Source organism: Homo sapiens, chromosome 7 (assembly GCF_000001405.40).
Source record: "Homo sapiens chromosome 7, GRCh38.p14 Primary Assembly".
NCBI classification, from domain to species: Eukaryota; Metazoa; Chordata; class Mammalia; order Primates; family Hominidae; genus Homo; species Homo sapiens.
Genome location: NC_000007.14, coordinates 53,643,532 through 53,931,889, shown reverse-complemented (window position 1 = coordinate 53,931,889; position 288,358 = coordinate 53,643,532). Strand labels below are relative to the sequence as shown.

General features: G+C 35.8%; 2 long non-coding RNA genes and 3 pseudogenes across 2 annotated transcripts in view, besides 2 other annotated features; 2 read left to right on the top strand and 3 right to left on the bottom strand.

Annotated features, from left to right (window-relative positions):
- The window catches only part of LINC02854 (long intergenic non-protein coding RNA 2854), a 21,029-nt gene extending 15,915 nt beyond the window's left edge, over positions 1 to 5,114 (top strand). Inside the window, exons 2-3 of the long non-coding RNA XR_001745019.2 lie at positions 1,642 to 1,862; positions 4,905 to 5,114. This is a non-coding gene — a long non-coding RNA (long intergenic non-protein coding RNA 2854). The remainder of the gene's footprint in view (positions 1 to 1,641; positions 1,863 to 4,904) is intronic.
- Positions 65,009 to 69,655, bottom strand: HAUS6P3 (HAUS augmin like complex subunit 6 pseudogene 3; annotated as a pseudogene).
- Positions 96,092 to 96,614: an enhancer, noted in NCBI's record as "NANOG hESC enhancer chr7:53902969-53903491 (GRCh37/hg19 assembly coordinates)". NCBI's record gives its function as "activates a minimal SCP1, AML or CMV promoter by ChIP-STARR-seq in naive H9 embryonic stem cells {active_cell/tissue: H9 hESC(naive)}" and the evidence as "EXISTENCE:reporter gene assay evidence [ECO:0000049][PMID:30033119]".
- Positions 119,959 to 276,381, top strand: LINC01446 (long intergenic non-protein coding RNA 1446). Its single transcript, NR_038371.1, has 6 exons — positions 119,959 to 120,382; positions 151,852 to 151,944; positions 165,663 to 166,407; positions 166,645 to 166,763; positions 239,801 to 239,963; positions 274,442 to 276,381. It is a non-coding gene; the product is annotated as a long intergenic non-protein coding RNA 1446 (long non-coding RNA).
- On the bottom strand, positions 151,627 to 152,141 carry RAC1P9 (Rac family small GTPase 1 pseudogene 9; annotated as a pseudogene).
- On the bottom strand, positions 155,566 to 155,754 carry RNU2-29P (RNA, U2 small nuclear 29, pseudogene; annotated as a pseudogene).
- Positions 187,611 to 188,112: an enhancer, noted in NCBI's record as "H3K4me1 hESC enhancer chr7:53811471-53811972 (GRCh37/hg19 assembly coordinates)". NCBI's record gives its function as "activates a minimal SCP1, AML or CMV promoter by ChIP-STARR-seq in naive H9 embryonic stem cells {active_cell/tissue: H9 hESC(naive)}" and the evidence as "EXISTENCE:reporter gene assay evidence [ECO:0000049][PMID:30033119]".
- Positions 276,382 to 288,358: the final 11,977 nt, after the last annotated feature.

Sequence of the window (288,358 nt, the reverse complement as noted above, 5' to 3'; positions counted from 1 at the left end):
AAATGATACTAACTTTGAAAGAGCTGGTGACTTTGTCTGTTTAGATTATGCCCCTGAGGTACAAACTGTCACTTAAGCAGGCATAAGAGATTTTGCCCAATTAGAATATTCAAAACTAGGTTGTATGCGACAACTGAAAAGACTCCTTCTTTAAATGATGAACATGAAGTAAGTACCTGCATGACTGTGATCAAACCATAAAACATGTATCTCCACAAAAGGGATGCAGTGCAGTTTACATGTTTTTGAAAATATGCAGAAATTATTTTATTTGAATTCTGGGGAATGCAGAAGTTAGTTACAATCATGTTTTTCTTCCACTTCTTAGTTTGTTTCAATGTCTCATTGTTTATCTGGAATCACTGGGGTGCCCATGTATCCATCTCAAATATCTCCCATCTCTCAGATCTAACTCCATTCTTTCATTTTTCCAGTGCTATTGCCAATTTTTGTCTTTTATATTTATCTACCTGCATATATTTTAATGTGAAGTTGAGATAATCTTTTTTTTTGGAAAACAATTTCAACTGTAATTAACCTGATGCCTAGCTTCAGATTCCTCCTTCTTCTTGGAACTGTCCTGCATCTACATTTAGAGTTCTTGGGGTGCAGTCAAAAAGGCTTGCCTCGGGGATTAAAAATGTGTTCTGATAACCAGTCCAGTATGCCTGATGGGCCCTGGCACACCCTCAGGATTTGAATCTGTTTAGCTTATATTAAATACTTAATATAATTTAAAATAGTTTATGTGGGATTTTTATTTACTCTGTATACAAAAACATGTCATTGTTCTTAGAATCATTTAGTCTAAATATCAAAGTGAAAGTTGAAGGATATTAAGAAACTATGGGTAGCTCATACTTCAGTATCAGTTTTAGCTTTTCCAAGAAAGTGAAATTGCTATTGGATATTACAGTGAATGATCCCTTACAGCATAGGCAAGGTGGAATGAAAATGGCAACACTTATATAGTGATTTTTAGGGTATCAGGGGCATTTTCATAGTAATAATAATAAAGTGCAGTCATATTTTGTGCAAAGATTAGGTCAAGCTGATTTGTTTAAGCTGAATTTGGAGTAGAAAAGGATCAAATCAAATGTCTTGATCAGTTTCAGTGCTATTTTTATTCTTGTCATGTACCCTTCAAGCTTGCATCATTTGGCATAAGCAGTGTCTTACCAGACTTAGGAGTTTTGCTTTCATTTTATAAATAATAAATTCTAGATGTTTCTGCAACTTCATATTTTCTTCTATTTTTTAAAATACCCTCTCCAAATATATTTTTTGTTTTATGCTAAGAAAATGGAAATTATTCACAGCTAATACTGTTAAGTAGAATCAATGTTTCATTAATACTACACCTAATTTGATAACGAAACATGATTTAAGTATACAAAAGCATTGATAACTAAACATGATTTAAGTAAACAAAGGCAGAGAATATAATGACCATTTACAATTGTTTAAGAGCTGCATCCCTTACAGAAAATAAATAACAAATTTGAGTAACAAAAATTACAATGCAGAGTAATTGGGTTGGAGTATAAATTTTTTTAAATAGTGTGTGAGTTGACTATTGCTATTATAACAAATTACCACAAGCTTAATGTCCTAGCACAGCATGAATTTATTACCTTACAGTTCTGAAAGTCAGAAGTTTGAAGAGGGTTTTAGGGATTCGAATTAAGGTGTCAGCAGACCTGTGCTTCTCTGGAAGGCTCTACGGGAGAGATTTACCTTCTCCAGCTTCCAGTGGCTGGCTGCCCACACACCTTGGCTCGTGGCCACCTCCTCACGTCAGTCCAGCCTCTGCCACCATCGTCAACTCTCCCACTATGACTGAGACCTTCTGCCTGTCTCAGGTAAGGACCTTGGTGATTACATTGGATTCACTCAGGTAATCCAGAATAATCTCCCCTTTCCAAACTCCTTAGACTAATCTCATCTTCAAAATTCCTTTTGCCATGGAAGGCAACATATTCACAGGTTTCATGGATTAGGTTATGAATATCTTTGGGGGAACGTTATCCAGCCACATAGTCTGCATATATTTTCTCCTGCATTATTAATGATGTCCTAAGAAAAACAATTGATTTATATGGGTCATATTATATGTGACATTTGGACAAAAGTCAGGAAAAAAAATCAAACATATTTGCATCTCTTAATTTTAGATTTCTGCCGTTATTGTTAGTTCACATATTTGTTTTACTTTCTTGATATGATTTTACACGACTAATTTATCATTTACCCACATGTTTATGTCCTAAAAAATCACTTTATGTTGGTCAGATCATAAATGAAAATAAAGTTAAAGCCAAAATAAATTAAACATTTATAAAATACTTAATACTAGCAATCCCATTATTCTTATTTTCTCTTTAATTTGTAATTAATCAGGTTTGCATATTTCAGTGCCTATTTTACCTTAAGAGTGGATAGAATCTAAATTATAATGAATAAACATGAGTTAATCAAATGTGCAAGTAGAGATTTTACTTTTCGATGATACTGAGTTATTGATTTGCTAGTATTTTAACATACATTTCTCCAACTTTATCTTAGGAATAGTCTCAATAGTTCAAGTGATCTATAGGATTAAGTATTTACTTTATATTAATTCATCATTCATGATTCAACACAACACCACGCATCCCAAACAGTCAAGTATCTTTTGCGATCATGCATGTGAGTCCCCAAAGGTGGGGTTTCCCCCTCAATCCCCTGTTTCCTTCATTGCTGAGTCTCTGTCCCTTAGGCTGTGCCTAGAACTCAGCTGCTGCTCTAAGATATTTGTTGAATAAAATATATTAAATATGATAATTCCACAAGAATATTTCTTTATCTCAGTTCTTGTTCATTATTCATTTGTTGGAAAACTTTTTTTCAAATGCTATATTAATGAATGTATAACTATCTCCTTGAGAAGAGGCATTTTTAATTGACAAAGTAATGGCATATCTTAAAGATTTCAACATAAATGCTATGTTTTCTTTAAGCACGTTAGAACAGTATCTATTATGGCTCATAGCACTCAGCAAAGGCTTGATGTATCCTCAATACATTCACAAGAATAAACCCCACTTTTCTAAAAATGACTAATGAGATTTCAAGATATAATGGAAGTGCTCTTAGCTTACTGAATGCCATGTTAACTCTTAACAGCAAAATACAAACAAATATAAAACTCAAAGCTGACATCAATGTCTGCAGCATTTTCTGGTTCTGAATAAGATGCTATCACATTTAGCAGGACACATCTCTAGCACTCTCCTGTGATCAATTGCCAGTTACTCAGCAAGATGTCTTATTACTGTTAGAATAATTGGCAAATAAAACTTTGTCAATGCACGTTGTTACCACGTATAGAATCTAATAGCAAAAAAAGAGAAATGATAGTTTCAGAATGATTAGACGAATATTTCTGTTTACTCTCATGAGGCATGATTCAGTTATCTTGAAGCCTTTATTTCACAAGGACTTTGTCATTTTTGTTGTCTTCCAAAAGTTTTGTACATTATAATACACTGTCAAAGCATATCTTTGAAGAGAGAAATGTGGGATGCATTTAAATGCACTTGGTCCTTAAATAAGCAGAAAATTAATGTGGCATACTTTCCGTAGCTTAGTAGAAGAGAAATATCCCACATTGTATTATTGGCTGAATAATGTAAAGCAATGCATCTTTCAGTAAGTTCAGTAATTATTAATGCTGAATTTAAACCAACAGTCTTCAACTTTGTAGCAGAAAAGTCAAACTATCTCAATAAGGATACAGAATAAATTAGATATGACAATTTTTCTTTAAAATAATTTATTGCAGAATGTCAAATATTATTTTCTTGATTCATATTTTAAGTTACTGTTATATGCCCAAGAAAATATCAATAAATGAAGGTGAAATAAATATATAACAAGTATTTTATTAGTGGGGAAGTATGAAATTCATCTATTTATGAAAATAGCCAATGTACTACCCTTATGATGTTTTTCATGGTAGACTGAATTTATTAGCAGAGGCAGTTCACCAATTATCAAACACACTTGAAAATTAGTTAACATTTTTAAGAGGAATTTTGAGAGAAAAATAATTTTATAAAATACTTTGTCATTAGTTAGTGGCTATTTATGGTATATCTTCACAGTACTGAAACAATTGTAGATGAACTGAACAATTACGAAGAATAAATTCATGGCCATTTTTTAAGTGGTAGGTGGTATTATTTTCATTTCTATTTATGATGCAATAATAACAGGTTGAAAGATAGACAATTCTGTCCTCAAACATTGACTTTTCCAACATAATAAACACCTGGTGTTTAACTCTTGCTAATGAAGTCAAATCTGTTAAATATTATAATCCTCTGTACACATAACTGTCTGAGGAGAAGTACAGTCAACAAATATTGAGAGTCAGTGAGGGACTACCCAAAAGTCGGAGTGTCTGTGGATAAATTTTTCAGTGACACTGCACAGGCTAGGGCAGTTCTGTTGCTGTGGTTCTGGTGCTGGTAGTATTAGTAGAGGTACAAACTAAGCATTTCTAGGGGGAAAGGTGAGTGCTTTGGTAAACACTTTGTACATATTGTCTCATTTAATCTTTTTTAAAAAGCAAAGTAGGTATTATTATTGCCATTTAACAAATGAATAAACAAATATTCTGAGATGCAAAGCATATTGGGCAAGTTGCTAATCCAGATTTTTAGGGCACACACAAAGCCTTTCTAACAATTTCTCAGTTATTCATGGCTCTTAGGTTGCAAAGCCCTCATATCCAAGCTGAACTTGTTTACATAAAACAATTTTTGTTTAAGTAAGTGAAATCAAGAGCTGCAGGTTGGAGATCAAACCAGACTGCATGGACTCCCTTTCTCAAGGTTGTTTCTTGTCTCTGTTTTTTTCAGCACATGAGTTTCAGGCTCTCTACCGTTCATGCCCATGACACCAGGAGCAGCACCCTGGAGCAGACACAGCCAGACCACAAACCCAGCTCAAGGTTAATCACTGCTGCCCGTCAATGTGATTATCTCCCTCTGCATGGCAGTGCCATTTTCCCACTGTGGGACCAGAGTATGTGCTGTCATACACAACAGTAAACACTGGATGCTGTTAATTCATGGCTGCCTGGCGTGCTCGCACACACACACACACACACACACACACACACACACACAGACACACACACAGGCATCAATGCCTTTCTTTGTAAAATACAATTTAAATTTATTCCTTATTCTAATACAAAAAAGTTACATATAATCAAAGCCACACCTACTTCAAAAACACAGCCAGCCAATGGAGGTATTTCTAAGTTTTAAATTTCTAAGTCTTTTTTTTTTTTCAGAGACACGATTTTGCTCTGTCACCCAGACTGGAGTGAAGAGGCATGATTAAGGCTCACTGCAGCCTTAATCTCCTGTGCTCAAGCGACCCTCCTACCTCAGCCTCCTGAGTAGCTAGGACTACAGCTGTGCCCCACTGCACCCGACTAATTTTGTAAATTTTTAGTAGAGACCAGGTCTTGCCACGTTGCCTAGGCTGGTCTTGAACTCCTGGGTTCAAGCAATCTTCTTGCCTTGGTCTCCCAAAGTGTTGGATTACAGATGTGAGCCAACACACCCAGCCAGTCTTTTCTATTTCTCTCAGTCTGAACCTTGTATGGCTTCTCATACATAACTTTGAAATCTATGGACTAACAGAAATGTTTATTCCTAACATGCCCAATTTAAAACAGTAGATAAAACACAAGATGTGTTCAAAGAACACTGTCATTTAGAAAAGCAGAAAATGGAGAGAAAATTAATGTGAATTCCAGTCCAAAACTGAACCAAATCATTCTTTCATTCCTTCATTTTTATCCAAGTAAACAAGTCATTACTGAGCCTCCACTGCATGCCAGGTCCTGTTCTGGGCTCTGGATAAAGCACAGGGAGGAAAATAGCAAAGGCTTTTGTTCTCACGGAGCTTGCACTCTAGTGGGGGAATAAAAATACTTAGGGATAACTAACCAAATAAATAAAATTTTATCAGGATAAGGAAGTAGAAGAGTTATTTATACAATGACTGGGGATGATGTGTTATGTTTAGATAACTTGGCAATTGAGAAAGGTGTCTTGGAGAAAGGGGACTTGATTGATGATCCCTATGTGGATACATTGGGAAGAGCACCTTAGGAAAAGAAATAAAATCTAAAATCCATCAAATTTGGTGCATTCAAGAAACAATAAAAAAGGCAGGCCGGGTGCAGTGGCTCAAGCCTGTAATCCCAGCACTTTGGGAGGCTGAGGTGGGTGGATCATGAGGTCAGTAGATTGAGACCATCCTGGATAACATGGTGAAACCTGTCTCTACAAAAAATTAGCCAGGCGTGGGGACACACGCCTGCAGTCCCAGCTACTTGGGAGGCTGAAGCAGGATAATCTCTTGAACCCAGGAGGTGGAGGCTGCAGTGAGCTGAGATTATGCCACTGCACCCCAGCCTGGGCGACAGCACAAGACTCCATCTCAAAAATCAAAAAACAAAAACAAAAACCAAAAAAAGGCAGCATGAAGATGTGCCTGTGAGAAAGCAGGGTAGCAGCTGAGGTCTGAAAAGAAGCAGAGTCCTCTTATGCATCAGTGATGTGTTAGAATTTGGGTTTTCCTCTAAGCACAAATTGGGAAGTCAATGGAAAAGTGTAAGCAGAAAAGTAATAAATCTGTTTCGTAATTTTAAATGGGTAATGGATCATTGTGGTCAAGTGTGAAAGCTGACATCCAGTAAGGATATAGGCCAGGCTAAAGTAAATGGCTTCTAAGGTGATAGCAGTGATAGATGGAGAAGGAAAATATTTGCTGTAGAAACAATAAAACCTGCTTAAGAATTGAACCTGGTGGGTGAGTGATTCAGAGGTGAACCCTACGTTTGATGTCGGGAGTATTTAGAGAATGGTCTCATTTAAGGAGGAAGACATTTATTGTATGTTGATTTCTACATACACAGTAGATTTACAAATGGAGCACACCAGAAGGCTACTGAATATACAAGTAAAGTTTCCTTAAGGGAGAAATAAATGCCAGAGTTATGAATCAAGCAACTATTAGCAAACATATTAGGATTTCACAGATATAGTCCAAAGAACAGGTTATGCCAAAGGCTGCAAAAATGCACTTTTCTGATACCCGTTGTATGTTTCAGTCAGCCAATTTAGCAGTCCCAGATTTTACACAGTGAAGAGAACCAATTAGCTTGTCATCTTTCATGGCGACACGTAAGAAGGTATTGTGAAGTTATGTATCATAAACATCTAGTGATATCGCAACCAAATTCAGTGCTTTCGAGATATCAGTTATAATATGGCCCTTGGTGGAGGAATTGGGTCAGGAGGGGAAGAGAGAGCTCACATGTTCAAATAAAAGAAGCTGAGAGCAGAGCACTGTAGACACTAGACCATGAAGTTGAGGGTGTGACAAAGTTGAAAGTGGCCATGCCTGGTTGAAGTAGGTTCTAACTTTAAGGTCTATTTCTACACCCTATTATATTAGCTAAACTGCCTTGTGGTCTCAGAAAAATGATGTCTAACTCACTTTACCTAATAAACGCACTTTGATTTGATTTTCCAGTAGAAGAATATTAGCACAGTCTCATCATCCCTATAAACTTAGTAGGTGATTGATCTAGGGTTAGACTATATCCTTTACTTGACCTTTTGATGCTACAGGTTAAACCATAATAATTATAAATTTGCAGAGAATAAACATTCTTGCTTTTCACACGTACAGGTTTCTTTACAAAATATTGTTATTGGGCCAAAGCCACTTAAAAGATAAGATGTTTTGTCGATGTATAGTTATTCATACCTATCCTGTGTGGTGGTGTTTGCTGGCACTGAAATGGTGGAAGATATTAGACTTGAAAGTTTAGTGCCCTTTCTAAGATCACCATTAATTCTATTTTCATCTCTCACCTCTCTGTGTCCATTAAAATGATGATGCAACAAAAGGCCAATTACACATTTGAGAAAATTGCTAATAGATTAGCCACTTTGCAATCATTTCACAGGCCTGCTAAAGGTCTTCGGCTGGAGACAGAATGGTAGCCAACATGGTATAAGTCTCTGACCTCCACATGCCTAAGTCAAATGGAAGCAATATACCATGCTAAAATTAGCTGAATATATCTCTCAGAATTTGTCATGTAATTCCAAATGTACTATTGAAATTGAATATGCCTGCTTCCAAAAGGAAAGGGTTCTAGAATATCATGGAAAAAAGGCTCAATGAGAAAAAAAAAATGGACCAATGAAAAGAGCTGTTAGAAGAGCAAAAGAATCATTAGAGAAATAGCATTTTTAAGGATCCAGCCAGAAATCATTTGTCTAGAGAATTTTTGGGTTTGTTTAAGAAAAATGTATCATTTTGAGCAATAGAAAAATGGCCTAGCCAATATCTACTCTCTAGGCTTAAAGACCAGAAGCTTAGTGACATAATTAACAATGCTTAAACTGCACCGTAAGAGGAAGTATATACATATAAAATGGGATCATCAGTACCAGGAAAGACAGGACATCCCAGGTTATTTCCAGACTCAAGTGACTGTTTATCCTTGTACTCAAGAATATTCAAACAATTTGCATTGGAGATGTTTTGATTTGTTCCTGTTTACCTTTAAGAAAATGTTCAGTTTTAAATTCTAATCTCTCTAAAATAAAGTTCCAATTAAATATAATGTTTTTGGGGGAAACTGAACCAAATGTTTTCTTTTAAAAGTAATATGCCTCACGCTTGTAATCCCAGCAGTTTGGGAGGCCAAGGCGGGTGGATCACGCAGTCAGGAGAGCAAGACCAGCCTGGCTAACAGGGTGAAACCCTGTCTCTACTAAAAATACAAAAACTGCCAGGTGTGGTGGCACACTCCTGTAATCCCAGCTACTCAGGAGGCTGAGGCAGGAGTATAGTTTGAACCCGGGAGGCGGAGGTTGCAGTGAGCCGAGATTGCGCCACTGCACCCCAGCCTGGCGACAGAGTGAGACTCCCATCTCAAAAAAAAAAAAAAAAGTAGTATGCCTATATACAGGTGAGAATAACCTGAAAACATATTTGAACAAGAGACTGAAATGGAGCAAACTAGCCTTACAATGTATTAAGATATAATCTAAATCTCTGGTGATCAAGAGTATGACCTTTTCATCGAAACAAAATAAAATAAATAAAACTAAGTTTACGGGCACATAAATATTTAAGATATATAATAAGGCAGCATTTAAAATACTTCTAAACAGGTGGATTATTTTATAAATTCTATTGAGGAAAGGCCATTGATAATTACTGTAAACATACGATATATATAGGGCTAGCTCTCTTAAAGTTTTAAAAAAGTTTTCCAATAAAAAACACAAACAGCCTTGTAAATTAATGGGCAAAGGAGACAAGTAGTTTACAAATTAAACAAGAAATATAATCACATAATATGCCAGTGAAAAGATGAAACACAACATAAAAAACAAATACAATAATTAAAATACTAATGACATTGGATGTTTTATCTGTAAGTTTGGGAAAGATTAAAAATTATGACATTATCCAGAGTTGATAAGAGATTTCTGAAAATCACATAACCCACTCTTCACTTGTTCACACCTTCAAAATTTGCCATGATGGTATGTATCCATTTTCACTGCCTTCTCAGTTTTTTAAACTGTCTTATTCAATATCCTATGTCTCTCCTGCTTTCTTTGTCTTTTCTTTCTTGTGGGAGTCAATTTATCTCCTCAGTTTGCTCAAAATTTCCTAATGATGTTGGCGTAAGCCCACTGTACATGAGCCTCTATTATCTACAGCCTTTCCATTCCTGTAGCAGAAGGACGTAAGACAGAATTCAGGCTTTTCAAGGCTCTCTAGAATGCCCATCTCAGAATGGAAGATAATTTTGTTTTGTTTTGTTTTTGGGTGGAGTCTCACTTTGTAGCCCAGGCTGGAGCACAGTGGCCTGATCTCGGCTCACTGCAAGCTCTGCCTCCCAGGTTCACGTCATTCTCCTGCCTCAGCCTACCGATTAGCTGGGACTACAGGTGTGTCTGGAATTGGTGGGTTCTTCTTGGTCTTGCTGACTTCAAGAATGAAGCCGCGGACCCTCACAGTGAGTGTTACAGTTCTTAAAGATGGTGTGTCTGGAGTTTGTTCTTTTTGATGTTCCCACATGTCCGGAGTTTCTTCCTTCTGCTGGGTTTGTGTTCTGGCTGACTTCAGGAGTGAAGCTGCAAACCTTTGCGGTGAGTGTTACCATTCAAAAAGGCAGCGCCTCCGGAGTTCATTTCTCCTGGAGAGTTCATGGTCTCGCTGACACTTTAAGAGTGAGGCCGCAGACCTTCTGGGTGAGTGTTACAGCTCATAAGTGAGCAGCAGCAAGATTCATTGTGAACAGCAACCTCCATGCTGTGGAAGGGGACCCCAGTGGGTTGCTGACGGTGGCCTAGCTTTTATTCCCTTATTTGGCCCCACCCACATCCTGCTTATTGGTCCATTTTACAGAGTGCCGATTGGTCCATTTTACAGAGTGCTGATTGGTCCATTTTACAGAGTGCTGATTGGTGCATTTACAATCTTTTATCTAGACACAGAGTGCTGATTGGTGCATTTACAATCCTTTAGCTAGACACAAAAGTTCTCAGAGTCCCCACCCTATTAGCTAGACACAGAGCACTGATTGGTGCATTTACAAACCTTTAGCTAGACACAGAGTGCTGATTGGTGTGTTTACAAACCTTTAGCTAGACACAGAGCACTGATTGATGCATTTACAATCCTTTAGCTAGACAGAAAAGTTCTCCAAGTCCCCACCAAACCCAGAAGCCCAACTGGCTTCACCTCTCACAGGCACCTGCCACCACGCCTGGCTAATTGTTTGTATTTTTAATAGAGACGGGGTTTCACCCTGTTAGCCAGGATGGTCTCCATCTCCTGATCTCGTGATCCACCCACCTCCGCCTCCCAAAGTGCTGGGATTACAGGAGTGAGCCACAGCGCCTGGCCAAGAGGTGGGTTTTAAAGAATGCTTTGCTTGCTTCACATCTCTTTTTGGAAGAGCTCTGTAAACACTATTCCTGGTCTTTTTTTTTTTTCTTCTAATAATTATTTCAATTATAGGATATTCGTGAATGATTTCCCATGGCTCTCTCCTGTTCCTCACATCTTGTGAGCAGAGGTGCTGGCCACCCTCCACCCTTGTTCTGGTCTGTCTTTTCAAGGATGTTTGCATAGTTAACAGCCTTGGAATAGAGTGAAAGAAGAAATGGGCAAGTTGGTTTGCTCTCCAGTGTGAAAAAGTATTACGACCTCCTCCAGAAAAAGAGCTAAAAGGCTTCCTCTCTATTATGAAAGATTCAGGTTCCCAAGCTTAGGGTCCCTTTCCTGTTTCACTTACTCCAAGTGAAGGTATATCTAACCCTGTTATGTCACCCAGTGGGACTTGGAGTTTCAGGAACCAGTGCAAATTCTGATATTCAACTGCTACTATTTCTGTGAGTACTAATCTGTCTTTTTTTTCTGACTACGAGATTTGCGTCTTCTGCTTGGATCCATGAAACTAAGGCAACTTAATTTGTTAGCTTGCTAGAAGAGCACAATCTCGAATGCTTCACAGTTCTTGACTGTTTAAATGATGAGGATGGGATGTGACAAAGATGCAGCTTAATTAAACAGGAAGAATGAGGACCTCATGGGTTGATCAGAGTAATTGGAAGAAATTCCATGGGAATCAGTGATGAACATGTTTACAAATCGTATTGCCAAATGGGCCGTAAGTGGACCTCTACTATGTTGTCTGCTAATAAGAGGGAGTGGGGTGGGTTAGTGTACCTTTAGAGCTAGCAGCTGTCTGGGAGGTTATGTTGTAGGCACTGTCACACAGCACCCCTGACTAATCTATGATCTAGGTCCTGCTTGTAAACAACACTGTCCTTCCAGGGGCACCATGTGTGTCCTCAAAATTGTACTATTTGTGTGGAAATCAGGAATTAACTTGCTTCCTATCCCTCCCAACCCCATTCCACCCTGAAAAAAAAAAACCTAGTGAATTGCACCACCTTAGTGGTGGTAGTAAGTAATCTTTAAGTCTTAAAGCAATACCCTCAGGAAATCATATAGCCCTCAGGCAATTGCGGGCATATCTCCAAAATGAGGCCAACCCTGGTTATTCAGCGGAACTTCCCAGAGGGATAACTAATTGATTATTTAAGCCCGCACTGATGGCAGTTTTCTCTGTGATGGGAATCATCCTATTAGAAAACTTGTTACAACACTTTGTGCTGACTTGACCCACAGTGATAAATGACACCATGGTGTCTTCGGAAGGCATTCAGGTCTGCCTTAACTCCCTGGCAAGGAAAGTTACAGACTACTGACTTGTGCTAAACTTCTTCCCAGTGGGTCAAGATGGAGGCAGGACCATAAAGAATGCATCCTCCTCTACCTGGATTATTGCCTAGAATCAAATAGAAAGATCAACTCAGAAACTTAAAGAGCAAGCCACTCGGCTTTCAAAAATTGATCCTGATGGTTACTGAGATTTTTTTTTTTAACCTGGTTGAATGCAAGCATAAATGAAGTCAATATTTCAGGTGGGACTCATCCTTCAACGTTGAGTCCCATTGAAAGTAGTCTTAATTAAATGACATTTGAGATACATTAAATAAATTTGATACCAGCTTCTGCCAGTCAGATTAATTAGAGTGACTGCAAGAGTGGCAGACTCATGGGAAACAGTGTAGAAACAAGGGGTAAATATTACTGAGGAAAATTCTCCATGGGTCTGTCACATTTTTGCATGTCTCGGGAGTGGGACTGCCTAGTTCTAGACTATCTTGCTAAGGATGTTCATATACTAAATGATCTTGGAATATAGTGTCCTCTCAACACCCCCACACTCCTACATCCCAGAGAAAAGTGCAGGTTTATTTACTGTCCAGAATAACAAAGACAATGCCTTTCTCTGGGCAAAGGTCAAAGCAGGCTTACTGTCTTTTATAAATGATTTGGTTTTCCTAAAATGGTGGTTCCTCTCTTTTAACACAACCTACTGCAAGCATGGGCATTGCTTAACACTCTGTGTCACCTGTGGGATCAGGGGCTTGAAGAACTGGCACCAATGCAGATGCTTTAGCCATGGCTCTTGCTCTTAATAACAAATGGCCCTTTGTCTCTGACCCAGAAGTGTTGCATCTTCTGCCAGAATCCATGAAGCTGTGCCAAGCTAAGCTATTAGCTTGCAAGTAAGGTAAATTCCCAGATCCTTCCTGGTGTTTGATAGAAGATATTGGCCGATATTGGCCAATAAATCATATTGGTCAATAAATCATAAAATGATTCATTATATTTTAACTAAATATATACTTGATATCGCTTATCAAATGATCAACTCTCAGCATGTAGAAATACATTATAATTTGACATTAGGTAGTGGAAAGGTAAATTGGGTGATATTTATTGAAATTCTGATTGTGACAGATGTTCATAATCCGTTCTCATGTTGGGCCTAAAGTCTAGAACATGAAGGATTAGTTATTTATAATAAAAGACCTTTCTTACTTTAACTCTTTTTTTCTCTTCCTTTTTCCCTCCCTATGAACCTAACTAGCGTCCCTAAGTCATTGAAATGTTGACTCCAGACAGGAGAAAAATTCTGCTCTGAGAAGTGATAGTAAATTCATGAAAGTGAAAATAACCCCGGAGAGAGGGATACAAAGCAAAACGCTCTTCATCATGAGATCTTGGGAATGCTTTTAAGAACAAGGCAGAGGAAATAAAGTCCTTAAAAGAGATTGAACATAAACATTTTTAGAAAAGGACTGAACCAAGAAAGTGTAGTACCAAGGAAGCAAAGAGAAGAGAGTGTAAAAATAATGCAGTTTTGTAGCAGGGTCAAATACTGCAGAAAGGACGATTAGCATGAGAGCTCTAAGGAGGCCAATGGGTTTGGCAATTAGGAGGTCATTGATGACATTTAATCTTACAAGTCACTACATAAGTCAGCTAATGAAGACAAAGCTGCCAGGTCCCCCCAGTGTATCATAATATCAGCCCTGCGGTGAGTGATATTATCCACAGGGTAACGCTTAATGATGAATGGTAGTGTGATTAAATTGCCATAGAATACCAACGGGAATGTTCATTGCAACCCTTTAAATACCAACAGCACGATTAATACTCTAGAACAGACATGCAAGAAATAGATAGTGGTTTGCCACTTACATCACTGTCAAATTTTATGTCACCTTCAGGGTTTATTGATGTGAAATGAAGTGCATTTATTCAAATAGAGTTAGTTCTGAGGAATAAGAACTTAATAAAATGGGATTATACATAAAGAGAAATGGAAATGCTCTTTAATATGCATATGTTGTTACTATTCTGTAATTGCTAAGGCTATTGTCTCCATAATGTAGAATATTTTTAACAAAGAACTAAAATTACAATAGTCAGGTAGCAAATGTATCTTTAAGAAACGTCATCTTTTTTGATCCCTTGAAAGAATATATCCTATTATAGGTATTTCCTGTATTAACAATTTCAACTCTATGTAATTAAGTTTAATATTCTCCTACTGTATTGTGAAAGCATATTTTTTCCTTTCAAAAACTATATAAATTTCTAGATTTCACAGCTGCCTGATATTTATTTTTATGCTTTTTAGGAATAACCTTTAAGTGCTAGACAAACCCATAGTATATGATAGTAAATTGTCAATATTTTATCTTATTGGTTAAAATTTGCTTTACATGTCAAAGGGGAATATGTGTGTGTGTATGTGTGTCTGTTTAGATCAAGGTTGACAAACTTTGTATGTAACAGTAAATATTTTCAATTTTGCCAGCCATAAGTTCTCCATCACCATTATTCTTCTCTACTATTATAGTAAAAAAACCACTCATAGACATCATGTAGACAAATGGGCCTAGCTGTATTCTAATCACACTTCCTTTACCAACATAGGCAGAACAGGGCAAATTTGGCGTGAGAGGCTATAGTTTGCTGAACTTTGTTATAAATAATACATAGTGGCTTATTCATGGCAGTTGCTATTATTGACAGTAAGATTGAATTGAGGATGTGTAAAGAACACCAAAACATATAAATTAGGATAATAGTAAAAGATACATGATTTTAAAATTACAAAATGATTAGGAAAGTAGCAGTTAAACAATCTATATAACATATTGCCAAAAATGAATATATAACACAGGAAGCATTCAAAAAACTAATAGAAGTAAACCCTGTGTCTTCAGTTAGGAAAATAAATGTAAACATGCATATTTTTTCTAGGAAATTAACTGTTGTGAATTCCTGCTTTTGAAATAAAATGATTTCTAAGAAAACTATATGTAAACATAGAGAACTATTAATTATATAAGTATAAAATATCAGCTAAATATAGGCAGATAAAAAATTAAATGACAAATTTAGTGAACTGGTAAGATTAGACTGCAAGGAAAAACAAAAGGTAGAAACAAGAAATAAATTTACTACAGAGAAAAATACTCACCAATAAATAATTTTTCAACAAGAACTTTGTGTGCCAAGTGTTGTAAGAGCTAATTATTTTAAAATGTGAAAAAAGGAAAAATGCGTGGATCTTAAATAGATATGTAAAACATAAAATGAATGAAGAAATGACAGAGAAATGATAATTTTTTACTGCATTTTAACTATTAGTGAATGCTCAAATTGTGTATTGGATATTTGTAAACATGTATTTTATAGTAGACCTCCATAAAATTTCTCAATAAGTCAAAGAAACTCAATTTGTGTTTTCTTTCTCAATATAGGTGATGAATTTATCTCCTCACCTGTTCTTGAGCCCCACCTGGTAAGGACATTGTGATGATTGAATGAAAGAAGGAGCTGAGGAGTGGAAATTTGGGCCTTTAATGGTATCTTAAAATTTCTCCGCTAGCCTTTCTCTGTCCATCTCAGTCTTTCTGTTGTGCAAAACAAACAAGCAAACAACATAGCAACACATTTTTAGTTAATCTACACCAATGTGTGCTTGTTACATGCTGCAAATTGCAGACCATAATGAAAACAGCATTGGATATTTTTGCTCGAGTTCCAGTTCTCAGCTAAAGATGGAATATTCTATTACCACCACACTTTAAATTCTGAGAGTGTAAACAGATTTAGCACAAGAAAAAGAAACAAAAAACAAAAAACCAAGTCCCTGGGCTTTCTGCCTCCAATCCTGACTCACACAGGTCTATTGGAATGGATTTGCTCTTTCTTCAAGAACTCAGTTCGCCAGGACCAGGCACCATCCTCTGTTTTACATGGGTGTTTTATGTTACACTATTGTCTTCAAAGGCATTTATGAAGGGGAAAGTGGTCCAGAAGCTAGATTTCCAACTACCTAAAAAATTACCTATTTTCAGGCAATGAGTGACATTCCAGTTTCTTTGGTTACAAACATCCTGCATTTCTTATTTATTTATTTATTTATTTATTTATTTACTTATTTATTTATTTATTTAGAGACAGAGTCTTTCTCTGTCACCAGGCCGGAGTGCAGTGGCGTGATTTTGACTCACTGCAACCTCCGCCTCCCAGGTTCAAGCAATTCTTCTGCCTCAGCCTCCCGAGTAGCTGGGACTACAGGTGGGCACCACCACTCCCGGCTAATTTTTGTATTTTTAGTAGAGACAGGGTTTCACCATGTTGGCCAGGGTGGTCTTGATCTCTTGACCTCATGATCCACTAGCCTCAGTCTACCAAAGTGCTGGGATTACAGGCGTGAGCCATTGCTCCCAGCCCATCCTGCATTTCATAATCTGAGAGTAAATAGCAGGGAGGCAATTGAGGATCTCACTGTTTACTTGCAAGCACTAAGATGCTTCTTTTACTTTCTTTTTTTGATGTCTGTGTCTCCAGCAGATAAACCTGCATTATGTATTGGAATTCTCTCATATAGGTAGTTAGGTTAGTGGAAACTTTACCAGACATGGGCAATGATTTGATGAATTGTTATTGTTTTTAAACATTTTGTATGATTTTTTTTGACCTTACATTCAAACTTTAGGGACATTCATAGAAATTATCAGGTTTGCCTAATCAGACATCATTTCAAATGGCTTAAAGACTTCTAAATTTCCCATATGACCCAGCAATTCCATTCTTAGGGATATACCCAAGAGTAATGAAAACATATGCCCTATGAAAACTATTTTCTAGACATAAATAACAGCATTATTTATAATAGACAGAATGAGGACAGAACCCAAATGTTGATCAACTGGTGAATGAATAAACAAAATGCCTTATACCTATGCAATAGAATATTATAAAGAAAGAAATACTAATTCATGCTATAGCATGGACAAACCTCAAAACTATTGGGCTAAATGAAAGAAGCTAGATGCAAAATATCACATAAAATATCTGAACAGGAAAATCTGTACACATGAAAAATGTTTTGTTTTTGTTTTTGTTTTTGTGACAAGATCTCTCCCTCTCTTCCAGGCTGGAGTGCAGTCAGGCACTCATAGAAGTTCTATGCAGTAAGTCGTGAGAATTATCTAAGGATAGGATTTAAATAGCAGATAATCTTGGTCAGAGAGACTGAAACCCTACTTCCATTCTTACTGGTTACTTGATGTTGGGTGCTTAGTTTCCATAGCCTCCATTTCCTCATATGTCAATGGGCTTGACTGTGCCTCACAACCAGACTTATGTGTGCAGCTTAAAGTTCTTACAGAGTGTCTGATATGCAATGAATGACCATTTATTATTCCTAGGATTTGATTTGATAGAAAAAAGACTGGAAACTCGTTATTGAAATGTAATGCAATAAATAAAGAAATAAGTGTACTTTTGAAGAAGGAAGCAGAATTGTGGTTACCTGGAAGCTGTGGGAAATTTGCACGTGGCCCCACCAGTAGGACCGTTTCTCACAACCATCCATGTCTTCAGTCTTAGGTCCTGCAACATGACACTTACAGTGATGCTAATGAAACCATCCCTATAAACTTTGTAAAATTAATCAGGGAAGAAGGGAGAGGGAGAAATGAAAATAACCCATTGCAGCACACTCAGCATTCGTTATGAGGTCACTCTGCTCTCTCCTCCTTCCTCACAGTTGTTTGGTGCCTGTTGCCCCAGAATCACATAGACCCTTTTACAATATGATAGTTCCCCTTAACTGCCCTATACATAACAACTTGAATAGGTCCCTGCATGCCAGTGAAACCACTGATGCCAGCTGGTTTGAAGGACCCCACAGGAGGCTGACTCACTAAAGAATGAAGCCTCCACATCCAGATGATTTCATCCCCCTCACCCCAACCAATTACCCCAATTTTCCAGTCTCTTCACTTTCCATGATCCCCTTAAAAATCCCAGACTAGAACTTGTCAGGGAGATGAACTTGAGTGTCTCCTCCTGTCTTCTCCCTGTGTGCCTTGCAATCATTAAACTCTTTGCCTGCTGCAAACCCTGCTGTCTCAGTGTATTGGTCTGCTACTGCATAGCAGGCATACAAACCTTTTGGTCCTACGACACTAAATATGTATTTGTTTTTCAGTACCATTAAAGGGTGTCATTTTCCATATTGGGCAGCGCTGGGGATTGAAACTCAACCTTGTAAAACATGTACGCAGAAACAATATTTATTCATAATTGCCATAACTTGGAAGCAACTAAAATGCCCTTCAGTAGGCGAATGGATAAGTAAGCTGTGGCATATCCAGAGGATGGAATATCACAGCACTAAAAGGAAATTATTTATCAAGCCATGTCAAGACACAGAGTAACCTTAAATACATGTTATTAAGTGAAAGAAGCCAGGCCCAAAAGGCTGCATGCTGAATGATTCCAACTATATGACATCCTATAAAAGGCAAAACTGTGGAGACAGTAAAAGATTAGTGGCTGCAGGAGTTAGACTGGAAAAGATGAATTAATAGGCAGAGTACAGAGGATTTTGAGACAGTGAAACTACTCTGTATGATACCATAATGGTGGCTATATGTCATTATACTTTTGTCCAAACCCATATAATGTACAATACCAAGAGATACCCTAATGTGAACTATGAACTTTGAGTGATAATGATGTGGCAACCTCATTTTATTGATTGTGACTAATGCATCACTCTGGTATTGGATGTGGATGGTGGGAGGGGCTATGTATATGAGATGCAGAAATTATGTTGAGTCTCTCTGTTCCATGAACTTTTTTTGTGAACCTAAAAGTGCTCTGAAAAATGAAATTTATTTAAAAATAAGCCAACAAACGATACGCAATCCTATCAAAATGAAAGCTTTTCTGGGCACATTTATATGCTGATCTACAAGTCACTGTAGTTTTGCTTCTATAAGAAAAAAACATTCAAACCTATACAAGATTGTGTAATGTCTCTATATTGTGTAATGTCCCTATATTGTGTATCACTTAATTTCAGGGCCCCATTGTCATTCACTTGTATTCTAGTCATTTAGCATAAATCTTGAACTGTGTATTATATGGTGAGTTGTTGTAAATCTTAAAACTTCTTTATGATATAAGAAGTCCTCCAATACTCATGTGGTAGGTTAAAAAAATACCCCCACCCCCAAAGATATCCATGTCCTAATCTCTGGAATCTGTGAATGTTATATCATATGGCAAAAAGAGAGAAAGAAGGAAGGTGTTTGCAGATGTGATAAAGTTAAGGATCTTGAGGTGGAGACATTCTCCTAGCTTAACTGAGTAGCCCTAAATGTAATCACACCTCCTTCTAAGAAGGAGGTAAAGGGAGATTTCATACACAGACACACATGGAGAAGGTGGTGGGAAGATGCAACAGAGGGAAATTTGAAGACATTTGTCCTGAAGTTTGGAGTAGCATGGAGTAATGCGGCAACCACCAGAATCCCAAAGTATCAAGGAATTCAGAGAGCACTGTCCTACCAACACTTTGATTTCAGCTCAGGGGTACAGATTTTGGATTCCTGGCCTCTAGGACTCTGATGGAATAAATATCTTGTTTCAAGCCATGACGTTTGTCACCATTTGTTATAGCAACAATGGGAAAGCAGTACAGCTCCCCAAATTGTTTTGGAAAAAAAAGTGCTATAAAACCATTGAACCCAAAACGAGGTCACTGAGCTGACCTCTCCCATCTGTTCCCAAATTCCTTTTTTGATTGATCATGTGTAGGGATTGTATTTTTCTAAGACGAGTTCAAAATATTATAGATTGACCTTGAATCCATTCATCTTAGCACTCTCTACTGGGTTGGTCTTAACGTTGCCTCAATCTTTGTATCCTAAGGTTAGTTGTGTGTGTGCGTGTGTCGGGGGGTGGGGTGGAGCATGTGTGTGTGTGTGCATGTGGATGGGGGCGGGTGTGTGAGAGTGTGTGTGGGAGTGTGTGTACTGCTTCTCTCATTTATACTGTTGAGTCGATATAAGGCTGTAATGTGTATAGAAAGTGAAATGTATATGTGGTACAAAGATGCTCTTGCCAAAGAAGTCATTTATGGGTATCCATGTTCTGTAATGAGCATTTCCTCTCATTTATTTGAGAAGAGTAATAGATACATTCCTTTTACCCCTTAGGCATTTTTCCAGTCAACTAAATCACATCCTATTTGTATCTCCTAGTCTTTCAATTATTTTTATTGCTTGCTTTACTCCTCCCTTCATTTATTTTTTCCCATTTAAAACTGGAAAATTAACCAGTGAATTTAGCCTGCATTAGTGTTTGCCTGCCCCCCATATCGATGAGGCACATGGCTGGCCTAATATCACTGGAGAGTTCTTTATTTTGCTTTGTTTGATCAGTAATAAGACTCAACTTTTAAATAATCATAATAGCACAGACATAACCAGAAAAACAGGATTTTTTGAAGTAGTTACATCAGGCAAAACACTTATTCTGATGATACTTCCACTCCTCAAAATAATTTCGCATCTCCTTTATAGATTTGGCCTTAGAGTCAGTTTTCAGGTTAAACAATAAAATGAGCATCTCATTATTTAAAACTAACAATTCTTATCATTTTAGGCAAAAACAATAGGATCCAAATTTATTAACCATCAATTTTTTTCCATTTATAAAATTTCAATCTATATTTTAGAGATTTCTATTTACCATATTTGAAGATATCTTAAATGAGGATTTTTACCTTTAAATGCCCTAATTTTTGTCAGGTGATTAAACAGAAACGGTTTTCTCCTGAAGTAGAATCTTTAGACCCAGGCGAGGACCCCCTGGTTTTGGAGAGGAGTATAGGAAATTTTTCAAGCCCTTCTTGAGTGTCTGGGACCAGCCATCCCCATTGCAGCCTAGGCAGGGTGCCCTGAGCACCTAAGGGGTTGCATGTCCCACTCTTTGTCTCTCCCCTTGGGAGCTCTCTCCAACTCCCCATACCCAATCTTTCCCTGTGCTCTCTGGGACATCCAGATGCTCAGGAGATCAGGGGACGGGCAGCCATGGGGTGGCACCTGGCCTGGAGTATTCAGGCTCCATATGGACGATCCTGGAAAACAGATGATGTTTGGGACACCAAGATGGTGCGGACACTCTGATTTTGGGAGACACTCGATCATTGTGGAGGTAGGGCCAAGTCAGTGCTCTGGGCTGGGGCAGCATGTGTGGGCAGGTGTTCAGGCCTTCCCTCATTCTTTTCTGCCCATGTTGCCCACAGTGGCATAGCGCTGAGGTCAGCTGCCCCCTCCCCAGGTTCCGCCCATGGGCCAGGCCATCCTTTCCACTCTGGCAGTGTGTGGACATCCAGGTGTTCTCAACAGTGAAAGAGGTCTCGGGCAAGGCTTGATTACAGCCTACAAAGTTCAAGAGAAGACATGTTTAAGAGAACATGTGTTGTTCTAGGTTTACACAATAGCATCATAGAATTTCCAATGGAAAAATTAACATGAATAAGTAAATTATCTTTTACATTTTCCTGCACATTCTGCATAAGAACTGACCTTGGGATTATCATCAGCAAAAACAGTGATGATGTTTGAGAGAGTCAGAGCTGCACAATGGAGTGCCAGTGGGCATCATGGTGTCATGAGTAACAATGTAACCAGCATAAAATAAAGGCTATTAGGGAACCATAAAGGCAAGAAGATATGTATTGTTTTAATACAAACATGTCCAGTGTGAGCCATGAGATGAGTAACAGGAGTGCAGCCACCTTTGTCTTAGGGGAGAGATATGAAATTAGCAAGAAATGGTGCTCTTGACAAGAAAGAACATGGAGAGATGGTCCTAAGACCTCAATGGTACGAGATGGTGTCTGGAGACTATGAAGACTCTTCATCTTCCCTGATTAGATGATAAACAAATATGTAAGCACCTTTCTGTATGCATTATTTTACATCTTCATCAATAAATCACTATACTTTTCATAAGCCTATGAATTAAAAATGTTTTAATAAAATTATTTTATAGACAAGAACCCTTAAATAATTTGGTTCCACCCCTGCATGCTCCACAGGCAGCCTAGTACTGTAGATAACTAACTATATTGACTCCAGGTTCACATGATGCTATCGTTCATCTATTTAATAAATAATCATTCAGCTCCCACTAAGTGCCAGAAACAGCTTGTTGGAGACAGTGAAAAGAAATATATTTTACAGGAATATTGTATTAGTCAGGGCTCTCTAGAGGGACAGAACTAATAGGATATATGTAAATATGAAAGTGAGTTTATTAAGGAGAATTGACTCACACAATCACAAGGTGAAGTCCCATGATAGGCCCTCTGTAAGTCGAAGAGCAAGGAAGTGGCTCAGTCCAAGTCCCAAAACCTCAAAATTAGTGAAGGCTACAGAGCAGCCTTCAGCCTGTGGCTGAAGGCCCAAGAGCCCCTGACAAACCACTGGTGTATGTCCAAGTGTCCAAAGCTGAAGAACTTGGAGTCTGATGTTTGAGGGCTGGACGCATTCAGCCCTCAAAGATGAAAGGGAGAAAGATGAAGGCCAGAAGACTCAGCAAGTCAGCTTCTGCAACCTTCTTTTCTGCCTGCTTTTCTAGCCACACTGGCAGCCGATTGGATGGTGCCCACCACATTGTGAGTGGATTTTCTTGAAGGCGGGTCTTCCTCTCCCAGTCCACTGACTCAAATGTTAATCTCTTCTGACAACACCCAGAAACACCCAGATACACCCAGAAATAATATTTTGCATCCTTCGATCCAATCAAGTTGACAATATTAACCATCACAAATCCACCCCTTGTCAACTTGAACCCATACACATCTCCCGAAATCATACATAATCTCCAAATTAAGACAATAATAAGGTCATAATTACATGTAACATAATACAGCTGTCTTTCATACAACTGGAAGCACACTAATCCTTCACCTAAATGCTATTATGTAGTTATCAACACTTAAATGCTGATACGAAGTCAATAAATCTTATGTCACTTAACAAAGAAAAAGAAAAGAAAATGAAGATATTTTCTTAGTACAAGTGTATACATGCACAAACATGTTCTTAACAAATTAAGAATGAAATATTTATAACAATTACAGTCCTCCTTTCTGCACTTGTCACGTGGTCATGGATGGTACTGATACCGATGACTAACTTCTTCTACTATTCACTCTGTATTCCCTTTGCCTTCAGCAAGCACCTAAGCTGGTTGTGGTTTTTTACCTGGTGGAGTGATCCAAACCTTCATTCCTGAAGGGTGTGGGCCATCTGCAGTCCTGCCCGGATTGAGTTGTTGTAATTCCCCATTAACCTTAATCACAGGGCATGGTAATACTAAGAGACACCCTAATGGATCTACTGTACTCCACACATACACTTTCTTACCTCCATAGTGGAGTAGTAGATTGATTTACTCTTGATAGTCCAGGTCAGTCACCCCAGCCAACGCTGTGACTCCCTCCTTAGCCTGTTGACTTGGAAGCTGGAGGAAATTAATGTGGCCAGGTGGCAATCTTAACGGCCAGTTTAGTGGAATCATTGTTGTGCCTCCTGGTGGCAGCATTCCTCCCTTTGGAACTAAGACCTCTAGGCCAGCAGAATATAATGTCATGGGAACAGGAAGCAAAAAATTTGCTAGTTGGTCACTAGGGATGATAGTGAGTGATGTCACTTCCACTTCTACCCCTTGCTTCCTGGACCTGTGAATCGGGCTATGGGAGAAACAGTACCATATATTGGACACTAATTCAGAGCATACACAGATTTCTGGAGAACTTTGCCCCAGCCATGCAAAGTACTGTCACCTTGTAGGCATTGTAATTGCGACTTTAAAAGGCTACACCATTGTTCTATCAACCTAGCTGCTTCAGGATGAGGGGGAACATGGTAAGACCAGTGAATTCCAGGAGCACGAGCCCACTGCTGCCCTTCATTAGCCATAAAGGGAGTGCCTTGGTCAGAGGCAATGCTGTGTGGAATACCGTGACAGTGGATAAGGCATTCTGTGAGTTCACAGATGATAGTCTTGGCAGAAGCATTGCCTGCAGGATAGGCAAACCCATATCCAGAGTACATGTCTATTTGGGTGAGGACAAAATGCTGCCCATTCCATGATGGACGAGTCCAATATAATCAACCTGCCACCAAGAAACTGGCTGATTATCCCAAGGAATGGTGCCATATTGAGGGCTCGCTGATGGTCTCTGCTGCTGGCAAATTGGGCAGTCAGTGATGGCCGTAGCCAGGTCAGCCTTGGTGAGTGAGAGTCCATGTTGCTGAGTCCATGCATAACATCCATCTCTGCCACCATGCCACTTTTTTCATGGGCACATTGGGCAATGACGGGGTGGCTGGGGAAAGAGGCTGAGTAGTGTCCACAGAGCAAGTCAACCCATCCACTTGATTATTAAAATCCTCCTCTGCTGAGGTCACCCTTTGGTGAGCATTCATGTGAGTTACAAATTTCTTCACAGTTTTTGACCACTTAGAGAGGTCCATTCACATACCTCTTCCCCAAATTTCCTTTTCACCAATTTTCCAACCATACTCCTTCCAAGTCCCTGACCATTCAGCCAAACCATTGGCTACAGCCCATGAATCAGTATATAATCACACATCTGGCCATTTCTCCTTCCAAACAAAGTGCACAGCCAGGTGAACTGCTCAAAGTTCTGCCTATTGCAAAGATTTCCCTTCACCACTGTCCTTCAGGGATGCCCTAGAAAGAAGCTGAAGTGCTACAGTGGTCCACTTTTGGCTGGTGCCTGCATTTCATACCACACCATCTGTAAAACAGGAGCTAGTCTTCTCTTCTGTTCAATTGAGCATAAGGAACTCCCCATGAGGCCATTGGTGCAGATGGTGGGAGAGAAGGCAGAGTGGCAGGAATGGAGACCATGGGCATTTGAACCACATCGTCAGGTAACTTTCTTGTACCTTCAGGACCTGCTTGACCCCGATCACATATATAACACTTCCATTTGATGATGGAATGCTGCTGTGCATGACCTATTTTATGGCTATATATGGTTCAGAAAGCACCCAGTTCATGATAGGCAGATCAGGTAACATGGTAACTTGGTGACCCATAGTCAAACATTCAGTTTCTACCAAAGCCCAGTAACAAGCCAAGAACTGTCTCTCAAAAGGAGAGTAGTTATCTGAAAAAGGTGGCAGGGGGCCTTGCTCCAAAATCCTAGAGGCCTCTGCTGTGATTCACCTATGGGGGCCTGCCAAAGGCTCCAAACAGCATCCCTATCTGCCACTGTCACCTCCAGCACCATTGAATCTATTGGGTCATATGGCCCAAGTGGCAGAGAAGTTTGCACAGCAGTGTGGACCTGTGGCATTGCCTTTTCCTGTTCTGGACCCCACTCAAAACCAGCAGCCTTTCAGGTCACTTGATAAATAGGCCAGAGTAACACATCCAAATGAGGAATGTGTTGCCTCCAAAATCCAAATAGGCCCACTGGGCATTGTGCCTGATTCTTGGTTGTAGGAGGGGCCAAATGCAGCAACTTATCCTTCACCTTAGAAGGAGTATCTCTACATGTCCCACATAACTGGACCCCTAGACATTTTACTGAGGTAGAAGTTCCCTGAATTTTAGTTGAATTTATTTCCATCCTCTGGCACACAAATGTGTCACCAATAAGTCCAGTGTGTTTGCTGCTTCTCACTCACTGGGTCCAACTGGCATAATATCATCAAGGTAATGGACCAGTGTGATTGTGGAAGGGAAAAGTGATCAAGATCTCTGTGGACAAGATTATGACACAAAGCCTGAGGTAGAACAGTAAAGGTATATTACTGACCTTTCCAGCTGAAGGCAAGTTGCTTCTGGTGGATCTTATGGACAGGAATGGAGAAAAAGGCATTTGCCAAATCAATAGCTGCATACCAGGTGCCAGGAGATGTGTTAATTTGCTCAAGCCATGAAACTACATCTGGTAGAGTAGCAACAATTGGAGTCACCACTTGGTTAAGCTTATGATAATCCACTGTCATTCTCCAAGATCTGTCTGTCTTCTGCACTGACCAAATAGTAGAAGTGAGTGGGGATGTGGTGGAAATCACCACCCGTGCATCTTTCAAGTCCTTGATGGTGGCACTAATCTGTGCAATCCCTCCAGAGATGTGATATTGTTTTTGATTTACTATTTTTCTAGGTAGAAGCAGCTCTAATGGCTTCCATTTGGTCTTTCCCACCATAATAGCCCTCACCTTACTGGTCAGGGAGCCAATGTGGGAGTTCTGCCATCTGCTAAGTATGCTTATGCCAATTATGCATTCTGGCACTGGGGAAATGACCACAGGATGAGTCCAGGACCCACTGGACCCACTGTAAGTCAGACCTCTGCTGAAACTCCACTAATTACCTGATCTCAGAGAGTGGGGTACTGCTATAAAGATACTTGAAAATGTGGAAGCCAACTTTGGAACCAGGTAAGAGGCAGAGATTGAAACAGGTTGGAGGGCTCAGAAAAAGACAGAAAGATGGGGAAAGTTTGAAACTTCCTAGAGACTTGTTAAATGGCTTTGACCAAAATGCTGATAGTGATGTGGACAATGAAACCCAGGCTGAAGTGGTCTCAGATGGAGATGAGGAACTTCTTGGGAACTGGAGCAAGGATCACTCTTGCTATGCTTTAGCAAAGAGACTGTCAGAATTTTGCCCCGGCCCTAGGGATCTGTGGAACTTTGAACTTGAGAGAGATGATCTAAAATTGGAATTTATGTTTCAAAGTAGAGCATAAAAGTTTGGAAAATTTGCAGCCTGATGATGGGATAGAAAAGAAAAACCAATTTTCCAGGGAGGAATTCAAGCTGGCTGCAGAAATTTCCCTAAGTAACCAGGAGCCAAATGTTAATCACCAAGACAATGGGGAAAATGCCTCAAGGGCATGTCAGAGATCTTGGCTGCAGCCCCTCCCATCGCAGGGTGGGAGGCCTAGATGGAAAAATGGTTTTGTGGAATGGGCCCAGGGACCCCCCTGCTCTGTGCAGCCTCAGGACATGGAGCCCTGCATCCCCAGCTGCTTCAGCTCCAGCTATGGCTAAAAGGGGCCAAGATACAACTCGAGCTGTTGTTGGTGCAAGTCCCAAACCTTGGCAGCTTCCACGGGTGTTGGGCATGTGGATGCACAGAAGTCAAGAACTGAGGTTGGGGTCCTCCACCTAGATTTCAAAGAATGTGTGGAAATGCCTGTATGTCCAGGCAGAAGTCTGCTGCAGGGGCAAAGCCTTCATGGAGAACCTCTGCTAGGGCAGTGCAGAAAGGAAATGTGGGTTGGAGCCCCAACATAGAGTCCTCACTGGGCCATTGCCTAGTGGAGCTGTGATAAGAGGGCCACTGTCCTTCAGACCCCAGGGTGGTAGATACACCAACAGCTTGTACCACGTTCCAGAAAAGCCACAGGCACTGAATGCCAGCCTGTGAAAGCAGCCAGGAGGGGAACTGTATTCTGCAAAGCCACAGGGGCAGAGCTGCTCAAGACCATGGCAGCCCTCCTCTTGCATCAGTCTGACCTGGATGTGAGACATAGAGTCAAAGGAGATCATTTTGGAACTTTAAGTTTTAATGACTGCTCCACTGGATTTTGAACTTGCATGGGGCCTGTAGCCCCTTTCTTTTGGCCAATTTCTCCCATTTGAAATAGAAGCATTTATACAATTCCTGTACCTCTAGTATATCTAGAAAGTAATTAACTTGGTTTTGATTTTACAGTTTCATAGTTGGAAGGGATTTGTCTCAGATGAGACTTTGGACTTGGACTTTTGAGTTAATGCTGGAATGAGTTAAGGCTTTGGGGGACTGTTGGGAAGGCATGATTATTACTGAAATGTATAATATAAAGGCCATAAGACTTGGGAGGAGGCTCTGTGTTCCCACCCAAATCTCATCTTGAATTGTAATCCCCAGGTGTTGAGGGAGGGACCTGGTGGGAAGTGACTGGACCATGAGGGCAGTTTCCTCCATGCTGTTCTTGTGATAGTGAGGGAGTTCTCAGGAGATCTGATGGCTTTATAAATGACAGTTTCCCTTGGGCTTTTCACTTTCTGTCTCACCTGCCGCCATGTAAGACGTGGCTGCCTCACCTTCCACCATGTGAAAGTTTCCTGAGGCCATCCCAGCAATGCAGAACTGTGAGTCAATTAAATGTCTTTCCTTATAAATTACCCAGTATCAGGTATTCCTTTATAGCAGTATTAAAATGGACTAATGAAAACATATTTGCTGAAGAAGTGGCATTTGAATGGAGGTCTCAATGACGTAAAGAGTTAACTCTGCAAGGACCTGGGGAGAATGCATTTTAGGAAGAGCAGCAGAAAGTACAAAGCCCCGGAAGTCGGAGCAAGATGGCAGTATGGCTAGATATGAGTTATTCTGTCCTCTGAGCATCAGCAGGTCACACTGAGCTGGTACACCATGGTGAATGATAAACTTTTCTTTCTGAGTAAGATGTAAAACCATTGAAATATTTTGAACAGAATATTTTTATAATCCAATTTATATTTTCAAACAATAACTAGGTCTTGAATAGAAATATTGTGTCATGGGGCAAAAGTGGGAACAGAGAGACTAGTTACAGACTTGTTGCAACAGTTAAGGTGATACACTGATGTTGACTTTAAATAGAATGGTAACTCCTTAGTGATCATAGGTAGAGATGTCAGGACCTATTCATATACTGGATGTGGGATGTGAGAGGGAAAATTTAAGAAAGAAACAAGAATGTTTTCCAGCATTCTCTCAAGAGAGACTGAATAAATGGAGTGCCATATTCTTAGAAGCATAAAACTGGGTAAAAGAGGGAGCAGGCTTTCACTTGTTTGTTTGTTTGTTTGTTTGGAGGGTAAATATACTCAGCAGTACTGCCTTGGAGATGCTAAGTTTAACCAGCCTGTTAAATAAAAAGTATGTAGTTACATTTTAAAGTCTGGAGTTAGCCTCAAGATCATATTGTGGGCATAAGTTTGAGTATCAGTAGCAAGTAGATGGGCTTAAAAACAACAGGATGGTGTGAATTCCTCTGGGGAGTGAATGTTAAGAAAAGGAAGGGAAACAATAAATGATCCAGAGGGCAATCCAATATTTAAAGGTAAGAAAGTGGGGGATGATTTAGCAATAAAGGCAGAGAATGATTGGCCAGTAATGTGAAGGATCCAAAAGAAGGGTCTTTGGAGTCACTTAAAGAAAAGATTTTAAGATAAAGGGAGCAATCAGTTCTATCAAAAAGTTGCTGAAAGATCAGTAGTGTAAGAATTGACAATGATCATTGAAACTGGCAACATAGAAATTGACAGTGTCCTCGAAAAGAGTGGTGTGTATACCTTGATGGCGAGGAAAGTGTGATTTAAATATATTCACAGTGAATGGAAGTTGAGAAAGAGGTGACAAAACATATATATATATATATACACACACACACATAACTGTATACATACGGTTATGTCAGGTATAATGACACTTTTATATAGAAAAAATGACTTGTAGATTAAGCAAAGCAATGAATATAGAAATAAAAAGAACCTAGTAAGTGTATTATAAAATATACATATACATGCACACATATATACCTAAACTATGTCTTTAATGCTTTGCAGAACAATTAAGATACATGATAGGGAAAAATATTCTGTGGGAGTTGTCACGTATTACACTGAAGTGACAAGAGAATATGTTTATTTATATATTGAGGTAAAAATGTTGTGACTCTTAACATATCCACTCTAAAATTTGGATGACAGTTACCACACTTTCAAGCTACAGGATTTCAGGTTTGAGAAAGACTGCATATAGAAAGTAAAATGCTACATACTCTTAGATCAGTACAGTAAGTCCTCACTTAACATCATCAATAGGTTATTGAAAACTGGGACGTTAGCCAAAACGACACATAACAAAACCAATTTTACCAGATGCTAATTGATATAACAAGAATTAAGTTCTTGTGGCATATGTGTCTGGTCACAAAAACATCACCAAATTTCTAAATAAAGATTCAAAACATTTCTCATATTAAAAATTAAAGTAAATGTGAGCTATATATGCATTTAGGAATGATTAATAAGAATAACTACCAACCCAATATTTGATGAATCAGTGAGGGGCAGCGTTTGTGGTGGTGGTGGGTTAAATCAAGAAATAAATGCTTACAAAGCGAAAATTGTAAGGCTATTGCTACCACATGGAGTTCAAAATCAGACAAGAACAAGTATGGTGGTTCGCTGAGCACCTTCTTACCTCATTGTATATTGTCCTGCATTTGTATGATTATTGTATCCTTAGCAAATTTTTGTTTTACAATAATTTGTAAAATAACTTATTCATTCATTTTCCAACCCACTACTAATTCCAGTTCAGGGTCACAGGTGGGCGGAGGCTCTCCCTGCGGCTGAGGATGAAAGGCGGAAATCAGCCCCCTAGTGGCCCTCATCCTATGGCAGGTGCACTCACACACATACTCCCACACTCACCCACACAGGGACCATGTAGACATGCCAAGAACCTGACAGGCACAGCTTTGGGATGTTGGGGGAAACCACAGTACCCGGAAAAAATCTCACAACGACATGGGGAGAACATGCACACTCCACACAGACAGTGGCTCCCGCTGGGAATCACTTCTTTTCTTATCAAAGTTATAACAAAATGGTGTTGAATGAAATGACCTTGTTTGAGAGCCTGCTTTCTATATGAATAATAGAACAGATGTGTTATGCCACCAGTAAAATAATGAAAATGTCCATGATTAAAATAAATTGTGTTGAGTAAAACAGGAAACTCCTATCATTCATAGCAAATGTTTCTTTCTTAAGATGAAGTTGAACCAAAATGAGTGACGGTCCCTTCTCTAATTTGGTAACCTCAATTACAAATAAGTTGTTGAAGAGGGATACTCTTCTCGAAGTAGCTACTGGTGTAGAATGGACCTGGGATGACTAAGTTCCTACTTTTGTCATATGTAGTCAGGGACCTATGTGGAGAAAGACTTAAAAAAGAGGGACTTAATTCTAGCCCCAGGCAGGAACTAGAGCAACTGACTTTTTGAATCCTGGTTTTCCAAATAATGGCTGCAGGAACAGCTCTCTCTCTCTCTCTCTCTCTCTCTGTCTTTTTCCAGAAACGCAACTCCAGATCCTGGAGGACCGGCCACACAATGGAGAATCAGGAGTCACTGTTAGTCATGTATCCTCCACCACCATAGTCATGCAGGTCATGGTTAGATGGAAAAACGTCCTATCCTACAACAATGGCTGAGATAGGAGGAGATGAGTGTGCTGTCCTATCCTGTGCCACTCTCTCTCTAGTAAATGTGTTTCCTCTGAGAACAAAAGCACATAGCATCTTAAATGCAGTTTGTGTGTGTGTGTGTGGCTTTAAGGAGCAGAGAGTTTAATAGGCAAAGAAGGAAAGAGAAGGCAGAAGGAAAAGGCTCCCCCATACAGAGTCAGAGGGACGGGGGGGCTCCAAAGCCAAAAGAGGAAGTCCCCAAGTGCGGTGGACACTAGCCAGGTATATATTGCAGAGGCTGCAGGAGGCAGGGTCTGATTTGCACAGGGCTAAGGGGATTGGTTTGACCAGGCATGTCATTCACATAGCCGCGAAAAAGTTGGCCCTCTCACCTTAGCCTTTTTATATGCAAATACAGGGCGCCATGATGTTCTAAACACATGGGGATATGTGGGAGCGGCCATGTTGCCAGGAACATGTGGGGAAAGGGCAAGAAGGCCAGGAATAGCCATATTTGGGTGAACTCAGTTCCTATTGGCCTGCATTTGCATATCAAAGTTGCCTGCCCTGCCACACAGTTTGGCTAGAAGTAAGGAACAGAGTGGTTTGCTGCTGAATCATTCACATCTTTCTAAATCAACTCTAGGATGGTAAAGTGTGCTAAGGAGTGAGAGGCATCTAGGCTAAGTTTTCACACACTTGGAAAGTCAGTGCACACCACAGGTCATGTGATCCGTGGGACACTAGATGTAGTACAGGACTTGTTATTCAGAATGGCCACCCTGTAAATTTTGGCACATTAAACAATTTACTGAGTTTCTCTTATGACTCCTCTGCCATCTCTAGGAAGACACCTTATTTTGTTTGTATCTTATTTTCTCTGAGCCAAGATCCAGTCCTTATAATGGTTTCTCATATGAGCCCTCTGGCATCACTAGGAAGGCACTATATTTTCATTGTATCTTATTCCCTCTAAACCAAGATCCAGTCCTTATCATGAAAGAGAAACAAAATGCAATGATGAAATAAAAATACATATCTTCACAGAACAAGGCATCATATTGAAACCAAAAACAAAAACAATTGCTAAGTCTCTCTAGCATAGAAATACTGGAATTAACATTTGGGACACAGACAACGTATGTGAATGTGAAGACGAAAATCCCAGCCTCAGCTCTAGTGCCTTTTCTCTGGCCTGGGTAGGCATGTGGTATCAGTGAATAACCTGCAGGTAGCTGCAGGGAGCTTAGAAAGGAGGTCTTGGCTGAAAATATAAATCAGTGACTCATCAGTATATAGGTGTTATTTATATATCATCAGGACTCATCAGTATATGTTTAGTATGCTAAGTGAAATAAGCCAGGCATAGAGAGAAATCTACTGCATAATCTCACTTATTTGTGGAATCTAAAATAAGCTAAGCTCATAAGAGTAGAAAGGAATCATGGATGCGAGAGTGACAGGGCTGGCCAGGAAGGGAGGCATGCTGGTGACATGGTACAAAGTTTCAGCTAGACAGCAGGAACAGCTGTAGTGACCTACTTCAATAATTTAATAATAAAGCACTGTATATTACAAAACTACTAAAATAATAGATTTGAAATGTTCTCACCACAAGGAAATAAGTAGGCGAGGTGATAGAAATGTTAATTAGCTTGATTTAATCATTCTGCAATGTACACACATATCTGAACATCACACTGTACCCCATAAATATATATAATTATTATTTATGAGCTAAAATTAAATTTAAAATATACTTTAAAAGTGGCAGGTCATAATTGAAAAAGGAAGTACCTACAAAATAAAATTAAAAATAAGCATCCAAAAACAAGGAAAAAAATCAAGAGAGATGCTATCAAGAAAGCCAAAGTAAGAATGTGTCAAGAATACAAGTCCTCTATACTCCATGGAAACAAGAAAGATGGGAGCTCCTCACTTTAGCATAAGGGGAAGAAACTGAGAGCCATATTCTCTTCCCAAAGCTGGAGGCTGCTGTAGAGCTCCCTCACTGGTCCGTGCTGAAAAGGAGCTATAGGATTTATGCAGCTGCCCTCTAGGGAGGCTGCATGGCACAGATACTCTCTCACAGATAGGACAGAGACCACTGGCTTGCTATCAGATCTGCACTATCCTCAACATAACCATTTAGCAAAAGTTTCAAGACACCCATAAAAAAATTGCTTCCAAGATAAAGTGGAGACATCTATAAAGCAATCAAAATAAAAGAGAAATACAGGAAAATAGTTATAAACTAAATGAGACAACAGAAATAAAACAAATAATAATGCTCACTCAGGTTGCATCTTCACATTTTGAAAATATTTAGAGAATATTAACCCTAAAAATAAAAGTCAGTAGTACCTACAAAAATAAGATGAATGTACTCCATATCCAATGAAAATAATGAAAAAACTGAGACAACTTGAAAATAAACATATTCAAGAGTCTCAAAGAGATAAAGGCAAATAATCTATAAAACAGGAAATATGAAATCATGCAACAGGAAAAACAAGAATAAATGGATATTAAAATGTTTTGTTAATTTTAGTAAATTATAATGACAGAATTTTTTTTAAAATGCCAATTGTCACAATAAACTGTATGCAGGATTGGAAACAGTTGGGTGTAGTAATCTGCAGGAGTGAGTGCCTAGTATCACAATATGGCAAGGGTGTAGCTAATAAGAAATTTAAAAGATAATGCTAACAGACTACTTCAGGAAAGAGAGAAGGGTTGCCAAGGACAAGGCTATATTAAAGATTACTGCAAGCAAATAATAAATACACATACCTGTAAATTAACTTAACTAGTCACTGTAAAAACTTGACTAAAATTTTGTGTTTAAAAGACAAAAACCCTCTTGACAACAATAACTAAGAAAATAATGGCAGAAAGGATGTCCACAAGAAATTAAATTTTGCTAAGTTTCTTATTTTACTCAGGAGTAGGAAGGAGTTGCTGAGTAATTTTAGACTTTATTAGAAACACTGAAAAATTAATTAAATGTGTTAAAACTTTAAAGGTAACAAAAATAATTGAAGATTTCTTTGTAACTTCCAAATAAGGAGAGAAAAATGTAAAGAAAATATAAGCACTTTATCAATGCAATCTCAAGCAAGAGAAGTCAAGAAACATGAAGACTAAGAAACACAGACTATTACATATGAAATCAATGCAAATACATGGGTAAATATATATATAGCAATCTTATCCATTAAAACAGCCAGATTGCATAAAAAATTAAAATTAAAATGTAGCTGAACAATGTTTACATAGACATAGCTAATAAATAATAATTAACATTTAGATATTAAAGATTGAAAAGCATAAGTTTGAAAAATACTATGGTCGTTAGTTTTATGACAGTTTGGCTAAGGCGAAGTGCCCAGATAATTCTGGACATTTCTGTGATGATGTTTTTGGATGACATTCATATTTAAATCAGGATTCTGAGTAAAGCAGATTATCCTCCATAATGTGGGTGGACTTCAATCAATTGAAGGTCTTAATAGAACAAAGTTTAACATATATATGCGGAGAGGGAGAGAGAGAGATCAACTGCAGAGAGAGAGAGAGAGAGATCAATTGTCTTGTGCAACTGAGGGAGCCGACTGAACCATTTGTCTAAGCCTGTCGTCTTCTTGTCTGATGCTTGAAGCCCACAGGGCAGGTAGTTGGATGGTGTATTAATCAGGGTTCTCTAGAGGGACAGAACCAAAAGGATATATGTATATATGAAAGGGAGTTTACTGGGGAGAATTGGCTCACATAATTACAAGGCAAAATCCCATGGTAAGCCATCTGCAAGCTGGGGAAGAGAGAAGCCAAAGTGAGTAGTGGCTCAGTCCAAGTCCCAAAGTATGAAAACCAGGAAGGCTGACAGTGCAGCCCTCAGTCTGGCCAAAGGCCCGATAGCTCAGAGAAAGCTGCTGGTGCAAGTCCCAGAGTTCCAAGGCTGAAGAACTTGGAGTCTTATGTCCAAGTGCAGGAGGAGCAGATAGAAGTGTCCAGCTCAGGAAGAAGACAGAAGCCAGAAGCCCCAGCAAACAAAGCTATCCCACCTCCTTCCCGCTGCTTTGCTCCAGCTGCTGGTGGCCCATGGGACAGTGCCTACGGACACCGAGGGTGGGTCTTCCTCTCCCAGTCCACACTCGTGTCAGTTTCCTTTGGCAACACCCTCACAGACGTGCCCAGAAACAATGCTTCACCAGCCATCCAGGCATCCCTGAATCTAACCAAGTGGACACCTACTATTCGTCATCACAGATGGGAAGATGGATGGAATGTGTGGGAGATGATGAACAGGCTGAACCCCATAGCAGGAGCTGGCAGCTCCCACTGGGGACTCAGAACCTTGCCCGTCACTGTAGCCTCTGACCTGGGTGGTATAGGCAGAAGTCAGGGCACACACACATGTGACCCAGGACTAAGAGGCTGAGGGAAGACCTAGGTCCAGGTAGAGCCGCTGCAGGCCCCGCTGCTGTGTCAGTCTTACAGAGTGCATCAGCAGACCAGCTCCAATTCCCTGAGCTTAACCCCGGGATGGGAGGCTTGGGATCTCTCCAGATCCCCTAGTGGGAAACAGTGACCTTGTATCATATTTATGCAAAGGAGGAATAAGTGAAGTAAGTGTTCAAGAAGAGATTTTTTACTTTCCAAACAAAAAGACAAAAATCTTCCAAGATTAGGTTCCTTTCCTCTGAGTCCTTTTTGATTCTAGTCCATTCTCCATTCCTTGGCCTGGAATGCTGGTGCAAGTCAGGACACTCAGCAGCTGTTTTGAGATCTGAAGACAAAAGTGTCGTGCTTACAATCAGTTCTTCCTAACATCTTTGCGAAGATGCACCAGAGCTAGTGTACCTACTTCTGGACATTTTACTTTATTATGAGTATAAATCCCTGCTTTAGCCAGGGATTTATTACAGTACATCCAGTAATATGGATGTACTGGTACCTAAAATACTCATTCTCTTCTTGTTAGTTCTACTGCTACAGCGAATTACAAAGCTAGGCCATCAACTCAGAGGGAGTATGGAGTATGGAGGATAGTTTATGTATATACACACAAACATATATGTATACATACATACATGTATGCACAAATATTCTTTTATCTATAATATACATTATACCAAAATATATGCAATCTTTTATATATCAAAATACCACTCAATCTAAAGACATATATGTATGGCAGTATATAAAAGAGCTATACATGTGTGCATACGTTTGTGTATAACATAGCCCACCACTCAAGAAAAAGAAAATATATATATATATAAATATATATATAAAAAATATATAAATATATATAATATATATATTTATATATAATATATATTATATATAATATTGTATATATACACAATATATATATTATATATAAATTATATAATTATATATAAAATATAGGTAATATATATAATATAAAAATATATAAAAAATATATATATAAATATATATATAAAAAATATATATATATAAATATATATATATTGTTTTTTTAGATGAAGTCTCACACTGTCACCTTGGCTGGAGTGCAGTGGCGTAATCTTGGCTCACTGTAACCTCCACCTCTGGGGCTCAAGAGATTTTCCTGCCTCAGCCTCCCATGTAGCTGGGATGACAGGCGCCCGCCACCACACCCAGCTAATTTTTTGTATTTTTAGTAGAGATGGGGTTTCACCGTGTTGGCCAGGCTGGTCTTGAACTCCTGACCTAGTGATTCACCCACCTCAGCCTCCCAAAGTGCTGGGATTACAGGTGTGAGCCACTGCGCCCAGCCAGAAAAAGAGAATATATATTTTATTGTGATGTAACTGCACCATTCATGGACACTAATCGATATTAGATTAAAAAGTAACTACTCATCACTTTCAGAAACTACTTAAAATACAGAACTATACTTTGAGATCTCAATGCAGTTATGTTAAAATTAACAACAAAATATGCTGTTAAGAAAAACATAAACTGCAACTAACCAATAAATGGGGGTTGGTGTAGATCGACTGCAAAATTGTGGTGGTGGTTTCATGATTAGACATTTGCTCACTGAGTTATGGCCTATAAAGGATAAATTGTATTCCAGGTAAATCGTACTGAAAACTGACTAAACAAAGTCTCATGTTCAAAAACCTAAAAGGAAGGCCTTAGTAATAAACTGGGTAAAAAGAGAGATATGAAATTATAAAATATTTATAACTGCACAATAATATATGTCAAGGCCTGTGAGATAATATTAAAATACTAATAAAAAATTTGTTTATCTCTTTGTGCATGTTATGATCATTTATGCAGAAAATTCCAGGGAAGAGTAGCCATAAAACTGGAAGGCAGAGAGTTTGTTGGATACAAACTTGTTGAATGCAGGATGAACATAAACTCACAATAATAAGAAAATATGATAGGAAGATTTTAAAAGGGGCAAGAATAGCTAATATAAATTTTAAAAACTGAATAGGATAGTGTAATCTTTCTTTTTCAGTATCAAAAATTATTATAAGTGAATCAGTGTGTATTGGGTCAGGGTGGACTAATGAATCAGTGGAACCTATTAAAGCATCTGGAAGCAGATCCACACCTAGAAACACTTGGTATGTGAATGAGACCACCTTGCAAATCACTGGGAAATTAAGGGCAATTTAACAATGGCTGTCAACTGAGTATCCATATGACAAACAAACAAACAAACAATTTTCATCTTTAACTTTCCTCCTGTAAAATAACTTTAAATAATTCAAATCTAAGAAAAATTTAACAAAAAAGTTGTATTATAAAATATTAACAAATGTGATTATATAAGAATGTAAAGCATTTATCTGAAAAAAGACACAGTTTAATTTTAAAAGCAAGGATTCAGACTACAAGAAGATATTTCAAGGCATATAGTCAATAAAGCATTAGTTCCCAGACTATGTAAATCAATCCTAGATTTAGACAAAAGCACACAATCTAACAAGTGGCAAAGTTGGTGCAAAAGTAATTTACAGAAGAGCAAGCCCAAATCATCAGTGTATGGAAACATTTCAAAAGTCTGACTGTAACATGTATTGTTGCTCTGATGGAGGAAAGTGAGCCTTCACAGAGCTGGTGGTAATGGAAATTGATACAACCAACTTAGAGGGCAATTTGACAACATCTTCTTAAGTTGAGAATAAGCATATTGAATAAGCAAGTTATTCATATCCTTGGTATTTAAGGGGAACTTGTCACATATGACTTTGGGACAGGCAGGCAGACTTTAATTATAGCAAGATTTGGAGTAAAGAAAAACAGAACCAACCTTACTTTTCATCAAAAGAAATAACCAAAACATAATCACCTCTTTCAATGAAATAGTCTAGAGTGTCTTAAATAAATGATGCAACTCTAACTCTACATAGGCTGGTGAGGATAAATCCCCAAAGCTTAAGATGTATACTCTGTAGTGCATTACTATATGCTATGTATAGATCCAATAAAATGCAGTGAAAATATAAAAATAAAGGTTAGACTAAAATTTCAAAATATAGCTAACTTTAGAAAGGGATCCCAGAAGGGTGCACTTACATTTCTAATAATAAACATTTATTTCCTTTTTAAAAATGAAATCTGAAGCAACTATTTGCAAAATATTAACAATTATGAAATCTTAGTAGTGGCAACATAGCTGGTAGTTACACAGTCACCTGGACTTTTCTACGTGAGTGAAATATTTCATATTTCAGAATGATGAAAAATGGTAAGATCATGTAGACTGTTGGATTAGAAAGTACTTGACTTAAGTAGAGATGGAATTTATTTTTATTGTTAAGGAGAATGTGAACTAAGGGGTTGAAGTGTTGCTTTTGCAATTCCTTTGATTCAAAGATAGGGAATTATGGATCACTGTTTAGATTCTGGTGAGAACTAGTCAGTAGAGAGAAAAAGTGAAATAGGCTGAACTTTCCAACGAGCTGGATGCCCATAGAACTGAAGCTTGAAGAACTTACATTAGCACAATGAGAAGCACCTGCTACCTGTAGACCAATTATTCTTCCTTGTCCCTCCTGTTTTCCTTCCTGGCAACATAAACCCTTCACTTATTAGGGAGAAGGAGTGGATTTAAGATTTGTCTCCTGTCTCTCTAGCTGACACCACACATAATAAAGCCTTCTTTTCTGTCAATACTTGTTGTCTCAGTGATTGTCTTTTTGTATGGTGAGCACAGAACCTAGGCAGAATTCCTGGCGTTAAATGACAAGAAATTGAAAGTGCGTTTGTGTGTGTGGTGGCGGGGTGGGGGGGGCGGTGGGGGGGGGTGGTGTTGGGGGGGAGAGGTGGACCATCACCCAGAACAAGGTCCATTTGGGTTATAGGAAAGATGGTGCCCACAAAGCAGCAGCCTGGTTCTCAATAGGAAGATCTCTTCCAGGATATCGACAACTCTTAAGGAGGACAAGCATAGAGGCATATACATTTATGCATGGTGGGCAGAAAATGAGGAAAATCCTGACTTAGAGGTTCTGATTCTATAAAGCATATGAAAAATTATCTTCTGAGGAAAGGGATGGAGGGTAGTTGTGTTAAATTATAACATAGTCATTGAAGATTGTGGGAAAATTCATTTACTGGGATAAATTTGTAAGCTTTCCAGGCAACCGTGGGTGCAGATGTGAAGTTGTAATCATGCATGTATAATCCTACCATGATTCCATTATTTATTCATTTGTTTATTTTCTAGGAGTGATAGGCAAACAAGAAGGAAGGAGGCCACACTGTGAAATGTATATGAATTATTACAGGGCTTTTATTCTCCATAGTAAAGTATGTGTGTGAATGCTCCTTTGCTGTAAATGCTTTCCTATGTGTTTTCTAACTGGGCTCCTTATTTAAGGTAATAAATGCAATTTTTTAATAATTAAATTCAAATACCAGATTTTTAATTTTCTGAATACCCTCCCCTGCTTGAATGTATTGTTTATTCACACACATAATTCATTTAACACAATATCCCTATTTATCCTTTTGTCACTGTGTGTATCTTAATCTCGTGGACTTAGATGTTAGACTAATTGATTTGTTTTAGCATTGCTCCTACTTTAGCAAATGATTATCCACAATTATAGCAGATTACGTGAGTGGAGAGTTCAGCTGAGTAACAGGCTTCTTTGCCTTTCATGTTCCATTTTTTAGTAAAATGTGCAGGAAGATTTCTCTCTTCTTGCAGAAGGGATATAGTCCCAGCAGGGCTTTGTGGCAGCTGAACACATAAAACCATTATTGTCTAGGAAAACATTCACATCCACTAGTTCTTGATTAATTGTAAATAAGTGGCTTTTGGAATCTTACAAAAAATGCACATTGTTGGAAGTAAATTCCAGCCAATGAGATATACTTTTTAAGTGTTTGGATCATAAATGAATGCATTAAACAATGCAGGGAAAAATGTACTTTCTACAAAGTATCCTAGAACCACTACCGAGGACCGATAATGACTATGTAGCATAGACAAGTCAGTTTCTCCTTTCTAAGTCCCAATTTCCTCACAGTTAGAGAGGGCTAACTCATGAGGCTACCAATTTGACAGCTTAGAGGTTAGGAGTAAAGGAATTTTTATATATAAATAATTTTTAAAGGGGAAGTTGTTACACAAGAATAAAAAACATTTTGATTGTAGTTATCTAATGTATATAAAGTAGTATACTTTACTGCTGAGGATTAGAGGCAAATCCTCTTGAACAGTCTAAATAACTCCCATATTTGTAAAACATAACATTACAGAAGACATACAGGAAATGAAGCAAAACATTAAATGTGGTGAGCTTAGGTGGCACAGTTATTGGTGAATTTTATTTTCATCATTTTTTGCTAAATTTTCCATAGTTAACATGTGGTACTTTTATAAAGAAAAAGCAAATTTACCAAAAAAATGATTGCAACATTGAAGAGTCTAAATTAGTTTTACCTAAAAGAAACTTATAAGATTGGATCATCATTGCATAGATGATCTGAGATATATTTGTACAGTTCAATTAATTTTAATACAAGAAGTGTGCGATCATCTTCTCAAAGCACAGTGCTAGACAACGGGCTTTCAAGAGAGGATGAAGGCTTATTTCCTGCCTTCCCAAAGTGTACGTTCTCTGTGCACATTCTGTTTTAAGTGATTCCATTTACTAAACATCATATTCATGGTAAAACAAATCATCAGTATCCTAACAGCTACAAGCATGTAAATGTCTGCAATGTAACAGATGCCTACCAGCAGCGACCATATGGAGCTTGAAAACCTAGCCATTTTTTTTTCTTTTAAAGAGGACTTTCAAGGTTGTGAACCCAGATTTATCAATAATGACCCTTATTCTATTTTTAGGGAAAATTTGTGAACCAACAGCTGCACTGATGAAGCTCCTAACAATCCATGAGGGTATTCAGATATTTCTTGAAAATTACCCACACTCAGACCCAGGTAAGATGAAAGCACATTTTTTCCAGCTCTAGGGAATACATACTTTAAAACTTTAAAAAAATTTACCTTTCAATGAAATGTTGAGAGTTCACTCAGACCCTTCTCTACTATGCCCTGATGTTATCAAACTTCCATAACTGTGATATAATTATCAAAGCCAGGAAATTAATAAACAGGTGCCTTATTTTTCCCTCTAGAGCTTTCTAAAGGGATTCCCAGTTTTTCGATCCATAGGGTACTGCCTCTGGTGATTCACTGTTAAGGTGGAAAATTACTCAAAGAAAAAGTAGCTAATGAATTTCAGATTACAGTCAATGCTTAGAGCTGCTTTCAGCACAGAGGCAATGACCTTCACCTTTGTGAGACAACTAATCCTGCCCTATTGATTTCTCTGATCCTCTTCCTTCATTCTCCAAAGTGAAAAGTCTGGTTTTCTTTATTTACTTTCAATCTATTGATGCAGTTGCTCAAGGCTAGACACAGAGAACACAGGTTCAGAATTGCTGATTCAAATCACTTTAAAAAGCAAGTTTATCTCTGAAGTTCAGTATTTTTTATAGTTCCATTTTTATAATGTACACTTACTATGTTTGAAAGTTTTACACATCTTAAATGTACAATTTGATTAATTTGGACAAATGCATAGATTAAGTGATTCATTGAAACCAGCCCAATTGTCCTATACAACCGACGTTTAAAATTTCTTTTGAATAGACATAGAAATTGACCATCCCAGTGTTAAAATTTGAAAAAGTTACATTTGTCTTATCTGAGTTCCTTTCTCAGGAATCCAACCATCAGGCCTCCTAGATAGTATCAAGGACCTGAAACTTACCAGATTACTGAATTTGGACAATGAGATACCAAACCCCTCACAATTCATGATTGCCTAACCGACCACCTGCTCCCTGTTGACCAACTCTTCTTCCTTACCCCTCCCTAACTCCTGTTTAACTGCATGTTGTTGTATTTCTCTCCTGCTATATAATCCCCTAATTTTAGTTGGTCAGGGAGATAGATAGATTTGAGACTGATCTCCCATCTCCTTGGCAGCAGCACCTGATTAAAGCCTTCTCCCCTGGCAATACTCATTATCTCAGTGATTGGCTTTTTGTGTGGCAAGCAGCAGGACCTAGGCCAACCACTGGCATTTTGGTAACACCATAACCCTCTCAAAATACAAATATTCATGAAAATGTTTTGTGTGAACAGAGGTTTTCATTTTCTTGGGTAAATATGTAAAGATTGCTGAATTGTAAGGTAAGTTTGTAGCTAAATTTATAATAAATTGACAAAATGTTAAAGTGACTGAACCATTTCACATTCCTATGAGCAATGTATGAGGTTTCAAGTTTGTCCATGTCCTTATGAACATTTGTTTTTTGTGTCGTTTGTTTTAGCCATCCTATTGTGCATTTATCTTATATAGAAATATTTACCAAACTTCAGGCCACTAAGATTTACTTCTAGTTTTCTTTGAAGAGTTTAATAATTTCACCTATTGTGTTTAGGTCTATTATTCATTTTTGATAATTTTTATGTATGGTATGAGGCAGGATCTAAGTCATAGTTGGCAAAATTTATCTATACAGGGCTAGATACATATTTTGGATTTTGTGGACTATGCAGTACCACCTCTGCTACTCCACTGTGCAGGTGCAATCTGGATTAGCAGCCAATTATTTTGGTGGGGTTTCCATATAGATTTGCGGCTTCACCTTGTGACATCATTCTTCCAGGGATTTCCGCCATAATTTCTCTGCCATTCTGGCAGCCTTGATCTTTGTTCTCTGACTTCTCAAGCCAGTAAGCCTGACACTTTTTATTTCCAAATTGTTGATCCAACAGTGAGAACTGGAATGCATAATCTAGTAAATATATGTACAATTATCAGTGCCATTTCTTTAAGTTTCTGCTCCTTTGCAATTTCTACATGTGTTTGCAGCTTTCCAGTGTCTTCACATAGTTATTTATTTATTTATTTAGTTTTGAGACATAGCCTTTCGCTGTTGCCCAGGCTGGAGTGCAGTGGCATGATCTCGGCTCACTGCAACCTCCACCTCCCAGGTTCAAGCAATTCTCCTGTCTCGGCCTCCCGAGTAGCTGGGATTATAGGCATATGCCACCATGCCAGGCTAATTTCTGTATTGTTAATAGAGACGGGTTTCACCTTGTTGGCCAGGCTGGTCTCAAACTCCTGATCTTAGGTGATCCACCTGACTCAGCCTGCCCCAACCTTCAAAGAGCTAGGATTACAGGCATGAGCCACCTTGCCTGGCAGTTAGTTTTTAACAGCAGATAACTGTTATCTATTACAGAGAAAGTTGATCCAAGTTAATCTCTACTGTCATTACCAATAGCAGAGCCCCATTCTACCAAAATTGGAAAATCCAGATTCAATTTTTAACTCTTCTATTTTGTATTTTTTTCTGCATAAACATATAAACCACCTCAGTAGACTGTTAGGTCCCATAGGTAGTTATGGAGTTTATACTTCAATCATATCCAGGGCTATCGCTTATATTTCTATGCAATTGTTTATTTATTGACCTGATTTTTCCTGATTTTAGATACCCAACTGAACAATATGTTCTCTGTAATTTATGAGCCAGATACATAAATAGAACAAGCACTCCTAACTGTAAGCAGTATAAATAGGAGTGATATTGCTTATTCTACCCCACCTAAATATAACTTTTATCCTCTACAAACTGTTCTACACTTTCCAACAGCCATTTCAGGTGTGCAGACCATCCCATACTAACCCCACTACCCAAGTAGTGTGATTAAGAGATAAAGGAACAACCCCAAGTGAACATACAAAATGCTACATTTTTCATTTTTCTCTGGTTACTAATTACATTCAATCCATGATATTATATAATAGATACATTAGTTTCAGATTTTTTATGATATATAATTTACCACAGTTAGAATGAGTTTTTAAAAGACCCATAGTTATTGTTATACTAACAGAATTCCTGGCTACTCTATACTTTATCAATGTACCATATTGACCCAAATATAATCCCAAGAATTTAGCAAAGCTCTTATACCTAAAGATATGGTACAGTAAAATTGTCAAGGTGCAATGCATTTGAAATTATTTGGTAGTTCCGTAAATCTTCCTTAACCTCACATGGACTTACAACTGAATGTTGAAGTATAAGGCACTAAACTACTCATATACTCCTTTGTCTTTGGATCTTATTGTATGGTAAGAAATTTTATAAATATATATCCCCTCTGAACGCTGATAGCATCTGAAAGGAGGTTTGACATCAGAGTTGTTTTTTGTTCTTTAATGTAGGCTTAGCTGTTATCCAAACAAAATTTCAGATGCTTTATCTTCTCTGCATGGTGATACTTAGGAACTAGTTAATGAATGTGAAGAAAGACGAGTTCCTCAATAATATCAATAATATCCAGTTTCAGAGAGAATGCATGCCTTCTATCTCCCTATCACATAAGCCATTCTCACAGCCACCTGAACTAGATTTTATGGTGTATAGTTAGTTCAAAGTCTGAGCTTATGTCTTTCCTTTATTTAGTAAAATTAGAGAGTGACTAGATTGTGAAAATTTGTAAACCAGCTGTTAATTTATGTTTATGAATTTTATTTCAGATTTATGAGAGTAGTTAATCTGCTCCATTTATGAAATGAGGCTTAAAGTATTTAATGTACCTGGAAGCTGAAGCTGGACAGCTACCCTTTCCTACTCACAGAAATATAAAGAAACAGTTGGTTATTTTTAATGGCCTTATTTTCTCCTGTCTACCATAACCAATAACCTTGGTGATCATTTTTATTCTGTGAAAAATAGTTAATAGTACACAGGCTCAGTAGGGAACAAGGATTAGTCAGGCAAACCCATCTTCTCAGAGGCTCTTAAGTGAATGACTTTTCAAGTATCTCCTTGAATATCCCAAAGGTCAAAGTTTTCTGTGTGCTATCTCTTCTGTTATACTTCTCTTAGATACTTTTTGTTCAATTTTTAGTCCAGTTTTGACCATAGTATAATTGATTAAACATTTTGAATATATGCTATTCAACGTGATGCTTTGAAATACAGAGATCAATGCTGTCATAACACTTAAATGTAGAATTAGTCATGTAGAATTGTGTCGAAATTATACATGTATTCATTTCGTAGGGTAATTCTAAATTATTTTTTATATGGACATGGTCCTTATTTTTTGGTCATCTGTGACTTTGCAGCATCTAGAACAAATAAATAAATAAAACATGTTCTTCTTCCATTCCAATTTTCTTTGACTTTTCTACTTTTAGTATGAACATGTAGTTTGATACTCAATATGAGTCTTAATTTTCATTTCCAGAATAGCATGTAGTATTTCCTTGTCTTCTATCTTTTTGCATATATCTAGTGCATCTTCTATATAATATGCTATTTTTTAGGAAGTCATATTTAATTCTTTAATTTTTCTTTTGAGGAGCATTTTAAAATCAACCCCGTCTCCATAACTTAGTCCTTTTCTTTCCTTTTTCCTTCCTTTTCATTCTTTCTTTTTTCTTCATGTTTCAGGCTTTATTTCATTTTAGAAAAAGATAAATTTAAAGGAAATGTAGAAGCCACACCCCAAACCATCTTCATATATAATCAAAATCCTGAAACCTACATTTTTTTATAACTTTACAAAGTTACTTTATATGTCACGCAATTTTATATTGTGTGTTTATGCATGCGCTTATGTGTGTCTCTACATAATACAGTATTATATGTTTTGAAAATTTATACAGATGGTATGGTGCAGTACATTGATATTGCATTAGTAGCTGGTAATTTGGTCAAAGACAAAAAAAATTTTTTTAAATTTATTCAGGAAGAGTCCTCTAGCTCTTGTTCTCTTATTTTAGATGCCTCTGGCAGAAGTCTTTAAACTATGGTTCATATATATCTTGAAGAAATATATTTCCAGATCATCAAAATTATTATCATGTTGGTTTTTCTAAAAGTAACCATCCTGGGAATACATTTTTGGTTAAAGTCAAGGTGTTCTTTTGTCAATCATCTTTCGCTTTTTAAATAAAATAATTGCAAATAATTGTATAAAATCACTTTTTGAGTCATTTGGTTTAATTTTTTTCAAAAACATTGTAGGAGGAACTAACCAAGCTGTTAGCTTTTAGACCACTAAAAGTAATTATTCATAATAAACCACTGTGTCATTTTCAGCATATATCTAAAAATGAATTCAAAGAACTGAATGAAACTACAATGAGAAAACCCCTAACATGAGCATCTCTTTATTTTTGTGACTGTATACAGTGCCTGTAGCCAGAAAAATTATGGTGAACTTTGACTCATTCAAGCAGCAAGTTGTGCTCATTCAGACACAGAAATATAGTTTAAAATAGATCTTGATGTTGCTCATTAAGATATGGAGATTCAGTTAAGTAATATTTCATTTTTATATGTAGGATGTATTACAATTTATAATGGAATTCTACAGGATGCTCAAGTTTTAATACTAATTATAATACATCAACCCACATTATTTCATAACTTAGAAATATATAATCATGGAGAATTTTTAAAAATCAACTTTCATACATAACTTTGTGGTACAGAAATAATGGAGTGATTAATAAAATAATTTCAAGCATAATGCATATTATGATAAAATTCTGTAAGATAAATGGAATGGAGTCATATTAAAGGAAAAAGACACAACATAAAATTTCTGATTTTCAAAGAAATGCTTGCACATGATTTGCAGAAGGTAGGAAATCCCTTCAGTATTTAGATTCTCTCGGAAAAGAGCAATGTGCAAATTTTTTTTCAATGTTTAATCATGCTGGAAATTTCATCCTCTGTGATACTCTAAACTTCTGAAGAAATAATGTAATTTGCCAACTCAACAACATCCAAGGTAGTACATTCATTCTCAAAATCCTTCTAATATAAAACGCAACACTGAGGAACTCCACTCTTTAGTACTTCTTTGTATGTTTTTAATATATTTTGTTGTAATTTTTTATAGTTCATAATTTTCCTGCATATTGCAAAATTTTTCTCTATCATATTTCAAATTCTTATGTTGATACTAGTTTCTGAGCTCAATAGTTTTATTGTTCTACTTGTTTGTTTCTTCATCAAAATCATGCTCTTATATTTTTACCATCTTGATACTTGGTAGGTTAAATTTTTCTTCTTTAGCTTTCTTTAAAACTTTTTAACTAGAGTTTGTTCATCCACAAAAATACTCAAACTGGCTCATAAAATTATAGTTTTTTAAAGCATTCAAAATTATGATTGAAAAATACCTTAGTGGAAAGAATTTAACTTTTATATATATATATAGTTTTTCTATCAAGGAACATAATGTACCTCTCCATTTAGTTAAGTGACATTTATATCCTTAAATATATTGTACTTTTCTCTAGAGTGTTCTTTAACCTCATTTATTTGATTTATTCCTCAGAATCTTAGCATTAATTAATGTTGCCATATTAATCATTGTTGGTTACAGAATATTGAGTTTTGTTGACGCTACGCCCGCAACAACCTTACTTAACTCCTTTGGTAGCTAACAATGTCAGTAGCTCAATGTCTGCTTTCAGATTGTTTTTATTTCTGTACATTATCTTGGGTTTTTTTCTACACAAAATTATTTTATTTGCAAAACCATTTAATTATTCATTTGTTTTTAGGCTTTTCTGTTTTGTCTTTTTATTGTATTGCGTAAGGCCTCTAATTCATTGTTTAACATTTGAGTTGACAAACTACATCGAGGCCTGCCTTGTAAGTCAGTTTTAATGGAACACAGCCACATGCATTTGTTTACATTTTCTATAGCTGATATTAGAAAGGAGCCCCTTTGAGATACCTAAAACTTGGAAATTTTGAGGAGTTGAGAGAAGCAGGGTCAGTTCTCTATCTGCAGCTACCACTGCCCAATCCATGCCCCCATCCTCCTTAGGTTTATTTTAATCCTGATACAGAGAAGAATTGTGGCTTTGCTCCTGTGTCCCTGACCAGATTGGATGCCTGGGATTACGTGTCACTGTGAGGAGGGAGATGCAGATACCACAGGAAAGCATGCCACCAGTGGAGCTGTAGAAATCAACAACCTGATTAGAAACGATGAGCCTGCATAGACCATGGTAAAAAAAAAAAAAAAATCAGAGTAGATAGTCACCTCCGACATTTTTTAATGTGAACAAAAGAGATAATACTGTATCAAAAATAGTACATAGGCCACTTTTATTATTTTCTCAGATTAAAAGAGTAGGAAGGCAGAATGCTTCAGAGGAAATGAAGGATGCAAACACCAAAGGCAGGCGATGCAATATTGTGTAGCTAGGGCTTGGTAAGAATGAAAAGAAATATGGAAAGATAATGATTAGCTGAAGATGATTTCACTGATTGAAGAAACACCTGATACTTTTGTACAAAAGAGTGTGCTAACTTATGAATATAGTGATTGAAAAAAATAATCATAATAGCATACATTCATGAAACTTCTAAATGTCACTGATACAAAGAAAGCTCGTAAAACTACCAGAGAGAGAAAATAATACATGTAAAACGAGAATCAGATTCACAAGAGTATTTTCATATGAAACAAGAAAAATTAAGGCTACAATAAAATACAGCAATGGTTACAGAAAACAGAAATATTAATAGCTTATAAGGCTGGAATTATAATTCTAAGGACTTTTATGTTTGAGAAACAGAAAATGCATTTTTGGGCATACAAAAACTAAGACTTGCTATCACTGTAATGCCACTTTCAGTAAATAAACAAACAAAAAGAAACCAATACTGTAGATTTTAAACATGAGTGTACTTAAAAATTAAAGAACGATGGAAAGTTTTCCTGTTTAAACAAGGATAATTGTTACCACCAATTTAATTAAGTGTTGTTTCAGAAGTTTGACTAATAAAGTAAAGCAGGAAATTTTTAAAAGAGAAAGAGAGGAAAAGAAAGGAAAATATCAAACGGTCATTATTAAAGATGTTAATTCTTTTCATACTCATCTCACATTAAATGAAAGAAGTATCAATGAAATCCAAATAGATGACTTTGAAAAAACCATTGACTGGCTCATTCTGAAGCTTACATGGAAAAATCAAAGGGACAATAACAAGACCCTCTGGGAAAGAAGAAAAAGGTATAAGATATCAAATTCATTTTAGAAACTACATTTAGGGCATCTAGTTCTATCAGGATATAGTAACTCCTTCTTCCTAGGCTGTCCCCTTACTGCCAACGAACATTGGGGATAACACAGCAAACAAGCAGAGCATCTGACGTGGCCTAGGGACCTCGAAACTTGGAGAAAGTCTGTGCTCCTTCCATGCCTGTCCAACAGGGTGCCGCAGAAGCCTGCAACACAGTAGCTATAACAGAAACAGACAAGGGCTCCAAGAAAGCCTGTACCCTAAGACAAAGGGTGACCTAACAACAGGTAACAGATAACCAGCCCTTGTTCAGTCAAACACCAGTGAACAAACATTGCCCTCACAAGCTTCTAGTTGGGACCCAGCAGGAAATTGACTACCTCCATACCTTTCACTCCACCCCACCATGCCCTCTCTGCATAAGAAGCAGGCAGCAGGGCTTAGAGCCCACTGATTGCTGTCAGCCTGCTTGGCAGGGAGCTGATCTCTCATCCCCTACATTATGGTAATGGGAGTTGCTCCTGTTTCTTTCCTGAGGCAGTGTTTATGGAGCTGAGTAGGAAGTTGCTTTTCTACCCTCTCCTAGAAGACATAGGAGGTGCTCAGATCATCTCATAAAGACAGCATCAGCAGAGCCCAGTGTCAAGTTGAGCTTCCACCTCCAATCAGCAGCAACAAGACTTAACTGAGGTGGTGCAAGGTTGCATTCACCATCACCTGGCTTCACTATTTCCTTTTCTCTCTACTGCCATGTCATCTTCCCAGTGTGGGTAATTGAGGCTGAACAAGGTGGTTCATGTCAGGGCCAGAAAGCACTCGAATTCCCCTTCCAGCCCCACCACTGATGGCTGTTGAGTCCCACGGAGAACCTGAAGGTCCACACCCAGCTGACAGCAAAAAGACTGAAGGAAGCAGAACATAACAGTGGCAACCACTGCTCTTGTCCTTTCCTTCAAACAATGATGTCAGAAGATCCAAGAAGGAAGCTGTGTCCCCAACCGAACCTAGCATCACCCAGGCAGAATGAGTTGAACCAGGTGGAGTAGTCAACACTTAGCTTCCAACTTTCTCTGCTGAAAGTAGGGCCAGTGAGGAGCTGAGTCGCCCCCTTCAGCTTGCATTAATGAGGCCAGGTGGTGGGAGGGAGCAACTCCATACTCAAGGCTTCCCCACTTCTACTCCCTGAGAGTCAGTAGAGTCCAGCTTCTAGTGCCAGCGTAGAACAACAAATCAGTGTGAGTCATCCCTTTGTTTCTACCTTCCCTGCTGGCACTGGGACCCAGGAAGGAACTGATTTTCAAACCTCATTTGAAGACAGAGTTGGTCTAAGTCAATGCCCACAGTGAAGGTGGTGGTGGTGGGGCCCTGTGAGAAGTAAATGGTGCATAGACACACACCTGGCTCTCATATTACACCTTACTAGGAAAGTGCTCTCTACTGAAAAGAAAATATATATCTCTATATATATCTATATATATAAACCAAGTTATAGAATCTCATACTACAGCATGAGATTCAAAATTTCCAAGATACAAGTGAAAATCACTGGTCATATCAAAACCAGAAAAATAAAAAAAATGACTGAGAAAACACAGTCAACACATGGCAACACCAAGATAAACTAAACGTTGGAATTATCTGACAAGGATTTTAAAGCAGTCATCATTTAAGTGTTTTGACAAGTAATTATGAATTATCTTAAAACAGATGAATAATTGGAAAGTCTCAAGAAAGGAATAAAGTTATAGCCAAAAACCAAATGGAAATTATAGGCTAAAAAATACAAGGACTGAAATAAAGCACTCACTGGATGGTCTCAATATAGAAGAGATCTGGCGGAGGATCTAATCAATGAATTTAGAAGAGATAAATAAAAATTATCCAATCTAAAGAAAATGACCAGAGTCACAGGGACATATAGGCAAATAACAGAAGACCTAAAATTCATATCATCAAATATTCAGGAGAGGTAAGAGAGAATGGGACTGAAAAAGTACTGAAAGAAACAGTGGCTGAAATTTTTCAAATTTGTCATAAAGTCATAAACCTACAGACTCAAGAAGTTGAGTGAAGTCTAAATTAGATAATCCTAAAGAAAGTCATACCATGCCACATCATAATTAAACTTGTAGAACATTTTTTTAAAAAAGAAAATATCTCAAAGGCAGCCAGAAAGAAATGGTGCATTATTTAGCATAGAACACCAATTTAAATGACAGCAATTTCTAGTCTGAAACAGTAGAGGCAAAAAGAAAGTAGCAAAACATTCGCAAGTAATGAAAGGATAGAACTGTTAAATGTGAATTTCATGCCTGACAAAAATATCCTTTAGCAATGAAGAGGAAAAAACACACAGAAGGAAGAAAAGTTGGATAATTGTTTTACTGGCACATCTACCTTCAAAGAATAATGATGAAATGGACTCCAAACCAAAAGGAAATGATAACAAAAAGGCTTGAAACTTCAGAAAGAAAAACAGAACATTGGAACAAAAAAAAAGGGAATACATACAACATATTATCTTTTTCCTCAGGGGTATCATAAATCATATTTGGTGGTTTTGGCAAAATTATAATACCATTTAGTGTGAAATCAATATATACAGAGGAAAAACAATTACATTTTAAAAGTCAAGAGGCTAAGTGGACCTGCACTTTACTCAAAATAATAAAACACTGATACCAGTGGACTGTAATACATTATGTATTAATAATTTAATACTTGCAGTAGCCATTAAGAAAACTATAGAAAGTGATATACCCAAAACACTATAAGTAAATTAAGATTTAACCTTAAAAATAAGTTCAAATAACCCACAGGATGATAATAAAAGCAGAGGAACAAGAAATAGAGGAAATAAACAGAAAATAACTAATACTATGATAGAGTTAAGCATGAACATATTAATAATCACATGTAATTGTTTAAAATACAACAATTAAACAGTGTAGTTTGGTAAAGTAGACTTAAAAAGTAAACATGGTTAACAACATGCCATGTATCTACAAGAAACTTCAAAAGCAATATCATAGGTAGATTAAATGTAAAAGGATTAAGATATACACTGTGCAAATCTTAACCAAAAAAAGTGGCTAAACTAGTATCAGATAAAGCAGACTTCACAGTGCAGAAAATTACTAGAGACAAAGAGGTATGTTAGATTATGATAAACAATCCAACAGGATGACATAGCAATCTTAAATGCATATACTCCGCACAAAACAGCCTCAAAATGTATGAGGCAAAAATAGAGCTGAAAGGAGAAACAAACAAATCCAGGATTATGGTTGGGAATATCGACACCCTACTCTCAGCAAGTAATAGAACTACTAGGCCGAAAAATCAGCAGAAGTACAGAACTGGATAACACAAATGACCAACAGGATTCAACTGACAAATGCAGGATATTCAACCCAAAACAGCAGAAAATACATTTTTCAAACACTCACAGACATTTGCCAGCAAAGACCATATCCTATGCTACAAAGCACACTTCACCAAATTTAAAGCAATCTAAATCATATATGGTATGTTCTTTGACCAAAATGGAATCAAACTATAAATCAATAACAGAAAGACAACAGGAAAATCTTTGGAAAACTAAACAGTATGTGAATCAAAGAGGAAGTCACTAAGGAAAATTTTTTAAATACTTAAAACTGAATGACAATGAAATATAATAAAAAACGTCAGATCCAGATAAAGCAATTCTAAGAAGGAAGTTTATAGCTCCAAACGCTTACATTAGAAAAGTGGTAAGATCATGAATAAATCATCCAAACTGCTAGCTCAGCAAAACTAGAAAAAGATAAAAATCAAATTGCAAAGTAAGTAGATTGAAGGATAAAGTAAAATTAGAACAGACATCAATGATATCTAAAACTAAAAGAATAGATAAAAACCAATAAAACAAAAAACTGGATCTTTGAATATATATTTTTAAAATTCATAGACTTGTAGCAATATTGACATGAGTGAAAAGAGAATAAAAATAACCAAGATTGAGAATGAAAGAACAGGTAATGAACGGTTGGAAACAAAAATTAAAAATCCATTAAAAATTAGATTCACTCCAAAGAACATGAAATATTTACATGTAAACTTGTTAAAATATACAGGAATTATATGTGGAAAATCACAGAAAGCAGATGAAGGAAATAAAAGGTCTAAATAAACAGAGAGACCCACTGTGTCCACAGATTGGAAGAACCAATATAAAGGAGATGGAAAATCTCCTCAAGTTGGTATTTAGGTTTATTGCAATATCTATTTAAAAAGTGTTCTGTAGACAGACAGAGGCATATTGTAAGACTTATATGGAAAGCAAAGCTACTAGAATAGCCAAGATGATTTTTGAAAAATAAAAATTTAGTGGGAAGAATCTATGTGATTTTGAGACTTATTTTATAGCTACAGTAATTAAATTGTCATAGGAATAGACTCAAAGATCAATAGAACAGAGGAAATAACTCACAAGCAACCCACATAAATATATTGACCGATTTTGACAAAGGTACGATAGCAGTTCAATGTTGGAATGACAGCTCTTTCCACAAATTATGTTGGACTAATTGGACAATCATGAGGGGCAGAGAACCGTAAGGTATAAGTCACACTTTGTACAAAAATGAACTCAAAATGCATTATAGACTGTGATGGTTAATTTTATGTGTCAACTTGACTGGGCCATTTTACCCAGATATTTGGTAAAACATTACTCTAGATGTTTCTGTGAGGGTGTTTGTTTTTGTTTTGTTTTGGAGACAGGGTCTCACTCCATTGCCCAAGTAAGAGTGCAGTGGTGCAACCATAGCTTACTGCAAGCTGAAATTCCTAGGTTCAAACAATCTTCCCACCTCAGCCTTCCAAAATGCTGGGATTACAGGCAGGAGCCACTGCAATCAGCCATTAAGGGTGTTTTTTGTTTGTTTTTCAGGTTTTTTTTTTTCTTGAGATGGAGTCTCGCTTTGTCTCGGCTCACTGCAACCTCTGCCTCCCAGGTTCAAGCAATTCTGTCTCAGCCTCCCCAGTAGGTGGGACTACAGGCACACACCACCACGCCTGGCTAATTTTTGTATTTTTAGTAGAGATGGGGTTTCGCCATATTGGCCAGGCTGGTCTCAAACTCCTGACCTCAGGTGATCCACTCGCCTCGGCCTCCTAGAAGTGCTGAGATTATAGGCGAGAGCCACCAAGCCTGGCCAGTAAGGGTGTTTTTAAACAAGATTTACATTTAAATTGGTGGAATTTGAGTAAAGCAGATTACCCGTCTTAATGTGGGTGGGTCTCATCCAATCAGTTCAAGGTCTGATTAGAACAAAAAATACCTACTGTCTTAATTAATGTAGCTTTTTAAAGTAAAATTTTAACATTGATATAATTGGAGATTCACATGCAGGTGTAAAAAATAAGAAAGATCTCATGCACCATTTATTTATCTAGATTCCTTCAAAGGTACCATCTTGCTATATACTTCAATTCCACAACCAAGATATTTATATTGATACAACAAAGATACAGAACAACAAAGATATAGAACATTTTTATCACTACAGTTTCACTTCTCAGTGGCTAAGATTTTGTCAGCATCACTTCTTTCCTGTGATTAAGTTAAATGTATCGTGCTCTAATAGAAAATTAGTTCAGTTTGTCACTCAGCTGCTACTTAGTTTTGCTTGCTCTGGTTTATAATTTTCCTACCCAATTTCTAAAAGTGTTCAAGTAGGAAATTAGAAAAAAAAATACCAAAGACTAAGTTAGATATCATTTTAAACGGAAAGTTTGTATGGCTATTTTAGTTCAGAACAAGCAAATATCAACATACAAAAGAACCCTTAAATTTCTAGATTATTTTTAATATTTAACAGTTTGAATACAAGTGCTTGAAATTATTTTATATATTGCTCTATTAATTTTAAAATACATTACAGGCATTTAGAAAACCTCTAAGATAACTAACAGATATCCATTATTTTCACTTTCCCAATGAACGTAACATCTTTATCTCTCTTGTGTAAACAATTCAGTTAATTACACAGTTGTCCATTCTTAAGTGCCATCATTATTATTATCTTTTTATTAATTATGGCAAACTGCTCAGCTGAACTTGTAATAAGGATTTGAATTATTATTGGAGCCATAGAGAATTGAACATTTGGAAGTCATAAGCTAAATGACCGTGGGCAAAATACTGTCATGATGCTTAACTAACGCATGTTACAAAGTGGTTTATTCAGTTGCATTCTATACAAAGATAATACCATACAAATTGGTTTAATTTTCTACAAGTGAGATTTCTAAAGAGAAATGTTTAAAAATGCTTTACCAAGTGCATAGCTGCAGAGGCATGAAATGGAATTCAGATAACAAACAACTGATTGTATTAGCTGGGAAATTTAACCAAAGATCAGTAATAAGGCACTGATAGGGTTCTGAAAGCATGTATGATGTTGTAAGGAAGTGGAGAAGGTCCTAATATTTTCAGAAGTAAAATAATTTTCATAAAGAAACATATCTAATTAAATATTTACGATGGTTTTAAACTTTTTATTTTTATGTTTTTATTTCAATAGTTTTTGGGGTACAGCTGATTTTTGGTTACATGGATGAGTTCTTTAGTAGTGAATCCTCAGATTTTAACGCACCTATCACCCGAGCAGTGTACACTGTACCCAGTATGTAGAATTTTATCCCTCACTTCATTCCCAACTTCCTTCCTGCCTCTGAGTCCCCAGAGTCCATTATATCATTTGTGTGTGTGTGTGTGTGTGTGTGTGTGTGTGTGTGTGTGTTTTTGCATCCTCATAGTTTAGCCCCCACTTATAAGAACACACAATATTTGGTTTTCCATTCCTAAGTTACTTTACTTAGAATAATGGCCTACAGCTTCATCCAAATTGCTGCAAAAGACATTACGTTTTTTCTTTTTATGGCTGAGTAGTATTCCTTGGTGTATATATACCACATTTTCTTTATCCATTTGTTGGTTGATGGGTGCTTAGGTTGATTCCACATCTTTGCAATTGCAAATGGTGCTGCTATAAATATGTGTGTGCATGTGTCTTTTTCACATAATCACTTCTTTTTTGGGGGTAGATACTCAGTAGTGGAATTTCTGGATCAAATGGTAGCTCTACTTTTAGTTTTTTAAGGAATCTCCACAATGTTTTCCATAGTGATTGTACTAATTTACATTCCTACCCAGCATTGTAAAAGTGTTCCATTTTCACAACACCAACACCAAAATCTATTGGTTTTTTTTATTTTTTATATGGCCATTCTTACAGGAGTGAGGTTGTATCTCATTGCGGTTTTAATTTGCATTTCCCTGATGATTAGTGATGTTGAGCATTTTTTCATGTTTGTTGGCCATTTGTATATCTTCTTTTGAGAAATGTCTATTCATGCCCTTTACCTGCTTTTTGATGGGATTATTATTTTTTTCTTGCTGATTTGTTTGAGTTTCTTGTAGATTCTGGATACTAGTCCTTTGTCGGATGCATAGTTTGTGAATATTTTCTCCTACTCTATGAGTTGTCTGTTTACTCTGCTGATTATTTGTTTTGCTATGCAGAAGCTTTTTTAGACAAATTAGGTCCCATTTATTTACTTTGTTTTTGTTGTGTTTGCTTATGGGGTCTTTGTCACGAATTATTTGCCTAAGTCAACGTCCAGAAGAGTTTTTCCAATGTTATTTTTTAGAATTTTTGTGGTTTCAGGTCTTAGATTTAAATATTTGATCCATATTGAGTTGATTTTTTTATAAGATGAGAGAAGGGGATCCAGTTTCATTCTTCTGCATGTGATTTGCCAATTATCCCAGCACCATTTATTGAATAGGGTGTCATTTTCCCAGTTTATGGTTTTGTATGCTGTGTTTAATATCAGTTGACTGTTAGTATTTGGCTTTATTTCTGGGTTCTCTCTTCTGTTCCATTGGTCTAAGTGCCTATATTTATGCCATATCATGTTTCTTTGGTAACTATAGCCTTGTAGTATAATTTGAAGTCTGGTAATGTGATGCCTCCAGATTTGTTTTTTTGCTTTGTTTTGACTATACAAGCTCTTTTTTGGTTCCATATATGAATTTTAGGATTTTTTTGTAGTTCCGTGAAAAAAGATGATGGTATTTTTATGAAAATTACATTGGATTGGTAGATTACTTTGGGTGGTATGGTCATTTTCACTATATTGAGTCTTCTCATCTGGGAGCACAGTATGATGTGTTTCCATTTGTTTGTGTCATCTATGATTTCTTTCAGTAGTGTTTTGTAGATTTCCTTGTAGATATCTTTCACCTTGTTGGTAAAATTATTCCTAAGTATTTTATACTTTTTGCAGCTGCTATAAAATGGATTGAGTTCTTGATTTAATTCTCAGCTTGGTCATTGCTGGTGTATAGCAGTGCTACTGATGGTGTACATTAGTTTTGTAACCTGAGACTTTACTGAATCCATTTGTCAAATTTAGGAGCCTTTTAAATGAATCTTTAGGGTTCTCTAGTTATACAGTAATATCATCCATTAACAGTGATAGTTTGACTTCCTCTTTTCCAATTTGGATGTCTTTTATTTCTTTCTCTTGCCTGATTACTCTGGTTATGACTTCAGTAGTACATTACATTGAAGGGGTGAAAGCTGGCATCCTCATCTTGTTCCAGTTCTCAGGAGGGATACTTTAAACTCTTCCCCATTCATGATGATATTGGCTGTGGGTTTGTCATATATGGCTTTTATTACTTTGAGGTGTATTCCTTCTACGCCTATTTTATTGAGGGTTTTGCCTTAAAGGGATGCTGGATTTTACCAAATTATTTTTCTGTGTCTATTGATATGATTATATGGTTTTGTTTTTAATTCTGTTTATGTGATGTATCACATTTATTGAGTTCTTTATGTTAAATCATCCCTGCATCACTGGGATGAAGCCCTCTTGATCATTATGTATATTATCTTTTTGATTTGCTGTTGGATTCAGTTAACTAGTATTGTATTGAGAATTTTTGTGTTTATGTTAATCAAGGATATTGGCTTATAGTTTTGTTGTTTTTGTTGTTTTGCCCTTTCCTGGTTTTGGTATTAGGGTGGTACTGGCTTCATAGAATGACATAAGGAGGATTTCCTCTTTCTCAATTTTTTGGAATAGGATTAGTAGGATTGGTACTAATTCTTTTTTGAATGTCTGGTAGAATTTAGCTGTGAAACCATCTCGTCCTGGACCTATTTTTGTTGGCAGTGTTTTCATTACTGATTCATGCTTCTTGTTATTGGTCTGTTCAGGGTTGCTATTTCTTCCTGATTTAACCTAGGAAGGTTGTATGTTTCCAGGAATTTATCCATTTCCTCTAGATTTTCTAGTTTGTGCATATAAAGGTGTTCATAGTATCTTTGAATGATCTTTTGTATTTCTGTGGTATCAGCTGTGGTATCTCCAGTTTCATTTCTAATTGAGCTTATTTAGATCTTCTCTCTTCTTTTCTTGATAAATTTTGCTAATAATCTATCAATTTTGTTAATCTTTTCAAATAACCAGCTTTTTGTTTCAATTTCATTTAATTTTGCTCTGATCTGTTATTTATTTTCTTCTGCTGGTTGTGGGTTTAGTTTGTTCTTGTTTCTCTAGTTCTTCAAGGTGTGACATTAGGTTGTCAGTTTGTGCTCTTTCAGACTTTTTGATGTAGTCACTTAATGCTGTGAATTTTTCTCTTCTGCTTTCGCTGTGTCCCAGAGGTTTTGATAACTTGTTTCATTATTATCATTCATTTCAAAGCAATTTTAATATCCATCTTGATTTCATTGTTAACCCCAAAATAATTCAAGAGCACATTATTTAATTTTCATGTATTTGTATAGTTTTGAGGATTCTTTTTGGAGTTGATTTCCAGTTTTATTCCACTGTGTTTTGAGAAAATAGTTGATATGATTTCAATTTTCTTAAATTTACTGAGACTTGTTTTGTGTCCTATCATATGGTCCATCTTGGAGAATGTTCCATGTGCTGGTCAGAAGAATGCACATTCTCCAGTTCTTGGAAAGAATCTTCTGTATTTATTGGGTAAGTTCATTTGATCTATAATGTAGTTTAAGTCCGTTGTTTCTTTGTTGACTTTCTGTCTTGATGATCTGTGTAGTGCTGTCATGGAATATTAAAGTCCCCCACTATTATTATATTGCTATCTCATTTCTGAGATCTAGAAGTAATTGTTTTATAAATCTGGGAGCCCTGTGTTAGGTGCATATAAATTTAGGGTTATAATCTTGTAGGACTGATTCTTGTATCATTATACAATGTCATTCTTTGTCTTTTTTTTTTTAACTGCTGTTGCTTTAAAGTCTGTTTATTCTGGTATAAGAATAGCTACTCCTGCTTGCTTTTGGTTTCCATTTGTTGGAATATCTTTTTCCACCCCTTTACCTTGAGTCTATATGAATCCTTATGTATTAGGTGAGTCTCTTAAAGACACCACATGTTTAGATGGTTTTTTTTTTCTATCAGTTCTGCCATTCTGTATCTTTTAAATGGATAATTAGGCCATTCACATTCAATATTAATTTTGAAATGTGAGGTGCTGTTGTATTCATACTAGTTGTTACATAGATATATTGTTTTCTTTTTCACTGTGCTATTGTTTTATAGGTGCTGTGAGATTTTGCTTTCAGGGGATTCTATTTTGGTGCATATCAAGCTTTTGTTTCAAGATTTAGAACTCCTTTTAGCATTTCCTGTAATGCTGATTTGGTGGTGGTAAATTCTCTCAGCATTTGTTTGTCTGAAAAAGTATATTTCTCCTTTATCTATGAAACTTAGTTTTTCTGGATGCAGAATTCTTGGCTGACAATTATTCTGTTTAAGGAGGCTAAAGATAGGACCCCAATCCCTTCTAACATGTAAGGTTTCTGCTGAGAAGTCTATTGTTAGTCTGAGAGGTTTTCCTTTATAGGTTACTTGATGCTTTTATCTCACAGGTCTTAGAATTATTTCCCTCATGTTGACTTAGATAGCCAAATGACTATGTGCCATGGTGATGATATTTTTACAATGAATTTCTCAAGAGTTCTTTGAGCTTCTTGTATTTGGATATCTAAATCTCTAGTAAGGCTAGGGAAGTTTTCCTCAATTATTCCTTCAAATAAGTTTTCCAAATTTAGCCTTCTCTTCTCCATCAGGAACACTAATTATTATTAGGTTTGGCCATTTTACACAATCCCATATTTCTTGGAGACAGTATTCATTTCTTTTGATTCTTTTTTCTTTATCTTTGTCTGATTGGGTTAATTTGAAAGCCTTGTCTTCAGGCTCTGAAATTCTTTCTTCTACTTGTTCTAGTGTATTGTTGACACTTTCCACTGCATTTTGTTTTTACCTAAGTGTATCTTTTATTTCCAGAAGTTCTGATTTGTTTTACTTTAGGATATCTATCTCTCCGGAAATTTTTTTTTTAATTTCTTTTTGTTGGTTTTCATCTTTCTCTGGTATCTCCTTGAGTAGCATAATAATCAAATTTCTGAATTCTTCATCTGGTATTTCAAAGATTTTATCTTAGTTTGGATCCATTGCTTGGGATCTAGTGTAATCTCTTGGGGTGTTAAAGATTTTCAAGTAATTGTAAGAAATAATACAGAGAGATACCATGTACTATTTACTCATTTTCTTCTATTAGTAGTATCTTGCAAAAGTGTATTACAGTAACATGGTGATATTTATATTGACAGTGACAAGATAGCTCATTTCCATCACCAGAGGGTCCCTCATGTTACCTGTCTAGAGTCCTACCCACCTCATTTTCTCCATCCCATCTCTGACCCTGGGCAAACACTCATGTTCTCTATTCTCTATAGATTTTACATTTCAGGAATGTTATATAAATGGAAACATTCAGTATCTGACATTTTGTGATTGGCTTTTTTCACTCTGCATGATTTTTTAGTGATTGATTAAGGTTGCATATATCATTTGTTACCTTGTATTGCTCAATAGTATTTCATTGTATGAGTGAACATCATCTGTTTAACCATTCACCAGTTTATGGACATTTAGATTGTTTTCAGTATTTGGTTATTGCCAAAAAAGTTGTGAACATCACACAAAAAGTTGGGTGAATTTAAGTTTTCATTTGTCTGTAACAACTGCCCAGGAGTGAAGTTGCTAGAACATATGGTTGTTACGTGTTCAGTTTTATAAGAAACTGCAAAAATGTTTCCCAGTACCATCTTTTATTCCCACCAGCAATGTGAAAGTGACTTGGTTTCTTCGCATTATTGCCAGCATTTGGTGTTGCCACTATTATTTATTTTAGCCATCCTGACATTTAGAGTGATATCACTTTGTGATTTTTAATTTGCATTTCTTTAATGGTGAATGATGTCTAATATTTTTTCTTGTGATTATTTGCTATCTCTATGTCCTCTTTAATGAAATATCTGATCATGACTTTGGTTCATTTTGTGATTTTATTGTTTCACTCTTGAGTTTTGAGGTTTTTTATATATTTTAGGTACTAGTCATTTGTCATATAGGTGGTTTACAAATAGTTTCTCCCAGTCTATAGTTTTCATTTTTATCTTCTATTTTGCATTTTGCAAAACCTAAATTTAAAATAAGAGTTCCAACTTATCCATTTTTCTTTTTATCATTCATACTTCTGGCGTCAGTTCTATGAACTATTTGCCTAGTTCCAGATACTAAAGATTTTATCGAATATTTTTTGTTCCCAAGTGTATTAAAAATTAAGCTTTTTTTCTTTAAATACAGGATGAATTTAAACACATGATAAATTTTAATTTAATTTTTGTATAGAGCGTAAGGTTCAGGTCAAGTTTCCTTTTTTGCTTATGGATGTCTAATTGGTTTAGCATCATTTTTTTTTTTTTGAGATGGAGTCTTTCTCTGTTGCCCAGGCTGCAGTGCAGTGCCGCGGTCTCGGCTCACTGCAACCTCCGGCTCTGGGGTTTAAGTGATTTTCCTGCCCCAGCCTTCCGAGTAGCTGGGATTACAGGCATGTGCCACCATGCCCAGCTAATTTTTGTATTTTTAGTAGAGACAGGGTTTCACCATGTTGGGCACCGTTTTTGAAAAGGCTATCCTTATTCCATTCATTTGCTTTTGCACCCTAGTCAAAAATCAGTTAGACATACTTTAGTGTGTCTATTTATAGGTCCTCTAGTCTCTTCCATTGACCTAGTGTCTATTCCTCTAAATATCACACAATCTTGATTGTGTAGTTATACAGTAGGTCTTGAAACCCAGTAGGTGACTCCTCTTACTTTATTTTATTTTATTTATTTATTGTTTTTGATGAAGAGTCTCACTGTTGCCCAGGCTGGAGTTCAATGGCGCAATCTCGGCTCACTGCAAGCTCCGCCCCCCGGGTTCAGGCCATTCTCCTGCCTCAGCCTCTGGAGTAGCTGGGACTACAGGCCCCCGCCACTATGCCTGGCTAATTTTTTGTATTTTTATTAGTATTTTTAGAAGAGACAGAGTTTCACCAGGTGTTAGCCAGAATGGTCTTGATCTCCTGACCTCGTGATCTGCCCGCCTCAGCCTCCCAAAGTGCTAGGATTGCAGGTGTGAGCCACCTGTGCCTGGCCCCTCCTCCTACTTTATTCTTTTTAAAAAATGTTTAAGATATTGTTCCTCTGCGTTTCCACATAAATGTTAGAATCATCTTGTCTTTAGGGACAATCTTTCTGCCATTTGATAGAAATTTCTTTAAACCTGTGTATCAACTTGGGTTGAATTGACATCTTTACTATATGAACATGATATATTTTTTTCATTTAATTAGATTATCTTTGACCTTTTTCATTTTTATAGTTTTTAACACGTAATACCTGCACGTTTTCTTAGATTTATATCCAGGCATTTTATTTTTGAGTGATTTGAAATGGTATCATGTTTTTCATTTCTGTGTCCATACACCGATTGACAGTGTATAGAAAAGCAACTGATTTTTATATCTTTATTTTGTATCCTAGAAGCTGTTGAACTTAGCTTTTTCTAGGATTTTTTTTTGTAGATTTCTTTCGTTTTCTACAAAAACAAACATGACGTCTGAAAATAGGGACAATCGTGTTTTCCTTTCCAATTTGTGGAACTTTATTTTCTTATTTTTCTTTATTGCACTGGCAAGAACTGTCAGTGCTATGTTGAATAAAAGTGGTGGAGCAGGCATCCTTATTTTCTTCTCAATATTACAGAAATGCATTCAGTCTTTCACCATTAAGTATAAAGTTAGCTGTAAGTTATATATATATATTTTTGTTTGTTTGTTTGTTTGTTTTTTGTTGAGATGGAGTCTTGCTCTGTCGCCCAGGCTGGAGAGAGTGGCACGATCTCGGCTCACTGCAACCTCCACCTCCCGGGTTCAAGTGATTCTTGTGCTTCAGTCTCCCAAGTAGATGGGACTACAGGTGTGTGCCACCATGCTCAGATAATTTTTGTCTTTTTAGTAGAGACAGGGTTTGGCCATGTTGTCTAGGCTGGTCTCTAACTCCTGATCTCAAGTGATCCACCCACCTCGGTCTCCCAAAGTGCTGGGACTATAGGCGTGAGTCATAATGCCCGGCCTGTATATGCTTTTTATCAGAATAAGAAGTTCCCCTCCATTTTTAATCTCCAAAAATGATTTTTCAAAAATTATAAATGGATATTGAATTTTGCAAAATTCATTTTGCATCAATTAACACAATTATGTGATTTTTATCCTATAGCTTGTTAATATGATACATGACTTTAATTGATTTTCAAATGTGAACCAATCTTGCATCTCTGGAAGAAATCTTTTTTTTTTTTTTAGTATAAAATATTTATTGAAAACAACAGTATTTAAGACATTTACAGAGAGTCCCATAGAGGATTCTCAAATATTTTAAACTTAGGATGCAGACTGCTATTCACGATGCATAAAGAAAAAGGTGATCTCTAGAGCAACTATGTATCTGCAACATAAAAGAAACATTTACTTCAATACTTTTACATTGAGGAAAACGTCATTAAACGTATTTTAATTTTAGTACACTCACAGTAGGAAGATAATAGTCTGCTTTTACACAGGTCTCCAGAATTCCTGTTTTTCCTTTAGATAAATTTGACTTCATAGTCAAGAGACTCATGGTAAAGAAAAGATATCAAAATACTCATATTTTTGTTTTCAGTTCAATTTCCCCCAAATGTTAACTTCAGCTATTCTTTATTCCACTTGATGACATTTTTCATGTTTAGCAACATTACATGATTGTCCTCTTTAAACATTTAAAATACTTAGAACATTTTAGCATTATCTCAGGTTTCAAGCTGATGTATAAGTCAGTTTATATACCTTTGTATCTTACAAATAGTGAGTAAAACAAAGTACATTCTATATAATGTCTGATATTAATATAATAAGAAATACACTTAGAGTAATAAATTAGCCCTCTTTACCATTTATTCTATGATATAGGAGGCAAACAAAACAATTCCAAAACTTAAATATTGATAAAGATGACACATGGCCTTGGGGTATATGTATGTGTGTGAATACATACTCCCAACACACATTTACATAGGTGTATATGTATTTATGCATGTATGTGTATATTGCTATAACTAGAAAGACCACATGCAACCATAAAAAATATATAATAAAATCAATTCGTGGGATATTAAATGAATAAAAAGATAAACCATAGGAGATTTCAGAGAAGGAGTAGGCACATGGATATAAAAAGCATGGATTAAGACTTCAAGATGGAAGTGAGATTTTTTTCTGAGGCTTAAAAGAGAGCTGTAATTGTGGTAAACTAGTAGAGGAAAGCAAGGTATTCCTGCTTCAGGAAAATTGTAAATCAAGACCTCTAAAGACTCATGCTAACTGAAGCATTTCAGTAAAAAAATGGGAGATTACAGCGGAAGGGGGAGTAGAGGAAATCCATTATAGGGGAACTTACATGCCTTTAAATTTGAACTCTATTTTAGAATTAACAATGAACAATCAATGGAATTTTAGGCAAGGAAGTGACCCAATCGAAACAGTTCCTTAGGATCAAAAGGTAACTATGTAGGAGATATTGGATAGGGAAAAGGCTGAAGGCAAAAAGCTGCAATCACATTGGTTTAGGAGAAGAAAGTGACAGATCTGAGATACTTTTTGTTTATGGTACTGGCATATGAAGAACAGGAAAGAATCAAAAACTTTCAGCCCATCACAGGTATAACTCAACAATGTGAGTTTTACAAATCCAAAATGTCTACAGACATTCTGCTCTTTTGATTCTCAGTAATTAAGGGTTTCCCAGACTTGAGTGGCCAACTTGAGCTTCCCTGTCAGATAGTTACCAATCTCTACCCAAGTATATATGCAACAATGTACCTGCTTCTTAAAAGTACCACAGGGTTAAATGTGAATCTCTATTTCCTAGCAGCAGTTCTCAAACTCTTTCTCGAGCTTAAGAATTACCAGGGAAGCACATTTAACATATAATTAAATGAAATAATACACATTAAGTGTCTAGCAGTGGCTTTGGCACTTCTGCAGATGCTGATATGACAGCATCACATGCTAAGTTAAGATTTTCAGATACTGAGTTTTCTTAAAGCAGACTAAAGCTTTCCCCATAGACCTGCGTAGTCCCTGATTTGTTTTATTAACTAATAAAATAAAACAGCAACTTAGGAGAAGATTTTTTCTTTCTCCTTTTCCATTGCAAAGAAGGTAGTTACATGTGCTTTCTTTTGTCTTTTCTCACAAAAAGATGGGTCTTCACACTGGGACAGGACAAACAACTTAGAGAAAGGCAGCCCAAGATAAATGAAAAGAAATAACTATTAAGCCATCTACTTCCATAAATTTCCCCTCCACCTTCTTTCCTTGCCAGTTTTTTGGGGGCTAGTGGACAAGATTTTGATGGTAGTGAGATGGGGTCTACAAAGGGTATTGTAGGTACTATCACCCTTCCATTGCCTGTTCCATTCCTCCTGGTTCACAGAGGGCAATAGTATGTGTTCAGCTGGATGCTAGACACAAGTCTTTTTCTAGGCAGGAAACCTGAAGGAGTGAGGCAGGAGACTGCAAGTGTGACAAGTTATTTAACCCCAAGTTCAGTTTTCTCAAGTTACTGTGAGGCTATTCTGTAGGGACTGGGGAATTTTGATGGTTGTTCCTTGTTCCTTTCCCCCAACAGGGAGTACCTCACAAAAAACCCCAACAACAAAACAGACTAATGAAAATTTTAATTTATATTTTTGTTAAAATATAAAAGTAGCATTAAATTATCAAAGTCTAAATTAGACTAAATATAAATGTTATACAACCCACTGAATGGATTTATAGTTTGACAGTGTTCCTTGCAAGTGTCTACTCATCTTCCATCTTTTTCCTTTTTTTAAATAATTCTGCCCCAGTCTTCACTTAATCATCACATGCACTTTATTCCATCAAACATCACTTCTCAGGATCATTCTACTTGAAGAATCATTAAGCCTGTTTAGAGCTTTTCCAGTCTTAAAATTTGTCATCTTGACTACACATCTCACGGTACTACTTTTCTCCGTTTTTCTGGTTAGCCAGAATGTTCCATTAAGAAACAATAAAAGGGCCGGGCGCGGTGGCTCACGCCTGTAATCCCAGCACTTTGGGAGGCCGAGGTGGGTGGATCATGAGGTCAGGAGATCGAGACCATCCTGGCTAACAAGGTGAAACCCCGTCTCTACTAAAAATACAAAAAATTAGCCGGGCGCGGTGGCGGGCGCCTGTAGTCCCAGCTACTCGGGAGGCTGAGGCAGGAGAATGGCGTGAACCCGGGAAGCGGACCTTGCAGTGAGCCGAGATTGCGCCACTGCAGTCCGCAGTCCGGCCTGGGCGACAGAGCGAGACTCCGTCTCAAAAAAAAAAAAAAAAAAAAAAAAAAGGAACAATAAAAGTTGTATAATTCTCTAAGATGAAAGATTAATATATTCAATGGCTATTATATTAACCACTTAGTGAACATACAACAAAAACTACTTATCCTTACATTAATTGACTGAAGTTATAACATAAGAAATTAGTCACACTACTACTTTGTCATTCACTTAATGCTTACAAGATTACTCAAGAAATCAAAATGGCTTCCCATTGCTTGACGTTTGTTTTCCAAATACTTCACGTTTCAATCTCATATACCTACAAAGAGAAAAAATCCAAACATACTTTCCTTACCTAAAAATATTAAAGAAGGCTAAAAGGCATTAGGAATTTTTTTAAACCTTGAAAAACAGTGTTACACTTCCAACATGTATTTAAGTTATAATTCAGTTTCTATCCTGTGGCATAGCTTCAATTTAAGTGCATCATAGTTATATTAAATGGGTACGTCTTCATCTTGTCAAGTCAGACGGTGGTTCTTTTGCATCAAGGCTCTTATTCAAAATGTCTTCTTCTTTTAAATTAGGTAGTTCTCCAAGACTACATGCTATTGTGGTTCTCAATCTTTGTTCCACTGGAGAAAACTTAATTAGTGGTGAAAGAGACCGTTTTCTTTCACCGATGGACATGCGTAAAGATGGCTTTATATGCTCAGTATGCAAATCACGGGTGTCCAAAAAGTTAAGCGTATCATCTGTTTGTACATTTTGGGGAGTAGGGCTCAATTCTGGTTTGTGTCTTTCAGGTGTTTGGGAATTCGAGAGTTAAGATTCTTCCCTTTTCTTGGAAAGAGGTTTCTTCAGAGCCTCGTATCTACTGCAAAGAGCCTGTAAATTAAAGTCTGATTCTGGAGTAGTCTGTCTCCCTCCCACAACATCTTCTAGAAGAGTGCCACCATGCATAGGACTATTTGGCTGCAGTTTAAAATTGGCCTCTGAACTACTGGAACTATTAAAACTTAGGTGACCAACTTCTTCCGGAAGAGTTTCGTGTAATATGCCAAAATCATTATCTTTAAAACTCTTAGAACTAATTCCACTTGATATCTGAAAAGAATTCCACAACATAGTTTTATTTGTGGAAGGTTTGTTACAAGAAACTTCTAAGTGGTCCAATATTTTCATAAACTCCTCTTCACTGCCACCCATCACATCTATCCTATTGCCGACAGCAGGGGAGAATGTCTCCATTCGGCTAGTTTCTGAAAGCTTGGTGAAGGCTAAACATTCCAAATCTTGCTTGCAAATTACTTTCTTATTTAACAAATCTGACTGATTTTGTGTTGGTGGTTCATCTATGTGACTGGTCAGCACGTTTCTGAGGCACACACTCGCAATCTGAAATAACTTTCTCTTCAGTCGAATGAGACTGGCCAAAATCTGATAGAGTGGTTTCTAAGAGAAAATCAGCCATGCTAAATTCTCTTTGATTGTGCAACACAGGTAATGATTCTGGCAATACTTCTCTATGTTCAGCATCCATTTGAATTGGTTCTTTAGTTCTGTTTTCTTCCATTTCAATAGCTTTTCTCCACGAGCTCCTGATTTCAGTTATCAATTATAACTGAAATTCCCCACATTTACCATGCTTCAATTTGTTTGAGCAACCTCATTTCTCCCGGACACCGGACAAGTGCTCAGGTGCCACTCGTGTGGACACAAAAGGCTGCCACACTTGCCACACTTGTCCTTCACCCTCACTGGTGGAAGGCAACCACTTCACACGAAAAGGCAAAGGGCCCACTGAACTGTTAACACTTTAGCTGTTCATGGATGGCAGAGATAAAAGAACACTGAAACACTCTCTCTGGGGCTTTGGGGGCCATGGGCAACCCCCACCCCCAGATGCTGCCTCGGTGCCTGCACACAGTTTGCTCCTGCTGGCTCCCAAAAGTGCTCTCGTCCTGGCTCCTGCACCCTGTCACCCACAGGCTCTTTCCTGCGAGGGGTGGAGCACAGGAGGTCTGAATGGGTGGAGTTAGCACCTGCCAGTGCTGAAGTGGCTGGTTCCAGTGCTCCTGCACTCCAGTTGTCACCTTGTTTGCTCGCAGGCTCCCTCCCTTCAGGAGTTGAAAACTGCAGGCTGGGCAAAGGAGGCACCCCTGTCATGAGTCTCATGAAGGGGTCAGGGAAATATCCTGCTTCAGTAGGCACTGACACAAAGTGTAGATCAATAGATGTACACTGAGTAAATGTGTAATCTTAAGATAATAATTACCATTTGGCAAGTCCGATAACTTACGTAGGAAGCTGGCTGCCTGTCTTCCCACTCAGGGTAGGCTTGGTTGAGAATAATAGCTTAACTTCAGCTAAAGAAAGATAATGTATAAAAAATAAAACATCCAATAAAATCGATTAGATTAATTTTGTCTCATATTGCTAGCCTTCTGCTCTGCTAAGATAAAACTGTCTCAGGAGGAAAGCTTCCTCAAACCAAGCTCCTCACTGTCTCTACAGAGTAAGGTCACTGACATAAGGACAAAGTTATTTCCACAAATATGAAAAGGCACTTGATCAGCTAGGGAGGCCTGGAATAGACAAACTGATTTTTGACAATGATGCAAACGCAGTTCACGTATGGGTTGCCTTTCCAACAAATGCTGTTGGCGCAACTGGACACCCATAGGAAAGTGAAAAATGAGCCCAGACTGAAGCCCTTACTTCACATGAAAACCTGCTCAACAGGACCATGGAAATAAGCGCAAAATTGAAACTACAAAACTTTTAGAACATATTTGATATTAAGGCTAAGCAAAGTGGTGTTAGACATGACATTAAAAGCATTATCATTAAAAGGAAAATTAATAACCTTATGTAAATTAAACATTTTTTCTCTGAAAGTGACCCTATCACAAGGGTGAAAAGACATACCATAGGCTGAGAGAAAATATTTTCACACACATATATGACAAAGGATCAGTATCTGCAATGTGTATCAGGAATTCTCAAAACTCAACAAGAACACTAAAACAAATGCATTTCAATTAAAACAGTCAAAATATAAATGGAGATTTCACTGAAGAAGGTATACAGATGACAATAAGCACATGTAAAGTATTAAACTTCATTAGCCATTTGGGAAATGCAAATTAAAGCCACAATAAGACATATCAGAATGTGTAAAAATTTAAAAATGGTGATAATATCAAATTCTGGAGGGGAACTGGAAAACTCATACAATGCTGGTGATAAGGTAAATTAATCATACTCAGAAAAAATAGTTAAGCAGTTTCTTAAAAAAACTAAACATGAAACAAATATATAACCTAGAAATTGTGCTGCTGGATATTTATATTAGAAAAATATGAACTTACGCTCACTCAAAAATCTGTATATAAGTGGTCATAACAGCTTTATTTGTAATAGCCAAAACCTGGAAAGAACCCTGGTATCCTTCAATGGGTCAATTGTTAAACTGTGGCAACCCACATCATCAGATGCTATTCATCAACAAAAAAGCAAACAATTGATACCTAACAACAACTTGAATGAATTTCCATGCAATTATGCTGAGTGAAAAAAAAAAAAAGCCAATCTCAAAAGATTATATACTGTTTGATTTCATTTACATAACATAGTTAAAATGAGAAAACTGTAGAAAAACAGAATAGATTAGTGGTTAGCCTTGTTCAGGGAGAGATAAGGGAAGCAAAGTGGATGTGGCTAAAAAAGAGCAACATGAAGAATCTGTGGGGTGATGAAAATCTTTGTGTCTTTGTTGTGTTAATGTCAATATCTAGGTTGCAATATTATACAAAAGTGTCGTAAGATGTTTCCATTGGGGGAAACTGAGTAAAGGGTACATGGAAGCTCTGTGTATTATTATAACAGCATGTGAATATATAATTATAAAAAATTCAGCTAAGAGAAAACACTTGATCACAAATTTTAAAAATGCAATAGAATTATAATCACCCTTCATTATAGATAGTGGGATAATCAGATATATAATATAAACTATAAATATAAAATCATGTTAGAAAATATTTAAAAATTAAAAATGAATTAAATATTGAATAATAAAAATGAGCATATTGCAGAAGTAAAAATTTGAAAAAGTACATATGTAAAAAATAAAACTACTAGAAATGTGTGTGTGCATGTGTATATGCATTTATAAACTCAATGGAACTATTAACAGCTGATTAAATGTAGCTTAAGAAAGCGTTAGTTAAGTGGAAGATAAATCAGTAGAAATTTGAGAGAAAGCTGCATAGAAATATAAGGAAGTTAAAATAAAAACAACATTGTTAAGTTTACAGGTTAGAAATTAAAACCCCAACATAGATCAAATGAGTTTGTAAAATATTAGAGAAGGGAAACTAGGAGAGAGGCAAATATCAAAGAGTTAATGGTTGTGAATTTTACAAAATTGATTTCAGATATGCATCCTAAGATTCAGAAAGCAACATGGGTATAAAATAATATTGTTACATTTTAAATAACACAGAGGCATATATTCAAAACTGGATGTCATGTCTTCTCAATCTGCTCCTTTCACAGTCTTTTCAAGATATTTATTACAACCTTTTCCTTCCAGTGGCTCAGGCAAAAACTGCTGCATTAATCTTTCTTGATCTTCTGCTTTCACACCCTATGTAACCATTATCAAATTCTCTTATTTTCTCTATACCACCTGTCTCCTTTAAATATCTACACAAATGACCTAATTTGTTGATTATCTTCCCTTACTAAAATTTTATATTCAAAGAGAGCAGCGTTTAATTGCTTTGTTCACTGCTATCTTCCCAGCATTTGGTATATGTTAGGCAATCAATACAAGTTTACTGAGTGTATTCTGCATATATTCATCCATAACATACTTTGTTCCATCCAAAATTTTGCGTATCATACAATAAATCAAATAATTCATTTTCCATTATATAGAGTGCTCCATTGTGAGAATATCTCACTTTTTATCAACTTTCTTTTTATTAGATATTTAGAAATTTTGTTATTATTTACGCTAACAATGACACCTATATGTTGTACCTCTCTGCTGGTGCATATGTAAGAGTTTCTTTAGAGAATCTGCATAATATCAGATATGGAAAGTTTAGGAAAACATGGACAACATTGTAAATCAGAACTAGTTAATCTATGTTTTTGTTTTTAATAAAATGACATGATTTCTTTCAGTGGTTTGTAGCATATAGTCAGGGATTATGCAAAGTTCAGGATTAACAGGGTCCATCATCATGGATGTGGATTTTAACCAATGATATGTAAAACAGGGTATATAGTAAACATGTAACTATAATGGTGCACAATGCAGAATTGGAATAACAATTACAATGAACTATGAGATTTTAAAGAAGCTTCCCTTTTTCTAACATAGTGATCTACTCTTACTTTGCTGTGGTGGTTGAGTCCCTATAAACTTCTGCTAGAGCAATTGAGTAGGTAAGTGTGAAAAACACTGGTCTAGAGCATACTGAAACACACAGATAAGGACAAACATCAGGAAACCCTAAGTAGAATTCAAAGGATTATAGGATCCCCAATGCGTCAATTCATTAATTCAACTCCTTCCTTCTTTGATTCAGCAAGTATTTATTGAGCATCTCCCATGTATAAGATGCTAGGAAAACCACAATAAGCAAATAAAACAATATATCTTTCCACAGGGACCTTTTGTTCTCATGTAGGCAGATATGTAAATGTTGATGAGTGTTGAGAAGAAAAACTGTAGGAAGAAATATAGGGAGTAGTGGAGTGGGGACCGGGTTGCAGTTTTAAATAGGAAGCAAGGGAAGGCTAATGGAGAAGTCTGCATTTAGGTAAGCCTTGAAAGTGCTGGGAGAGGAATCTAATGAAAAACCTGATGCAGGAGTATTCCAGGCCCAGGAAAAAGTAAATGGAAGGCAATGTGAAAAGTCTTCCCCAGCATGATTAAAAAACAGTAAAGAGGAGAGTGTTACTGAGGGCAGAGGCATAGGATGGCTGCAATGATGAGCTCAGAGGGGTAAGGTGAACAAGAGGTAAGTCATAGAGAGCCCCGTGAGAGACTGGCCACACAGTCTAGCATCCAACCAGGGACACTTTTAAGAGTGAAAGGGTGGTGGATTAATAATTTTGGCTGGAAAACAGGTGTAACTTGATTGCCCTCACAAACTCATCTTTCTAGAGTCACTCTAGGGACTTTCACTCTTACACTGATGGAAATGAAAAGCCACGGGAGAGTGTTAAAGAGGGATGGCAGGATCTGACTCCTGTGAAAAAGAAATCACTGATGATTGTGTTGAGAATTGAATAAAAGGTACAAAAAGAGAATAAGGGAGCCTCAGTAAAAAGCTCCTGGGATGAGCAGCTGAGAGACATAGCGGGTTAGGCCCGGTTGGGATGGTAGCAGTGGAGGAGAAGAAACCAATTGGAATGAATATATCCTCTTTAGGGACATGTCCACCAGGGATGAATCTAGAGATTTAGGTCTGAACTTTGAAAATGATGAATTTATAAGGAATGAGACAAACTATCACTTATTCTATTGTAAGCAACACCTCAACCAAACCTGGGAAATATTTTCTTTCCTCTGGGTCAACTACAAATGAGATTTTTCGAAACTTACATCATGCTATCAAATTTGTATATTGTTTGTAGTTTATTTTTGACTTTCCTGAGCAAACTGCCACCACAGTGAAACTTCTACCACAGTGGAAGTTTCTGCTTTAACTTTAGCACTCAAATGATTTGTCTATAAATGACTCATCACCTTGAAATGAGTGTTTATTCTTATTTACCTGATGAGTATAGGGATATTATGAATATAAGCCCTATAAATCAAAGTTTTAGCAAACTTGATATTTCCAGAAATTAAATTTCTGATGCAGAGCTAATGACATGGCAGTGCAATGTTACCTGCTTTTCTAAGTTTTCTCTGCTGTATCTGTTGCATTCGATTTCTGTGGGTAAATTTGGGTGCATAGTGAATTCACAATCACCGTTAAACCTTCCTTGGAGATTTGGTGGCTAGACTCGCTCACAGACTAAAGAAGACAGAGCTGGGAGCTGAAGAAATACAATGAGGCTGGACAAATCCTTCAGGCAGGGTTATGGTGGTTTTGAAAGATTACATGATTTGTCTAAGATAATTCATTACAAAGTAGCTGTCGGTAACTCCTGTGAAAACGATGGATATTGCCAGCTCTCTCAGGATCATTTTGTTTTTTATTTTCTTAGGGCTAATAAAGCTACTAACTTATTCACATTATTTTTTCTAATAAAAGTGAATTTGCAAGATTTTCCTATTTCTAAATTTCCTGTGCTTAAATTAGGTACATGGAAAAGTACAAGATATGGATGACATGATTTACCACTCTGTTCTTCCGGGCACTTTAGGATAGAGATGAACATTGCAGAATGATGTTAGTCTCAGAGCTGGGCATTCTTTGCTGTTCCCTTATTATATTTCCTGGTTAGTCTTTGCTTATTTTAATGACAGTCCAATGTGGTGGGTTAAACTATTAAGTATGTTTCTGCTGCTGTTAATCTATTTAAGTTTAAATGTCAAAACTGTATTAAAATCATGTTAAAATATCATGCTGTTTTAGTGTGTGCATGGGCAGAAAAGCTTACAGGTTTTAGTATTTGGGCTGGCAAAAATGAGATGGGAGGCAGGCTCCAGTTATATTTGAAATATTTTGAGCAGATTATTTATATTTTTGGACTTTTAAGATGAGGTTTCACAATACTTATTTCCTTATAGGGTTTGTTATTGTTCTTCAGCAATTTTGACATTAATGATGTATCTGTGAACTTTATGTTCACAAAACTACCATCTACATGAACATATGCTGGGACATAAATACTATGGAATTATACATGAAAACAAATCAGTAATGTGATAAAATAAATGCCAAATTTTGTGTGCAATATGCTTTACCCAGGTTAGGAGATATTTTAAATTAAAAATAATAGTGATGTTTGGTCAGATATTCATATTAATTAATTTTAAATTTTACATAAACCTGTTTAGTCTTTCCTCTGTTTTTATACCTACAGTTAAACATGATGAGTAATTCACATCTGTTGCCTCCCTCTCTCATTCAGGTGTCTTTTGCATTCATACCATGTCCTAGATCTGAATGCTGCACTGCCTTGTTTTAATATTACTCATTACATTCATTCATAAATTCAAGAGACCTGTCAATCATTCTGTCATTCAACCAATACTTACCGCATACCTATTAAGAGTCGGGCACCATCAATAGCTCTTTCAATTGGTTTGCTTGACTTGCATGAACAATTTTAATACTTTTCTTAAATTTTTATTTTGAATCTTTCACTAAAGAGGTATTTATAGAGCAATCATTAGGAGTCAAGTATTCTGAGAGTCACTCAAAGCCATTGCCTATTCGATGGAAATTGATTATCTGGAAAATTATTAAAATATGTTTCATCATGATAGTTGATTACCCTTACCATACCTCCATGGCATCTCCTGTATGTGTCTCTCTCCTTATTTAGATACTTCTCCCAAGGATACTTCCAATGCCTTTAGACAAAGGGCGAAGTCCTATATCTTTGTGTGGCAAATTTTCTGAGGCTTTTTCTACCTGAAAATAATTTTATTATCTCACATTGAAATGACAATTACCTTTATATCAAATTATAAGATTAATTTTTTATTGTCCAAAAATATTTCCCCAATGACCTCTTACATCTAAAGTATCTGTAGAGAATTTGACATTGTTCTTTGCTTGCTATTTTTTCCTGTCTCTCAGGATGCTTTATAAATTTATCTTTTTCATTATTGTTCATTTTTATCTTTTAATCTGAGTTTCTACATATTTATTAAATTTTATGATTTATCTACATTATTTTCATTATTTGATAACAATTTTTTTCTCCTGTCTGTTAAAATATATTATCTCACAGAAAATCCTATTTCCTAGATATTGGCTTTAATTCCTCAATTATATTCTTCATTTCTTCTCCAAAATTTATTATGCACATTTGCAATTAAACTATTGAAAGCATTGCATATTGTATACACATGTGCTATTAATCTAGATTCTATAATTAAACATTTCTATATATGCCCTATCACATTTCTGTCTATTCATCCACTCCATCAGGTTTAGTTTGTTAAAAATACATATTTCTCATTTCTTTACTTTTCTGCTGCCTTCTAGAAGAGTTCCTCAATCTGATATTTCTACTTTCTAAAATATTCTTTAACTTGATCTAAACTACCATATTTTTTAATTTTTATTTATTTATAGTTTACATTCCCCCTTGTTTTTCTTCATGAACCTGCCTTCTCATGCCAGATCTAATATCACACCTCCATCATATCTCATACAATACGAGGTATTGTATAGATATGTCTTGGTTGAATACATATCTCATACAATACATGAAATATGTATTTATATGGTACAGCTGCTGCCTCAGCATCCATTTTTAGGTCTGACATAAGTTGTTTCAAACCCATTAGCATCCTGTCACTGTTGGCCTAGTTAAAGCTTATCCTCATTTGTGGTCATTTGCAAGATAGTCCACTTTTTCCTCACTGCACAAACTCAAAACTCAATACGTCTCACACAGCTGATCAGGATCAAACCTATTGGGCAACATCAGAGTCATGTAATAAGTACCTACTTCTCACATGCTTCCTTAGACCATCCACAACCCACGGGAAAGCCTAAGAAATGACATCTAGGCACCGTGACACCCTGACCCCCAAGCTTCTCCTTCTGTCTCGCTCCCCACCCACTGACTGAGCCTCCTGCCACCTCCAGACCTCCTGTTGGTGACCGTCACACTCCTAAACTCTCTAGGAAGTATAAGTGGTACATCTCTTCTGTTTCATGCATTTTGGTTTCATCCCCTTACTGTGTCTTACATGACACACTCACCCAAACCTAACCTTCCACCTGGCAGGGTTCTCCTAAAGAGTGGCTACCTCGCTTATGACCACTCTTGACAGAGAGAACTCCAGGAAAAGTTAGAAAGAGAAATCACAATGGTGATTGGGGGCAGCTGTTAGAGTGCATGGCCATGACCATGAGGAAGGAGACGCATGCCTTTAGACTGCTCATGGCTCACTAACGGGCTCTCCCCTGTGGCTCACGCCATCTAGGAGGGATCTGCCACTTGCTGGCAAATATCTGTGCTGCTGTGCATCACTGCCTATTGTGTTTGTTCAGTGTGGCCACATCTTTCTACCCTAAATTCCTACCCTTGAAAAGCCAAGTCCTCTCCAAGGTGCACAAATTGCCAGCCTACTACTGCAAAGGGATGACCATGATTGCTCTCACTCCTCGCATGAGAACTACTGACCAGAGTCAAACTGGCTAAACTGTTTGAAGGTCCCAATTCATGTAGCAATGTTCCGGGACAGGAGAGGGGCAACCCCAACCTTGGTGCTGAGGCCATCAGGCATGACCACCAAGTGCTTAGTGAAATCCTGCACACTGGAACTGGGAGACTCCCATATGCACGGCCACTGTGTCAGTGGTAGTGTGCTGAAACTCTGTAGGTTTCTCCAAACAGAGGGGGAACCCACTTCACAGGAAGCCAAAACACCTCACTGACGATGGTGCTGCTCTACATTGCGGCATTCCATTTCTTCTGGGGCTCTTTATCCTTCCATCCTCATGAGGTCAACTGGGATACCCTAGAGAGGAGGCAGCTCTCAGGGTAAGGGGCAGACAGGAGCATACATGGAGGCCGCCTGCATAGCAGTCACCATTCAGGATGACCGCGAATTTCAGGTTAACATCCAAAGAGAGAGGAAAAATATTTTAGCCATCTAGAAAAGCAAGCCATTCTAAAGATTTTACTGAAGAGGAAAAAACAAAAGAAAAGGAGAAAGAGAAGGAGAGATTATCTTGCAGTGGAGGACTTTCCCAGGGAAACTACTACCTAGAAGCAACTGGCCCTTTTCCTCTTTTAAAAAAATCCCATTTACAAGAGCATCAAAAAGAATATAATACTTAGAGATAACTTTAACCAAATGGGTGAACAATCTTTACAATGAAAACTATAAAACATTAATGACAGAACTTGAAGAAGACACAAATAAATGAAAAGATATTCCACAGTGATAGATTGAAAGACTTACTATTGTTAAAATGTACAAACTGCCCAACGTGATATACAGATTCACTGCAATCTCTATGAAAATTCCAATGATCTTTTTTACAGAAATTGAATAAACAATTCTAAAACTGCTTATGATTGTTTGTAGAACCACAAAAGACTCCAAGTAGCCAAAGCAAGTCAGAGAAAGAAAAACAAAGCTGGAAGCATCACACTCCTATTTTCAAATTATATTACAAAGTTAGGGTAATCAAAACAGTATCATATTGACATAAAAATAGGCAACAAACCCATACAAAGATTTTCAACTAATCTTTGACAAAGGTGCCAAGAATACACAATTGAGAAAGCATAGTCTTTTCAATAAATGGTGTTGGGAAAACTATTTTTCTACATGCAAATGAATGAAAGACCCTTGTTTTATGGCATATACCAAAGTTAACTCAAAATAGATTAAATACTTAAAGTTAAGATTTAAAACTATAAAATTAATTGTAGAAAACTTAGTGGAAAAGTTCCTTGACATTTGTCTTTCAATGAATTTTTTAGATATGACACAAAAATCATAAGCAACAAAGCCAAAAATAAGCAAGTGGTGATACATTAAACAAAAACATTCTGCACAGCAAAGGAAAGAATTTACAAATGAAAGGCAACCTACAGAATAGGAGAAAATATGTGTAACCCATAAATCTGTTAGGGTATTATTATATATCTAAGATATATCAGGTAATCACACAATACAATTACAAAAAGTAAAAATTAAAATCAAAAAATCAAAAAACCCAATCTAAAAATGAGTAAAGGCCTTGAATAAACATTTTTCCAAAGAGGACATAAAAATGGCTGATAGGTATATGACAAGGTGCTGAGCATCACTAATCATCAGAGAAATGCAATTCACAGCTCCAATGAAAAGTTACCTTGTACCTTTTAGGATGGCTATTATCAGGATCAGAAGATTACAAGTGCATACACACATGTATGCACACAAAATAGTAACTATGGGTGATGACAGTTGTGTTAATTTGTGGAAATCAGTACACAGTTTACACATATATAAAATCATCATGATGTATACCTTTAATATAATTTTTATATCTCAACCAAATATTGTGAAATAAAATTTTTAAAAAGCAAGCTGATGGCAGCCATATATCTCAACATATATTTGTATATATACTTGTTTCCAGGGACTCTTAACACCTTATTTCACTGATAAACAATATTATCTGAGATTTGGTACAAATAATATACTTCTTTTATAAAATTTATTATGACTCTCCTTGAGTTTAACTTTTTAAATTGTCATTATTAAATATTTCCACAGATTGCTTAAACTATTTTGGAAACAGATGTAGAGTAGCTATGCTACAAAGTCATCTTATACCTTAAGAAAAGCACTGTGTCCAGTGAAAGGGAGATAATAATCTTCCTGTACTCAGGCCAATCAGACTTCATCTTCAATAAACATCCAGTTTGGTGAACCACACCATAAAACTTAATTTTATAAAGCATTATAGTATATTTTAAAAAGGATAAATGGGAAACAATGGAGAAGAAGAAAAATAATGAAAAAAACTGTATAGCTTTTTGGCCATTGTTTAGAAAACAATTCCAACACTGCAGAGTTAAAAGAAATGATCAGAATTTGGGTTTTTCACTTTTTGTCATTTGATAGAAATAACCATTGCAAATAGAATAAACAGGAGTTAAATTTTTTTTTAATTTAAAAAAGACTTTGAAAACAAATATGGTTCCTCCAGAATTGTATAAACTACCTGAAAATTCTCATTGTTGGAAATATCCTACTTTTAAATTTGACTAAATAAATCTATAACTACAGTTCTTTTCGTCCAACTGTAAAACAACCAAATAAACACATTTTGTGGTTATTTAACTATGTTTTAACTTTAGTAATTAGCTAAAGTCATTGTAAAGGTTACTGAAGAAAACCAATAAATTAAAAAAGTTTTTATTTTCTGATATAAATCTAGCAGAAAAATTTTTTTTTACTAATGTATTTCTCACTAGCAGAAAGCTAAAACAACCAATACTTATGAACTTGAAGGCTAAATTTTATATAAATTTTGAGTCAAATAAGTCAGTGAATAGCAGCAATTATTCACATTATTTTAAGGAAACTGTCTAAGTTATCTCAACAGGTCATTTTCTCTCTTTTTTTTTCTTGAAAAATGCCTCAATTTAGCGTTATATTTGGCTTTCAGGAGGAGATTCTGTAAAGCACAGCAATTTTCATTGTATTTAAAATTGCAGCATTTTCTATCTAATAATTTGATTTTGAGATGTCTACTCCAAATGATACAGTGATATATGTGTAAGCAAAGCAAAGTCCAAGTACTTATTGTAGTCTGAGGAGGGTGAACCCCTGTGTGATTGTAGATCACATTAGAAAAGTGAAACAGTCTTAATTGCCATTTATATTCTTATGAAGATATGAATATCTAACTATAAATCTCATGTTATTTACAAAATGAAAATTTAGGTAGAATTAGCTAAAAAAGGAGTAAAAATAAGAGATATCCAAGTAGGAAAGATAATTATTCAACACTGTTTAACATATTGGAAAATATTCTTCATATATAAACAAATTGAAAGTTTCTAGTAGCAAAATGCTACCAATGTAATGTTCCAGCTTTTGTTGTATAATAGATACTTCTCTGAAGTTTGTCTTATATTTTTAGAACAGAAATAAAAGATAGTATAAAAATATGACTGGATTATCACATTAAACGAGTATTTAATGTATATTAAAAACAAAAGTTATGTTTTATATGGCGTTTGTTAATAACAGTTCTAGATTTTTGTCCCTCCATATTTCCTTTTAAACTATGTATAATAAAAATATAAATATTTGCATTTTAGCAAAAAGTAGCAAATAATTCACATACTTAAATAAAATTATAATTTTATTGATGATCAATTTAGTAAAAAAGTCTTACCACCAGTCGCACACTTCTGCCAACCTGGATGAAATATAAAGAGGGACGAAATATAAACATTAATCCTACTATGAACCACAAATCTGTCTCAACTAGCAAATTAGGCAATTGTTACATTTTCAACAATTAGTTAAATGTAACTATATGTAGTTATCTGGCATCAGCGTAAGCAGGGTTCTCTTACAATGAGCCTCAGGGAAGATTGATTTTCATTCAGTTCTATGAAGAGATGTGTATGTCAGTCAAATGGCTTAACTCAGCTTTTAGCAATCCATTATTCTGACTTTAAAACAAGTGTGTGATGGATGAGACTTTACTTTCCAAATTAAGCTTACATCACAGCTTACCTCAGGTCTTTGTTTTCATTTTCCTTTTAAATCAAGGGTTTCCAGGCTTTACCCTTACTGATGCAGTGAATTTTAAGTACATATGCAATAAGATATTAAGGAAAGATATAGAGATATTGTATTTTTTGAGTCCTTGAGTATCACAGAAATATATCCTACTGTGTTTACACATAAATGCATTTTGACTAATTATAGACTTTTCTAGGTAGTCTGCTTCCTTAGCAAATTCTACAGACATTGGTCTAGGTCTTTGGACAAGCTACACTGCAGAGGAGAAAATATAACCAAAAGAGTGCACTTGTGAAATTTACTTTTGCCTGAAATAATAACTTAGACTCAATCCCATCCACCGTCACCTTTGCTGTTTCAAATTCAGCAAACTCTTTTATTTTCAGTCACACTTAGACTGCTTCATTTCCTACATATCCTTATCACCTTCTATTCTTATTTTTTAGATTTATAGTAGACACAATTTAGAAATTTTCTGAAATATGATCTGTTTTCTATAAGCATGGGTATCAGAAAAGAATAAAGATTTTTTGACCAACTAAATAACACAAAATTTAAAGGCTCTAAGGAAAATATAAAGAAACACCTATGTACTCCAGCCTACACAAATGAGGAGGCTTGAGCTAACCGGCTCACAGATTGCTTCTCTAGTTTCCCAGAATTCTCCACAGGAGTGAACATCAGCTGATAGCCAAAAGCACACACAGTGAGTATTCTTTGCCAAGCATTTTTTTTTCTCTTTCCCCCTCCACTTAACCTTTCGTACCAAAACCTATTGCTCTGCAGATTTTTGCTGCATGCTTGTCTGCCAGTCAGGGAATCTGATGGATAGTAAACACTCTTTCCAGAACGTTTATTGCACAACGAAGTGAACCAAGTGCCTTGGCATAGTGAGGTCTGTCCCATCGATGTGACACAGTCAACTTAGAGGACTGAACAAACAGGCCTATGCTTACTTCACTTACACTCAAACCTTGCATCCCGTCTCTACTGAATCCCAGTTTGCTTTGCTTCATATTTACTACTTTTTTTTAATGAGGAAAAAAATCAACGGAGACATAGTATTTTCCAGTAGAAAAATTGCATTGGCATCCCTTGGCCATTCTCTTTATGTGTTTTGGTAGTGGTAAAATCTTCCTCTCCTGTTTAAACCTGGTAGACAGGTTGACACTCACATCTCATAATCAGATGAACCCTCTCTAGCAGGCACTAAGCTACCGCTGCACCTGCACCGTCCACCATCCCAGCTGGCTACCAAAAGCCATTCCACGCTTTCAATGTGGGAGAAAATAAGTCACTTCAGGAGAGACATTTGAATCCCCTTCTATGGTATTTAAATTTGTATGCCACCAGACATGCTTTTTTTAAAAAAAGGAAAAAAAATCAAAATCTGCTTTAGAAATTTTAAAAGATTATGCCGAAGATTTTGATCAAATTTTGATAAAGGCAGTGTGAATTTTACTTCTTTAAAATATAATATAGGAAGGACGGAATCTCACTTCCCAAAGAAAACAATGAATTAGTAGCCAAACCCAAACCATATATATACATATAGCATATGTGTGTGTGTGTGTGTATATATATATGGCGGTCATAAATTTAAAAATGCAAATTATGATAATAAGTAGACATGCCATTCTACAATCATAATCCTACCAAAATTTAAGTGGTCCTATAGTGTATATGTTGATCTGGATGTACCTTGTGTGTACACTTATACACTTATAATATGAGTGAAAATTGGTAAAATGTACTTCGGCACTACATTGACATTCTTGTGTAAAACTGAACTTTTGAAAACCTAAGATCCCACTCTTTGCTCCTAGGTTTAAATTCTTGAATATGTGTGAAAAAGTCACCATTTATAACAAGCAAAATCTCGAAAGAACACCAAATTTTATCCACAGGGTAATTGATTTATTCACAGGGCCATACTGAAAGATCAATTAAATTAATAAACCTTTTCTAGACTGATCAACAAAAACAACAACAACAAAAAAAAAAACAGAAAGAAAGCTGTAATTAGAAATATCATGAAAGTAAAGGGAACACTCCTACAGATCCTTAGGATATTAAAAGATCGCTGAATTCCAGTTTCAGCTCCGATATTTAAAGTGCTTGGAAGCCATCACTCCCATCCTTAAAAGAAGAAAAAAAGAATACATGAGCAAACCACATCAATGACTTCTGTTATACCCAACAGAAAATTGAGGATCCCAGGGAAAAACACCACTGAATTCTGAAGACACAGGTGAATATATAGAATCATGGCTGAGATTATTTTTTCTGAAATAGAAATTGCTAGTGACATAAACAGGTAGAGACACTTAATGGCAGTTTTATGAATTTCTGGAGGCTGGTGCTGATTAAGTTCCATTGAGAAACTCCTAGGTGCTGAGGCCTAATGGAGAGGATTCACGTTCTGATAGATTTTATTTCAGGGAACCACACAAGTTTCCTACAGAGAAGCCATTTTTTAAAAAAAGAAAAGAAAAAGAAAAACTTCACGTTTTATGCAGGGGATGGCGAAAAGTCACCATTTTGAAATATGCTCAGAAAGTTCCCCATAGCACAGGCTCGTTCTCCATGGGCAACGACTATACCAAAGCCTTCCTTGCCTGATGGAAGAAACATCAGCCTACCCCAGACTCCTCCAGTCTTTCTGCCTCATCTATGAAAACATAAAAAGGCTATGAAACACATCTGAAGTTCAAATCCCAGGTACTTATTCCCATCAAAAGATGGAAATTTAGTCATAACATTAAAAATGCTTCTTCTCCCATATCTTAACACCATATCAACAAGTTTCAATAAAATAAAAATAAATTACAATAACAGAGCTATAAGGCACACTCTATTTAAGAGGGAGTTACTGGGGATACCTGAAGATAAGAGAAAGAGAAAGGAAAAATGACGACAATAAAGGAAACTGAAGCTTCAGGGACCTACAGTGATATCAAACATTAAACACTGCACAGCTACTAGCCAGTCATCAGAAACTTCAAGCTAAAGTCTTTTTACCTCAGTTTCGGTTACTCTACACATTATGTCCAGCACTCAAAAATATCACAAGGCAACCTAAGGCAAGAAACAGCACAGTAAGGAGAGACAAAATAAGCATCGTGCCAGACTTGGATAGGACACAGATGTTTGAAGATATGATAGGGAATTTAAAATAACAATGACTTACATGTTAAGGGATCTAATGGGAAAATGTCAACATGCATGGATGGATGAGAAATGTAAGTAGAGGTAGAAACGCGAGAATCAAAAGGCAATGACAGACATAAAGAGCATTGTAACAGGAATGAAGAGTGCCACTGAGAGGCTCGTCAGCCTCTCAGTAGACCTGGTCCTCCCTTACCACTTTTATTTAACATTATCCCAGAAGACTTAGCTGGTGAATATGACAAGAAAAATATAATAAAATTCGTACAGGTATAAAAAGGTGAAATACAGCTATCATAGGTGAAAGACTGAAATCTGAAAGAAACAATAACACCCATAACGATAGCAAAAACCTCCTGAAACAGATGAGTATAGCTAGGTTGCAAGATATAGGTTAATATAGAAGAGACACTTGTTAATTCTATGTATCAGCAATACATAAAAGCAATGTAAAATAAAGCAAAACAATGTATAATAATGAAAAATTCTATAATGGAATATATAGATATAAATCTAACAAAATATGTACAGGCTGTGAATGTAGAAAACTCTAAAAATCTGTTAAAGGAAGTCAAAGAAGAGCTAAATAATTGAGAAATCATTGATTAGTAGACTCAATATTATTAAAATGCCAATTCTTCCCAATGTGATCTGCAGATTTAACACAATCCCAATAAAAATGTTGATTAAAGCTCTACTGTATATGTCAATAAAGGGATTTTTAAGTTTATGTAAAAAGGCATAATAAACAGAAAAGCCAAGACAATATTGAAGAAGAGCCAAGTTGGATAATTGGCACTACCTGACATCAGAAGTTACCATAAAGTTGCAATAATCAAGATAGCTTGATACTGGGGAAAGAATAACCACATAGATCAATCAATGGGAAAAACAGGGAGTTCAGACACTGATGCACACAAATTATATTTGTAATCAACTGATCTTTGATGAAAGAGCCAAGCAATTCAAAGAAGAGGATAATCTCAACAAACGGTGCTGAAACAATTGAACGTACACACACACACACACACACACACACACAAAAACACACACACAAAATCTGGTCACAGATTTCATGGCTTTTACTGAAGTTCACTAAAAATGAATCATAGACTTCTATCTGAAATGTGAAATATAAAATTTCTAAAACTTAGCGTAGTTAAAAATCTGGTGAACAAGTATTTGACAATACCTTTTTGATATAATGCAAAAGTGCAGTTCATGAAAGAAAAAATTGATACATTGGATTTTACTAAAATTAACAACTTTGCTCTGCAAGAGACACTATTTAAAAAAAAGCCACATTCTTAGAGAAAGTATTTTTTAAATATTTGATACAGGCATCAAAGATATACAAATAAATATAAAAATGTAACAATAAAGAAAATGAACAAATCAGATAATAGTGAGGAAAAGATAAGAACATACACCTCACCAAACAAATATACAGATGGCACATAAGCATATGAAAGCATGCTCAACATCATATGTCACTAGAAGTTTACAAATTAAAGCAACACTGGGACACCACTACACACCTATTAGAATGGCTAAAAACCAAAAATTGGCAACCTCAAATGCCAATGCAGATATGGAAAAACAAGAACTCTCATTTATTGGTAATGTAAATACAAAATGATACCGCATCTTTGGAAGGCAATCTGGCAGTTTCTTACAAAGTTAAACATATCCGGGCCGGGCGCAGTGGCTCACGCCTGTAATCCGAGCACTTTGGGAAGCAGAGACGGGCGGATCACCTGAGGTTGGGAGTTCAAGACCAGCCTGGCCAACATAGTGAAACCCCGTCTCTACTAAAAATACAAAATTAGCTGGGCCTGGTGATGTGTGCCTGTAATCCCAGCTACTCGGGAGGCTGAGACAGGGAGAATTGCTTGAACCCAGGAGGTGGAGGTTGCAGTGAGTGGAGATTGTGCCATTAGACTCCAGCCTGGAAAAAAAAAGCGCGAGACTTTGTCTCAAAACAAACAAACAAACAAACAAACAAAAATATCCTTAGCATACAATCTAGCAACTGCACTCCGAGGTATTTATCCAGCTGACTTAAAAACTTACTTAATGTGTACTCATATTAGTTCATGAATCATAACAAATGAACCATACTTAAGTAATGTGTTAATTATAGGAGAAATTGTGTGGAGTTGTATGGGAGCTCTGTGTTATCTATTAATGTTTTCTGTAAATCTAAAAGTATTCAACAAAATAGGATTATTAGCCAAAATTTAAAAATAATTACTTCCTTTCAGTTTTAAATTAAAAAAAAATAGTGCAACGGGACAAAACAACTATAGACTCTGTGTTAGAAGGAAAGTTTTGGGATAAAGATGGAGGGGACGTTGAACAGGAAAACCAAAGCGGAGAAAATTCCTGTTTATCCAGTGAGTTCATAATGGAGTATGAGCAATGTAATAGAAAAAGTAGTGCTTTGGTTTGTCTTCTGTACTCTGTATTTGTCTTAGTGATAAGTCAAAGATAAGAAATTTGTTTTTATTTTAATAAATTAATTTATGCTCTAACCAGTTTCATGGAAATAAGAAAGGTGTGTGTGTGTGTGTGTGTGTCAGAAGGAGAGAGAGAGAGAAACAGACAGAGAGAGTAGCTCAGGACTTGTGGAGCAATTATTCAAATGTAAAGAGTTATCAGCTGGCTAATTTGTTGCAACAGGGTTTGAAATTCATTAGAACTCAAGTCACTTTCCTTATTGAACTAAGCAGGAAGTAGCATATAACATAGCCCCACAGGTGACTGGTTAATACAGTATCTTTCACATTCAATCAAGGTTCATTCAGAGTAATTGAGAACACTCACCTTTGCTGCCACAGGCGTTGCTGTCAGAATTAGCACACAGATTAAAGTCCTATCCAACAGTTTGGCATGGTCTGAGAAGGTAAGAAAAGGCTTCACCACCATCTTGGCGGGTAATGCTCTGCTGAATCAGAACTGGGAGGCTTCCTTCAAGCATAGTAACTAATGTCTTTGTCAGTTCACTTAAGTCATCTTCAAAAATGAAATGTTAATATGAAATACATAGTTTCTTCATTACATTTTTTCTCATGTGAAAATTTACTAGGGTGTTAATTAAAAAAACAGAGACCTTATTTTTACATGCACTCAGTAGTCTATCCTGGTATACGTAACCGGCCCATCACAAAATGGTTTTCAGGCTTAATGTTCTTTCATATGGGGAAAGTGAGACTTTCCTTCAAATAGACCCCATTCTACATCAATTTCTGAGGATAGATTATTTTCCTTGTTGAATATATAAGACTTAACATTTGGAGAACCAAATATGAAGGAATAAAAAAGGAAGGAAAAGGCTATTTAATGATTGGCACTATATCTTTAATATACTAGGCATTTTGACACAGTCTCACACTTAATATTTTCTCAACCTGACTGGTAAATAAAGTATCACCTGTTTTACATCGATGAGTATTTTTCCCAAGTGAATTGGGAGAGGAAATTGTGGAGGAAAGTATGTCTGCAGACTCCAAAACCCACATTATTTCTATGATATATCTTTCTGTAAAATGGTTAACTATTTTTATTTTCCAGAAGGAAGTTTTTCTTCTTGCCAAATTAAAACAGAGAAATGTTTTATCATTGTTCGCTAATAGATCTTGACTAGGGAGATGAGAGGTGAAGAGAAGTTTTAACAGGACTGTGGCATATGGAATGCTCAAATGTCTCCAGGTCCTGGCCTGTTATGTGTGGTACCAAAGAAAACGAGAGAGATACTCCCAAGATGTTTCATCTGAATTTAGACCCAGGAGATACTCCATGAAAAAAGAATTGTATTGTCATTTATGTTCGAGAAACCTTGCAACCTGTGCTTACTTTTTGATGATTTATCATATTAATACACTAAAACCTCTGACAGGTAGAAGTAAAACCACCTGGTTAAGAGGTTTACCTAGCCTCACTTACTTATCCCAAAAGCCATTTTCTAAGTACTGTTGCCACCAGTCCAGAAGAGTCAGCATTTCCTTCTAGCCTACTTTAGGAAACACAGCACTAGTTTAACTTCCAAATGGAACTGGAATCAAATGTCCTGAGTTTAATTGTGGACATTACGAGTGACAGACAGTACCAGGGCTTTCCTTTGGATAAAGCTATCTGCTTTATCTGCTTTGTGTGAATCTTAACTCATTTTCCAGGAGGAGGAGCAAACCCAAAGAGCATGTAAAAGGTCTTTGTAAAGAAATAAAAATTCCTGTAATCCCACCACTTTGGGAGGCCGAGGTGGGGGCTGATCACTTGACGTCAGGAGTTCAAGACCAGCTTGGCCCACATAGTGAAACCCCATCTCTATTAAAAATACAAAAATTAGCTGGGCTTGGTGGCACATGCCTGTAATCCCAGCTACTAAGGCTAAGGCAGGAGAATCACTAGAACCTGGGAGGTGGATATTGCAGTGATGCCACTGCACTCCAGCCTGAGAGACAGAGTGACACTGTCTCAAAAATAAATAAATAAATAAATAATAAAAAGTAACAAATCATATTTTTAAATGTTCTGAAAAGTTAATACATAGTTGCATAATGAGACCTGTTTGTTCCACTGGTGTCAGCACCAGCTTATAAAATTTAGGGCCTTATTTAATAGTACCTCTTCAGTCTCAAAAATGGTTCCTAGTTCTTCCCAAATGCACAGTCAAAATTGAGTGAATAAATGAGTATGAGAACTACCTTCATGAGTTTCCTGAATTATTTCCTTACTTGTTTCAAAACTTTTACTAATGCTACATTGAAGATAATGTTTCGGGGGGAAAAAAAACTATTGATAGCCTCCAATTCATTAAACATCTCAATTGAATAAATAACTACTAGACACCTTATTTATTCATTTATCTTATTTAACTATTTAACTTATTTAATTTGAATACCTTCTATGACTTCAGATGTTGGAAGAAAAAACAACTTAAAAATTAATATCTAGGCCGGGCACGGTGGCTCACACCTGTAATCCCAGCACTTTGGGAGGCCGAGATAGGTGGATCATGAAGTCAGGAGTTCAATACCAGCCTGGCCAAGATGGCGAAACTAATAAAAATACCAAAATTAGCTGGACGCAGTGGCAGGTGCCTGTAATCCAAGCTACTTGGGTGGCTGAGGTAGGAGAATCGCTTGAACCCGGGGTACAAAGGTCGCAGTGAGCTGAGATCGCGCCACTGCGCTCCTGCCTGGGTGGCAGAGTGAGACTCCGTCTCAAAAAATAAAAAATTAATATCTAGAAATATTTGTCTGGACTTGATGTAAACCTGGTACCATTAAATGACATTAATGTGCGATTTTTTTAATGCTGAAGAACATATTACCAAATAATAAAGAAGCTGAAGATTTTTAAATATCTCTAATTTTTTTAGGAATTAATGTTAACTTTATAGGGGTTTGAAAGTATGTATTAATATTAATTTCTTTGTTTGAAGTATTATTTAGAAGGAAGCATACGTAACTATATACAATGCCCATTTGTAGTACTCCATAACTGTTATATTTGACTAATTATCTTACCTTCCACAACTAGACCAATTGATCAAATGTTCTCGAGGTTTCTCTATGCTGCAGTATTTAACAGGATTCTCTTCTTTGTAAGAGTGAATAATATTGTATTTTGTGTGTATACACCACATTTTGTCTACCCATTCTTTCATTCTAGGGCATAGAAGTTGCTTCCATATCTTGGCTATTGTCAATAATGATGCAAGTAGCATTAGTGCGTATATCATTTTGAGGTTCTGTTTTCAACTCTTGACTATATACCCAGAAGTGGGATTACTGGATCACATAGTAGTTTTTGTTTGTTTGTTTGTTTGTTTTTAATTTTCAGGAACTCCCATGCCGTTTTCAACAGCAGATACACCATTTTACATTCCCACCAACAATCCACAAGGGTTCACATTTCTCCACATTCTCAATAACACTTGTTATTTTCTTTCTTTTCTTCCTTTCTTTCTTTCTTTCTTTCTTTCTTTCTTTCTTTCTTTCTTTCTTTCTTTCTTTCCTTCCTTCCTTCCTTCTTTCTTTCTCTTTCTTTCTTTCTTTCTTTCTTTCTTTCTTTCTTTCTTTCTTTCTTTCTTTCTTTCTTCCTTCCTTCCTTCCTTCCTTCCTTCCTTCCTTCCTTTCTTTCTTTCTTTCTTTCTCTCTTTTTTTGATAGTGGTCATCCTAATGGGTGTGAGATAATATCTTATTGTGCTGTTAATTTACATTTTTCTGATTATTAGTAATGTTAAGCATCTTTTCATATACTAGTTGGCAATTTGTATATCTTATCTGGAAAAATATCTAATCAAGTTCCTTGCCTATTTTTGAGTTTTTATATATTTTGTCACTGAATTGTAGGAGATATTTATATATTTGGGGTATTTATCTTTTATCAGATGTGTGATTTGCAAATATTTTCCTTTCTGTAGGTTGGCTTTTCACTTTGTTAATTGTTTTCTTTGATGCACAAAATATTTTAAGTTTTTACTGTAACTTTTTACTGTAGCTTTTTACAGTAGCTACAGTAAAAACTATAACTTACTGTATATTTACTGTAGCTTCGTAACATGTTTTGAAGTCAAGAAATACGAGATCAACTTTGTTCTTGTTTTCAAGATTGTTTTGATTATTTCAGTCTCCTGAGAATTCATATGGATTGTAGGACTTTTTGCCATTTCTGCAAAAATGTCATTTGGATTTGTTAGGGACTGTATTATATCTCTAGATTTTTGTGGGGGTAGTATGGGCATTTTAACAACAATTACATCCTTATGTAGTCTCATTTGCACATTTTTGCTCTTACTTATGCTTTCTGTATAATATTTAAGAAATCATTGCCAAATTTAGTACAATGAGGCTTTTTTTTCTATGTTGTCTTCAAGGATTTGTATAGTTTTAGGTCCTGCATTTAGATCTTTAATCAATTTTTAGATATTTGTATATAGTGCATGGTAAGGATCAAACTCTGTTCTTTTGTATGTGAACTTCAGTTCACCAACACCATTTGTTTAAGAGACTATTTGCTCCACATCGAGTGGTCATGACATACTTCTAGTTTCATTGTCCATACAAGCAAGTGTTTATTTCTTGTCTTACTATTTTGTTCAATTGTTCAATGTCTGGTTTTAAGCCAATAGTACACTGTTTTGATTACTGAAAATTTGTGATATGTTTTGAAATCGAGAAATATGAGATCATCAACTTTGTTCTTGCTTTTCAAGATTGTTTTGATTATTTGAGTCCCTTGAGAATTCATATGAATTGTAGAATTATTTTTTCCATTTCAGCAAAAATGTCATCTGGATTTGATAAAGATTGTATTAAATATCTAGATTTTGGGGTGTTAGTATGAACATTCTAACAACATCACATTTTCCAAACCATGAATATGGGATGTCTTTCCATTTATTTGTGTCTTTAAATTTTTTAAGCATTGTTTTGTAGTTTCTTGTGCAAGTCTTTAGTCTCTTTGATTCAGTTTATTCCCAAGCATTGTATTATTTTGAATGCTGTATTAGTCACAAATCAAGATGAGATTTGGGTGGGGACACAGCCAAACCATATCAAACCATAATCAAATTATTGTATATGAGATTGTTTTCTTAATTTTCTTTTTTGATTTCTTGTTTATTATTATTATATAAAAACACAACAGATATTTTATGTTAATTTTATATCCTGCAACTTTACTGAATCCTTTTATTGATTTTAGCAGTTGTATTTTGTGGAATCTAAAAGTTTCTAAATATAAGATCATGTCATCTCTGGACAGATACAATTTTACTTCTTTGTTTTATTTCAATTTGGATGGCTTTCGTGTCCTTGTCTTGTCTAATTACCTAGTCTAAGACTTCCAGTACTATGTTGAATGAAAGTTATGAGAGGGCGCACCATTGGCTTCTTCCTGCTATTAGAGGAAAAGCTTTCTGTCATTCACCATTATGCATGATCTTAGTTACTGGCTTCTCATATATAGCCTTTATTAAGTGGAGGTAGTTTCATTTTATTGCTATTCAGTGTTTTTGTTATGAAAGGGTGCTGGAGTGCATCAAATGGGTTTTTGCATTAATTTAGATAATCACATATTTTTTATCTTGTATTTTGTTAACGTGGTATATATCACATTAATATTTATATGTTGTCCTATCTTTGCATACCAGAAATTGATCTCATAGCTAATAATATATAATTTTTTAATATGCTACTGAATTCATTTTGGTAATTATTTGTTGTGGACTGCTGCATCAAAGTTCATTAGGGATATTGGCCTGTATTTTTCTTTTGTGGTGGTATATTTGCCTGGCTTTAAAATCAGGGTAATAATACTGGCCTCATAGAATGCTTGAAAGTGTTTCTACCTCTTTAACTTTTGAAAAGAATTACAGGATTGTTAGTTTTAATTCTACATATTTTAGGTATAGTTCTCCAGTGAAGCCAAATGGTTCACTGCTTCTGTTTATTAGTATTTTGCTACATTTTAAAAAATACTGATTCACTCACCTTATTAGTTATAGATCTTTTATATTTAAAATTTCTTCATAATTCATTCTTGGAAGGTTGTATGCCTCTGGAAATGTATCTTTTTTATATACATCACTCAATTTGTTGGCATATAGTTGCTCATAGTATTATCTTATAATCTTTTTTTAACCCCTTTGGCATCAGTTGTAATATTCCCTCTTTCATTTCTGAAATTATTTGAATTGTGTCTCTTTTTTTAAGTAATCTAGCTTTGTGTTTGCCAATTTTTTTATTTTTCCAAAAACCAATACTTGGTTTTGTTGAATTTTTATTGTTTATGCATACTGTTTATCTCTTCTTTATTCTTTATTGTTTTTTGTTTTTGCTAAATTTTGTTTTGCATTTTCTTATTTTTCTGATTTCTTGAGGTTAAAGTTGTTTACTTTTTAAAAATGTAAGCATCTGCAGCTATTAGCTTCCCTCTTACTGCTGTTTTCACTGCATCCCTTAAATTTGGTATTTTGCAGTTGATACAGTTTGTATATTTGTCCCCACCCAAATCTCATGTTGAATTGTAATCCTCAGTATTGGAGATGGGGCCTGGTGAGAGATGACTGGATCATGGGGGTTGATTTCTCATGGATGGTTTAGTGGCATCCTCTTGGTGCTGTCCTTGTGACAGTAAGGTCTGTCTGCTTAAAGCATGTGGTACCTCCCTCTCACTCTTATTCCTGCTTTCACCATATAATGTGCTTCACGTCCCTCCATGAGTAAAAGCTTCCAGAGACCTCCCCAAAAGCTGACTGTTGTCAATGCCGTGCTTGTACAGCCTGAATTGTGATCCAATTAAATATTTTTTCTTGATAAATTATCCAGTCTTAGGTATTTCTTCATAGAAATTCAAGAAAGCCTGATATAGTAGTTTTTTCTTTGTCTCAAAATCTTTTCTAATTTTTTTGTGATTAATTTTTGATTAATTTGTTATTTGAGAGTATGTTGTCCAATTTCCACACATTCATTGATTTTACAAGTTTTTCTTATGCTGTTGATCTCTAGTTTTACCACATTTTGGTTGGAAAAGATACTTTGTTTGAATTCAGCCTTTTTACAATTGTTTAGAATTGTTTTATGAGCTAATCTATACTCTGTCTTGTGGAATATTACTTGTGCATTTAAACAGCTTTTGTTGGGGTAAGTGTTCTTTAGTGACCTGTTAAGTCCAAATGGTTTATAGCGTTTAAGTTCTCTCTTCTGTTTGGTTGTTCTAGTCATTATTTAAAGTGGAGTATTAAAGTTTCCTAGTATCATTCTATTTCTTTCTATTTTTACCTTCAATTCAGTCAGTTTTCTTTGTATAATTTGAAGCTGTGATGGGCATATATTTTTAAATTCACTATATCTGTGTATTAATTCATTCCTGTACTGCTATAAAGAAATACCTGAGACTGGATAAATTATAAAGGATAGAGGTTTAATTGGTTCATGGTTCTGTAGGCTTTACAGAAAGCATGGTGCTGGCATCTGCTCCACTTCTGGTGAAGCCTTGGGGAGTTTTCAGTTGTGGTGTAAGGTGAAGTGGTTACAGGTACTTCACACAATGAAAGCAGGAGCAAATGAGGGAAAGAGTGAAGGGTTGGTGCCACACACTTAAATGATCAGATCTTGTGTGAATTCAGAGTGAAAGCTCATTCATCACCAAGGGGATGGCCCAAGCCATTAATGAGGGCTCCACCCCTATGATCGAAACACCTCCCACCAGTCCTCTCCTCCAGCATTGGGGATTAAAATTCAACGTGAGATTTGTGTAGAGACATATATCTATACTATGTAATTCTGTCCCTGGCTTCTCCCAAATTGCATGCCTTTCTCACTGCAAAACATAATCATGCCTTCCTAAGAGTCACCCAAAGTCTTAACTTATTCCAGCATTAACTCAAAAGTCCAAAGTCCAAAGTCTCATTTGAGACAAGGCAAGTCTCTTTCACCTCTGAGCCTGTAAAATCAAAACAAGTTAGTTACTTCCAAGGTACAATGTAGGTATAGGCATTGGGTAAACATTCCCATTCTGAAAGGGAGAAAATTGACCAAAAGAAAGGGACTACAGGCTCCATGCAACCAAACAGGGCAGTCATCAAGTTTTGAAACCCAACAGGGAGTCATTAGGTCTTAAAGCTCCAAAATAATCTCCTTTGACTCTAACTCTTACCTAGAGAGCACACTGCTGTGAGGGGTAGACTCCCTAGGCCTTAGGCAGCTGTGCCTCTATGGCTTTGCAGGGTTCAGACCCAGCAGGGCAGTCATTAAGTCTGAAAGCTCCAAAATAATTTCCTTTGACTCTATGCCTTACATCCAGGGCACACTGCTGTGAGGGGTAGACGCCTCAGGCCTTGACAGCTGTGCTTCTATGGCTTTGCAAGATTCAGACCCCATGGCTGCTCTCATGGGTTGGCGTTGAGTGCCTGCAGCTTTTCCAGGTGCAGAGCGCAAGCTGCCATTGGATCCATCATTCTACTGTCTGGAGAATTGTGGCCTCCTTTGCAGAACTCCACTATTCAGTGCCCCACTGGGGACTCTGTGCGGGTGCTCCAACCCCACATTTCCCCTTGACATTGCCCTAGTAGAAGTTCTCTGTGAGGGTTCTACCCATCAGGCTTCTGCCTGAGCACCTGGGTTTTTCCACACATCCTATGAAATATAGGTGGATGATGCCAAGCCTCATTTACTCTTGCAATCTGTGTGTCCACAGGCTTAATATCTTGTGGAAAACACCAGTGCTTATGGTAGCTTGTGCTCTCTGGAGCAGCTGCATAAGTGTTATATGGGGCCTATAGAGCCAAGGCTGGAGCCTTAGTGGCTGGGATACGGGGAGCAGTGTTCTGACACTGGGCAGGTCAGCAGGGTCCTTGGCTTGTCCTGGCTCAGGAAATCATTCTTCCCTCATGTACCTCTAGGTCAGGGATGATACGAACTGCCATGAAGGTCTCTGAAATACCTTTGAGGCCTTTTGCCCATTGCTTTGGCAATCAGCACTTGTCTCCTTTTTAGTTATGCAAATTTCTCTAACAAGTGGTTGGTCTACAGCCTCTCCTGAAAATGTGTTGTCTTTCTCTGCCACATGGCCAGGCTGCAAATGTTTCAAATGTTTATGTTCTACCCTTTTAAATTAAGTTCCACTGTTAAGTCATTTTGTTGCTTCCACATCTTAGCACAGGTTGTAAGAAGCAGCCAGGCTACATCTTCAATTTTGCTGTTTAGACATTTCTTCTGCCACATACCCTAAACCATCACTCTTAAGTTCCAACTTCCACAGATATCTAGGGCATGAAGAGAATGAAGCCAAGCTCTTTGCTAAGACATAACATACATGAGGTTTGCTCCAGTTCCCAATAAGTTCCCCATTTCCACCTGAGACCACAGCAGCCTGGACTTCATTTCATATCCTTGTCAGCATTTTGGTCACAACCCATATAGCCAGTCTCTGAAAAGTTCCAAAATTTCCCACATCTTCCTGTCTTCTGAGCCCTCCAAACACTTCCAATCTCTACCCAGTTCCAATGCTGCTTTTAAATTGTCAGGTATCTTTATAACAATACCCCACTCTTGGTACCAATTTTCTGTGTTAGGCCATTCCTGCATTGCTGTAATGAAATACCTGAGACTGGATAATTTATGAAGAGAAAAGGTTTAATTAGTTCATGGTTCTGAAGGCGGTATAGGAAACATAGTACTAACATCCCTAGGCTTCTGAGGATGCCTCAGGGAGCTCTTACTCATGGTGGAACATGAAGAAGGAGCTTGTATGTCACATGTTGAAAGCAGGAATGAGAGAGAGAGAGTGGAATGAGAGGTGCCACATACTTTAAACAACCAGATCTCATGTGAACTCGGAGTGAGAGCTCACTTACAACCAAGACGATGGCCCAAGCCACCCATGAGGAATCAATTCCCATGATTCAAAGGTGAATCCAGGCTCCACCTCCAACACTGGGGATTACATTTCAACAAGAGATTTAGGTGGGAACAAATATGTAAACTATATCAATCTTCCAGTCAAATTGATTTTTTTATTATTATATAATGTCTTTTTTCTCTCTCATGACAGTTTTGGCTCAAAGTCAATATTCTTTGATATTAGTATAGTCACCTCTGCTTTCTTTTGGTTACCATTTGCATGGACAGTTTTTTATATTTTTTCACTTTCACCCTATATGCACTCTTAAATCAAAACTTAGTCTTTTTCAGAGAGCACATAGTTGTATTTTGTTTTTTTACCAATTCAGCTAACCTGTTTTTTATTAGAATGTTTAATCCATTTACATTTAAAGTAATTGCTGATAGTGAATGACTTGCTGTTGACATCTTTTTAGAGTAAAGGTTTATATATTTTTATAGCAATTTGACAATGATGAGGCATTTTTAGTGTATTTTACAAAAACATCAATCCACAACACATTAGGGAAAATCCCAAAAGCTTGGTCCTTTACTATAGTTTGACAGAAGGAGACAAAACAAGAATGCACATAGCTGTGCAGTTTAAGGTAGCAAAAATTTAGATACAACCCAAATGTTCATCAACAATAAAATGGAAAATCTTTGATATACCCATACAGTGGAATACAGCAGTGAAAATGAATGAAGTACAGCTACGTAGTATTTATATATGGATGAATCTCAGAAACATAATGTTGAGCAAGATGAGCAAGTCAGTAACAGATACAGTATAACTTCACTCATTTAAAATGAAATGTATATTGAGATATGCTTATTGGGAATATAAACATGGGAAACCGTAAAGAAATTCAGGATGGTGATTATCTCTAAAGGAGAAAGAAGTGAACTGGATCTAGGAGTGGCATACAGGGAATTTTAACATTAATGGGAATGCTCAAAATTAATGGTAATAGTGGGTAGATGGTGTCTGTTTCTTCAGTCTCTATAGTTTATGCATACTTCATAAATACTTGTCTGGGTTTAGTTAAAAGTTAAGATGAATTTAGAAAGGTAAACAAGTAGAGAAAGTGACTAGAGAAACCCCTTTTGAAAAAACTGCTGTAAAGGCAAGAATGAAATGGAACAATGGAGCAATAGTTAGAAAATAATGTGGAAATTTTTTTTTTCTTTAACATGGTAGGTTCTTTTAAAAAATTTGTTTGGCATTTTATTAATTGATTTGTGTGTCTCGTAGTTATGTTGTCCTTTTTTCACTATCTTACTGCCTTTCTTTATGTTTCATTGATTTTTTGTGAGTGAACTGTTTTGATTGTTTATTCAACTTTTATGTATCTTCCATAGGAATTTTATTTGTGGTTACCATAGGGATTACATAAACAATATAAGGTTATGTAACAGTCTATTTTTAACTGATAACACACCCCATTTATGTTATTAATATTCCCAATTAAATCTTTTAATATTAATTCATTAACACAGATTTATAATTATTTTATGCTTTAAATTCTATACAGAATTTAAAGTGATCTATGCACCCATATTATGATATTACCAGATTATTTATTTGTCCATATATTTATCTTTAGAAAGGAGTTTTATATTTTCATATGGTTTGAGCTGCTCTCTAGCTTCCTTTCATTTCAACTCAAAGAACTCCCTTAGAATTTCTTGTTGGGCAGACCTAGCAGTGGTAAAATGTCTCAGCCTTTATTTATCTGTGAAAGTCTTAAACTTTTCTTCATTTTTGAAGGACACTTTCTGTGGATATAGTATTCTTGTACTATAAAAAATAATTTCTTAGTTTGAGTTTTTGTTAGGTAATCATAGTTCATTTCTTTAAGGTCAGTTTTTGGAAACTCATTGTTTTACCCTTTGATTAAGCCATATTTTTTTCTTTCTTTCTTTCTTTTTTTTTTTTTGTATACCATGTAATCTTCTCTTGGTATTTAAGTATATGAAAAAAACCTCTTTCCAGTCTTCTGAAATGGGTTTGTACAGGAGAGCACTTACACCAATCAGGCTAGCTTAGTTTCTCAGCCCTTCCCTGGAGATGCATCATCTCTGGCCTTGCATGTGTAATTTTCCTGTGACAGAGGCTTGACTGTTTTCTTCTCAAGAGCCTATACTCTCTTACTTTTCATTGTATCTGTATGTACTACTTCAGTCTCCCTTGGACTGTAATTCACACAATAATTTTTTCTTTGCAGCTCCTAACCTGGCATCTATCCTATGCTGCCTTTCCAATCAGTGTTCTGAGTCAGGCTAGACAGAGACTACTCCCTTAAGCATCTTCCCAAAAAGCCAGAAAACAGCCCATTCTTCTCTTTCCAATTGAGGGAAGAGCTGGTTGCTGGTAGTTCTGTAAATTTTTGAGTAAGATGGCAGATAGGGCTTGGATCTAAAATAAGCAAATCCCTGCTTTGGTGTAAGTCTTCTTGACTTTGACCTCATTTATGTGCTACAATTTTTTAATTGGCTTATGGAATTCTCAGAAAGGCAACTTGATCCATATATTGTTGTTAAGTCAGTTTACAGATGCAGGCTGTGGCCTGGTGCTGCTTCTGCCGTCTTTCTGACTTTCATTCTTGCTGTTGTTGTCTTATTTTGTGACTAAGGTTAGATCAGTTTCCTAGAATGTTTTGATTTAAATAACTGTTCATCCTTTACAATTGTTTCAAAAGTATCAAAAAGAGTAAGCATTATCTCCTTATTAATGACACTGTAATATTTTCCTTCAAATGTTTTCTGCCTGTATGTAAATATTTGCTGCATTTCATTCAAATAATGTCCTTAATTATTATTATCTTACTTATTCTATATATTAAATTTTATTTTTTCTAACTTTCCTATAATTTTGTTAATTTTTTTAGAAAAAAAGATGTTTACTACATTTTAACATTTATTTCATTTATTTGCTTATAGTACTTTAAGCCTTTCTATATTATTGTTTATATCTGTAGTTTTATCAACTTTTAAACTATTTTCATTAATTATCTATTGTAATATATTTTCTCTGGGTTTTGTGGTTTATTTTGCTGCAGGTTTGTATATTTCATAAGTTTGTAAAATTTTTTCTAATGCACCAAATGTGAGTTAAAATTCTCCTTATTTAATTCCTTTCTGGTTTTATTAATTATCATTTATATTTTTATTATTTATTTTATTCTATAAATAATAGGTATATCTTGTTGATAGTAGGGCCACAGAATTTAAATGTGTATTTATTTTCTTAGATACCTTACCTATTTTGTTTTATTTTTAATGCAATATATATGTACCCTGTAGATTTAAGTAAGTAGTTCTGAACATTTTATGTTTCCAATTGTGTCTTCTTTTTCATATCCTGAGTTAATTAAGAGTAAAATTTAAGCCCAATAAACTTTATTTATTGATTTTTGATACTTTCATATTGACTCAAATTTGATACCACTGTAATAAAATAACCTATTCTATATAATTCCTATTATCTAAAATTTTTGAGATTTCCTCTGTGATCTAATACTATTGCAAATATGTATGCACATGAGTGTGTCTCTGTGTGTTTTGATTTTGATAAATGTTAGTTTTCAAATTCAGTTTTTATTTCTGCTATTTGATGTATTTTAATATTTACTCATATTTTAGGTAATGAGCTATTAATAATTATTTCTAAAGTCTGATTGATATTTTAAATTTATGGATTTTTACATTTTTCTCCCTTCTGTTGAATTGACAGAAATTTTCTTCATAGAAACTATTCATCTTGGTGTTTCTGGAAGTGAACAATTATATTTTGCAATTTTTGTGGTCACTCTTGAATTTTTTTTCCTTTTTTTGAGATGGAGTCTTGCTCTGTTGCCCAGGCTGGCATGCAATGGTGTGATCTTGGCTCATTGGAACCTCCGCCTCCCAGGCTCAAACGATTCTCCTGCCTCAGCCTCCCGAGCGGCTGGAACTACAGGTGCCTGCCACCACACCTGGCTAATTTTCGTATTTTTAGTAGAGATAGGGTTTCACCATGTTGGCCAGGCTGGTCTTGAACTCCTGACCTCATGATCCATCCACTTCGGCCTCCCAAAGTGCTGGGACTACAGGTGTGAGCCACTGCGCCCAGCCGATCACTCTTGAATTTTTAATATGTGTGCTTAAATATTTCAAAATCAGTATGTACATCTATTTTTTAATTGTATCTTTCTAAATTAATGACCATAGCATTCATATGCTTTAATTATCCAACTCAAAACATCCATCTTGGCATTTTTTTAAACTCTGACTTTAGCATTGTTTCTTTATTTTTCTGACAACATAGGTTTTAAATTTTTTAAATTTATTTCTAGGCTCATTTACAGACAAGCATGTTATAAAATGTATAAATAATACACTTTTTGTAAATGGTCTGTATTACTGTAATATTTGCTGATAGCATGATGGTCATTACACTTAATCTATGTATTTTCTCCTGTTATGACAGTGTCTTTATATTTGAAGTTCCACAATTTCTCCAAAATATCACTATGCTAGTTTTACTTCAATTAGCTTATGATAGAAGGTTTATACTATTCCACTTTGAAAAACCGAAGCTTTCATTAATTATTTTGTACTTTCAATTATTCAATTGAATTTAAATTACTTTCAATAATTCAATAATTATCAATTGATTTTTGTATTACTTTTATTTCTAATGTTTTTTTCCTGATGGAATGCCACTTGAAACAAAACTGAAACATCTCAATTTATTATTTGAATTTCTTTTTTAAATTTAATTTAATTTAATTTAAGTTCCAGGATACATGTGCAGGATGTGCAGGTTTGTTACATAGGTACACGTGTGCCATGGTGGTTTGCTGCTCCTGTCAACCCATCACCTAGGTATTAAACCCAGCATGCATTAGCTATTTATCCTGACGCTCTCTTTCCCCAACAATCTACACCAAAACGCCTCAGTGAGTGTTGTATCCCTCCCTGTGTCCATGTGTTTTCATTGTTCACCTCCCACTTATTATTTTTTTATTGTGATATTTGCTTTATTGTGGTGGTCTGATACCAAACCTGCAGTATCTCTGAGGAATTCCTGTATTCTTTTTTATTTTATTTTATTTTATTTTTAGTTCTGGTGTACATGTGCAGGATGTGCAGGTTTGTTACATAGGAAACATGGGCCGTGGTGGTTTGCTGCACCAATCAACCTGTCACCTAGGTATTAAGCCCAGCATGCATTAGCTATTTTTCCTAATGTTCAGCTCCCACTTCTAAGTGAGAACATGCAGTGTTTCGTTTTCTGTTCCTACATTAGTTTGCTGAGGATAATGGCTTCCAGCTCCATCCATGTCCCTGCAAAGGACATGATCTCATTCCTTTTTATGGTTGCATAGTATTTCATGGCATATATGCACCACATTTTTTAAATCCAGTCTGTCATAGATGGGGATTTGGGTTGATTCCATATCTTTGCTATTATGCATAGGGCTGCAATGAACAAATGCATTCATGTATCTTTATCATAGAATGATTTATATTCCCTTGTGTATATATTTCAAGTAATGGGGTTGCTGAGTCAAATGGTATTTCTGGTTCTAGATCTTTGAGGAATTGCCATACTGTCTTTCACAATGATGGATCTAATTTATATTCCCACCAACAGTGTAGAAGTGTGTCTATTTCTCCACAGCATTGCTGGCATCTGCTGTTTCTTGACTTTTTAATAATCACCATTCTGACTGGCCTGAGATGGTATTTCACTGTGCTTTTGATAATGATCAATAATGTTGAGATTTTTTCAGGTTTTTTGGCCGCATAAATGTCTTCTTTTAAGAAGTGCCTGTTCATGTCCTTTGCTCACTTTTTAATGGGGTTGTCTTTTTCTGGTAAGTTTGTTTAAGCTCCTTGTAGACTCTGGAAATTAACCCCTTGTCAGATGAATAGATTGCAAAAATTTTCTCTCATTCTATAGGTTGTCTGTTCACTCTGATGATATTTTCTTTTGCTGTGCAGAAGTTCTTTGGCTTAATTAGATCCCAGTTGCCAATTTGTGCTTTTGTTGCAATCAGTTTTGAGGTTTTTGTCATGAAATCTTTGCCTGTGCCCATGTCCTGAATGATATTGCCTAGATTTTCTTCTAGGGTTTCTGTAGTTTTGGATTTTACATTTAAGTCTTTAAAAACTTGAGTTTAGTTTTGTATAATGTGTAAAGAAGGGGTCCAGTTCAAATTTCCTGCATATGGGTAGCCTGTTATCCCAGCACCATTTATTAAATAGAGAATCCTTTCCCCATTGCTTGTTTTTGTCAGGTTGGTAGAAAATCAGATTGTTTTGTAGGTGTGTGGTCTTGTTTCTGAGTTCTCTATTCTGTTTCACTGGTCTATGTGTCTGTTTTAGTACTAGCACCATGCTATTTTGGTTACTGTAGCCTTGTAGTATAGTTTGAAGTCGGGTAGCATGATGCCTCCAGCTTTCTTCTTTTTCCTTTGGATTGTGTAGGCTATATGCGCTTTTTTTGTTTGTTTCATATGAATTTTGAAGAAGTTTTTTCTAATTCTGTGAAGAATATCAATGGTAGTTTAATTGGAACAACAATGAATCTTTAAATTTCTTTGGGCAGTGTGGCCATTTTCACGATATTGATTATTCCTATCCATGAGCATGGAATAGTTTTTTATTTTTTTGTGTTCTCTCTTATTTCCTTGAGAAGTCATTATGGGTTCTCCTTGAAGATGTCGTTCACATTCCTTGTAAGCTCTCTTCCTAGATATTTTATTCTCTCTGTAGCAATCGTAAGTGGGAGTTCATTCATGATTTGGTCCTCTGCTTTTCTATTGTTGGTGTGTAGAAATGCTTGTGATTTTCACACATTGTTTTTGTGTCCTGAGACTTTGCTGAAGTTGCTCATCAGCTTAAGATGTTTTAGAGCTGTGACAGTGGAGTTTTCTAGATATAGGATCCTGTCATCTGCAAACAAAGACAGTTTGATTTCCTCTCTTTCTAGCTGAATATGCTTTATTTCTTTATTTTGCCTGATTGCCCTGACCAGAACTTCCAATACTATATTGAATAGGAGTGGTGAGAGAGGGCATTTTTGTCTTGTGCCAGTTTTCAAGGGGAATGCTTCCAGCTTTTGTCCATTCAGTATGATGTTGGCTGTAGGTGTATCATAAATGGCTCTTGTTATTTTGAGGTATGTTCTGTCAATACTTAGTTTACTGAGAGTTTTCAGCATGAAGGGATGTTTAATATTATCAAAGCCTTTTTCTACATCTATTAGTTCTGTTTATGTAATGAAATACATTTATTTGTTTGAGTATGTTGAACCAGCCTTGGTTCCCAGGGATAAAGCTGACTTGATCATGGTGGATAAGCTTTTCAATGTGCTGCTGGATTCAGTTTGCCAGTATTTAATTGAGGATTTTTGCATCAGTCTTCATCAGGGATACTAGCCTGAAGTTTCTCTTCCCTTCTCTTTTCTTCTCTTCTCTTCTCTTTTCTTCTCTTCTCTTCTATTCTCTTCTCTTCTCTCCTCTCCTCTCTTCTCTCCTTCCTTTCTTCCTTCTTTCCTTCCATCCTTCCTCCCTCCCTCCCTCCTTCTTTTCTTTTCTCTTTTCTTTTCTTCTCTCTTCTCCTCTCCTTTCCTTTCCATTTCTTTTCCTTCCTTCCTTCCTTCTGTCTCTCTCTCTCTTCCTCTTTCTCTCTCTCTTCCTCCCTCTCTTTCTTTTTCTTTCTCCTTCCTCCCTTCCTTCCTTCCTTCCTTCCTTCCTTCCTTCCTTCCTTCCTTCCTTCCTTCCTTCTTTCCTTCTCTCTCTCTCTCTGCTAGGTTTTGCTATCAGGATGATGCTTGCCTCATAAAATTAGTTAGGAAGGAGTTTCTCCTTTTAATTTGTTTGGAATCATTTTAGAAGAAATGGTTCCAGCTCCTCTTTGTACCTCTGGTAGAATTCAGCTGTAAATCTATCTGGTCCTGGGCTCCTTTTGGTTGGTATGTTGTTTATTACTGCTCCCTCTTCAGAACTTGTTATTGTTCTATTCTGGGATTCAATTTCTTCCTGGTTCAGTCTTGGAAGGATGTATGTGTCCAGGAATTTATCCATTTCTTCTAGATTTTACTTTATTTGCATAGAGGCATTTATAATATTCTCTGATGGTTGTTTGTGTTTCTGTGGAGTCAGTGGTGATATCCCCTTTATCAATTTTATTGTGTCTATTTGATTCTTCTCTCTTTTCTTCTTTATTAATATAGCTAGTGGTTTACTTGTTTTATTTATTTATTTTTTTCAAAAAAAACTACTCTTGGGTTTGTTGATTTTTTGAAGGGGTTTTCATGTCTGGATCTCCTTAAGTTCAGCTATGATCTTGGTTATTTCTTGTCTTCTGCTAACTTTGGGGTTTGTTTCCTCTTGCTTCTCTAGCTCTTTTAATTGTGTTGTTAGAGTGTTGATTTGAGACCTTTCTATCTTTTCCATGTGGGCATTTAGTGGTGTAAATGTGTCTCTTAACACTGCTTTAGCTGCATCCCAGAGATTCTGGCATGTATCTTGTCTTTTTGTTCTCACTGGTTTCAAAGAAAGTTTTGATTTCTGCTTTAATTTCATTATTTACCCAGGAGTCATTCAGGGGCAGGTTGTTCAATTTCCATATAGTTGTATGGTTTTGAGTGACTTTCTGAATCTTGAGTTTGAATTTGACTGTGCTGTGGTCTGAGAGACTGTTATTATTTCAGTTCTTTTGCATTTGCTGAGGGATATTTTACTTCCATTTATGTGATAAATTTTAGATTAAGTACCATGTGGTGCTGAGAAGAATATATACTATGTTCTCTGTGGGTGAAGTGTTCTGTAGATTCCTATGAGGTCTGCTTGATCTAAAGTTGTGTTCACATCCTGAATATCTTTGTTAATTTTCTGTTTCAATGATCTGTCTAACATTGAGAGTGGACTGTTAAAGTCTCCAGCTATTTTTGTGTAGGAGTCTAAGTCTTTTTATAGGTCTCTAAGAACTTGTTTTATAAATCTGGGTGCTCCTGTATTGGGTGAATATAAATTTAAGATAGTTAGCTCTTCTTATTGAATTGAACCTTTTACCATTATGTAGTGCCCTTCTTTGTCTTTTTTGATTTTGTTGGTTTAAAGTCTGTTTCATTCGAAACTAGAATTGCAACCCCTGCTTTTTTTCTGATTTCCATTTGCTTGGTAAATTTTTCTCCATCCTTTTATTTTGAGCTTATGTGTGTCTTTGCATGTGAAATGACTCTCTTGAAGACAGCACACAGAAGAGTCTTGACTCTTTATCCAGATTGCCATTCTGTGTCTTTTAATTGTGGCATTTAGCTCATTTACTTTTAAGGTTAATAATGTTATATGTGAATTTGATCCTGTCATGATGCTAGCTGGTTATTTTGCAGACATGTTGATGTAGTTCCTTCAGTGTCATTGGTCAGTGTTGTACTTCAGTGTGTTTTGTAATGGCTGGTAATGGTTTTTTCTTTCCATATTTAGTGGTTCCTGCAGGAGCTCTTGCAAGGCACGCCTGGTGGTGACAAATTCCCTCAGCATTTGTTGTCTTAAAATGATTTTATTTCTCCTTTGTTTAGGAAGCTTAGTTTGGTTGGATATCAAATTCTGGGTTGGAAATTCTTTGGATTTTGTGGGGGCATTTTTGTTGATGCTGCTGTTGTTGTTTTCTGTTTGTTTGCTTTTCTTTTAATAGGCACCTCTTCTGTAGTGTTTGCTGGGGTTCCACTCCAGAACCTATTCACCTGGGTCCCTCCCGCACCTGGAGGTGTCACCAGTGGGGGCTGCAGAACAGCAAAGACAGCTGCCTACTCCTTCTTCTGAGAGCTTTGTCACAGAGGGGCACTGACCTGTTGCCACTGGGAAAGCTCCTGTACAAAGTGTCTGGTAACCCCTGTTGGGGGTCTCACCCAGTCAAGAGTCACAGGATAAGGGATCGGCTTAATGAAGCACTCTGGCTGCTGCTTGGCAGAGGGGGTGACACACTGGTAGGAATCCATCTCTAGTCCAGACTGCCCAGATTCCTCAGAGCCAGCAGGATGAAAGACTAAGTGCACTAATTCATGGAGACTGTGGCTGCCCCTCCCCACAGGGGCTCCATCCCAGGGAGATCAGAGTTCTGTTCATAAACCTCTTGCTAGAACTGCTGAACTTCTGACAGGGAAGCCCCACCTGGTGTGGAGGGATGGGTCAGGATCCAGACCAAAGAAGCAGTCTGGCCACAATCTGTGAGAGCTGCTGTGCTGCCCTGTGGGGAATTCCTCCTGTATCCAATCCACCCAGTCTCCCTTTCACCAGCAAATCAAAACAGCAGACTAGAGCTGCAGTGATGGCTGCCATTCCTCCCACTGGGAGCTTAGTTGCCTTAGGCAGCAGACATCTGTGATGATGACAGCTACCCCTTCGCCCAAGAACTTGGTGGCCTTAAGTAGTCTCCAGCCGAGTGGCCACTGAGAATCTACACATCTCTGTGCTTCAGACCCAAGGCCTTGGTGGCATTGACTCACCAGGGGAACTCCTGATCCATGGGTTGCACAGATCCATGGAAAAAGCACGGTTTCCCGGGCAGGGTAGCACAATCAGTCACCACTTCCCATAGCTGGGAGTGAGGGCTCCCCTCGCTCCATGTAGCTCCCAGATGAACCGTCGCTCCACCCTGCTTTTCCTCACTCTCTCTTGGTTGCACCTACTGCCTAGTCAGTCTCAATGAGAGAACCTGGATATCTTGGTTGCCGGTACAGGATTCGCTCACTGTTTTCATTCTTGCTGGGAGCCTCCAGCTGCAGCTGTTTCTAGTTGATCATCTTGTCCCTTCCCTTATTATTTGAATTTCTTACATGGTTTCTCACATTTTTATCTTTCTCTATTGTAATTATATTCTGAGTATGTTCTTCACAATTGTGTTTCAATTAGTGGATTGTCTCTTACTAGTTTTGAGATCACATTAAATGTTTTAATTTGGGTACAATAATGTTCTTTTAAATACATTTCATGTGATTTTTCCATATTTTTTATATTTGTCATTGTCTTAGTTTTATTTCTAGTTTAAAAATTTTTGTTAACTATTTTGTTGCCACTTTAATAGATTTTCTTCCATTTTCTTTTTAATTTGTTCTTGTTTGTATAAAGGAATGCTGAAAAAATATTGAATATTACAGTTATTTTCAAGTTGTTGAATTATTTTATTGTTTTAAAAACTGAAATCAATTTAGCCATCACATTCCCATTTTAACCTACATTATAATTTTTATAATGATTATAGCTTTTTCTTGGTTAATTCCATTAAGTAGTATATTCACAATATCATTAAAGGATTTTTTTTAATTCCCAGACTTAATTGGAATATCGGTAAATATCATGCTGTTTCATACATTTTAAAAACAGCATAATATATATTTTTTATTTCCATTATATTCCCATATATAATTTTTTAAACAAAACTGAGATATGACTCATCACCTATCTTTTTAGCTTTTATAGAAAAAATTTTATTAATAACATGAAATAATTTACATAATTTGTAATATTGAATCATCTGTGTATTCCTGGAACAATTTTATTTGGTCATGGTATATCTTTCTATAATGCAGTTAGTTCATCTTGCTGTTTTATTAGAACTTACACAATCATGTACTTACTTAGATTGATCTGTAGTATTGTTTTCCATGTTAAATCTATCTTGAGTTTATGACCAATGTCATGTTTGTTTCATAAAAATAATTTTCAAGTTTTGCAGCTTTTGATAGGCTATGATATATTTATTAGCTTTTTCATAACTAGTTTTATGAATATTTGGAAAACCTTTTCTGAAAAATTTTCTAGGCATGATCTTTTCTTGGGAGATGTACATTAAAGTTTTGTATTCTACAGAATTTTTTTCATTTCATTTGCATCACTTTATATTTTACCATAACATTATCATTTGATCTCTCTCTGTATATATATATATTTGAGATGGTGTCTTGCTCTGTTGCCCAGACTGGAGTGCATTGGCACAGTCTCCGCTCACTGCAACCACTGCCTCCTGGGCTCAAGCAATCCTTCTGCCTCTGCCTCCCAAGTAGCTGGGACTACAGGCGTGCAACACCACACCCACTAATCTTTTTTTGTATTTTTAGTAAAGATGGGGTTTCACCATGTTGGCCAGGCTGATCTTGAACTACCAACCTCAGGTAATCCACCTGCCTCGGCCTCCCAAATTTCTGGGATTACAGGTGTGAGCCACCACTCCTGGCCTCAATCTATATTTTTAAATGAATTTTTATATATCTAAGAAATAAATTTTTAATATTTTCATTAATTAATACTCAAACTCTTTCTTTTTTTCTTTTTGAACTATTTCTTATTCCTCATTAATATCTCAGATTAATCATTTTACTTTCATTTTTATCAATGTATAAAACAATACATTTTCCTGAAGAGAATTTGAACTGCTTTCCATTGAATCTATGTTAATGGTTTATTATTGTTGACATCATCTTTATTATTAAAGTTTTCTATATATCACATCATTTTGTTTTTATTTCTTCTTTAATCCTACTTACATTTAAGAAAGGTTTAACTTTCTATGCACTAGAGATATTTTTGTTTCTAGTTTTGTCATTAACATTTAGTTAAATTTATTGTAAAAATAGGATATTTCCTGAAGCATTTTCATTTCTTGCAAAATATTACATTATCCTCAGTGTCAGCTTCTGTGACTGTTTCATGGTGTTATCTAGGATTTCATAACACCGAGTTTGCACATGTGTTCCTGTGTATGTAATAATACTAAGGTCTAATTAATTAATATTTGTTTTCTCCTTATCAATAAATAGCTAAAATAATAATCTATTATCAAGTAGAGTGGAAGAGATGAGTAACATTTTCATACTATCAAAATGATATTCCAATGCTTCTTTAAGTTACCTTTAGTTTTGCAAATCAATATGTATTTACAGAATTTATTTGTTACTATCAAATTGTTTTTGTATCATTACAAGTTGCTCTCTTTTATTCCATTTCTAATGTTTCTTGATTTGAGACTGAAAAGTAACTTTTGTTTTAGATTCCCCATTTAATACTTGAGGTTAATATTTTTACTTGTATTGATATAACAGCCATGCTTTATTTAATTCCTTTATCATATGTTATGCCATAATTTGTTTTTATTGCTATATTTTTTAAAAATTTACTATAAAGCTTTTTTTAGCATTCATGAAGGTATATGTACTTATATACAGCTGTGTGTTTTTTTTTAATTCTTTTAATCTGATAATTGGAAGGCTTTTTCAAAGAAAGCTAATGTAAAAGTGTTCAAATGCTTTAAATCATGAAATAATGTAATTATATCTTTCTATTGTAAATTGCAGTCATTTCATGATTTTAGGAAAATCAAGTTTAATTCTTTTTCTCAGTGCTTGGCTTTAGTCTTCAAATATCTACACAGGGCCTAAATGTATTAGAAATATACTTGAGGCCGGGTGCGGTGGCTCATGCCTGTAATCCCAGCACTTTGGGAGGCCAAGGCAGATGGATCATGAGGTCAGGAGTTCAAGACCACCCTGGCCAAGATGGTGAAACCCCATCTCTACTAAAAATACAAAAATTAGCTGGGCATGGTGATGGGTGCCTGTAATCCCAGCTACTTGGGAGGCTTAGGCAGATAATTGCTTGACTCTGGGAAGCAGAGGTTGCAGTGAGCCAAGATCACACCACTGCAGTTCAGCCTGGGCAGCAGAGCGAGACTCCGTCTCAAAAAAATATATATATATATACACATATATATATATGTATGTGTATATATACACATATTATGTATGTATATAATATGTATATATACACATATATATGTGTGTATATATACACGTATTATATATGTATATAATACGTGTATGTATATAATACGTGTATATACACATATTATATACATATATATGTATATACATATACTTGAAAAAGGGAATGATATTTTTGTATAGAATATTATGTAGTATATGTTTAAAGCTTGGAGAATATGATAAAAATCAAAAGTGATTTTGACTTGATATTTTGTGAATGATTGGCATACTTTAAAATTACTAAACTTTGTAACTTAATCATTGTACACTGCTACATCCTTCTCTAAATGGTAGCATGACTACTTTTTGACAGACCTAATTTAATTTGAGCAGCCAACAAAAATAACAAAAACTCAGATAATAAAATATATTTTAAAATCATGCAGAAATGTGCTCATATGCCTACCTCTCAAGAAATGTAAAAAGGAAAACATTTTAAAGAGCAATTGTAAATTTCTCTATGTACTTGAAAGATTTTTAACATATACCAATAGCAATTATATTGGAATCTTTGGATAATATATTATTAGATCATAGAGGGAGGGAGCCAAAATAAAAAATAAATAACTCAATATAGTAGAATTCCTGTATTAGTTTTATGTTTCTGTGTATCAAACTACCACACAATTGGCAGTTTCATATTCACAGTGGATCCCTGAACAATGCAGACCATCTGGGCAACAATGCTCGAGTGGTTGAAAATCTCAGTATAAGTTTTGGCTTCCAAAAACATAGCTACTAATGGCCTACTGTTGACTGGAAGCCTTATTAATAACATGAACTGCCTAGGCTGGGTGTGGTGGCTCACACCTGTAATCTCAGCACTTTGGGACGCTGAGGTGGGTGTATCACAAGGTCAGGTGTTCAAGACCAGCCTGGCCAACATGGTGAAACCCCATCTCTACTAAAAATACAAAAATTAACCAGGCATGGTGGCAGGTGCCTGTAATCCCAGCTACTCGGGAGGCTGAGGCAGAGAATTGCTTAAAACTGGGAGGCAGAGGTTGCAGTGAGCCAAGAGCATGCCGTGCCACTGCACGCCAGCCTGGGCGACAGAGTGACTCTGTCTCAAAAAAAAAAAAAAAAAAAGAAAAAGAAACAAAAAACAAACAAAAAAAGCAAAACAAAAAAAAGGGAACTGCCTATTCTTCCATTAAAATAGGTCTGAGAAAAGGAAATGTTATTCAGGAAATCATAAGAAAGAGAAAATATATTTAATAATAATTTAGTGGAAGCGGGTCATCATAGAGGTCTTCGTCCTCATGGTCATCATGTTGAGTAGGCTGAAGAGGAGGAGGGAGAGGGGGAGCTGGTCCCACTATCCTGGAAAGGAAGTGGAAGAAGAGGTGGTAGATGTGGAAGGGGAAGCAGGAGAGGCAGGAACACTCCATGTAACAATGTGAGGGTTATGGGCACCAACCCCCTGTGCAGTTGAAAATCCAAGTATAACTCTTTACTCCCCACAACCATGCAGATATATTGTAATTTTTGTGTAACTTTTTTTGCTTTTTTGTTTCTCTAAAAAAATGTTTCTATATATTTCTTCTTCCACAAAGTCTTCTTCCACCATTTGCTTTAGTGTCAGGGCTCAGTTATCATAAAAGGATACATGTTGTAAAGAAGTCAAAAGCAAGCACTCTTGGATAATGACAACCCTTGTGCCACATTGTCTACTGTCAATTTGTTTTCTGGCACTACTTATTCTATGTCCTCCTCATTATCTGGCACTGGTTTGAATGCACTCATCTCCACCAAGTCATCTTCTGTTAATCCCTCTGGTGTGGTGTCTATTAGTTCCTGATTTTTCCAAGATTTGTAACTTGAAACCATTTACAACACCACCACTCCCATACTTTTTCCATATGTACAATCTCTTTCATGATTTCCTTGATTTGGCTCTGTCTTTAATCATGTGGAGTCATGTATAACATCTAAACATAGTTTTCTCCAATAGAAATTTATTGCTTCTGACTTGATGGATTTTACACCTTTTTCTGTAACAACAATGGCATCCTCAATAGTGTAATCCTTCCAGGCTTTTCTGTAACAACAATGGCATCTTCAATGGTGTAATCCTTCCAGACTTCTATGATGTTCCCTCAAGATGCTCTTCTATAGCCTTGACCGTCCTCTCCATAGATGATTGACAATCCTCCTCTTACTGTGCATAAGAACCCAACTTAGGACTTCCTGATATAAAGGCTGAATTAGAGATGTTGTGTTTGGGAGCAGGTAGACCACTTTGACACCTCTGGTGTTGAACTAATGAGTTTCTTGGAGAACAGCAGTGTTGTCCCATATTAAAATAACTTTAAAGGCAGTCCCTTACTGGCAAGGCACTTCCTGATTTCAGGGACAAACCATTGATGGAACCAATATAGAAAAGGGGTTCTCATTGTCCAGGGCTTCTTGTTGTACAAACAAAAAGCTGGCAGCTGGTGTTTATCTTTTCCATTGAAGGCTCTGGGGTTAGCAGCTTTATAGATAAGAGCAATCCTGATCATAAATTGGACTGCCATTTGCACAAAACAGAAGAGTTAGCCTATCCCTTCCTGGCCTAAATCATGATGCTCGTTACTCTTCCTTGCTAATCAGTGTCCTTTGTGGCTTTTTTTTCCCCCAAGAATGGGGCACTTTTGTCTGCATTAAAAACCTGTTCAGGCAGATATTCTGCCTTCTTAATGATTTTCTTAATGGCATCTGAGAACTTTTCTGCTGCCTGTTGGTTGGCAGAAGCTGCTTCTCCAGTAATCTTGACATTTTTTTAAGCCAAAACTTTTGCTAAAATTATCAAACCATTTTTACACTGGTATTAAATTCTTCAGCTTTAGATTCTTCTCCTTCCTTTTGCTTTAAGTTGTCATATAATGACTTTACTTTTTCTCAAATCATATGAGTCTATAGTTACGCCTTTTATGTAGCCAGCCTGCACCCACATAAAAGCTGCATCTTCAATATGAGATAAAAAGGTATTTCCCAAACAGTGTAAGATTTTCATGACTGCTGGAAGAGGTGCAGCTATGACTTCCTGAATTTTCTTTTCTTTTGCACAATGATATTTATGCTGAGTTCATATATCTTAAAATGGTGGGCAATGGCAGCTGCAGACCTCTGTCTATGGTACATCCCAAGCAATTCAACTTTTTCTCGTAATGCCATGACTTTTCTCTCCTTCTTGTGAACACTTCCAGCTTAACTAGTGGTACTTTGTATAGGTTATTCAAGATTTACCATGTTGCATCGAACACAATGAAAAAATATGCAAGAGCCATGAGAGATTGCTTTTTATTGGGATAAGCAATTTACTGAAGAGATGAGAGGCTCACATGGAGATGATTATCTTCACAGGGCATTTTAAGTGGATCTTAGCAACGCTTGGGTTCCCTGCAATAGCAACAGGGGATGGCTCTGAAATTATTAGAGTAGTACAGCATTACTACAGTTAATTTTATGCAGTTATTATTTAATATTCCATCTTCATGTTTGTTTACATTTCTCTGGACTGAATGGTACCATGTATGTTTTGTGTTTGTGTGTGTAATTTTGATAAATTTTAATTTTTATAACAGATTTGTGTGCATTTTATGGTAGTGATAGTGAAATAGACTAGTAGCTACAAATATTTTCTGTCTTCATGACATATCTAATTTTTTCTTAAATTTTTATTATATTTCTAAGCTATGCTATTTGCAAGTTTTTTTTCAAATTGTCACATATTCCCTAAAAAAGTATTTTAATATATTTGTTGAAAAGAAATTTGTGTGTATGTGATCCCATGCAGTTTAAACTGGTGTTGTTCAAGGGTCCACCGTATATCGTGGTCAGAATTCCTCCTCAGGGTGATTGGATTCTCTGTTCAGAGTCTCACTGGGCTGAAATAAAGGTATCCACTGGGGCTGCAGTTCCTACTGGAGGTTCAAGATCCTTTTACCAGTCTTGAATTTTTTTTTTTTTTGGCAGAATTCATTCCACGGGGATTCAGGGCTAGGTACACTGTGTTTCTACTATTGGCTGAGAAAACCCTCAGCACTTTGAGGCCACCACAATTTCTTACGACTTGACTCCCTTAAGCAATGAACAACATGATGTTTGTCATTTTCCAGGCTAATCAAATAATTTCCTATAACCAGCTGGAAAAAAGTGGTGCCTTTAAAGTGCACACTTGATTAGCACATGCCCAGGATAACCTCCCCCATTGCCATAGTACATAATACAATTAAGGGAGCGATGTGTCATCTTAGCCATGGGTTTCATCCACACTCAAGGAGAAGGAGGCTGCAGAAGAAAGAGGGCTGTCTAAAACCCATGGGATTTTAATTTACAGAGGTGACAGGTCAATGCCATTGAAAGAATATCACTGAAAGTTTCCAAGACAAGGGAGCCAGGCTGCATCATGCAAGGGCATCTGAGAAAGCACCATGATCAGCCAGGAGGCAGAAGGTGCAAGAGAAAGCCTGCCCCAGAGGCTGTATTGTGTTTTCTATGGGAAAGAAGGGAAGATGGGATCATTGGAATAATTTTAACAGGCTCTGGAACATAAGGGTAGTCTCTAGCTTGCTCCTGGCCCTGGGGTGATTTAGGATAGGGAAAGAATTGGCATTGTGTGCGAGAGTTAGATAATGAAGGTGATTTGAGGCATAGGCTGTACTATTTGATTTCTATATGAAAAGTATGTTCAAAGGCAAGTTGTGTTTTATCTCTAAAAACTCCCAGGAGTTAGCTTGAATTACACTGGAAGGGGCAATCTCTCCATAGGCAGGAAGGTTCTCAAGATGTGAAACCATCATAAAATACAGGGGAAAAAAAACATGATTAATACAAGGTCATGTGAATCATCTTAGAATTCTACCTACCATAAATTGAAATCAAATTCATAAGAGTTTGTTATGATAACTGAAGGGACCCAACAATGTTTAATGAAAAGATTCTAAACAAAGAATAAAAAATTTAGCAGTGTATCATCTTCAGCAAGCATCTTTATTATTCTGAAGTTTAGTTTTTTTAACTGTAAAATAAGTGTAATAGTATACATGCTAAAAATATGTAGGGTGAAGGGAGAAAGTATATTTTAAGAGCTTACCATAGTATGGGCACAGAGTTGGGCTCCAAAATTACAAATATCATCATTATTATTATGTTATCATATAAATTTGATTATTCTTAGATTCTTTTAGCCTGCCTGCCTGCCTGCCTGCCTTCCTTCCTTCCTTCCTTCCTTCCTTCCTTCCTTCCTTCCTTCCTTTCTTCCTTCCCTCCTTCCTTCCTTCCTTTTTCATCATTAAATTCCAAACTATGGAAACTCTTGGTTTATTATAACAGTGTATGGACTTGTACCCTTTCTTATTTCTGAGATCCATATTGTGGTTTCCAGAATGTCCCACTAATCATATTATTTACAAAAACACCTAAAATATGTAACACCACCTATTTTGTAGGACAGCAGGCACCAGAAAACAGATAGACCAGTTTGAATCAATGGAGACTCATGATATACTGGGAAAACTTTTGGATTCTTATTTGACAAGATTATAAATAAACATATGTACATAGGACAGAATTGACGAGGTCACAAAGTATGCATGAAAGGGAGTTGAGTTTGGAATGCATGGCATTACAGGGTTAAAAAGACTACTTTTGGAAGTCTCCATTGAATTGAGAGGGACAAGGTGGGTTGGGGGTTAGTAGAAGAGAGAGAAACAGACAAACAAACACACCATGTTAAGGAAACAAAGGAACAGGCCAAGTATGGTGGCTCACACCTTCTATCCCAGCACTCTGGGAGACTGAGGCAGGCAGATTACTTGAGCCTAGGAGTTGGAGACCAGCCTGGGCAACATGGTGAAACCCTTTCTCTACAAAAGTACAAAAAAAGTTAGCCAGGTATGGTGGTGCACACTTGTAGTCCCAGCTACTCGAGAAGCTGGGGTGGGAGGATCGCTTAAGCCCAGTAGGTGGAGGTTAGAGTAAGCCACGATTGTGCTACTGCACTCCAGCCTGAGCAACAGAGGAAGACCATGTGTCAAAAAACAAAACAAAAACAAAGAAATAAAATTAGGAACTGTAATTATGTCTTGATATAATTTTGGTTGTTTTAATCAACATAGATGTCTGACTATAATTAAATATAGCAAAGTTTTAGACTAAAAATTCTTTGCTTGTTCAAGTTTTAAAACAGCTTTATAGCTTTTTATCTAGACGCTCAAACAAGAGAACAGCTGAGAATGCTTTAGAGTTCTGCAGAAAGTGTGCATATCAATGATCCCTTCAGAAGAAGTTAGGGTGTAGTGGTGATTCTCAAGTTCCCAAAGGAGCTATAACAGGTGGAATCAGGGACCAATGAAAGATATTTTTATAGTCCCCTATACAGGTTTTCACTATATTCTAAGCATTAGCATTTGTGAGATCCCTAGATGGCTGTCTAGTGAGCAAGATGTAAATGTTTATTTTATGAAACCATTGTGTTTTGGGTATTGTTACAGCAATGAACTGTATGTAATTCAATAGTTTAAAAAAAAGTCACTTTTTAATAGGTAATGAGTTATTATGATGTCATGAAGGCAAATGTCAAAGTGCTGTGTAACACTCTTGAGGATTTATGGATATAAACGTTCCTTGGGCTCCCAATGGTGGATGTAGGTGTGGGTTAAAGAAGTTGTAAGTTGGAAAAGACCCTGAACCTGCCAGCAGAATAGATTAGATTCTCTTTCTTATATTGCACACTACATACTACATTTCAGATGTATTTAAAGAAATGGTATACTCACAAAAAGATGGAGGAATGGAGCAGTATTATGATTGTAGTCATGGAAATCTGTATCAAAGATGCAAGGAAAACATTCTAAATTAAGAAATTAGAGGAAACGGTATGTTCAATCGTTGCTATCTATAGAGTTGTAAATCCCTGCAAATGATGAGATTGATTTATACAATACAACGACCACACAAAACATAACAAACAAACAAAACACAACATCGTTTTGATTTCATAGCAATCTTGTTGGAAATAAGTAAATTCAGTGAAAGCAGAAACTCCGATTTGGCAGAGACCACAGCAATGTCAGGTCTATTCGCAGAAATCTTGGGAAGGTGATGGACTTCACACAAAAGACAGGCAGAAAGTCTAGAGCCAATTTTGTTTCATTGCAAAAGTCAGGATGATATAAATGGATTTATAAATTATATTTAGTAGGAAATATGAATTTTAGAAGGCTTATTGCAAAATCAAATTTTGTGATTTTTAAACTATAAAAAAATCATAATCCTGGGTTTTCCAGAAAATTTCTTTATAGTATTTTCTTCACATTTACCCATCATTTCCAAGATGTCTCATAAATTTTAATATTTTGTGACAATACTCCATCCTTTATCAACCCAGAAAAGAAAAGAGTATTGCTTTTGAGACATTTCAAACCAATGATTCTTTTTTTTTTTAATTCAGAAATTTTGGACATTGATGCTAAAAGACTCCCCGGCTATTGGGAAATGTAACCCAAATGGTTGAAGAAAGATTTTTAAATTAGTTAAACATAATCTGTCTACATACATTAAGTTAATCAAAAGGCTTCCATTTTTGTCAACCAGAGTGTGCTGTAATCACAGTTGAAATCTGCAAGGCAGGCCGGCGCGGTGGCTCGTGCCTGTAATCCCAGCACTTTGGGAGGGGGAGGCAGGCGGATCACTTGAGGTCAGGAGTTCAAGACCAGCCTGGCCAACATGGCGAAACCCTGTCTCTACCAAAAAATGCAAAAATTACCCGGGCGTGGTGGCACAGGCCGATAATCCCAGCTACTCGAGAGGCTGAGACAGGAGAGTCGCTTGAACCAGAAATACGGAGGTTGCAGTGAGCCGAAATCGCACCACTGCACCCCAGCCTGGACGACAGAGTGAGACTCAATAACAAATAAATATTCACGCAGACAAATACTATCTGTGATGGCTAATCCTAGGGGTCAGCGTGGCTGGAGGAGGGTGCCTAGATGGCTGGGCAAAGTTCTTTCTCAAGAGACTGTGAGGGCGTTGCCAGAGGAGATTGACAGCTGAGTGGGTGACTGGGAGAAGAAGACCTGCCCTCAGTGTGGGGGACCAGCCAATCCGGTGCCAGCGCGGCTGGAACCCGGCCGACAGAAGATGGCGGATGAGCAGCGTGCAGGGTTTTCTCCCTGTGGCTCACTCTCTCTTACTGTGCTGGGCGGTTGCTTCCTCTCCTGCTGCCCTTGGGAGTCAGACTCCAGGTTCTTCAGCCTGTGGCCCCTGGGGCTCTCGGGCCTTGGAGGACTGACTAGGAGCACACGGTGGGCCTCTCTGGTTTGGGGGCCTGGGACGTGGCGGAGCCCTGCAGCTTCTGTGCGGCCTGTTCTGGGCGTCGCGTTGAAACGCCAGCCAGTTCCCCAAGTAAGCTCCCTGCACACACGCCTGATAGCCTGTTGGTTCCGTCCTTCTGCGGGATTTTCACTACCACTCTCTAACTCACACACAGCAGAAAGAGCATACGGGAGAGATGAAGCAGTCCACTCCAAGAACATTCTCATCCTACGGATTACGAGGTTTGCCTGAAACCGTTTGTATATGTGCATAAATGTGATTTTATGTCCAGCATCTTTAAGCATGTGGTACAGAGGGAAGGTGGGCAGCCCAGAATTCGTACCTCGGCTTTCAAATTTGGGCTTCAATTATAGTTCTGACACCAGTTTCGTGATTTTTAAAACTCATCACCCATTTGGGGAACTTTGTTTTCCCATCTATGAAATATGGATAATTGTGCCACATAATATTTATTTGAAGAGTGACAGGATATCTGAAGGTCATTAATAGTCAAACATCATTTAAGCAAAATTTATAACGTTTTTTACAAAATTGAATCAAAATTGGATAAGGATTTATAAAGAGTAAGTCAAATTTTTACCAAGACTTCATACCTGATATCTGTTTTATTAAAATGATAGGCATTTTTGAAGATTAAAAAAAAGCAACTAGACAAACTATCAGAGATACAATAACGTTTTCCAAGCTACCAGTGATTTAACCTAAATACAGAGTTCACCATTTTCTAAGCAATTAAGAAAATGAGATCTCTTGCTAATTAATAATTAGTAAAAATATTATCTATAATATATAATCTCTTATATATTATATATAATCTCATATATTATATATAATCTCATATATATAATCTCATATATAATATATAATCTCATATATAATATATATAATCTCACATATATATATAAAATGAGAGATAAAATATATATGGTTCTGTCTCTCTGGAACCTTAACGTAGGTGTTAAACATATTCATAATTTATTCTTTTAATAAACATTATTGAAAACGAAGTATCTGTCAAACATTGTACCAAGTAATTGAGATTTAATGGTGAAAAATCACAGTTTGTGCTATCAATTTAGAAGGAAAGACATTTGAGCAAGCGATCGTTTCAAAACCTATGATAAGTGAGTAATTTCAGGACATTATGCTATGTGCTAGATTTATACAACCAAAAAGAGTGGAATGACGGGGAAAAAATGTCTTTATTTAAATAGGAACCACAGGGATTGGGCGCAGTGGCTCATGCCTGTAATCCCAGCACTTTGGGAGGCTGAGGCAGCCGGATTACCTAAGGTCAGGAGTTCGAGACCAGCCTGGCCAACATAGTGAAACCCTGTCTCTACTAAAGAAAATGCAAAAAAATTAGCCTGGCGAGGCGATGGGCACCTGTAATCTCAGCTACTCAGGAGGCTGAGACAGGAGAATCTCTTGAACCAGGGAGGTGGAAGTTGCAGTGAGCCAATATTGCGCCCCTGCGCTCCAGCCTGGGTGACAAAGGAGACTCCACCTCAAAAAATAAATAAATAAATAAATAAATAAATAAATAAGTAAATAAATAAATAGGAACCACTGTAATAAGAGTGAGTTTATAGGTCCACTCTTTAATATTCCCAACATTTTTATTTATTAATCAATTTAAAATTTTTAATATGTATATATAAAAGTTGTATATATTTCTGGGGCACATGTGAAATTTTGATACAAGCATACAATGTGAAATGATCAAGTCAGGCTAATTAGGTTTCCATTACTTCAAGCACTTATTATTTCTTTGTTTGGGAAACATTACAATTTCGTTCTTTTAGTTATTTGGAAATATTGGCAATAATTGCAACATTGCTCTTCCTCCAGCACAAATTTCCTTTAGTCTTATTTACAAAACTATGGTAAGGAAGTTGAAATTAAATTCAAAGTACGCCATATTACAGGTAAAATGGTTCCATAATAAAGCACACTGAAAAATTGTTGTATTTATTAGTTGAGAAGACTGTCACAGCAACTGTCCCAATATGTAGAAAACATATCTCTCTAACGTGTATATACAGACACACACACACACACACACACACACACACACACGTATTTATAGTGCCAAGCTAGGCAGCTAATAAATGTGTTCAGCAACAATATATAAATCAATAAAATAATAAAGGGATAGATTGAATTAATTTTGTTAGAAGATACAAAAGTTGAACATTTATAAATTTTAGGTGGCTTGAACTTGACCTTTTCATTTCACTCTTTCAAAAAATAAAAGGTGAATTTTGTTTTGCTTTCACCCAGAAGAATTATAGTAAATGCATAATTCAAAAAATATAAAAATAAAAACAAACCTAATTAGTACAATACATCATATAATATGTTCACTTTCTTTAAATTTTGTAAACTCCATACTACTTTATTACTGCAAATCTAATTACAGTGAAGTTACGTTTTATTGACTATATTTGTTAAGTTCTAGAGATTTATTTTTCAGGATAATAAGTACACAAGAGCAAAAATACGTATTGTATATGAGATCAAAGTGTCTAAAGGATACTAATTTTTTGGTGTATGGGTGTAAGTTATTTTTTTCTTTGTATTTAGATGAATTACACATTGTGAGAAAGCAGTGCAGTTTTAGAGAATTATTCTTAGATTTCTGATGATAATTCATGATTTTATTAAACATTAAAAAGGAAAAAGTAGTAGCTGTAACATTAATATAACATTAATATAACACGAAGCAGGACTCTGCTGAGATTTTTTTTTTGTTAACAGTATATTTAGTATTTATTTCAATAAACACTCAGGGCTTTTTTTGTTTTAATTTTTGTAAAGCCAAAGGTACAAATACCATAATTTATAATATTTTCCTGGGTGAAATATTTAGATTTAAATATATTTTTTCTCAAATATTAATATGACTGCATAAAATTTGTGGTTACTAAAGCCAGCTCTGATTTAAGTAAATGATTTTTTCTTCTGAAAACTAATGAAAAAAATAGATCCTAAATCCTCCAGAGCAAAATAATCTTTAAAATTGGGACATAAAAAACATCTCATTTGGGGGTCTGCTCAAATGAGAATCTAAGAGCTTTATTAGTTTTCTTACATGTCTTCTGTATTATGCCAAATTTAATATAGTGACTGAAATAGATCATATAATTCTATGCATCTAATTAAGTAGGTCTCATTACTATATATACTTGTATATTTTTCTTTCCTTTTATTCTATTCATATACCTTGGAGTGTCATTTCCACTTGACTTTACGTTTGCACTTTTGCAATTTTTCTCTTCAAAAGCTTTATGGTAATATAATGAATATATAATACAATTTAGCCGCTTAGTGTACAATTCATTGCATCTTAGTATATAAACAATGTTGCACAGCTATCACCACAATCAATTTTAGAGCATTTTAACAGCAGTCCCTGTAAAAGAAACTCCATCTCCAATTAGCAGTCACTCTGCTTTTTAAATTTTTTCTTTTGTCTTCTTTTCTTTTCTTTTTTTTTTTTTTTTGAGACAGTGTCTCACTCTGTCGCCTAGGCTGGAGTGCAGTAGCGTGATCTCAGCTCACTGCAACCTCTGCCTCCCAGGTTCAGGTGATTCTCCTGCCTCAGCCTCCCAAGTAGCTGGGACTACAGGTGTCCACCACCACACCCAACTAATTTTTGTATTTTTAGTGGAGATGGGGTTTCACCATATTGGCCAGGCTGGTCTCAAACTCCTGACCTTGTGATCTGTCCGCCTCGGCCTCCCAAAGTGCTGCGATTACAGGCGTGAGCCACTGTGCCTGGCCGCAGTCGCTCTACTTTTACAGCCACCCCCACCCTCAACTCTAGACAACCACTGATAAAAGTTCTGCCTCTATAGATTTGCTTGTTCTGGACACTTTATATAGTTGATATAAATGGGGTGTGAATTTTGTCAAATGATTTTTTCTGTGTCTTTTGAGATAGTGTGTGTTACATCAATTAACTTTAAGATGTTATGGCACTCTTGCATCCTTGGAAGAAATTGCACTTGATCTTTGTGTGTAATCTTTTTATGTTTCTGGATTCAATTGCTAGTATTTTCCTGACAGTTTTTACATATATTTTTGTAAGAGACATTGGCCTCTAGTTTTATTTTTCTCTATCTTTTTCTGGTTTTGATACAGCATAATACTTGCGTCATCGAATTACTTGGAAAGTGCTCTCTCCTCTTCTAATATTTTTGTAAAAGTTAGTGAAGAATTTATATGTATTATTTCAATGTTTTGTAGAAATCATTGAGCAATTTGGAACTGGGTTTTGGAACTGGGTTTTTTTTTTTTTTTTTGAAATGGAGTCTCGTTCTGTCGCCCAGGCTGGAATGCAGTGGTGCAGTCTCAGCTCACTGCAACCTCTGCCTCCCAGATTCAAGCAATTTTCCTGCCTCAGCATCCTGAGTAGCTGGGACTACAGGTGCACACCACCATGCCTGGCTAATTTTTGTATTTTTAGTAGAGATGGGATTTTACCTTGTTGGCCAGGATGATCTCCATCTCTTGACCTCATGATCGCCCTCCTTTGCCTTCTGAAGTGCTGGGATTACTGGCATAAGTAACCTTCCCCAGCTAGGACTGAGTTTTTTTTATTAGAAATGTTTAATTTTTTAATTCAGCTTCTTGTTATAGATCTATTCTCATTTGCTATAATTTTGTGAGTCAGTTTTGGTACTTTCTCAGAATTTGTTCACTTTGTCTAAGTGACCAAATTTTTTGGCATAAGTTGTTTATAGTGTTTTCTTATAAGCCTCTTTATTATTCTACAACATTGGTAGCCATATCTCCTCTTCTTCCATTCTTGATATTAAGTTGCATCCTGTCTCTGTTTTTTTTTTCTTTACTAATATAACTAATGGTTTGTCAATATTTTGGTCTATTCCAAGAACCAAATCTTGGTATCATTAATTATCTCTCTTATTTTCCCAGTCTTTATTTTGTTACTTTCTGCTCTAATATTTATTACCCTTTAATATTTGCTGTGTGTATGTGTGTGTTTACTTTTCTCAGTGTTTTAAGAAGGTGGTTCTGGTTACTCATATGAGTTCTTTTTTTTATATAAGCTTTTCAACTTTGAAGTTCCTGTTGTATAATTTAAAAATTGTCTGGCCTTTCTTTCACTTTCTTACCACTAAAATTCTAAAAACTCTTATAACTTTCCAATGATGGAAGTATCTTGGTTATTCAACGCCCCCTTGAAATACACTTGAAATTGTACTAATGAGGTGACTCATGGTAAGACCTTAAATAGCTTTTAAGATTGAGGCTGCTAATGTCAGAAAGGCCACTCATATGATTAGAGGCTTGCAGTTTTGTGCCAACAATATCAGCCTTACCCTTAACCTCTGTGGAAGGGAGGGAGGCTGTACATTGAGTTCAATTATGTGGCCAATGGATTACATTGACCATGCCTATGTAATTACATTTCAACAAAAACCCTGGACACTAATGCTCAGTGGACTTTCCTGATTGGTGAACACACTGACATGCAAGGAGAATGATGCAACCTAAGAAGGCATATGAATTCTATATTCCAGACCCCTGGGAACCTCACCCTGTGTATCTCTTTGTTTTGCTATTTCTGAGTGGAGTCCTTTTTAATAAAATTGTAATGCTAAGTATAGTGTTTTCCTCAGTCTTATGAGTGGTTCTAGTGAAATTATAAGACCTGAGGAGGGTGGTGGAAATATTCTCGATTTGTAGCCAGTTGATCTGAACTGAAGACAATCTTGTTGTGGACTGTGCCCTTTAACTTCTTGAGTCTGTGCTAACTCTGGGTGGTTCATGGCAGAATTGAATTGTACTACCTCAGTTAGGGTTGGTGTCAGAATAGTTGGTGTCAGATATGGGAGTCACTAGCATGATCCTGGCTCATTGAAATCTGTGCTTTGAGAAGAGAAGTAATGAAAGGGAAGGAGATAGGGAAGCTTGATTTACAAGTGGCCATGAGGTTCCCCATGGTATAAAATAGCAGATATGCTGTAGTCAGTTACTGAAAGTAAAGGTTACCAGTGAAATTCAGGTATGATTGTTTCTTCTCTCAGAGAGGTGCATTACTGGGTGTATAAGAAAATGTAAAATAGAAAAAAAATAAGTTTAGAGTAAAACTGGTGTTTGAATGTGTTAACTAGTTTTATTTAATTTACCTAAATATATTATGGAGATAATTAGGGTGTCTGACTAGGGGACATTTCCTCTATGTAGTGTTATAAAACAGAAACATGGAAATCTGCCTTTAAAGCTATATTAATTGGACCTGCTAAATAGGAGTTAATAAGATTGTGTGAGCCCAAGCAAGAAAGAATAGAAAGAAGCAAGAGTGCTAGTATAGAAAAGTTATCTGTGCAATAACCTTGTGTGGAGCACAGGCTGGGGCTTATAATAAAAGCCTGTAAGTATCTTCTAGTGAAGTATATTTCAGCCACAGTGTGAAACATCTAATTTTGTCCTCAGATGGGTCAGCCTTTGGCATGTGGGCTTTCACTATGAAAGAGGGGACTCAAAAGTTGCTTTCCTTGATATCTCGGTTATGCTGCCTACATCTGCTGATATCACACCCAGAAGTTAGGCTCCACTAATTGCCAGCTGATTCTATTGCTTTAACAATGCCTGGGTGGGGCATAAATTGTTTCACTTGTGATATAATTGATGTTGGGCCCTTTTATAGACTTTAAGATTGGTCTTTGAGGCTTTCACTGACATGCTAGGTGGTCTCTTTTCATCTTTCTCTTTCTTGATTTTCTCTGATAAATTTCTAGCTAGTCCAATGTTTAGCTTGTTGCTAATAAGGAGTTACCAGCCTCTTCTTTACTGTTTACTACTGAAGTCTCCATTGTTTTTGAAAGCACCTTTAGGGTTGAACTTCTTCACAATCTGTTCCAAACAGAGGCAATGAAGCCCATGGAGCTCTCTGCTCTTATGTTTTCACTCTCCTTCCGAGAAGCAACTCTGAACCCTACTCCAAAGCATGGGTAGGGACGAGATGCTTCTCTTATTCAAGTTACTCCCTTGCTTTATGAATAGGGCACTGACAAGTGGTGATCACTTCTAGTCTTCTTGGGCTGCCTGACCAGCATGGAACAGGTAACTTACAAGTGATCTGGGGTGAGGCTGATAAGGGTTCAGTGTTCCTGGCCTCCTGTTCCTTTGTTGGGGCTTCCCCTCTCTAAATGAGGCCTGGATGGAAGAAGAAAGTCCTGTTCTTCTTATCCAGCCTTGTCTGGAATAGAGCTTATGCAAAACAAAGCAGGGGTGGAGGATGAGAAATGATGGTATTCTGCACTTCCTGGAGAGATGCCATAATTTTAGAATAAAAGGTAGAGGGAAAGGGAGTCCTGTGTTCTTGGCTATAGCCACTGGGATTTGAGCTTCCATCATTCTGAGCCATGAGGCAGGGAGACAGAGCAAGCTATGGTTCACATGCCACTAACTTTCACTGTTCATATTAAGATTTGGTAAATTTCTTAAGTTTTCTTGTCCTCCATTCCTACTTACCCATAAGACAGTTTCTAGAGACTTTAAATAGTTCTTTTTTTAAAAAAATAATTTTTATCAGCTATGATCATTCGGCTGGGAAAAAGGTTCTGTAGAGTTTCTCATGCCATCATTCAAAAATCTTTTTGTACTGTCTGCTTTCAATCTATGGTAACACATAAACTGAAGCATCAACAAAAACTTCAAGTCTAAATATAGTAATTACAGATGAGTACTTCACTACAGTTCAAACCCTTATAATAATTTTCAGAACTCAGCTTCAGGGAAAGGAGTTAGAGAAAATGGAATAGCAGGCAGATGACCTATCCATTGATACAAGATAAAAGAAGGCTAGAAGAAGTCTTTTTGTATTTTTTACAAATAGATTTACAAGCATTTATTCATGTATTCTTAAGATGATCACTACTGAATATGCAGTGCCTATCAACACTCCTTTTTATTTGTTATTCATGTAAAATAACCACAGGTTCCTTGGTATTTAATGTTTTTTTAAATGTGGTCCAGGAAAACAACACCTACCTTCTCTCTATTCTTTCAACTCTCTGGAGTTGAAAACAAAGGGAAAAAGGAGTAGAAGAAATGTGATAGATAATTTTTTAGTTCTTTTACATTCATTCTGGTAGATAATCTTTTAGTTCGTTTACATTCATTCTGGTGTAATGAACATTATTTTTGGTTTTTCTACCACGTAAAGAATACTGCACTAGAAATGATAATTTAAGCCTAATGCTTCACTAGTTGGAGAAAAGAAGATAATATTAAGTGATGAAGAATTTTAACGTACCAGGTAAGTTTTTTTAAATGCCATAAAATATCTTTCATTTATGATTATTGATTTGTAATTTATATTTGGGGGAAATTCAGTATGCTATAATAGGTTTGTTTATTTTTTGTTATTTTAACTCTATTATTCGAATTGGTATACATTTATTTTAAATCTGTAGGTAAAATACAGATATGATGACAGGGTACGATGATTAGCTGTGGTTTTTGACTGGCTTGGCAGTTTGGGGATATTGCATTTAACCAAAATATGTTTGTTTTATAAACTCTTGAATTGCTGCAAGAATCACTATTCCATGGCTAAACAAAATAACAAGAGATGTTAATTTCTGATTAAGTGATTTGAAACATTGAGTCGGCCGGGCCCAGTGGCTCACGCCTGTAATCCCAGCACTTTGGGAGGCCAAGGAGGGCGGATCATGAGGTCAGGGTTCGAGACAGCCTGACCAATATGGTGAAACCGCTTCTCTACTAAAAATACAAAAATTAGCTAGGCATGGTAGTGGGTGCCCCTAATCCCAGCTACTCAGGAGGCTGAGGCAGGAGAATTGCTTGAACCTGGGAGGCAGAGGTTGCAGTGAGCCGAGATTGCGCCACTGCACTCCAGCCTGGGTGACAGAGCACGACTGCGTCTCAAAGAAAAAAAAGAGAAAGAAACATTGAGTCAATGGGAATCTGATGAAAATATTTTCATATTTTAAATTTAAAAATTGAATTTTGGGACAAAAATAAGCTATACGCTAAAGATGACAGGTTATTGTAATTGATGTAATAAGTATAGAAAATATCATGGTCTGAAATATAGGGAAGGAGCAATGATGATGAAAAAGAAATGGAACTGTTCAGAAAGAAGATTAGGGCTATACAGTAGCTAATGCACTGCAAGACTGATTGCCTACAGCTATAGAGCCAAAGTCAGTGAAAGACATGTGATATTAGATACTTAGATTTTAAAAACTTTGTTAAATAAATAGAATATATATGAATACGTTTAGGAGCTATATCTGCCTTCAATGTTTATACTAGCAAACAATAGGATATTGTTGGCAAATACAAGCCCTATAGAGTTATTTCATACTAGAAATATTAAAATAAGAATAGGTACACACTTTAAACAAATTTAATGAGGCCCCAGAAACATATTTTAAGATTGAAGTTGAGAAATTAAGGAATATAAAGTCAACTTTAAAGAACATCCTCTTTCAAGCTTGTCAAAAGCATTGTAGTATGGGGTGGGAATGTAGAATCAAAGGCGAAATACAACTTATGTCAGAATCACCTTCAGTGCCAATTAGCAATGTAAATTCCTTTGATGAGATTTGCTGGGATAAGCAATTTTGAGGACAAGGGCTGGAAATCAACAGTTTATAAGATATCCAGGTGATTCTTATATGTACTAAAATTTAAGAATCACTTCCCCAGTCCATTGCATTACTAGACAACTTACAATATGGAATCTGTTTGATAAAATATATATGGTGATTTCAGAAACTGAGGAATGAAAATGCATTTTTCCCTTTATTCACTTAAAGAGCATGGGGCCAGGGGGAGGACTGTGGCCTGCGGGATGCAGGAGATGCCCTTAATGCACCCAATGCATTCTTAAATAAGAAAATATGAAAGGTATTTTTTATTTAATGATGGTTTTCTTTAAAGGCCTGTACCATACCACTGATAGTTAATTCATTATGAGTTATTATAAAAGGTTGAAATATACATGCTTCAGATAATCTGGTTTGATCCATAGCTAAAATTAGTAACGATTAGACATACCATCTGAACTTTAGTAGCTTTTCTTTTCTTTTCTTTTCTTTTTTTTTTTTTCAGATGGAGTCTCCCTGTTGTCAGCCTGGGGTTGGAGTGCAATGGCACGATCTCGGCTCACTGCAACCTCCACCTCCCAGGTTCCAGCAATTCTCCTGCCTCAGCCTCCCGAGTAGCTGAAATTACAGGCACCCGCTACCATGCCCGGCTAATTTTTGTATTTTTGGTAGGGACGGGGTTTCACCATGTTGGCCAGGCTGGTCTAGAACTCCTGACCCCAGGTGATCCACACACCTCAGCCTCCCAAAGTGCTGGGATTACAGGCATGAGCCACCGTGCCCAGCCAGTAGTATTTTTATAACAAAACATTTGATATTTTTTATACTTATTAGGGCTTAGGTCAGATCTACATACTCTGAAAGTCGGTCAAAGGAAGTTCATTCACATGTGAAAATAAAAGGCACAGGTCTGTCCCAATGTGGTCATGCTGCTATAACAAAATACCATAGACTGGGTAACTTAGAAACAACAGGAATTTGTTTCTCACAGTTTGGGAGGTTGGGAAATCCAAGGTTAAGTCACCAGCAAATTTGGTGTCTTGTGAGGCCGTGTTCTTGGTTCCCAGACAATTCCTTTTAGCTGTATCCCCACATGCTAGAAGCAGGGAAGGAGCTCTCTGGGATTTTTTTATGCAGATGCTAATACCATTCACATGGGCTCCATCCCCATGAATGAATCACCTCCCACAAGTCCCACCTCCCAATACCATCACCCTGGGGGTTAGGATTTCAACACATAAACTCTGTGATGACACAAAGGTTCAGTCCTGCAGGGAGCTCGCTAAAATTATACCTATACGTTGTGGAAGAATTCAGGAGAATAAGGCGAAATGGATGTGTTTATCTTGTACATTTCATTTGCACCAAATTTATTTCTGAGTTTTCACTAACACTTGTTAAAATAGGGAGTGTCCAAGCTTCCAAATTCTAGCCAATTGAAGCATTCTATGTGGGCATTTTATTTTCAAGTTATCAAGGAAAAGCAGTTGTTAGGGATGAAAATCATCCCTAATATAAAGCTCTTCATTTTTAGTCCAATTTAATAAATTTTTTTGTGGGAGGAAGTTCTCACAAAAGAGTACAGTCCAATGAATATTTTAAATTTCTTTAGCCTCATTCCTCAGAAAGAGGACATTTTAAAGAAACATATTAAAGGAATGTAAAAACCACATTCTAAAAGTTTTACACTCATTTGCTACAATTTCAAACCGTTTAATTTTGTCTTCAGTCATTACTTTGATTTAATTGCTGTTATTTAGAACCTTTAAAAACATTCAATCAGCTGTTTTCTGTTTTAAAGCCACTAATTTATTAATGATTTATGTCACTTCACCTCTCGAATTCTTGTTTGTTTGTTTTTTCTAATTTTAGTGTAAGCTTGGGGAAATCAGATCTTTCTGTACCTCATGTGTGTGAACAAGCCTAAGGTTTATATTTTATTTACCTATATACTTGGAACATAAAAAGGAGTGTCCCGTCCACAAATTAAAACCCAAAGTACCCAGAGGAAGGGCCTAACGTCAAAAAGACCATTTGACAGTGAAGATTCTACTCTATATTGTGGCTGCACATACCCATTGCAGCAAATTTCTGAGACATACAGCTATTTTGATGAAGTTGTAGATACATTTCAATGAACTCACTAAGCCAACTGACCCTGAGATAACAGGTGCCATTCAGGAGTTAGCACTTTGAAATAAACTCAGCAGATACCTTTCATGCCAGTATTAAGCATATGGTTTAGTACAATGTAATTCTCTAAAATGTTTGTTAGACAGTCACTCAGTCAACCAGTCAAGAAATACTTATTGAAAAATCTACTATTTGCCAGGTACATCATTCAACTGGAGACTAACAGGGACCAAGACATGAGCATTGTCCTCCAGGAACTTCTAGCCCACTCAGAGATACAAATGAGTGCATAGGAAAGTAAAACACTGTGTAATGTAGAGAAAATAGAAGATTAACATAAAGAGGCAGCAAATATCTTTTGAAAGTCAAATAAGGCTTTCCATTGTGGAATGAAATAACCTAAGATGAGATGGATGAACAGGTTTTAGCATATTAGTGGTGGTGGTGGAGTGCTGTTCAGTGTTTTATGCATAAAAGCATGGCAGGTGCAGACTTCCAGAGTTTGGAGAGTATGAAGTGGATTGATTGAGCTTCGTTTTATATCAGTATTGCAATGGTATTACTGATACTGAGTGCATTGACTTAGAAGTGTTTTCCTTACTTTCAATTTTGGTTTATTTTTATGCTAAGCAAGTAAAGGTTCATGTTCAAATACTTAATTGTCATTATGGAGTGCCCTTAGCTGAGATGAGGCCTTAGGGGCATGAAGTAATGGCACTTCGGGTGGAATCTGGAGTTAAATGCACTTCAAAATTCGCTCCTGTGTTTCTCAATGCTTGGTCTAGGAGCTAAGAATAAGTGTATGTATCCCAGGACTACATAAAAATCTCATTATCTGTCCCCAGAGTCAGATTCTACCACTGAATGCCTAAAACTTGTCCCTAGGGCACAACCTTAACATTCAAGTCTGGTGCTTACCTTTTTCTTCTGAACTGTTTCTGTTTTATCAAATCTTTGTTTATTCCTCTGAATAAACCACAGCATCTCGAGTTTCCTTAGTGATATGGAGGAATCTTCTGCACAGACCAACTGACTCACTAGATGTCTGGGTTTCTGTGAGGTATTTGAATGGTCGTTAGAAATTCTACATCATGAAACATCTCCTTGGCAAGTACTGGGCCATATGGGAGAGATGAAATTGATTGGATGGCTCCTGATCAGCCAGATGGAAATCAGGATGCATGGAAGCTGAAGTTCCATGCTATGCCCAGGCCTTTACTCCCTATGGTCTGTCCACTGACTTGGAGATACACAGATGCCAAGGAGAAGACCTTCAAAATGATGCTTGCAGTGACGCTGTTTAATGTTCCCTGTTTTGTGGGATGTGGGGGGGTCTTTACATTTGATGAGGTTTAACAACATTTATTAACTCATCTGTAGCATATGTTGAGAACTGCATTTTTCACAGTCATCCCAAAAGTTCCCATCGGTCACATCCCCACCTAATACTGAATGTTTTGCCCATAGGAAGAAAGAGGGGATTATAAGCTATAAAAATATTTTGCTATGATAATTTTAGATTTATTCCAAAGCCTAGGCACACCTACCACAGATGTTAACATATTCTGAATTCATTAAGACAGTCTCACCTTCTGACAATAAATTTTGCTACTTTAAACTTCTAACCTAATCCTTGATCAGAGTATGAAGGAAAGTTTGTATCTCAGAAGAGGCTTACAAAGCAATTTACAGGTCACAAAAAATAAACAAAATAATAAAATAACACTTGCTAATATTTAAAGTTTGGTCAGATTCTAGTCCCAGGGATTTATGTGTTTTACCTCCCCTCGCATACACTATTTCTATGAGGGAAGCACTGGTATGACTTTAACTTTATATTTGAGGACACTGAGGTTGAAAGAGTTTATGCAACTTTTGAAAGTTCTCACTTAGACTAATCTAAAGCTCAGGATTATAATCATGATCCCATCGTGATTCCCTTGGCTTAAATTTTAAATTTAAACAATAATACTTCCATCATCTTGGTTTACTCACAGATTTCTTCTTGTGTTCAGGCTTTTACTTGTTCACTCACTAAGTTTAGCATGATTAGTTATTGGGGCACCTCTGCTCTTCACCCAGCATCCATTCTTGCAGGTTTTCAGCAGTATCCACTGCTCACGAGCAATCTACCAGGAATAATTGTCATGTGGAGAGCCAGAGGGGCACAAATATGAAGAAACACAGATTCTGCCCTTCGTTTCTCAGAGGGAGACACACGCAAAACTCATAACGTGGCTGACATGGCCAGAGCCATGGGGAGGGGGAGGCTGAGGTGCAGTGCAGCATGAGAGGATTGGACCCCCAGCAAGGTGGGCAGGGAAATCTGGGCTTGCAGCTGCTTGCTGTGTAATCAATATGCTTTTCAAAGATTTGAGGGTTGGAACTGGGAAGAGGCCTGTGTAAAGAGAGAAATTCATTCTCTGACCAAAAAAAAAAAAAAAAATTCCTCAAATACAGCTGGGTAGACAAATACATTTTGTGAATGGTCATTTTGATTACTTTACCAAGAGCTAAAGGAAAAAAAAAGTCGACTATTTGTTTGTAAATGGAAAGTGTATGGATTTCTCAGCCTTGGCTCTGTTGCTAACTTGGCTTCATTATTATTATTGTAATTATTATTTTATCTAACTGTTATGCTTCTTTAGAACATCAGCCATCAAATATCCAATATTCATTATCACCTGGTGAAGTTCCTACAGTGGTGGTGTATAAGTCAGGGTTCTCCAAAGAAGCAGAACTTATAGGATATGCATATATCCTGTAAATGTGTGCGTGTTTATATGTATATAGGATGTGTGTTTATATACATATATGTAGAGAGAGAGAGATCATAGGAATTGGCTCACAGGATTACGGAGCATGGCAAGTCCAAGATCTTCAGGCTGGCTTGGCAAGCTGGAGACCCAGGAGAGCTGATGGTGTGTGGAGGCTAAAGTAACGCTATCCCGGATGCTCATCCTATATGTTGACTTCTGACTAACTCTGGTTTTGGGAATGCCTCTAAGATTTCTGTGCTATCCACTGTTCCTTGTGTAAACATGTACTTACCATAAATCTTGCCCTTAAGCAATTGTTCTACACATCCCTGCTGAAGCATGGACATTCTGTCCCCATGGTGCATAAGCCCTATGTCTTGGGGGTAACTCCATGGAATCCACCATCCCATCCTGTGGCTGTCCAGGGCATGGTTCTGTTTGTAAGTCCCCATTTAGTGTTTCTGAGAAACTGGATATCTCAGACTCTGTCTCTGGCTTCTCAGCTTCCTCAGCCTTTGGGAGTAGGTTTACATAGACATGCCCACTGTGGAACACGGCATGAGTTTCATTCCAAGGAAAAGCTGATGTTTCAGTTCTAGTCTAAGGGCAGGAAGAAGCTGATATCCCAGCTTCAAGGTACTCAGACAGGAGGAATTTTCCCTTACTTAGGTGGAGTTGAACTTTTTGTTCTACTTGGTGCCTTTACCTGACTGGATTAGGCCTTCCTACATTAAGGAAGGCAATCTGCTTCATTCAGTCTTCTTAGCCAAAGACATCCCCAGAGAACCATCCAGATTAGTGTTTGACAAAATATTTGGGCACCCCATGGCCCGCTCAAGTTGACATATGAAATCAGCTATCACAGGTGGTTCTCAGAATGTGGTCTTGGGATTGACAGATAAACACTATCTGGGAATTGCTAGACATGCACATTTTGAAGTGCTAACCTTGATCTGCTGCCTCAGAAACTCTGGGGATGGGGCACAGCAGACTGTGTTTTCAGGAGCATTGCAGGCAATTCTGATGCAAGCTAATGATTGAGACCCAGTGGCAACAGGATTGCTCCTGCTTCTCTCAGATGTTACTCACTCACATTGAAACTTATCTGTTTGGAGAAGAGAGTTGTTATTTCAGGGTGCTTCCTACAGTTCACATCTGCACTGGGTGAACTCCATGGCCTATTAGACCAAGGAGTGGAAACATCTATTACTTGTTAAGGATAATTTTCAGAGTCCAGAGTGCTAACCATTACGTTGTGGGGCCAGATGTGGTAAGGATAGTTTTCAAGGTGTACATTTAATATGCTATAACAGGAAGTTGTGAGGACTGTCATTAAGCCATAGTATTAGTACTCTTCATGGTGCAGCACACCAATTCTGGACTACGAATCAAAACACCAGTGGTTTTGCACCAAGGCCAGCACACACCCAGCTGTGCTGCCTTGCAGCATGACTTAAATACCTCCAGCCTTGAAGTCTTTAGCTGTTACTTGCACAAATAATGCCAGGCCTGTCTACCTCAGATGTTTATTTGAGTATAAAATGAGAGAAAAAATGAACTAAAGCTTTTGATACTTGTGAAACACTGATCAAACACACAGGGAGAGAAAGGCTAAGTTTGATGTATTTTAAAAAGCAGCGTCAAAAATATCAGTGGGAGAGAAAGTGTCTGTCTTACAGAAAGCTGTAGAAGAGGAATGATGTGTCCTCTTGCTAATATTTCCTTCATCTGGAAACACCCATCACTGGGAAATTGAGGTGGCAAAGGAACAAATAGCTAGGCCTCTCTGTGGTCTTAGTCCTAGTAGTTCACACATGAAATCGACAAGAAGCAAATAGATTAGACTTTGGCAAATTCTTATGAAAATCAATCAGGGGATTAAAAAAATAAGACTTGCCTTCAATGATTATTCAAATTTAAAGAAATCTGATTGTTAATGAAGCCACACACACAGAACTTGGTGTGGAAACTGAACAGCTCATACAGGGTATTTTGCCTAGAGCTCAATGAAGTTGTAGTTATGGTTGATAGTGGATAAGGGAACTCCTCTCAGAGCACAGAGCCTGAGTCTCCCAGAATAGATACTGATGGCCTCAGCAGCCCATCTGGAGCAGCCACAGTGGGGATGCCAGCTGCAGCAGCGGAGGTGTGGCTGGGACTGTGCACTCACAGAGCAGGCAGGGGCCAGGGACAGGAGGGAGCCCTGCCCTCTTCTGAGTTGGCAGGTCAGAAGCCCTGCACTCCCAGGTGCAGCTGCCTCCACCCAGCCATGGTTCTGCACCCAGGCATCCCTGCATTCTTGGGAGCCCAGGAATCCCCCTGCCCAGCCAGGCTCAGAAATGTCTGCTCCCATTCCTCCTCACTCTTAGCACCTGCTATGGAGCAAAGTTAAGGCCAAACTTGGGTGCTGTCACTACCCAGCTGGTTGTGCACATGCTTGGGGTGGCACTGACATGCCAGCTGCCTGCTGCCTCAGCCCTCTCCAGACTTTGGGTGCCAACAAGCACAGGAGGGAGGCTGAGTGGGGATGAGAGCGATTCAGTTCGGGCCTGCAGGGGCCCCTTGGCATGAACTGCCTGGGCACCATAGATGACATGTTGATGGTGGCAGGAGGTAGACAGACTCCTTGGTGGAAAGGGACAGGTCCCTGGTAAAACCCCACCTTCAAGTCAGGGACAGCCTGAAGACTGGGGGCCAGGCTGCCAGTTATGAGTAGAGTCTGCAGTCCAGAGTGAGAACTTGTGGTGCTTTCTCTGGGCCTGCCCATGGCATATACTTTCCTCCTTCTGAGCCCATAAAAACCCGGGACTCAGCCAGACTCAGATGTCAGGACTACCAACTGCAGAAAGGAGCTACCCACTTCAGGTATCCTTGACTCTGTGAGATGACCTGCCTGCAGATAGGAGCTACTCACTCCAGTTCTCCTCTCTGCTGAGAGCTAAACCGTCATCGGGACCACCTGCCTGTGGAAAGGAGCTACCCACTTTGGGTCTCCTGAGAACTGTTCTGTTGCTGAGTGAAGCTCCTCTCCACCTTGCTAACCCTCCAGTTATCCACATAGCTCATTCTTTCTGGATGTGGGACAAGAACTTTGGAACCTCCAAATGGCAGGACTGTAAAAGCTGTAACACAAACAGGGCTGAAACATGCCCCTGCCACTTGCCATATTGCGGGCGATGAGAAGGACAGAAGAGCTGCAGTCCTTCAGAGATCTCAGACCTAGGGGTTCCCTGAGCTAGGGCTATGTCACCCTCTTTGGGGCTCTGTGGCTCCTGGCATCTCCAGGCTTCCGGGTACCATTGCATCCCCTCGTCCAGAGGTAGATGCCTGCAGCGGAAGCCATGTGCAGTACATCTGGTCCTGCTGCAGCCTCACATAGTGCTGGCACCTGTGCTGGCACCTGCAGCTGCCTACCCCACCACAGCAGCTAGCGTACCTGGCTGTCTACAGTGGACAGACCCCATGCTCACTCAACCACACACTCCTTCCTGCTCTACACCTCGCTTGCCCTTGGCAGGTGTGGGATCCGGGACAGTAGTGTGAGCTGGACGCAGCTACCATTCTGAGTGGGTGGAACGAGCCCAGCAACTAATACTCAGGCAGAAAGTGCCTCTAGGCACAGAGATTTCTGGCTGGTGAAGTGACTCCCTAAGGATCCCATGATAATAACAAAGCACTGGATCTCCTGTTAGGGGTTAGAGTTTTTCTTTTCCTGACCATCAGGATTATCATGTGCCACGGATACCTGTTTTCCATTTTTTATTCTTAATGGGAATTTTGTTGTAACTCTTCTATGTGTGCTCCAACACTGCAGAGACAGATAGGTTATCATTGAGCTTGAGACTGGCTCAAATCACAGATAATAGATTACAAACTGATGGTAATCTAGGTGACTTTTGATGTTACTTCTTAAAGATGTGAGTATGTTCCATGTGGAGGGACTGAGATTGTTCATGGGCAACCGTTAGCCTGTTTTCTGGACTATGACAGACAAATTGAAATGCAACTCCCATCACAATCCACTTTTCCCAAGTTTTTCTTGCAAATAAAGGTAACTATGTCATATACATCTATCAAGGGAGTTTTTGTGGGTCAGCTATGTATGTGTCTCTTTAAGAACAAAAAGCAAAACCCTACTAATAGTAATTTTTGTTTTGGTCATTTTCCCAGTCTCCTTCACCCAGCTTGGAGTTTTTTTGTGATACTTGGAGAAGCCACAGGTATCTGCTAGCCATGCAGATGAAACACGCAACCAGTCAACCCTAGAATTCTAACCTCTGAATTTTTGACATAGTGAACAAATAAACCCCTCTGTGTTTAGGTCATTTTGGACCAGTTTTCCTGTCATTTGAAAATGAGTACATTACTACATCATAAATGAGAACTAGAAAAAAATAAATCCACCCACTGGCAAAAGGAGATCATGCAGAGTCTTTTCTATCTCAGTCTGGGTTTGGCAAGAAAAATATTCTTCAGTAAAAGTCCTTAAATGATGCTCTTTCTAAGAAATTTGATGTTCACGCTTTTAATACCTGCACAGCCCAGTCACTTTCAAGCAGATATTAGGGTAAAATGTAGTTGGAGGCTGGTTTTGCAACTGGAATACCCGAAAGAAATGTCCAGCACCAAACATAGGATTCTTCACGATAAGATCTTTTTCAAAGATGTGCTCATAATACAAAATTAGCAATTAAAATACAAGGACACATGCATTACAATGATGAAAATTAAATGGACCAAACAATATCAAATGCTGGTGAGAACCATGAGCAACTGATACTCTTGCACATTGTCTGTGAAATAGAAAATAGTACAGCTACTTGGGAAAACAGTTTGGCAGTCTCTTAATAATATTTAAAAAGGCCTGCGCAAACATCCAGCAATTCACTTGATAGGTGTTTACAAAAAATGAATTAAAGCAAATGTCCTTACAGAATTATATTAGAATGATCATCACAGTTTATTCACTTTAGCCAAATCTGGGTGTTATGAATAAGCATATTGAAGTGTACTCATATAATTAAATTAATACATAGACATTAAGGTAAAGAAAATATGGACACATGCAGCAACATGAATGAAGCTAAAAATTATGTTGAACAGAAACAAAGCAAAGACAAAAGAGTGCATGCTTAAGATGTATATTTATGTAAATCACAAATACAGGCAAAACTAATGTATGGTAAAAGAAATCAAAACAGTACTTACCTCTGGGTAGCAGTTAATTGGGGCTGTTTGTAAAGAAAATTTCTTAAATAATGATGGTTGCAGGTTTGCTGATTTATTAAAACTCAGAAAACTGTAAGTTCTATTCCTTTTACTGTGTAAATCATACATCCATTAAAAATGATGAAATACACAAGCACACAGCACATGGGTCTAGTGCCAGCATGTCATGGGTAAACAGTGAGCAGGCAAAGTAACAACAGATTAGAATTTGGATAATTTAAGAGAGTCAAACTGTAGGTGAAAATTACAAAAACATCTGAAATGATTAAAGGCATTACAAAAGGAAATAATAAAAAGACATGAACAGTGAATAAGAAGCAGGCATATTTGAGAAAGAACCAAACAGAAGCCATATGTCTGTCAAAACCAATAGCCTAAAAGTTTAGATCATGTACAACTTGAAGATGAGTTACTAAATTATAAGATAGAGATGCAGAAACTATCTAGAATGCACCACAGAAATATGAGATAGAAAATATGTAAAAGGATATAAACAGACACTTCTCAAAAGAGGACGTTTATGCAGCCAACAGACGTATGAAAACATGCTCATCATCACTGGCCATCAGAGAAATGCAAATCAAAACCACAATGAGATACCATCTCATGCCAGTTAGAATGGTAATCATTAAAAAGTCAGGAAACAATAGATGTTGGAGAAGATGTGGAGAAATAGGAATGCTTTTACACTGTTGGTGGGAGTGTAAATTAGTTCAACCATTGTGGAAGACAGTGTGGCGATTCCTCAAGGATCTAGAGGACTATCACAAGGGCAGAAAACCAAACACCACATGTTTTCATTCATAAGTGGGAGTTGAACGATGAGAACACATGCACACAGGGCGGGAAACATCACACACTGGGGCCGGTCGGCAGGTGGGGGACTGGAGGAGGGATAGCATTAGGAGAAATACCTGATGTAAATGATGAATTGATGGGTGCAGCAAACCAACATGGCACATGTATACCTATGTAACAAACCTGTTGTGTGCATGTACCCTAGAACTTAAAGTTTAATAAAAAAAAGAAAAAAAAGATAATATGTAAAAGAAGGGAAAAGATACATGTGTGACAGGATGAGACAGTAAAACATATTCCTAATTTGAGAAAGATAAAGTAGAGTGACTAGAAGACAAGCAATATTTGAAGAGAGTGGCTGAGAATTCTTTTAATAGTTGAAGGATATGAATATTGATATTCAGGAAGCATTAAATTACCCAAACCATATGTATGAAGTAATCAAACAATAGGATGCTGAGTTATACAATATGTTGTCAGCCTAATTGTTATTTTTTTCCAGGAAATCTATATTTTTTGGTGGTACTAAGATTGCCTTTTTTTTGAGATATGGAGGTGTCAAGTTGTGGATTTATTTTTTTAAATTTTGCTTGGACTCAATATGCCCCTTTTATACGAAGACTTACCTGCTTATATAATTCAGCACTCAACAAAATGATAATATACATTTTTAAAGCACCTATTTAGAAAAATCGAGCCTGTGTAGGTCTCAATGCATGTCAACAAATGTCTAAGAATATATAAAGAATATTTTCTAACCATAACCAATCATATTTAAAATAAAAAACTAAGTAGTAGTAAAGCAAATAAACAAGCAAAACTGGAAATTAAAAAAAATCTAAATAACTAATCGGTTTAAGAGGACATAATAATGAATATTACAAATTTTTAAAATTAACCAAAAAATAAAATAAACCAAAAGCAAACCTATGGAGTTTATTTAACATGGTACTTGGAGGGGAAATATATTTACCTCAGGGTGTTCACCTAGAAACAAACAAGAAATATATAATTTTGTTAAGTGTTCAATACAGGAATTCAGAAAAAGTAAGAATAACTTTTTTTAATTGAAGGAAAAAAATTAATTTAAATGTTGGAAAATAATGAAAAAACTGGCAAAATCAAACCTTAAGTTTCTGGAAAGAAACAAACATACAAAAAAAAATACATGAACCATGAAGAAAAAATACATACATATAAAAATGTATTAATCATAGTAGAAAATGTAAAAACATAACAACTTTGCTCAAATTTGAAACCTCAGCATAATAGATATTTTTTAAGAAATCATATACATTATTAAAAATATTATTAGATATACAAGACCTGAATATTATGACAAGTATACTACCGCTTGTGTTTTCAGAGCACGTGCAATGTGTGTTTGCATATCTTTCTTTTTTTGACTTGCTCTCTTCTCTTTGCTGAATTCTGTAATCTCCACAATATATCTTCCAATTCAGTAATCATTCATTTCAATAATTCTTTCTTCACCACTATCTAATCTATTGTTTAATCTATGCATTGAGCTTTTTTAATGACTACATTTTACATATTTATGTTTCTAGTTAGCTGTATTTTAAACCTGACATTCTTTCTTTCTTTGTGATTATGTTGTCTAGCAGTTGATACAAAAGAGAAAGTGCAAGGTCTTCAACATATTACTTCAGTACATGCATAACATAAATGGCACTGAGACAACCTTTAGTGCTTCTCAGCAAACACTGCCCTTGCCTCCTCTCCTCTTGGGCGCATTCATCATTGCTTTGCTTTTCAAAAAATAAAATGTTACCACACCAATGTATATGTTATTTCAAAAGTTTTTCTTATACTAGAGATTTATGCAAAAAAAGCATATATATATATATACACATCTCTTAAAATATTTTTTCAATATTATGCTTCTACCATACATCCATATTGTTTCACCTACACTATGAGTATTTCATATATACTACATGCCCATTCTATATTCCTATTCTTCCTGATGAGCATTTGGGATATTTCCAAGTTTTGCTGTCAAAATAGTGTTGCTATAAGCATTCATGTGCCCATTCCTTGACAGTTATATGTAATGGTTTGTACAGAAACTATATCTAGAGAAGTCAAATTGCTGCAGGATTCTAAGGAACAGGCATGTTTATTTGCAAAATAAACTCTAATTTTTTTCCAAAGATACCAGCAAGTACAACAGCAAGTGACTGCTCATCTCTTCAAATTTTTGCCAAAACATGCTATGACAAATCCTTAACTTTGCAAATCCAGTGTAATCATATTCTGGAGGTTTAGAATGAATATTTTTTATTAAGTTAAGGAAGATATCGGTCTATCTGTCTATCTGTCTATCTATCTATCTATCTATCTATCTATCTCTCTCTCTCTCTACAACATCATCATCATCTATCATCTATCATGTCTCTATCCATCATCTGTGTATCTTTTTATACTATAAATGGATATAGTACTATGTTAAATAATCTTCTGCATCTAGTAACATGAGGTCAAAAGTCTTCCAATTTGTCTATCTCTCTCTGTCTCTCTCACTGTCTCTCTCAACTGCCCTCACTCTCTTCCTCCTTGTCTGTCTTTCTCTATTGGAAAAAATGCCTAGCTTTATATAGTGCCATAGAAAAAAGGCCTAAATTTTTTTCTATAAATATTTTGGATTATCCTGGTTAAATTTTTTCCTAGGCATCATGTAACTTATGGCTACTATGATTGTTATTTTAAAAAGTTTAATTACCTAACTCCTGATTGTACATAAAAGTGCAGTTCATTCTTATACATTAATCCTTTATCTATACCTTTATATATTGCTCTGTCTACATCTTTTAATGAAATATAATACATTTTCTATAGATTCTCTTGAATTTTCATTGTAGACAATTATATAATCAGCTATTTTCATTATGTTTATTTTTTATTTATTTATTTTTTTTGCACATGCTGGTCTTGAACTTCTGGCCTCAAGTGATTCCCCCGTGTTGGCCAACCAAAGTGCTGGGTTTACAAGCATGAGCCACCGTACCCAGCCCCACCTTTTCTTTATTGTACTTTATTATCTGTACAATTTAATTTGGATGTGAATGTCTCTGAGTTGTATATGAACATTAGAGTTGTTTTCCTGGCTTGATTGTAAGCTACTTGAAAATATGCTTTATTTTTTTTTTTAATGTGCCCTACTATGCTGGGCATATAAAATAGTAATAATATCTGAGAAAGTACTTTCACATATGTAATTTCACGCTGTCTAAATAAGTGTTAATTGCCATGTCTTAAAATACTGCTTTTACAGTACTGGCATAGAGCTTTGATTCTGATCTGAAGTAATACTGAGGCTCATTTGTGGAATTGCCTTTTAACTTTATAAGATTTTTTAATAAAATTATTATAAGATCATTTAAGATTATTTAAGTTATTGAGGGTGAAAGGTATTTAGATAATCTGATTTATATATCTGGACTGTGATATGTCATTTGTGATTTTATTGAAAGTATAGTTTTTCAGTAGAAAAATAGTTTTGAATTTGGGGGTTATTAAAATCTAAATTTTCATTTTGGAAGTTCACTGGTCTATGAGCAAAACTTTTTCAAATGATGACTGTATTTTATTTAATTTTCAGAAAGTAAACTACAATAAAATAGTATATTCCTATGAAAAAGTAGATATATTCCCTGAGCTAATATATGACTAAAGTGTCACAAGATTCTGTTCTCATATGTAACATATTTCAATTAATGCTGACAATTAAAATACCATTTAAACTTGTAAATGAATGTTTTCCTTTTTAATTATGAGATAAATTTTTCATTTGTTTACTTTTCCTCTTTAAGATGTACTTACAAAGATTTTTTTTACCTAAAAAAGAAGGAATGCTCTATTATTAAACTCATCATGTATACTTACAGGGCTTTTGGAAAGAATTTCTAAAATGCTTTTTAACTTGGTTTTATGACAATTGCTGATATAGGCAAATGTTGCTTTAATCACCTGCGATGGAAACCGAGGTGGATTAGGAGCAGGATCCAAATCCCTAACTGAGTTAAGGGAAAATACAGTCATCATGTTTATTTCTTTTAAAGCTCACCTCATTATTTAAGACAAATTTACTGCCATTGGCTAGGAAATTCTATAACATGTTTCAAGAAGCTGTGATAGTTGGCATCCTTGTCTTTTCCTTGATTTGTTAAATAATTATTTTTACAGGTAACCTATGAGAAAGATATGTTCTGTAGGGTTGGATAGATTTTCAAATATATGGAACATGTTTTCAAGTTCAGGAAGTTCTCTTCTAGCCACTTAATTATTTTTAAATTTTACAGTGAATGAGTGTTAATTTTCATCTTACAGTTACTCTACATATTATTGAAATAATCATATTAATTCATAAGTGGTGAATTACATCAATTTGATTAATGCTTATTCTGTTTTTCATCCACACATTTTTTAACAGCAGAAAATTAGCTATGTACATGATGATTTGTCTTACATGTTAATGTACTTGGTTTAATCATATAATGTTTAGGATTTGTACACTTATGTTAATGAGTAAAATTGAATTGTATGTTCCTTTCTTTTTTTTTTTAAAGAGAAGGTAATTTTAATCACCCCATTTTCAGTGTGGTGAGTGAAGCACAGTAAAATCAAGCAATTTATGGTAACCCTTATCACATTACTGATAATGATTCAGAAGTATTGCTTCCTAATTCTAGAGTCGCCTCTTTCTTATTGTGGTGATGTTTCCAGCTAACACAGGAGAGTCACATAAAATCCTTAAGTACAACTTCTGATCTGGCACTTACATCCCATATTTAAAAAATTTCCAGTGTTAATTTTTTTCTATTTATTTATTATTTATTTTATTATTATACTTTAAGTTCTAGGGTACATGTGCACAACGTGCAGGTTTGTTACATATGTATACATGTGCCATGTTCATGCGCTGCACCCATTAACTCATCATTTGCATTAGGTATATCTCCTAATGCTATCCCTTCCCCCTCCCCCAAGCCCAAAACAGGCCCTGGTGTGTGATGTTCCCCTTCCTATGTCCAAGTGTTCTCATTGTTCAGTTCCCACCTATGAGTGAAAACATGCGGTGTTTGGTTTTTTGTCCTTGTGATAGTTTGCTGAGAATGATGGTTTCCAGCTTCATTCATGTCCCTAAAAAGGACATGAACTCATCCTTTTTTATGGCTGCATAGTATTCCATGGTGTATATGTGCCACATTTTCTTAATCCAGTCCATCATTGATGGACATTTGGATTGGTTCCAAGTCTTTGCTATTGTGAATAGTGCCGCAATAAACATACGTGTGCATGTGTCTTTATAGCAGCATGATTTATAATCCTTTGGGTATATACCCAGTAATGGGATGGCTGGGTCAAATGGTATTTCTAGTTCTAGATCCTTGAGGAATTGTCACACTGTCTTCCACAATGGTTGAACTAGTTTACAGTCCCACCAACAGTGTAAAATCATTCCTATTTCTCCACATCCTCTCCAGCACCTGTTGTTTCCTGACTTTTTAATGATCGCCATTCTAACTGGCATGAGATGGTATCTCATTGTGGTTTTGATTTGCATTTCTCTGATGGCCAGTGATGATGAGCATTTTTTCATGTGTCTTTTGGCTGCATAAATGTCTTCTTTTGAGAAGTGTCTGTTCATATCCTTTGCCCACTTTTTGATGGGGTTTGTTTTTTTTCTTGTAAATTTGTTTGAGTTCTTTATAGATTCTGGATATTAGCCTTTTGTCAGAAGAGTAGATTGCAAAAATCTTCTCCCATTCTGTAGGTTGCCTGTTCACTCTGGTGGTAGTTTCTTTTGCTGTGCAGAAGCTCTTTAGTTTAATTAGATCCCATTTGGCAAGTTTGGCTTTTGTTGCCATTGCTTTTGGTGTTTTAGACATGAAGTCCTTGCCCATGCCTGTGTCCTGAATGGTATTGCCTAGATTTTCTTCTAGGGTTTTTATGGTTTTAGGTCTAACATTTAAGTCTTTAATCCATCTTGAATTGATTTTTGTATAAGGTGTAAGGAAGGGATCCAGTTTCAGCTTTCTACATATGGCTAGCCAGTTTTCCCAGCACCATTTATTAAATAGGAAATCCTTTCCCCATTTCTTGTTTTTGTGAGGTTTGTCAAAGATCAGATGGTTGTAGATGTGTGGTATTATTTCTGAGGGTGTATGTTCCTTTCTTACCTGAGTCATGTCTCTTTCATATGTTTAGGTTACATTAGCTTCATGGGAAGAGTTGGAATGTAAATTATCTTTTTTTAGTCTGGTATTACAAGATTTTTAAATTACTGGTTGAAATTTTAAAATATAGGATTCTTCAGATATTTATGAACCAATTGTAAGAAGTTACATGGTTAATTTTATATAGATGGTTTATTATATATAACTTTTCAAGTTTATAAATTAATTTTGTAATTGGAATTTTCTAGTTAACTTTATAATCTATTTTATCCTGAACTGTATTCCTATTTTAATTTTTAATTTTTATTTGTGCCTTCCTTACTTTTTAATTTATGTCTGATTAAATTTGCCAGTGTTATTTTATTTCTTTATGCTTATTCATTCATTCATTTAAAAGTATTTATATGCATTTTGAATTGGAGTTATCAAATAATAAACTTCTTACTTTCCATGCTTTCTATTGTATGTTTGTAGTCTATTTTATTAATTTCTGCAAATATTTTATTTATTTACTTTCTCCTGTATTCTCCATTCCGTTTCTTTGTGCTTAAGTAGGTTTCTGGGCTTGTTTATTTTCGGATTTTATTGTTTTCTGATAAAAAAAATTTACAGAATATACTTTACTCTTTCTATAGAAGTTTCATTGCTACCAGAATTGCTAGAATTCTACTAGAATCGATATGTAGTGTTTTGTTTATTATTCATTTCTGAGAATTATTCAGTTTTCCAATATGACATCTTCTTTTTTCATAAATTATTTACAAGCATGTTTTTAAATCTTCATTTTTAAAATCTTTACTATAGTATACATGTGTGGATGTAAACATTTATGTATTACATTAAATCTCAACTGTACATATAAAGGTTATATGTTAAAAAACCATATATTTTAAAAATGCTCACTAGAAGAAATTATTTTTAATCTTCAACTCATTGTTTTGTCTTTTACTATATGTTATTTTCTAATAGATGATATAATCTTCCCTATTTAAGGAAGACTCGTTATCTGAATTTTTCTCATTTTATTTTTTATTATGTAAATTCATTTAAGTGGATTAATACCTCTTAGGTCCTTAATATTTTCTCTTTTATACTGAATTTTGGGTAGATTATAGCTACTAAAATGAGTCCAATCATTCTAGAATTTACTTTACATTATGTGATAAACAGTAAAACCCCTAGAAAGCCATCACCACTAGATTCATTACAAATGATTTACCATGCCTCACTCTGGAATGAAGTTGGCAATAGACTTAATATAGTGATTTTTTACCTCTTATCGATCAATCAGTACCACCCAAAGACCTATGTTAGTATGAACAGAAATATTACCTTTTTTTTTAACTAAACAATCAGTTATGTTCATACCCCAACAGTTAGTTTACTGTTAATTCCACAGAATCTATACCATGACATCATGGATGGTTTGGTCTTAGATTATTTTTATTAGTGCTATTCATGTATCTTCTATACCAGGAGAAATATCTTGTTTTAATTTGCACTGCTTTAGGGGTCCACCAAGATACTTTATCAATGAAACATGATTCCAAATAAGACACTGAATTAACATACAGGATGGAGTCTTTTAGTGTTGATGTAGGATATATTCTTCAATTTTCTAGTAGTTTTGACTTTGGTGTTGTAAAATCTACTTTTTCCTTCTAATGACAATGAAATGACAGGTGCAGATGCTTCTTCAATTTTTAACTCATTATATTAAAATAAGTTATCCACTGTGAAAACTATTTCTCGTTGACATGAAAGAAGACATCCGTCTATTTAACACTATTGTGGAAGGCATGGAGATTTGCTCATTGAAGTCCAAGACAATTTCATTTTATTTTCATTATTTATGATACATTTTTTGAATATTTAAGACAGGCTCTTGATCTTGGAGTTTTGCTAAAATTTAAAATGCAGAGGGAAATGTGGGTTGCTCTCTATGGAACAAAACCATAATGCATGTTCTTCATTCTCAGATAAAATCTGAAGGTGAGAAAAGAGCAACTAGCACTGCGATCCCACCTTTCCGTCAGGTGCACCATCAACTTTATTGTACTTAATCCTTATTATAGCCATTTTAGAGTGGTAATATTAGTATCTTCAAGATTAGAAAAATATTGAGAAAAGTTAACCGTCCTATCCAATTCACAAGACTTATAAGTGGTGGAACTGTTATTTGAAGCAATACTTTCCATGTTTCAAGTCTGTATCCTTCTTTAAAGATTCTGCCTTTCAGCCAGGTGCGGTGACTCATGCCTGTAATCCCAACACTTTGGGAGGCTGAGGTAGGTGGACCGCTTAAGGTCAGGAGTTCGAGACCAGCCTGATCCACATGGTGAAACTCCGTCTCTACTAAAAACACAAAAAATTAGTCGGGCGTGGTGGCACACACCTGTAGTTGCAGCTACTCAGGAGGCTGAAGCAGGAGAAATGCTTGAACCCAGGGGGCGGAGGTTGCAGTGAGCCAAGATTGTGCCACTGCACTCCAGCCTGGGTGACACAGCAAGAATCAGTCAAAAAAAAAAAAAAGCCTTTCTTTCACTCAGAGTCTAAGAATGTATATTTTTTTTGCTCTTAATGTACATTAAATTAATTCTAAAACTGCCATGAGATTCCTGCCTTTCTCAGAAAAATCTATTGGAGAAGTTTAGAACAGCTTCCCCCCTATGAGAACTAATGGTGATTCACCTTCCTTGTGTAAGATTTGTTGCTGACTCCTCTCTTTAAGCATTTCAGTGGCTCCTTAGAAGCCACAAAATTATAGCTTTTAAATTGCCAATGTCACATTAAAAGAATCAGTAGTTCTGGAAATGGCATGCCAACATTTTCCCAATAATTATTGATAATTATTTTATTATTGAAATGGTTTTCTTTGGGAAGATATGAACCTGTGATTCAATTTAATTATTAGGAAGAGTTTTTTCAAGTGTGTGCACACACACATGGAAACATATACACATGAATAATATTTACATATACTATGGCTCTCATTTTACTATGTAGTGATTATTTGATAAAATAATATTCTACCTGGTGCAGATTTTATTGAGATTGCTTCACTTTCTCCCACATCAGAAATTTTCTCTTGAAGTACTCAAAATATTGAAAATTTCTTTAGATGTTGCCCCAAAATTATTCAAGCTAACTAATCTATAGATTTGTAGCAAGCACATTTCCTTTTTTAAAAAAATCACTTCATTTTCTAATATTCTAATACATTACAAATTCTCTTTAATTCCTTAAAATCCATCAGACTCACAATCCCACTTGAGTTTGTCTGAAAGGACCCTTCTTATTATTGAAAGTGATGCATCCTGATCCAAAGGCATTAACTGATTTAACATAGAACAATTCTCTTGAGTTTTCTTAGAATCAGAGTCACTCAAGTTGTGAAGCCACTTCCAATGTCAGCTGCTATCTACAAAGTTTGAAGTCCTTCCACCAGGAAAATAGGGACTCTTAGGTTATGGACAACACACTGCTTCAATTCATGGGCTCAAATTAATAAAAGAACTTTCCTTATGTGGAACAGAAATTTATCTGCAGGACCACTCAACATGCTATTACTCTTAGCTTTTATAAAACAAAGCTATCCCTATGTCTTCATGAATGCCTTTTCATTTTTAAAGCCAAAATTTATTTGTTTCCTAAATAAGAAAACTCAAGTGGTAATTTTTGTATCCTTAAAAATAAAATAATTCTTTTTTAATCTTATTCCTGAAAACATGACTTTATTTCTGCAATTCTCTTCTTCCCTCCTTCTCAATAGGGATTCCCTTATACCTATATGCTATTTCTGGAGGTCTCAGGTTTTGGCATTTTTGAATGGGTGTAATATTTTCTATATAATAATATTTAGCACTAATACATGGTATCACTTGAGATTTTTTTCTAAACTTTACGCTTTGTTGTATATATAATATCTATTTTAATTTTCCCAGCATTCCTTTGAGTAACCTTTTATTGCCACTACATCTAACTAAAAAGGAGAAATTAGAACATGGAACAGAATGATCTGTAATGTATGACAAATGTTTCTTCATAATAACCTAAGGGTTAGGCTACAATTTACATTTTTGGACTCCCTGTATTGCCACAGCCAGGACACCAAATCTTTCTACCTCCAGCTCTATCCAACGCTGAAATTTAGGACTCAGCAGTACAGGCACTCCAGCTCTGTCCACACCCATGCCAACAGCTCCCTTGATCTATGGATCGGTAAGTGGTACTGTGGTCCAGCCTAGGTTAAATGGATCTGGAAGAAGTTTCACATCAGCCCTGGAATGAGCTTGGAGTCTTTTAGTTATGGCATTTTGGGGACATGTTTAGACAAGAGAATGTACTTTTTATAGGTCTGAAAATCACTTAGAAAATTTCCTAAATTCAGAAGATATGTCATTTTAAAGACAAAGGTCTTTTAAGCAGCTTAGTGTTTAGTGCCCACAGCACAATAAGGTAAGCAAATTTGGAAAATATTTGGCCTACAATCTGCTTAAGAGTAGTTTCTTTTGAAAAGGCTTTATGAAGGTTGTCATTTTAGGACCAAATTTTAATGGAATATGAAAGTATGAACTCTTCCCTTTTATCAAAATAATCTTAAAATTACTAGGAGATTAAAAATAATTCAGTGAAAAAAAGTCTGTAACAAAGCTTGTCAGGGCATAGGATCTAGCATCTCTAAAAAAGGCTAAACTGATTTGGTGGATAGGATTCAGGACTCTGGCATACTCGACAACAAACATTGCTTCTTCTTCTTCTTGACAAGGATGGACGTAGAACTACTCTAGGAAATTCCTCAAACACTGCCAAGTACTTCATGGCTGAAAGCCAAATATTCAGGTATTTAATAACACTGATTTCTTAGCTAGGGTTAAACCCTGTGGGTAGATGATTGGAGTCAGCATTTTCTCTTTTGGTTTCTAAATTGTGTTTTTGTTATTTCTCTCTCTGAATTTAGTCCCCCTGGGATTACAGGAGTGTTGAAGAAATGTTGTGACACATCAGAACACCGCGAAATACATGGACACTTTCAAATCATGGAAGACTCAAGGTAAGACACCTACTTGGTAGGATAGTCTTCTTGTCCACCTTGCATCCCACAAGCTAATTTTCACTAGACCATCTACTATAACTTTGGAGGAATAGTTGTCAAAGATGGCAGGGCTATGTTTTCTGGGAGCTACATCAGTTGTTGCTGATCATCAACAGAATTTTACCTCCTAAGATCACACACTTCGTGGTCTCCATCATCAGGTGTAGATTGCTGGGGCCACTGGCCATACCATTTAGCCCTGAGTTGACCAGAAGCAAAGGCCATGAAGCAGCCAATACAGAATTCTGGAGAAAAAAATGGAGAAAATAAAGAAAATAGCTGTGAATATTAGAACACTGAAAAGCATGCCTAGAAAATAAATAATGAGAAACTTATTGAAAACATAAAATTATACTAATAACTGCATGGTAACCTTGATATCTCAAGCATGCAAAACATAAATAAAAAGAGAGTTGGGAATCTCAAACTTTAATTTTCAAGTCCAGGTCTCTTGTAGCAACATGGATTGTTGAGATCTACCAAAAGAAATGTTGACTCAGTAGGTCTTGCATGGATGCAGGAATGGGGTTTCCAAGCATCCTGAGTCACCCTGACACAAGTGGTCCCGATCATACTCTGACAAGCAATGAAGATGCGATTGGAGTTTGGTGGTGAAACGTAAGGCCGGCAGATATATGGAGGGCATATCAGTCACTTCACTCACCCTATTTCAAGTGATTGTCTCTTCTGATAAATGACCCTCTCCTCTTTGTGTGCCAGGGCAACTGCTCTGTGGAAATGGGGGACAGTGGGCATCCTATTTGTGCGGACTTCTCCTTGCACAGTTCTTGAGCTCCATGGGCACGGGCTGCTCTGGTCTGCTCTCTGGGCCTCAGTCAAGTGTGACCAGTGCAGCCTTACATCCCGAGCCAAGCAGCTGTCTTGGGGATGCTGCTGGTTCAATACATGTTGGCCTCAACTGTGCAGGACCTGGCTGTATCCTGGGAATAGTAAAGCATCTTCTGTTGAAGGAGTCCTCTGAACCAGGTGGAACTTACATGCTATAAAACCTGATATGCACTATTTTCTTCTTAATTATTTTCCAGATATGCTGCATTTGGGGTATTGATTTTGTTTTTCAAAGCAACAAAAATATTAAGATGGCAGTGATTTGCCAAGCACTTTCATTTTTTGTTGTTGTTGTTTGCCTGTTGTTGTTGTTTTATTTTGTTTTGAGACAGAGTCTCGCTCTGTCACCCAGGCTGGAGTGCAATGACGTGATCTGGGCTCACTGCAACCTCTGCCTCCTGGGTTCAAGCGATTCTCCCTCCTCTGCCTCCCAAGTAGCTGGGATTACAGGCGCACATCACCATGCCTGGCTAATTTTTGTATTTTTAGTAGAGACGAGGTTTCACCATGTTGGCCAGGCAGATCTTGAACTCCAAACTTCAAGAGATCCACCCACCTCAGCCTCCCGAAGTGCTGGGATTATAGACGTGAGCCACCATGCCCAGACTAAATTTTTGTTTCCATTTTTGTAGTTATAAAAAATATTACTACACTGTTGTAAAACAAGTGTCACTTGCATCATACTTTATGGAATGTATTGTGGTGTTCCTAGTGACCTAACATAGTCTTTGCAAAAAGAAAAAAGAAACAATGTAAGTAATTTTGAATAAAACATACTCTTGCCATCAAATTAATACCATTTGTAACAGGGGGGCTTCACAGAACATCTCCCAAGCTATTGATTTTCTCAGAATGCCTCCTGAACTCTTAATTCAAACATGATAGAATGTTAGAAACTATAAATATGCTTTTCAACCAGTGTTGATATAGGGAGACTTATAGGCAATACACACTTTTCAAAGCATTTTATACAAAAATCACATGTAGTCATACAAAAGAGTAAACCTGGAACCCAAACTTTTACAACCATATACAAGATTTAACTCCAAATGCATCAAACACTTAAGTTTAAGATCTAAGATGCTAAAACTCTTAGAAAATAATATGAGAGGTAATCTTCATGACATTTGATTCAGTCTTTTTAAATTAGATTTGACACTTAAAACTGAAATAAAAAATTAATTAAATTGGACTTTCTAATTTTTTTAAAAAAAATCCCTTCTAGTTATCATGGGATGCTATCAAAAGAGTGAAAAGACATTCCACAAATAGGAGAAAATATTTGTAAACCATATACAAATGACATGGAATTAATATCTAGATTATAGATGGAACTCCTACAGCTCAAGAATAACAACAACAACAAAAAAAACGCAACTTAAAAGTGAGCAAAAGACTGAATAGACATGACAATAAATACATAAAAATATGTTCAACATCACTAGTTATTAGAAAAATAGAGATCAAAACCATAATAAAAGACTACTGCATATCTATTAGAATGACTATTACTTAAAAAATATAGAAAATCAGTGTTGGTGGGGATGTGGAGAAATTGGAATCCTGCTGTATTGCTGGTAGCAATGTCAAATGGGGCAGCTGCTGCAATTTGGTGTTTTCTCAAAAACTTAAACATAGAATTGCTATGAAATCCAGTGGTTTCACTTCTAGGTGTACAGTGGAAAGAATTGAAAACAAGCATTCACACAAACATGTGTACACTCGTGTTCATAGCAGCATTGTTCACAGTAGCCAAAGGATGGAGGCTGCCCAGGTTTCCTTCAGCAGACAGTTGGATGGATAGATGCAGTGTGGTGTATGCATGCAATGAATACTTTTTCCTTTTAAAAGTAGTGATGTTCTGATACATGCTACAATACTGATGAATTTTGAGAACATTGTGCTGGGTAAAATAAGTTATGCACAAAAGCGTCTGTTTTGTATGGTTTGCCTTCTATCAGCACCTAGATTGGGTGAATTCCTAGAGACAGAAGCAGAATGGAGGTTGCAGGGGCCAAGGGAAAGGGGAAAGGGGAGTTATCATTCCTTGGTGGGGGCTTTTGTTTGGGATGTGAAAGTGTTCTGGAGATGGATGGTGGTGGTGATTGTGCAGCATTGTGAGTGTGTTTGGTGTCACTGAATTGTACACTTGAAAATGGTTAGGATTCTAAATTTTATGTTGTTTTACCAAACTAAAAGCAAAAATGTCAGAAAACTTACATTGATATTCTGAATATGATTCACGGAACATCACGATCTCACCTAGATACTGAAAAACATGTGTGCACCAAGTGCAGGCAAATAGAAAATGTTTTTGGACAGTGACTTTCACTAGGAGAGGCTTTGCTGTGCCCACTTATTAGGAGCCATTCTCTACTGTTTACTGCACTAGTCCTAAAACTGCTTCCACTTTGACTTTCTGACAGAGTCCTTGTTTTTGCCCAGTATTATAAACTGAGTTACATAAAGGCAGAGCAAATGCTAAAGCAAACTGTCCAGAAGGAAGGACAGCAGTAAGTGGAGAGACGTTATTGCAAACAAGCACCTGGCAACAGCTGTGTTAGTTGGTAAGTGAAAAGGAGCTCATAGGCAAAGCTTGTTACACCCCAGCATGGCAGCTTGCTGCTTAGATGTGGGCTTTTGCTGTTTTTGTTGTGCCACTTACTGTTAACTGGTTGTGTGTTTCTAACATTTCTCATTTCAATTTATGGAAAATTGTTACCCAATTACCAGTTTTATGCAGAACATCTGATTAGCAGGATCAAACGGTCAACATTAAGCATATGTATATTATTTTCAACCATCTCCCTGCTCCAAAAATCCACTTAATATATTGTCCTGGGATAGAGGAAGTACCAGATATTAAACTGATAAAAGCAGATTCTACACTTGATCTTAGCCAAAAGACCTAGAAGGGATTCTCTCCTTTAATCTCTTGCACCTCAGATCCTTTAATCTCTTGCTCCTCAGATCCTTTAATCTCTTGCTCCTCAGACTTGGTAGGAGAAATTTTGTCTTAACATTCCTTAGCTTTGCTGAAGCAAGTCTTACACATGCATTCTTCATTAGCCTTATATTCATTATATTCTGATACTGTTTTTTATGCATAAAAAACAGAGGTAGGTTCTAAATAGTTTGTTTTCAACTCATTTTTCTAATAATCAATTCTATCAATTCAATTCTCTCCAAAATCATTTGGTAAGAATTCGAGACAATGAACTGGAACAAAAATGAACTTCAGTATTTCAAAAGAAATTTAATATGAATTTGCTCTAATCTATGCCCATTGTTGGACTTATTCCCCTTTGCTTTTTGGAAATTCTCTATGTTAACATACAGCATATTTTGCTCCAAAGGTTTGCATACCTAAAATTCAGGCTGGAATGCCAATTCTTTCTTTTCAGAAAAGGCTTATTTGTGTTTATCTAACTGACTCTGGTCAGTGATAGCCTAATTAACTCTAAATTTTGTTCTCTCCTGCTTCTTTTTTTACCTTCAGGATGATTCTGTGGGAAACAAAACAAAATAAAACAACAATATCTGAGTTTCAGGGGGAAAAAGTAGGGTGTCTCAATAGCTGAATGTGCATCTGTCATTGTTCAAGTCTCTGATATTCTGTAGTGCACATCTAGATCTATGTTGACATGCTTAAATTCTTTTGTTTCCCTTTTATTCATAAATGACATTCTGATTTGGCTCATTCATATCATATAACTAAGTTTGGGAGAGATATTCATATTGTTAGATATTTAGGGAGATCTATGATGACTCCTAACATCCTCCCTTATTTTAGGCCAAAGTTTACACTATCAAGTACATTATTTACAGTGTGCTTTTTTTGGCTCTTTCCTTATTTAATTGAAGATATATATATATATTAGTGTCTTAGTTGATTCATACCGCTGTAACAAAATTCCTTAGATTGGGTAAATTATAAGTAATAGAAATCTATTGCTTATAATTCTGGAGGCTGAGAAGTTCAAGATCAAGGTGCCAGCGGATCTGGTGTCCAATGAGAGCTCCCTGCTTCACAGATGGTGCCTTGTTCCTGCATCATCACCTGGCAGAAAGAGAGAATGTTGTGTCCTCACAAGGCTGGAGTGCAAAAAGTGCCAAACTTGCTCCATCGCACCCTTTTATGGGAGCACTACTCTTGTCCTGAGTGCAGAGCCTTCATGGGCTAATCACCTTCTAAAGGCCTCACTTTTAATACCATTGCATTGGGGATTAAGTTGCAACATGAATTTTGAAAAGGACACAAATATTCACAGTGATGTATTTTTGTTTTGGTGATTTTTAAGGGAAGGAGGTCATAGGTAAAAATGGTTTGATTTGTTCAACCTTTCTTGAAAGTATTGGATTTTTTAATGAAGTGTTTGCGAAGAGTAGCACATGAATAGTTATGCAGAAGTAAATTCTTGATGATTTTTTCTTTAGAATTCACAAAATTGTGACTAAGGCCTTAATCCCTCCACAGCCTGGTTCATCTTTCAATTTCATTTAAGATGGATTGTATGGAAATATGAATGAGCAATGTCCTTTTAGTTTTACAAAAGTTGTGCAGCTAACCTCACATCTGCTCATTGACTATGTTACTTGTGGAGTTTATCATATCTACATGCAGAGAAAATTTACTAGTGCTGACCTGTGTAATCACTAATTCCAACAAAAGGAAGGCTGGTCAATGAAGAGGTGAGAAATGCATAGAAAGCTGCCTTCTTTCCTCTGCCTCCAGCAGCCTGTGTAACAGCCAGGTTGTTAATATGAAGGGAAATGGTAAAATCCCTGCAGTCTCTGCATTATGGTGAGAATGAGTGGAGGGCGATCTTGGAGGCTGGTGTGAAACGACTTTGTAAGAAGTCAATGAGAAGCTTAACTGCATTGGAAAGGCACAGAATAAATTTTTAAATTTGCTTATTTCTTTTTCAAGCTGTTAATTTCATTTTTACCCTTTCTGTGCTTTAAAAAAAAAAGGGCTGATTACTTACTTTAATCTGTCTTTCCATTTAAATTTCCTTGTATATTCTCTTGAAAATCTTTCTTTTAAAGAGGTGTTCCTCACTCTAACTTCATAGAATGAGAGAAAAGCAAGCAAGAGCTTCACACTACTTGCCTAAAACCCCAAGCAGAAGAAAACAAGACAGATCCACACTAACAAACAGTGTTCATGCCTGTGGAGGAAGGTGTGCCCTTAGAAAGTGTCTTTTTGAAGCATCTTGGTTTTTCCTCTGACGGTACCAGTTGTAAACAGTGAAGCATAGATTCGTAGCTGGAGAGGGACATTTGGGGGAAGAAGATATTCTCCTGTTTCCATAAGGCACTTGGTAGCCTCTTGGAATGGAGAATACTGCCTCATTCTCTGAAATAAGCCATCCATGAACATTCTTTCAACAGTGATGCTCTACTCATTCTTCAAATCTCATTTCCAGGGTTTCAAAGAATCTCTCCAGCACCCTTTAGACCAGGCAAAGGAAGGACTCTTACTCTCTTTCCTGGCAACTTCCGGTGTAGCACTTGCCACGGAGTGTCCCTTAGGAATGAATTTGGACATTTTCACTTCATGTTTGTGGCTCATGCTGGAATACAGTCAGTATGAGAAAGAGATCTATGATCTTTTATTTGCTGTTTTTCTTAAACGTGGTATCTTGAATAATATCTGCTCCAAAATAATCGTAACTAATTTTCCCCACTGCAGGAATATTTTTAAAGCTGGGAAAGACATTCCTCTCCTGCAGTTTTTACAAGTATACTGTGGCCTCCACCTACTTTCTCCTGAAGATTCCTGCTTCCAGGGATGGGAATCACTCAGATGTTTATAAACAATGGGTCCTTTGCTCTTGGGGGAAAGCAAAAAGATCATTGAGGGTGTGCATAGGACTTGGAAATCAGAATGTTTTTCTAAGCTTCTATGCACAAGAAGAAATGCGTATCATTAAATTTGGCATACAATCAAGAAAGCTAGAAAGCAGGAGAGCATTCTCAGATATTTCAAGGAAGGTGGTGTGAAGTGTGAGATCCAGGGTGAAGGATGGCTCTCCTCTGCTCGAAAGGGTCTCAAGGATAGGCTAGGTTCCCTTGCACTGGCTGGAGGGTCCCAAAAACAAAAGGAAACTGACATTGTTTCCTCAGGAGGGTTACAAGCCCAGGAGAGCCGGGAGCTTTCTACCATCAGCTGGCTATGCTAAGGGGTGTGGATGCGAAGAGCAGAACTACAAGAAGCAAACAAATACGTTTGTGAGCACATGCCAAAGGTTTATGTAGCTCATTGTGAACTAATCATGAGAAAGACAAAGTTCAAAGAGAATTAAAGGAGTGGGGCTGGCAAGGGATGCCGAAATGCCATTACTATCTAAATTCCAAAACTGGTTCTTGTTCTCCAGGGAACTAAAACTCTGGCTATTAAGGTCATTTTCTCTAGCAGACTGTAAAACTAGGATGACATCCATGTTTATATAGATTGACTTCCAACTTGATAAGGTTGTAAAATATCTGAACTCTTGCTGTTGAGAATTGTTAGTTAAAAATACATTCCCTGAGAAAATCATAATGGTCAAATGAAGTCATGCCAGTTTATCAGAAAAGACTCAAATCAACTTACAGAAAAAATCTCCATCTCTCCCTCTCTCTCCCTCTCTCTCTGATACATCTATGATATATAGATATGCTATCTATGTGATATAGATATGATACCTATGATATCCATATGAGAGAGAAAGATATAAATACATACATAGATATAGATAAATAGATATAGATACATATAAATATGCAAGCCATCATGATATTTTCATGTTTGGATAAACATATTTTAACCGAAATTTGAACAAGATATCTTTGAGGCCCTAATTGACTTCAATTTTCCACAAGGAAAAGTTTTTGAAGGTACCTAGTTTTAACTGACAGTATGGTCATCTGATTTCTGGTATTTCTCCTGGAAATGTGGATGCCTCACAGTAAAATTAACAGGAGGAGTTGTCACAACTGTCACTGTGCCCCTTGCCCCACATATCAGTTATACATTTACAAGTAATTCTATTTAAACCCACTATTAAAACAATATGTCAATCAGAAACCTGGTTCAGGCCATTAGCACCTTCATGGGTAAAGCACTTAAAATCAGAAGTGATGACCGAGAGAGAGAGGAGGCCCTGCTACCAGGCTTTTTTCTAACCGCACCTGAGGTTGGGACCTGACCTGGGTCTTGTCACAGGACCTGACAGAATGCAATCCATCATGTAAAGACCACTGGACTTTTAACACTAATTACTTTTAGCAAAAAGCATTTGAAAGGCAAACATTTTATTCACATATATTTCCATTATCCCTTCAAGTTTTCTGTGTGATTTAAGATAAAGATAGACATGTTTTTTTTTTTCTGGCTTTGGCTCTGGTCGGTACAGTGAATTGCTGCTCAAAATGAACGCTATTAGGCTGCTTTCTTTTTTAGCCCACCAGGTATTTTTGAAAAAAGTACTCTGTGAAAAACAGAAACTGCAAGCAAGACAGATACCAGGATTAGGGATCACGGTGACTTCTACCATCGCTGGATACTCCCAAAAGGGTTCTCGAGACAGCAGCTGTGTCTGCCCTGCTTTGGCATTCTTTCCCAGGCATGGCGACCGTAAGTCAAAATGTAATCCTTAGCTGGTCATACAAGCCCTGTCATTACTCATATATGCAGATGATATTTTAAATTCTTCCAGTTTTTTTTTAGGGAGGAGTATTAAAACATGAGTAAAAATTAATTTGTGGGCTCACTGACAATGGGGTTTAATTTGCATTTTTATCCTCATTGATTAGCACCAAGCCCAGAAGAACTTGTGTTCATTAAGAACTTGTTGATTGAGCAGCTAGAAAGGGGCTTGTCTTCCATAAGGAGATCTCTACTCTTGTGGGTTTTACTCTCTAGCAGAGGGACATGAGCAACAGACAATAAAATAAATATTACATGGTATATTTGAACAATATAAATGCCACGAAAATGAAAAATAAAAGTGCAGAGCAAGGAAGAGAGATGAGAAGGCCAACTGAGATCTTAAATGAAGTGGGGATGGTGGGCCTCACAGAGAGGAGATGACACACTTGAAGAAGGTGAAGGGGCAAGCACAGATACTCTGGGGAATGTGCATTCCTGCCAGGACCATCAGTGCTAAAGCCGTAAGTGGAGGTGTGCCTGGCACTTGCCAGGAATAATGAGGAAGGGGAGGTGGCAGAGGAGAGCTGAGCTGCCAGGAGAATGGCACAGGACATTGGAGGGCTGATGAGGTCCAGATGACATGTGGCTTCACAAACCATTGCAAGGATATGGCATCTGCTCTGAGTCAAATGGAAATTTATTGCAGGATTTGAAAAAAGAGTGATGGCTGTGTCCAGTGGCTCATGCCTAGAATCCCAGCACTATGGGAGGCCGAGACAGGCAGATCACTTGAGCCCAGGAGTTTTAGACCAGCCTGTGCAACAGGGTGAAACCTCGTTTCTACCAAAAATACAAAAATGCATGGGCGTGGTGGCACATGCAAATAGTTCCAGCTAATCAGGATGCTGAGGTGGGAGGATCACTTGAGCTCTGGCAAGTGGAGCCTGCAGTGAGCTGAGATCACCACCACACTCCAGTCTGGGCAACAGAATGAGATCCTGTCTCAATAAAAAGAAAAAAGCGTTGATGTGGTTTGGCTCTGTGTCCCCACCCAAATCTCACCTTGTAGCTCTCTTAATTCCCACATGTTGTGAGAGGGACCCAGTGGGAGATGATTGAATTACGGGAGCCAGTCTTTCCCATACCGTTGTCATGGTAGTGAATAAGCCTCGAGATCTGATGGTTTGATAAGGAGAAACTTGTTTCGCTTGGCATTTATTCTCTCTTTGCCTGCTGCCATGCATGTAAGATGTGAATTTTGCTCCACCTTGACTTCTGCCATGATTGTGAGGCTTCCCCAGCCATGTGGAACTGTAATTAAACCTCTTTCTTTTGTAAATTCCCCATTCTCAGGTGTGTTTTATCAGCAGCATGAAAACAAACTAATACAAGAATGATATAATTTGGATTTACGTTTGAAAATACTTGAGACTAATCTGTGTGTGGATAGAGGTAGGAAAGGGGAAAGAAATGGAGATCCCTAGGAGGCTGTCAGTAATACAGGTGAGTTATTGATGACCACAACTGTAGTGGCAGCCAGGATCACAGACCAGGTGGAGTAGGGAAAATAGTCAGACTATGGATATTGTTTTGATGAGAGAAGCAACTGCATATCCTACATTTGGATCTGGAGAAGAAGACAAACTGACGAGTCAAGATTGAGGTTGAGGTTGCAGGCATGAACAAGTAAGAATGAAATTTCTATGCCTGAAATTGGGAAAAGCTGCTGCTGGAGCAAGTAAGGGGGTAGAAGAGGGAGTGTTGGGGTAAAATCAGGGTTTTTTGTTTGCTCCTGTGAGGTTTGGGTGTCAAGTAGTGGGAGTTTCAAGCAAGTTAAATATTTGAGGGCAGTACCTCAGGGAGATGTCTGAGATTGAGATATGGATTCTGCTGTCAGTAAGTATTTCTCCAACAGAAGTTTGGTATTGGGGAGAAAAGGAAAAACCTGGATCAGGGAAGCAGGGGGGGAGCCACAGTTCAACTTCATCTCATTGCAAAACAAAAAAGACACAATGGGAGGTGTACATGGGAAGTAAAGTAGATTAAGACATTCTTCTTGATTTCACAGTCCTTTTTTTAAACTACATTTACCTTCAAATAATATTTTAAGTGTTCAATAACCTTGTAATAATTTTTGCTAAGTGCAGCATTTCCAACTGTCATGTTTACCAGTGAATAACCTAAGTATATAAGTGGGACTGAGTTTGAATATTTACTGTCATGCATTACTTCTGTCAACACTAGCTTTCTAGTTCAAACTATATATTTTATCTTCAATTGATTATCTATTACATAATCAGAGAATAATAAATACCATGTGATTATTTCTTTGGAAAACTTAATCTAACACAAAGTATATTCTGCTGCTAAATCTGGTGAGAAACGATGCATTTGGTGAGCTTAAAGCAATTGAGAAAAAGTAAGAAAATATGGTAGACACCATTTTGTGGACTGTGCATTTTTAAATTTGCTACCATATCATTGGATTGCATAAATTGGAGAGCTATAAAACCTAAAAGTGTTTGTTTTTCCTAATAAAGTGCTGCCAGCTCTGTACTGTGATCTGCACACATCAGAGAATGGAGGCTTAAAAAGCAGCTAGAGAATGTAGCTCCTCAGAAAACAGAAAATCCTTCTGAAATTGTAAAGCTTCATTCCCCCTCAGAGTGGTGAAGGTCTGCCCCTGCCTGTCAAGTAGTTTGCAAGGCAGAGAGGTGTCTTGTGTAGTACAAAGACGTGTTCCTAATCGTGGCACCCACCGTTCCTAGAATATGCCTCAGAGGCCCCAGAGCTGAGTGATGGTAAGTGGCTAGCACCAGGAGTGAGCAAGAGTTGAGCACATACTGTCATGAAGGTGAACTTGTCCAAGGGAATACTTGCTTGTGGTGACATTTTTTTTCTATGCAGAGAGGCATACCTTGTTTCTGAAAAGAGCTGAGTGCTTGAAATTTTCTTTGAGCAGAATGTTTGAAATCATGCAAACTGAAGTGGCAAATAAGGCAAAACCATTCCCCACATGTAGAAAAATCAGCAGAAGCTTTCAAACATATGAGTTATGAAACAGCACAGCTGGGATTCTTTTTAAGCAATGTGTCAAGTTATTACTCAGAGCACTGAAGATGTGTTTTTGCTTCCTGCTACATTTCTCTGAAAAGCAGTTGAAAAGGACTGGCTGCCTTCAAAATGTGGAGAGAAACATGAAAAGTGGTATATGCTACTCAAGCAGGCATTTCTTTATTTTATTGAAACATTATCATTTGATATTCATCAAAATTACAATTAAAACACTGCCACTCAGCCAAATTATTGGTTATCTAGGTCCTTCTGTGAAATGCACTGGTAGGGGAAATAGTAAAATAGGATGATGGAGAGAATCCTTGATTTCAGGTCAGAAGACTTGGATTGCAGTATTTGTTCCATAAGTTTCTACATAAGAGAAGTTAATTTCACAATTTTAAAATAGGGACATAAAAACACATAGCAAAAGTGTAGGTGTTTTATGATGAATAAATGACAAAAGATTTGTGAAAATTACTTTTTATTTTACTAATTATTTTAATATTACTTTTTAAAATATAATCCCTCACACCCACTAGGATGACAACAAAACCAAACAGACAAAAGCAGGGAAAAAATTGTTGGCAAGAATGTGGAAAAATTGGAACCCTTGTGCACTGATGGTAGGAATGTAAAATGGTACAGCTACTGTGAAAATAATTTGGCAGTTTCTCAAAACAATTAAAGATAGAATTGCCATATGATCCTGAAATTCCACTTTTGAATATATACCGTAAAGAACTGAAAGCAGCGTCTTAACAAGATGTTTGTTCACCTATGTTCATAGCAGCTATTCATAATCACTAAACCGTGAAAACTACCTGAAGTGTCTGTAGACAGACAGAAGGTTGGATTTAAAAAAATGTGATGCATTTTTAGTTTTTCAACCTTAAGAAAGAAGGTAATCTTAAAACATGCTACAACAGAAATGAACTTCAATGACATTACACTAAGTGAAACAGCCAGCCAGACACACACACACACACCCTCCCATACACACACTCAAATACACACACAAACACACACACAAAATATGGTATGTATGTTTTCACTAATACAAAGTACTTATAGTAGCCACATTCATAGAGACAGAAAATAGAATGTGGTTACCAGGGGTTGGGGGAGAAGGGAATAGGTAGTCATTGTTTAATGGGTATACAGTTTCAGTTTGGAATTATGAAAGTTCTAGAGATCGATGGTGGTGGTGGGTGCAAAACAATACAAGTGTACTTAATACCACTGAATTTTACACATAAAATACTTAAGATAGTATATTTTAAGTTATGTGGATTTTCTTACAATAAAAATTGGATCAAAGAAGAACCAAATAAATGGAGACTTACTCTATGTTTATGAATAGGAAGTTCAATATTGTCAAGATGTTAATTCTCCCCAACATGATCTATAGGTTCAATGCAATCCCAGTCAACATTGCATTGCAACATTCAATGCAATCCCAGTCAACAATCCCAGTCAAGTTCATTTGTGAATATTGACAAGCTGATTCTAAGGTTTATGTGGAAAAGCAAAAGACTCAGAATAGACAACACAATTTTGAATGAGAACAATGAATTTAAAGGACTGACACTATCTGGCTTCAAGACTTACTATAAACCTATAGTAATCAAGACCTTGTGGCATTGGTGAAATAATAGACAAATAGATCAAAGGAACAAAACAGAAAATCACATATCTATATAGTTAACCAATCTTTTACAAAAGAGCAAAGACATTCAATTGAGAAAATACAGTCTATTCAACAAATAGTGCTGAAACAATTGGACATTCATATGCAAAAAAGGAGTCTAGACACAGACCTTACATCTTACATCTTTCACAAAAATTAATTAAAAATAGATCACAGAACTCAATGTAAAATTCAAAACTATAAAACTCCTAGATGATAGCATAGAAGAAACTCTAGATGACTTGAGTTCAATGATGGCTTCTTAGCTATGACACCAATGGCCCAATCTATGAAAGAAAGAAACATGATGGAAGTTTCTCCTCTGTGAAAGATACAGTCACTAGAATGAAAAGACTAGACTGGGAAAAATATTTGCAAAATAAACATATGACAAAAGACTCTTGTCCAAAATATACAAATAACTCCTTTTTTTTTTTTTTAACTTAGAAGAAACTTTAATTAGAAGGAAACAGGAATATTCAACGGACTCCCAAGACAAGAATATAGATGTATATCAGAAGCTGAGCATTGAAGTTGCTACTAGAGTCTCCCCGAGCCCTTATTGGATTCTCACTTCAGGAGCTGCTTTCATTATTTTGCCTCTCAGTTTCAAAATAGACAAAGAACTCAACACTCAACAATAAGAAAATGAACAACTTGGTTGAAAAATGGGCCAAAGACCTTAACAGACACCTCACCAAAGATGATAGACAGGTAGGAAATAAACATATAAAAAGATGCTGCACGTCAGATGTCATCAGAAAAGTGCAATTAAAACAACAATGAGACACCACTATGCATCTCCTAGAATGACCAAAACCCAGAACACTGACACCAAATACTCTTGAGGATGTGGAGCAATTCTCATTGCTGATGGGAATGCAAAATGGTACAGTCTTTTGGAAGACAGCTTGGAGGTTTCTTATAAAGCTAAACTTGGATTTACCATACCATCTACCAGCAGTGCTCCTTGGTATTTACCCAGTGGAGCTGAAAATGTATGTCCCCACAGAAAAACAGGCACGTGGACGCTTACAGAAGTTTTACACATAATTTCCAAGACTTGGAAGCAACCAAGATGTCCTTCAGTCGGTGAATGGAAGAATAAACTGTGGAACAATCAGACCATGGAATATTATTCAGTGCTGAATAGAAATGAGCTAAGAAAGCCATAAAAAAACATGGAGGAAAAGTAAGTGCATATTGTTAAGTTTAAGAGTCCAAAAGGCAACATGCTCTATGCTCCAACTTTATGACATTCTGAAATCGGCGAAACTATGGAAAAAGTAAAAATATTAGTGATGCCAGGGGTTAAAGGAAGAGAGAAAGGGACAGGCAAGAGAACAGAGGATTTTTAGGGCAGTGCAAATACTCTGTATAATACAATAATGGTGGGTACACAACCTTATACCTTTGTCCAAACCCACAGAATGTTCAACACCAAGACTGAACCCTAATGTAACCTGTGGACTTTGGATGATAATGACGCATCAATGCAAGTCATAAATTTGGAAAAATGTACCTCTCCTGGGAAGGAGTTGATAATGAGTGAGTCTATGCATGTGTAGGGGGAGGGGTTATGTGAGATATTCATGTACTTTCTGCCCAGTTTTGCTGTGAACCTAAAATTACACTAAAAGTGGGCAAAGGACGTGAACAGACAATTCTCAAATGAAGACATACATGCAGCCAACAAATATAAAATAAAGCCCAATGTCACTGATCATTAGAATATTGCATATCAAAACCACAATGAGATACCACCAGATGATTATTAAAAAGTCAAAAAATAACAGATACTGGCGAGGTTGTCAAGAAAAAGGAATGCTTTTATACTTTTGGTGGAAGTTCAACCACTGTGGAAGATGGTGTAGTGATTCCGCAAAGACTAGAGGCAGAAATACCATTTGACCCAACAATCCCATTACTGGGTATATACCCAAACAAGTATAAATTATTCTGTTATAAAGACACATGCACATGTATGTTCATTGCAGCACTATTCACAATAGCAAAGACATAGAATCAACCTAAATGATCCTCAGTGATAGACTGGATAAAGAAAATGTGGTACATATATACCATGAAATACTATGCAGCCATAAAAAGGAATGAGAGTATGTCCTTTGCAGTGACATGACTGGAGCTGGAGGCCATTATTCTTAGCAAACTAACGCAGCAACAGAAAAACAAATACTGCATGTTCTTACTTATAAGTGGGAGATGACTGATGAGGACACATGGACCTATTGGGGGGAACAACACACACTGGGGCCTGAGGGAGGATGTGGGGGGGCGGTGAGAGGATGGGGTGTGGGATGCTGAGCTTAATACTTCAGTGATGGGATGATCTGTGCAGCAAACTACAATTGCATACATTTACCTATGTAACAAACATGCACATCCTACACATATACCCGTCAACTTAAAAGTTGGAAATTTTAAAAAATGAGATAAAAATTGCTCTACAAAATGAAGTCTTTAAAAAATGGGAAAATTGTAATCTCTTACTGATATCGCAGTTATTATGCATCATTTCTCAGAACCTTATGAAGATTATTGCTGAAATAGGAACCAACACATTGTTTTTGTTATTGATCAGAAAGAATTAAGAAAGCTTAGGCTGGGCACAGTGGCTCAAGCCTGTAATCCCAGCACTTTGGGAGTCCAAGGCAGGTGGATCACCTGAGCTCAGGAATTCGAGACTAGCCTGGACAACATGGCAAAACCCTGTCTCTACTAAATATACAAAAATTAGTTGGGCATAGTGGCGGACTCCTGTAATCCCAACTTCTCAGGAGGCTGAGGCAGAAGAATCACTTGAATTAGGGAGGTGGTGCTCCAGCCTAGGTGACAGAGCAAGACTCCATATCCCCCATGGCCTCCCCAACCCCCCCAGAAAAGAAAGTAAAAAAGAAAGCTCACCATCTTCGTGGCACAAGCCAACAAGGTTGAAAAAGCCAAAGATGCCAACATTTACTGCTTTTTGATTTTTTGATTATGGCCATGCTTGCAGGAGTGAGGTGGTATCACATTGTGGTTTTGATTTGCATTTCCCTGATCATTAGTGATGTTGAGCATTTTTTTGTGTTTGTTGGCCATTTGTATCTCTTCTTTTGAGAATTGTCTATTCATGTCCTTAGCCCACTTTTTGATGGGGTTGTTTGTTTATTTCTTACTGATTTGTTTGAGTTCGTTGTAGATTCTGGATATTAGACCTTTGACAGATGTATAGATTGCAAAGATTTTCTCCCACTCTGTGGGTTGTTGGTTTACTCTGCTGACGGTTCCTTTTGCCGTGCAAAAGTTCTTTAGTTTAATTAGATCCCAGATATTTATCTTAGTTTTTATTCCATTTGTGATGAACAGGGAACCCCTCTACAATGCTTGTGGGAATGTAAACTAGTACAGCAACTGTGGAAAACAATGTGGAGATTCCTTAAAATGTAAAAGTAGAACTACCGTTTGATCCAGGAATCCCACTACTGGGTGTCTACCCAGAGGAAAAGAAGTCATTATTCGAAAAAGATACTTGCACACACATGTGTACAGCAGCACAATTCACAACTGCAAAATAGTGGAAGCAACCCAGATAGATGCCCACCAATCAATGAGTGGATAAAGAAACTGTGATATATATACACACAATGGAATACTACACAGCCATAAAAATGAATGAATTAATAACATTTGTGGAGACCTGGATGAGATTGGAGACTATTATTCTAAGTGATGTAACCCGGGAATGGAAAACCAAGCATCATATATTCTCAATGATATGTGGGAGCTAAGCTATGAGGACGCAAAGGCATAAGAACAATACAATGGACTCTGGGGACTTGGGGGGAAGAGTGGAAGGGAAGCGAGGGATACAAAACTACAAATATGGTGCAGTGTATGCTGCTTGGGTGATGGATGCACCAAAATCTCACAAATCACCACTAAAGAACTTAGACATGTAACCAAATACCACCTGTACACCAATAACATATGAAAAAATAAAATTTAAAAAAAGCCAAAGACAAGTGAACGAAAGGAGTAATTGATGGCCATGATTTCCAAGTAGATTTGCTGGGTCAAGATCAAGGTCAGGGAAAAATTTACACACTGTGAATTTTTTTTATCTGCACTGAAGTTGAATAGAAAATTTGAATTCATACTTATGGGGTCACAGTATGTCTAATTTTAAAATAGATGCATATGCTCTATTCACTTAATTGTCTTTTATTGTATACAATAAGCATTACATACACAGGGTAAGGAATTAAGTAGCTATAAAGGAAAATAGGATGAAATGATGCATTCCTCTTCTCCATTTTTTCTAGAAACAATGTTAAACCGAAATGATTCTAAAAATATAGTTACTCATTCTTGAGGTATTTTTTTCTATTTTTCAGTAGACTATTAATAATATTTGTAAAACAACCCATTAATAAATAACATAATCTATAGGCATAAAAAAGAAACCATGTATGGAAAACAAAATGCTAACAACAAAAATTTGAACCAAAATACCAAAAATGTCTACTAAGATAATGTAAATAACTAATAATTAGACAGTTTCACATTCTTGAAATGAAAGCTGTAATTAAAACTATATGTATGTATATATATATGTGTGTGTGTGTATACATATATATATATATATAATCCACAAAATGCTACATCATGTTCATACTTTCTTGTTACTCTTAATTAGAAAAACATGTTGGAAAGCAATTAAACAATAAGTGTCAACACATTTGTTAATAACCTCAGTGCAATATTACTACAAACCATACTTCTGAGTTTCTATTCTATGAGTAAAATCTATAATCTGTAATATTAATATAACAGTATTCATTAGAGAAAATATTAGAAACCAATTAAATGCCCAGCATTCAAACACTGAATATGAAAGTTACCATCTTTCAAAATCTCAGGAAAATATATAGCCTTAAAAAAAGTGGTTGTGATGATTTCTTTTAAAACCATCATTTATTACTTTTCTATTGCTGCACAGCAAATGATCACATTTAATGGCTTAAAATATGCACATTTTTCTTAGTGGTACTGGGTGTGGAGTCTGTCCATGACTGGGTCCTGTGGTCAGGGTCTTGCAAGGCTGAACTCAAGGTAGTTACCATGTTTGTGTTTCTTTCTGGAACCCAGTCTTGTGTTCCAAATCTGTGCCTTTGGTCCTGACTTCTTACTGGTGAGCACCTTCCTCAGTCCCAGATGCTGCCCACAATTCAGCCAGGGGGCCCCAACTGTAGGCCTTCATTGCTTCTCCAAGGCCAGCAGCAAAGTCTCTCTTTCTGGATAAGATAAGACTTATATTTTCTAAAAATGCTACGTTATGTGTGCTATTTTGTCACCTTTACTATGTTCTATTGGTTAGAATATCCTATTGGTTACTATATTCTATTGGTTAGAAATAAGTGGCAGTACTACCATCATTCAATGGGAGGGCATGACATATGGATCACTGGGAGTCACCCGAGGGTACATCTGCCACAACAGTAAAGGTATATCTTATGATGGTAAATGAACAAAGTAGAATATGACTTGAATATATAGAATAATGTAAATAATAAATGGTCACGAAAAAGAAAGTATTGGGCTGAAATGAATCAATCATCAACTTTTTGGAAATAATATACTTTGAATTAAAAATTACTTAAAATAGAAAGGAAAGCATTCAAGAAGTCCTGAAGTGAGTCTTAGCTGAAACAAACAAATCAGTTGCTCTAATTGCTATTAAGCATACCCAGAAAAGTTAAATAGGTTTACACATCTATTTCCCTCATATTCTTAGCACAGCCTCCAAATCTCAATTTGGAACTTTATATTATAATCCAATTTGCATGTATCAAATATTAAATGTAGTTTCAGACACACCTTAATATAATACCAGAGTAATTTGCATTATATGTATGTCCAAGATTTTCTGATGACCTGATCCCCTTTTTCGATTTATCTCTATATCTGAAGAAATAAAAGTCTCAAAGCAAAGATATGGTGGATTCAGAATGGTTGAAAAATTTCCTGACAACCCATCTTGCTTATCACAGTTCTTTTATATTAACCATCATACTAGATATGAATGTAAAATGATTTATCCAGATTTATTAGAAGACCAAAAAGAACATAGGGGTCATGAGACAATCCACTTACTTGGGGTTCATCCAACAGAATTCAGTGGAAGAATACTAATTGGAATACAAATGAATTCAAGGAAAAAAAGGAAAAAGGAAAAAAGCCTATGCAAATTACATCTGTTACAAGAACATTTTGTTTTAGCTGGAATAATTTCAGTGATGTAAAATTAGTCCTTTTCTCCCTTGTTCTCTTTGGGGCTGAGCATTGAAACCTGAACTAGATAAAGTACGCACGTGGCACTGTAAACATAAGAGGAAGAAACGTTAAACTATGAAGGCACAGGGGTGTTTCTCTGATTCTTGCCCCCTGTGAATGCAGGTGACTGGCCTTTAGTTACATCCTTATAAGCATTTATGTGACTGTGGGCAGATCAGGAGAGCTACCTGCTGCATTCCCCATCCACTGGCTATTCGTTCATCTGCTGATTCTCAACATTTCACTCTGAAGCTTTCCTTTCACCAAACAATGGTAAGCCACAAATAGCTTGCCAAGAACCATTATCTCTTCTAAGAGCATCAATGTTCTGATTATGTTGGTGATAAAATGAGGATTTTGATACTGCCTTTGCCCACCAGAAGTTAATAGTGCAAAATCATAATAATAAGTGTGAAAAGTTAAATACATCTTCTGGGCTACGGCATTAATAGCAAGGCCAATTCTGTTCATAGTCTCATTTGGTACTTATGGCATCCCATAAGATAAGCATAATTGCAACCCTAGTCAAGAAACCCCGTCTCTACAAAAAAAAAAAAAAAAAAAATTAGCTGGATTTGCTGGTGCATGGCTGTAATCCTAGCTACTTGGGAGGCTGAGGCAGGAGAATCATTTGAGCCTGGGAGGTGGAGGCTGCAGTGAGCTGAGATCACACCACTGCACTCCAGCCTGGGCAACAAAAACAAAACTCCACCTCAAAAAAAAAAAATGGGTGAAAAAATTACATGGTCTTCAGATTCTAGTATTATAAAGTCAACACAAACAACAAAGGTAAAAGGAGAAATGAACAAACAGATGATAATGCTGAAATTTTATTTTGGGAAAGTTTTCCCTCAAGAGGAGCCTGAGAAGTGTCTATGGATTCTGCTGAGGCATCTACCACAAGAGGTGGTACAGTGCTTCTCAAACTAGCTAGAGTGAATGACCTTTCCACTGTTATTTTTTAGTTCCAATACTTTGTAGCTGATTTTTTTTTTTGCAAGACACAATGATGATGAAAGTAAAAATATTAAAGATATATAAAGTCTTATTTTTATTATTATAATCAACAGACATAAAATTACTTTATTCCACAAACATTGGTAAAACGCTTTACTTGAATTTCTTTCCTTTTCTAGTCATGGACCAGTAACAAAATTTCGTAGATCTAAACTTATGTGCAGACTACATTGTGAAGAGTAACAATTTATTGGACAAGTTTCTTGACATGACTGCCAAAATTTATGTAATGAAGAGATTCTAGAGCTGTTTATTGTAATGTCCCTTAAGATAGGTTAATTGAATAATGCCAAATTAAATTTCAATAGCATACATTCTATGAAGGACTAAATTATTGTCCAAAGGAACCATTCTTGAATGTTGTAGATTTAACCTAAGGCTACAATTTAGAATACTTGAGAAAATATTTCACCATGCATTATGTTAGAACATTGTCTACAAATATTATTTCTCTGAAATTATTATTAATAAGGATTAATAAGCAGATGGCTTAAGATTACATTTCCTCTAAAGAGCTACTTCAGATAGATTAACATGGATTGTCAACCAATCAACAATGGAAATTTCGAACATTCCTAAGAAAATTAAGATACATAAATAGACACATTCTTAAATAACCACTTTACCTCTACAAGGAATGAAACAAGGGCCTGTGGAAAGAAAGAGGATTTCATTTTAGATTGTCTTTAGTAATTTTCAAATGATAATTGAAGAACTAAATTTTTGCATTATTGAATTTTTAATATTACAATTGGTGACTTCTAATTGAAATTGCACATTACAGTCAAACCCACATACATGCAAACTGAATTAAGCCTATGGACAATGTTGCTAAGTAATTTCACTTCTTGGTGAACTACAAGATGAATTATTTGATACATTCACCTACATATAACTTATGGATTTTATATATTTTATGCACTTGTTGGAAAAAAGCCAATTAAATATTGGCTGACATCTGCCAAAATAAGTATTACAATTTAAATATATTTGACATTGTGCCACTGTACCATTCTTTCTGCAATTAATGAGGTTGCAGAGCTAATTGTCTGTTGAGTCCACTTATACAAGACAAAAATAAAACCTTTATACTTAGTGCTGAAAGAAGCCATATAATTTTCTACCTAATAGCAAGAAGGACCCTTTAAATTCATTCAAAACTGGGTTTAAGTCATTAAAGTAGGCTTAGGCCATTAAAATATTATAAATATAATTACAATTATAAAGTAGGGTACAATGCATTATGTTAAAATATTAAGTATTTTGACCCATTTTTGTTAAGACACAAGTCCTTTGTCTATATAAAGATAATTTAGGAGATCATATAGATTTGCTACAGCTTCTCCCTTATTGATTTGTGTGGACAGAATTAGAGTTTGAGTGATGAATAACCATTTTGATCATACAGATGCTTCACAGAGTGATAGGACATACAGCTATGGCCTGTAGAGGAATAGCCATGCCCAGATTTTCCCACTCCATGTGGATAATTATGACCTCAGCACCCATATGGCAAATTTATCAAGAATTAAACTACTATACATTTTAGTGTGAATAAAATAATCTCTATTCAATTGGGAGAGAAGGCTGGCAGGTTTCTATTTTTTAAAAATCAGATGACCAGTTAAGAGTGCATTTATCCTTGGCTTACTGAGGTTAGATCTATAGGGAACTAAAGGCCTCTGTTTGGCAAAACAGACTTTCACATGGGAGAAAGTGTTTTATGAAGACTAGTTGAGATGAGGTGACTTTCATTTCATCTCACTCATTGTGCATGTGTTTTGTTTTTTATTGTTAGTGAAATGATGAGTTACATGTAACAAATAAGAGAATTGAAGGCACCTGAATTTTTCTTAAATTTTAAAGCTGAGGAAACAATGCATCTCATGCCTTAATCAGCATCTGGCTTTGGTATTTTACATCGTAACTTCACTTTGGTTTAAGTTCAGAAATTTGGCCTTAGGAAGGAACAGGTAGGCAATAGAACCCAGGGACAGTTACTTCTATTTTTGCAAAGACATCACCTGGGGCTTCACTTGGCTTAGCCTAGGCTCCCCGGAAAGCATAAGCTGATGCTAATATTGACAGCATTATACCCAAGGAACACAGAGAGAGGCAGAGTGAAGCAGGAAAGGAGAGACAGCTGTCTTAGAATGTATCATCAAGCGTGTCAAAACTAAGTGCAACCGATTTTTGTTCTACAGAACATTTGCAGAGAAGTCTCATTACAGTCATCTTCAGATCTTGTATGAGGAAGAAAAGAAAGGGAGAAAAAAATTATTCACCACCCCACCTCTCATTTTCCTCATGGGGTTCCTCCAGTTACAATTGCATGGCAACCTAGCAGGGGGTTTCTAGCAGCAGCACCAAGAGCACTAGAGCAACACCTGGAAAAAGAGACGCATACAAGGATGACACACTTAAGTGTGCATGAGAGGCAATTTCTCCAATTGTACAGAAGCTGTCAAATGATAAACTAGCAGCAAAAGATAACATTAAAAACTGCTACAAGATTATTAGATTGTAAATATGTTTTTGTTGTTTTAATTATGCTAGAGTTATTTGTGTATATAGTCTCTATATTAGTGAATGACTTCTGATTACTATTTCAAAGAGGTGTATAAGGTATACAAGACAAGACTTAAGTATGTATCTCTATTTGATGAGAAACATTTTGTTTATGCTTGAAGTTGGTACACAGATGAGTTTATGAAGTAGTATCAACAAGTGATACACTAACATTCAATCAAATGAAGGTTGAATTCCTCTATGAAATCTACAAATGATGAGTTGAGGCAAAATATGTAGAAAATGGAAATATTTTTAAAAAGTAATACAGGGAATTGAATTTTGCTCTCACAAGAAATAGTGTAGAAGTCAGCACTCCTGTTTCTGTAACAAGTAAATGCTGAACAGATGAGAATTAGCAGCTTTTCTTGGATCCCTCAGACACCTGAGTTGGCAGAGCCAACAGTCACTCTAAACTCTGGAGAGGCAGGCAATTCCAAAGGGTGGCATCCTGAGCTACTTTTGTGGCTTAGAAGATATTGGGACCTTAGCAGGAGGAGGCATTCAAATGGGAATTTCGGCAAACTGCTGGAGGAGGCTGAGTGTGGACTAACATGATAGAGAAAGGCTTCTGGGATTGTTGTCTTAAAAGGAGCACCACTTATTCATGGGTTTTATGTCCAAGATCCCAACATGTTCTCATGAAGAAGAGCTGAGAAAGTTCTTCTGGCTCAAGCAGGGGAAGAAAAGTGATGAAAATTTCATCATTGTGAAATTTGCTCAGAGCATTCTGCAAAACAAAAGCCTCTTCCCGGAAAAATTCTTTACCAGAAGCTTTCCTCATATAGAAGAAAGAAATTCTTTTATTTTTGCCTTCACATCTCAAGAAAGAGTGGTGTGTGTGCACATGCATGCATGTGTGTGTGTGCATGTGTCTGGGTGTGTGTAAGTCTATATGTGTGTGGGCTATACCACTAGAAAAACTTTTATGAAGGCCGCAGCACAGAAACACAAGCCGATTAAAAATCTGAGGTTTAATAATAATATTATAGAATGCTTCTCCTCCATCACACCTTACCATCACACCAGCGGGTCTTCAGTATAGTAATAGTAAATTAAAACTGAAAAAGTGATGTAAGCAGACTCTCTCTGGGAAGTACTTAGAGTTGCCCAAAGTCGAGAAGAAAAACAAGCAAACAAAACAATAGTAAAACTTGACACCTTTGGCACCTACAACAAGAGCAAAGAGTAAAGACCAACTCCTAGGAATAATTATATAAATCCAAACTCTAAAATCACTTTACCTCTCTTACCCTACATAACATGTCTAGCTGACAACAAAAACCTAAAAGAATATCCAAAGGCAAGTGAAAACAGTCTGAAGAGAGAAAACAAAAATTGAAAGCAGACATATGTATGACACCAACATTGTAAATATCAAAGAGGGAATTGATCTGTGATTAACATGTTAGCAGTGCTAATGGCATAAGCAGAAAATGTAAGCAAAGAGATGTGTTTTTCAGCTTGGGCTGCCATAAAAAAATGCCATGCACTGGGTGCCTTAAACCACAGAAATTAACTTTTTAAAAAGAGATATGGACACTGGGAAGTCCAAAATAAAGGGGATGGTCCATTTTGTTACTAGCGAGGGCTTTCTTCTGTCTTGCAAATGCATTTGCAAGAGAGCACCCTCTGGCCTGTCTTCTTATTGGGTTATTAATCCCAGCATGAGTGCCCCATCCTCATGAGCTTGTCTAACCCTAGTTATCTCCTGAAGACTCAATTTCCAAATACATCACACTGGAGGTTAGGGCTCCAACTTATGAAATTTTAGGGACACAAATTCTTAATCCCTAACATTCTGCCCCTGGCCACCCAAAATTCATGTCCTTCTTGCATACAAAATACATATATTGCATCTTAACAGCCACCAGATTCTTAACTCATTCCAGTAGCACCCTTAAAGCCTAAAGTCCAAATTCTCATTTAAATATCATATAAATTGGGTATGGGTGAGGCTCCTGGTAGAATTTATCCTGATATAAGTTTTGTCTCCAGATGTGAACCAGTGAAACCAGATGAATTTTATGCTTTCAAAATATCATGATGAGATATGCATTGGGTAGACATTCTCATTTCAAAAGGGAGATATAAGAAGGAAGGAAGGGGTGACAGGACTCAAGCAAGTCCCAAACCTAGCAAAGCAAATTACATTATATCTTAAATCATGAGAATAATTCTTTTGGCTTGATATTCTGTCCTGTAGTCCAGCTGAGAGGTGGTGTCAACTTCTGTGCCCACTGGGACCATGGCCCTGCCTCCATGGCTTTGTTAAGCAGGGGTGCAAACCCCAAGGCTCTATGAGGTAGAGGCCAGGCCCCAAGATGCTGGGTGGCCCAGATCCAAAACCCGCGAAGGGCTGTCCCACAACCAAGCCTCCTGTTAACCATAAGGTAGTGGCCGTGGTAATCTCTGAGTCACATTTGAAGTCATTTTTTTTTCTCTTGAAGAACAGTGCACATTTGCAGCCAAATGGCTCTACTGTCACATCCTGTAAAATCCAAGGAGTCCAACAGCCTTCATTTGTTTCATTCTGTCTCCATCCCCTCCAATTCAGACTGGCAGTGTTTCTGCTCGTATAATCCTACAAATTATCAAGTAATAGTGCAGCCACATCCTTAGGTGATCTTCAGGATAGGCTTTCTCTCTCTCTTTTTTTTTTTTTTTTTTTTGCTTATGATATTGATGGGCAGATAATTTTTGAAATCTTCAAGGTCTGTTCTTTTTTTGCTTAGCAATTTTTTCTTCAATCCATCTTACTACCCTCACGCTTTATGACAACCATCCAGGAGGAACCAAGTCACTCCTTCAACACTTTACTTATAAATTTTCTTAGCTAAATATCTAATTTCATCACTTGCAAATTCTACCTTCCACAAAAGATTAGAACACAGTTCAGTCAAGTTTTTTTGCCACGTTATAACAAGGATTAACTTTCCTCAAGTTCCCAATAAGATTTTATTTATTTCCATCTGAGACCTCAGCAGAATCACCCTTAACATTCATATTTTTAGAATTCTTAGTACCTAAGAACTCTTTTAGTTTCTAGTCATTATCCACTCTAAAAACAGTTGCAGATTTTTAGGCATTTGTTCTAATACATCAGCACTCGCTCCCAGTGCAGAAACCTGTGTTAGTCTGTTCGGGCTGTCATAATAAAATACCATAGACGGTGTGATTTACACAATAGAATTTAATTTCTTACACTTCCAGAGGCTTGGAAGTCTAAGATAAATGTGCAGCCAATTAAGTTTCTGTTGAGGGTTATTTCTATCTTGCAAATGTCCTCTGTGCTGTGTTATCATATGGTTAAGAGAGACAGAGAGAGAGAGAGAACTAACAAGCTCTCTTGTGTCTTTGCTTATAAGAGTAATAATCCCTGCATGAGGGATCCACTCTTATGAATTCATCCAACTCTATATCTCCTACAGGCCCTGTTTCTGAATATTATCATATTAAGAGTTAAGGTTGTAAAGTATGAATTTTGAAGGAACACACATTTAGTCCTTAACAGAGGAAAATTCTAAGAGCAGAAAGAAATGCTTTAATGGCTCATAAGTGGGCTAGACAAAGTTAAATAAAATAATAAGTGAGCTTGATAGTAGGTCCACAGAATCTACCCCAATAGAAATGCAAAATGAAAATAAAATGAAAAACAAAAAGAAAAAAAGCTTCCAAGAACTGTGGGGCAGTTTCAGAAGATATAATCGTGGGATGTATTAAAAACAGTGTTTAGAGGGAAATGTATAGCACCAAGAGCATATATTAGAAAAGGGAAAAGATATAAAATCTATACGCTAATTTTTCAATTTAGGAAACTAGATAAAGAAGAGCAATTTAAACCTAAAGCAAGCAGAAGAAATCAAGTAATAAAAAGGAAAGCAGAAATCAATAAAATAGAAAATATTTCAAGAAAGTCAATGAAACCAAAAGCTGCTTCTTTGAAAAGATTGATAAAATTAGTAATTATGCCAGACTAACCAAGAAAAAAAAAGAGAGAAAGCACACATTACTGTTAATAATACCAGTAAAGAAAGAGTGTCATCATTACTGAGACCATTGGTATTAAGAACATAATAAAAATATATATTATGAACTCCATGGAGACAAAAGTGACTCTGTCTTGGATGTTAATATGCCATGTTGACCTATAATTAATTCCATATATGCCTCCTGATTCCTACATTATTTACTGTCCCTAGTGTAAGAACAAAGCAACCTTGATGTTATCACACAAATTAAAGGCTATGAAGCTCATAGCACTCTTGCCTGTTCTGGAGGGTCACCTTTAATTGTATCTCTAGAGCACATACTCTTTTCCTGCGGTATATGAGCCTTGTCTGGGGAGTGACAGTGCAGAGATCTACCTGCCAGATGGCTGCCCCAAGACCATGCTTTTGTCTATAAGTTCCCTTAATAAATCAACCAATACCAACAAACTGGATTTGCCTGCCTCCTTTGGTTTCTTGTCTCCTCTGGCATTTGGGGGTTGCTTTGCATATATGGCCCTTCCATAGAACAAACTCTGGACCATTTCCTTGTAATACAAAACCTAGCAAAGTCCACACATGGAAAAATAGATTATTTGAATAGATATATGTCAACTAAATAAATGGCATAAATAATTAATAACACTCCAAAACAGATAATGCAAGGCCTGGATTGGTGAATTCTACCAAACATTTAAGAAATAAATTATACCAATTCTCCACAATCTCTTCCAGAAATTATATCAGAAGAAACACTTCCAAATGTATTTTATGAAACTAGCATTTTTCTAAAAACAGAACGTGATAAAGACATGACAGGAATGGAAATGTAGAGACCAATACTGATAAACTAAATGAAATGGATGAATTCCCTGGAATGAACATGAACATAGATGCAAAAACCCTCAATAAATTTATTAATAAATTGGATGCAACTTATTAGTAAATTGCATCCAATGATGTCTAAAATCATTATATACTAAACCCAAATGAGATGTAGTACTGGAATACAAGGATCGTTCAACATTCAAAAATCAATCTATGCAATGGTATACCATATTAAGAGGCAAAAATTGTATACTTATAACCACTGATGCATAAAAAATAGTATTTGACAATTTTAACACCCATTAATAATCAAAGCAGTGATCAAACTGGGAAAAGAGGGGAACTTCTTCAACTAGATAAAGAATATCCACAAAAATTATAGGTAATGGTGAGAAATTTGACAATTTTCCCCTAATATTTGAGAACATGGAAAGTGTGTTCTTTCCCTACTCCTATTCAAAACTATACTAAAATACTAGCTAGTATAATAAGACAAAATTAAAGGAAAGAAAACATAGAGAGATTGCAAAGGAAGAGTTAAAACTGTCCTTTTCGTGGATTACATAATTTTGTTATTTAAAAAAATTACAAAAAATCTACAAATAACTCCTGGAACTAAAAAATGAGCACAGCTTCATCAAAAAATAAAGCATTACTATGAAAAAGTAAACTGGAAAAGATAAAAAAAGTAAGTATGTCTAAAACATGCATAGAATCTATATGTGAAAACTAAGACTTCTGATAAAAAAACAAAAATCTAAATAAGTAGGCACATAGTATATGTTCACTGATTGTAAGACATAATATTGTTATCAATTATTTGACAAATTGATTCCAAAGTTACTGTGAAGAGAAAATAGCCAATACAATACTGAAGAAGAATAACAAAGTAGGATGATAGAATGATATAAATTACTTGATTTCAATATGTATGATAAGGCTATAGTAATCAAAATAGCATGGTATTGGTAAAATAACAGGCATATAGATTATTAGAATAGATAGCCTAGAAGTGGAGCCATACAAATAGAGTCAATTTATTTTTTGTTGAATAATCAATCCAGTGTAGAAAGCTTAGTTTGTTTTTTTTTTTTTAACAAATGGTGCTATATATTTGGAAGTCCATCTGCAAACAAAACAAAAAGTAAACCCAGACTTTTTATCTTTCACAAAGAAATTTTCTCTAAATTGATCATAATTTTAAATATGGAACCTAAATTATTTACAATTCTAAAAGAAGAGATTTACGTGAATGTATATTTGATAATGAATTTTTGGATACAATATTAAGAGCATGACCTATGAAAGGAAAAGCTGATCAATTAGACTATATTAACATTAAAAAATTTTAGTCGGTGTAGACACAATTAAGATAATTAAATTCAAGGCACAAACTGGGAGAATATACCTGCAGAACATGATTCAGATAAAAGGCTTATTTCTTAGATACAAGGAAAACTCATAATACTCAACAATAAGAAAATAATGAACCTAATAAAAACTGGACAAAAGGCCACACCAAAGCAAATATCCAAAGAGATAATAAGCATATAAAAACATACCAACTTTTTAAATTTCTTTTTTAACTTTAATTTTAGGTTCAGGGGTACATATGCAGGTTGGTTATACAGATAAATTGAATGTCATGGGGATTTGGTGTACGAATTATTTTGTCACCCAGGTAATAAGCACAATACCTGATAGGTAGTTTTTTGATCCTCACCCTCCTCCCAGGCTCCACAGTCAAGGGGGCTCCAGTGTCTGTTTTCCCCGTCCTTGTGTACTCAACATTTAGCTCTCACTTATAAGTGAGAAAACACAGTATTTTGTTTTCTATTCCTGCATCAGTTTGCTCAGGATAAAAGCCTTCATCTCCATCCATGTTTCTGCAAAGGACATGATCTAATTCATTCTTATGGCTGCATAGTATTCTATGATTATGTGTGCCCCATTTTCTTTATCCATTCTACCACTGATGGGCATTTAGCTTGATTCCATGACCTGGCAATTGTGAATAGTGCTGTAATGATTACACACATGCATTTGTCTTTGTGACAGAACAATTTATATTCCTTTGGGTGTATACCTAGTTGAATGTTAGTCCTGTTCCAAGTTCTCTAAGAAGTTGCCAAGCTGCTTTCCACAACGGCTGAACAAATTTTCCTTCCCACTAGCAGTATATAGGCATTCATTTTACTCTGCAGCATCACCAGCATCTATTATTTTTTGACTTTTTAATAATAGCCATTCTGACTAGTGTGAGATGGCATCTCATTGTAGTTTTGATTGGCATTTATCTGATGATTGGTGGTTTTGAGCATTTGTTCATATGCTTATAGGTCTTCTTTTGAAAAGTATCTAAGTAAGTATATTTCTTCTTTTGAAAAGTATCTATGTCCTTTGTCAAATTTTTAATGGGGTTGCTTGATTTTGCTTGTTACTTTGTTTAAGCTTCTTACACATTCTAGATATTAGACTTGTGTCAGATCCATAGTTTACAAATACTTTCTCCCATTCTGTAGGTTGTCGCTTATTCTGTTGATAGTTTATGCTTCTGCACAGAAGCTCTTTAGTTGAATTAAGTCCCATTTGTCAATTTTTGCTTTTGCTGCAATTGCTTTTGGTATCTTCATCATAAAACCTTTGCAAGGGGCAATGTTCTAAATAATATTGCCTAGGTTCTTGTCCACAGTATTTATAGTTTTAGGTCTTACAGCTAAGTCTTTAGTCCATCTGGAGTTGATTTTTGTACATGGTGTAAGGAAGGGGTCCAGCTTTAATCTTCTGCATATGGCTAGCAAGTTATTTCAGGACCATCTTTACTGAATAGAAAGTCCTTTCCCCATTGCTTGTTTTTGTCAACTTTGTTGAAGATCAGATGGCTGTAGGTGTGAAGCATGATTTCTAGGCTCCTTATTCTGTTTCATTGATTTATGTGTCTGTTCTTTTTTTTTTTTAACCAGTACCATGCTGTTTTGGTTACTGTAGCCTTGTAGTGTAGTTTAAAACTGGGTAACATGATGCCTCCAGCTGTATTCTTTTTTTGCTTAGGATTGCCTTGACTATTTGGGTTCTTTTTTGTTCCATATTAATTTTAAAATAGTTTTTTTTCTGATTCTGTGAAGACTATCATTGGTAGTTTGATAGGAATAGCATTGAATCTGTAAATTGCTTTGGGCAGTATGGCCACTTTAATGATGTTGATTCTTCCTATCCATGAGCATGAAGGTTTTGCCATTTGTCTGTAATACCTATGAATTCTTTAGTAATGTTTTGTAATTCTCATTGTAGAGATCTTTCACATCCCTGCTTAGCTCTATTCCTAGGTATTTTAGTATATTTTTGGCTATTGTGAATAGGTTTATTCTCTTTATTTAGCTCTCAGCTTGGAGACTGTGGATTTACAGAAATGCTACTGGTATTTCTACATTGATTTTGTATATTGAAACTTTGCAGTTGCTGTTTATTAGATCTAGCAGCTTTTGGCCACAGAAAACTGTGAGGTTTTCTAAAAAACTATGAAAACCCTAGAAAACCATGGGGTTTTCTAGTTATAGAATCATGTTATATGCAAACAAAGATAATAGTTTGACTCCCTTTCTTCCTATTTGGATGTCTTCTATTTCTTTCTCTTGCCTGATTGCTCTGGCTAAGACTTTCAATGCTATGATGAATAGGAGTGCTGAGAGTAGACATCTGTCTTTTTCTGTTTCTCAGGCAGAATGCTTCCAGCTTTTGCCCATTCAGTATGATGTTGGCTATGGGTTTGTCATTGATGGCTTTTATTAATTTGAAATATCTTCCCCTCCATGCTAGTGAGTTGACAGTCTTTAACATGAAAGGATGTTGAATTTTATAAAAACATTTTTCTGTATTTATTGATATAATCATATGGTTTTGTTTTTAGTTCTGTTTATGTGATGCATTAAATTTATTAATTTGTGTATGTTGAACTAACTTTGCCTCCAGGAATAAAGTATACTTGATTGTGGTGAATTTGCGTTTTGATGTGATGCTAGACACAGTTTGCTATTATTTTGCTGAGGATTTTTGAATCTGGGTTCATCAAAGTTATTGGCCTGAAGTTTTTTTATTTTATTTTATTTTATTTTATTTTATTTTTTTCTTTTTTGGTTGTACCTCTTCCAGGTTTTAGAATTAGGATGATGCTATCCTCATAGAAGAGTTAGGGAGGAGTCTCTCCTCCTCAATTTTTTGGAATAGTTTCAGTAGAAATCACACCAGCTCTTCTTTATACATCTGGGAGAATTTGGCTGTAAATCTATCTGGTCATAGGCTTTTTCTAGTTAGTGGGCTTTTTATTACTGATTCAATTTTAGAAATCATTATTGGTCTGTTCGGGGATTGTATTTCTTCCTAGACAGGTTATATATTTACAGAAATTTATCCATTCATTCTAGGTTTTCTGGTTTGTGTGCATGGAGATGTTCATGGTAGTCTCTGAGAGTTTTTTATATTTCTGTTGGGTCAGTGGTAATGTCCCGTTTTTCATTTCCTATTATGTTTACGTAGATCTCTCTTTTTTATTAGTCTAGCTAGTGTCTAGACTAATAAAAATCTTATTTGTTCCTTCAAAGGACAAACTCCTGTATTCACTTATCTTTTGCATGGTTTTTTTCCCTCTCAATTTCCTTCAGTTCAGCTCTGATTTTTGTTATTTCTTGTTGTCTACCAGCTTTGGGATTGGTTTGCTCTTGTTTTTATAGTCCTTTTTGGTATGATATTAGGTTGTTAATTTTAGATTATTCTAACTTTTTCACGTGAGTGTTTAGTGCTGTAAAATTCCCTCAACACTGCTTTTGCTATGTCTTGAAGATTCTGGTATGTTGTCACTTTGTTCTCATTAGTTTCAAAGAATTTCTTGATATCTACCTTAATTTCATTTTTTACCCAAAAGTCGTTCAGAAGCAGGTTGTTTGATTTCCATGTAATTGTATGGTTTTGAATGAGTTTATTCGTATTTATTTTTATTTTTATTTTGCTGTGGTCCCAAAAGTGTGGTTGGTATGATTTCAGCTTTTTTTCAATTGCTGAGGATTGCTTTATGGGCAGTGTTGTGGTCAATTTTAGAGTATGTGCTATGTGCAAATGAGAAGAATGTATATTCTCTTTTTGGGAGTAGGAAATTTTGTAGATGTCTGTTAGGTCCATTTGGTCAAGTGTTGAGTTCAGGTCCCAAATATTTTTGTCAGTTTTCTGCCTTGATAATCTTTCTGATACTGTGAGTTGGGTGTTTCCCACTTAGGGTTATCTAAATCTCGTTTTTCTAAATCTTTAAGAACTGGCTTTATTAATCTGATTCTGCCTGTGGTGGGTGTGTATATATATTTATGATGCTTAGGTTTTCTTGTTGTATTGATCCCTTTACCATTATATGATGCCCTTCTTTATCATTTGTTATCTTTGTTGGTTTAAAGTCCGTTTTTGTCTGAAAATTGGAAGAGCAAACCCTGCTTTTATCTGTTTTTCAACTACTTGGTAAATTTTTCTCCATCCCTCTACTTTTAGCCTATGCTATTGCATTTGCAAATGCTATTCCATTTGAAATGGGTCTCTGGACAGCATACGATTCTGTATTGCTTCTTTATCCATCTTGCCACTCTGTATCTTTTAATTGGGGCTTTAGCCTCAATTAAAAGGTTACATAAAAGGTTAATTTTTACATAACAGGTTAATATTTACATAAAGGTTAATATTTTACATAGAAGATTAATATTAATACATACAGATTTGATCCAGTCATTTTGTTGTTAGCTGGTTATTTTGCAGATTTGTTTTTGTGGCTGCTTTATAATGTCAATGCTTGATGTAATTAAGTGTGTTTTTGTGGTGGCTGGAATGGTCTTTCCTTTCCTTATTTTGCACACCCTTAAGACCTTCTTGTAGGTCAGGTCTCGTGGTAATGAATTCCCTTAGCATGTGCTTGTCTGAAAAGGATCTTATTTCCCCTTTGCTTACTAACCTTAGTCTGGCTGGATATGAAATTCATTGTTGCAATTTCTTTTATTTAAGAATGTTGAATATAGGCCCCCAACCTCTTTTGGCTTGTAAGGTTTCTGCTGAGAGTTTCGCTGCTACCCTGATAAGGTCCCATTTGTACGTGACCTGAGCTTTCTCTCTAGCTTCCTTCAGGATTTGTCTTTTGTGGTGACCTTGGTGAATGTGCCTTGGGGATGGTCATCTCATGTAGTATCTCACAGGATTTCTTTGTATTTCTTGAATTTGTACGTCCTCTCTAGCAAGACTGGAAAAATTTTCATGGACTATATCGTTAAATGTTTTCTGAATTGCTTACTTTCTCTCCTTCTCTTTCAGGAATACCCACGAGTCACAGATTTCGTCTCTTGATAATCCCCTGTTTCCTGGAGGTTTTGCTCATGTAAAAAAAAAATCCCTTTTTCTTTATTTTTGTCTGATGGATTTCATTTGAAGAACTGGTCTTCAAACACTTAGATTCTTTCTTTAGCTTGATCTATTCTGCTGTTTATGTTTCCTATTATATTTTGGAATTCTTGAAGTAAATTCCTCATTTCCAGAAATTCAGTTTGGTTCTCTTTTAAAATGGATATTTTGTCTTGTGGTTCCTGGATGATTATACTAGATTCCTTGGATCTCTTGGATTAGGTTTCAAGTTTATTCTCAATCCTGATGAGCTTCCTTGCCATTATCTCAATCTGGCTAAAAAGCATTTCTGGGAGACTGGTGTGTTCATTTGTAGGTAAGGGGGCACACTGGTTTTTTGAGTTGCCAAAGTTCTTGCATTCATTCTTTCTCATGTGTGAAGGCTGGTGTTCCTTTAACTGTGACATAAATTGAGTATAGTCAGTTGGCCTCATTTCTGAGTGTTTTTAGAGAGCCAGGACTCAGTACAGAATCTTGATTTGTGGCAGGAGCCTTTGCTTTTGCTTTCACTGGCACTTTATACTGGCAAAATATTTTGGTGTTGTATTCTGGATTGTGATCGAGTAGGTAGTGCTTAACAGTGTTGGCTGGCAGATAGGCTCTTAGCACCAGGCTTTTTTATGTTTTGGCACAGTTGGCAGTAGTGTTCTGTGGGTGGGGGAGAGAGAGATGACCCCTCACATTAACTGCTCCAGAGCCTCAGATGTGCCCCCTCCAGTCATTAGCTCCACACCCATGTTTCCTTTGTTAAATATTCTGGTTCATGCGACTCCCTCAGGCAGGGTCCGCAGTTGGTAGACCAGCCTATGCTTCCTGGGACTGCCCTGTAGAGGGAGGCACACCCTATTCCTCCACCAGCCTGCAAACCTGGGCATCTAACACCTCTCAGTGTTTCAAGAGTGAGGGCTCCCACCTGCTTAGGCAATGCCTAAACTTGCAAATCCAACTGGGCTAGCAGCAGTGGTGGTGGGTGGAGTCACCTGATTCGTCATCTCAGTGCTACCCAGGGCAACATAAAGCTGCACCCTCCCACAGAGTTTAGGTAGAGGTGAGTCCACTGTGTTGGAATTCCCGACTGATGTGTCTTGCCCACCTAGGAGGAGTGTGAGTGAGTGGGGTCACCCAATCCACTGTGCAGGTGTTTCCTTGGGCAACACAGAACTGCCCCTACCCACGGAGTTCAGGCAGAAGTGTGGCTATTGTGCTGGGAGTCCCAGCAGGTGTGGCCCACATGGCTACAAGCTGCAGGGTGGGTGGAATCACTGGCTATGCTGTCTGGTTGTTTCCCTGGGGGAACACAGGGCAGCGCCAGCCTGCAAAGCTCAGGCAGAAGCAGGGCTGTTCTGCTAGAAGCTTGTGCTGAGCCTTGTCTGGTGAGGGGAGTAGAAAAATTACTGCTCCTGAGCCCTGTCCTTATTGTGGCTATGAAAGTAGCACCAGGCTACTCTCGGGTCCAAGGCCTGTGGAGTTCCCCATAAAGTTACATACTATCCCCTCAAAAACTCTGGGCATTCTCTGTATCAGTTTAGAGGCCCCAGTGAGTTCAGGACCTTCCTCCCATTTACAGGCTTGGGCAGGTCCCTGCGGGAAGCGTGAATCCCCTGGGGGCTGTCACTCACTCACTGTTTTCCTGTGTTGGGAGCTTCTCCTGGCTCTGCACTGATCCTAGGTGGGCTGCTGCCCAGCTTTGCTCGTCTCTGTCCTCTGCGTCCCTTTCTGCCTTGATGGAGCCTGCAGTGCTTCTCAGGTGATTGTCTCACAGTCATCACTCAGGGCCAGTGTTCACCATCCACCTCATTTCCTCGTCCTGAGGGTGGCTCAAGAGCTGCTTCTAATCTGCCACCTTGACTTGAATCTCATTTTATTTTGTTTTATTTATTGCTTGCTTTAAGCTATTTTCCTACTTTCTAGCTTTTCTTGAATATATTTAGGTATTATACTTTGTTTTCTTCCTTTTTCTCTTTCTGCATCATTGCTTCTTTCTTACCTTTTATGCTACTAAATGTTTTGCACCTTATTCCATTTTTACCTCCTACCAGCTTAGAACTACTGCATTACTACTCTATTACTGCTATTTTAGTGGTTAATGTAAAATGTTAATTTCTCTATTAAAAGATTAAAATTAGCATAGTGTTATATAAGGTATACATTACACTTTAGTATACCATTGCTCCATATTTTATCTTTATCCTAATTTCTAGATTTAGGATTTAAATGTATTGTTCAATAAATAAATATTTTTAATTTCTGTTTAATTTTTTTTTTATTAGAGATTGGTTCTTACTGTCACCCAGGCTGGAGAGCAGTGGCTTAATCATAGCTCACTGCAGCCTTGAAAGTCTGTGACCAAACAACCTTCTCGCCTTAGCCTCCCAAGTAGCCGAAACTACAGGCACAGTCTACTTCACGTGAATAAGTTTTAATTTGATTTTATTTCAGTTTTGTAGCAATGAGGTCTCTCTTTGTTGCAGAGGATAGTCTCAAACACCTGGCTTCAAGCAATCGTCTCTCCTTGGCCTAGCAAATTACTGGGATTATAGGCATTAGCCACCTCACTTGGCCCAATAATTCTTTATATTGGTCAAATGTTTATTATTTTATTTTTCATTTCTTCTTCCATTTCACATTTTTCTCTGGAATTTTGTTACTTCTTAAAACATTTTTTGAAGATCTTTAGTAAGATTATTTTGAAAGTAAATATTTTCAGTTAAACTTTTAATTGAAACATCTTTATCCTGTCATTATTTTTAAAACATTTTGGTACACATTTCTTAATTGAAAGTTATTTTCCATTAACATACAATTAAGATATTTTCCTACTGTCTTCTAACTTTTAATGATTACACTCTCACATACTTATTTATTGCAATTTTTCTCTCTACCTTAAAAATAGTCTCTCTCACTTTTTCTCATTTTCTGTCACTGTTTCTCTGTTTCACATAAATATTCTATTCTACTGGAATATGTTGCGTTCCCTGTATATACAGGGCAGTCTGTCATAAATTCTAGAATTTTCTCATCTATTATATATTGAAAGGTTTACTCTCATAACTTTCCCCCTTCCTTCTTTCTGCAGATCTGTGTAGATGTTTACTAGACTTTGTTTCTCTAACTCATCATCTTCTTATGCCTCTATGTGCATTCTGGGTAATTGCTTTTGATCTACAGATCCAGCCCAACAAAGCTCTTTGTGCTGAAAGGTTTGCCGTTTGCCCGATGGTGTTTGCTTCATAGGTAAATTGCCCCTTCTCTCTAGCTGCCTTTCACATATCTTTCTTTCATTTTGACCTTGGAGAATCTATGTACGTTGAAGACATCTTGTCAGCATCTCACAGGGCTTCTCTGTGTTTCCTAAATTTTAATGTTGTCTTCTCTAGCAAGGTAGGAGAAATTTTCATAGATGATATTCTCAAATATGTTTTCCAAATTGCTTACTTTTCCTCCCTCTCTTTCAGGGATGCCAGTGAACCATAGGTTTGGTCTCTTTACATAATCCCTTATTTCTTAGAGGCTTCATTCATTCTTCTTTATTTGTTTTTATTTATTTTTGTCTGGCCGCAATATTTCAGAGTACTGGTCTTTGCAATCTGAGATTCTTTCCTCAGCTTGGTCACTTCTGCTGTTAACACTTGTGATTGTATTATGAAATTCTTGAAGTGAGTTTTTCAGCTCTATCGGGCCAGTTTGGTTGTTTCTTAAAATGGCCATTTTGTCTTTCATCTCCTTTATCTTTTCATTATATTTCTTAGATTCCTTGGATTGGGTTTTGACTTCCTCCTGAAACTTGATCATCTTTGTTGCTGTATATATTCTGAATTCTCTTTCCATATCTGAATCTATTCTGAATCACTGCCTGGGAACTAGCGTGGTGAGAAAATACTCCAACTCTTTGAGTTGCCAGAATTCTTGCACTGGTTCTTTCTTATCTGTGAAGGCTGACATTCCTTTAATCTTTGAAGTTGCTATACTTTGGGCAGATTTCTTTTTGTGTGTGTGTGTGTGTGTGCTTTTATCTTCTTTGATGCCCTTGAGTATTTGATTGTGGTATAAGAAGGGTTCAGTCAACTGGATGTCTTTCTGGAGTATTTTGGGGGGCCAAGGCTGAGCTCAGCATTCCTGGGCTGCGTGCTTTACCTCTGGTGGATTGCTACTAGTCCCTGACTTTTTTCTCTGGCCCCTTGAGGTTAGGAACCTGCTGAATTGGAGCTGCCAAGGTGTTCCTAGTCCACTGGCCACAATATTCTGATGGGTGGGGCCGGCCAAAGCATTCAGAGAAGTCACAATGAGGACTGTGCTTACTCATGCATGCCAGTAGCCATGGGAGTGCGGTGGGGAGCACATATGTCAGCTGGAGTGGGGTACTGGCTGGTGTAGGGCTGTAGCATTCCTCTGCTGTGATGTGGCAGAGATGGCATGCTGGTGGGGATGGGAATACTAGGCTCCATGCTTGTGTTTGTGATGGTGGCTGTGGCATCAGTAGGTGCAGGGCCGCCAGCATCCGTGCATGCGTTTGCAGTGGTAGCAGTGGCGGCATGGAGATGAGGTGGGGCTGCCGCCGTCTAAATTTTGGATAATAGCTGTTTTAACAGGTGCAAGCTGGTATCTCATAGTGGCTTTTATTTGCATTTTTCTAAAAATTAATGATACTGAGAGACTTCATATAATGATTTGTTATTTTTATACGTTCTTTGAAAAAAAATGTTTATTTGGGTCCTTTGCTGATTTTTATTCAGGTTATTTGTTTTTCTCATATTAAGTTGAATGAGTTCTTTACATCTGATACATGGCTTGTAAATTTTTTTTTCCAGTCTGTAAGCTGCTGTTTCATTTTATTGATTGTTTCCTTTGATGGCCAGAAACATTTTTAGTTAGACGTAATCTCACCGTTTTATTTTTGTTTCTGTAGGCTGTGCTTTTGGTATGATATACAAAAATTCATTGCCATCGCCATGTCCAGGAGATTTGCTTCTATGTTCACTTCTATGAGTTTTATAGTTTCAGATCTTACATATATATCTTTTATTCATTTTAAATTGTTTTTTGTTTATGGTGTAAGATAAGAGTTCAATTTAATTCTTTTCCATGTGAAAATCCAGTTTTGCCCAGACAGTTTATAATATTATTCCATCTCCAGGCCTCCACAATAAAGTGAATGTTGCAATAAAGTGAGTCACATAAATTTTTTGGTTTGTCATTTCATATAAAGTCATGTTTGCCCTATACTGTAAGCGTACAATAACATTATGTCTAATGAAAACCAATACACATACCTTAATTAAAAATATTGTATTGTTAACATATGCTAATAATTTTTTGAGCATTCAATGAGTTATAATATTTTTGCTGGTAGAGAGTCTTGCCTCCATATAGATGGCTGCTGACTTATCCAAGTGGTGGTTGCTGAAGGTTGGGGATGACTGTGGCAATTTCTTAAAATAAGATAAAAATGAGTGGGCCACATCCATTAACTCTTCCTTTCATAAAAAATTCCTCATAGCATGAAATAGTGCTTGATAGCATTTTACCTACAGTACCACGTTTTTTGTTTTTTTCAGAATTGAAGTAAATCCTTTCAAAACCTGCCACACTGCTTTACCAACCAAGTTTATGTAATTTTTTAAATCCTTTATTTTCATCTGAAGTGTGTTTGTAACATCTTCACCAGAAGTAGTTTTCACCTAAGGAAACCACTTTCTTTGCTCATCCATAAGAAACAACTTCTCATCAACTCAAATTGTATTATGAGATTGTGGCAATCTAGACCCATCTTAAGGCTCCTCTTCTAATTCTAGTTCTATTGGTACTTTCACATCTGCAGTGACTACCTCCACTGAAGTCTTGAGCCCCACTAAAGTCATCCATGAGCGCTGGGATCACCTTCTTCCAAACTCCTGTTAATATTGATATTTTGACATTCTCTCATGAATCACTATTGTTCTTAATGGCAGCTAGAGTGGTGTATTATTTCTGAAGGGCTTTTAATTTACTTTGCCCAGATTTAGCAGAGGAATCACTATCCATGACAACTATAGCGCCTTGTAAATTGTATTTCTTAAATCATAAGACTTGAAAGTCAAAATTGCTTTTTAATCTATGGGGTACAGAATACACAGTATGTTAGCAGTTGTGAGAACAACATTAGTAATCTCCCTGTAGATCTCGATCAGCACTCTTGGGCTAACAGGTGCATTGCTGATGAGCAGTAATATCGTGAAAGAAATTTTATTTTTCTGAGTGGTAGGTCTCAACAGAGGGCTTAAAATATTCAGCAAACCATGCTATAAACAGATGTGCTGTCCTCAAGGCTATGTTGTTCCATTGATAGAGCACTGACTGAGTAGATTTAGCATAACAGCCCTAGCTTTTCTGGGCCCCTTAAGGGCACTAGCTTTTTTGAATTAGTAAATGAGCATTGGCTTCAACTGAAACTTGCCAACTACATTAGCCTCTAACAAGACAATCAGCCTGTCCTTTGATGCTTTGAAGCCAGGAATTGACTTCTCCTCTGAAAGTGCTATGAAAGTCCCAGAAGGCATCTTCTTTCAATAGAAGACTCTATTATCTACATTTAAAAATCTCCTGTTTAGTGTAGCCACCTTCATCAATGATCTTAGCTGGATGTCCTGGAAAACTTGCTGCAGCTTCTACACCAGCACTTGCTGTTTCACCTTTCACTTTTGTGTTATAGAGGTAGTTTCTCTCCTTAAACCTCATGAACCAACTTCTGCTAGCTTGAAACTCTTCTTCTTCAACTTCCTTACTTCTCTCAGCCTTCATAGAATTGAAGAGAGTTGGAACCTTGCCCAGGATTAGGTGTTGACTTGAGGAAATGTTACTGATTTGATCTTCTATCCAGGCCACTACCTCAGGCTGTCTCACTTCTTATTATTTCTATGTCAACTGGAGTAACACTTGATTTTTTTAAAAAAACTTTTCTTTTGCATTCACAACTTGACTGTCTTGTGCAAGAAGACTAGCTTTCAGCCTATCTTGCTTACTAAGCTTAATCATGTCTAGCTTTGATTTAAAATGAGAGCCGTGTGACTATTTCTACCCTGCAAACACTTAGAGGCCATTGTAGGGTTATGAATTGGCCTGATTTCAATATTATTGTGTCTCAGGGAAGACGGAGGAACAAGGATATGGAGAGAAAAGTTGAAATGGCTGATTGGTAGAGCAGTCAGAACACATACATTTACCAATTTAGTCCACTATCTTATATGAGCACAGTTTGTGTCATCCCAAAACAATTACAATAGTAATATCAAAGATAACTAATCACAGATCACCATAACAGTTAAAGTAACAATAAAAAAGTTTGAAATATTCTGAGAATTACTAAAATGTGGCAGAGACACATAAAATGAGCACATGTTGTTGGAAAGATGGCATTGATAAGAGTTACCTGATGCAGGGTTGCCCAAAGTTTCATTTAAAAAATGCAATATATGTGAAGTAAAATAAAGCAAAGCACCATAAAACCAAGGTATCTCTGTTTCTCTTGCCTGTTGTGTCCTCATGGTGACCTTTTAAAAAATTAGTTGATTGTATGTTTGGTTTTATTTCTGGGCTCCCTATTCTGTTCCAGTGGTCTGTGCGTCTGATTTTGTGCCAGTACCATACTCTTTTGATTAGTAAGGCTTCGTAATATAATTTTGATGAGGTAGTGTGATGCCTTCCCCTTTGTTTTTCTTTCTCAGAATTGTTGTGGCTATTTGGGTCTTTTGTAGTCCCATATAAATTTTAGGATTGCTTTTTCTATTCTGTGAAGAATGTCGTTGGGATTTTGATATAGATTACATTCAGTCTGTATGTTGCTTTTGGTTTGTAAAATTTTTAACATTAATCTAGTCTTAAATCAGTGAAATGTGGTGTTTAAAAGTTTTAATATAAAACACATAGAATAAGGTTAAATATAAATTATCATATAGAAAGAATACAATATGTACATATATTTGGAAACATTCCTGCATAGTATGCTAATGCCTTGTGGGTTTTGAATGTATTCTTTAATTATAGCTTCAATTCCTGATTGTTCCCTTCATATTCAAGAGAGATATATTTTACTGTAAAATTGACAGACTTTTCTGTATTTTGGTAACACGTTATTCCTAATATAAACTGTTAACTTCAAAAATCAACCCTTCTGATATCCTGAAACATAAACATTGGTGCATTTTTAAGCATCTCTCAGATGCACTGCCTTATTAACAAGATCAATAACCATTTATGCAGAATTTCTTGAGCAGATAATAATCTATGTGGTATACTAAGAATTTGAAATTGCTTTTGGTTTGTTTGTTTTTAGACAAGCTTTTACCTAGGAATACTTTAGGTGGACATTTGCAGATAGTACAGGAAATTTCACTTACCCAACATTGTGTGTCCTCTGTTGTTAATATATTATGGTGGTATCTTTGACACAACAAGTGAATTAATACCGGCACATTATTAAGCAAAGCCTATACATTGTTAATATTTACTTGGTTTATTTAGTGTCCTTTTGATGTTCCAATATCCTATCCAGGATACTATAATTTATTTAGTCATTATATCTCCTTAGCCACCTCTTGGCTTTGACAGTTTCTCGTATTTTCATTTGTTTTTGATGACCTTAAGCGTTTTGGGAAATATTGTCAGGTTTTAGTAAAATGGTCCTCAATTAAGATTTGTCTGGGGTTTTCTCATAAATAGACTGGAATTATGATTTATTAGAAGAATGACTACATCATATCAAGTGTGTGTGCTATGATCCTGACTTATCAGTTATACTGTCAACTTTGGTCATATGTCTTAGTTAACACTGGCCAGGTTTGCACACTGTAAATTTAATCTCTGTTACCATTTCTCTACAGTATTCTTTAGAAGAAAATCAATGTGTGCATCCTACTCTTAAGTGGTGGGAAGATATATCACCTCTTGGGTAATGTCTATGTAAACTATTGAAGTTTTACTACGTGGGAGATTTGTCTATCATTTCTTATTTATTTATTTGTTCAAATATTTTCTTTTTTTTTTTTTTGAGACAGAGTCTCACTTTGTCCCCCAGGTTGGAGTGCAGTGGCATGCTCTCAGCTCAGTGCAACCTCTGTCTCCTGGGTTCAAGCAATTCTCCTGCCTCAGCCTCCCAAGTAGCTGGGACTACAGGCGCATGCCACCACACCCAGCTAACTTTTGTATTTTTAGTAGAGACGGGGTTTCACTATGTTGGCCAGGCTGTTCTCAAATGCCTGACCTCGTGATCTGCCCTCCTTGGCCTCCCAAAGTGCTGGGATTATAGGCATGACAGATATTTTCTTATATCTGCATATACTCAAGGATATTTACCTTTGAGTTGTACTCTAATACTATTTATTTATTTTGTTGCTCAAGTTATTCAAGCATTGACAATTGAAGCCTCTGCATTTTTGACATACGCCATCATTATTTTTGTTTGAACACTTCTTTAGTTTTTGGCACTACATGATAATCCAGGTTCAAATCTGGCAGTTTCTACACCAACCCCATAATATACCAATAGATAAACCAAGGAAAAAAGATCCTGTTTCTTTTCATTGGAGAATGCTGTGAGAAAACAAGATCTGTGGGTAGGATATACTTCTTGCTGTCAAATATCATTGCTTCTAGGCCTTCTTTGCTGAAAAAGCAGGAAAATATGCACGTATATATTAATCAGTGTATATAGACACTTCTATAAACATGTTTATTATATCCATCTATATATTAAGCTAAGTATGCATTCATGCTAATGTCTCCAACTCTAACGCAGTGTAAAGAAGTATGACATTATTCTAGCCTTACCCCTTCCTTGTCTGTAACCTTCCACCAAACCTGGCTCATACCATCTGCCAGCAAGTTACTTAATTGTTCAATCTCAGATGCGTATTTAGTGGTTGTGGAATTGTTCACCCATAACCCTGTAAGGAGCAACTTTGTCAATAGAGTACAGTACTTATATGCAGATTTTGTTGCTTCTTGTCTTACAGACTCAATTCATTTCTAGTTATTTACATAAACATCACTTTCACCTAACCCTCAGAAATGTTATTTCTGAGATCAGCCTGGGCAATATAGCAAGACCCTGCTTGTACAAAATTATTACAAAAATCAGCTGAGCATGGTGACACATGCCAGTGGTTCCAGCTACTCAGGAGGTAGAAGTGAAGGATTGTTGGAGCCTAGGAGGCTAAGGCTACAGTGAGTCATGATTACACCGCTGCACTCCAGCCTGGGTGACAGAGGGAGAACCTGCTTCAAAATAAATACATAAATTTGGAAGACAAATACCACTTGATTTCAATATTAATTATTAAATTACTGTAATTCAGTCCATTCAATTTTAGTGTAAATATATGCAAATAAATCAGTAGAACAGCATGTAGAATCCAGAAATAGGTCCCTGTACATCTGGAAATTTTTGACATATGTGCTAAGGCAATTCAGTAAAGAGAAGATGGTTTCTTCAGTAAATAGTACTGAAACTATTGGATAACTATGTGCAAGCAATCAAACAAAAACTTAAACAGAAAAATAAACAAAACTCCAGTCCATGGAGTAACTCAAAATTGATCTGAGACCCAAATATAATACCTAGAAGAATTAAATTTATAGAAAAATTTACAGGAGAAAACAATTGTGACCATCATTAGGTTGAAAAAGGAGTTTTAAGATACACCATAAACAACAATTTTTTTCTTCAATAAGGAGGATAACCTGGATCTCATCAAATTAAGAAGTCTGCTATTCAAAAAACACCATTAACAATCAAGAAAAATCACATATGAAACAAAAACATTTGCCAATTACATACCTGAAGAAAGACTTGTATCTAGAATATATAAGAACTCTCAAAAAATCATAATCATAAAAATCAATACTCTTAAAATAGAAAAAAATACATTGAAAAATTTATATAGAAATATATGGATGGTAAATAAATATATTTAAAAATACTCAACATATTAATCAGTAGGGAAATGCCAATTAAAACCAGAAGGAGGTATGACTTACATACCCACTAAAGAAGCTAAAATTAAAAAGACTGACAATACCAAGTGTTTACAAGACTATGAAGGAGCTGAAGTTCTTCTACACTGATAATGTAAATGAGAAGAGGTGTGGACATTATGGGAAAGTTTGGCAGTTTATTTAAACATTACACATAAACCTACCATATAATTAAGCCAGTCTCCTCCTAGATATTTACCCCAGAGAAGAAAAAAAAAAGCTTATTTCTATAAAAAAATTTGTACAGTGATATTAACAGCAACTTTATTTGTAACAGCCAAAAAAATGGAAACAATTCAAATATCACTAACATGTTGATAGATAGACTGTCATATATTCATGCAATGGAATACCACAAAATAATAAAAAGAAATGGACTATTGATATGCAGGATATGGATAAACCTCAAAATAATTGTGTTGTATTTAAAAGGTGAAAAAGCATACTTTTTAGAATTCTAATTCTATAAAATTCTAGAAAACGCAAACTAATCTACAGTGACAAAATAGATCAATATATAATTTTGAATGGCATTTGGTGGGAAAGAAAGGACATCAATGATAAGATTAGGAGGAGACAGGAGGAACCTCAAGGCAATGTACGTGTTGTGTCTTCAAAGTGGGGATGATTTAAGAGTATATTCACATGTCAAAGTTTATCACATTATTTTAGTATATACAATTTATTTTAGGCCAAGTATACCTCAATAAAGCTTTAAAAATATTACAAAGGATTTGGGACCAAATATGTCATTCATATCAATTGTGTAAATGAGCACAGTTCTTTTATTAAAAGTGGTTTATTTTCAAATTTGCTCAATAATTAAAATCCAACTGTGTGCTGTATACAAGAGACAAACCATAGACAAAGGGATTTAGATAGACCTAAACAAGAGATGGGCAGATACGCCAGGCATATTAAAAACACAGTTATTCATAGGAAATCCAGTATCAGAAAAGTTTACATTATTATGTATGTATTTATGTATTTATTTATTTATTTATTTATTTTGAGAAAGAGTCTCACTCCATTACCCAGGCTGGACTATAGTGTCACCATCTGAGCTCACTGCAACCTCCACCTCCCGAGTTCAAGCAATTATCCCACCTCAGCCTTCAGACTAGCTGGAATTACAGGTGTGGCCACCATGCTCAGATAATTTTTGTATTTTTAGTAGAGACAGGCTTTTGCCATATTGGCCAGGCTGGTCTTGAACTCCTGACCTCAAGTGATCCGCCCACCTTGGCCTCCCAAAGTTGTGGGATTACAAGCATAAGCCACCACACTCAACCAAATTATGCTTTGTAGATTTAAATGGGAAAAAGAATATTTGTCAATGCTAAAAGTTACCATTGACCTTGATATATATCTATGCATCAAGTCACATGTATTGAAAATTATAAGAAAAAAAGAAAGTGTATAAGGTGAATGGAAAATTAGACAGAAAAGTACTCACAATAGCAGAATTTATCATCCCATTTTTATCGCATAAAAGGTCAGAGCAACAAGTATGAAAATATAAAATGTTACTAACATAATTAAATGTAGGCTTTATGCATGTACATATAGATATTATATGACTTTACTAAAGAATAAAACTTCTCTCATTGCACATAGAACATTCACAAAAATTAATCAGATATTAGGACAACAAGAAAACCTAAGAATGCCATAATTTGAGAATAATAAAAACAATTTTCATTAACTATAGTGCCGTACTAATGGTCAAAAGTGAAGCAAAAAACAGAGATTATTCCATCAGGAAATGGGAAAATCTACTAGACAACTTTTGGGAAAAGTGAGTCAATATAAACTAAAATTGTAGAATTTATAAGAAGTAATGACAATGAAACACTATCTATATGAATTTATATAAAATAAATAAAAGCAATTACCAAATAAAATGTATAGCTTTAAATGCTTTATTGACCAATAGTAAATAATAAGAGTAAATGAACTAAATGCATAACTCAATAGTCTAGAAAAGTTATAATTCAAATTTAAAAAGTAAATGCAGAAAATAATATACATAGAAAAAACAAACAAACTGAATTTTATTCTGTGTAAAAGCAATATGGAATACCAACCAAAGAGGAGAATCAAGAAAAAAGTAAAAATACTTCAAAAATATGTTGGAAGGGGAATAATCATTGGCTCAAACAAAATTATTATAAAAATAAGACCAGTTTTAAAATGCAGATAAAATTTAAAAATTCAAAGTAAATTTTATTTACCAAAATCAGACCCAGTAAAATTCAAACATTGAGCTAATTTGTGGCAATTAGATGCCAATTAATACAGATGAAATGGAGAGAGGTAAAAATACCTATTTCACAAAAAAGTGCCAGAGCCAGATGAATTCCCCAGGGAATTTTTCAAGCATTTTAAGGTCTGGGTAATCTCAATGCTACTTAAAATTATCTAGAGAACAACATTAAAAAATGCTTCTAATTACTTTTATTAATCAAATATAATGTTTATACCTCAAACTGATGTTAATTGCACAACATCGAAATAAAAGACCAAAATGTAACAACATAAATGCAACAATGACAAATATGTTATTAAACAGATTCTAGCAATATATTAGTAAAAAATAACATACTGTGGAGATTAACTACAGAGACATTAATGTGTCTCATTAATCAATTAATATAATCATAAACTACATTGGAATACAATGCATTGTATGATAATTCCTTAAATGTTGAAAGGCTGCAGGAAAACATTATTTGTTGTTGTCAAATGCACTCAATATCATGATTCTATATCGAGAAAACCCCATAGTCTTGTCCCAAAAGCTTCTTCAGCTGATTAACTTCAGCAAAGTTTCAGGATACAAAATCGCTATACAAAGATCACTAGCATTCCTATACACCAACAACAGCCAAGCCAAGAGCCAAATCTGGAAGACAATCACATTCATAATTCTCATAAAAATAATAAAATAACTAGAAATACTGCTAACCAGGGGGTGAAAGGTCTCTACAATGAGAATTGCAAAAAACTGCTCAAAGACATCAGAGAAGACACAAACAAATGAAAAAACATTTCATGTTCATGGATAGGAAGAATCAATATTGTTAAAATGGCCATACTGCCCAAAGCAATTTACAGATTCAATGTTATTTTTATCAAACTACCCATGACATTCTTTACAGAACTAAAAAAAAAAAAATTAAAATTCATATGGAACTGAGAAAGAGCCCAAATAGCCAAGGTAATCCTAAGCAAAAAGAACAAAACTGGAGGCATCACGTTACCCAACTTCAAACTTGCTGTAGGGCTACAGTATCCAAAATAGCATGGTACTGCTACAAAAACATATATATAGACCAATGAAACAGAATAGAGAGCCCAGAAATAAGGCTGCACACCCACATCCATCTGATTTTCTACAAAGCTGACAAAAACAAGCAATGGGGTAAAGACTCCTTATTCAATAAATGATGCTGGGATAACTGGCTAGCCACATGCATGAGATTGAAGCTAGACCCCGTCCTTACCTCAGGTACAAAAATCAACTCAAGATGGATTAAAGACTTAAATGTAAAACCCCAAACTATTAGGTTGGTACAAAAAAGTAATTGTGGTTTTGGTCATTACTTTCAATGACAAAAACTGCAGTTATGTTTGCACCCACCTAATATAGAAACCCTGGAAAACAACCTAGGCAATACCATCCTGGACATAGGAATGGGCAAAGATTTGATGACAAAGACACCCAGTGAAATCACAACAAAAGCAAAAACTGACTAATGGGATCTAATTAAATTTAAGAGCTTCTGTACAGCAAAAGCAACTATCAACAGAGTAAACAGACCACTTACGGGATGGGAGAAAATTTTTGCAAGCTATGCATTGGACAAAGGTCTGATATCCAGCATGTATAAGGAACTTAAACAATTTTCAGGAGAAAAACAAATGACCCCATTAAAAAGTGGGCAAAGGACATGAACAGAAACTTCTCAAAAGTAGAAATACATGCAGCCAACAATCATATTTTTAAAAGCTCAATTTTACTGGTTATTAGAGAAATGCAAATCAAAATCATAATGACATGCCATCTCACACCAGTCAGAATGGTAATTATTAAAAAGTCAAAAAATAACAGATTCTGGAGAGGTTACAGAGAAAAGGAAACATTTATACACTGTTAGTGGGAGTGTCAATTAGTTCAACCATTGTGTAAAATGTTACGGCAATTTGTCAACGAGCAAAAACAGAAACACGATTACATTATACATTATTCGTTATATGGCCAGAGGAATATAAACCATTTTATCATAAAGACACATGCACATGAATGTTCACTGCAGCACTATTCACAATAGCAAAGACATGGAATCAACCTAAATGCTCATCAGTGACAGATTGCATAAAGAGAATGTGGTACATACACACAATGGAATACTATGCAGCCATAAAAATGAATGGGATTGGCCAGGCACGGTGGCTCATGCCTGTAATCCCAGCACTTTGGGAGGCTGAAGCAGGCAGATCACCTGAGGTCAGGAGTTCAACACCAGCCTGACCAACATGGTGAATCCCCTTATCTACTAAAAATACAAAAAGTAGCTGGGCATAGTGGTGGGTGCCTGTAATCCCAGCTACTCAGGAGGCTGAGGCAAGAGAATCACTTTAACAGGGGAGGCGGAGTTTACAGTGAGCCGAGATCACACCATTGCACTCCAGCCTGGGGGACACAGGGAGGCTCTGTCTCAAAAGAAAAAAAAAAAAAGAAAATGAATGGGATCATGTCCTTTGCAGGGTCATGAATAGAGCTGAAGGCCATTATCCTTAGCAAACTAATGCAGGAACAGAAAACCAAATACTGGATGTTCTCACTTAGAAGTGGGAGTTAAATGATAACACATGAACACAAAAAAGGGAACAACAGACACTGAGGCCTATTGCAGGGCAAATGGTGGGAGGAGGGGGAGGAGCAGAAAAAATAACTATTGAGTACAAGGCTTTGTACGTGAGTGATTGAAATAATTTGCACAACAAACTCTGTGACACGAGTTTACCTATATAAAAAATATTCACATGTACCCACAAACCTGAAATAGAAGTTAAAAAATAAATAAATAGACTATCATATTAGAAATTTTTTTAAAGAAGACAGGTTGACTGTTATTTAATTTATACTGCAGCCCCAAATTTAGTAAAATTGTCACTTAAGTAATGAAACAATAGAGGTTATTCCCAATGAATCAGGGCCAAAGCAATCCTGCTCACTCTTTATATTATTTCTTTTATTTGTTTTTAATATGTTACTGAAAATTCTTGCTAATGCAATTGGATACTAGGAAAAACATAGAGACAAGATAATTGGAATATTCTAATGGCTTGGGTTAGAACAGTACAGATAAATATGAAGGTGAAAAGAACCCTTTCATAAGTATACAAAAATTAGAGAGGTTAGCTCTTTTTCTTGGACCTCTTCTGCTTTATGAGTTTTTAAAACATTATGAATGAACTTAATGCAAACATCTCTACTTCTGCAAATATTTAACACTATATTGTGGCTATAATCCTACCATAAGAGGGTGGTTAAATGGAGCTATGTTAAAGTAAACTACAGATTATCTCATTTACAAAAAGAAGTGACAGAACTCTATAGCACAGACCCTTGAATTTAAACAGCAGTGGATTAAAAAAGATTAAGGCCAAAATGTAGTTTGATAGATGGCTCTGAATAGGGGTACGAAGCACTCACCTTGACATCCTGACTCCACCCAAAAGAATTACTTGTACTTTGGAACTAATCCCCACCTCCTGCTTCTCACCCACACAAGCAGGATGGACACACTCCTATAATGATTATAGCCATTTTAGGACGTGCGTCCACATAGAAAAGTCACGTAAAAAAAAGGAAGGAATTGCTGGGAGTGATGAATGGAGAGAAATATGGCAAAGAGAAACTTAGTTGAACATACACATAATAAAGGTTATAAAAATTACCCAACTTGATTTAGAGAAGTTCATCAATAAATATGGAAGCTGAAGATGCATGTTTCCACTGTCTAAACAATGCAACTGCTAAAACATTCTTGCTTGTGTGCCTCAAACTGACACGTGCAGGGATGATCATTGTAGCACCCTTTATAGTAGCCAAAAAAAGTATAAATGCCCTAAATTGTCAACAGGCAAATCAACACTTTAAATTGTTGATATAATAAAGAATTATGCATTGTGAGAATACATTTGTAAAGCTATAAGTATTAACTTAGAAAAATCTTAGAGGAAAACAAACCCTGTTGGGTAGAATAAAGCAAATTGTCAGCTGAAACATGCAGTATGATAGCATTTTTATAAAGTTTAGAAACATGAAAAATAATGCTACATATGATTGTGACATATTTGATGTGATAAAAATGCATGTAAAATGAACACTTGACTCTTTGGTGAAAAATTGAGGTAGGATAATTTGATTAGACAAGATACACATGAACACTACTATTTGCGGTATTTCTTAAGCTGGGTACATGCGTCTTTTGCTAAGTTTGAATTAGTTCATAATGCATTTTGAAAAGATATAGTTTAACAATACAATAAGCAAACTATTAAAAATGGTTTCTGCACTAAAATAAGATTGTATTTTTAAAGAAGATTATTAGAGAACATGATGCACCTAGGATATATCGACTAGGAAATAACTGAAATAATATTAATGCCCATAATCCCTGACCTGCATTCTCCTGGGAACATAAAAAAATGAGTGTATTAAACAGTGAAACCATTATCATTTGTACAGAACAGATAGGGAACAATGTAATCATATAGGATATTTTTTAGTTTACCCAGGGGAACTGCAGCTAGACTAGCATTTCTTTAATTGGAGGGACTCTGGAAATGGTGAACTGCACAGGAGAAGTTGTAAGGTAATCTTTGCCTAGGAATGGATAGGCATTCATGTGAGGTGTAGCTGCACATGCAAAAGAGATGAAGGAAGAGCAGAAAGAAATGAAAAGGCTTATCTACTTTGCTTTTATTCTTAGCCCTCTTCTACTTTATGAATGTTTAAAATAAGGAAATTCAGTTGATGTATACCTCTCACTAATACAAATCCTATCTTAGGAGGCCAAAAACTTTAGAAAGTGCTGAAAGGTGCAGCTGTAAATTACAAAAAGAAAAAATTAACATGGAATCAGACTTTTATTCTTAGAATAAATTGCACTTTGCCATAATTTTAATATACTGCTCAATTTGATTTGTTAGAATTAAATTAAAATGTTGGCGACTATATTCAGCAGTAAGATATATCTAGAGTTTCATTGTTCATCCTGTCAGTTTTTGGTGTCAAGGTTATTCTGGTATTCCTTAATAAATCAGGAGGTTTTCTCACTTTTTCAATAATACAGAACATTTTGCTTATAACCTGAGAACTTTATAGTCTCTTTAAAGTTTTCTCAGAATAATATGGGAATTGCCTTAGTTTAAAATTTTTGCCATTAATTAGCCCAATTTGTTTCATAGTTTATACAGGTTTCTGCTTTTGGTGTATTATTTTTATTAATTAGTTTTCCCAGAAAATGTCATCCATTTTGTCTATGTTTTCAAAATCATCAGTGTAATATTATCAGTGTATGACAATGGGCATTTTGGGAGTATTTTTGCTTTAGTTCTATAAAGTACAATTCATAATTTTTAAGTTACCAATGCATTTTATATTCTAGCAAAGAAATATTTGGCTATACCAAAGACAAAAATTTTTATCCCACATTTTTGTAGACTTTTTTTATTTATAGATTTAAGTTTAAGGTTTAGAACACCTTCAAGTCAATTTTATATGTGATGAGAGGTAAAGATTGAGTATTTTTTTAATTAATACTTGGTTGTTCCAAATATTTTTTAAAAGACTAGCTTTTCTGTGTTAGATACATATGAGTTTTGTCAAAATTTAATTGTTCACATATAAATGGATTTCTTTCTAGGCTTTTTATTCTACTCCACTCATCTATGCGTCTGTCCTTCTGCCAATAACATACGATGTTGATTATTGTAGCTGTATAGTGAATCCTGAAATTAGGTATTTCAAGTCATAACACTTTGTTCTTTTCAAATTTGTTTTAACTATCTTAGCTCCTCTGTACTTGTTAATAATTTTACAATTTGTTAGTCTCTAAAGCTAATCTGATAAGATTTTGATTTGGATTGCATTAATTTTGAATATAAATTTGGAAAGAACAGACATCTTAAGATACTGTGTGCTCTCATTTGTAAGAAATGGGAAACAAATTGTTTTCCTAGTTTTCCACTCACCCCTCTCAATACTTGCAGAACACTTTTGACATTAAATGTATCAGTATTTTTCTCCACACACCAAACAATTCTATAGCAGGGACCAGCTGGGTGCTCCATTATTTAACTCAATTCTGACACTGTCTCTCAGGGCATAGGGTTAAGGGCTCAGTCTTACAAGCCTGCCCCCACTTCATATGACAGGTGCAAGTCTCAGGAGAACTTGTATTTCTGGCCAGCCTGCTATAAATCTGGGGTTTCCACGATGCCCTCCTTGGCTTCAATTAATTTGCTGAAGTCCTCCACAGAACTCAGGGAAATACTTGTGTTTATCTACTCATTATAAATAATATTACAAAGGTCACAGATGAACAGCCAGACAGAGGAGATGCACAGAGCAAGGAAGCTTGGAAGGAGGGTGGAGCTTCCATGCCCTCTCTGGGCCCACCCCCAAGACATCGCCACCTGTTCAACAATCTGGAGGCTTTGTGGATCCAGGCCTCTTGGGGTTTAACGAAATTGTATTGTCGTGATTGACTAAATCATTGGCCATTGATAACCAACTCAACCTTCACTTCCTCTCCCCTCCCAGAGGTTGGAGGGTGGGGGTTGAAAGTTCCAACCCCCAAATCACACAGATGATTTCCTTGGCAACCAGACCCAACCACTGAGAGTCACCCCATTAGAACGAAAGATTCTCCTATCACTCAGGAAATTACAAAGGTCTTAGGAGCTCTGTGTCACGAACTGGAGTTAAAGAACAAATAGTAGAGTAAATGATTCTCCTAGCATCTCTGCTATTAATACAATACAAGGATTTCAGGAGCTCTGTTTCAGGAACCTGGGGCAGATGTATTCATCTACCTCTCTCTCTCTTCTCTCTCTTTTTTTCTGTCTCTTTCTCTCTCTCTGTCTACTCTCTCTCTCTCTATATATATATATTTATATATATGTATATATACACACATATATATTTATTTATGGTTCATATTATATCTGAATATCACTCTATTCATGAAAATGACAAACTTCTTCAGTTCTTAACATTTTGCCATGTTGATCTACCTTTCACTTTATTACTTCACCCTGAAATACATTAGTATGTATATCCTAAGAACAAGAAGATTCATCTACATAACCACATATAGTAAAACATTCAGAAAATGTAACACTGATCCAATTATGTTATATGCATTCCACATAGTTTTCTTCTATCTTTGCAATAATGTTCTCTATATCTTTCTGTTTCTTTGTATTTTCCATTTTTTTGGCCTGAAGTTTTATTTGTTTAGTACATCGAAATTAAGAACACTGATATTTTAAAACTTCAGACCTTATATCCACCCATTTGCATTCATTAGATTGATTTCTCATGACTAGAGTCTAAACATTTAGCAGGACTGCTACTTAGCTGGCTGATGTGTCCTTCTCAGTCTATCAATTAAGGGAAGAAAGGTCAGTTTGTCCTAATAGTGGGGAGGTTGAATGATCACTTAATTAAGGTAGTGTCAGCCATATTTCTCAATTACAAACTCAATATTTTTTTCTGGTTTTGATACCCATAGTTTCAAATGTGCTTTGATACCCATAGTTTCAAATGTGCTTTATGATATATTTCACTGACAAATGGGGAATGTTCTATAATTTCAAATATAAAGTTTACTTCTGGATGTACATTCAAATCATTGTTAATTTGCTTGAAGAGTAATGACAGAAAAGAAAGATAGAAGCATTTGGCAAATCAGTAATGAATAGGCAGCACTTTCTAGGGATGGGATTTGGAGAGGAATAATCAAGGCAGAGTTACAGGCTATCTACATCTACCAGCAGAAATAATAAAAGTTTACCAGAATGCAGAAGAGAAGTGAATCGCCTTCTTATTTTCTAATGATCGTGAGAGAGAGAGAGAGAGTGTGTGTGTGTGTGTGTGTGTGTGTGTAAGAAATAGAGAGAAAGAGAGATGAGGTGGGGTGGGTGTATAATGTGAACGTTAGTGAGACTCTCAGTGGGTCACAGAGTTAAAATACAGGCCCCAGTTTTGTCACTGAAGGAGGTGGAATGCAACCTTTTTCTCTCTCTCATCACTCCATCTTGGATATTTTTCATTGATCTGTCTTCAAAAATACTGATATTTTCTTTTGTAAAGCTCTCAGGTTCATCTTTACCAGCCTTTGGAGTTTCACTTTATGCACAGGTAGTTTTTATTTAGCCACATAGTCAAGAAGACTCCTAGGAAGATTTTTGGAAAGCATTTTCTGCTAGCTTCCTCTGGTACTCTGACTGAAAATTTCAACTACAATGGTCTCCCCAAGAATCTCAACCTCCACCTCCGGAAATCATGATAACCCCTATCCTGGGCTCCATGAATTTGATAGTAATGGTTCTAAGGAGACCGCTTGGACAATAGGGCACCTCTCATGTGCTTCTCTTTTCTCAGGGGTCACAGTTCTTCATTTTGCAATGAGTTGTGTTACATATTAAGTCTAGTTTTTATTTTTTTAATGACTAGATGAAAAGTTAAGTCCTTATTACTCCACGCTGGCTGGAAACAGAAATTCCAACATGTGCTTTTTCCTCATATTACTATTTCTATTGTTTTTTAATTGAATGAAATTGCAACCCTTAAACCTATGAATGCAGTTCAAACAGCTTTTCTCAACTTTTTTTTTTTCCACACTTCTGTCTTTAACCTAAAGACATGACAGTGCTGTGATAGATTCTTAAGTGTGTCTGAAATGTATCCCAAATCTAGTTTATTTCATGGGTATCCTATTCCAGTTAACTATAAGCACCTGGTAACTATTTGCTCAATTCATTATCAGAAAGTTAGCCCAGGATCTTTCTTCTCTGCTACACTTCACTTAAAAAGAAGATTAAACCTGAAAAATAGCATGGTTTTGCAGTTAAGAGAACATACTAGTGCTGCACTACCAGGCTTCAAACCCAAGGCTCTTTCATTCACCAGGTCTGAAGCCTTAGCGAAATTACTTCATCTCTCTATTTATGTTCCTTCATCTATAAATGGGATGAGAATGATAATAATATGATTATTTTAAGGACTATAAAGAAGCAAATGTTTATAAAGCAAATAGGCTTATACCTGGCAAAATATAATATATAAACATGTGCTTTTAAATACATGGAAAAATACTTTTACTTTCTCGAAATAGTTTTCCATGGCTAATGCCTACACTTGAAATTGTCATATATTCTTATATTAATTTCATAGCAACATTTTGACAGGAAACTTTACCCTCTTTTTATTTTTTTATTTTTTTTTTTTTACTTTTGAGACAAGAGTCTTGCTCTGGGCCCCCAGGCTGGAAGCGCAGTGGCGGGATCTCGACTCACTGCAAGCTCTGCCTCCCGGGTTCACGCCATTCTCCTGCCTCAGCCTCCTGAGTAGCTGGAACTACAGGCACCCGCCACCACGCCCCGCTAATTTTTTATATTTTTAGTAGAGACGGGGTTTCACCGTGTTAGCCAGGATAGTCACCATCTCCAGACCTCGTGATCTGCCTGCCTCGGCCTCCCAAAGTGCTGGGATTCCAGGCGTGAGCCACTGCCACCAGGCCTACCATCTTTTTAAATTTGATTTCACAAGGAAATAAAAAAAAATCTATAAAATATAATTTCCTGTTTACTATATGTGACTTTTCTGTTCTAATATTCCTAAACTTCCTACCATGACATAATTTGACCTTTACTTATACTCCTTGACACATTGACTTTCCATCCCTCTTTTTCTTTTTACATCAAATTACTTGCAGTTCTTGAGGTGTAACATGTTCTCTCATGTCGCCATGTATTTAAACTTATTTGCTTATTAAGTCCTTCATCTACCTAGTAATTGGGATTAGTAACTTCTTAATTATCAGCTAGCCATTATCTTTGCTTCATAGTTTTACTTGACCACTTCATTCTATTGTAGTATTAGCTTGTCATTAGATGCAACATTTGCTTCTACAGCATATTTTTAGACAGCCCCTACCACTACATATTTATAATAAGTACTTTAGATATTTACCTACCTTTCGTAAGAAATGATGCATTTTTGAAGGTCCTGATTTTTACTTATTTTTCCAATGTTTAATATGTATTTCCTGTGTACAGCATATTCACCAAACCAAAATTTAATTGGATGCTTCTAAATTAATAAATAAAATAGTACATGTATAGTGTTCAGAAAATAGCTGTCATTTGTCATGGGATTAGTAATCATTGCAGATAGTTCATTCATAATGATGAAGGTTCTCTTGGGATAGAAAAATTCCCTGAATTCTGACCATAAGAATTATAGAATTATGAACACACACACACACACACACACACACACACACACACACACAAATAAGATTAAAAAATGAATTTTTTTGGTTGTGATACTCAGAAATAGTATATTAAAGAATCTTATTTTGTACATTTTCACTGGTAAATCACCTTCAGTTTTTTTATGACAGGATATTTAAAATGTTAGTGATTTCGGACATCAGGCTGTGTGAAATAAAGTAACTCAGAAGAGTGGAAAGTTTCCTACTAACAGTTTTCTAAGTAATCACTTCATGGTAAAGCATGGACAAATAAAGGTTATGTTTGTAACAAGGTGCTGACAAATAAATGAAGGTATTATTTAGATTTTATTTGATGAGCCAGGAAAATTTCCAATGGAAAAAACAAATGGCTCTGTTTTCTAAATTCAGCACAGACAGACTCGAGCAAATCAGTCTGTGAAGTGGTGCTTGCATGAAAAGATGTGCTTCCAGAAGAGTAAATGAGATTCTCCACAAATTCTCCGTCACTGCTTTGACACAGCTGTAATTATCACAAAACTAACTCCTGATTGCTCCATCACTCAGTTCCCTGGAGGAAGCTAAAGATGTTCTCCACTTACAAAAGGAAAGCAAAATGAAACAAAAGAAAATCCCCTGTCAGAGAGGTGGCCCAAGAAGGTCTCTGCAGAAACAGGAAATTGTCACCGTGGAACCTGTTGGTGTGCCCACTACCCTCCACCTCCCATGGTCATTGTCCACCTGTACAATGAGAATCCCTTGACACCCATTGCATCTCAGAGTGTAGTGCAGCACCCTCAGCAAAAGGAAGACCCAGCGAGTGCAACAGTAATCAGTCACTCACGTCTTACATAAAATGAACTCAAGATTTTTATTCATCATGATTCCATGTTAAACATATTTATATTTTAATAATAGTAAATATTTATTGGATTTCAAAATAAAGTTTACTGCTCTTAATGGACCCCCTCCCCATTCACGCAACCACAGACATGATTATAACATACAGTACATTACATGAGGAATGAAATGTGATTGGGATCAAATCATTTAATAAATTATATATAATATTTTATATATATGTACACACACACACATATATATATAAAACTTTTTTTCAGTAAATGTGTTGCCCATCCAGGATGTACCAGAGATATAAAGAATAATTGACATCAAACTACTACAAAGACATGGCAAACCCCAAAATAAAACCCATGACAATGCAAAGAGACTACAAAATATGAAACATACAACAACATGAGATCCAGAAGAAGGATATGCTCAGGTGAAGAGATGAAAGTCATCCCAGTAAGGAGTTCTGCTTGAGTGAAGAATTGAAGAAGCACAGGGTTAGCCAAGTTGATGAAGGAGGAAAGTGCTTCCTGGGCAGAAGAAGAATGCATCCGTTCTGCTGCTATGGGAGAAGGACATGTCTCAGGAGCTGGGGCTGCTACTGCTGAAGCTTAGGCCAGTGAAGCAGCCTGAGGTTAGAGTGTCAATGCCAGGCTACAGCAGGACAGAACCTTGAGGATTATGGGGAATGGTAGAAACAGCAGTTTAGAAAATGCTAGTTGGGGCCAGGTGCGGTGGCTCATGCCTGTAATCCCAGCACTTTGGGAGGCCAAGATGGGTGGATCACGAGGTCACAAGTTCGAGACCAACCTGGCCAAGATGATGAAACCCTGCCTCTACTAAAAATAGAAAAATTAGCTGGGTGCGGTGGCAGGTGCCTGTAATCCCAGCTACTCTGGAGGCTGGGTTCACCTGAATCCGGGAGGCAGAGGTTGCAGTGAGCAGAGATCACACCACTGTACGTTAGCCTGAGCAACAGAGTAAGACTCTGTTAAAAAAAAAAAAAGAAAAAGAAAAATGCTAGCTGGGGAGAAAGCAAGAGTGCGGTTGGTGGGTAACCCTGAAGTGAGCCTCCAGACTTTTGGAGGACATGGTAGTAGTTGAAAGAGGAAGTGTTAAGGACTCTAAATAGGCCATTTATAGTGAGATGCATAGGGACAAGATGATAGATATATTATCAATGGGCCTCAATGCCAGATTGGATGGATTTGAATGCATTAAACAGCATTTACAGGTGAACGTAGGAGTTTAGTTGGAATATTTTGAGCTTGAATAGCAAATTGATGTACACTGTAAGATGAGAGAAATGGAAGAGATTTGATATGAATTGAGTTAAATAAGAGAGATCAGAAGCAAAGGGGTAACATTGTGAGCAACTGAGCAAGATGCCATTAAAATATTCCAACAGAATGTTTTATTAATCCTTTCCTGAAACTAAGGAAGAAAGAAATCATCATAACAATTAAACCACTGAGCTTTGCAGCTGTCATGATGACCATCAGGAACCATGTTCCAGCTAATCAGCAGCTCCTAGAGCCAACACATCTAGCTAGCAATACAGAAAGTGATTAGAGTCCCAAAGCATCACCACCAAAAAGGTGATAAAATATCTATTTATAAATATTTATGGTTGATTCATTTGAAAAAGCATTAAAATTATCACAATGGGGAAAAAGACTTGCTGGCTTTATTATACTTCATATATTTTATGAATTATAAGTTTCACTTTGAATTACGTGTGTGTTGGGAGAAGGGGTGGCTAAATCATCTCTGACTCATGCTCATGAGTTATTGCTCTCACCAAAGCCATAATCTTCCACTATCCCCTCTGCAATGTCAGATATAAGAGGCTCTCTTGAGGTGCAACCATCACTGTATGTTCTTTGGAAGTGAAGAGGAGCTGTTTCCGTGTGCATACTGCCCAAAGTCAAGAATCCTATGATCGAGAACTAACAAGGATCTAATATTTTCCCCTATTTCTAAGCTAACAAGTTAGCCAGCCACAATTTCCTTGATGTTGGCAGAAGACATGAGAATCCTATTTCAGAGACAAAGGACTTCATTCCTTATGGCACTGTAGGCAGTGTGAGCTTCACATTCACATTGGTTTTCTACCCCCAAGTCTCTTTGGGGAGTGGCTTAGATGATGCTGATGCCACATCAGCAGAGGGCTTGTGTAACAGCTTAATAAACAGAGCTTAAGAAATGCCCATTCTTAGAGAAGAGATGCTTGCAAATATGCCCACCTTTTGTTTTAGTGGGACATATTTATTACATTTCTTATCTTGGTCAGGAAACAAATCTTCTTTTTGCCTAGGAAGGACACATTATCTCTGTCTTCCAATGTTATTTGCTATTAACATATAATATCATCAAAATGAGCCTATAGTCAAACCATTAATGCCTCTTCATGAGATTTGCAGAAGCCCAGAGATTATGTGGAACTTTCTCCACAGCACATCTTAATTTTTCCCTAGACATCTTAGGAAAGGTTGCAATATTTTACAAATAAATTAATTTAAAAAGAATACTACAAAGACATTTTACAATGAGTTTAACTTACAGGGTTTCCAGATGTGACAAGTTTAGAGTCCTTTCCCTATGATGGTCTCAATAGATCTTTCAGAGGTGGGATCTTTAGTTAATGCCAGAAGTAGAACATCAATATTATAGCTGTATTGATCTTTGACAGTCCTATCACAGATGTGTTTAGATACTGCTGTTTCCCACAGAGAATGTCCAAATAATCAAATACTCTAAAAAAATACAGAAACTTAGCTTAGATTACATGAGAAACTATAAATACCCTACTCCGTTGAAAATAACATCTGCCACTTTGGCTCTAAAATGATCCCAGATACAGCTTCCTCATCATTTAAGAGAAAATTTAGAGTTATCTATATATTTCTTCTCATTCAGTCAGTTTACAACTTGTTCCAGAAGCTGCAAACATTTTACTAGTATTGTATATCACTGAAAAACCTCCAAATTAAGTTATAACACAGTACCTTCATATGTGATCTTCCTATTTCTCTTTCCTCTTAAAATCTGTATTAACAACAATTGCAACTCAAGAGTGTCAAGTAATAAAGTGAAAGGTATAGAATTAAATGGACAGCCTACCAATGACCCCCTGAATCTATTTGTCCCTGCTCCTCTGGGCCTAACAGTTTAACACTCTTCTCTGGAAATGGGGCAGATCTGCCCGAAACGCTCTGCCCTCTCCTCTTCTAGCCCCAGTTCCTGGTTTCTAGGAATATCTGCTTGAACATAAGCACTTGTCTCTGCGAGGGTCAATGATGGATTTTAATCAGAGCTCGGCCTACATGTATATTAGGAAAAGAGTTATTTCAAAGACTTTGGCACTTCCTTAAAACAGCTAACCTTTCACTTTATTACTTGAAACAATTGAGTTGCAACTGAGCCTCAGAGGAACTCCTATTGAGCTTCTCAAATATTCTCATGCCAGAAAGGTTCTTGCATAACTTAATGGCACATTTTCATAGTTTTCCTAGAGCAAAGGAACGATATTTATGTTGAACAACAAGTCCTCTTTCCTATCCAGAGAGGAAAACTTCACAGACATGTAATCATAGTTTCTAGCTTTCACTCTTCTCAGATTCAAAAATCTTGTTCTCAGTTTCAACCAAATTGCTTACTGTACACATTTGCTAATTTAATCTATGTTTTTTCTTTCTGTGCTCTATAAAATTAAATAATTTCTGATAGTTGCTAAATAGCCTCAGACAAAGTGATAGTTGACAGCTTTAAAACAGATAGTTCTAAAGTAGCAGAGACCAAGGCCAGTTCAGTATTTCACCCATGGCCAAGTGGCATGCATTCAAACAAAGATGATTCTCATTTTCTGGTCAACAGCCTCACAGTTTTAATCTAAAGTTACATTTTTATTAAGCATAGCATCATGATTATAACAATGCACAGTTCATAGCTAGCTTTCAAAATGTAAAAGTAATTTGGTTTCTCAAACTCTTTTTGTCTGGTAAATTCATAAATGAAATTCATCTTAAACACAAATAAATCTCTGCCTTCAATGGAAATAAAAAAAAATTGTATTCCTTTACCTTATGGAGATAATTTTATTTTATGTCCTCACCCCACATACAGGGGAAACATTTAGCCTCAGGTGCCAAGATGCTGGGATCTCTCCTGGCAAGAGAGTTCTATGAGTGAGGCCGTGGGAAGGTGGGATTCTAATTCCATGTCAGCTCTCCACCACTGGTCCCTCTAAGGCACCCACCATCCCTGACCCACAGCTAACCTGGTGGTTGCGCTGCTTCTGTAACAAGCTCCTGAAGTAGTCAGTCACCATTCCCCATCCAGAACTTTCGGACTTTTCACTCTTTCAGGCTTGTAAAATACATTTATTTCATCAGAAAAACCCACCACCTCCCCTGACTCCTTTCCACATCTCTCTTATTTCTCTCAATATTCACCCATTATTTGTTCATAGAAAAATTTTACTGTGTATTAGGCCCACAATCAGGATTATTAGGAAGCTAAAATTGCTAAAGATAAGCAAATCTGGACACTAGGTACAAGCAATAAAGACAGATGTTATTTAGTTATAACTGCTGCGGTGGGGAAGAGTCCATTGTGTACTCAGCACGACTTCGATTGGTATGGAGGTGATACGGTGCTCCAAAAGGAGGGTGAGGAAGAAGTTGGAGGGTGGTCAGTAGCTCAGCGGAATCAGAGAATTAAAAAATTCCAAAAAGTTGGTATGAGAGCTGATCAGTGTCAATACAGATAGGCCAACTGTGTCTGCTTATTGGAGCTTATCAATGTTAGACTCTTACCCTCCCACAGAGATGGGGAGACATGGCCTTAACCCTTCCTAATGATGCCATTTCAGAGGAATAGCTTTCAGGTCCCTGAGAAAGACACTCCTGATTTGAAGGAGATACATAAACATCTCAAAGGAATAGAGGAAGCATTTGCAAATGCATGTAATTTTTAAAAAATGCTCTAAGAAAGGGAGGTCAAGAGCCTATCATCAAATGTTGGTTGGAACAATGGGTAAATTCTTTTGGTACCCTTGAGTTTTCCAGACAGGAACTCAAGGGAGCCTGGATGATCTCAGGGACAGGGCCATAGGCTGCTAGGAGCCATGAGTTTGGTCAAAGGGAGAATTGAGAATCTTTTTCAAAAGCAGATACCCTTCTTTGAGGGTAGGGCAGCTTGGCCATTCTGCACTGCTAACAGGTAAGCAAGTGCAGGGATTGATAGGTACTTGGATTCCATTCTTCTACTGCAAAATTAAATTGCTCATGTTGAGGAAATACAAGCAATTTAATTTATCTATTAATACTATCTGGACATTCTTAGGGGCTATTGTTTCTTCCTGACAAGCAATACTTCTTCCCCACTTTGTCCTTGACATTTGCGAAACAGATTATTTCATTTCTCTTCATTTCTTTATCCCAGACTTTCATCTCACAAGGTCCCACACTTAGAAGTTTCTGTGGCCTTTCAAGCAAACTTCCCTTAATTGCCAGGGTCTGGAAATGTCACCAGGATTTTTATTATGTGAAGGTTTCCAGGTACTTATATTTGGTATATTTCAGAGTCTTCAGGTAAGATATTAACCGTAATGTTTCTGAAATTTCGAGTCTTATTCTGTTTCTCACAGCTTTAGCCACACCTCACAGAAGAGTTCTAGCAGACCTTTTCACACTATCCATTATACTCTTTGTTGTATGAGTAGTAATTCATTTATTTTCTTTACCAAAAAAAATTATACTTAATACAAATGTAAATTTTGAGCAATCTGAATGCTTTTATATGAATGTTACAAAGGTGAAAAAATTAATGTCTTGATTTCTTCCTATGGGAATTGATTTACTAAAACATTTTATAATCAACTACAATTTTTAACTATTAGAAAATTAGAACAACTATATATAAATGTTACTGCATTTCAATTTTCAGCTTCTATATATGAAATATTACATACCTTAATATCAAGATTTTGATATGAGTATTCAAATTGATTCATTGATAATTATAGAAAGGCTGCTGATTATATTAGGAATATGTTGGAACAATGAAATTGTGAAATTATTACTGAAGATAGACTGCATTATTCATTATAGCACTCTGAGAGCCAGAAAGAAATTTGGAAACTTTCTACTTATATAATTACTCTCTACATGTATAATTAGAATTTTAAAATTCATCTTTGCTAACAGGGCAGATATAAATGACACTGGTTTCAGACTGTGATGTAAACTGAAATAAAAATTCAAAAATTTCGCTGAACAGAGTTAAAATATCAATATAAAATAACAAATCCGCTGGGCTTGGATTTCCAGGTGTGATATTGAGAGCTGATAAGGGCATCACTCCAGCATTTATAATAAGGGAAAGAAAGACAAACTAAAAATTATTTTTTCTTAAGCTCATCAGAAAGCGAAGTTACAGGGCAAAAATCCAACTCAAAATCTAAGAAATGACAGAGCCCACAAGGAAAAACAGGTCCTGAATATTTGCTTGCTTGGGACAGACATCATCAAAAACCATATAAGCCAGTAAGAAGATTTAGCTAGTGTGGGAGGCAGAATAATGACACCCCCACACATGCCATAATCCCCGAAAACTGTGGCTATGCTATGTTACATGGCAAAAGGGATATTTTGGTGTATTTAAGGATACAGATAACAAAATAGGGAGATTATCCTGGATTATCCAGTGGGCTCAATCTAATCACATGAGCCCTTAAAAAAAGAAAAAAAAAAAACTTTATCTGGCTTGTAGCCAGAGAAATGTGGCAGAAATAAAAGTAAAATATGTTTCAAGCATATGAATGATTCAACTTTTTGTTGCTGGCTCTGAGATGTGGAAGCCCATATGCAAGGACTGGAAGGAGGCCTCCAGAAATCTAGGGCAGCTGTCCTGGCTCACAGCTGCAAGGACATAGACATCTCAGGCCTACAGCAACAGGAGCTAGATTCTGCCAGCAACATGAATAAGGCTGGAGCTCAGGATGACTGCCACCTTGATTTCAGCTTTGTGAGAACCTAAGCAGAGAACCACCAAGTTACTCTATCCAGACTGTGACTCATGTATAAGTTGACAAAATGAGTTTCCATTGTTTTTACCAAGTTTGTGTTAACTTGTTATAGCAGCAATGGAAAATTGATATAGCTAGAAATTTTAAATGAGTAGCTGAGGATACAGTATGAGCTAGTGTGAGAGTGTGAGGCTCTTGAAGGCAGCAGGCACAGGGAAGTACTATGGCCTGAATGTCCCTCCAAAATTCATGTACTGGTACTTAATCCCCATTGTACTGCTATTAAGAAGTGTAATGCTATTAAGAGAAATTCAATCAGAGACCCAAAACAAAGTATCCTCAGGGGAGTCTGAAGCCTTATGCACTGAATGCAACCATAAAAACAACCCATCCCAAGTCCTAACAAGATCAATGCAAATCACCACATTAAAGACTAAACAGAAAAAAGGCATGCTCATCTCCAAGCATAAAATAACATTTGTCTTAATATCTATAGTCCCTAAACAGGTATATATTGCGAGAAAAAACTGCAAGACATGTCAAAAGGCAAGGATCACACAGTCTAACAAGACAAAGCTGGTGTCAATATAAAATTGATATTGATTTATCAGCCTGGAAATTTTTAAATAAAAAGCAGTATTTCATATGTTAAAGCTGCTAATAAAAAGAATAACCGACATGTATGTGCACACAGATAACTTCAGCAAAAGACTGAAACCTATGAAAATTCATTAAATTAACACCAGAAATAAAAAACACAGTAAGTAATATGGAAACTATATTCCAAGGAATCATCAGTAAACCTAAAAGAACTGAGAAAAGAATTAATGAATTTGAATGTCAGAGAGCAATAAAAATTACCTAATCATAATTCCTTCAGCCCTGCAGAAATTTAACATTTCATAAATGGTAGGTCCTTTCATTTGTTTCAGAAAGTATTTATTTCCACTTAACTATTGAAGGATACTTTTGCTGGGTATAGAATTTTGGGTTGATGGGTTTTCTCTTCAACATTTTAACAATGTGCTCCTTGTATCATTTCTTGGCTGCATCATTTATGATGAGAAGTGGTCTATAATTAATATTCTTATAACTTGGTAGAGAAAGTAATTTTCCCCCAACTAGCTGCCACCAAGATTTTATTTCTCTTTGGTTTCAGCAATTTAAAAATACTATTACTAGTTGTAATTGTCTTTTTATTTATGCAGTGTTCTTTGCACTTCTTGGATCTGCTTAGTGTCTGTCACTAATTTTGGTAAATTTTTGGCCATTTTTTCTTCAAGTTTTATTCTGTCATGTACTTTGTGTCTTCATCTTTTGAGATTTTAATCCAAACATCACAGGAAAATTTGGGGGTGACATCAATTTTGAATACTTTTTGGTGGTAAACTTCTGATTCTATGCATTTATAAAACCAATACCAGCATATGCCACAAAAAGTAAACTTTACTACATGCAAATTACATAGGAAATATATAGGATGCTTGATGATCCCAGGCTGGAATTCACATCATGACAAATGAAACTTTTTGTATTATAAATGTTTTATATAACCTCACTGAAGTGGGAGGGGAGAGCAGTTGAGCTATACAGCTTTGGAAAAGAATGTTTTACCTGCAGTTGAAATCAAAAAATTAAAGAAACTGCACAAAAATACTGCACTCTAATAAGTAAAGTTGTTTCATATGAAGATGTGGGTTTGCAATTCTGAAACAGCTACACATGTATACTTAGATTGAAAAAATAAGTAAATGGATAAAGGATAATTGAAACCAGATGTCTAACTTTTGGAGAGTGAGGTAACATATAAACAAGGTGGAAAGGCTAGAATAAATTCATTGTACTTGTTTTAGTCTGCTTTGTGTTGCGATAACAGGATACCTGAGATTAGGTAATTTATACGAAGCAGAAATTTATTTGGCTCACATTTCTGGGTATCCAAGATCTAGGGTTCATATCTGGTGAGGGCCTTCTTTCTGGGTTACTCCATGTTGGAAGACAGAAGGGCAAGAGAGCTAGTGTACATGAGAAAGGACACTGAAATTATCCTTTTAGGAAACTACTCCCACAATAACTAACCCACTCCCATGATAATGGCATTAATAACCTATTTAAAATGCCACTTCTCAACACTGTTGCATTGAAGATTCAATTTCCAACACTTGAAATTTGGAGTTGTATTCCAGTCATAGAAGTACTTCATTATGGTCAGAGAAGTTAGCATGAATTCATGTATAGCTATAGTTACACACACACATACACACACAGAGAGATATGTATGTGTGTTGTGTATTTGTGTGTGTATATATATACACACACACACACACACAACTACTTAAGTACAGTATTCGATAAATTATGTGAGACAGTCAACACTTTATTATAAAACAGGCTTTGTGCTAAATGACTTTGCCCAATTGTAAGGTAAAGTGTTCTGAGCACATTTAAGGTAGGCTAGGTTAAGGTAAGATGTTCGGTATGTTAGGTTTATGAAATGCAATTTCTTCTTACAATATTTCGACTTATGATGAGTTCAGCAGGATGTAACTTCACTGTAAGGTGAAGAACATCTGTGTATATATGTGTGTGTGTGTGTGTGTGCATAAATAATAACAGATGTATTTGTATACATGGATTAGTATACATGTGTACAGTTGATCCTTGAATGACATGGGGTTAAAGATTATGATCACCAGTAAGATTGAAAATCTGTGTATAACTTAACTACTAATAGCCTACTATAGATTGGAGACCTTACTGATAACATAAAAGTTGATTAACACATGTTTTGTTTGTTATATATTTTATATATTACAATCTTATAATAAAGTGATCTAGAAAAAAGAAAATGTTATTAAGGAAATCATAAGAAAGAGAAAATATATTTACTGTTCATTAAGTGGAAGTGGATCATCGAAAAAGTCTTCATCCTCATCATCTTCACGTTGAGTAGACTGAGAAGGATGATGAGGAGAGGTTAGTTTTGCTGGCCCAGGGGTAGCAGAGCAGAAAGAAAATTCATACATAAGGGTCCCAGGCAGTTCCAACCTGTGTGCTCAAGAGTCAACTGTATATTACCTGACACTGCTCACTGAAATATCCTAGAGGCAATGACATCCCAGGAGAAATAAACGCACTCAGCACCCAGATCCTGATTTATAAATATAATTCTCTTTAATTATTTTTTTCTTTAGATAACCTACAAACATAAAATACAGACATCTGATTGTATAAATTACTATGACTTCTAATATTATGTGAGTATCTTCTCCTTAATATTTTCTTCACAATTCCATATCACCCTTACCTTATTTTGGCACATGGGGCTCATTAAATAATAGTGTCATATTTTATTCATTTTGGTACATAAAAGTGCTATTTTCTTAATGAGATCATGGACAAAGTGGAAGATAAATCTAACTATATAACTCAAACTGTAAAACTTTTAGAAGACATAGGAACTCATCAGTGCCACTTTGGATTAAATGTTTCTTATGTGATGTCAAAACTATTATCTTTAAAATAACTGATATACAATAGGAATTTATTAAAATTAAATCCACTTTGCTTCAAAATACATCTTTAATAAAATTTAAAAGACAAGATACAGACTGAGAAAATAGTCCAGTATTATATCTGATAAAAGAATTACATGAACAATATGTAAAATTTATTGATACACAATAGTAAAAAAATGATAAAATGGTCAATTTGGACACTTCCTGAAAGTAGATATACATATGGAAAGTAAGCACATAATAGTTACAATTTTTCAGTAGGAAAATGCATACCACTATATACCTATTGGAATGGCTAAAAAGACAGACCAAAACAAGTGTTGGCAAAGACGTGGAGCAACTGGAACTCTATTGTACTGTTGAGGGTAATATAAAATGGAACAACTACTTTGGAAAAGATTTTAGAAAGTTAAATGTCCACCTTAATGATACTGCTATTCCACTCATAATTCCTTACTCAAGAGAAATGAAAACATAACTTTATTCAAATACCTATGCAAAATTATTCATGGTAGTTTTATTAATAAACAAATCTGAAGCCTAAATGTTTATCACATTAGAGTGGATGAGCAAACTGTGGAATATCCACAGACTGAATTATCACTTAGTAATTGTATTAGTCCATTTTCATGCTGCTGATAAAGACATACCAGAGACTGGATTATTTAAAAAAGAAGAGGTGTATTGGACTTACAGCTCCACATGGCTGGGGAGGCCTCACAATCATGGTGGAAGGCAAGGAGGAGCAAGTCACATCTTACGTGGATGTCAGCAGGCAAAGAAAGAGCTTGCGCAGAGAAACTGCCATTTTTAAACCCATCAGATATCGTGATACTCATTCGACAAACACTCACTATCATGAGAACAGCGTGGGAAAGACCCACACCAATGCTTCAATCATCTCCCACCGGGTCCATTCCACAACACATGGGAATTATGGGAGCTGCAAGATGAGATTTGGGTGGGGACACAGAGCCAAATCATATCATTAATAAAAAGGAATTACCTGTTGATACATGCTCTACCATGGAGGAATTTCCAAGTAATTATGATGAGGAAAAATTCTTGGAAATATCATTTACCCTATAGTGACAGATATATATGGATGTGTGCTTGTATATATATTGTGTACTTAAATTTTAATAACCTTGAGAATACTTACTTTTTTCATATATAAATGAAATACAGAATTAAATATGCCTTGTTGAGATCCCATAATTTCATTTGGACTCATACCTACCTGCATAAAGCTAATGATATTTTTAACAGTAATTATGATGATAACGGTAACTTATTCCTTATGACGCCTTCTTGGCTAGGCACAATCATTATATTGATTTTACATACAAGAAACTGAGGCATTGAGAAATCTGCCTGTGGTCACGAGAGAATGTAAAGCTTAACATGCAACCAGACTATGTTACTTCAAAACTCATTGCTGTTTATGAAATCACTCTGCTGTCACTGAATAAGCTATTCATATAGATCTTTTGTAAATTAACTGATGTTAATATAAATGCTAGTATGAGGTGTTGAGAAGAACATAGAGATATGAACAAATTTGTATTTTTTAAAAGAAATCAAAAGTAGAAATCATAGGCAAGAAGCTGTTAAATAAACGTAGTTCTCTTCTGAGTGATGGAAAATAAAATTATATAGTAACTTACGAACACTGTAGTTATAGCCACATTTTGAGGTTGCACTCGAAGGCAACTTCACGGATATCACATAGGTCCCAATAGAGCTGTGGTTAGAGTGAATTATTCTAGGTCCCCAGTTGTGTGTTATTTCCACCACACTACATCACATCTGACAAATAGCTTACAATGTTATTTGATATCAAAGAATTACTGAGAGCTAAACACAGGTAAACATGTATCCCCTGAGAATGGCATCTTGATGAAATAATTCTAATAATCTACCAGGAAAGAAATGATGACATTCAAGAAAACCTACTCAAGATTCCTGAATCCCAAAATTGCCAGAGTGTGTTGGGACCACATTGGAATTTGTTCAGATCATTAATTAAGTGTGCCATTCAGCTATCTCTCTGAGAATGTATGTGTAAAATGTACCTTCATTAAGCTACTCTTACTTAGCAAATTCTTGTCCCTATTGTCCATGTTGAGAAGGATCAGCTGTGCTGCACACATGTTGCCCACCTTTGTGACACCAGGCTCCATCAACCCTGTGTCCATTGACACTTTCTGAGTCAAAGTAGTTATTTTTTCCAATTAAGAAGCAACCTGGAGTTATACAGAAGGTAGCATTACATGTCGATTATTTAATGAAGCAAATGACACACTAATTCAGTAAGGCACAGAGGGAAGGAATTTGGCAAGATAGAGAGGTTTAATTCAGGCCACTGAGTATATTTAGTGAATTTTAGCCTTTCATTTTCCACACGCGAGTTTTGTACTGTCCTTTGAAATTTATATTCAAATAAAATTAGGAAACATTTATTAAATGCTTATTAAGTGTAATTTTTATGCAAATGATTGTAAATTTCTAAATTAGTAGCATATGGAGAGATAAAACAGAAAAGGCACAGCAAGTTTTGGACATTAAATGATATAGACTACTTGGGTTTCATAAGTTAGATCATTACAAAAAGTAAAAGCAAAAATTTAAAAAATTGAAAAGCAATGCATTTCACTGGGGCACTTAAATTAGCATATATAAAGTTTATGTCATGTAATTTACTGGCTAAAATTGTTCATGCACAGGATATTTTTCCTCAGGACTTATATGATAAAATACAATATATTCTACATTGGAGGCAGACATAACGTTAAAAATGTTTTACACTTTTCATTTGTTTTTTGATAAAATTAATCAGAGTTAAATGCAAACCCAGAGACCAGACTCATAATTTCTTTCTGTATTGATTAGACTTTAAAAGAGAAACAACTCTTTCGATAGTAATATATTTTAGATAATTTTCTTTCACTGAATCTATTCCACTTCTAAAAGGTCAAATCCTAACATTTTAGAAATAATTATTATTTACTGAGGACATTAAACTAATTACTTCAACTTCTCTATTATTTATTTTGGGATTTAGTGGTAGACGCATTGCCTGACTGGCAATAATTGGAGCATCAATGTATTATTTGAAACTTAAGGGGACAGGAACACTTTCACCATGAATCTCATTTTTAGCAGCTATAAAGTGGTTATTTTAAATTTTTTCATGGAAATAAAATTTAAATCTGGCCTTGTGAAAGCAATTAGAATACCTCAGAAAATTCACTTCATTTATGAATTGAAATACATTATTAGGTAATTTCACACTTTGTAAGTAAAAGTCTGTCTTTTCCATTTGTAACAAGATCTGAATTTAATTAGGTAAATGTATGCCCAGAGACTCTAGGGTAGTAGACTCATTTGAAATAAATTAGGTAACTGAAACTTGAAATATATTTTCTAGGAATGTTCATGGTGTGTTTTTAAGACGTAAACAATGAAAGTACATAATGTATAAAAAGAAAACAAGAAACAATTTTTTGAAAAGTTTGTTAAAATTGCATATTAATAGGTTTTAGTCATAACATATGATTATTTAAATTATAATTAATGAAACTTTAAAAGAAACCTATACTTTAAAATAATGCCATATCAAACCATCTAAGAAGTAATACCAGATATTTTAAATAAAAGTGATGTATAGATTACCTTGATTCTGGTGCTTAATGTCATTTTTTCATTCATTGAGTATTTATTATGGTTCCCTTAGTGATAAACACTGCATAGGACAATAGGCTACACACAAAAAAATAAGATTTAATCCTTGCCCTCCAAGAAATTATAGTCCAATAAGGGCTCACAAGCTGCTTTATTTGACTTGCTGCTCATTGAGTTTTCTGCTGTCATAAATTTGTTTGATTATTGTTTCTCACCAAAACTCTTTTGTCACACTCTGTCCTGTCTTATTGGGTGTAATTCTTCACTGTTGCCACCACTACTACTCCTGACTGTAAACATTTCTGTTTTCTTACCTGTTCTCTGTTATAATCCATTCCTCCACAGTCCGTTCTAGACCCCGCAGCACCAACTGTTCAGTATTTATCAAATTCATGTCAAAAGTTGTAATCAGAAAGTTGTCGCCAGATGGATTATTGATATGGATTATATACCTGTATATTTATTCTTAACCACTTTCACTGATTTCTTGTGAAGTATCATGAATCAAGTGTACCCTACAACCAAGTCTTCTTTGGATATGTTTTATTTTTTTTTTCAATCAATAGCTTTCATCTCTTTTATTGACCACTACAATGTTTTTATATACATACTTATTTTGAAAGACTTATGCTTACAGTTTTGTATTTTTGTTCCTATTGCATATTGGCTTTAAGTTTACATTACTTATCCCAGCACTTTGGGAGGCTGAGGTGGGTGGATCACTTGAGGTAAGGAGTTCGAGAACTGCCTGGCCAAGATAGTGAAACCCTGTCTCTACTAAAAATACAAAAATTAGCCAGGCGTGGTGTTGCACACCAGTAATCCCCATTACTCTGGAGGCTAAGGCATGAGAATCACTTGAACCCAGGAGGCAGAGGTTGCTGTGAGCCGAGATCATGCCACTGCACTCCAGCCTGGGTGACAGAGTGAGACTCTGTCTCAAAAGAAAAAAAAATTATATTACTACATGAAAATAAACATGTAATTCTTCTGTTTTGTAATACATTTTCTAATTTGTATGTATTCTAAACCTGAATTTGCCTTCAGGTTTGTTGGGCCACATCCCATCTCAAAGCCTTTCAAGAGGTCAATGGCACATCTGAATATTGTGAATAAAGACAGTCTACCACAGACTTTTTTTCGGATGCAAACTAAACTTTAAATTATGTACATGCAGACATAATAATAAATTCCAAAAAAGCAAAAACAAAATGACTTTTTCACTTCTCAGGACAAGGAAGTAAGGCAAATTTTAGAGATTTTTAAAAATGAATTTTGTGACAAAGAATTTCAGACCAGGGCTACATGACTATAGCAGGAAGCAAGGGGAAGCAGGTCTCATATCGCTAAGGGAAGCTTTCACAAAGAAGCAATTAAAAATCACGCAAGAATTATACATTTGTGTTCTGAAATGATTGGCATATACGTGTCTAAAAATGCCAACTGAAAATTCAATACAAATTAAACTCTAATTGTTGAAATAAAAATTTTTAATATATAATAAAAATGTCCAGGAAAAGGGATATAATAGATGCATTTGAACTACTAGTAATTAACAAATACATGTTTTTGACAAAATGTTTTAATGAAAGAATAACGATGTCATAAAAACAAAGTATGGAATTAAATATGACTGTAATATAAAATAAATCTCTTTAAATAGAAATTTGCCATACCTTAACTAGAAATTAAATTTTTTATTATAAAGAAAAATAAAGATTCTCATATTTAGTGAAACAAAAATATCCACCTGGATTTTTTCTAAAAAGTACATAACTAAAAATAAAGCAAAACAATTACCATTAAAAAGTGGGCAAAAGGCAATTATAATAAAATATTATATTGGAACTATTTTTAATATGAGGACAATAAAAATGAAGGAAAAATAACATTAAGTATGACAACATGCATCAATATATTTTTTCACAGTGTCACAATGTGGAGTCTCCAATGAATGAAGACTCGCAGAAGTTCGTACTCTAATGGAATGCTTAAAAACATTTATCATAAGCACAGAGTAAAAGTCAACACATCTTTTCTCTACTTTGGATAATAAAATGAAGTGCACATGGTTTTTTCATAGAACATTATGTTTGTGTGTATATATATATATATATACACACACACACACACATATATAGATATATGGGTTGAATATATCCTACCATTTGAAAAGATGTGGAAACTGATGGACAGAATGGTTAAGTAACTTGCTCAAGGCGACAGACATTACCAGGAGGGCTATAATTTGAGATCAGGCAGTGTTCAGAGGCTGGGCTCTCATATGAATCCAGGAATCCTCTCAAACTTCTAATTGGAAAGCTACCACATCGACAAATACTGTAAGTAGCCTACATGAACTGTAACGCTAAGAATTCAACTCTATGGAAGTAACTAAAACTGAAGGAAAACATGAGAGAAAGCTACAATCTGTGAAGACTTATCCATAGTGTTAGAAGGCTGGCTGCTTTCTTTTTTCCATGCTTTCTTTTCTTCCTTTAAATTTTCTTCAGTTTACAAAAAGAAAATGTCCTAATAAAATGCACTAGTGAAATGAAGAGACAAAATCACACGTCCTTCCCTCACTCACTTTGTTACTGCACGTGTTGCCATGTTCCTCTCCTCCACTGCCATGACCATAACCTGTTTCTAAAGACATAGGGCCTGCTTCTTACACATGTGTATTAAAACACACACACACAGCACACACACACACACACACACACACACACACACACACATATGAGTATTCTTACAGACACATATACCTGTGTGTATGGGTATATATACTTTTAAAAATTTTGGAAATTTTCTACTACTATAACTTTATGTGATTATGGAATATTTCATCAGATGACTATACACTATCTTACATTAAGTAGAATACTTAATTCTGGGGTTAGTTTATTATATTTCTTTTATTAATAATGTTTTAATTATATATATAATTTTAAACAAATATTTCTAGATTTTATAAGTCTTTCAAGTTATTCTGCAGATTGATGACACTGATGTGAAATCCAGTGGCAGTTTATGGGCATTTTTATTTCCCTCAATACTTGTTATTTATTAATTAGCTCACATATTAAGCACAGCTCTTCTGTGACCGTTTTTCCTGTAATATTGCTACAAATTATTTAGTCTGTGATTTCCCATTTGCCTTTTTATTACTATCCCAATTTTTCAATTCACTATTTTCTACTATTTATGTTATGTTTTGGAGAGTATAAAGCAAAATATTAAAAAGATGGCATGGGTGTATAACTAAATAGCTACTAGATTGCCTCAGTACTCTTCACTGATGTTCCATTATGACAACACTGATATATCTGATATGCTATCCTACTGTATTATAAGATGGTATTCTCATGCATACACTTGAGTTTGTTCCTGGGTGGTCGTTTAATTCACTGGACCTAACTATTCTTCTGCCCTTTCCACATCATTTCATTTAGTACATTGTCTGCTTTCATATGTGAAGGTTCAAGTGCACTTCTATTATTTGTGGTCAATCTATCCCAGTCCTGTCTTTCCCTACATTGCTTAATATAGCACTTATTAAATACTTTTATTAGAAGTATTTAACTTATTAGAATACTTTAATATTCTAATTTAAATTATTAGAATAATTTAATTTATTAGAATACAGCACTGGCTGTCCTTATAAGCAATCTATATTGCTTAATATATATAAAAGGCAACATATGGGGCCGGGCGCAGTGGCTCACGCCTGTAATCCCAGCACTTTGGGAGGTCGAGGTGGGCGGATCACAAGGTCAGGAGTTTGAGACCATCCTGGCTAACACGGTGAAACCCCATCTCTATTAAATATACAAAAAATTAGCTGGGCATGGTGGCGGGCACCTATAGTCCAAGCTACTTGGGAGGCTGAGGCAGGAGAATGGCGTGAACCCGGGAGGAAGAGCTTGCAGTGAACCGAGATCCTGCCACTGCACTCCAGCCTGGACTATAGAGCAAGAATCCGTCTCAAAAAATAAAAATAAATAAAAAGCAACATAAGCACTTTTAAATTTTGAACTAGTGACATTTTAGAAAGTCCCTAGTGATATTTAAAATTTTTAAACATTTTAAAAATAGAAATAAATAAAATTAATGTTAATAATAAATTTCATTTAATCAAGTACTTTAGAATTTATCACTTTAATTTATAATAAAGATAAAATTATCAATGAAATATTTTACACTTTTTCCCACTGCGATTGAAATCCAGTGTTTTACACTGACTAGATGCAGACAGTCCCCAGTTTGTGATGGTTTGACTTATGACTTTTATAGATTGTAAAGTGGTGTGAAAGTGATACACATTCAGTAGAAACCACACTTTAAGTACCCATACAACCATTCTGTTTTTCACTTTTAGTAAAATATTCTACAAATTACATGAAGTATTCAACACATTACTATAAAATAGGCTTTCTGCTAGACGATTTCACCCAACTGTAGGCTAGCTTAAGAATTCTGAGCACATTTATGGTAGGTTAGGTGAAGCTATGATGTTCAGGAAAGGTTAGGTGTATTAAATGCAGTTTGACTTACAATATTTTCAATGTACAATGGGTTTATTGTGACATAACCCATCATCAAGTGACATCTGTATGTAATTACGTATGTGTGTGTGTATCTGAAGAATTAGACAAGACAGATTTCAGCTGTTCAACAAACACATGGATTTATCAGCTGCCATATTAGAAAGTGAAGTAAAAACCCTTTGTTTTAAAGATGAACTTTAAAAATCATTTTATCAAGTTCTAGAAATATTGTGTTTAGTGGAATTTGGTTAGGATTGTAGGTAAATTTTGAAAAGATATACAACTTTACACAAATCTTCAACAGGGAATTGCTTGATTAATTGCAGACATGCATTAGATACGTTAACATAAAAACAGTGCTACCCTCTGGGATGGCAATGATACTAGGTTTAATGTTTTGTACTTTTTTGTAACTTACAACCTTTCTATATAGATAGAAAAATAAAGTAGACAGAAATATAGAAGGGACCACTATTCTTATAGGAGTGGATTTCCACAAGAATTTGAGTAACAAATAAGATAGTAGAAATGCTAGGAATAAAATTATCTCAACCATAGCAAAATTAAAAAAAAACTAAAATTAAACACTGCAGCCATCAAAATACCATACAAGAAGCTTTTCAATAGATTAATACATGATAACGTCATTGCTACCACTTCTACCAGTATTTTCAGTGAGTAACTGATGTATTCACTGTGCTCCATATAGGAATTTAACTGTTCCAATAATTTGGCTTGCTGTATTTAACTAATATTAAATACTGTGCCATCAAAGTCACATAAAATAAAGGAAACTGCTACCTTACCAAGAGCATCCATTTATGTTGGGAAAGGTCACTACGATTTGTTGTCTGGGTTGTTATAGGATTGTGACAAAAGCAAAATATTTGGATTCGAACCATCAAACTAATCTCACTGGCCATGCATGCCACTCCATCATGAGTGTAAGCCTGTTTCTGAGTCAAGATGTCAGTAATATTGTTTCATCAAACAGGTTTTAAATGGAAATATCAGAATGCTTAATTAGTATTCTTATAAATATTATTGTCTATTTTAACATAAATATTGAATTGAAAACTGAAGCCCAAATTATACAGGATGTTTTGGCTGCATATGTTTTATTATTAGAGTATTTTATTTTTCCATTAGTTTGTAGAAATGTTCGACTTAAACCTTCATTTTCCTTACGTGGACAAAGACTTTCATCACTTCTGCATGTTGCTGCAGGGTCATTTTTCACTCACTCAATGCTTTCATTGGTCTTCACAATCGATTTTTGCACAGCCAATTGGATAGATCATGCAGTTGATGAAATTTAGTCAGAGCAATAGACACGGAGTCTCAGCCACATTCCATCATCTAATATTATATTTTGATTGGAGATAGGAGTACAGGTGTTCTCTGCTCTTGCCACCCACATAGTGTCTTAAAAATATGTCACAGTGAAAAATATTTTGCCTTTTATCCTCTAAGTATTTCAATTCATATTAATATTGGCATAGTCCAAAGCTGAACTCTTATTTATATTTCAACTATGTTTAGAACTAGATTATTGCTTATTATTCAGTATTTATTTATTCATATATTTGGTCACTTAAAAAAATTCTTCCGTTTGTTTTGTGTCCCCACTGTATAGCTCAGTATCCTGCATATAGAATTTGCTGTATGTATAATTTTGAATGAATTAATGAATCATTCAATCAGTCAATGTATGGAATGTTGATGAAAAATGATACAATATTTCAAGTAAGAGTAAGTACATGGTCTAATGGCAGCCAATGTCAGGTCTACTATAATTGAAAGGATAAGATTTTTCCTATATCATCTTCTTAAGCTGCTTCTGTTCTAGATCGACTACCTTCCCTGTAATATGCAATCAGAAAATCGTGCTGGCTTCTGCTTTAATGTCCTCACTGTCAAGTAGTTCCTTGTCTATGTACTAGGTAGATCAACATTTACACAAAGATATCGGATCTTTCAAATCTTCATTTTTTCTTCTGCCTATATAATAAAATGCTGATCATGACAGATAACATATTTCACAGAGGACTGTACCTACTTCTCTGCCTCAACTATCATGACTACAAAACAAAACCTCTACCTAAGTCACAGTGGGTCCCTCAACAGTTTACAGTGTCCAGTGGGTGCTTTGTTTGCTTAGGCCATTTCCCACATGAAATTTTTTTCCTCCGCTCTTTTATCAAAACAACCAACAGAGCTGGTGAGTGATCAAGACAAATGTCACTTCCATTTTTTCTCTCTTTGATTAAATACCTAGAATGACCTTTGTTACCCCAGGAAAATAATAACTAAATTTACCCTTATTTTTTAAAATAAAAGGACATGCCCCGTGCCAAAAAAATCTCATACAATCATTCATTCAAAACATAGTCATTGAATGCCCATTCTGTGCCGGGAAAAATGATGAATGACCAGAGTACAGAACTGATGGAAATTGGCTTTCTAGTGGAGATAATGATGTACAGGATGATAATAAACACATAGTTGATAAATACACAGTGTAGCTACAGAAGGGAATCAAATGGGACAGATGCCTAGCACATCTTTGCTGATCCCTGAATGAAGAGGAGTCTTTTATGAGAAGTTCTGGGTATGAGTTTGAAAAGAAGTGCAATGTTCTTGAAGTGGGATTGAATATGGAATATAGAACATGAATATGGAATATGCATGGAATACCAAGACCAAGGATGTGACATGAATGAGGAGATGAAGACACTTGCCTCAGGAGCAACATTCAAACGAATGCTAAAAAAAAACTCAATGATGAAGATAAATATTGTAATGTAATATATTTTACAACGCAAAGCAAACTTAATGCAGAATATTCATGATAAAGTATTAAATATTTTCCAGAGGCAGGCTATTGTGGCATACTTTTATTATGTAAAGGAGCAGCCTGTCTGGTGTGGTCTGCAGCCTCTGGGCTCTGCTGTCCTCCATGACACAGCTTTGGGAGCGTTGGCGAAGGTGCAGGAACAGATTGTATAGCACAGGGCTTTTATATGTAATGCTATTTTTAAATTGTAGATATTTATTAACTCTCCCACTTGGTTCAAAGTATGGGAGGAATTTTGAGAAGTGTGTATGGTGTCGCACAATTTAGCTTTTGTCTCCTGCAAAATGGTTCAGGCCATGTCACTGGAGCAAGTGTGGGCGGAGGATGGTGAGGAGGAAGTTGGAGAAACAGAAATTTGTACATCACGCTAGAGCCATCATAGAGACTCTATGATGAGTTTAGGAAAATTTACTCTTTGTGATTTTTCCCAGTTCATTTGGAGAAATAAAGGTGAAATGAGTTTTGTCTGTGAACTACATTCAACCAATTGACATTCTGTGCTCTTCAGCTATTTATTTATTTATTTATTATTTATTTATTTTTAAGACAGTAGCAGCAGCTTTTTGATACTTCAGAATATAATGTATCCTGTTATATATCTGATATCATCTTTGCCTTGAATTCAAGCATGTATTCTGGTGTGTCTAACACGTAGAAACCTAATAAACCTCTTATTTAAAGTCTCATATAGTTAGAATTATTCATGTTATTTAAAAAAGATTGCATTAGGTTAATACTCTACCCAGAGATACATTTGTTGCTTAAAATACTTTTATATAGTTGTATCTAAGACTTTATGATGTATATACAATTAACACAATGTTATATTGAATGAGTAAAACATGTTTATTGACTAAGTTTATAAAGATAAAATGTGACATTATTTAGCATTGAGTTTGACTACTCTTTGAAAATGCTTTTTGGCTCAGCAGTATTGTGTTCTTATTTGACAATACATTTGAAGTAATCTCATTACAAAAATGCTTTGAATTACAAAAAGCAGATCAAGAAATTGTACTGTTTAGTAAAATTGCTTAATTAGCTAAGATTACTGAGAATAGAAATAAAGATTCAGACACACTCTTCATTTTATGAGACAAGAATTAGTATAGCTCCATTTTGATTTCATTTGATAAACTGTCACCTATGGAAATTAAACTGTAACCCTGTTTACCCCCATGCTAGAGAAAGCAGATGCTTAAAACTTTTCCATCTTCACATAAGTATATGGAGAGTCACACAATTTGAAATCTAATTAGTGTTTAATAAGCCATTTGAAAATGATGTCATTCAACTCTTACAAATTAATCCTGCTCTTTCAACACCTGCTGGTATTTTGCAACAGTGATTTTTTCATGACAAAAAGAGGACTGAACCAGTCCATATTAAGATAAGCATCTCTTATGACTACTCCACAAATTTTTCTCTGAAAGATATTAACAGCCTCCTCCTGGCTTGAGAGGAAAGTAACTGCTACCAACATAATGAGACTTGTTCTGAAGAGAAGAGAGTTTACTATCCTAAAATACAATTTTGAAAGATCAGTGGGAGCCGAGGACCTTCTCTGAGCTGGTAAAAATCTTCCAGAGATTTCTTAACTAAGCACATGTTGGTTGATTTCTTGAAAAACAGACTTGGAGGGAGGGTGTCATAGACAAGAAATTTAAGAGCAAAATACTCTTTCACTAAAAGTGTGAATTTTAAAGTGAATCCAAATATTTCCTTTAAATTAAACTCTGACGTAACCCAAACCGTCAAATAATTGTAAAATCATTTGTGAACTAATACTTAACGTCTCAGAATGACTGACTGCTTTGGTTTATCCTAAATTCAACTTAGATGCTCCCATTTCATTATTATTAGGTTTTCATCATAATATTACTAGTAGCAAAAAGAAATGAACTAACTTCTCCAGGCTTCTGTGATTATTAGACAGTCATGAATGTGTGAGTTCTTCCCACACATGAGGCATTAATAAGCACTTGTGTTGTTCTCTCTAAGGGACACCACCCCTGCAGAAGCCCAAGAAAGTCTGGGATTAAGAGAAACTGCAGAGTAAATTAAAGCCCATGAACTGTACCTTTATTTGAAAGAAAATTGTTAGCATAGATTGTTAATTCTGGGTTTAAAAATCATTACAGTTCTAACTTGACTAATTCTACTAGTTTCATCATTTTATTTTTTGTAAATAGAGGGAAATGCATGGTGCTATCGCACAACTCATTTCACTTGGCCATTTACCATGCCCAGAGCCCCATAATAAATAATCTTGAATCAATAGAAATGATCATCATTTAGCTTAGTTCTTTATTTTAAATGTTTTTTTGGTGTGGGATCAATTCCCTTCCATCCACATAAAGGAAGACCTGTGTTATATTATGGTAGTGTTTGCAACTGAGTGAAAAAAAAGTAAAAAAGAAATATTATTTTCAGGATAAATCTTTGCCACACAGATAAAGCCTCAGCAGCATGTGGCCCAGGCCCCCAGTTCTAAACTGAATGACCCCATGAAGTTATTTATATAGTCAGCCAACTGGTAGGTTTCTCATTTGTATAGGTATAATGAGGACATTAACCAACTTTGTGTTTGTGTGTGTGTTTAAACCTTTAGTGTGGTTGGATAGAAATTGCTATTTGTCAAACCAATATTAAATTTTTTTTCATTTTTTACTCTCAGAACCTTGATGTTGTTAAGTATAACAATGCACCCAACATCCCTTGATGACAAAGGATAGTAGGTAACTTAATTCTCAGAATGGGTATCTGCAGAAGACACAGATCTGCAGAAGCAGGTAGATACCACACCGCCACCTTATATACCTTTCCCCTTTGTGAATTTCTATGAAATGTAGGATATGGGGGAGAAAAAAAACTATCAGACAAAAGCAGAATGACCAAATCTAGGTCCTCAGCTTGGCTGATTAGAGAAAAAAGAAACAGGAGCTTGGATCTCTGGCACCTCCTGGGAGCTGCCTGGCCAGCCATGTACTGCCTCCCTCCTCTCCCAGCTTCTCCCTGAATTCTTGTTATGTGAGAAAAATGAAAAAAAAAAATTTCAAAGATATGACATGAACCTAAGTGCCCAGCAACCAGTGAGTGGGTACAAAATATGTGATAGATATATATACGTATGTATGTACATCATATATATATACATATATATACACATATGTGTATATATATACATATGTGTATATATATACACACACATACATACATGCATCATGTAATACTACTCAGCCATAAAAAACAGTGAAATATGTCTTTTATAGCAACTTGGATGGAACCAGAGGCCATTATCTTAAGTGAAGTAACTCAGGAATGGAAAATCAAATACTGCATGTTCTCACTTATAGTAGGAGCTAAGCTATGGGTAAGCAGGGCCATATGGAGTGATATAATGGACACTGAAGACTCAGAATAGAGAAGATCAGGAGAGGGGTGAGGAATGAAAAATTACCTATTGGGTACAACGTACACTACTCAGGTGGCAGGTACACTAAAACCAAGACTCCCCCACTGTACAATTCATCCATGCAGCCAAAAACCATGTGTACCCCTGAATCTATTGAAATAAAATAATAAAAATTTTAAAAAGGAATCTGGATTTTGTTATGCTACTGCAAATAGTATTCCTGGAACTTGCAACTGCATGTGACCCAGTTGATAGAAGGAGCCAGAGAAATAATATCCACTTGTACATAAAACAAGTCATTAAAAGGAACTTTTCTTATGTCAAGAAACATTTGCAGAAGCCCAGAGTTGTAATCCAAGGTCTATCTTTAGTCTTAAAGAGAGCGGGGTGAAAAGGATTTCTTTTAAGAGGATTGTTGGCTTCCAGAAGAGGATCTACACTTCCCCCATTGCCAAGCCAAGTCAGGGAGCTTTAAAAACAACTTGAAAAAGTAGGATTCTCCATCTCTGTGAAGACTGGCAAACTCCCTTCCTGAAGAGGAATTATTTTTTATCTATGCATCTGGACTCTTCTATTTCCTTCTAGCAGATATTATCTTATTATGATTTCCACATGCAGGTCAAGACACTTAAGCAACATAGCATTTTCTTTTCTTAAAAAAAAAAAATGTCTTTCTTATTTTCAACTCATTGAAGGGAATGATCCTCTTAATTTTACCCCCAGCTGACATTCATTCTTCTCTATCATACAGTCCCTAACATTTTGCCTCAGGGTTTCTGATAATAAGCATCTCTTCCTATGCACAACATTCTTCAAAATGTTATAGAGAGTTTTGGGAAGGTAGATAATTTTTAAGGTGTAAGATACATCTTCTCAATAACAAAACAGTTTGGCTTACAGCTAAATTAAAGATTTATGTATTTTGTGCTTCCATTTGCTGATTGTCAAATGTTATTAATTAAATTTATTTGTTAATATTGCATAGGACCATAGGATATTTTCTTAGCCTGTTGTAATGAATTGCAGTTATTTAATTTCTGAAATTAAAACATCCTGACACATCCCATTTGATTGTGGTGTATAATTCTTTTTATTTGATCTTTTAATTTAATTCTTATATTTTAATTATATATTTAATTCTTTTTATTTAATCAAATTCTTTAGATTTGACCTAAGTTTTGTTGAGGATTTTTGCATCTACATTAATCAGTAGTCTGTAGTATTCCTTTTGTATAGAGTCTTTATCTGATTTTGGTATCAGAGTAATACTGTCTATTTATAGAATGACTTAGGAAATATATTCTGTGCTTCTATTTTCTGCAAGAGACTGTAGAGAACTTGTACCAATTATATCTTTACTGATTTTTGCCTGATGGATTGACCATTATTGAAAGAGAAGTGTTGAAGTATCAAACTGTAATAGTATATTTGTCTATTTTTTCTTGGAACTGTTTCAGTAACAACTGAAACAGTCTGAAACCTCATAGTCTGATGATCTATTGTTAGGTGTATAAATATTTAGGACTGACATATTTTCTTAGATAATTGATGACGGTATCATTAGGCAATGTTTATCATTATCCCTGATAATCTTTTTCTAAATTCTCCTTTTGCTGAAGTTAATTTTGCCACTCCAGCTTTCTTTTCATTAGTGTTAATATGGCAAATCATTTTCTACCACTTACTTAACCTATCCGAATTTTTACACTAACAGTGGGTTTCTCACAGATGACATATAATTTAGTTTTGTGTTGACAACCCTTGTTCTTTTAATTGGTTTATAAACCTGACATATAAAGGTGATTATTGATTCTATATTAATATTTAACGTATTTGTAACTCTTGTATATTTCTTTTTCTTTTTTCTTTTTTTTTATTTTTATTTTTTTGAGACAGAGTCTTGCTCTGTCGGCCCAGGTTGGAGTGTAGTGGTGTGATCTCGGCTCACTGCAAGCTCCGCCTCCCGGGTTCACGCCATTCTCCTGCCTCAGCCTCCTGAGTAGCTGGGACTACAGGCGCCCGCCACCACGCCCGGCTAATTTTTTGTATTTTTAGTAGAGATGGGGTTTCACCGTGTTAGCCAGGATGGTCTCCATCTCCTGACCTCATGATCCACCCGCCTCGGCCTTCCAAAGTGCTCGGATTACAGGCGTGAGCCACCGCGCCCGGCCCTGTATATTTGTTTCATTTGTTCTGTCTTGTCCTCCTTTTCTGTCTTGTATTTAACTGAGTATTTTATACGTAATTCCATTGTAGCTTCTCTTTTGCCATATCAATTACACTTTTAATTTTTTTAGTAGTCGTCTTATAGTTAGCAAATTTCTGTAGTCTAAGTCCACCATTAGATAATGCACTACCACTTCCCTTGTAGTGCAGGCAGCTTAGAACAAAGTATTTTCAATCCCCTTTCTCCCATCCTTTATGGCTTGCTGTCATTCTTTTCTCTTATCCATGCACTAAAGTCGTGTGATACATTGATGCTAGTATTACTTTAAGAAGTTATCTTTTAGATCAAATAAGCATAATATAAGCAGATGATTTTATCTCATATATTTATATTATTATATAATAAATATATAAAAATAATAAATATATATTATTATATAGTAAATATATAATATTAATATAGTACATCTATAATATAAATATTATATATTTATATTAAGTCATCTATAATATATTATAGATATTTATTCTTCTTTTTTCCTCACATGATTTCTGATGAGAAGTTGCTGTAATTCTTAATTCTTAAGTTTGCTCCTTTATAAGCATGTTACGAGTTGCTTTTTGATTATTTATTCAATGATTTCCCCTATATCTGGCACTTTCAAGATTTTCTCTTTGTCTTTGGTTTTCTCCAGTTTAATATAATATGTCTTGGTATAGGTATTTTATACTTACCATGTTTGGTGTTCTCTGATCTTCCTGAATCTATGGTTTGGTGTATGTCATCAATTTTGGAAAACTTTCAGCCCACTATTTTTTTTTTTTTTTGCCCCATTTGCTCTTTCTCCTTCTCTTATTTCAATTATGGACATATTACTCCTTTTGCAACTGTCCAATAATTTTTGGATATTCTTTGTGTTTTTTGTTTACTTTTTTCGGTTTTCTTACTTTGTTTTATTTTGTATTTCAGTTTGGGAAGTTTCTTTTAACCTAACTATGAACTCACTAATTCTTTTCCCATTTATGTCTAGTTTATTAACGACCCCTTCAAAGACATTCTTTACTGCTGGTGCAGTGTTTTTGAATTCTAGCCTTTTCTTTTGATTTAAAGTTGTAAAGTTTCTATCTTGCTGCTTACATCTTGCATTTGATCTTATATGATGATTACCTTTTCCTAATATTAATAATAGTTATTTTGCATTCTTTGTCTCATTATCCAATTCCTGTGCTATATCTGAGTCTGTTAAAGGTGATTTATTTGTCTTCAGATTGTATTTGTACTTGTCTTTTAACATGCCTTATATATTTTTGTTGAAAGTAGATATGTTGCATCAGGTAATAGGAACAGATGTGTTTTATTTAGTGTTTGCATTTTTGTTAATCTTGCTGGAGTTAAGTTGTGTTTAATATTTGCAATGTTTGTAGGTGCCAAGAGATAAAATTCCTTTATTGCCCTTGATTTTGTCACCCCCTATTGTTTCGGGGCTCCCTATGAAGCTGTTTGTCAGGCCGAGTCTGATTACTACGGGCGTAACCCCCGGATGCACTGGAGCACTGGTGCAGTGATGGTAAGGCGTGGTGAAGGGAAAGCATTCTATAGTCTAACATGGAAGTCTAAGTCTTTCAGTGGTCCTGTGTCCTTGGGCAGTAGCCTGTTCAAGTGTTCCTTAGTGTCTCCAGCCATTAGGGAAAATAGTGCAGTCTATTTTAGACTGTAATAGAACAGCCTTTTCCTCCAGATAGTAGGACTTCCTTACATCGAATATTCCAAGTCTGTTTGACTGGTTACTTCTCACCTCCCCCTGCCAGGGTCAGGAGGGCATCTTTCTCGGCTCTTCACTGTGAGAACCTTGTGGGATTCCTGAAGATGAAACCATGAACGCGAGGGAGTCTTGCTAAAACTGCAGCATTCGAGAGGTTTTCACTCATGCTGGCTCACACTTGTCCTCTAGCAATTCATCAAAATTACCACGTAAGTGTTTCAACAGTTTATGGCTCAGGTGGCCTCAGCTGTGATGCTCCAAATTTGCCTGTTTCTCCAGATGCAGGGTAGCAGTTTGCTGTTTCTCCTGAGTTCTTTGATGGATTCAAGAAAAGTCATGATTTTCAGTTTGTTCTGATTTTTTCTTGTGAGGGCAAAGTAATGACTAAGCTTTAATGTGTTTCAGCTAAAACTACATGTATTTTAATAGCAAAATGAGATATAATTCACATGTCATAAAAGTCACCATTTTTGGGTGCACAACTCATTGGATTTTAGTATATTCCAGGGTTATGCAAGAATAAATATTCTCTAATTTTGGAACATATTTATCTACTCAGAAAGAAACTTTGTGCTCATTAACAGTTACTTAATATTCTCTCTCCCCTAACCTATGGTAACTACTAGTCGACTTGCTATAGATTAGGTTACTTTGGATATTTCATATATGTTGAATCATAAAATATGTGCCTTGGCTTCTTTCACTTACCGTAATATTTACAAAATTCATTCATCTTACAAAGTACTTCATTCTATTTTTGATTTTATGGGTTAATAATATTCTACTGTCTGGCTATATACATGTATGAATAATGTGGCAACATTTTGTCCATACACTCATCATGTGATTAGTATTTGCTTTGTTGTTGTTGTGTGTTTTTTATTTTTCAGTTATTATGAATAATGATTATGAATTCAGTTATTATGAATAACTACAATAAATAGTTATGCATAAGTTTTTGTGAGGCTATATATGTGCAGTTCTTATGTGTTAATTCCTAGGGGTAGAGTTGCTGGTGCATGCGATAGACTGAATGTTTATAACACCCTCCAATTGATATGTTGAAATCCTAACCCCCAATGCAATGATATTTGGAGATGAGGTCTCTGGGAAGTGATTGGGTCATGCCTACTCAATGAGTATTTTTTGCGTGTGCATAGGTGAGCCTCCATATGGATCCCTCGGACTCTTCTTGACTTGACTTGTCATGGTATTTTTTTAAGTTGGGAAACAGTTCTGTCTCTCATGAACAATAGCTATGCCCTTCTATGACTTCTGCACGACTGAAGCCCTCATCAGGCTCCAGGTGAAGCCTTTCATTCCATTGCTACATGCATCCCTGTGAATCATAATTAATTCCATTAGGACCTGGGTGCCTTAACAACCTTTGTTTTTCATTTAAACTTTGAAGACATTTCTTCAGTAAAATATCTATTTTTAAATAGTATGGGATGAATCTTGGTTTCCATGGATACCCAGTACATTTTTTGCTTATTTGCTTGCACTGAAGTTCCTGCGGCCATGCCTTCAACACATCCAAAATGCAGACACTCCTCATTCCTCTGGTGCAAGCCCCCATCATGTTTTGCCCAGAATGCACTAATGGGTGATCTCTCTGCTTCCAGCTTTGTTCTCTTTCCATCATTTTTCCTAAGTGCAATCGGAATTATCTTTTTAAAAGGTAACTGACATTTCATAAGTAGCCAAACAAGCTGAGCAGATTGGAAGATTGCACAAACTCTAGGTTTTACTGAAATATTTTGTTCTGTTTAGTTCTACCACGGCCTCAGCAGGGTAGTAACTCAGGTTTGTGACCTTAGGAAAATCTTTCTTGTCAGTAAGATAACTTGGAGGATCCTACTGAGAACTACAGCCCCAGGCAATACCCTACACCGGAAACACGAATATAACATTTGAATCCTCTCTCCTCCCCAATGTGTTTAATTAATTGTGATGCCCAGCCAATTCTATTTTCCTAAACTGCACTCAAAAAATCTGAAACCATTCATCTAATTGCTGTTTCTGCCTTATGTTTCTTCAGCGCACCTTTCACTTTCAGCCAGAATGAATAGTCTGATGCACTACCTAATCCTGCCACCCCGTCATCAAATCCTTCAATGTTACCAATTGTCTTTTAGAGTAAATTCAAATAATAAAAGGCAAAGTATACTCTAAAAGACAAAGTATTTTATTTGTTGTACAATGATCCTATGCATTTGATAACCTTACCACCTGCACATCTACCTGAGCCTTTCATTGAGTTTTCACTCCATGTTTATCAACTGCTTTTTAATTCCCAAAATGCAAACAACTTTTTATTTTGTTCTTCTCACCTTTTTCATCAGTCTAATCCCAATATATTTTCAAAACTTTACCCAAATGTTAACGTTTTTGCAACGATTCCTGATCCTCAAACTTTGCTAGATTTATGTGCTTTTCACAGGAGTTTAAAAAACACCCCTTATCATTTTTATTATGAGGATATTGTAATGCTTTATAATCCCAGACTTTCCATTTGATCTTCTTCAGTATTCCTCTAGACTGCCCTATGGCATAAATCCTTCTCAAGCTATACTAGAAGTTGCTGAATACATATCTTTTGTGTGAAATACCTTGTTGTGCCTTTGTAATAGGGATATATCATTTAATTTTCTCATTTATGATAATTATATATTTTTAATTTGGACATAATTCAGTAGTCAATAGTTTTTTATCAGTTTCCTATCATATCAATATTTTACAAAAGAAAATGCTTAATTCAATATGAGGTTTTGATTTATTTTACTTGTAGAATCATTTCTGATAATTAATTGAACAATACTGCTTGGATACTATCTTCTTAACCAACAAAACAGCTACCAGAATTCTGAGGTAATTGGTTCTTTGTAAATACTATCCTTCTGTTGCAAAAATGCAGGACCCTTGTAGAGCTCTATGTGTATGTGTGTGTACCTTTGCAACGGCAAAGGTACTGCATAGCTGGAAACTCTCCATCTCAGGTAGACATGAATTCTGGCATTCCATTGAGCTGGTAGGATCTTCACTATTTAAGGATACAACATTTATAATTTTACATGCATAATCATATATATGTGTGTGTGTGTAATTATATATATATAAAATATATGTGTGTGCTTGTGTGTGTGTGTATATATATATATATTATTTTCCTGGAAGAAGGCTAATAGTTTTCATTGGATTAACAAAAGAGTCATGATTATTCAAAATTGTGGACTCTCTATTAATCTGGTGAAAATATACTGTGAGTATGTATGATTTTAATCTTCATCACATTTTAATGAAATTACTAATTTCTGCAACTAAGTACAGGAGACAGTATTTCCATAGAGAAGATTATGTCTTATTTTCCACAGTTTTGCCCCAAGTAATTTGTCACATGAAAGATACTCTTGAATATCTGATGTGAAAATGGAATAATCTGTTTGTTCCAGTACTTCCTCTGATACCTACTTCCTCAAATCAAATAAATACAGCTTAACATACAGTGTACTAAGGAATAATTATTTTTTGTACAACTTACCAGCAGTAGAGTGTTTATTTAATGAGGATTTTATTTCTTTAAAAAAACAAGCTTATTCCTCATTTTTTTCTTATTTTAGCACAGAAATGGTTTTGTTTACTTTTCTGTTATGCTTAGATCTTGCATTTGTAATCTCTGCTATCATTTTGTTTATTTCTCATTTTGGAAGGAAATTACCAACCTCAATTGCACCTCTAAGCCAAGAAACACAGCCATTATGAAAAAGAAATGGCTGTCAGCTTAGCAGAAATGACTTAGTGGCTCAAGTGTTGCAACTCTGTTTCTGTTCTTGTTAAGACAGAAAAAGACATCTTTTCACTATCGTTGAAAAAATTTTTAAAAATGTCGGAGGGTTGTTAAAGAATAGAAAAATATTTACTTCTTGCCTTTTTGGTGAAGAAATAAAAGGAGCTCTGTGTGTGTATGTGTGTGTGTGTGCGTGCATACATATGTATGTGTGTGTGTGCATGTGTGTGTGTAGTAGTGGGAGAGGGTGGACAGCTTAGTAAATGATTGCAGGTCCAGGTATTAAATTATTAATTTGAAAAAAAACTTTTCTGTATTTAGTGTAATTTTCCCTTAAAGTTGCTGCATTTGCCAAGCTCTTAAGCACAGATATTTATACTCTGTGACAATTCCTCTGGCCATATTGATAAGTAAAGATCCCTTTCTTTTAGTCCTTAAGCAGGGATATTTCCACAAGGATGTCATGTACTGGCCACATTGGAATACTGCCTTTACTTAAGATCCCCAACATTAACTGTTTGGGGTATCGTGACATCATTTTTAAACTTAATTATTGCATTAGATTTTCAAAGTTAACCTTTTCTTTTGTCAAGTAGAAACTTTCAAAAGTTGCTTATAATAACAAGGATATTAGTATCATGACAATGATACTTGTCATGAACTTCATGGTTAACAACAAACTCAGCGGAGCAGGCTTTGCTCTTCACGGCCTCTGGCTTCCGAAGTACAATCTTTTTGGAAGAATCGGAACTCTTTGTTACAGAAAGGGCCTCTCATTTTCACCTTTTAGAGCCTTTCGTACCCAGTTTGGATAATGGCTTTGAATTGAGTGCAGTATATTTGATTCCATTCACCACATCAATTTCCACTTCCTAAAACAGTCTCCTTAGGGCATCATAATCAGCTACTACCTGTAATCACTTACAGCCTCTGACAGAAAAAGCTTAAAGCTATTTCAAACAGCTCATTTTAAAGTCAATTTTTCAAATATGATAAAGTCTATATATACAATAGATGTGGTCCACTAACAAATATATTTATGATTTTACATAATTTGAAAATGCCTGTCACTCACTGTCTGCCATGTCCTTTTTTTCTCTGCTAATACTTAGCAATACAAAAGCTTACTGGAACTTTTAAATATTATTTGACTTTCAAAACTAGGTAAATTATATAAATAAAGATAATTCAAACCCATGGGAAGAAGTAGTAATGTTTTAAATTACCTATGCTCATCTACTAAAATTCTGGCAAAAAATTAGCTTCCACTCTCATCATATGAGGAGTTAAAGATTTGGTGAAGTCCAAAACAGTCTGATGACATGTTTCAAAGTCTTCTAGAACTGCTTTATTTCTGGTAAATGACACAGTATACCATGAAATAGCTGACATGTCTTCATGAACTTTTAAGTGCTTAAATCATATTGTAGATATACCACAGAATATATTACATGGGTAGGAATAAAAATCAACTGTGGTCCTTTTTATCCTTTCTCTAGTGAAACAGTTGACCATTTAACATGGACAGGAGTCAAAATTTGTGTCTGATAGGAGTGCAAGTTAATATTCACCAAAAACACAAGTTTGTTTACCTGATAGGCCTGAACTTTAAAGTGTCTGAATACCCAAGATTAATTGCTATTTAGGACTCCAGGACTCTTCCCCATTGGAGTGTTGAAAGGCTAGCAGTTTACAGCAAACTGCTGATACACATCCAGGAGACTGGACTGGAGGCCAGGGGAACAAACAAGAGAGTAGGGAAGATCAGAGAATGATGAAGGGCACCCCATGCCAACTCAGGCTGCACTTTCATGAACTGTAAGGCAGATTAATGAGAAAAATCATGATTTCCATCATGCTCCAGAAATGAACTCTATCTACATGTCTGCCCAATCATAGTAAGACAAAGTGAAGGAAGTTTTTGTTAAAAATACACCTACTATTACAATACCCAATAAAGGCATAATATATCCTAATCAAAGTTAATTTTAAAAATAATTCTGAAAGCTGAATGCCTGGAAGATGTGGTTTCAAAAAGTGTGTTGGTAGAATGTACAGTGTTATGGGGATTAGAAATTGTAAACAACTTACTTTATAAGGTGAAATGAACATTAAGTAATTCATGATATTTATTTAAAAGTGACATGCTACATTAACACTTATATACAGAAGAGTAAAGCACACTGAAAATGGAGAAATATAAGAAATAATGTATCATAAACAATCAACTAGATAAAGCAATACCAGCTTGTTCAGTTGGCAACTGAGAAAGAAAAGCCCATTCCTGGAGACAACTGACTGAAGAATTGAAGTTTGCTTTTGAGCAGTCTGAAGGAAATGTAACGTGGGAGGGTCTGCCGGATGGTAAACCAAATTCAAACGGTTGAATGAAACTGAGATTGAACCTTGCTTAATATTCGTATTTAACGTTGCTTAGCACAAAATAGAATGAAACTAATGCAAGAAAAAGCATTATGAAAAAGCGAAGGAAAGAGGCTAGCTGGAAAAAATAAAAACATAAATGCATTTTGTATTTTATATTTTCTAGACTGTGTAAAAAAATAATCAGACACGTGGGTAAGTGGAATAATTACTTTGCGTAAGCTTAGTTTTGACTAGTTTTGTTTCAGTCATTATTTGTTAATCTGTGACTTTCCTCTTACTAATCTTCCACTTCCAGACAATTCCTCCAATTAATCCCTGAGCGGAATTGACCATATTTTCAAAAATGTATTGTAGGCTTTTGAGTGTCTGCACGGAAATGGTTGTTTACTAAGTAAACTGAATAGCAATATAACTTTCTAGTGGTTTAAAATATGCTTACATATTAACAATAGATGGGATAATTCAGGTTTTATAGCTATCCACATTCTTTCAGAGAGGAGGAATAAAATAAATGCTTTGTAAAGTTTCATAACTAGCTAAATGCTACAAAATGTGCAACAAATTGTAATCTTTGTAATTCTTTCAAGAATCTTGGCCGGCTCTGTATAATAGACATATTTAGTACTATTATATTTACATATTTTTCTATTAGAACAGTTTTAAATGAATAGAAAAATTGAAAAGACAGTGCATTTCAACATACTTCACAGTTCCTCCAATTATTTGTATCTAACATTAATATGAAGTTTTTTTTACAATGAATGAACCAATATTGATACACACTTATTAACTAGAGTACATTTTTTTTTCAGTTTCTTTAATTTTTACTTAATCTTACATTGGGTCAACGTGTCTCCTTAGGCATATCTTTGCTGTGCTAGTTTCTCAGACCTTCCTTGTTTTTTGATGGCATAAAGAGTTTTGAGGAGTATTTGTCAGGTATTTTGTATAAGGTCCCTCACTTGTGGTTTTTCTGATGTGTTTCTAATGATTAGATTGTGGTTATGTGTTTTTGGGAGGAAGATCACAGAAGTAAAGAGCTACTGTTATGACATCATAACAAGGGTATCATGCTTGGCAACATGACATCACTGTTGTTATTACTCTTGATCATCTGGCTGAGGTAGAGTTTGTCAGATTTCACCGCCACAGAGTCACTCTTTTAACACCATCCCACACTGTGCTCTTTGGAAGGACGTAACTGTGCAGACCACACTTAAATCGTAGCAAGTTAAGCTCTAGCTCTCAAAGGGTGGTGAATCTACATAAATTACCTGAAACTTTTCACAGGAAATTTGTCTCTTCTCCTCTATCTATTTATTATTATCTTTAATTTATAGATCCTCTTTATATTCAAATATTACTTTATAATGCTGCTTAAATTGTTCCAGCTTTGGTCACCTGAAGCTCTTTCAGTGGGTTTCTGTGTCCCTTTGACATTCCCCATGTGTTTTGTTTGTTTGTTTGTTTGTTTCACTTTCTTACCTTCTGGCACTACAAGATGCTCTGGGCTTACCTTGTGCATTTCCTGCCCCCAGCCTAGAATCGGCCAGTTATCCCAAGAGACCTACTTCCCTTTACTGGAGAATGGTATTAGAAACCAAGCTCTGGGCACTAGCTGTGTTCATTATCACTAGATTACATTTGCTCATAGACACTTTCAGCTATGGAGTAAGGGAATATATGTACTATCTGCATCATAATTAAACTGAACATGAGTTCATACCAATGTCTTCAACTCTAATCTATTACTACATACAGTATGATAGCCTCTTCCCCTCATGTATCTCTGGGAAGTGTAGTGAGTAGCCTAGATCCTGCCACCATTTACTTAAGTGTTTAATTCCAGCATATTTGCACAGCAGTATCTTAATTGTTACCCTTACCCCTATGGGAAGCAACGTCATCAACTAGAATACAGTGCTTATGTATAGGATTCTTTACTTTTAGTCTTACAGGCTCCACTCATTGTCAAAGTAACTTACATAGGCATTGTTTTATTCCACCTCCCTAAGTGAGGTGTTTCATATGTTTCATATGTCTGTACTATATTTATATTGTTTTTCCACATTCTGCACTCCATTTGGGATCCTCAAAGCTCTTAAGTAATTTGTTAAAATTGACTTACATTAATATTCTTTGTGCAATAATTTTTACAGGGTTTGGGTATGCAGAGTTTTATGTATCCACCATTACAATATCATACCAAAAAGCTGTCCTAAAATTGCCCTGTGCTCCACCTATTAAACCTAACTCCCTACTTCAGACTCCAAGCAACCATTTTGATCTTTTTATGTCTCTATCATTTTGTCCTTTACAGGATGTCATATGATTGAATTCATTGAATATATAGACTTTCAGACTAAATTTTTACATTCAGAACATGCATTTAATATTTATTCTATCTTTTCATGGCTTGATAGCTCATTTTTGTTTAATCGCAGAATAATATTCTGTTGTATAAATATATCACAGTTGGTTTTTCCATTTACTTGTTGAAGGCCATTTTGTTGATTCTGATTTTTGGCAATTATGCAGAAAGCTGATATAAACATTCATGTACAGGCTTTTGGGTGAAAATGAATTTTCAAATAAATAAGCCAAATGCCTAGGAATTATGATTGATGGAATATATGATCTGACTATGTTTAGCTTGATGTAGAATTGTCAAACTGCCTTCCAAACTTGCTGTACTGGTTTGTATTTTCAGCATTAGTGAAAGTTCCTGTTACTCTAAATGTTCACCAGCAATTGGTAATATCAGTTTTTTTTTTTAATGTAGACATTCTAATATGTATGGAGTACAATCTTACTGGAGTTTAATTTGCAATTTTCTAATAACAATTGACAGTGAGGAGCTGCTCAGAGAACCCTACTGTTTGTAGATTAAAAGAAACCAGTCAACTGAACCCACCTTATCCACAATCACACCCCCAAGGGCATAAACAAAAAAAAAGAAAGCAAAAGCAAAACCTAAATAACCTCATCCAAAGTACAGCAGCTTCAAAGACTAAGGGACCATCAGCCCACATAGATGAGAAAGAACTGGAGAAAGAACTCTGGGAACTCCAAAAACCAGAGTGTCTTCTTATCTCCAAACAACCACATTAATTTTCCAGCAATGGTTTGTAACCATGCTGAAATGGCTGTAATGACAGAAATATAATTTAGAAAATTGATAAGAGTGAAGATCATTGAGATCCAGGAGAGAGTTGGAACCCAAACCAAGACATCTAAGGCATACAGTAAAATTATACAGGAGCTGAAAGATGAAATGTCCATTTTAAGAAAGAATCAACATGATCTGTTAGAGCTGAAAATTTTACCTCAAGAATTTCATAATACAATTGCAAGTATTGACAGCAGAATCAACCAAGCTGATCAAAGAATCTCAAGCTTGAAGACCAATTCTGTGAAATAGTCAGAAACAAACAAACAAACAAAAAAGAATGAAAAAGAATAAAAAAAAAACCCTCTGAAAAATACAGGATTCTGTAAAGAGACCAAATCTGTGACATATTTTAAACCCTGGAAGAAAGGAAGAGAAAGCAAGGAACTTAGAAAACGTATTTCAGGATATCACCCGTGAAAATTTCTCCAACCTCACTAGAAAGGCCAACATTCAAATTCGGGGACTGTAGAGAATCCATGTGATGGATACGCCTTTTCGGTTTCCTTTTTAGTTGACTTGCCCCTGCTCTCTAGCTGCCTGTAACCTGTCAGCAGAAACCCTACAAGCCCAAAGACATTGAGGGTTTATATTCTGCATTCTTGAAGAAAATAAATTCCAACCAATAATTTCATATCCAGCCAAACCAAGTTTTATAAATGAAGAGGAAATGAGATTCTTTTCACATAAGCAAATGCTAAGGGAATTCATTACCATAAGATCTGCCTTCCAAGAGGTCCTTTAGAAAGTTCTAAATATGGGGCTGGGCACAGTGGCTCACACCTTTAATCTCAGCACTTTGGGAGGCCGAGGCAGGTGGATCATGAGGTCAGATGATCAAGACCATCCTGGCTAACATGGTGAAACCCCGTCTCTACTAAAAATAAAAAAAAAAAAGTACTAAATATGGAAAGAAAAGTCTGTTACCAGCCACCATGAAAGCATTAAGTATTGATTTCATTTTGTTAATACAATTAATCAATATTTACTACATTGTATTAATACAATTATGTATTAATATTGCACATATTAATACAATTATGTATTAATATTGCACATATTAATACAATTATGTATTAATATTGCACATATTAATACAATTATGTATTAATATTTCACATATTAATACAATTATGTATTAATATTGCACATATTAATACAATTATGTATTAATATTGCACATATTGATACAATTATGTATTAATATTGCACATATTGATACAATTATGTATTAATATTGTACATATTGATACAATTATGTACATAAGTACATAAATATTGACCCTGTAAAGCAGCTAAACAATCAAGCAAGGTTGCATAATAACTGGGTAACAACACCATGATAGATTTAAATCCACACATATCAGTATTAACCATGAGTGTAAAAGGAATAAATGCCCCAATTAAGAGGCACAAAGTGGCAAGCTGGATAAAGAAGCGAGACCCAATGTATGCTGTCACCGAGAGATGCATCTCAAATGCAGTGGCATCAATAGGCTAAAAGTGAAGGGATGGAGAAAAACCTACCAAGCAAACAGAAGAAAACAGGAGTTGCTATTCTGATTTCAGACAAAACAGATTTTAAGCCAACAATGATCACAAAAGACAAAGAAGGGCACTGCATAATGGTAAAGGTTTAAAACAACAAGATCCAACATTCTGAAATACATACGCACCCAACAAGAAAGAACCCAGATTCATAAAACAAGTTCTTTAAGACCTACAAAGAGACTTAGATAACCACACAATAGTAGTAGGAGATATCACAACACCTCACTGAAACAATTAGACAGATCACTGAGGCAGATCACAAACATACCAAATGGACATAATAGACATCTATGGAAACTCTCCACTCCAAAACAATAGAATATACATTCTACTCATCTGTACATGGAACATACTCTAAAATTTACCACACAATCAGCCATAAAACAACTCTCACCAAATTCAAGATAAAAAATCATACCAACCACATTCTCAAACTAGATGGCAATAAAAATAGAAATCAATACTTCATACATTCATTCAAAATCAAAGAATTACATGGAAATCAAACAACCTGTTCCTGAATGACTTGGGTCAATGATGAAATTAAGACGGAGATCAAGAAATTTGTTGGAACTAATAAGAACAAAGAGACAGCATACCAGAATCTCTGAGACAAAGCTAATGAAGAGTTAAGAGAGAAGATTATAGTGCTAAACGCCCACGTCAAAAAGTTAGAAAGACCTCAAATTAGCAATCTAATATCACACCCAGGGAAACTGGAAAAACAAGAGAAAATCAACACCAAAGGTAACAAAAGACAAGAAATAACCAGAAACAGAGCTGAACTGAAGGAAATTGAGATGTGAAAACCATACAAAACATCAATGAATCTAGCTGTATGTTATTTAAAAGAATAAATTTAAAAGAATAAACAAGATCAATAGACTGCCAGCTAGACTAATAAAGAAAAAAAAAAGGGAGAAGATTCCAATAAATGCAATTGGAAATGACAATGGGGTCATTACTGCCAACCCCACAGAAATATTAAAACCTCTCATAGACTACTAGAAACACCTCTATTTCTTCCAGTTTTTTTTAAACTTAGAAGAAATGGACAAGTTTCTGGAAATATACAAACTCTCAAGAATGAACCAGGAGGAAACTGAATACATTAACAGAGGAATAATGAATTCCATAATTGAATCTGTAATAAAAAGCCTACCAACCAGAAAAAAAGCCTAAAACCAGACAGATTCACAGCCAAATTCTCCCAGATGTATAAAGAATACCAGGGCTATTCCTACTGAAACTATTCCAAAAATTTGAGGAGGAGGGACTACTCCCTAACTCATTCTATCAGGCCAGTATCATTCTGATACCAAAATCTGGCAGAGACACAACAGTAAAAAAAGGCAACTTCAGGCCAATATTCTTGATGAACACAGATGCAAAAAATCTCAACAAAATACTAGCAAACCAAATCTAGCAGCATGTCAAAAAGCTAATCCACCACAATCAAGTAGGCTTTAACTCTGGTTTGCATGGTTGGTTCAACATATGCAAATCAATAAATGTGGTTCTTCACATAAATAGAACTACAAACAAAACCACATGATTATCTCAATAGATGCAGCAAAGGCTTTTGGTAAAATTCAACATTGCTTTATGTTAAAACCTTCAAATAATTAGGCACTGAAGGAACATACTTCAAAATAATAAGAGGCATCTATGTCATTCCCATTACCAACATCATACTGAATGGGTAAAAGCTGGAAGCATTTCCTTTGAGAACTAGAAGAAGACATGAATGTCCCCTCTCACCACTTGTATTCAACATGGTAGCAGAAGTCCTAGTGAGAGCAATCAGGCAAGAGAAAGAAATAAAAGGCATCCAAATAGAGAGGGATTCAAACTATCTCTGTTTTCAGTGTGATTCTATTCCTAGAAAACCCCATGGTCTCTGCCCAAAAGCTGATATATCTGATAAAATAACTTCAGCAAAGTTTCAGAATACAAAATCAATGTACAAATATCAGTAGCATTTCGGTACATCAACAACATCCAAGCAGAGAGCCAAATGAAGATAATTATATTCACAACAGCCACAAATAGAATAAAATACCTAAAAATGCAGCTAACAAGGGAGGTGAAAGATTTCTACAAAGAGATTTACAAAACACTGCTCAAATAAATCAAAGGTGACACAGACAAATAGAAAAACATTCCATGCTCATGGATAGGAAGAATCAATATCGTTAAAGTGGCCATACTGCCCAAAGAAATTTACAGATTTAATGCTGTCCCCATCAAACTACCAATGATATTCTTTACAGAATTAGAAAAACCTCTATTAAAATTCATATGGAATCAAAAGAAGAGCCCTAATAGCCAAGGCAATCCTAAGCAAAAAGAACAAAGCTGGACATATCATGTTACCCAACTTTCTAAACTACAAGACTACAATAACCAAAACAGCATAGTACTGATTAGAAAAGAGACACATAAATGAAAGAAACAGAATAGAAAGCCCAGAAACAATGCTGCACAAGTACAACCATCTGATCTTTGTCAAAGTAAACAAAAACAAGCAATGGGGAAAGGACTCCCTGTCAATAAATGAAGCAGAAATAACTGGGTAGCCATATGCAGAAAATTGAAACCCTATTTCCTTACACCATATACAAAATCAACTCAAGATGAATTGACATCAAAACCTAAAATGATAGAAACCTTTAATGATACCTAGGAATTACCATTGTGGACATAGGCCCTGGCAAAGATTCAATGATGAATACATCAAAAGCAATTGCAACAGAAACAAAAATTTACAAATGGGACCTACTTAAACTAAAGAGCTTCTTCACAGCAAAAGAAACTATCAACAGTGTAAACAGGCCACCTCTAAAAGGAAGAAAATATTTGAAAACTATGTATCCAATAAAGGTCTAATATCTAGAATCTGTAAGAAACATAAATCAAGAAGCAAAAAAACAACCCCATTAAAGACTAGCTTAGGACATGAACAGACACGTTTAAAAAGAAGACAAACAGTGGCCAACAGGCATATGAAAAAATGCTTAGCACCACTAATCATTAAAAAAAAATGCCAATCAAAACCACAATGAGATACCATGTCACACCAATCAGAATGGCTATTATTAAAACGTCAAAAATAACAGATGCTGGCAAGGTTGTGGAGAAAAGGGAACACTTAAATACACTGCTGATCAGAATGTAAATTAGTTCAGCCGTTGTGGAACACAGTTTGGCGATTTCTCAAAGAACGTAAAACAGAATTAGCATGAAATGCAGCAATCCCATCATTGTGTATATACCCAAAGGAATAGAAATCTTCTACCATAAAGACACATGCACACTTAGGTTCATTGCAAGCAACACTGTTCACAATAGCAAAGACATGGATTCACCCTAAATGCCCATTCATGGTAGTCTGGATAAAGAAAATATGGTTTATATATGCCATGCGATACTATACAGCCAGAAACAAAAGAATGAGATCATGTCCATTCCAGCAACATGGGTGGAGCTGGAGATCATTATCCTGAGTAAAATAACACAAGAGCAGCAAACCAAATACCACATCTTCTCACTTAAGTAGGAGCTAATCATTGAGTACACATGGACACAAAGAAGAGAACAACAGACACTGGGACCTTCTTGAGGGTGGAGGGTGGGAGCAGAGTGAGGATCAAAAAACTACCTATCACATACTATGTTTTTACTTGGATGATGAAATAATCTGTACACCAAACCCTCATGACATGCAATTTACCTGTATAACAAACCTGCACATGTACCCCTACACCTAAAAGTTAAAAAATAATACATATAGTATCATTATAATAAAATAGTCTGTTAATCAAATACAGTGTTGATAGACTGAAAAGTCACTCCACAAACTGGGAGAAAAATCTTTGCAAACCACATATTTGATGATGACTAGAATATATACAGATATCCAAAAACTAAATTATAAGGGAAAAATAGGCAAATGTGCAATGTCATGAAATCATTACATTTTAGTTTCTCAAGATATTTTTGCATTTTTCCATTGTGCATTTTTTGTGTTCTTACTAAATTTGCATGTCATTCTGAAAAGTTAGATACATCTAAAAATTGATTAATTATAATTGTACAGTTTAATGAATATAAAAGGAACATCCATTTAAGAAAAAAAATTAAAGATGAAAATGCTGGCAAGGGTGTCGAGAAAAGAGAACCCTTGTACACTGTTCATGGAAATGTAGATTGGTGAAACAATTATGGAAAACAGTATGAAAATTTCTAAATAAATTAAAACTAGAACTGCCATGTGACCAGCAATCCCTCTTCTGGATGTATACCCAAAGGAAATGAAATCACCACCTCATGAAGAGAGATGTGCTCTCATGTTCATGGCAGCACATCAAAAAGCTAATCCACCGGCTGGGTACGGTGGCTCACGCCTGTAATCCTAGCATTTTGGGAGTCCAAGGCAGGTGGATCACCTGAGGTCAAGAGTTCGAGACCATCCTGGCCAACATGGTGAAACCCTGTCTCTACTACAAATACAAAAGAATTAGCTGAGCGTGGTGGTGGGCACCTGTAATCCCAGCTACTTGGGAGGCTGAGGGAGGAGAATTGCTAAAACCCTGGGGGCAGAAGTTGAGTGAGCCAAGATCACGCCACTGCACTCTGTCTTGCGACAGAGGGAGACTCCATCTCAAAAAAAGAAGAAAAAAAAAAAGTGAATCCACCACAATCAAGTAAGCTTTAACTGGGATGCAAATTTGGTTCAACATATGCAAATCAATAAACGTGGTTCATCACATAAAGAGAACTACAAACAAAACCACATGATTATCTCAATAGATGCAGAAAAGGCTTTTGGTAAAATTCAACACCCCTTTATGTTAAAACCCTCAAATAATTAGGCATTGAAGGAATATAATTCAAAATAGTAAGAGACATCTATGTCATTCCCACTACCATCATCTTTATTCATTCATCCATCAGTGACCCCTTAGGTTGTTTCCATATCTTGACTACTCACAATAGCTGAGATATGAAAACAACCTAAGTGGTCATTGAAGGATGAATGAATAAAGAAACTGTAACATGGATACTTATTCCATCAAATGTATATGGAATAGAATATTATTCAGCCTTAAGGAGAGCCTGCCATTTTCCACAACACGGATGAACCTGGAGGACATTATACTAAGTGAAATATAAGCCTGACACAGAAAGAAAAATATTGCACAATCTTACATATAGGTGGAATCTCAAAAGTTCAAATATATAAAGAAAGAGAATAAAAATGATTACAAGGGGCAGGAGTGGGGGGAATTTGGGAGATGTAGGTCAGAGGATAGATTCAATGTGGCAGATATGCAGGATGAGTAATTCTAGAGATCTAAAGTACATGAAAACTATGGATGATAAAACAGTACTGTATTTGGGATTACTGTAAAATGAGTAGATTTTAGTGGCTCTTGCCACAAAACAAGGAAGAGTAAATATGCAAGATTATGACTATGTCAATTTCCTTCACTATAGTAACCATTTTACTAATGTTTCACATAACTTCATGTTGTATATCTTACATCTGCACAATAAAATTTATTCAAAAAGACTAGTCCAAAAGACATCATTTTGTCCCATTTTATATCCTGTCTGTGAGCCAGTAGTTCACTGTGTTTATTTATAATCTACATAGCAGGATTGTTTCTCTAATCATTTGCATATATTTTGCATTTCCCTTATAGATAAAACTGTGAAATATGGAAACCCAAAAAACCTTGAATGTTTGTTCATCTGACTTAAGTTGGTTTATCTAGAACTCATTTGGACAAAGTAAGATACAGCAAATAAATATTTAAAAATTCTGTGTGAAGATAAATTATTAATAGTATATTAATACCAGTTTTTATTATTAGAAACAAAAATAGACTGAGAAAGTGAGACTGAGAAACATGTAAAACTATTGTTTAGGAGAGTCATATAAAAATTTGATAGAACTGTTGTACGTTTCTCTTAATGGAAACATTGCTGCAGCCATGCTATAATAAGTCTGGTATATGTACTCTAGCTGTGCCAATAGAAGGAAAGGAATAGGGATTTGGTAGATATCTAGAAATCTCTGCCATAATAAAATGGATAATTTTGTCATAGTGAAACATCTGTTCAGACTACTGAATTCATAGATGAATGCAACAAGCACACACTGATCACCCTCTTTGCATACGACATTGAGAATGCCCTGGGAATGCATAGACAACTTAGTCACATGCCTGCTATTTAGGACCTTACAGATAGAAATAATGTAGTAGTTTCTTCCAAGAGCAATCGTGTCTGCTTCTTGTATTTTTCTGGAATCCAGAGAAGGAGGACTGTTTTGCTTTAAAATTTGCCTTAGATATTTTGTCTTTATCAAGGAATTTGCTTACTGTAAAGAAAAGTTGTCCAGAGATCATCAATAACATTAATCATTAATCTAGTGAAAGACATAAATTAGGCCACTGAACGGTCTTGCTTTATTAATTGAAAATTTTTACTAAAAACACTCTAAGAAGTGTCTTTATTAAGAAAGTGCATAATTTATTTGCTTTTCAAGCTTTTCTCAATGTTTCCAAATTTTCTTATGGCAGAAAAATTTGCTCATATACTTAGTATTCACAGTAGGGCAAACTGTTAAATATTTTATTGCAATTTATTGTAGTGGTTAAGAATGTATGCTTCTGAAACAAATAGATTTGGTTTTATGTTCTAGTTCTCTGATATAATTGAGCTATGTAACTGGGAAAAGTCACTAAATCTTTATATGCTTCATTTTTCTTAAGATTAATAGAATTCTTTTGTGAATTAAATGATGTAAGTACATAAAGCTTTTAGCACAGTTTCTGGCAGAAACAGTGCTCAATACAAATTAGCGTTCACTATGTATAAAACTTGGGGACCTTTAAAAAACTATAACTTTAAAAACTAAAAAAAAAGATTTTCGAGAAATAAAAGAGGTGAATGAAGCCCAGAAAATGAAAAATTTACTAATTTATTAAATACAGAATCTCGAAGGTGAGTTACATATTACATATCTCAATGGAATTTTCACAAAATTTAAGAAATAAAAATACTACAGTAAATAATTTTATAAGAGTGTTATTTAAGGAAAAGAATAACTGGTTCCTTGTGAGCTACAAGGATTTTATTAGACTTCATGCAAAGTAATCTTGCTTTTTTAGTGAATGTGTTAATGATATAATTAATAATATCTCATAAAGGGAAAAACTCCCGGAGATAATCACTACCGGCAACATAATGTTTTGTCATAATTCTTTTTATCTTAACAATTGATTGAATTTTATATATTACTTTTAGCTTCTATTTAGAATCACTACTACAAATGTTTGTGTAAATAAAATTAGGTCGTATATTTTTTTGTAATTTAACATGAAGTCAAGGTTTGCCTTTTGTGAGAAGCCCCACTTTTTCCAAAGACAATTGGATAATTAATTTCCCCTTTTATTTTGATTGAAGAAAATACACAGCGTAATTTTCTTCCAAAATGCAGTGTATACATTTCGTAGGTTTTAAAACTTGTCTGTGTGTGCATGTATAAACTTATTTTTAGATCATTTCTGAGTTTAAATTTTTGAATGTTTTTATAGGTTGGTTTGCATTTTGAAATGGAGATATGTAGTCATATATCTTTCTATAATATATGAAAGAAAAATGTTCTTTGTCATATGCTTTATGTGGCTGTGCTTATAAGAGCAAAAATTAAACATTTGCTACTTATAATTTTGTTGCAGTTTCTTGGTAATCTACTTAAATATAAAAATGTGTTTATTATATAGTTATTTAAGTAGAGTACAAAGGTTTAGATTGTGCTAAATTGGTTCTTGATGGCTGATCCATCAGGATATTTCTGGGAACTAACACATAGCATAACAGTTTAGCTTTGAAAATATGAGTTTCATGAACACTTGCATTTGAAATAGAGGTACTGCACAAAGACAAAATGTAACCTGGGGAAATTGACTTATTTATATCCTTAAATTACTAACTGGTTTTCTGTTTCTTAAAGGAAACAAACAACAATAACTCACATTTTGATGTGTGACAATGCTCATGACAAATTTTTTTTTTACTGTTAAATTCCAATTAATCTTTTGATGGGAACTATGCTTCACAAGATCCAATAAAAACTATGTGCACAGTATTGAAATTATTTGCCCATTTTCTACAGCAGATCTACTTAAAGAGTCAGCAGCATCTGGAAGATTTTCTCCCTTTTTATTTTTAGTTTTATAGCAATGCTGTGGTAGCACTGGAGAATGTGTTCAGAATGTTTATAAATAAGTGCAGGAAATAACTTTGAAATCAGCAGCTGTTCAGACACATGCATCTGTTTAAGTGAATAGCTGCATACATCTCTCTAGTAAAAAGGGAATCTGAATTTAATCCAAGCTCTAAGTGTTACAAACAAGACACTACCTGTTTTTAAATGTTAAGCTAATTGCTGTGAAATCTGCCCAGCTGGCCAAAGGCATAGCTACTTGAGAAGTGACTATCGTTGAAAAAAAGATGATGTAGAATATAGTGTCCCAGTATAATAAAACTAATTCGCTTGGTGTTTGCTGTTTCTATCTCATGGTTCAAATATCTGTGTCCCCTTTTCTCACACGTATTTTTATTGCATTTCAAAATAATTTGTTTAATAATAAATTCTTAACAAAAATATGACATTGAAATAGAAGTGGACTCATGCACATTTAGCAAAAGAACCAAAAATACCTTCAAATGTATTGTTAAGACATCTGCGTAAGCCAGGTGCAGTGGCTTATGCCTGTAATCCCAGCACTTTGGGAGGCCGAGGCAGGGGGATTGCCTGAGCTCAGGAGTTTGATACCAGCCTGGGCAACATGGTGAAACCCTGTCTCTATGAAAATATAAAAAATTAGCCGGGCATGGAGGCATACGCCTGTAGTTCCAGCCACTCGGGAGACTGAGGCAGGAGAATTGCTTGAACCCAGGAGGCGGAGGTTGCAGTGAGCCAAGATCGTGCCACTGCACTCCAGCCTGGGCGACAGAGCGAGACTCTGTCAAAAACAAACAAAACAACAACAACAACAAAAAACAAACAACAACAAAACACATCTGTGTGAGATTCAGATGCATAACATGAGCAGAAGCAGAGATTTCAGAGGACCTGATAGGTTGCTAATGAAACTGCGATAAGAAAGAATTCTCATTTGCTGTGGTTTGAATATTTGTCCCCTCCAAAACTCATGTTGAAACAGTCCCCAATGTGGGAGTGTTGAGAGATGAGGTATTTGAGGTGACTGGGTAAAGAGGGCTTTGCCTTCATGAGTGGGTTAGTTCATTCATGCATTAATGGATTAACAGGTTAATGGGTTAGTGGATTAATAGGTTGTCATGGGAGTGGAACTGATAGCCCTATGAGAAGAGAAACAGAATCCTGAGCTAGTATGTTAGCACCTTCTGCCCACTCACCATGTGTTGCCCTGCACTGCCCCAGGACTCTGCAGACAGTCTCCCTCAGCAAGAAATCTCTCAACAAATGCAGCTTCTCAGCCTTGGACATCTCAACCCCCATAGCTGTAAGAAGTAATTATTTTCTCTATAAATTACCCAGATATCATATGCTGTTATAGCAACAGAAAATAGACTGACAGCATATTAGTGAAGAGCTGGGGCTACAAAATATGAATTAAGAAGAAATGCTCTGCTTCATTTCTGGTTACTGGGTTGATTACTTCAGAGACTGAAGTTGCTTAGTTTTATTATAAAACAACAGAAGCTCTGGCCCACCAGCCAATTCTCTAAGTAGATACAATTATAAACACGAATATGGCAAATACCAGACCTCCAAAATACATGATTCAAATGTCGCCAGAATGAAAGGGACAAATTAACAACTCTCCAACAATAGTTCTAGACTTAAATCTCTCACTTTCAATAATGGATAGAAAAGAGAGATAGAAAATCAACAAGCAAATAAATGACATGAGAAACAGTGTAGACCAATTAGAGCTAAGGGACATAAGTAGAACACTCCATCTAACACTAGCAGAATATACATTTTTCTCAAGTTAATGGAATGTTCTAGAAGATAGGTCATATATTACTTCATAAAAAATAAAAGATTAAAACCATATAAAGTATATTTTGCAATCATAATGTAATAGGAACAAAAATCAATAGAAGGAAAATGAAAAAATCCACAAATATGTAGAAATTAATCACACTCTCAAACAACCAACAGAACAAAGAAGAAATCATAAAAAAACTGGAAAATGTATTGTGGAAAATGAAAACAAAACACAACATACCAACAATTATGGGATGTAGAGAAAACAGTGCAAAGAGGGAAATTTACAGCTATAGATGTTTACTTTAAAAATAAATACCTCAAATAAATAACTTAAATTTTCACCTTAAGTAGCTACATAAACAAGAAATTAACCCCAGTCTAAGGATAAAGAATAGAGTGAAGATAATTAAAATATAAAATGAAAAAGTAGAGAAAATCAACAAACCAAAAAGTTGATTTTTCAAAAAAAATCAAAATTGACAAATATTATTTAGTCTGACTAGAAAAAGAGAGAGACAGAAAGAATATTCAAATGTCTAATATCATAGAGTGGGGACAATACTATTTAACTTAAATAAATGAAAAGGAGTATAAGAAAGGACAATGAAAAACTGCACACAAACTGATCGAGTTAGCTAGATGAAATGGACACATTTCTAGAAACATACTGTCCTTCAAGAGTGAACCACGAGGAAATAGAAAAGTCTGAATAGACTTACAACTAGTAAGAGATTGAATCAGTCATCTACAACTTCTCAACAAAGAAAAGCCCTAGCCAGATGGCTTCATTAATGAATTCTATTAAACATTTAAGAAGAAATTAAACCAATAATCAAACCTACCAAAAAACGCAAAGATGTTTCCTAACTTATTCTGTTAGTTCAGCATTAATTATCCTGATACTGAGACTAATGATCTATCACTCTCTCCATATATATGTAATATAAATATTTACATACATGTAAATATAAATATAAATTTATATACAACTACAAACCAGTATTTCTTATGAACATTGATGCAAAATGCCTCAATAAAATACTAGCAACCCAAATTTAGCAGGATATTAAAGGATCACACACCATGTGCAAGTGGTGTAATATTTATTCCTGGAATGCAAGGATGGCTTAGCATATAAAAATCAGTGACTATAACATACCTCAGTAACAATGAAGTAAAAGAAGTACAAATAATTCTCTCACTTGTTGAACAAAAAGCATTTGGAAAAATACAACATACTTTCATGATAAAAACATACAACTAAGAAGAAGCAGATAGAAACTACCTCGAAATAATAGAGGCCAGACCTGAAAAGTTTGCAGCTACCACTAAACTAAAGGTGAAAGGCTGAAAATATTTCCTCTCAGTTGAGAAGTGTGGCAAGGATGCCACTTTCACTTATTTTATTCAACATAGTATTGGAAGTTCTAGCTAGAACATTAGACAAAAAAAGTAATTAAATACGTATTGAAAATAAAGTATTAAAGTTATTTCTGTTTACAAATGACATAATCTTATATGTAGAAAACCCTCAAGATTCACCCTCCCTGGGGGAAAAAATACTGGTAGAACCAGTAAACATACTCCACAAAGTTTCAAGGTACAAAATAAATACATTAAATTTAGTTGTGTTTCTATATGCTAACAATGAACAGTCTTAAAATGGAATTAAGAAAACTACTTTATTTAAAATAGAATGAAGAAATAAAATATTGGCTCGGTGTAGTGGCTCATGCCTGTAATCCCAGCACTTTGGGAGGCGAAGGTGGGTAGATCACCTGAGGTCAGGAGTTTGAGACGAGCTTAGCCAACATGATGAAATTCCGTCTCTACTAAAAAAGGAAAATAGCCAGGCATGGTGGTGGGCATCTGTAATCCCAGATACTCGGGAGCCTGAGGCAGGAGAATCACTTGAACCGGGGAAGCAGAGGTTGCAGTGAGTTGAGATCTTGCCATTGCACTCCAGCCTGGGTGACAAGAGCAAATCTCCATCTAAAAAAAAAAAAGAAAAGAAAAGAAAAAAGAAAAAAAAAGAACATTAAGGAATAAACTTAACCTAGAAGACATTGTATTTTTATACTAAAAACTTTAAAACATTGCTGAACGAAATGAAAGAGAACATTAATAAGTGGAAAGATTCATCTTGTTCATATATTAGAAGCCTTAATATTATTCAGATATCAAAGCTACACAAAGCAATCTACAAATTTGATGAAATAACCTCTCAAAAACTGAACTACAATTTTTTGCAGAAATAAAAATATACCATCCTAAAAATTCATGTGGAGTTTCAATAAATAGTCAAAATAATTTTGAAAAGAAGTGGAACGTTAGAGGATTTACACATCCTGATATCATAACTTACTATAAATACTTATTAATAAAAAGTGTAATGCTGCCATAAAGACAGACACATAGAGAAATGGAATAGAAGAGAGCCTAGAAATAAAACTCATGTACATGGTGAAATGACTTTGACAAATGTACCAAAACCACTCATTGGAGATAAGATAGTCTTTTCAACAAATGATACTGAGAAAACTAAATATTCACATGTACAAGAGTGAAGTTGGAAACTTATCCTATATCATTTACAAAAAGGATCAAAATGGATAAAATAACTAAACAAAAGAGCTAAAACTACAACAATTATTTTAAAAAACTCTTACCCAGAAATACATATGCTATGTAGCCACCAAAATTAAAAATAAAAAATTTTAAATAAAACAAAACAAAAACTCTTAAAAAATTGCAAGGTAAAGCTCATAAATTGGTATTTGGCAATAATTTCTTAAATATGACACCAGCAGTATAGGAAACAAAAAGGAGGCATATATCAAATTGTACTTCATGTACACTAAACAGTACTATCAAAAAACTGGAAAGGCAACCCACAAAATGGAAGAAGTTACTTGCAAATCATACATCTGATAAGGTCTTAATATCCAAAATATATAAATAATTCCTTCATTTTAACAATATTGTGAAACAAACACTCAATTAAAAAATTGGCTAAAGACTTCAATAGACATTTATCCAGAGATGATATACAAACGGCTAATAAGCACATGTAAAGGTAACTGAATGGCACTAATCATTAAGGAAATGCAAATCAAATTCAAAATGATATGCCACTTCACACCCACTTGGACAGATATTATAAACACACTTGCACACACGATACACGCACATAAAGAAAATTACAAGGCAAGGTTGTGGAGAAATTACAATCCTTGTACATTGCTGCTAGAAATGAAAAGGGTGCAGCTGCTGTTGCAAACATTGTGGTGGTTCCTCAAAAACTCAAACATGGAATTACCATGTGATCCAGCAATTTCATTTCTAAATATGTAAGAAAAATAACTAAAGCCTTGTTTTTGAGATCTGAAGTTCTTTCTTCCACTTGTTCTAGTCTACCCAAATGAAACACACACACACACACACACACACACACACACACACACACAGAAAAGTAAATCTGGTAATATGAAAAAATAAAACTTTATAACACCCCCAAAACTAAATTGCTAGAGCAATCACACTAGCTCCCCAGCAATGGATCCCAACCAAGAAGAAATAAGAAGAAATCTCTGAATTGCCAGATAAAGAATTTAGCAGGTTGATTGTTAAGATGCTCAAGGAGATACCAGAGAAAAGTGAAAACTAACTGAAAGAAATTAAAAAACAATACATGCTATGGATGAAAAATTCTCCAGCGAGACAGCTGTCATAGAGAAAAAACAATCACGACTTCTGGAAATGAAAGGCATACTCAGAGAAATAAAAAAATGCGGTGGAAATTTTCAATAATAGACTAGAACAAGTAGAAAGAATTTTGGATCTTGAAGACAAGGCTTTTGAATTAACCCAATTAGACAAAGACAAAGAAAGAGAACCAAAATATTGAACAAAGCCTTCAGGAAATTTGGGGTTATGTTAAGCAGCCAAATCTAGGAATATGGTGTTCCTGAAGAAGAAGAGAAACTTAAAAGTTTGGAAAACCTATTTGAGGAAATAATTGAGGAAAACTTCCCTGGTCTTACTAGAGATCTAGACATCCAAATAACAAGAAGCTCAATGAACAACTGGAAAATTCATTGCAAAAAGATCTTCACTTAGGCACATAGTAATCAGGTTATCTAAAGTCAAGATGAAAGAAGGACTCCTAGGAGCAGTGAGACAAAAGCATCCACTAACCTATAAAAGAGAACCTATCAAATTAACAGCAGATTCTTCAGCAGAAACCTTACCAGCCAGAATGGATTGGAATCCTATCTTTAGTGCCCTAAATCAAAATAACTCTCAGCCAAGAATTTTATGCAGTGAAACTAAGCTTCTTAAATGAAGGAAAGATACAGTCTTATTCACACAAAAAACGCCAAGAAAATTTGCCACTACCAAGCCAGCCAGCACTACAAGAATGCTAAAAGGAGTTCTAAATCATGAGGCAGAACTTCAAAATACACCAAAATAGAACCTCCTTAAAGCATAAATCTCAAAGGGTTTATTAAACAACAATGTAATACAAAAAATTCAAGGTATTTCACAACTAACATGATGAATAGAACAGTACTTCATATCTCAATACTAGCATTAAATGTAAATGGCCTAAGTGCTCCATTCAAAAGATACAAAATGACAGAATGGATATTGATTCACCAACCAAGTAATTGCCTTCCTCACAAAACTCACCTAACACTTAAAGACTCACATAAACTTAAGGTAAAGGGGTGGAAAAAAACCTCCACACAAATGTAAACCAAAACCGAGCAGGAGTAGCTATTCTTATATCAGACGAAACAGATTTCAAAGCAATAATAGTTTTTTAAAAAAGACAAAGAGGATTACTATATAATGATAAAAAGATTAGTTCCACAGGAAATTATCACAAACCTAAGTATATTTGAACCTAATACTGGAGCTCCAAAATTCATAAAACAATTACTACTAGACCTACAAATTGAAATAGACAGCAACACAGTAATAGTGGGGGACTTCAGTACTCCAATGGCAGCACTAGACAGGTCATCAAGAGAGAAAGACAACAAAGAAACAATGGAATTAAACTATATCCTACAATAAAGGGGCTTAACAGATATTTACAGAACATTCTACCCAACAACTGCAGAATATACATTATTTTCATCAGCACATGGAATATTCTTCAAGATAGACCATATGACAGCTCACAAAACAAGTCTCAATAAATTTAAGAAAATTAAAATTATATCAAGTACTCTCTCAGACCACAGTGAAATGAAATTGGAAATCAACTCCAAAAGGAACCTTCAACACCATGAAAATATATAGAAATTAAATAACCTGTTCCTGAAAGATCATTGGATCAACAATAAAATCAAGATGGAAATGTAAAAATTCTTTGAACTGAACAATAATAGTGACATAACTTATCAAAACCTCTGGGATACAATGAAGGAAGTGTTAAGAGGAAAGTTGATAGCAATAAATGCCTAACATCAAAACATCTGAAAAATCACAAATTGACATTCTAAGGTCACACCTCAAGGAACTAGAGAAACAAGAACAAATCAAAACCAAATCCAGCAGAGGGAAAGAAGTAACAAACATCAGAGCAAAACTAAATGAAATGGAAACAAACAAACAAATAACAACAACAACAAAGGCAAATGAAACAAAAAGCTGGTTCTTTGAAAAGATAAAATTGATAGACCTTTAGCAAGATTTACCAAGAAGAGTGAAGAAGCAAATAAGCTTAATTAGAAATGAAATAAGATATATTACAACTGATAATAGAAATACAAAAAAAAAACATTCAAGGGTACTAGGAACACCTTTACATCAACAAACTAGAAAATCTACAGGAAATGAATAAATTTCTGGAAATATACAACCCTCCTGGATTAAATCAGGAAGAAATAGAAACTCTGAACAAATGAAAAACAAGTAATGACACTGAAACTATAATTGTTAAAAAACTGCCAACAAAGTAATGTCCAGGGCCAGAAGGATTCACAGCTGAATTCTGTACGACATTCAAAGAAGAATTGTTACCAATCTTACTTAAACTATTCCAAAAGATAAGGAGGGAATCCTCCCTAAATCATTCTATGAAGGCAGTATCACCTTAATACCAAAAGCAGAAAAAGACATAACAAAAAAAGAAAATTACATACTAATATACCTGATGAATACAGATGCAAAACTCCTCAACAAAATACTAGCTAACAAAATCCAAAAGCATATCAAAAAGATAATACGCCATGATCAACTGGATTTCATAGCAGGGATGCAGGGATGATTTAACATACACAAGTCAATAGATGTGATACATAAACAGAATTAAAAGAAAAATTATATGATCATTTCAATAGATGCAGAAAAAGCATTTGACAAAATTTGGCATCCATTTATTATTAAAACTCTCATCAAAATTGGCATAGAAGGGACATACCTTAAGGTAATAAAAGCCATCTATGACAAACCCACAGCCAACATTATAATGAATGTGGAAAAGTTGAAAGCATTCCCCTTGAGAACTGGAACCAAAACAAGGATGTGCATTTTCCCCACTTCTATTGAACATACTACTGGAAGTCTTAGCCAGAGCAATCAGATAAGAGCAAGAAATCAAGGGCATCCAAAGGGCATCCAAATCATTGACGAGGAAGTCAAGCTGTGACTGTGCAACGATTATATGATTGTATACCTAGAAGACTCTAAAGACTAATTCAAAAAGCTCCTAGATCTGATAAATTAATTCAGTAAAGTTTTAGGATACAAAGTCAACGTAAAGAAATCACTAGCACTACTATACAACAACAGTGACCAAGCTGAAAATCAAATCAAGAACACAATCCCTTTTACAACAGTTGCAGAAACAAAACAAAACTTTGAAATTTATCTAACCAAATGGGTGAAAGATCTCTACAAGGAGAACTGTAAAACACTGCTAAAATAAATCTTCAATGACATAAACAAATGGAAACACACTGCATGCTCATGGATGGGTATAATCAATAATGTTAAAATAACAATACTGCCCAAATCTATCTACAGATTCACAGCAATTCTCATCAAAATAACATTATGATTTTTCACAGAACTAGAAAAAACAATCTTAAGATTCACATGCAACCAAAAAAAGAGCCCGCATAGCCAAAGCAATGCTAAGCAGAAAGAACAAATCTGGAATCATCACATTACATGACTTCAAACTATACTACAAGGCTATAGTTAACAAAACAGCATAGTACTGGTATAAAAATAGCAGGTGGACAAAATAAACAAAATAGAGAACCCAGAAATAAAGTCAAATACTTAGAATCAACTGATCTTTGACAAAACAAACAAAAACATAAAGTGGGGAAGGACACCCTATTCAACAATTGGTGCTGGAATAATTGACAAGCCACATGTAGTAGAATGAAACTGATCCTCATCTCTCACCTTATACAAAAATCAACTCAAGATGGGTAAAATACTTAAATCTAAGCCCTGAAACCATAAAAATTCTAGAAGATAACATCAGAAAAACTCTTCTAGATATTAGCTCAGGCAAAGAGTTCATAACCAAAAAGCCAGAAACAAATGCAAAACAATAACAACAACAAAAACATAAATAAATATATGGAACCTAATTAAACCAATAATCTTCTGCACAGCAACATAAATGATCAGCAGAGTAAGCAGACAACCCACAGACTCTGTGTGGGAGAATACATTTGAAAACTATGTATCTGACAAAAGACTAATATCCAGAACCTACAAGGAGCTCAAACAAATAAACAAGAAAATACCCCAAATAATCCCATCAAAAAGTGGGAAAAGTGGGAATTGAATAGACAATTCTCAAAAGAAGACAGACAAATGGCCACAAAGCATATAAAAAAGCCCCACATTACTAATCATCAGGGAAATGAAAATTAAAACAGCAATGAGATACTACCTTACTCCTGCAAGAACGGCCATAATTTAAAAAAATCAAAAAATAATAGATGTTGGCCTGGATATGGGGAAAAGGAAACACTTTTACACTGCTGGTAGAAATGCTAACTAGTACAACTACTATGGAAAACAGTATGGAGATTCCTTAAAGCATTAAAAGTAGATCTACTATTTGATCCAGGAATTCCACTACTGGGCATCTACTTGAGGAAAAGAAGTCATTATATGAAAAAGACACCTGCACACACATTTTCATAGCAGAACAATTCACAACAACAAAAATATGGAACCAACCTAAATGCCCATCAATCAATGAGAAGATAAAGAAAATGCAGTGTATATATTCAGCCATAAAAATAATAAAATAATGGCATTTGCAGCAACTTGGATGGAGCTGGAGACCAATATTCTAAGTGAAGTAACTCAGGAATGGAAAACCAACTATCATATGTTCCCACATATAAGTGGAAGCTAAGCTATGAGGATACAAAGGCATTAGAATGATATAATGGACTTTGGGGACTAAGGGGAAAGGATGAGAGGAGGGTGAGGGATAAAAGACTACACATTGGGTGCAGTGTACACTGCTCAGGTGACAAGTGCACCAAAATTTCAATAACCACTAAAGAACATATCCATGTAACGAAAACCACTTGCTCTCCAAAAAATATTGAAATTTTTTAAAAACCATGAAATTCACGTAGCATGAAATTCTGATGCATACTACAACATGGATGAACTCTGAAAACATTATGTTATGAGAAATAAACTAGACACAAAATGACAAATATTACATTATTCCACTTCTATGATCTTCCTAGAGTAGACAAATTCATAAAGACAAAAGTAGAATAAAGGTTACTGTGGGGTTAGAGTGAAGGAGGATTTATTGTTTAATGACTAGAGAATTTCAGGTTGGGATAATAAAAATAATTCTAGAAACTAGTAGTGGTGATAGTTGCACAGCAACATGAATAAACTTAAGGCCATTAAATTGTACACTTAAAATGATTAAAATTTTATGTTCTGGTAAAAATGGTAAATTTTATATTACACATATTTACAATAAAAAGAAAAAATATTTTTTAAAAAAGCAGGAAAGACATGGTCCCACTTATTTTCCTATATAAGATCATATGGAAACATGATACTTGGAACTGCTGCAATCATTGCTCAGCAGTGAGTGGAACCAGCCCAGGACAATGCCATCTCACAGAGGATGACAGAGACAGATGGAAACAACTCAATTCCTTGGTGACATCATGGAGCCGGACTTCCTTTTATGAGAAATAATAAAATCCTTTATTGTTTAAAAGAAAAAAAGAGATAAAAGTGAGCCAGGAAACCACAAGAATAATACAGGAAATTTAAATATATATTACAAAGTGAAAGAAGCCAATCTGAGAAGGCTACTGTATGACTCCAACTGTATGACTTTCTGGAAAAGCCAAAACTGTGGCGATAGTAAGATCAGTGGCTGCCAGGGACTTCCAGGAGAGAGTGAGATGAAAGGGATGAAAGGTGGAGCACAAAAGGTGGATGAAATAGGGTAGTGAAAGTATTCTTTATGATGCTACAGTGTTAGATGTATGTCATTAAAATTTTCGAAACCCGCAGGACTGTGCAACACAGAGTGAACTTTGATGTTAACTATAGTTTTAGTTAATAACGGTGTATCAATATTGTCTCATCAGTTTTAACAAATGCACCACACCAAAGCAAGATGATAAGAATAAAGGGAATGAGGGGGCAGTGTGGGAGTAAAGGAGGACTTAATTTTCTATTCAAATTTTCTGAAACTCAAAACTTCTCAGAAGAAAAGTCTGTTAATTTAGGAAGTAGCTATGAGTGGCATTTATGGCAGAATAACATCTGAGGAGAGCCACTCTAAAATGGAAAGCATTTTCTCAAATCATGCACAGCCAAGGGTTGCCTGCCTCTGAATGAGGCTAGCACATCGAGGATACGGTAATGGTTTTTAAATGACCCCTCTCCTAGTGATATATCCTGTACAAGACAGAGGGTTGATACATCATACTTACCATTGTTAGACAAGCCCTTGTGTCTGGAGAACAGGTAGTAAAAACTAAGAACCATGGTTCCCACTCTTCAGGGTATGATAGGAGCACCTACTTTTCTGAAGTTAACAGCTGCATATAATATAGTCTCACTAATATTTGTTAGTAATTTTTATCACCAGTTCTGGAAAACTCTAATGTAGGTTACTTTCAGCTTAATTTATCTATTTATCTATTGCATTCATGTAGGCTTGCTTCCCAAATCAATTCCCCAAATTCAATAGTGCAGTTATGTGGTTACCTTGCCCAATAACTAATAATGACCAAAAGAAAAGGAAACAGAAATATTGAACTTATTTTCATCTCAAGTTCTAAATAAGATGAATAATTAATTATTTGTTTTGGAGGGCTGCAATGAGCAAGTTTCTCATTAGCATGTTCACATGCACATGCACCCTGAATTCTCAACTCTTTTATTTCACTTGACTATCTTTCCCAAAATGTCAGGTTCTTATAGATTTGAGTGTAAGCAAATTTTTTCACTGCTGACACTAGGTGTGGACTATGTTCCCTTTGTCATTTTTTGATCCAGATGTCGTGCATTATAGGATAACACGCATGTGAGATCAGAAGACTCAGGTTTCAGTCTTGACTTCACTACTTTTAACGTGTAAACTTTACTTGCCCTCCCAGACTCTTAGATTCTTTTACTTTTAAAGAGGACCATTATACCTTGTTGAATATTATTTAAACCCCGGGAAGTATATAATACATGCCAAGAAGTACCCTAAAAAGTATGTCAAATGTTCATGCAAGAAATGGGTTTAAGTTGAATGAGATTCAGAAACTGTTTTTTTGTTGCTATCTTAAAACAAATTAGGATGATACAGTCAAGTAAACTTAAACTTTTCCCTTTCTGCCTGCTTTTTCCTCTTCTTCCTGGGGACTAACAAGAATATAAATTGGGGAATTTCCTTTCATTGACAAGTTAATGTAGCATGCTCTGTGATGTGAGGGAACCAGAAAGAGGTTCAAAGCACTTAGCATACAAAATGTAACACATAAATAATTTCTAAGAAACTAAGTCTTTTATGTGAATAGAACACTAGGAATTTCTTATGTAGACCCTGAAGGATATCTTTGCAATAACTTGATTTGTGCTATGAAATACACACCTAATTTTAAACATTTCAGGAGACAATAATGTAAAGCCTTATTTTAAAGTTCCCATTCTTTACTTCCACATATAATCAATGCATCAGTTTTAGTCTATACTCAATTTCATAAGCAGACTTATCACATCAGTGCTTTGATCTAACAGCAGGGCATGATATGGGTGCAAATCTGATTAAAACCAAACCACCACCATCACCACTAACAACAACAACAATAGATATTGATGGTGTTGAGGGACATTGATGGCATCTGAGGAAGGCTACAATCGACTGTAAAATTGGGCAAGACAGGATTAACTAAATCCAGGGAAGTGATTACATGAAGACTGAAGACAAGAAGAATTTTCCTCTGTCCGTAAAATGGATTTAACGTCTCAGATGTGGATCTTCCTGTCTCTTGAGCTGTGATGGGCATTTGTTGACACACTTACAGAAAATAACTTGCTCTGTGTCTCTTCTGGACCAAGGAAACCCTGTTCTGTAAAAATTTACCTATAGGATTAGTCTAACCTCTGCACATACAGGCAGAGACTAGGGCAGGGGTGTTGAGGGTTTTGCCTAAGGACAGACAATAATGGGTTTCCGAGGAAGGAATTGAGATCTCTTGCCAAGGCTTTTCTTCAGTATTGCTCAGTCTCTCTAAGGAATGGCCAGATGACCAGCGGTTTCTGTGTCTAAAAACTGCACACAAGAAGGAAAGGGCCGTAGAGGTTACTCCCTGAAACGACAAGTTCACCTTCTATCCTCACCAGCTTTCCAAAGCAGATGAACAGAAACAGAGCAAATAATTACTCCTCCCATTTGCTTCAAAATGATGGTATATGATTAATCCTCCAAAACAAATTATCCAATAAGAAACATTTGAGTAATTACATTTTCTTTGTATCCTACCCTGCATTTCTTTCTCTGAATGAAATGTGCTGAATAAGCTTAAGTAAGCATTGACTCACTACTGGCATTGTTAGCCTACTGAGTTAAGGAAAATAAGTCGCATGAGAAGTAAAGGAGAAAATACACATATGTGAGAAATATTAATATAAATGCACGCAAAAACCCAACCAAACTTAAGTAAAAATATTGAGATTTTATTAAATAAATTTTAAAATTCCCAGAAATTATTTAAAAAGTTAACCATCAGAAATCCTTCATGCTTCTTCAAATTTAAATTTGCATTCTACAGTTATTTTTCACTTTTCATCTGGCTCACCCACTACTTTGCATTTGAAAAAATACGTATTTATTCTGAAATTTAAATTGGTGCTATATATTTTCAATGTGATAATAATTTGCCTACTTCTACGTCTTAAAGTCCTTACAAATATAACTATATGTAACCATCAGATGGAAAATAATACTTTGTATGTGTTTTATATATAGTAATATGTATATACAACATGTATATATTAATATATAAGTATATTACTAATGTGTGTATATTATATATACTTCTATACTTATGTACTTACATGTCTGTATATATAGATTATACTTAAAAAAGAAAACTATTTAAACACTTTCCCCCAAGAATTGCATACAAAATTATAAATTTTTGATGAGAATAGTTGAAACTTCAAAATATAATTTTAGAGCCTAGAAAATATTTTTATGTCCAAACAAACACTTTTGAAGTCTGAATATATTTTAATTTGCTTAATAATCAACATTAAGCAGCATATTTAACTTACCCCACTTCCAATAGAGTAATATATTTTTAATCCCTAAAGTCAAAAATGCATTATATACTTTTCAAATAGTTATTTAAAATTATATAAAAGATTTTAAAGGACAAGCTGTTTATGTTTTCCTAGAACTTTCACAGAAGAGCTTACACATTTTAAATATGAATTAATAAGTAATTGAAATATGAAATGATGAAGCTAGGAGAATATTTTTATAATGATGATTAATATTTTAAATAAAAAGTAAAATAATATGTACTTCTTGCTCTCTCATACATCAAAAATTGCTTTTATTGGAATCAAGGTGAAGTAAAATAAATCCATAAGAAAGCTAAGCCTTGTCTTCCTTGCCACACAGCTCTGAGCATCATGGAATCAGAAAATTCCTGATGATTTAGTGCAATTATAAAATAACTGATTGCAGCTCATATATTCTACAACGTCAGCTCTTCAGGAATCCATACATCTAAAATAAGTCAGTCACATTACTTGTATATTTCTGAATTTAGAATGGTAACAAAAAATGATTTTATATCAACTGTGACTCAGAGTGACACAAAACCCTGTGTGTGGGGGGTTAAATTTCATTCTTTATTGCTTAATTTATGAGTAATCATTGAAGTGTACATTACTTCAAGGAAGTAATTCTTGAAGTGTATGTTTCCTGGCTGCACTTACTCTACAAGCCAATTCATGTTTTTTGACCTAACTCTGCTTCAACCCCAAATTACAGAACTTCTTTTTTCAAATCAGCATCAATCTGAGATCAATACTTTAGGCAGGGTTCTGTGTTTGTTTTGGTTTGTTTTCTTCCCCACGACCACCCCATCCCAAAACATCCTAATTCATTTAAGAGAGAATTCCTCAAATCACAGCATCACTTTTGATGTGAATGTTCACACATATTCTATTTGTGACTATCACCCTTATTGATTTGCAGGACAAAGAAGACAGAAAATACTACACACTACCCAGAGATTGAAACTGAAGGTGTGAACAACAGAGAAAAGAGAGGGCAAAGAAAAGGAAAACAAAGAAGACGTGGGATATGAAAGGTGTATGCCATGTGTGGACATCAAGAAATGTTTCAGCTCGCACTTCTGCCACCAATTGAGCCTGGAACCTCACTACTTGGAGTTGGGGGGAGGGCAGTGCTCATTCATCACCTGTGAAAATAGGGATTGAGAGTTCCCTAACTTTGCCATTTTTCCTCAAGCACTGGCATTGGTCTTCTGAATGTCAGGCTCTGTATAAGTGAGTCCTCAGCTGAGCCACAGGCTCTGCATTCCTGGCAGTCCACACACTTCATATCCTTTGTTTATGCTGCTCATTTTGGAATTCAAACAGGTTGGTGGGGCACATTTCAACAGATAATGACACACACTGACTGCTCATGAGCTATTTTATGGTGTGAGAATGTTGTGATGTTATGAAATGCGGAGGCATTAAAACATGGGGACATTTTCTAGAAGATCCTTAGCAGAGAGTACAGAAGACTAAGGTCCAAATCTCTGAAATGATGTTTTCCAAATTATTGCACAGCTATGTCAAAGTACCTTGATCCAGTTAATGTTAACAAATAAAAAATTATGAAATGTTATTTTCTAGGTATGGATAGTAGTGGATAGTAGTAGATCTGTTGTGTAGTGGAGATTACTTAGGAAGAATAAATTTCAACTTTACCAAGAAAGTACTACATTAATTGCATTAGGGAATTGTGAATTGCATTAGGAAAATGCTCATTCTTCTTTCAATAGCCAATATCTGGATACTATACTCTCTTGAATTTCTAAGATTTGCATCCAATATTCTATAATTAGCTTTCCAGTTTATTGAATGATTTAATTTACATACAAATATTTTCTAATATATTCCCTGTAAAATAGTTTAAAAAATTAAACGTTTCTCTAATTACACATTCCTCCCTAGCTGATACAATTTCATTTATTTGCTTACTTTCCCAGCTGGACATTCAGAAATTTTTTACTCATATTGTCTTCAATTGCATATTTGCCAGTTTCTAGCTTTTATTTTATTTTTTATATCCATTTTGTTCTAGGTGTGGAAATTGCTAAGTGTAGAGCTTAATAATATTTCACCAGAAAGATATGTGTCTAACTCCCTCATGAAGAAATAGTATGTTACCAACACTCCCAAATTTCCTTTGATGTCAAAAAGCATTATTTTTCTCGAGTCTTTTTTTGTGTTGGTATGATATATAAACGAAATCATATACACATTTATTTTTTCATTTAGATACTTTCCTTCAGTATTATGATTGAGACATTAACCTCAGTTTAAGTATTTATGTCATTTTCATTGCTAGTTCATTGTAAGAAGCACACCTTTTATTTATCTATTCCCTTAATACATATTCCTGTTTCCAGTGTTAGATTAATGCAAATAAGGCTATCGTGAGCATTCTTTTACATGTTTTTCAGTGTACAAATATATGCTGAGAGAGGAATTACTGAATCACAGAAAGCAGTATATGCAGCTATAATAGATATTACCATATCCACCAAACGTTTAGCATTTCCTGTTTCATTTTATTCACTCTGGGGGATGTATAGAGATTTCACATTACATTATAATTTAATTTCTCTAATGTCTAATGATGGGGAGCACCTTTTTCATGTTTTTATTGTCAATTTGGCTATCTTCTTTTTCTAAATGCATGTTCAAGTATTTCATCCATTTTTATTGGTCTTCTTTTTTTACTGGTTTAATTGAATTCTTTACATATTATGGATATGAGCTCTTTGTCAATTTTATATGTATGCTTATATTCACTCCTACTTCACTCTGCAGCTTGCTTTTTATTTTTATGCTTTTAATAATGAACATAATTTCTTTATTTTAATAAATATCATTATTTTTCTTTATGGTTAGTGTATTTGCAACTAGGTTAACAAATATTTATCTCCTTTACAGGCACTAATATATTTCCCAACGTTATCTTCCAAAAGAGGTCATGTTGTACCTCTTGTATTTAGGTATACAATACATCTGAAATTGATTTTTGTGTGTGTTGCAGTTAGTAATGAAGATTCTCTTTTGATATAAATATCTAACTGATTCAGCATTATTTCTTTAAAAGGCCACTTATTTTCATTGCTGTTGTAAGGAAGGAACAAAGGTTTCTTGTCATGGCTTTCCTTCTGTATTGCTCAGTCTCCCTAAAGTAAGTCTAGAAAATTAAAGAATTTTTTGAATTGTTTTTTATGAATCAGGCATTTCTCTAAATATGCCAGTCTATTTCTAGACTATATTTGAATTTGTCTTTATGCTTTGTTCTAGTGCACACTGTCTTGAACATTATATTTTTATAAGTATTGATATTTTATATTTTTATTCTGATTAATTCATTTAACTTGCTTTATAAATCTTTTGTGAAACAAGAATGTTATTTTTGAAGTGGCAGCATTTAAAGAATGTTACTTTATTCAGCTCAAAATCATGTATTACATACTATACTGTACTAAGTATATATATATACACACACATATATATACACACATATATACACACACATATATATACACACACACACACACACACACACACACATATATATATATATATATATGCACATTTAATACCCAAAAAATCCCAATCAGGTGTGCACTATTAGTATTCTCATATTGTAATTGAAGAAACAAAGTCACAGAGGCACAGGCACAAAGAAGTTAAGCAGAATGTGAATGCGAGATACCTAACACATGGTGAGTGGAAATGTCTGTATTTGAATCTAGGCACCTGGCTGCAGACTAAGTGCTTTTAGAGACTATGCTTTGCTGATTTTCATTTCAGAGGTGATTTTACTTTTCTTCTTAAGGTTTTTCAGGAAAGAATTGGTGGCTGAGAATAGATTTTAGATGTAGAAATTGTAAGAAGAAGCTGGGGGAGGTGGCTTACACCTGTAATCCCAGCACTTTGGGAGGCCGAGGCGGGTGGATCACCTGAGGTCAGGAGTTTGAGACCAGCCTGACCAACATGGTGAAACCCCGTCTCTACTAAAAATAAAAAAAATTAGCCAGGCATGGTGGTGGGTGCCTTTAATCCCAGCTACTCAGGAGGCTGAGGCAGGTGAATCGCTTGAAGCCAGGAGGCAGAGATTGCAGTGAGCCGAGATTGCGCCATTGCACTCCAGCCTGGACAAAAAGAGTGAAACTCCATGTCAAAAAAAAAAAAAAAAAGGAAATTATAAGAAGAACTAGGTTAAAGTTTTCTTTATTTTAATCTGGCTTAATAAATAGAATTTATTATCAGATTGTGATAGAAGATGAGAGAAAAAGCAGGAATCTTGAGTCACTATGAAATTTGGGGTCTGAGATAATAAGTGGATGGCACACTCGGTTGTCAAAGTAGGAAGCACTAGGGAGGCAAACATATAGAATGGAATGGAGGATTATGTTACTTGGGAGATGCCTAAGAGACAACTAAATTTCAGGTTTCAAGTAGGAAGCCTGAGGTATACATGAGATACTTAAAACCATGGGACAGAATGAGATCATCTTGGAAGAATGTGTACAGAAATAAAATAACTGAGAATGAAATTATAGGAGCATGGCACTTAATTTATATGAAAAGAGGATGGTTTGGACTATTTAAACTTCTTTCCCTCTTCTGGGATTCTAAGAGAGACATGAGAGACCAAGTAGCAATTGTGGCATCATTACAATATCTGATAAACTTGTGCTATAGCCTACTCTTCTAGAATACCTGTATAGAAGAGATTATGAAAGGGAAAGTGTATAAAACAGAGTGGTTGAAAATGCTTACCATCATTGGAGTAATATAGACATACAGAAGGAAGAAGGTGAAAAATACAGGCTAGTCTTGAGGATCCTGACTGCTTTGTATGGGAAATGTCTGGCTATACCATTGTTAAACTGTTTCACTACAGCATTAAAATGAGTCAATTATGCATTTAAATTTATGGATAAAAAACTAAGCTACCAACAGTAAGCTACAGAAGAAAAGTTGTATGCTAATGGAATATTTTTAGAATTCTGGATTATTTAGGAAAAGTCTGATGTCTTACTGAAAGAACACCTCAATAATAGAGCAAATATTAAAAAGTGATAATTTTATACCACATTCCTAAAGGTAAAATTACTATAGTAGAATGCCTGGCAGTTGAGAAGTACTTTAACAATGGCATTAAAAAATATGGCTTATTTCTAAGTGTTTAATCCATCTTGGGTTAATTTTTGTATAAGGTGTAAGAAAGGGGTCCAGTTTCAGTTTTCTGCATATGGCCAGCCTGTTTTCCCAACACCATAGGGAATCCTTTCCCCATGGCTTGTTTTTATCAGGTTTGTCAAAGATCAGATGGTTGTAGACGTATGGAGTTATTTCTGAGTTCTCTGTTCTGTCTGGCTTGTTTTTGTCAGGTTTGTCAAAGATCAGATGGTTGTAGATGTATTGGGTTATTTCTGAGGCCTCTGTTCTGTTGCATTTGTCTATATATCTGTTTTGCTACCAGTACCATGCTGTTTTGGTTACGGTAACCTTGTAGTATAGTTTGAAGTCACGTAGCATGATGCTTCCAGCTTTGTTCTTTTTGCTTAGGATTGTCTTGGCTGTACAGGCTCTTTTTTGGTTCCATATGAAACTTAAAGTAGTTTTTTTCCAATTCTGTGAAGAAAGTCAAAGGCAGCTTGATGGGGATACCATTGAATCTATAAATTACTTTGGACAGTATGGCCATTTTCATGATATTGATTCTTCCTATCCATGAGCATTGTTAAACTGCTTAAACTGTTTAACGTTTTATGTTAAATGTTAACATAATGTTGTACATTATGTAACAAATGTAAAATAATGTTAAAATGTTCTTCCATTTGTTTGTATCCTCTCTTATTTCCTTGAGCAGTGGTTTGTAGTTCTCCTTGAAGAGGTCCTTCATATCCCTTGTAAGTTTTATCCCTAGATATTTTATTCTTTTGGTAGTAATTGTGAACAGGAGTTCACTCATGATTTGGCTCTCTATTATTGGTGTATAGGAATGCTTGTGATTTTTGCACATTGATTTTTTATCCTGAGAGTTTGCTGAAGTTGCTTATCAGCTTAAGGAGATTTGGGGCTGAGATGATGGGGTTTTCTAAATATACAGCCATGTCATCTCCAAACAGAGAAAATTTGACTTTCTCTCTCCTATTTGAATATGGCCTATTCCAATTCAGGTACACACTTGGACATAGATAGCATTCAGCATTGAACATGTTCTTGAATGGTTGGATTTCACCCTTGGCATGTTTGATATATACCTCAGCTTCTTCAGTACAACATTAACTTTTCACTTTTGTCATTTTTGTCTGAGAGAGGAAAGAATAAAAGTGAAAGAAAAAAGTTCAGGGGTATATCAAATTTAAAGTTCTCAGGAAGGAGGTCCTGACAGACAGGATATTCAGAGGAAAACTAGGAGAATGTGGGAAGAGATAAAGCAAATGTCCAATGTTGCTGCAAAACTGATTACAATTAGGTCAGAGTATAGGTCAAAGTCTATGGCAGGCTATAGGGTAATAATGACCTGTATTTAAAAAATAGATTCAAAGTAAAAAATGAAATGAAACATGATTAAAATGAGTTGAAGGATGCTGCAGAATTGAAGGCAAGGACATAGAAAACTTTTGAAGATGCTACGCTTCAAGTGGCAGAAAAGAATGAGGCAGCAGTAGAATTGAAGACTCAAGGGAGGGGATTAAATATGTACAATCTGAGATGCATTTTGATAATCAAGGCAATAATCCAGTGGGAGAGGAGAGCTTAATTGCAGTAACAGTGTCCATGAAACCTTCAGAAGGCGTAGATTCAAGGACACAAGCCAAAGGACTGGCCTTCTATAATTAGGCTTTCCTAGGATAGTTTCTTTTTTATACTTAGGTCTCTATGTACTATGAAATTTATTTACCTAAAAGGGATGGGTTATGAATCAAATTCTATTTTTCAAATAAGTAGTAAATGTTCTAACACCATATATGGAGGAATATTTCCTTTGGTCATTAATTTTATATACCTTCTACTCATATTAATGTATAAAATATGCATATAACATTATATAAAAACACATGTAGTATTAAACAATGTCTATTTCTGAGCTACAATAAATTATTTTAATTATATTTTAATAATATTTGGTTCCATACATTCACGCATCCTTTAAAAATATCATTGTGTTTTCCTTGGGCCTTTATTCATTTCTATTAATTTAAAAATTTTACAACGAGTTATAATTTTATTAAGATTTTATATGAATGTGAATGAATTTGACATTTTTATAGAATGAAGTTTTCCCATTCATGAACTTGATATATTTCTCCATTTAATCACTTCATCACAAAAGGTCTATACTATTTTATTACACCAGACGAACATAATTATAGTACATCAAAAAGCTGGTGACCAGGTTTGGAAGAGTCTATAAATCATGTCATAAAGAAAAATGAATGTATTTAGTTTGGAAAATAGTAACTTAAGACATCTATAATAACCTTCTAAGTTTTTGAATGAATCTGTGGTTAAAAAAAAAAAGGAACTAAATCTTTTTTAATTGCAGAAGACAAAAAGGAAGAAAAATTATGGAAAAGACACATTTTTATCAATTAAAGAAAAATTATATTGAAATTGACTTCATGAATATGTAAGTTCTGTATCCCTGGCAGAAACTGGTATTTGGAGAAAATACAAAGCATTCCTACACTGAAAGAAATGATGCACCCAAGGATCAGAGGAGAGTCCTTTGTTGGCTCATGTATCACCTGGATCTGAAATGATGTGGAGTATTAGATAGGGTGGGAAAAGATGAGTATGAAAAGGGCACGAATGAAAACAGGGAAAAGGAAACAAGCAAAGGATTCCCAGGAGACATGAAGCAAACATGGGATAGGTTTCGTACATCGTGGGGTATTTGGAGTTTAATTGCGAAGGAGGGTGGTAGCAATATTGGATTCCCTCAAGTAGTAAGCCATAGATACTTAAATACTTTTTCAGTTAACTGTGCAATTCAGGATTGGATTTTGGGTAGAATTGTGACCATCTTATTTTCTAATTTTTGTCTTTTTAAAGTAGGTAAAACACTATTAAAATTAATAGATGTTTTCCATTTTTTACACCCTGGATAATTAAAGCTTTATAATACAAATAAAGATATATCTCTGATGAATACTGATGTAAAAATATTCAACAAGATGCTAACAAACAGAATTCGACAACTCATTACAAGAATTCTACACTATGAGCAAGTGGAATTTATTCCTGAAATGCAAAGATACTTCAACATATAAAAAACAATCAATTTAATACAGTATATTGGCAAAATGAACAACATTCTGTTTAAAAAAAATATGATTAGCTCAATTGATCAGAAAAAGCAAATGACAAAAATTCAACACATTTTTCATGATAAAAAGACACAACATACAAGGAATAGAAGGAAACTACCTCAACATAATAAAGGCCATATATATCAAGCTCACAACAACATAACAATCAATGGTGAAGAGTGATTTTAAACAAAGTTGCAAAGCTCATTCAGTGGGTAAGGACACCAGTCTGGGCAACATATGGAGATAGCCCATCACAAAAATTAGAAACAAAAAAAAGCTGGGTGTGGTGGTGCACCCCTCTGGTCCCAGCTACTCAGGAGGCTAGGATAGTAGGATTGCCTGAGACTGGGAGGTCAAAGCTGCAGTGAGCCATGATTACACCACTGCACTCCAGCCTGAGTGACAGAGTGAGACCCTGTCTCACACACACACACACAAAATTGAAATAGGAAAGGACAGCCTTTAGCAAATGGTGTAGGCAAAATTGGAAATCTACACACACAAAAATGAAGTTAGATGCTTAACTTACACAATATACACAAATAAATTTAAAATGGATCAAAGACAAGCATAAGACCTAAAACTATGAAACACTCAAAGAAAACAATGAAGAAAAGCTTTATGACTTGAATTGGCAAAATTTCTTTGACATCACACCAAAAGCACAGGTGACAAAAATATAAATAGATATATTGCACTACGCTAAAATTTAAAATGTCTGTGCACTAAAAGACACAATTGAGAAAGTGAAAATGCAACTGACAGAATAGCAGAAAATATTTTCAAGTCATATATCTGATGAGGGTTAATATGCAGCATGTTTTCAAAATGTTTACAGTGCAACAAAAATAAAAGAACCCAATTGAAATTGGGCCAATGACTTAAATAGACATTTCTCCAAAGAAGACATGCAAATAGCCACTAAATATCTGAAAAGATGTTCAAAATAATTCATAATTAGTACAATGCAATCAAAAGCACATTGAGATATAACCTCACACCCATCAGGATGACTACTACAAACAAAACAAAACAACAAAAACCCTGAAAATAACAAAGTAGGAAGCAGAATAATGTTGGAAGCTGAAATCCAGCCAACCCTGCTTATTTTAATTCAGCAGTGACATAAGCAAGAAATACATTTTAATAGGCCAAACATGTATTTTAGGTATTTACCAGCTAACATAGTGTGTTTTTAATAATACAAGCATCTTTACCTAGAGACCCTTGTCTATGGTGTGTAAGAATGTAAAATGGTACAGCTGCTTTAGAAAATAGTATGACAGCTCCTTAAAAAATTAAAAATAGAATTACCATATGATGCATCAATTTTATCTATGAGTGTATATCTGAAAAAACCAAAGGCAAAGTCTTGAAAAAATATTTGTACATACGCCCATGTTCATAACAACATTATTCACAATAGCCAAATCATAGAATTTATGCAAATGGCCATTACTGGATAGATGACTAAACAGAATATCTCTATCTATAGGAATAGTAGCCCTAAAAAAAGAAAATTGTGATACATTCTATAGCTTGCATGAAACTTGAGGACAGTATACTAAATGAAATAAGTAACAAAGAGGTTTGTTTGACTCTTCCAGATTTCATGTTGCAATTTGAGCACCGATGTTAGAGGTGGGGCCTAATGGGACATATTTGGGTCATGGGGGTGGTTTTTCATGGATGGTGTGGTGCCACCCTCATGTTAATTAATGAGTTCTTACTCTATTAGTTCCCATAAGAGCTGGTTGTAAAAAGAGCCTTGACCTCCCACTTCTTTCTTTTGCTTTCTTCTCTCATGATGTGGTCTCTACACACCAGCCTCCCTTCTCCTTTCACCATTGGTGGAAGCAGTCTAAAACCCTCACAAGAAGCAAAGGCTGGTGCCTTGCTTCTTGTACAGCTGGCAGAATCATAAGCTAAATAAACTTTTTTTAAAAAAATTACATAGTCCTAGGTAGTCCCTTATAGCAATGCTAAATCGACTAAAACATATGAGATATCTAGAATAGTCAAATTCAGAGACACAAAGAGCAGAATAGTGGTTGCCAATGGTACGGGAAGGGGGAAAGTGGGACTTGTATAATGGGTATATAGCTTCAGTTTTGGAAGATAAAAATATTCTAGAGATTGGTTGCACAACAAATATGCTTCACATTACTAAACTGTGCACATGAAAGAGGCTAACATGGTAAGTTTTATGTTATGTGTATTTTACAACAATTTAAAAAATGGAAAACCCCCAATAAAGCAGTGAAATCTTTAATTGCATTAAAATTTAAACCTTAAAGAAAGATATTTGGTAGTTTAATAAAAAAAATCATTGATGACAGTTATGAAATCAGTTTAAATGAATCTACTGAGTTCTGACTACATGTCACTGAGTGATTAGGTACATTCTGTAACAAATATGCTTTAATAAAGCTGTTCTATAGGGAAGGTATTTGTTAGAGTAACAATTTTGAAACATAAAATTGGGACCAATTTTCAATTGAATTCTGTTGGTCTAAATATCTATTTAGAAGACATGGAGACATTCTTTAATACTGATGTCTAAAAAAGGAGGAGGAGGAAGAGGAGAGAAAAAAGAGGGAGAAAGAGGATGAAGTAAAGGAGAAGAACAAGAGCAGGAACAAGAAAAAGAGGTGGAAGACGAGAAGAAGGAGCAACTATTTAAGATTCACACATGGATTGAAAACAAATTGCGGTTTATTTTACATACATCTGAAACATAATATGTATTTGTAATGAATAATACATATTGTTAATTTTTCCTCTGCCATTAACTTCCAATACCCTTTTCCTATGGAGTTAAAGCTGTTAGCTAAGTGTGGCAACAACAACAACAACAACAATGATAATAACAATAATTCTTTTGTATTACTTCATCTTTAATTTGTACATATTTAATAATATGCAGGACTTTATTAATTATAGGGCATTATTAGTCTTGTGTTATAGATAAAATTTTAGACTTCAAATTAAAAAATACAGACTTTTAAGAAAACTTTGATCTGAAAACTGTGAGGTTTGCATTCCTTTTAATTTATTATTTCTATGTTTTTGGAAGGAAAAATATAAAGCTCTTTTTATTTCCAGAAGAAACTATTGCCTTTGTAAACACATACACAAACACGTACATACACAAAGTCTCTACAGAAAAAACTTGTGATATTAATAATAAGTATGACAAGTTCACAGGGACAATATACAAAAGTCAACCATTTTAGTATATTCTAGCCTTGGGTAATTGGAATTTGAAATTAAAAATATTATATACAATAGTGCCAAAACATACTTAGCTATACATCTTAAAAACATACACAGGATATGCATGTATAAAATTAGAAAGAACTGGTAAAAAAAAAATCAAAGATGATATCAGTAAATGGAGAGATATTCCATGTTCATGGATAGAAAACTCAATCTTGTTAAGATATCAATTTTTCCCCATATAATCTATAAAGTCTATGCAGTCCCAAGCAAATTTCCATGAAGAAATTTTGTAAATATTTATAAACTGATTATAAAATTTATACAGAAAACAAAAAGTCCAAGAATGGCCAACACAATATTAAAGAAAAAGAAGAAAGATGGTGGACAGACACTACCTAACTTAATGACTTACTAAAAGGCTACAATAATCAGAACATGATATTGGCAAAATATAGACAAATAGATAAATTGAACACTAGCAATTCCAGAAATAAACATGCAGAAATTAGTCAACAGATATTTCTCAAAGGAATAAAGGCAATTCAATGGAGGAAGAACAGCATATTAAACAAATGGTGCTAGAAAAATTGGATGATCATATGAAGTTTTATGGAAGAAGAAGAAGAAGGAGGAGGAGGAAGGAGGAGAAGGAGGAAGAAGGAGGAGGAGGAAGAGGAGGAGGAGAAGGAGGAAGAAGAGGAGGAAGAGGAAAGAAGAAGAAGAAGAACAGAACATCAATTAGACCTAGAGATTATACATTACTGCAAAATTATTTTAAAATGGACCATAGACATAAGCGTAAAATTGAAAACTATACCACTGCCAGAAGAAATCATAAGAAAAAAATTTATATGACTTTGGGTGAGGTAATGTGTTTCAGCATCACTAAGGAAAAAAATTTATAAATTTGATTGTATTAAAATATTCTGCTGTGTGAAAGACACAGGTAAGAGAATTAAAAGACAAGCCAGAGAATGAGGGAAAATATTTGCAAAACATACATCTGATAAGTGACTTGTATCCAAAATACACAAAGAAATGATAAAAATCAAGTATAAGGAAAATAACAACCCAATAAAGAATGTGCAAAAGATACCTTGCCAAAAAAGCAATACAGATATAAAATAAGTATATGGAAAGCTGTTTAACATCTTATGCTTTTTGGGAAGTGCAGATTAAAACAAAATACCAGTACATAACTATCACAATGGCTAATGTCTAAAATATAGACATAATCAAATTCTGGCAAGGATGTAGAGTAACAGGAACTCTTGTTTATTGCGTGTGGAAAGGCAAAATGATACAGCCACTTAGGAAGAGAGTTTGACAGTATATTACAACGTTAAACATAATTTTATCATGTGACCTAGTAACTACCTCAAGTATTTACTTAAGTGATTAAAACACTTACATTTACACAAAACCTGAATATAACATTATAGCTGCTGTATTCATATTACTGAAAAGTGGAAAAAAAACAAGATATCTTTCAATAGATAAATGGATAGATTATGGTACACTCACATAATTGAAAACTATTCATTGATAGAAAACGAATCATTAATCATAAAGACATAGGGGAATCTCAAAGGCATATTTCCAAATGAAACAGCCAGGTCAAAAGCTTACATAAAGTATGATTCTGTAAACCAAAAATAGAATTCTGTGCCCCTCGGTCAACTGAATGGATCTTCCTGTCAGCCAAGGGCATTTTAAAGTTAACCTAACAAACTAGTTCAGGACATGATGGGAAGGAAGAGGTGATACATGCCTCATTATACTCTTCTCCCTTTGGAATTCAGGCACAACTTACCTGCATTAACATTAAACAAAGGTCTTAATGCTGACAGAACACTTTGTAGCAATAAAATAAATTCCAACCCAACTCTAGAATACATCAAATGATAGATAGCATGCCCTGAAAGAAAGAAATATTTTACCCCAAAATATATTTCTGTGACATATCTTGTTGAAAATTCATTACAAAACAAAGACTTAATTTAATGTAAGAAAAAATCAATCATATAGGTCAGGGGATCTCAGCATAAAATGTTCACTGTGACAAAATATACTGAAAAAAACATGAAATAACCTCACAGAAATGAATGAGATCAAAAGGTATGGCTCTAAGTGACTTGGAAAATGAATGAAGTCTGGAAAACTAAAGACAAGTCACTCTTATCTAGTTGATAATATTGCTTCCCACACAGGGTTACATGTTAACAGTTCTGAAATAATGAAACATGTCAACTGGGATTGAGCAATTAAGAACGTGAATGCTGGATGATAGGAGCCTGGTTTCTCACTGATGGAGTGGCAGTTTTCAGAAAAGCAAATAGAGAAGGACAGGTTGGTCATGTGGTGATGCTGAAACCATCTTTGCAAAATTATGACTGAGACAGTGAAAGAGATCTAACTTAACTGAATCCATTTTGCTTCTAACTTTCAAGCTGTCCTTGCTCATTCCTGAGCATAGATGGAACTAACTTTGGGGGGATCTTAGTTTATAGTTTATATATTAAAACAAAGATGGTAACAGCCCTTTTCCAAAACAAACTTCCTTCTTGCCTGAGGACTAGGCTGCCTTTTGAGAACTAACATTAGCCACAAGATTAGAAATTATGGTTTAGGAGTCATGCAGCTGGAGGATACAAGATTCTGACCCTCCCTAAATTGCTCCTAAGATCAGTGCTTGAAATATTTTGCAAACCTTGCACTCATGGATCAGCTGGTACCACTCAGATGGATTAACTGGCTTATCTGATCTTGTGGCCCCCACCCAGGAACCGACTCAGCACAGGAGGACAGCTTCAATTCCCTATGATTTCATCTTCCACCTAATCAATCAGCACTCTTGCCTCACTGTCTTCCACCTGCCCATCAAGTTGTCCTTAAAAACTGATCCCTGAATGCTAGGGGAGACTGATGTGAGTAATAATAAAACTCTGGTCTCCAACACAGCTGGCTCTGCATAAATTACTCTTTCTGTATTGCAGTTCCACTGTCTTCATAAATCAGCTCTGTCTAGGCAGCAGGCAAGGTTTACCCATTGGGTGGTCACAATGCATTAATGCTGCAGACATTAATATCACCTCATGTTTAGTGTTGGGGTGCAGAAAATTATTTCCCAAAATATGATGCTTGGCAGGCTGAGTGCTTTTGGAAATAGAAAGGCCTCAGGAATAAGCCTCAGAATCTAGGTTTCTTTAATCACCATGCTTCTCCCGAAGGGCTTCACTTTGGAATTTCATTATCTGACCATGAAAACTTTTTACCAAAAGAAGTAAAATTGCTTCCTATAC